We start from the raw sequence: 240,697 nt of genomic DNA, 5'->3' as shown, positions 1-240,697 counted from the left end.
CTACTCTGCTCTTAGCAGCAAGCTGTTTCTAGGCGAGCTTTTCTGAGACCAAACGTTTCCTTCAGAGAGGTTCAAAAACTGCCTTCAGTCCTAAACCAAAGTCCATCTTGTGAGCTAGTGAAAACCTTTGTATGTTGCTAGTTTCACTACAGGGAGTCTTGAAGAGTATCAGTTAATCTGGATTTCCTACTCCTTCAAACCAGAAAAGGATGATAACATTGCCTGTATTCGGCCATTGGGATTATGATCATGAGAAAGTGATGGTGGCTTTATATTACCACCTATCTGCTTACAACTCGAAAATTAAAGTCTGAACAACATTCATTTGTGTGGATGCCTACGTAATATTCCCACCTGGATATTATGACAGAAACAGTGGTGTTCATCAAACATCCCGTCTACTAGCCCACATTCCCCAGCCCCACCTATAGTCAGTTGAGGCTGTCACTCCCAGACTGAAGCATAGAAGGACAGATATGAGACCTCATCAGTTGTGTCTTTTTCTGTCACAGTTGACTTTCTAGGTGGTGGAGCCTCCATCAATACCCCCAACTCACCAACCTCTGTCAAGCCATAAAAGACATGTAACTAATGTGAGAAATAAACTTTTGTGGTGTTAAGCCACTGAAATTTTAAGGTTGTTTACCATTACAACAGCATAGTTTAACCTGATGTCTCATACACAGGTGTCTCCAATTTTATATGTTCAAAATTGAAATACTAAATTTCTCCCATAAACCTGTTCTTCCTTTGTCTTCTCCATCTCCATAAGTGACAACACTGTCTATTCACATGCTTAAGGTAGAAACCTAAATGCCATACTTGAGATCTTCCTTTTCTTCATTCTTCCTATGCAGAACAGTTAACACATCTGACCTGAGACTACTGTCCTTAAAAAGCTCTGGGGCTTCCCTGGTGGTGCAGTGGTTGAGAATCCCCCTGCCGATGCAGGGGACACGGGTTCGTGCCCCAGTCTGGGAGGATCCCGCATGCTGCAGAGCAGCTAGGCCTGTGAGCCATGGCTGCTGAGCCTGCGCGTCCAGAGCCTGTGCTCCGCAATGGGAGAGGCCACAGCAGTGAGAGGCCCACATACCGCAAAAAAAAAAAAAAAAAAAAAAAAAAGGATGTTCTTCTATAGAACCACAATACAACCCTCAAAATCAGGAAGTTAACACTGACATATTTCCACTATCTAATCCTCACACCTAGTTCAGAATCAAGTTGGCTTTAGTTGTCATATCTCTTTAGCTTCCTTGGCTGGGGCAGTTCCTCAGTCTCTCCTTAACATTCATAACACTGACATTTATTTTGTGGAATATCTCTCAATTGAGGTTTGTCTGACATTTCCTCATGATTAGATTCAGGTCATGCATTTTTGGCAGGAACATCACAGAGACGACTCTGTGCCCCTGTAGGGTTGCCACTCCCTTCTCGCTCAGCACAAGCTAGACTCACTCCACCACCGTGTTGACATCTACCCCACTCGTGCTTTCACCCCACTCTGAGCCACTGTGCGTCACCCCACTCCCCCAGCCAGCCAGCATGGGTCTCTGCTCTGTCCCACCTGCTGGCTTTAGGACTGAATTGTTCAGGAAGTAAAGAGAAGAGGGAAAAGAATAGTGGTCATATATTTCTGTAAAATGTACAGAAGTGAGATGATTTAACTTAAATGGATTAAGGCCTTTGTCTCTTTTCCTTCTGTCACTCAGGCATTTTAGGAATTTGGCCAAGAGGTAGTTGAGTTGGAAATCGCGTTTAGTGGGATCATTTATATGATTTGCATCCAATTCTGTGTACAGTTATGTTTTTGCTGGCTGTCCTAGTGTAGAAATGGCTTCCAAAAATACTCCCACTGTCCACTGTAATGACTCTTCTCATTTGCTGACATGGAGGTGAGGGCTAGGGTTCTATTAAATGTGAGTATGTGCTGTGATGTCTGGCTCAGAAAGTATGGGAGTGTTGGAGGAAAAACAGAGTTTGAAATGGTAGAGCCAGAAACTGCTCTATGGAAAATTCTGTCATCAGATTTTTTGTAAAATTGTAAGCATAAGATTCTGTTCTCATAGACATAGTACACATGGGATATGCTCAATAATACAGCATTTAAACTATAAATCCACCATACACCTTTCTTGATGGGAATCATATGAAACAATTTATCAGGTTTCCTATGAGTACACAAACCTGTACTAGGACTACAAGCTGTTTTATGCTTCTTGTAAATTAAAAATGTTTAATGCAAATCAAAACCACAATGAAATATCACCTCATTCCTGTCAGAATGGTTATCATCAAAAAGTCTACAAATAGCAGATGTTGGCGAGGATGTGGAGAAAAGGGAACCCTCTGGCACTGTTGGTGGGAATGTAAATTGGTGCAGCCACTACAGAGAATAGTATGGAGGTTCCTCAGAAAGCTAAACATAGAATCACCATATGATCTAGCAATTCTACTCCTGGGTATATGTCTGAAGGAAAGGAAAACACTAATTTGAAAAGATACATGCATCCCAATGTTCATAGCAGTGTTGTTTGCAATAGGCAAAATATGGAAGCAACCTAAGTGTCCATCGACAGATGAATGGATAAAGAAGATGTGATACATATATGCAATGGAATATTACTCAGCCATAAAAAAGAATGAAATTCTGCCATTTGCAACAACATGGATGGACCTAGAGGGTATTATGCTTAGTGAAATAAAACAGGAAGACAAATACTGTTACCACTTATATGTGGAATCTAAAAAAATAAAATGAATGAATATAACAAAACAGAAACAGACTCACAAATGTAGAGAAAAAACTAGTGGTTACTAGTGGGGAGGTGGAAGGGGAGAGAGCCAAGTTAGGGGTAGGGGATTAAAAAGCACAAACTACTATGTATAAAATAAATAAGCTACAAGAATATATTGTACAGCACAGGGAATACAGCCAATATTGTGTAATAACTTTAAATGGAATATAATCTATAAAAATTTTGAATCACTATGTTGTACACCTGAAACTTATATAATATTGTAAATCAACTATACTTCAACTAAAAAAATGTTTTTAAAGATTATGCTGTAAGAAAGATTGAGTTATCTTTTTTTTTTAATAGAAAATATTATCATGAAACATGAAGCAGGACTTCCCTGGTGACACAGTGGTTAAGAATCCGCCTGCCAATTCAGGGGACACAGGTTCAAGCCCTGGTCTGGGAAGATCCTACATGCCGCGGAACAACTAAGCCCGTGCGCCACAACTACTGAGCCCGCGCTCTAGAGCCCGTGATCCACAACTACTGAGCCCACATGCCACAACTACTGAAGCCCACGCGCCTAGAGCCTGCACTCTGCAACAAGAGAAGCCACTGCGATGAGAAGCCCATGCACCGCAACAAAGAGTAGCCTGCACTCGCTGCAACTAGAGAAAGCCTGTGCGCAGCAATGAAGCTCAACACAGCCAAAAATAAAATAAATAAAAATAAATAGGGCCTCCCTGGTGGCGCAAGTGGTTGAGAGTCTGCCTGCCGATGCAGGGGATACGGGTTCGTGCCCCGGTCTGGGAGGATCCCATATGCCGCGGAGCGGCTGGGCCCGTGAGCCATGGCCGCTGAGCCTGCGCGTCCGGAGCCTGCGCGTCCGGAGCCTGTGCTCCGCAACGGGGGAGGCCACAACAGTGAGAGGCCCGCATACAGCAAAAAAAAATAAATAAATAAATAAATAAAAAGTATATATATAGTTATAAAAAAATCTATTCAAGTATATTGAGGACAAGAGGGAATTTTTGAATCTGGACTGGATATTAGTTGATATTAGGGAATTATTGTTAATTTTTTGATAATGCTTTTGTGGTTATGCAAGAATGTCTTAGGAGATGCACGCTCAAGTATTCAGAGGTGAGGTGTAATGATATCATGATGTCTGCAACTAATTTTCAAGTTATTCAAAATCAACAACCAAAAATATGGATGAAAGCAAAGATGGCAGAATGTTAACAACTGTTGAATCTCAGTGCTGAATATGTGGGTGTTCTTTTGTATTATTCTTCAAGTTTTCTGTATATTTTATAATAAAAAGTAAAAAAAAAAAAGAAGGCAACCTATTTAACCTAGTGTTCCAAACATTTAATTATGAAACTCTTTTTTCCTTTAGAATATATTAATATGGAAGCATCTGCTGCTTCACAAAGTATACTTGGACATGCTGGCCTAGGGCAGGCTCTCAGTGGCTACATTTTAAAAATATACTGTAATGATAAATGCTCAGTGAAGAGTAAAAATCTTAAAGAAAAATTCAAAATATACTTAAAAAATTTCATCCAGCTGGCTGAGGAAATGTTCGCTATATCATTTACAATGGGACCATTCTAATGCTCTTAACAGTGGTGTGGCTTTATTGGCCAGAGGAATGAAGGTCACAGCTTGCATTGTGATTCTTGAATGTCCAGTTTGCATTACCCAAATCCTTTCTCTTAGTATAACCTCATGGATGATGGTACAGGCTGAATTTTCAATCATCTATATCCTTCTGTGCTTAAAGAATTAGATGAAGTGATAGATCATTTAGAGCACTTTAAGGAAGAGAAACAAATTTGCAAGCATAATTGACGATTCTTACTAGGGACGAAGTTATGAGACTTCATAGTCTTTTTTGTGTGTGTCTGTGGGATCTTCCCTGAACAGGGCTCGAACCCGTGTCTCCTGCACTGGCAGGCGGATTCTTAACCACTGAGCCACTAGGGAAGCCCCTATTTTTTATTTATTTATTTTTGGCTGCTTTTGGGTCTTCGTTGCTGCGTGCGGGCTTTCTCTAGTTGCGGCAAGCGGGGGCTACTCTTCGTTGTGGTGAGTGGGCTTCTCATTGCGGTGGCTTCTCTTGCAGAGCACAGGCTCTAGGCATGTGGGCTTCAGTAGTTGTGGCATGTGGGCTCAGTAGTTGTGGCTCTCAGGCTTAGTTGCTCCGTGGCATGTGGGATCTTCTTGGACCAGGGATTGAACCCATGTCCCCTGCACTGGCAGGTGGATTCTTAACCACTGTGCCATGAGGGAAGTCCCCTCATGGTTTCTTGTGATGGCTAATTTTATATCAACTTGACTGGGCCATGGGCTGCCCAGATATCTGGTTAAACATTATTCCTGCCTGTGCCTGTGTGGGTGTTTCTGGATGAGATTAGCATTTGAATTGGTAGATTGAGTAAAGCAGATTGTCTTCCCTAATGTGAGTGGGCATCATGCAATCCACTGAGGGCCTGAATAGAACAAAACAGTGGAGGAAGGGAGAATTCGGAGAATTCACTCTGTCTGCCTGAGTGCTCAGCTGGGACATCTGTCTTCTACTCTTCTTTTTTTTTTTTTTGCGTGGTACGCGGGCCTCTCACTGTTGTGGCCTCTCCCGTTGCGGAGCACAGGCTCCAGACGCGCAGGCTCAGCGGCCATGGCTCACTGGACCAGCCGCTCTGCTGCATGTGGGAACTTCCCGGACCGGGACACGACCCCGTGTCCCCTGCATCGGCAGGTGGACTCTCAACCGCTGCACTACCAGGGAAGCCCCGTCTTCTACTCTTGATCTTGAACTACACCACCAACTCTCCTGGGTCTCCAACCTGCAGACAGAAGATTGTAGGACTTCTCAGCTTCTGTAATCACTTGGGCCAGCCAGTTACTTATAATAAATCAATCTCCCTTTCTCTCTCTCTCTTTCTCTCTCTGTCTCTCTCTCTCTCTCTATATATATATATGTACTGTTTCTCTGGAGAACCCAGAAGAATGCATTCCTTATATCCATTTGGATGCCTTTAGAGAAAACAGCAATTCAAAGTGATTAAACAAAAAGGAAATTTATTATTTCACATAACAAGATCTGAGGTTGGATGGCTCAAACTTTGGTTAATTCAGGTGCTCAGCTACATAATCAAAGACTTGGGTTTTTTACCTTTCCACTGTTCTAGGATTAAGGTGTTGGCCTTCTCTTAGGGTTATCTTCCCTCTCTGGTTACAAGATGGCTGTTAGAGCTTTAGGTCAAATCCATAAACTATAATATCCAGAGAAAGGAGGAATTGCCTCTACTGGTATTTACTATTTAAGGTTACAAAACCTTTTCCAGTAGCCTCCAGAAGGTCTTACCTCTAGTTTCATTGCCCCAAACCAGTCAACTAACAGGAGGAATGGTATTACCATGGTTGTCTTGGATATATATCCCAGAGCGGGGGATAGGGTTATCTTCCTTGGTGGATGGTGTGGCAGTTTTAAAATATGACTGCAAATTCTTTGACACCTCTTCCATTAGAGGGTAGGGTTTATGTTCTCTGCCTTTGAATCTGGACAGGTTTGGAACTGCTTCCACCAGTAGAAACAGAGGATATGCTTCTGTGAGACTTTTGAGGCAAGGCCATACAGAGCCATGTGGCTTGTTCACTCGAACACTTGCTCTTGGAAACTTGAGCCGCCTTAGGAGAAGTTTGACTACTCTATGGCTGTCATGCAGTGAGAAAGCCAAAGCCACATGGAGAGCGATATGTAGGCACTTTGGTTGATGTTCCTGTTGAGTCCAGCTTTGAATATCCCAGCCAAGGCATCAGACATATGAGTAAAGAAGAAGCTCCCAGGTGATTTCTAGCCCTCTGAACACAATCAAGATTCTTCTAGCAAGGCAAGAGAATAAGAAATGTTAATGTGGACAACCAGAGGGCCTGCCGCATTTTGGATGCCTGCTTCTGTATTGATGTCCATGGACATGAGGTTTCTCTAACACACTCAACTTTTAGATTAAAATTTTTTTAAAAAAGTATTTCCTGAGGTTAAGGACTTCCTTTGGGGACAATAAAAAATGCATCTCACAGGTATGATTTGGCTCAGACATCTTGGACCTCTGAGGAGTTTCATATTCTAGACTTGGCTCCAGCTAAATTCACACCAAGCTCCCCTGGAAACACAGAGGGCCTCTGGAACTGATGAGCAAGACCATCTCCTAGTCTAATTTAGTACAACCTCAAAATATTAGTTGAGGTAAAGACTAATCTACTGTAATAAACAGACTCCCAAAGTTCATGGCTTAAAGAAGACAGAAATGTATTTCTCTCACATAATCTTCTAAACAGTTTAGGCTGTCTGTGCTCCCACAGGATCCTGAAGGAACCTCTAGGATGTTGTCCTCATCTGCATGGCTGAACCTGATCATTGTCCCATAATGTGACTGCCACATCGTGTCTTCCAGCCAATAGGAAGGGGAAAGAGAGCTCGGGGGAACCCAAGCCCTATGTCTTAAGGCCCAAGTCTGGAAGCCACACATGTCATGTTTGCTCACATTCCATCGCTGAGAACAGGTCACATAGCTGTAAACTAGCTGCAAGAGAGACTGGGAAATATAGTCTGTGGCAGGGCAGCCACATAAGAAGGGGAGAATGGATTTTGGTGAACAGTCTCCTCCATTCCTAGTAAGTGAGTTCTTTATTTGGATCGTTTGGAGGCTGAAATGATGAAACTCTCTGACATAATTAGGTACTGTTTTTCTAAAATGCATTTCACCCTTCTGGTAGCCATTTTTATCCAACATCCCCACTCTCCCATGCCTGTCCCCCACTTGTGTATGTCTAGGCTATGTCTCTAACAGACACGTAAGTCTGTAAAGCAAGACCTTTATCTGAGGCTCAGCTAAACTTCTTGGCTATTACCTGTTCAGATGATGAAAAAAACCCAAAAACAAACAAACAAAAAACCTCACAGCTCTGTCACTTACTAGCTGTTTGATCCTGGGCAAGTTATCCATAGACCCAATTTCCTTATCTATAAACTGAAGGTGATTATGATATATTCCTTTTAGTCATTATGAGGATTAAATGAATTAATGCTTGTAAAGAGCCAAACTTCATAGAAATTATTTAATAAATCTTAGCTGTTACTATTGTTATGGTTCCCATTATTTATCTTATGGGTATTTTGTAAGGCAGACAATAGTACCTTGCTTAATAAAACGATACCCAGAACTGCCAGGGTTTGGCCATAGAAGGAGATTTCACCTTGTGGAAATGGGATTAGTGTTGGGGGTCTAATTCTATCCCCTGAGCTTGGGGTTCTCTCATTTCAAGTTAGCATGAGGCCTCATCATATTACATGGTAAGCAGTTAAATCTCCCAATTTGACATGTGGTTGGAGACTAGAACCCAGGTTTCTGATATCTGTGTCTTTTGACTCCCATTTTTAATGCTTCCAACACCACTTCACTACTCCACCCATGATTTAGTTATCTGTTGCTGCAAAACAAACCACCCTAACGCTTAATGGCTATGGTTTGTTATTCCTCACAAGTCTGTGGGTTAGCATGGTAGTTCTTCCTTTGGTTTCCCCTGGGCTCACTCATGTGGGTGCATTTAGCTGGAGGGTCATCTGGGAACTGCGCCCAGATAGAATGGCTGAGTAGCTGGGCCTCTGCTTGGCTTTTTCATGGCATGGTCATCTCAGGGCAGCTTTTCTGAGAGGGCAGTCCCCATGCATAAATGCTTATCAAGACCCTGCTTGTGAGGGACTTCCCTGGTGGCACAGTGTTTAAGAATCCACCTGCCAGGGGCTTCCCTGGTGGCGCAGTGGTTGAGGGTCTGCCTGCTGATGCAGGGGATGTGGGTTCGTGCCCCGGCCCGGGAGGATCCCACATGCCGTGGAGCGGCTGGGCCCGTGAGCCATGGCTGCTGAGCCTGCGCGTCCGGAGCCTGTGCTCCTCAACGGGAGAGGCCACAACAGTGAGAGGCCCACGTACAGCAAAAAAAAAAAAAAAAAAAAGAATCCACCTGCCAATGCAGGGGAAATGGGTTTGATCCCTGGTCCAGGAAGATCCCACATGCTGTGGAGCAACTAAGCCTGGGTGCCACAACTACTGAGCCTGTGCTTGAGAGCCCATGAACCACAAACTACTGATACTGAAGTCTGAGCGCTCTAGGGCCTATGCTCCGCAACAAGAGAAGCCACTGCAGTGAGAAGCCCGCGCACCGCAACGGAGAGTAGCCCCTGCTCGCCACAACTAGAGAAAGCCTGTGTGCAGCAACGAAGACCCAATGCAGCCAAAAAAAACCCCCCAAAACCAAAAAACCCTGCTTGTGAAAGATCTGCTGATGTTCATTGCCAAAGCAAGTCACATGGCCAAACCCAGACTCTGTGGGAAAAGATTACACAAGGGATGGATATCAAGAAGAGTGATTCACTGGGGGCCATTATATAGTAGTCTATCCCAGCACATTTTAGGGTTGTTACTTCCAGATCTGGCCATAGAAAATACAGTAATGGTTAGCCTAAGTTCCCACCCCAAAACCTAAACTTTAAATGTAATATATGACTATGATAAGTGACATAGTACTTTGCACATGATAAATCTTTAATAAATAAATATTGAAGTGAATGAATTAATAAGTCAATAATATTACCAATGGTAAGAATTTGCAAATAATGTCAAATAACAGTAATAATTACAGGTTGAGATTTCTCAACAAAGTCTTTACCACAAAAATTATAGTTTTTCATAGAGTATAAATTTTTAAAAAAAGAAGAGTTACATCTTTGATTTTCTTCCATCTGCCCCACTAAGCCCAATACAGTCCCTCAATACCTACTGGCTGAATGTTCCTATTTTTTTGATAAAGAACATGCAGTAAGCTAAAATGAGACACTTTTTCTTGCCAAACTTCTTCAATTAGAGGCTGTTTGCTGCTATAAATAACAGAAAATCCAGTTTAACTGCCTTAAGCAGTAAGAAAATATATCAGCTTATTTAACAGGACATCCAGTAGGTCGGCCTCAGTGGTGTTTAACGCTACAGCCCAGTGAGGTCATTAAGGATCTTAGTCCTTTTCATCTCTCCGGTGTGCGGTATCCAGTGTTGGCTTCATCTTGTGGCTGGTGCCCCTCATGGTGAGAGGTGGGCTGCCAGCAGCCAGCAGCACTACATGCTCCCTCATTTACCTTCGGTGGGAGAGAGATGGAGAGAGCATGCTGGCTCCCATGGCTCTCTCAGAAGAGTTAAGGACTTCCTTCCTAGATGCCCCAATAACCCTACCCCCAATCTCATTGGTTTTAACTGGATCACATGACCATTTCTGAGTGGGACATGGTGGTAGGGGTGTGGAATTACTCTCATGTGCTTAGACTAATTAAGGCCCAGTCTTAGAATGGGAGAAGGATCAGCTTCCCTCTAAGCGTTTGACTGTTCATAAGAGACATAGATAAGCTAATAATGAAACCCTGTACAAGCCCCTGTCCCCTGTGTCCTTGTCTTTTGGAGTGAAATGTTGACTCAAGAGTTAATTGTTGCCTGCCCATGCAGGGGACACGGGTTCAAGCCCTGGTCCACGGAGATCCCACATGCCATGGTACAGCTAAGCCCGTGTGCCACAACTACTGAGCCTACACTCTAGAGCCCAGGAACCACAACTACTGAGCCCAAGTGCCACAACTACTGAAGCCTGTGTGCCTAGAGCCCGTGCTCTGCAACAAGAGAAGCCACTGCAATAAGAAGCCCATGCACTGCAACGAAGAGTAGCCCCCACTCGCCACAACTAGAGAAAGCCCGCACGCAGCAATGAAGGCCCAACACAACCAAAATAAATAAATAAATAAATAATCTTTTTTTAATTTAAAAAAAAGAGTTAATGACTGGGAAATGTGAAGATGTAGAAACAAAGAATAGCTGGTTGGGGAGCTAGTAACAATTGAGACGATAATTCTTTCACATTGCAGAATCACCAAACTCCCAATTCCCTGAAAGATATAGATAAAGGCCTGACACACATTCCTAAGTTGTTTTTACAGGCAAGAGATCCCCTCCAGATGAAAACCGCTGACCACAAGAATGTGGACCCTAGACTGGTTGAAACGAGAATGTTGATGATGCTTAAAATTTCACCTTTATGCCAACCAATCTGAGAATTGTCCATGAGCTGATCATGCCCTGCTCCTTGAACACTATAAAACACCTCACTACCCTCTCCGGGGTGGGCATGGTCCTTGAGCTGCTAGCCTGCTGTGTTCCCTCTTTGCCTGGCAAAGAAATAAAGCTACTCCTTCTCTTTCCTCCAAGCTCCATCTCCATATTTCTATTTGACATTGGTGCACAGAGAGCCAAGATTTTGGCAGCAATAAGAAGCTGAGAACTGCTAGAAAAGAGAAAGTGGATTCAAGGAAGGTAGTTGACAATTATTGTGAGCATTCTACCTTCTGTAAGGCCTAACTTCCTTATTACTATGTAGCACCATTGAGTGCATTAATCTTTCATAGATTCTCCAATATCCCTTCCTTCGTTTCATGTAATATTACTCAGCTGGATTTTATTCCTCATAGGCCAGTGTTAGAGAATAAAAATAGCTAACATATATTGAATACTAGGGTGAATCTGAAGAGACAAGCTGACAGGACCCGCCTCCCCAGCAATCAAGTATTTTACATACATGAATCCTATGAAGCAAGGTAGTAGAAACCTCATTTTATTGATGAGAAAACCAAGACTCAAAAAGATTCAGCAGGGCTTCCCTGGTGGCGCAGTGGTTGAGAGTCCGCCTGCCGATGCAGGGGACACGGGTTCATGCCCCGGTCCGGGAAGATCCCACATGCTGTGGAGTGGCTAGGCCCGTGAGCCATGGCCGCTGGGCCTGCGCGTCCGGAACCTGTGCCCCACAGCAGGAGAGGCCACAACAGTGAGAGGCCTGCATACCACAAAAAACAAAAAACGAAAACAAACAAACAAAAAGGTTCAGCAAACAGCTTAAAGTCACACAGCCACTAAGTTGTAGAGATGAAACAAGTCCAAGTCTTTAGGCTCCATAGACTCTGCTCTTTTCATTATATTACACTGCCTCTCAACTCAGCAAAACATGTTTAATTTAATTAGACTATTCATTTGTATTAGTATTTTATTAATGTTTTCCCTTTGATCGAGTCAGAACATTTTAGGAATGGGAGAGAAACTGCTCAAATTTTCTACTTCCTTTCGTGTTTCCTAGGAAGTGGCTTAGAAAAAAATATTTTAAATCTATCTCCTCTTCCACAAATGAGCTAGACTATTCTATTTTTAGTAAATGATTTATAGCTAGTTGTGGTTTTAGTTACACTCCTAGCTGTTTTCTACATACCTTCTCCTTCAAATTATGTAATAAGTCATGTTTACTTATTTTAGCTGTATGTTACTGTGTGGCTAGTTCTTTTTAAAAAATACAGAATTATTTGAATTTAGTCTTTTAAGTTCTGGTGGTGACATTTGCATTGTTGTCTATGTAAATAGTGCTCTCTGGAGTCCTGAAGTCCAGACCTGTTTGCAGCAGCTTAGTTAAAATCTAACTCCAAGGAGAATGTACAGTGGGTGAGGGGATGTTATTTGCTTCCTCCCAAACTCCAAATATGTGGTCTTGATGGTCCTCTAGTCATTTCCTGTTTGGGTGATACCTAGAAAAGAGATCAAGTTCAGGGTCACCCACTCATTTCCCTTTGCTGTGCAGTTTGAGTCTTATGGCCTACTCTAGGAAGAGTCTAAATTTAGAATAACCTTTGGGGGCTTCCTTGATTGGGACAGAGCTGAAATTATGAGTTGTCTATAGCAATGTAGATTCCTAGGATCAGTGGTCATGATTCTGAGGTGGTGCTTTAAGTTTCTTAACCTAGAAATGCCACCAGGGATGGGAACGAAGTCACCTAGATCTACCTTCAAGTTTCAGATATAGTTAAAATTAGAGAAAGTTTCTTAGTTATAGAAGAGAAGCATTTTAGTATGAAGTGGGCTTAACCAAATCTTCCACAAAATCTAGGGAAATGTAGTTTAATTGTATTTTAAATTAACTACTTGAATTGGAATTCTGTATTTTTGACCCAGATGGAAATTTCTCATAATTTCTAGATGGCAATCAGCTGTAAATCTTTAAGATTTAAAAAATCAATCTTTGTAACAATTTTGCAATTGTGTAAAAGTTTAGTCTGGCCTCCCAACAAGCATTTCCCCTTCTTTCTTTCCTAAAAGAAAGAATGAGAGTCTCATTTTTCACCCCTTCTCTATGCAACTCATATCTTCAGTTCCAGGTCCAAGTCAGTCATGGTGGCCCTGTTTCCCTTGCAATGCTATGTCTAGATATGGACTGGCCAATGAACCGTGTGGGAAAGTCTATCCAGGACATCCAGGAAATGTTTCTTCATTCTTATAAAGAGTGAAAAGAAGAGAGAATCTCCTTCTGCACATTGTCATGTTTGAATGTGATGCCTGGAACTGCAGCAGCCATTTTGTGACCTCAAGGGAAACTGACTTTAATGTCAAGCCCACCAGCTCAGGATGGCAGAATAGAAAGATGAGAAGGATTTAGGTCCTTGGTTATGAAGTTATGAAGCTACTCAATTAACCAATCCTGGAGAAGACCTACCACTGGACTTCTTGTTATGTGAGATAATAAATTTAAGCCAGCTGTATCTGTTTTTCTGTTAGTGTGTTCTCAACTGCAGAAAACAGAAAATCTGACTCAATTGGCTTAAATTACCTTGTTGAGAGCATTCTAAGTGATAAAACGTTATAGGTCATATTTTGAGGTCTCTGAGCTTCTTCCTTGATCCCTGCCTCTAGGTATTCCCCCCTTCCAATTAGTTGATCCTTCACACCATCATTGGAATGACTTTGCAGAATTCAAATCTGATCATATTGCAACTCTGGTTAAATCTTTCAAAGGCTATTTTTGGCTTTCTTGGTGTGGCAAACAGACTTTTCTTCACTGGGTCTGGGCTGGATCTCTGTGGCCACATATCCCATCAGATCAGACCCCACAGGCACCCTAATGCTAGATATTTCAACTATTGCCATTCCTTGACCATGCTATGTTCTCTCTCACTTATGCTTTACAAATGCTAGTCCCAACTGCATAGAATACCTTCCCCTATCTGATGGGTCACCCCCACCATCCCCCAGACTCCCAAAGTTGTTAGGTGTTCTTCTTCAGTGTCCTGACACCCAGACTGGAACCCCTATTAAAGCACATCTGACTGTTTTTGTGCTGTATTTGTCAGATTGTCTCCTACATATGATTATAAGGTCTTTGAGGGAGAATGTCTTATTCCTTTTAGCATCTCCAATGCCTAGCACATTGCTTGGCACAAAATAAGCGAGTAATAAATGTTTATTAATGAATAAAAAATAATGCTATAACCCAGATTTAGGTTCATGAAGACAATTGTGTTCTTTTCTCTTTAGGTGGCTTATTCTTGGTATATTGCATGCCATACCTTCCTCAGCAGGGTAGGGGGGATGAAAGAGAGGAAGGAAAACCTCTAACTGTATAACATTTTTGGACAAGATTTTGGAGGAAGGTAAGCCAAGTTTAATGAAGATTTCTTTTTGTAAATCTTTTTTCCATTCTATCTATGCCTGATTCATATGATGAATTAATCAACAAATGTGTGTTGTGTGCCTACTGTGTATCAAACATTGTTTAAGAGTTTGGGATTCATCAATGAACAAAACAAGAAAGTCCTCAGAGAGCATTGGCTTCACAAGTGAACTTTACCAGTCATTTCTCCTTTCTGGATCTTAGTCCTGCGTTTGTGCATGAACAGGAAACGCTGTAATGGAAAGCTTGCAGATTCTTAGATGAAACATTGGTAATGATATGGATATTTGTTCATAAGCGCTGCCACTTCTCTCTAGAAACGAGGACAGTTAGGAGGAGGAGGTCACTGACTAAATCTGCTCCTTGACCTTGTTCTCAGCAATCCACACCAATAGGCATTGCCTTTGTTTGTAAAAAAGAGAGTTTTATATATCCATGCAGCGTTGGGAGGTTGCAGCTTTCTTCCTAGCTGTGAATATCCCTAAGGCTCCTGGGACACTGAGACTCAACCCTGTGCACCACTCAGGTGCTTCCCTTCTCTAGTCTGCTGGCGATTCTGTGCTCAGAGGCTCCACCTGTGCAAAGCATCACAGCTGTAGAGGCTGCTCTGGGCACAGGAACAATTTCCTACAGAAATGGGGCATATTTGAAAGGTTGGAAGGGAAGCTTTTATGTCTCCCTCCTAAAATCCCAGCTTCTCCTGAAGTGGAAGCTAGACCAGAAATAAAGGCCACACTGATTTTCTTCTGAGAAAACACATTACCGTGTTAAAAAAAAGTCCTAACTGCTCTGTGGGAAATGTTTTTATTTTACAAATACTCTGTGGCTCTGAAGTGACAGCAAGATTACATTTCTGACGGTATCACTGGTACAATTTCCAGGCTCCTCAGGGAGGGCAATGTGAGGATATTCCTCCCAGAAAGAGAGGCACATTCTCTGGTCCCCAAGCTACAGTTAAACACGACCCCAAATAAGTAAAAACAGATGATAATACAGCAAATAATGAAAGCTTGGCAATTTAACTAAAGCAAATGGTCTTATCCAGAACACTATGGGAGTGAAAAAGAACTACAAAAATAACTCTGTAACTTTGCTTTTACAAACAAATGGCTCACTCTCTGTCTCCAGATGGGGAAATGTGAGAACTGAAAAGGAGAAAAGAACCTGGAAGAGTGTAGAAAAATGTAAACATTAGAAAGAAATGTAATAGGGGAGTGGAGGATTGGGACAGCTTCAGTGTAACGCTCTTGGAGACCGTCCTGACGGTTGTGATCTAGATAGAGCCCGGCCGGCCTCGTGTTCCGTGGAGGTGGTGCCGCAGCGACAGATGACCTGTCTCTGGCCATCGAACACCTAGAAGACGCTTTCGCAGGAGCAGGGCAGTGACCGGGGACGCGGCGGGGGTGGGCGCAAGTAACCCTCCTCCGGCTTTTCCCGCCGAGCGTGGTGATAATGTGGGTGGGGCCAGCGGTGGCGGTGGAGCGCCTGGTGGCCCCGGGCGCCCTCGTCGTCCTCCGCGACTCTTTTCCGCGGGCAGCACACTGCACCGAGGCGCCTCTGCCAGCGCCGCCGGAGCTGACAGTCCCCCGCCTGGAAGAACAGGTAGACGAAGGGATTGAGAGCGCTGTTGGCCACCCCCAGGAGGCGCAGCGCCACCGCTAGGTCCTCGGCCTCCCAGTCTCCCATCGACCCAGACGACCACGTGGCCGCCAGCCGGGCAGCGAAGTAGGGCAGCTCGCACCCCACGAACAGCACCGTCAGCACCAGGCTCATCTTCAGGCTCTGGACCTTGGCGCGGGGCAGCGCGTTGGGCGCGGGGGCTTGGCCGGGACTGGCCGACCTGGGCGCCGCGGCCGATGGGGCTTGCGGCGGGCGCTGCCGCCAGGCGCAGAGCAGGCGGCTGCCAGCGATGCCCATGACCGCGACCGGCGCCGCGAAGCCCGCGACGGCCTCATAGAGCGCGTAGACCATCAAGTGCCAGCGCGGTAGCGGCGCGAAGATGTCGCGGCAGCGACGCTCCCCGGGCCAGGCGCGGGCGGCCGGGGGCGCGGCGGGCGGCTGCGAGGGGGCGCCCCCGCGCACCACGAAGGCCGGGGGCAGCGCCAGCAGCAGCGCCAGCAGCCAGCTCAGGGCGGCGAGGGCGCGCGCGGGCAGCGGCGAGCCCTGTGGACGGCGCACGGCGCGCTGGCGTTCGAGGGCAATGAGCGCCACGAGGTGGGCCGACGCGCTGTGGCCGGATGCCCGTAGCAGATGCACGAAGCGGCACTCCAGGTCGCCCGCGGCCCGGCGCGGCTCGCCCAGCAGCTCCCAGACCAGCTGCGACAGTGCGGTGCCCCCGCACGCATACAGGTCGGCCAAGGCCAGCTGCACCAGCAGGAAGTCCATCTTGCGACGCTTGGGACCTGCCCAGGGCCCGCCGCCCCCGCACAGGCGGCACAGCACCGTAGCGTTGCCGGCCACCGTCACCACCAGGATGACCCCCAGGAAAACCAGGCGGACGCGGCGGCTGGGCGGCCCGGACGACGGCGGCGGCGGCCCCGGGACTGGGGCTCCCTGTCCGGAAGTCAGGTTGAGACCCCAGCCCAGCGAGATGGGTACGGAGAGGTTGGGCGCCGGCGCCGGAGTTGAGGGGCTGAAGGGATCCTCCATCCTTAGCCTGGAGGAAGAGGAGGTACCGAACAGGGCAGGCAGGGCGCGGGAAACCAAGGTGGAGGCGAGGCTCCGCTGGGCGCGATGCCGGGTCTTAACGAGTTCCCAAAGTTAGTTGAAAACGCACACGCACGGAGAGGGAGATGGATGCAGGTAGCTTTGCGCTTAGTTGTTTTTATAGGTTGTCCTCGTCATTTGTCACTCAGATGGGGGGTGTGTACGCTCGAGGAACACACATGATTCCTCTTCTCCACCTTCCTCTCCGCGTCTCCCCTCCCAATCCGGGTAGATCCCCTTCCAGTCTCTGCCGCAGCCCCCGTGCTGCCCTCGCGGGAGCCGCGAACCGCTGGGCTCTAGAAACCTCTCCCGTTGGGTGTTTACATATAGCACAGCCAGACAGAAGGTCGCTTTGCCTGGCCATCGTTAACCCGGGACCAGCACACTAGAGAGGAAAGTCCTGACTGAGACTATACCCCTCAAAATGGTTTCAGATTGACATTAGGGGGAAAAAAAAAAAAGAAGAAAAAAGAAAAGAAAAGGCACTAGTTTTGATTAAAATACAGAAGAGAAAGATTTGAAATGCCATGGTTCTGCACTAGCTTGAGAAAAACAGGAACCCAAGAAACCTAACAGCGTTTTGAGCAAAGAGGAGCCCAGCAGATAAATCTTTCTCTGGCCAACGAGAGTATTTTACTCGGAGAGAACTAAAGTCAAAGGTGTTGCTTGGCAATTAGGAGCAGCAGTGGTTTGCAGATTGTTTCAAATACTCCTCATTACCAGAAACAGCAGATCACAGCTACTCTCCGGGATGTAAAATTCATTTCATTAGTCTGAAGAGGGCATTAATAGGTTTTATGCAAATGGATAGTACATTTATTGCTTTTCTCCTAATATTTTCACTCAGTGACAGATGTATCATCGCGGCTCTTCATTCTCTTGATTCTGTTTTCTAGCAGATGGGAGGTTGCTAGGAGGGACTACGCCTCCAATAAGCCTGGAGAAAAGGTGACTAAGAAGATGATAAGGCGGCCAAGTTTTAAAAAAGAAATCCAACTCACAGGAAATGGTTTAGATTAAATGCTCTCTCTTTTATTTTAGCCCTACCTCCTCACAAACAACTTTTAGTTTTCCTGTTGGAAGCATCAACTTGGTTTTTTATGCACCCTCCACATTAATTATGGCGAAAGTACAGCCTATGCTTCCTGGTCTGGGCGTCTGCTGGGGTTCACATTCCCAGGCTGAGGAAATATTTGGCACTTTAGATGTGTGGGATAGAAGGGTGCATGGGTTTGGTGGGTGCAGCGGACAGTCCTGCCAGGTGGAGTGGGAATCTCATTTCCCAAGCTGTTGCCCTTTGGCCAGAGAACTTTGTCATTTTTATTATATTCCCAGTGCCTATCACTGGGCCTGACCCATGGTAGGTATCAGTAAATATGTTTTGAGTTGATGAATTAATGGGTATGTGATGCATTTCAGATAATTTTGAGCAAATGTTTCTACCTTGATTATAAATCCATCAACCTAAGAAAAAAATGCCTGTTATACCTGTGCCAGTATCATCCAGAAGAGCTCAAGGAAGCTCTGGGGAGACGTAGGAATAGCCATTCTTGGTGGAACATTTAAGAGGTAGAGTGATAGCCTTGGGAAATCAAACTCCTGGTTTAATTTTCTTTTTAATTTTTTAAAAAATTTATCTTATTATTTTTGGCTGTGTTGGGTCTTCGTTGCTGCACGCGGGCTTTTTCTAGTTGCGGCAAGCGGGGGCTACTCTTCGTCGTGGGCTTCTCGCTGCAGTGGCTTCTCTTGTTGCGGAGCACTGGCTCTAGGCACGCGGGCTTCAGTAGTTGTGGCACATGGGGCTCAGTAGTTGTGGCGCAGAGGCTTAGTTGCTCCGCAGCATGTGGGATCTTCCCAGACCAGGGCTTGAACCCGTGTCCCCTGCATTGGCAGGCGGATTCTTAACCACTGTGCCACCTGGGAAGTCCCTATGTGTGTTTTTCTTTGTATTCTGCTTGGGCTTCTCTAAACGTTTAGGTTGGTGATTTGTTGTCTTTCATTAATTTTGGAAAATTCTCAGCAATTGTCTTTTCAGATATTTCTTCTGACATTTTGCCTCTATTCTTCTGTTACTTCAATTGCACATGTATTATACCTTTTCATGTTGTCCCACAGTTCTTGGATGTTCTGCTCTTTTTTTCTCTACCTTTCAGTTTTTCCTTTTTTCCTTCTTTTTTTCCCTATCCTATCTCTCCTCAGAGGAAGTTGTTACCCTTTGAAATTCAGTATTTTATCTTGAAAAATTTTGCTTGGCCTATATTCAAGTTCACTAATTCTTTTTCTCTCGAGTTCACTAATTTTTTGTGTGTCTAGTCTGCTGATAAGCCATTTGAAGGACTTCTTCATCCACGATAGCATGTTGTTTCTAGTGAATCAGTTTTATTCCTTTTTTAAAAAATAGTTTCCATCTCTCTGCTGAAGTTCTCACTCTGTTCATGCATGTTCACCACATTTCCCCCTAGATCCTTCAATAGATTAATCACAGTATTTTCAAGTCACTTTCTCATGGTTTCAACTTCTGGGCCATCTCTCAGTCTGGTTCTGTTTACTGCCTTCTTTCTTCAAAATGGGTCTTTTCTTGCTTTCTTTGCCATGCAAGTTTGACCAAATGCCAGACATATGTAAGTGAAAAACAGTGAGTGATGTAAATAGTATTTACTCCTGAAAGTGGGCATGCTTCTTCATCTGTCAGGCTAGTAGGGTGGAGGGGTTGACTAAATGTAGGCAGTAGTTGAGCTAGGTTTGGGTTCTGATGTTGGTATAGTTATCATTATTCTACTACAGACTTCAGACTCCTGCATACTGCAGCTGTCTTGCTTTAGTGAGAGGCTTGGAACACTGGAGGGTTTTTCTCAGTGTTCCTGCTCCACCCCTACCTTCCGGCACACCTGGCCATGGGGAGTGCGGTGGGAGGTTTCTTTCTCCATGCTTCTTACCTTTCTCCCAGAAGTAGTGTGCTGTCGTTCATGGTGGGGGCAGGCTGATTTTTTTTTTTTAAAGAAACTCACTTACTCCAGCTTCAGTCTTATGTAGGCCCTGGGGGCCTGAGCCTTAAGGGTGGGACTTTATCCACACTTGTCACGTTCCCCTATGGCAGCTGAACTCAGCCTTGTAACTTGCAGAAGAGCAAGTTTCTTGTCTGTACCGCTGTTGCAAGAGATCTCTGCTTTCTCTCAGGGCAGGATTGTGAGCATGACTGGGGTTCTGCCTCTCCTCAGCAGCAGAGAGCTTTTGCTATAATCTCCCCCTTCCAGTGATAGCTGACCTTCTGCTGAGGACTGGGGGTGAGAGGGTTTTCTGCTCCTGCCCCAGTGGCAGATGAGTTTTCGCTTTGTAAGAGAGAAGGTTCTGGGTTTTATGCTTCTCCTCCAGAGGCAGCGCCTCCCCATCTGTTCGTCTGTCCCACTGTAGAGGCTCTGTCAGGTCCCCTGCCCTGCTCCCCATCTTTCTCATGAGTGCTGGTTAAGGTCCATGAGAAAAAGCTCATTACTGGAGGTGGTCTCCCTTGTGTGTGCGGCTCCTAGTTTCTGCTGCTATTTTCACACACATTTGGCTTTTATGAATTTGTCAAAATATCAGTTGTTTTCTTACCTCCTCTTTTGGCTTCTAGTCTTTCTTCCCATGTACTGCCAAAGGTGGGACAGTTTGGGTGTCTCAGCTGTCCTCAGAAGGGCTTGCCACTCTTTTCAATTCAGTTCACCTGTCCTGTGAGAGGCTCAAAACAGTTTTAATTTTGTAGATTATCTAGCTTTTTTCTTTTCCTTTTGATTTCTTTTACTGTGGGAGCAATATTCCCTATCGTATGTGGAAGCAGAGCTCTCAAGACACTGAGGATACCAAATCCTTTACCATCAATATTACAACATTTATGATTATTTTGTTTTCTAACTTCTTGAACAGTTTATTTATTTTTCATTCCCCTTAATAATAAAAAGCTTAAGGCTGAGTATTGCTTTGTTTGTGTCATATGTTCTTCTAAGTTTTCTCATTTTCATTATTTAAAAAATAGCCTATACCTTTAATTTTTTGACCCAAGAATTTAAGATTCTGCTTTGTAACTTTAAGAGAAGAAAGGGGGCTAAAAATCTTATCTGAGAGTTTAATATACATAATTGTAAACATCACACACACATACCCAGAATATCTGACCAGTATAGAAGGGATCTAGATCTTTTGTTTTCCACATTGAGCTTCTTTCACCTCATTTGTGTTGAGATCTCTCTTTTTTGCTCATGGCCCCTCATCACCAAGTTCTAGTTTGATTCAGCGATTTACAATATGCTTTAATAGCCAGTAAGAATTGTCCCACCTCAATATTCATTTTCCATAATTTTATTAGTTATTTCAGACATTCAGTTTTTTTGAAAACTTTCAGATCATTTAGTCCAATTTAAAAAAAAAACAACCCTTACTGGGACTAAGATCAGGATTGCATGAAATGTATGCATTAATTCTGGAGAAGTGGTATTTTAATATTAGAGCCTCCTATCCCAGAACATGCTGTCATTCCAGGTTTATATCTTGTTTGTAAACTTAATAGAATTTTATAATTTTTTTATCTAGATTTGTGCTTCTTGTTAAACTTTAAGCTATTTTTATAGAATGTCATACTGTGAGTGGAATATATTTCCTAATTTCTATTTTTAATTAGTGATTATTCTTACAGATAGGTATTGATTTATGTATATGCAGCCATTTAACAAATTTCATCAATTATAATAGTTTTTACTAGGATCTCCTGGGTTTTATGAAATGGAAAACCACAAACAGTAGAAAGAATACAGAATCCACTTTTTTTTTCTTTCTGCAAAGACAAATAAAAACATATAAAGCTTCCAGTTGATGTGGATGCTTCTGGTCCAAGGACCATAGTTTGAATAACAAGGTTCCAGACTCATGGTTCCCACATTTTGCTGCACATTAGAATCACCTGGGGAGTTTTAAAAAACATCTCAATGCTTGCAGGTGGGAGCTAGGCATAATAGTTTTTAAACATCCTCAGGTGATTCCAATTTGCAGCAAGTTTTGAACCATTGCTCTAGACTAGCAGTTAGCAGTCTATGGCCCCCAGGTCAAATCCTGTGTTTTTGTAAACAAAGCTTCGTTGGAAAATAGCCGCTCTCATTTGTTCACATAGTGTCTGTTGCTGCTTTCTTGCTACTACGGCAGGATTGAGCAGTTGTGAAAGAGACCATATGGCTCACAAAGCCTAAAATATTTAGTATCTGGCTTTTTCATAGAAAAAGAAACACAGAGGGATAGAGTCCCTTTATCAATTCTCCTGTGCAGGATTTTCTAGAATTCACTGTTTCTAGAAGGCTCTGTTTTATAAGAAGGCTACTCCCTTTCACCCCCTGCCCTGCCATGGACAAATGTGTTGGTTTTCCAATACAATGTGATATCTGGGAAACTCAAATTCCTCACATATTAATTCAACAAATATTTACTGAGCTTCTACTATGTGTCAGGCCCTTGGGATACTTTAGGAAACAAAAAGGACAAAAGGCCACTCCTGTATGGAGCTTCCATCCTAGTGGGTAGGAGGGGTGGGAGACAGTGTCAACAAATTAAGTGTGTAAAACATACACTCACTAAGTTGGACGGTAATGATTTATACGCAGAAAAATAAAGCAGGGAAGCCCTTGTGATTAGGTACCAGTTGAGCAATGACCGGAAGGAGATAACTAAGAGAGCCATGTGGAAATCTGAGGGAAGAACTGCTTTCCAGGCCAAGAGTTGATAAGCACAAAGGTCTTGAGGTGGTGCTTGCCTAGTGTGCCTGGAAAAGGATAGGGAGGCCAGTGTGGCTGGAGCAGAGTGAACCAAGTAGAGTGCGGGAGATGTACAATATGCCACCGGATCATTTAGAGCCCTGAAGGCCACTGTAATGATTTGGGCTTATGACCAAGAATGTCACCTGCCATATCAACAAACAAAGGATCAAGCCATCAGTCACTGCAGCCACCCCTGACTGTGCCCTCTGAAGGGATTCAGGATCTAGAAAATAGGATGCTGGCCCTAGATAGTTCAGGTGCCTATCAAAGGAATGATGTCATTGAGCCCAGACTCTTGCATCTTCCCATACATAGAAAAGCGCTAAATTCATTAACTTGAGATGTCTGGTTTTCTTTAATTAACAGTAACCTTTTGATATTCCGACTGCCTGGTTTTTGTTGCGAAAACTATATATCCTGGATCCTCCCTTACCTCTTCAGAGCTGCCTCTCCCTCAGAGTTATCTGAGAGGCTGCCTGCTGGGCTCAAGTCCTCAGCAAGTTTGTGGAATAAAACATAATTCTCAACTTTTAGGTTGTGCTTTTTTTTTTTTTCATTCAACAGGCTTCCACAGAGTAAGGTGAGAAACCAGTGGAGGGTTTGAGTATCCAGTGATGTGATCTGATCACTCTGGCTGCTGTGTTGAGAAGAGACTGAGGAAAGCCAAGGGCAGACTCGGGGAGACCTCCTAGGAAGCTATTGCAAAATTCCATACAACAGATTATGGTAGTTTGGAACAGGGTGGTAATGGTGGAGGTTGGGAAAGATGAAGCCCAAAGATTGTCCTCAATCCAGTTTATAATTAGTGTCAGTTCCTCTCAGATTCTGGCATTAGATAATTTGTCTTGTTTTCCGAGTTTTTCTTCTTTTTCTGTTTTCATGGTTGTTAGATACCATTTTGAATTAGATATTGTCCTAAAACCTCAATTTTACCTAATTATGATCCTATATTGAATATGCTTAAAACATTGCAGATGCTTGGTAAATTCTAACAATGAATGCATCTTAAAGAGTTGAATAGAATGAGGTGGATTATATTTATCTTCACATGCTTATGTTTTCAAAACCACATTTCTATTATTATTGCTTTATTTTTGCCTGTGTTTAGCATATACATCACACATTAGCTATTTTTTATTCCTTAGGTTTAATTAGGAGATGAGAGGTAGATTTGTATATTTTAATTTTAACCTCAATAGTGTAAATATTGAGATCTTTCTCTTAAGGGTTTTACCTCAATATATCTGAAGTGAAAATTATTTCTCAGAAATTCATACATAACTACGAAGATAAGCTCATAGCAATTCACTGAAGAACACTAAAGAAAGTAAAGGTGATGAGCTGTCTAATGAAGAAAACTTCCAAGACAGTTTGAAAAAGGAAGTTAGGTTAAAAGGAAATTGGGTAAAATTATTATTTGCAGATAAACTTTTTACCAGAGAAATATGATACCAACTGGAAAACTATTAGTACCAAAAAATTGCATTATTGGTACAAAGTAAATATATAGAAATAAAATTTGTATATACAAATAACCAATTAGAAGATATAATGGAAGTAACATCTACTTAAACTAGCACAACACCAACAAATGATAAAACACCTAGGAATAAACTCACCTCTGGCTGCACATTAGGATCATTTGCTGGAGGGCTTAACAAACAAAACAGCAATAAGAACAAAACTGCCCAGGTGCCATCCCTAGACTTCTAATTCCACTGGTGTGGGATGGGCCCTAGGTGGTATTTTTTTAAAGGTCCCTACTTTACAAAAATCTCTAAGAAGAAACTGATCTATATGAAGAAAACTTAGAATGCTACTGAGCAATATAAAGAAGGCTTGAAGAAAGGGAAAAGTGTACTATATTCTTTAGAATAACCGAATATCAGAAAGAATTCAATTTGCCCTAAATTAGGCTATAAATTTAATATATCATAAAAAGACTAACAAGATTTTTCATTTTTGGAACTACACAAACATTCTAAATTTGTATGGGAAAAATAAGTTAGCAAGAATAGCCAACGACAGTTCTGAAAAAGAAAACTGTTGCAAAGAAAACAGTATCACCAGATATTGCCTACCCTATTAATAAACAAAATAGAATGGTCCACTGCAAAGTAAAAAATGTTTTGAAAGGACCCAAATGTCAATGTGACTTGTATACAATAAAAACGGTGTTTCAGATCAATAGAGGAAAAGATAATTTGTTCAATAAAAGATGTTATATAATAAAGTGGCATTTTCTAACTAATGGGACAAATATTAGCTTACTCAATAAAAGGTCAGTTGGGGTGGCCATCTTAAAAAAACAAACGAAAGTTAGATCTCTAATATGTAATACATTCCCATGGGTCAAAGATCTAAGGGTAAAAAATAAAACTCTAAAAGAAGATAAGTGGGGAAGGCCATTCTAAATATGACACAAAATCCCCAAGCCACAAAAGCAAAGATTCATAAATTTGCATGAAAATACCAATTTCTACATGTCAACAAACACCAGGGCAAAGTCAAAAGACAAATTATGAAAAGGAAAAAAATATTTGTAGCTTCTCTAACAGAGAGCTAATATCTAAAGTATGCCTGTAATAAAAAAGACAAACAACCAACAGCAAAATAGGCAAAGAACAGAAATAAGAAAGGTCATGTAAAGGAAATTCCAGTGGCTATTAAATATATGAAAATATGATCTACCTTACTCATAGTAAGAAAAAGAAGAAAAACAATAATAAAGTTATTTTTTGTCTACGCAGTTGGCAGCAAATGTGAGCCATGCATTGCTGGTAAGAGTATAAATTGGTATAACTTCTTTAGGGGTAATTTGGTGGTATCTAGAGTAATTTTGCTAGATATAGTCTTGCCCCAATAATTTCACTTCTAGGTGTTTTTTTATTTTTCATTTTTAAAATTATTTATTTATTTATTTATTTATTTATTTATTTATTTGGCTGTGCCGCACGGCATGTGGGGATCTTAGTTCCTGGACCAGGGATCCATGCCCGCCACAGTGGAAGCATGGAGTCTTAACCACTGGGCCACCAGGGAAGTCCTCGGTGTCTTTGTTAAATGGAAAAAAAGAGAGCAAGCTGTAGAACATTTTTTATAGTATGCTACCATTTGTGTGTGTGTGTCAGGGGCGGGTGCTGGGGAAGAATATAAAGTTTGTAGAAGCCTATCTGTCTCTCAAAGGATACATAGGTGGTTACAGTAGTTGCCACCAGGAAGGGGTACTGGGTGGCTGAGGGACTGGGAAAGGAGAGAGACTTCATGCTCACTGTTAACCGTTTAGTACCTTTTTGAAGCTTGTACCTTGTGCATGTATTACCTATTTTAAAAAATAATAATGTCTGCCATATCCATGGTCTGTGTACCATTAAATACTCCAAATACTCCCATCAAATACATCCAAATGATCTATATCCCATCAAATAAAAATAACTCATCAGACACCATCAAATACTCAAAAATAACTGTTTTATGGGTCATAAGTAATAAAAATTGTTAAAATATTTTATATTCCATAATATTCAGAGGAACACAACTTTATATTATAGTATTTGATTCTACCCTTTTAATACTTTGGTTAAGTTGTCAGAAGTTTATAAGAATAAGGTCTTGATAGTAATGAGTTTGAAAATATGTAATTCTATAATGATTGATATTTTATTTTAGAAGAGTACATTCTTTAACTGAAAATCAATAATTATTAAAACGAATGTTTAAAATGCATAATTAATCATGATCTTTTAACATATTTCTATATAGCTCTAGAGCATTATTTTCTTATTTTTGTTCAAATATTTTCTGGATCAGAGTGGATTTTAAGCCACTGATCAATGGCATTTTCATACTTCCTTGGTTCTTTCAGCCAGTCCTGATGCCACCTAAGATTTGCTATGACATTTGAATAGTTTTGCCCTATACTTTGTTTCCACTTGATAAACTGCTCTTTATTGTATCGGTGGACAGAAGCAGAAACCTTAGGGTAGTTTATAATGGAACGAAGCTTCTGATCCAAAGAAGAAGTAACTTCTGGACATTGTGTAGCAATATTTGTTAGTTCATCTGGATCTGAGGAAAGATCTGAAAGAAAAAAAGAAAATTGAATACCTCTCAAAATAGTTATGTAACCGAGCAGGACCCTGTGGGCACCTCTGTCAAGTTTATGATTAACCTCCTTATCTGAATCTTTAGTCCTTTTCTTGTTCAAAACATTTTCTCCTCAAGATTGAGGAGTATCAAAGGAAAGGGGGGAGTTGTAACCAAGCAGGACCCTATGGGGCCTTCCTAGGACGCAAGTGCATGTGCCTGATGCACAGTGGGGCTAAACACACTGAAATGTCGCAGTTTGGAGCAGAGAAAGGTTTACTGGGTGGCTCATGCCCTAAAACCCCCTGAGCTCCCTGAAGAGTTTCGGCAAAGCATTTTTAAAAGCCAGGTTGAGGGAGGGGGCTCGCAGGGTACGTGATCGGATCATGCACAGTTCTCTGATTGGCTGATGAGGGAACAGGGTGGTATCACAGGGGTTAACTTGATCAGTCCTTAGGCTCCAGGAGGCCTGGGGCTATGTGCTCATGGCCATCAAGTAGTTATAACATCTTCCATTTGGTGGGGGGTTTTCACATCTGTAAAACAACCCAGGAAATGTGCATCAAATACTGTTATTTAAGTACTTCAGAGAGGAGCTAAAGCAGAGGTTATGGGGGAAGGCCTGTCCCAGGAAGGCCCCATAGGGTCCTGTTCTGTTACAATTATCTGCTTAAAAACCATCTTTTAGAATGTCATTACTCTGTGATGAATAACATATTAAAATTTATTTTTATTCTCAGTTCTTCTTAGTATAGTAAGCTAAAGGACGGTGTAAGGGGAAAAATAATATACCAAAAGTTAAATACCTCTCTAAATGTATGTCCAAATTATCTTCCTTCTTACCATCATCCTGCTATCCCTTTTTTTTTCTTATCTATTCTTAGATGGCTTAGCCACAATTCTTCCTATTTGTGATGCCTTCCTTACTTAGACATGCAAAAAAGATATGTATTTATATATATATATATATATATATATATATATATATATATATATATATATAGTAGTGCTTATATTGTCCCACTTCAACAGCCCCAGATGTTCCAGCTGTAAGAATTTTTTACATAGTGAAGTCAAGTTCTTGCAACTTCACTTACTCCTAGTTGTTTTTGTTTTTTTTAAATATACGTTGCATCCTATGCTTGAATTTTTGAAAATTACATTCATTGATTGTGTCTATTTGAGCAAATAGCCATGGAAATAAAAACTCTGAATCACTATCATCAAGAAAATGATAAATATTTCAGACAACATAAACACCCCTTTTATCTACAATGTAGGAAGACAGAGGATATAACTAGGATGCCAGTCTAATTGGAAAAATGGCAAATCAAAGATCTTAGGACAAGTTACTTAAGACAGTAAATGAACGATTCACAGTGAGGGAAAAACCCCTACAGGCCTATCTGAGTGCATTAGCCAGAAGATCCTGAAGACATTTATGGTTTTGCTAGGTGATTTCAGATGGCACCTCTCTGGGAAAGGGAAGTCAGTGAATAAACCCCAGAGAATACAGGAAAAGCAGGCTCCCCCACTGATTCTTTGACAGTCACACCTCCTTTTTGCAGAACGTAACCAATGAATGAACAAGAGATGCCCATTACTCAACAGAATGAAAACTTAAGGACTTGTTTTGAAGCCAAGAATCTCCTCCTTTTAGAGTTAAGGGGGGGGGTGTCAATCAGTTTGGCATCTAAAGAATTATTTTGAGTTAATAATTTTGACATTTGTAACTGGGAAAAAAACTTAGGGAGAAAGGAATATTAAAAATAGCTTTAGCACATATTTTATGTGCAAAAGGAGGGCAGAGGATAAGTAAAGCCATAAATCTAATAATACTGCTTAAAAACAAATTCAGAGTAGTGAATCTAGCAGGCTTTTGTAGGGTGGAAGGAGCATGGATTTTGGAGTCAAACATGGGTTGAAATCCCAGTTCTGCCACTTCTGAGCTGTGACCTTGCGCAGGTATCTGAACGCTAGTCTCTGAACTCTAGTCTTCTCTATAAAATAAAGATGATAGTAACATCTTGTAGGGATGGAGTGAACATTAAATAATAAATGTAGAATGTCAGGCTCCATAAGAGAGCAGTTAATTTTCCAGAACAACTGAATCCAAGGTACAATAAGAGGGTGTTGACTACTGATTGGGAAAGATAACCATGCGTATTAGAAGACACCTTGATCAGAGGAAACGATGGTGGCAAACTTGAGACCCAGATCAAAAGCCTTAGGGCACTTGCTTTGGAATTCAGATGCTGATTTGAAGAGAAGCTGCTCCTCACAAGGGCAACCTTTTGTAAACTGGCCTAGCATGAGAAACTGCAGATATTTATTTAGATGATTACTGGCTCCCTTGAGCAAATGCTGTGTAGGTCAACTCATTACACATAACCTATACTTAAAAAATATATCAACAAATTACCAAAGAGTTGAGGCAATACTGAAGCACCGTCAGAGTAGGCTATATACTTCCATTGGTTAGTTCGAAGCATGTAGGCGGAAGCATTTACATTGCATCCATGGAATTCACTCAGAATCCAGGGCGGATGTAGGTTTTTGAATTTTTGTTCATTCTTAAATATTTCTGATGATAATGGCAGCAGAGAGTATCCACTCAGGTTCTGAGGCAGAGGAATTCCAGCAATATCTAAATAACACAGTATTTTAAAATAACTCATTCTTTCATTAGTTGAACATTCATAAATGACATCATTAAAGGTCGCAGAGACTAGAGGCTGTATATGGATTTTTGTAAACAGACTTCCTAGATCCAAATGCTTATTACTCCACTAGGCTTGTGACCTTGGTCATGTTATTAACCATTCTGAACCTCAGTTTCGTCATCTGTAAAAGGGGAATAATAATAATGCCTCTATTTCATAGGTTTATTTTAGGTTTAAATATGAAAATTTATGTAAAATTCTGAGAACAGTGTCTGACACATAGGAAACCCTCAACAAGCATTAGTTAATATCATAAGTACTTTATTTCCAAATGATGGAATGATCACAGGTGTTTTTCAAATTGGTCTCACAGGATATTAACAAGACCTATACGAGAAAGGAGTCTAGTAGTTACATATGTTTGCAAACAGTGGTTAAAATTAAATAAATTTATTGCTGATGTGTATCATAAACCTTCAGGGTGGTATGTAGTATGCCATCTGTCCCAAAGTTATTTGATGACAGAACATCTTTTTACCCTGAAGTAGCATCTTGAGGAACTAGTATTTTGCAGAACATACTTTGGGAAATCCTGGATTATACTGATTTAGAGAAAAATAATCTATTTTTTCCTTATCAAATATAGACATAGAAAACAATAGCATGAGAAATGTTTAACTTCAAAAAAAGGTTGTATTTTTAAAAATTGCTTTTAAGGTATTTGTTTGGAACTCAAACTATCTTTTTCCTATAGAAAAATTATCATTGGGAATTCCCTGGTGGTCCAGTGGTTAGGACTCTGTGCTTTCACTGCCATGGGCCCGGTTCAATCCCTGGTCAGAGAACTAAGATCCCGCAAGCCGCGAAAAAAAATTACTGTTAATTAGGGTTGGGTCCTTGCAATAGTTCCAAAAGGAATCTGTAGTTGCCTCCCCTGCAGCTTTTCTGGTTTCAATGTTCCATGTTTTTAGAAACATTAATTTAGAAATAATTAAATATTTCCAATGAAAAATAGAATGTAATATATCTGCAATGCTAGAAATTAAAATTGAATAAGAAAATTAATTTAACTTGACTGTACATATTTGATAAAAAACAAGTGAATTAAAAGAGAATAAGGGGGCTTCCCTGGTGGCGCAGTGGTTGAGAGTCCTCCTGCCAATGCAGGGGACACGGGTTCGTGCCCCGGTCCGGGAAGATCCCACATGCCACGGAGCGGCTGGGCCCGTGAGCCATGGCCGCTGAGCCTGCGCGTCCGGAGCCTGTGCCCCACAGCAGGAGAGGCCACAACAGTGAGAGGCCCGCGTACCGCAAAAAAAAAAAAAAAATTGTATCTTCCATTTCCTTGGAAGGAGCATATTACAAGTACTAATCTTCTGCCAACCAATCATCATCAGGGACTTTTTTGAGAAAGAGTGAAAGAACAAGTGAAGGAAGGAAAGAAAGAAAGAAATATTTCAGAGATAACTGGTTAAAAACAAAAGAAGAAGAAGGAGCAAAGATGTTAAAGAGGATGTGCACGAGAGAAAAAGATGGCCCAAGACGAAACTAACTGAGCTACAAGACAGTAGGCTACTTACTGTAAGGAGAGAAAGTAGCCAGGGAATAGGTTGGGTCGGGCTGGTCTGTGTGTCAGCCATCAGGGGGCACCACTGCGAGGCAGAGGAAGGGAGAGGAGAGGGCTTTGAAGATGGCTGGAAAGCAGGGACCAACTGGCAGATACCCATGACTGGGAAGTTCCTGCAGTTTAATCACCTTTAATACTTAGAAATACCTTATTTCAGATCTGTTCTTAGCCTAATTTTCCTAAAGAAGCTTGTTAGACTAAGGAAATTTAAATAATTCTTCTATGTTTATATGAGAAGTCAGTATTAAACTAGGATGAGTCCATTTAAGTATTAATTTTTTTTACTCAAAAAAAAAAAAAAACCCCAGGATCTAACAAACTAGGTGCTGTTCCAGGTGTAGGGCAACAACAGTGAACGAAGCAGATAAGCTCTCTCAGACTCTTGGAGCTTACCTTCTAATGTGGGGAGACAGACAAATATGTCAGATGGTGATAAGTGCAGTGAAGAAAAATAAAGCAGGATCAGGGGAATAGAGAACTATGTGTTAATGTGCTGTTATATAGTGTGGTCAGGGAAGGCCTCTCTGATGACGTGACATAAACAGAGACCTGAGCAAGGGCTAGATGAGCTCAATAGATATCTGCACATGGGGAGGTAGGGCATTCTCCCAGGGAATAGCAACTGTAAACACCCTGAGGCAGGAAGCTGCTTCATTCCGTTCCCCAATGATTTTACCCTAAGTGATTTTGAGCAGAATCATGACATGGTTTGACAGTAACTACTGTATGGTGAATTGACCAGAAGTGAGTACGGGCAGAAGGAAAGAATTAGGAAGCTATTGCAGGAGTTCAGGCAAGTGATAATGTGACTTGTTTTCTGTCTAGGATCAGTAGAATAATATACCTTTGTAAATTGATGTTGAAGAATAAAATCCTTGCCAAATATCCACAGTATTTAATAAATATGTATTTAATATTTATTAAATTTTCTGTGCTTTGGGAAACTGTGTATTCATTTTTCGTATGTTTATCAATTATTTCCTTAAAAGCACTTCAGCTTAAACTGCTTTTCAGAAAGCTCTTTGACCTTTGTTTAAAACCATTTTTCATGTTTTTTTCTTCTGGAAAATCTATCGTTCCAATTCCATGTTAAGCAGGTTTCATCATTCTTGGCAGTAGAAGCAAATATTAGTAGTAACTGCATGATTCTTAATAAAGTGACTTAAATTTAAAACAGTAATCAAATGGGTAAAAATGCAGACGTGGATATTTGTGATGGTCTCCTGAAGAAAGATAAGCTTATATTTCTTCCTGAGTGTATGGGTAGATAAGGGATTAGCCTGGTATGGCAATGATGCAACAAGCTATGTACATTTCTTAGGGCATACCTAAGAAGAATAAAAAATATTAATGATAAAAATATCTAACATTTAATTGTTTACCATGTTCCAGTCATTGTTCTAAGCTATGGAATAGCCACTATTATTTCTATTTTATTGATAAGAAAACGGAAGACCAGAGATGTTAAGTTACTGGCCCAAGGGTATACAGTTGGTAAACACTGAAGGAGGGATTTGAATTTAGGCAGTCTTGACTCCAGGATGTCTGGACTCTTCAATACTGCTCCACAAGTCTTGCTTTACTGTAGTTATTCAACTTCCCAATATTTTGCAGCCAATAAAAAAATAGTCTATGTAGAATGACCCTCCCAACCCTCCACTAAGTTCCTGTGATAAGGGAGGTTTTGCAATTTAAATCACTAGCAATGAAGCATTCTTTTAAACACAACTGCATTTTTATACAATTGCATTTTCACAATTCAAAAAAAATTCTGGATTTATCCTTTACGTGAAAAGAAGTTAGGTGTTTTACAAAAAAGGCCAACTATTAAATGAAAAAAATTCACCTGAAAATAAGAAGTTTAAAAGAGAAAGTCCAAACAATTTTAATTTAAAAATGAGATTACCTTTATTTCTAACTGAGCTAAAGGATGTTGATACTAGATTGTTAGAGAAGAAAATATTTTTGGGAGTAATTTTTTTAAAATTTCTTTTATTGAAGTATAGTTGATTTATAGTGTTGTGCTAATTTCTGCTGTATGGCAAAGTGATTCATATATATATATATAATATATATATACACACACATTCTTTTTCATATTCTTTCCCATTATGGTTTATCACAGGTTGGGGAGCAATTTTTAAAGAATAATCTATGCAATAATGATATCAACTTTAATAGTATAAAGAATTCCTATTTATAAAATGGCACTCTTCTGCCAGTACTAGAAAATGATAATGTGATAGGACCTACAAAGATACACAGACTAAGAATACTCTTCCTACTTTATCATAAAATAGCATTTTATAGAAAATAATCACTCTTCTAAAATACCTTTAAAAACTATTTGTAAATTCAGACCTTTTAATAAATGCATTGTACCATCTTAAATTTCAACAAGCTCTTTATAGTAAGGTAGGTTTATTAAAACAGGAATCCCAGTTGGTTTTTCCTATTAAATATCTTTCTATTTAAGGTTTTTTGAATCACCATCTTTTATACATTTCTAAGGTCCATAGAATGGAAGGGAAGAGGAAGTCTGGCTTGAGGCTTTGATCTGAGAAATTTAATCCCATACTCTTGTGTATAAATTGGATTCATACAAAACAATACAGCTGTGGCTAAGGTAATAAAGAAAGGACCTTTGGAATTCTAAGAATAGATTATATTTTATATCTATTTTAAGCTCCTAGTTGGTTAGAAGAATCACAAAATAAGAAGTCCTTCATAGATACTTTATCAAAATCTATTTATTAAGCTTAGGAAAAATAGAATACACTGTCCCACAGGTCAAATTTTAGAGTTATTAATCACTACTAAAAGTATTGATAGCTTTAAACCCTTCTAGAACTAAGTAATTTCATTTTACAAGGTTGAATTAAACATCAGATTAGGGCCTCCCTGGTGGCGCAAGTGGTTGAGAGTCCGCCTGCCGATGCAGGGGATACGGGTTCGTGCCCCGGTCTGGGAGGATCCCATATGCCGCGGAGCGGCTGGGCCCGTGAGCCATGGCCGCTGAGCCTGCGCGTCCGGAGCCTGTGCTCCGCAACGGGGGAGGCCACAACAGTGAGAGGCCCGCATACCGCAAAAAGAAAAAAAAAAAAAAAAAAAAAAACACATCAGATTAAACATAGACCGTCAGAATTATCTTTGCCTTATTGATTGGTAAGGCTGTTCAACAAGGCAACAGACTCAGTTTATGCTAATCTTGGTGTAATTTTTTTTTTTAAAGAAGATGTTAGGGGTAGGAGTTTATTCATTTATTCATTTATTTTTTTGCTGTGTTGGGTCTTCGTTTCCATGCGAGGGCTTTCTCTAGTTGTGGCAAGTGGGGGCCACTCTTCATCGCCGTGCGCGGGCCTCTCACTATCGCGGCCTCTCTTGTTGCGGAGCACAGGCTCCAGATGTGCAGGCTCAGTAGTTGTGGCTCATGGGCCTAGTTGCTCTGCGGCATGTGGGATCCTCCCAGACCAGGGCTCGAACCCGTGTCCCCTGCACTAGCAGGCAGACTCTCAACCACTGCGCCACTAGGGAAGCCCCCTTTTTTTTTTGTAAGAAATATCTGGGAGTTTTTTTGTTTGTGTAAGTTTATCTATTTATTTATTTTTGGCCACGTTGGGTCTTTGTTGCTACGCGCGGGCTTTCTCTAGTTGCGGCTAGCAGGGGCTACTCTTCGTTGCAGTGCGCGTGCTTCTCATTGTGGTGGCTTCTCTTGCTGCGGAGCACGGGCTCTAGACGCACGGGCTTCAGTAGTTGTGGCTCGCGGGCTTAGTTGCTCCACGGCATGTGGGATCTTCCCGGACCAGGGCTCGAACCTGTGTCCCCTGCATTGGCAGGTGGATTCTTAACCCCTGAGCCACCAGGGAAGTCCCTGGTGTAATCGTTAATAGTATCCTTTTACTCTAAAAAATGTGCTGATCTGAACAATAAATTAGATAGATACCTTATCTCAATAAACAACAAACCAAACCAAAACAAAAAAATTTTATACGGTTTTAGAGCCTACATTTTCTTTTCAATAATACATGGGAGCTATTTCCATGTATCATTTCACTTTTTAAAAGAAAATTGACTAATTTTTACCCAGTTCATTACTACTAGATATTCATACTGTTTCTAATTCTTTAATATAACATCAAAATACAATAATATCCATGGAGATAAATCTTTTTGTATATCTATAGGTTAATTTCTAAAATTGGAATTTTCTAGGTCAAAATGTATGCATATTTCTAAGTAATTTGGAATGTAATGCCACATTTGCCTCCAGGAAATCTGTGCCAGTTTATACTCCCAGCAGCAGAATATGAGAAGGCCTATTTCCAATATAAGCTTTTCTGCTGTTTAAAAATCTTTGCAAACTCTGTGTGTGAAAGAAAAATGGTATCTTCTTATTTTAATATTTTTCTGACTACTGAGTTTGAAGCTCTGAAAATATCTTGGCCATTTGTGTGTCTTCTGTTGTGAATTGCTTATTTATATATTTTGGTCAATTTGTTAATAGGGTATGTCTCTTTCTCTTATAGATTTGTGAGAGTTCTATTAATATTAACCCTTTATCACTTGTAAAAGGTTAATTTTAGATAAATAATGTTACAATGCTGTTTCCTGGCTCCAGCATAAGGTTCTTGTTGAATCCCCCTTGCATCATTCTCTTTCTACCTTATCTCTGGTTAACATCTGGTTAATAGGATGTTTCAGTGTTTTATATAAAGATCCATGCATAGATATTCTCTTTACTCTCCTCCACCAATCATATAAATGTAACTTTTCCCTTTTCATAATAAAAATGTTCATTATGAAACACATTAAGCTTTGAAATGTTAATTTCCAGTTTAGAACTGGAGAGACACTGATTTTTGGCTTTACTTACTTTAGTTGGGCAAGTCTAATCAATACATGATCAAAATGCTGTTAATAAAACATGTTCTGCTGGGAAATGTGACTCAGAAGGACTCTATTACCAAACACAAGTCAAAGATAAAAACAAAACAAAAAAATCTATGTAGAACTATGAGTTTTTAAAAATTGTAATAAGTGACAAATTATAGGGAAAAAAAATCTACAATTTCAGAGAATCAACATAATTTCCAGAAGAGTGGGGAAGGAATGCAAAGGGGTTTCTGGGAATGCTTTGTTTGGCTAAAGAAGTGCTAATTGTCAAGTAACATAAACTAGGCAGGGACAGGCAGGTTGTCACTCTGTGTGGATAAATGAAAATTCCCTCATTCCAAACAACATTATTTAGTATTTTCTTATATAATCGGTTAAGATATATACATTGTGAAATCTTCCAGTTTGCAGATGACTTTTAACTTTTATGATGTATGAAGTGGCAAGTAATGATAATGGTGTATCAAGACTGTAGAGAAGAAAATTTGCATTATAGGCAAATATAAAACAATATTCAAAGAAAAATGATTTAAACAGTGCATATTAATCAACTAACATATAAAGTGACAGAATGACTAGGAATAGACTAGAACTCACTGCAGACAGATACTGGACTATATAGCTGCTAGAGTCAAAAAGACAAACGAAATGCCAAATATCACTATGAAATATATTGAGGGAAAACTGAGATCATCCCAACCTTTAATAATCTTTTGCAGTTCTGATCAGTGTACCTCAAGAAAGCAGAACAAGGATAAAACGTTACGCAAATTTGGAAATGGGGTAGGGGAAGTTCTATATGAGGAAAAACTAAGGGAGGAAACTGTAAAGAAATGCCAATGTAAAAGAAGCATATGCTGATAAGGCTACAAAGATGATAATAAGAGAGACACTTAAAATATACACAATTGCACATACATTCCTTATAAAAACAGAAATGAGGTGGGGGAGGGATAGTTAGGGAGTTTGGGATCAACACGTATACACTGCTATATTTAAAATGGATAACGAACAAGGACTTACTATATAGCAGAGGGAACTCTGCTCAGTATTCTATAATAACCTAAATGGGAAAAGAATTTGAAAAAGAATAGATACATGTATATGTATAACTGAATCACTTTGTTGTACACTGGAAACTAACACAACATTGTTAATCAACTATACTCCAATGTAAAATAAAAAGTTAAAAAAAAAAAAGAAAAAAAAACCCAGAAATGAGGAAAAGTAATAGGGATTGCCTGGAAATTGATAGAGCCAGAAAGTGGCAGAGACATGACTGCATGATAATTGCTTTGGGACAAAGGGGAACCAGCAAATGATGAGTAAGAAACTGAAGAGATTAAAAATATACATCAGGCAAAAGAACAACAAAGAAGTGTGCTCAAATATACAAGAGATGTGAAATAAAAGACAGAAGGAGGGCACTGATTTTTTTTTTGGCCGTGCAGCTTGTGGGATCTTGGTTCCCCAACCAGGGACTGAACCTAGGTCCTCGGCAGTGAGAGCTCGGAGTCCTAACCACTGGACCGCCAGGGAATTCCAGGCACTGATTTAAATTAACTGTAAAGAAATTTAAGACCCTGTAATAGTCTTTAGTTAAATGAAGGGAAAGACTTTGTAGCAGAAAAAAGGAGATAAAAAGAACTTTCTTATTTCTTTAATTTCCAAATACATGTTTGTTTCGCATTTTGAAATATACATATTAAACACATATGTCTTATGCTGTGTTCGCTTTTTCTTTCACCAAAATCTATTTATAAATTGATGGTACTTTTTGCAATTTATGGTGCCTTAAAACAGAGTATTTAGATGTTACTGAATTTAAATGTTACTGAATTTAAAGCACCTAAATTAGATAGAAACAGTTCTGTATAACTTCTGAATTTACGATGGCTTTATTCTTGTATCTTTAACAAAAACTGCTAACTACCCATATCCAGATGTTGCTGTTCTAGACCTATGGTTATGCTAATAGACATTAGAAGCTAGTAAAATAAATACCACAGAACAATCTAAATATTCTGGGGAGAAATATGTTCATAGCATCAACATTAAGGGACATTTGTAACATTGTAAGAAAATTAGTAGTTTCAAAGTGGATGGAATAATCCAGAAGGGAAATGCTTACATTTTAGGTAGGTGGTGGTAGAGAATCAAGTGATACACAAATCATATCTATAAAGTTATAGACCTGAATATCATATGTGGCTTACTTTATTGTCATATGCTGGTTGTGAATCTTTTGAAGGAAAAATGACTAGAGTAAGTGAAGTCCAAAGGAACCTGAGAAATATTATCCTCATTTTTCAGATATAGGTTTGACTCACAGTTAAATGAGCTGGTCAAGGTTTATGAACAAGTCAGCAGGGCCTCTGACTATTTTGCTTATTCATTTTCCAGCATTATTACAAATAAATATTTACAGAATTGCATTACTTACCAAGCATAGTAGGGTAAACATCCACAAGAGAAACCACATTTGATACTTGTAGGTTGGTCTTAATTCCCGGTCCCATGATCAAGAGTGGGACATGGGCGCTAGCTTCATACATACTCATTTTATAAAACTGACGATGTTCCATGGCCAGCTCTCCGTGGTCTGAGGTGTATATGACAATAGTTTTCTGAAGAAGATCTAACTGGTGAAGAGCCAAAATAATTTCACCTGTAATATAAATCAAGGTAAATCTTAATTAGCTTTTAGCTCATGTTTTATTCTATCACAATAAGTTCGTAACAACTCTACCCTCTTAAGAGTTTGTCAGGATGCTTCTTAACATCTGAATGTTATCTACTGTTCTTTTTTTTTAAAATAAATTTATGTATTTATTTAGGCTGCGTTGGGTCTTTGTTACTGTGCGTGGGCTTTCTCTAGTTGCGGCAAGAGGGGGCTACTCTTTGTTGCGGTGCGCGGGCTTCTTATTGTGGAGGCTTCTCTTCTTGCAGAGCACGGGCTCTAGGTACGCAGGCTCAGTAGTTGTGGCGCCCGGGCTTAGTTGCCCCACGGCATGTGGGATCTTCCTGGATCAGGGCTCGAACCGCGTCCCCTGCATTGGCAGGCGGATTCTTAACCACCGAGCCACCAGGGAAGCCCTATCTACTGTTCTTAAGTAACTTATGCCAGAGTTCATGTGCCTGCTTCTCAGTGGATGGACTAGAGAGAGGAAAGAGAAAATACAATACCCATAGGATAAGTTTCTTTATTTGGAGATCATGCTGGCTTGCTTTCTATGTTTCTATCAGACAGTGGGGGAAAACATTACCCGCAGTGACTCAACTGAGAAAGGAAAGACAAGCCTGGATGTCAGCACTGCGCATGTCTCATGAAAGGACTGCTATCACCATCGACCCACAATTCCTACCCAGCGGGAGGTGATAAAAGGGGTCAGAACCCCTCCTCCTGCTACCCTTTCTCTCAAATTCCCAGTCACCAGATCATGCCCATGAAGTTGGCTGAGTGTTATGGAAATCCTACGTTTGAGAAAGAGCTGGAAGCAGTACAGATGGTATATGAATGTGATTTGGCATATTCTTGGGCAGTAAAATTTCTCTGACCACTCACTCTCTCTAAGTGACATGAAACTTCCTCCTCATTGCAATTAAGAGAACACAGTAAGGCATAGTCCAGAGAGAAGCATCATCTCTACTTTGGCAGTTTCTGAATCTGGCCTACAGGAGTCTGTATTATTAAAAAAACAAAACAAAAACCCCACAAAACCCACAGGTGATTCTGAGGTCCAGTCAGATTTGAGACCCACAGCTCAGGAGTTATTTATGGAGTTCAGACCGTCAGGGCATCAGGGTCTTTCAGCTGGACAACTGTAATTGCTTCCTAATTAGTTTTCTTGCCTCCACTCCTCTTTCCCCTTCATAATATCCCTTGTACCACTCTGGTGCTATCTTTCTAAAATATCTGATCATGTCACACCCCAGCTTAAAACTTTCCCACAGCTTCCCTTTGTCTAATTATTGAGCAAGTTCAGCACCTTCAGCTACCCCCTAGACCTTTACCTTTCACAATCCTAACTCCTTAATTCAATATAATTCTGGATCAATGTACATGGGGAAACTGATTTCAGCTTTAGTTAAGCCTTGCTCTAAATGGCCTACGGAGAATGGATTTGTTTTACACTTATTACATGTCTGGGAGAAGTCACAAGGTTCTACGTCTCATCTGTTTCATCTCCTAGAACCCAAGATGCCTTATAATTAACTGTGTTTGGCTGAATACTGATTCCTGATTAAATCCAGCAAAACATTTTGTTTCCAACAGATAATAGTTTTCTATGACCTTTTTTTAAATATATATATATATGAACAAATCTAAGTATCTGTTAATTTATGAATAATTAAGATAGAAAAGACTTTTATTCTACTATTAATAATGCAAATTATCCAATTTTTATATGTGTCAGGAATCTTATAATTCTAAGTCTGAAGTATCTCAGCAACTGTTGCAATAAATTTTCTGAGGATGTTCATACAAGTCACCAACCAGCATAATCATAGTTTGTTGGGAAAATATTATAATTTTTCCTCATGTGATTGCTTTTTAATTATACCACTTACCAAGCATAGCATCTGTCTCAGCACACATAGCGTAATAAAATGCTCTAATATCCTTTATTTCTTTTTCTGTAAACTTCCCAGTGCAGTTTTTGGTATAAGAAGAGTAATAATCTATAGGGTGCATTTCTGACAGAGGTGACCACTTTGGGATTTTGATGGCATCATAGGACACCTAAAAAGGGGAGAAAAACAAAGTTGTAATATTCCTCCCTTCCAACAAGAATATATGGTAAACTAGACAAAGTTTAATTACTTAGGTTAGTAGAAAAGCATGGTTGTGAATTATGTAAAGAAAATAGTAAATCAAATACACAAATTAGGAACAGATTGTTAGTATTCCCAGTAACAACAAAAGGTATATATCAATATCTGCATATATAGTAAGACAGTTGTGGAATTATTTTAAAGATTATATATGTCAATGAAAAGCATGAGCTATGTTAGACAGTATTCTAATCCATAAGTGTCTAAGCACTTTAATATAGTTGTGTGATCAATTCAGAACTTCAGAATCAGTAACCTAAGAATCTAGACTCCTTTTTCCCAGTAGTTCACTAGTAAAAATGCCAGTATCTAGTGAGATAGCCAAATGTTTGTTAAGAAAAAATACAACTTTTTAATACATATAAATGCTTACAGTTTTGGTGAAAACCATTAAGACTAGACTTAAGTCATACATATCTTCTAGTCATGTAGCTTTAATAAATTCAAATATCTACTTAAATTATTTGACTCATTTCATTAGGCTAGTACTGACTCCCGACAAGTTTTTTTAAGATAGAGTCAGTTGGAACTTTTAATTTAATTTACTTATATTTTAAAATTTTTATTGGAGTATAGTTGATTTACAATGTTGTTAGTTTCTGCTGTACAGCAAAGTGAATCAGTTATACATATATACACTCTTTTTTTAGATTCTTTTTCCATATAGGCCATTACAGAGTATTGAGTAGAGTTCCCTATGCTATACAGTAGGTCCTTATTAGTTATCTATTTTATGTACAGTAGTGTGTATATGTCAATCCCCATCTCCCAATTTATCCCTCCCCCACTTACCCCCTGGTAGCCATAAGTTTGTTTTCTATATCTGCAACTCTACTTCTGTTTTGTAAATGAGGAACTTTTTAAGAAGACATGAATTATCTAAAACTTCGACATTGTTTCCTTTAAAATAGGGTGCACTACACTATCTAGTGTTTCTGGATAGAGGTTTTAAAGTAACTTAAATTTGATTTAAGGTGACACATTTCAAAACACAGGCAGTCCTCGCTTTACATGGTTCAGGTATTCACGGATATCCATTACCACAGCTTAGTTAAATAGCACCAGTTCCCCAACAACAGGGTTCAGATTTTAATTACTGTTAACCAAAATTTCAGAAATGGAGACCTGCTTGAAATAAAAATATGTTTATATGGGGTTTGTTAGGACTGAAGCCCAAGAGACATGGATTCAAGAAGCACTTTGCAATGTTCCATTGGACTATTCAGTGGGAGAGGCTTATAAAGGCAAAAAGCTGCAAGGCCACAGTTAGTTACATGAGAGTTATTTATCAAGAATTATAATTGGAGTTGATGAGAAGTAAGGGTGCTTAGGTTGTTTGGGGTCTGAAATGTTTGCATAGTTACAAGGGGAGACCTTGAGACCGTAACGCTGCAGCTGGCAGGTGTTGTTCTGAATACAGCTGGTGGTGTCCCTGGGCCTGGTACAGTTCAAAGAAAGTTCAAGTTTTCAGTGGTGCAGAGACGTGTCTGAAACCATATCCTCAATGGCTGCTTGACTCCAGTTTGTATGCCTGACTCTGACTGCTCTTTTATCATATAAATTTGTCGTCATCACCCAGGTATATTAACTGCGAGTTATTGCATAAAGTACAAACTTTCACATGCATATGCTGCTAGTTCTTTAGTCTCTACATCACTATGTAGATTACATATGTGTATCACAGTCAGTGATTGTCATTTCTTTCAAAGTCTGTCTGTGTTTGATCACTGCACATCTTTTATTTAGTACATAAACAGACTGCAAAGTGTGTCGGTGTGCCGCCTCCTTGTCTCCCAGTGATAAATCCATGTGATATAAAAATGGATACTCAAAAGAGGAAATTGATCAACAAAGATGAACATTCAGTTAAGAAATAAAAAGCTATAACACTGGAAGTAAAATTTGAATCAAAAAATTTTTAAAGGATTTTTTGATGGGGACCATTTTAAAAGTCTTTATTGAATTTGTTATTATATTGCTTCTGTTTTATGTTTTGGTTTTTTGGCATGTGGGATCTTAGCTCCCTGACCAGGGATCAAACCCGCACGCCCTGCATTGGAATGCAAAGTCTTGACCACTGGACCGCCAGGAAAGTCCCTGAATCAAATGTTAACTGGTTATAGAAGAAACAGCTGACCTGCGAATGCTGACACTGCTACCATTTGATACATTCAAGATATACAGCCAGAGGAACTTAGTGAAAACATTGATATAAGTGAGGAAGTTCGTTATGAAGAAAAGGATGAACATGTCCTAGAGGAAGTGACACTAGCAAAAATCTTCACATTATAGGAACTCTCAGAAATATATTATGACATTGAAAGTGAAAAGGGTAAAATGTTGGAAGGTGGTCCAAATTTAGAAAGGAATATGACAATTTCTTGAGACATAGAGAAGATGCTTGCTCTGTATCTCAAGTTACACAATGAGAAGGCAAGCACTGTTCAAACTATTCTTGATTCTTTTTTTTTACAAAAAAAACAAAACACTTTAATTCTTAATGTTTCTAGTGTTTTGAATTACAGTGCATTAAATAAACATTAGTTTTACTGTTTTGTCATTTCCCTATACATTTATAACCCAAAAGAAGAGTTTTTAATGTTCTGACAAATGTTTTTAGAGTTCTAGAAAAACGGTCATTTTCCCAATTGATTATTAAGATCTCTTTATACAGTTTCAGCTTGCACAGTCATTTTTACGCTCCTGAAGCATGCAAAGTGAGGACTGCCCGGACTCCTAAGAGAATATCTTTTAGTTTAGTTTTTTTTTAATAGACATATTATATGCAAATGTATTCAACTTAGAAGTAGGTTCTGAGTTTTAACACATTATATTTTTGTAAAATTGTCCCTTTAGTTTCTGTCAACCAGTTATTGGTCAAGCTTAATGTGACTATGCAATTTTCAATTTTTTCTTTAAAAATGATAATAAAAGAAACAGTGAGCAAACACCAATAATATACAGATAAAATGTTAGCTTTTACTTCTGAGCCCACACAGTATACCTACTTTTCTAAGCCAATAAAGAGATGTGTGAAATGTTGAAGATCCAAAATTTTCTCCTGAAGATGGTGAAGGATATGGGTGTGGCAAATTTAATCCCAAGTACAGAACAAATGGTTGAGTGTAATTAATTGCTTCCTTTCTTAACCAATTTACTGCTCTATCTGTATTCTTCCAGTCCCCTTCCATCACTCTTACTTTAGTCTTTTTAGGGACAAGGTTAACCATAGGCCGGCCTTCTTGTCTGAGTAAGAAAGCAACATCTCTTGTCCAGGCTTCCACACGATTGCTGAGGGAGCAAAAAGACAGGTATACTCTAAGGTATTTTAAAAGTTTTAAAAACTGACTAAGCATAAATAAAAGAGAGCAATATGGAAAACAATTTTTAGACTCAGTCATGTAAATGTTCAGACTGACTATACTAGATCTCATTAAGGTACTGAGCATTGCAAATTCAAAAACGAAGAAAAAAAATAACAAGAATCAAATATTCACCTATGTGTTCTTTAAAACTAAGACAGATTATTTACAAAGGTTACTTTTTTCTTGTAATAAAATATTTAGTAAAATAAATATTTCAAATTCCTAGTATTTCTTCTGAATTTTTTTAGCATTTTGTCTTTTTTTTCTGTCAGAATAAGAGAGATAGTATTTCTAACCAAAGCTACAATAATTTCCTCCTATCACTGTCTTTATATTTAGAAAAATCTTACCTCCCATGTGTACCTTATGTGTTTCTGAAGTCTCAGGTTTTACATTGTTTCCAGCTATATCTTTTCTCATTATAAGAACAATTTTGACTATGATTTAAGCTAAGCTAATGGTGATGCAAATTTCTAGATGTATTTTCTTTAGCTGGTAATTTAAAAGCTAAATGATTTGATCAATTAAATTTCTCTAAATATTTTATCTAACTGCTTCATAAGTATGTAGTAGTACCACTACTTTTTCCTCAATGAATGTATGTATTTTTTTAACATCTTTATTGGAGTATAATTGCTTTACAATGTTGTGTTAGTTTCTGATGTATAACAAAGTGAATCAGCTATACATATACATATATCCCCATATTGTGTAAGTATTTTTAGTTGGCATAATTGTTTAGGAAGAACTCTTGGACACTTCTAAGAAGCCTGTTTTTGTGTTTTGGTTGAGGCAAACATCTCTGAAGTGCCCTATCAATTAAGAAAAGAGCTTAAAAAATTCAGATACCCATGTGAAAATAAAGACTATTTTATATTAAAACATAATACTCCATATAAGGGAAATTTCAAACCACACAAAATGACTAATGGCTTATAGATGAACTAAGTAGAACTTTTATCTGCCTTTTGAAGACAGGTAAATAAATTTAAGCAACCATAATAAAAATATAATTTTTCATAGTAGATATTCAATATATTTTGATAAAAACAATGAAAACTAGAATCTCAGCAGAATTGCATCTAACAGATTTTAATTAATTCTATCTAGCAAATAGAAAATCCTAAAATCGTTAAGTTTTGTAAAATCTATCATACTACCAAACAATGTAAATTTTGCTTAAGTCACTGCTGAATGAGAGAACTACATGTGGCTATTATTGGAGCTACTGCAGAGGAGTGAGAGGCTAGGGGTTTATCACACCAGCAGTACTTGCGGTAGAGCTCTAGGATTTTGTGATAAGCAGAAATAGGTTACTGAGATTCACACAGGATGTTTAGGAACCAAAGTGCTTTCTTTTCAACAAAGAAGTGTTACGTGGGAAAATATGGCTGAGAAATTATTGCAGGAAGCAAGAAAATTACAAGAAAGCTTGTAATACAACCTAACTAGTTGTCCGATGTGATATTGTGATTTATAATAAAAAATATACATTTGGTCTTCTTTCCTGATTCTGGTCCAGAGTTCCTAAAATCCTCAGATTTTCTAAGTGAAAGACACAAAGGTGTCTTGTTATGTTAATGAGGTTACTTTTGGGCTGGTTGCCAGAACCAAAGGAGAGATTAGAGGGCTGAAACTTTTAGTCCCACCCTACTGATCTCCTTGGGAAGGAGGAGGCTGGAGAGGGAATGGAAATTGAGTTCAATCACCAGTGGTCAATGATTTAATCAATCATGCCTGCGTAATGAAGCCTCTATAAAACCCAGAAAAGGAGCGGACTGGGGAGGGGTGGGAGTGTGGCACCACCTTAGGTGAGGGTATGGAAGCATCATGCCCTTTCCCCATGCATCTCTTCCATTTGGCTGTTCCTGAGTTATAGCCTTTTATAATAAACTGGTAGTCTAGTAAGTGAAATGTTTCACTGAGTTCTGTGAGCCACTCTAGCAAATTAATTGAACCCAAGGAAGAGGTCATGGGACCCTCTGATTTTACAGCTGGTCAGTCAGAATCATAGGTGACAACCTGGACTTGTGATTTGCGTCTGAAGTGGGGGAGTGAGGGCAGTCTTGTAGGACTGAGCCCTTAACCTGTGGAGCTCAGTTGAATTGTAGGACATCCACTTGGTGTCCAGAGAGTTGGTAGTGTGTGGAAACCACCCCACACAATGGAATTGGGCGCAGAAACCCTAATTGGTGATCAGAGCCTTTACCAGGCTTTGGATTAACTCAGGTATAGACTATTGTTCTGACTGTGCTAACCAAACTACTCAGTTGACCTTACAATGCAGTCATGAGTGAGTCTAGAACATCTCAAGGAAAGATCTTGCCTTGAAAGATGGCTATATTGAACCCAGATTACCATCTTTTGCCACAGCAATGAGTAAGTGTGATTTCATTTAATCTTTCTGGCAAGGTTATGCCCCTTTCCTTTCTTTCTTTTTTTTTTGCGGTACGCGGGCCTCTCACTGTCGTGGCCCCTCCCATTGCGGAGCACAGGCTCCGGAGGCACGGGCTCAGCGGCCATGGCTCACGGGCCCAGCCGCTCCACGGCATGTGGGATCCTCCCGGACCGGGGCACGAACCCGCGTCCCCTGCATCGGCAGGCGGACTCTCAACCACTGCGCCACCAGGGGAGCCCTCTTTCTTTTTTTTTTAATTCTTTGTTTCTGAGATTCTTTTAGCCCAGGTTGGTTCCCTTAAGGATAAAAAGGCTCAAATCAACTTAATTTTGGCCTGGTCTTACCATTATGACTAATTTCAAACTTAGTTTCACTTTTGCCCTCTCACTAAATAACATGTGATTTACCCTTCTTTCTTAGTGGCATGTTCTTTTGTCTATTCCTGAGTGTGTGGGCTTTTGGCATGATTGCTAGAACTGCTGGTAGTAAAGTAGAGTATAACAAATGCTTTCGGCATTACTGGGGCAGCAGAGACAGGATTATGGTTGAAGGTAGAGGTGCCTCTCATAATTTTCCCTTTTAACTCTTTCTGGCTATTCCAAGAATCTTGAGTAAGCTAGCTGATCAAGAGGGTTATACTTTGGTTAGCTGACCCATGTTCAAGCATTGTGCCTAAGTGTAAAATAAAAATTTACTTCTTTATAACATAAAAACATTTAGCACTTTTTAGATATTCAATACATATTAATAGTTATAATCAATGATGATTCTCTGTTCTACTGTCACTACTCCCTGGGCCAACCCAGTCCTCCCGGGCCATTGTTAAGTGTATGCAGTATAAGCAGTAGGTGCTCCAGGAGCTGCAATTCTCAGCTCAAAGTCCCTTTTCCCAGCCCAGATTTCTCCTGGCCAGTAACACTAATGAGGAAAATAGGGAAAAAGAATGTGAATATGCAACCTCATAGTCGATGACAATTACTGTGACAGAAAGATAACTTAAAATTTTAATTCTCTCTACTAAACAACCAATGTCTCCATCCCTTTGTAACCAGGTCAAACTGTTGCACCAGGAAACATTATCTTTTGACCATGTGCTTAGACCTACTTTGTATTACTGTTCAGTGTTGTCTCCCCCTACCCCCTACCCACCATTACTTGCTATATAACCTCCTCCAAATATAACCTTTCTAATTAGTTGGTCACAGGGGTATTTTGAATAAATTTCTTTCCATTCCATTTCTATGTACTTTGTCTGAAATATTAAGAGTACAGTTTCAATCAGGACAATAAACAAGGGCTTGTATTAATGGGGAGGAACCAAAACTACCTGTGGTTTAGATACTTTGATTCATTGGCTCCTCTCATTATAAATTTACCCTGTTACTTGCAAATAGACAAAAACATACACTGAATAGTTTCCTATATGCCAGCATTTCTCAAAGTGTGGCTCAGGGATCTCTGGGAGGTACCCGAGAGGCTTTCAGGAGGTCCACAAGGTCAAAACTATTGTCATAAGGATAGTAAGACATCATTTTTTGCCTTTTTCACTCTCATGCTCTCATGAGTGTACAGTGGTGGAGACCACTGTAACGAAGCCTCAGGTGGGAGCTTGGATACTGTAACGAAGCCTCAGGTGGGAGTTTGGATGTGGAGTACACCTATCTCAAAGGAAATTGTTCTCTATAAACTTAGGCTTCAATGTGTCATATTGTGCATATATACTAAGTGCCCCTCCTAAGTGGTCCAAGGTTTACTTTACCTCTTTGTAGAAATGTAAGAGAGGCTTCTCAAAGGGGCACAAAAGTAACCACATGTTTCTGATAAAGGCATTTGCAATTGGCTATACCTTGTCTTACCTCTCTCTGAGGTCCAGTTCCTTATACCTTTGCTATTTCAAGCAGCATCAGCAGCATCTGCGAGCTTGTTAATTATGCAGAATCTAGAGCCCCATCCCAGACCCACTGAATTGGAAAGGGCATTTAATAAGATGCCCAGGTGATCTGCATGCATATTACATTTTGAGATGCACTGCTCCACATAACAGTGTAAGAATTTTTATGCAAAAAAGCCTCAGTTTTGAGAGAAGATCATTAAAGTAGCTTCCACAGTAGCCCATGAATAGGAGAATTATTCTACCTTGGATCGATTCCAGAAAACAAGGTGATGGCTAAATGCACTATCCAGCAATCAGCAATTTTATTCTTTTTTAAAAGCGAAATCTCCTCCTAATACAAATGGCATATAAAACTAAGATATTAGCAACTAATTATTGCATAAATTTGTATCTGTGCCATTGCTTTTTGGGTTTTCTGTGCCAATGTGCCAAACTCCACTGCTGCAGTATTGGAGACAATCAGCTCACAGGTAGCACCAGGTGAACTTACATAGGGACAATAACATTTGAAAAAGTATCATACATTAAAATTGATGAGAACATAACAGTTTTCTTTCAGAATGAATTAGGAGCCTCGACTTAAACCTTCAGCTTCCTAAGATTACTAAATAATTCAACTATCTCAGACTTTAAGAGTTATGTGCAGATGGATCCCTTTCACACAAAGAATCATTGTTCTCGATGGGACTTTAACAGCTAATGTGTCTCAAATAAGTCTCTTGCATGGAAAAATTGCAGTTCTGAATCATGTCCTTGCAAGTTTCACTATCGGCCTGATAAGTTCGGTAAGAGAAAATGGAATCCATATTCATTCCCATTAAATGTTCTTCTCTCAAAGCTGAGAAACACACTGTTTTTTAAGGGACTCACAAGGCTGTCATCTATCTTTACATATATGATCACTCACAAAAAGTCTGTTTTAATTGAATGAATAACAATAGTTATTCATTCTGTGTCTTATATTTTATTATATATTTATTGTAAATATATTTATGCAATTACATATTATAAAGTTATATAATAGTAAATAAATTTCAAACAAAAGGTTTGTTTTGCATGAGTGTGTGTGGGGGTACTCAGGGGTTTCATGGACTTCAGGTTATGAACTCCCATTTAGCCATTTCCTAGCCTGCTAGTGAATTCATCACTGTTGGAACATCAATATTTAAAACTTTGAGTTCTAGGTGACAGTAACTGTAGCCCTTAACAGAGTATTTGCTGCAGTTTGGTTTTAAGTAAAGGCAGGCTTTTTGATTTAATTCAAGAAAGAGTTATTGAATGTCTACCATGTATAAGGCATTGTGCTAGGCTGAACTTGAGGTGACTCCCTTAGCTACCAAAATGATACTACCTCCTCATATGCACTCAGGCATAAACTCCTTCTACTACTATACTTTTAAAAATAAAGGCCCATTTGCTACCTTGCGGAAAAAGCAATTGTGATGAAATAGTTTGGTTATGATTATAACTTTAATGGTTTAGATCACATTGACTTCTTTTATATCACATAAGGGGAAGATTCTTCTTACACTTTTTTTTTTTTGCAGTACGCGGGCCTCTCACTGCTGTGGCCTCTCCCGTTGCGGAGCACAGGCTCCGGACACGCAGGCTCAGCGGCCATGGCTCACGGGCCCAACCGCTCCGCGGCATGTGGGATCTTCCCGGACCGGGGCACGAACCCACGTCCCCTGCATCGGCAGGCGGACTCTCAACCACTGCGCCACCAGGGAAGCCCTTCTGTGTGGGTTTTAATGAGAGGGGAAATGCCATCGCCCACTACAGAAGCTGAAGCATGAGTGTTAAGCCCTCTCCCTATGACCTCAGACAGCTGGGGAGTAGGCTAGTGACCTAGGCTTGCCCCTTTGATACTTAGGTCCTGGGATTCTGAATCTTGAGGGAGCGACAAAGACGTAGGATCATGTGGAGATGAATGAGGCGGCAGTGCCACCAGCAGCAGTGTCCTGGCCAGCCTGTTTCTATAGCATAACTTTGGTGTGCTCTCAGACCTGGAGCCTTAGTCCACTCCTGTTTTCTGAATCTAGGTCTCCAGCCTTGTTGACTCTCTGAGTTATTGAAGGTGTTTTTGTTTTTCATTTCTTGCTCAGGACTCAGTAGAGTGTAACCCGCTAACCCATGATCTTAGTGGGTAGTTTCTAACAGTAATACTACCTTAGAAATCTTGTCATTTTGGTTAAAGGTATGGTACAGTGTCGGCACAAAACTATCTCTCATTCAAAAAAGGCGAAAAAGTTCATAGTTTTATGCTTTTATGTGGATCAGCATCTTTATCTTTGCATCTACCAAAAAAATATATCCAAAACTGCTAAAGAAAACCCCCAATTCATAGAAACAACAGTCAAGCTAAAAATAGAAACAGGTGCTAAACTTTGGGGGATCCAGCAACTTTGTGTAGATCTTCTGAGACAGTTTTGCTGTCATAATCCTCCACTTCTTCCGATGCTTGATACCTACAAATAACTTTACAATACTATCACAAAATAGGATTGACATTTTCTCTAGTGCAAAAGGTTATTTTTAAGAGTCTGTAAGAGGTGTCAGGGGAAGGATTTGGACTTACAAAGGCATACTTTCAGAGCTTGAAAAGACTGGACTCTAATAGGAGCTTTCGTATACAAAAAAGAAAGTACTGGGTATAACAATGAGAATTCTGAGGAAAAAACATTTTAGTCAAATGAGGCTATAAATGATCTCAGACTAAAACATACATTACAGGAATTTCAGTTTGAAGATTTTTTTTGCAAGTAAAGAGTTTATCAAATCTAAAATACTATTAATGTAAAATGTACTTTTTAAAAAAATATACACTATTAAGAAAAAACACTGCCAAGAAGACTATAACAGAATTTTGTGATCGTCAATTTTAAGAGGCATTACAATTTCAGAGATGTTAAATTGTGAAAAAAAATGTGCACCTTAGAATAGATAAAATATAGTACTTTACAGCCTTTTCTCCCACCCCTTGAAAAAAAAATCTGGATGTGTTTGCTTCCTCCTTTAAACAGAACTCACTATATTTTTCCCTATACTGTAATTTTTCTAGACTTTTTTTTAAACCTCCTCTTTTAAACCATAAGTCACTTTAGCTAGGTCACATCTGGCTAATGTTAATGTTAAATTAAAAAGTGAAATCTCCACATTATTAGATATCTTTAGGCTCTTCTCAAAGTAGATTTGAATAAACTTCCACGAATGGCTAGCACTGGCAAGAGGAGGAGATACACTTCATTATGGGCAGCTAAACATAGTACCTTAAACTTTAGTAATTGAATGGAAAAAAAATCCAAGAATTGTAATGAGATTGTAGACGCAGAGCTGTCACTGGTGTTTCAAGAAATTGATGTAAGAGTTATGGTAGACAGCATTCTGAAGATAGCCCCAGCGGCTGCTTCAGCCAAGAATTTGGTAATCATCAAAAACAAGGGTTCTGGAATAATAAAATAAAACAAAAACAACAGCAGGCTTTTTCACTGTCAGAAGTCATTCTGAGAATGTACTCAGAATAATGCAAGCTGTTTTAGATACTGAATTTCATTAAAAATAATAAGGTATGTATGTGTGGGGTTCTAAAAAAGCTTCTAAAATGACCAGTGGAATGGATGTCTTTCTCCATTATAAGGAAAAGAATAAAATAAACTCCTCCTTAGTATGGAGAAAACTGATCCAAAGGCACGCATGGTCTTAGATTATAAAATAATAGTAGATATGGATGAGATAAACACAGACTTATTCATTAGGCTGAAGAATTGAAAGGGACTCCACGGTTGCTGTTCTAGTTCTGTTGCTCCCTCTTGGTCACTTTGGTTCTAGGTAGGAAGCCCGCGCTTCTGGTCTGGAGGCCAAGGGGACAAGAAGAGTGGTAAGAGCAGCCCATGGGGGCTTCCCTGGTGGCGCAGTGGTTGAGAGTCCGCCTGCTGATGCAGGGGACACGGGTTCGTGCCCTGGTCCGGGAAGATCCCACATGCCGTGGAGCGGCTAGGCCAGTGAGCCATGGCCGCTGAGCCTGCGCGTCCGGAGCCTGTGCTCTGCAACGGGAGAGGCCACAACAGTGAGAGGCCCGAAAAGAGCAGCCCATGATTTGCTGCCCTTTGCTGCTTGCCAAGAAGCTCAAGCCTGTTTGCCACAGCAATTCTCTAATTTTGGAAGTAGGCTTTTATTTTTCATTTCTTTCAGAGGATTAAATATTGCCTGTTGTGATGGGGCTCCAGAAAAACATTAAGCTACATGAATTGAGAACATTTATGACTATAATAGTAGTAAGATGAAATAACAGGGGATTTGATTTTAGGTTTTAAACTTTTAGCTAGGAAAGATAAGATGGCAGCTTGCTTAAATTTGCTCCTGATGTCATTAGAATATAAGTTCCATGAGGCTAGAGACTTTTGTGTTTTGATCACTACTGTATTCCCATCATCTAAAAATAGTCTGGTACACTGTATGTGGCTCAATAAGTATTTTCTGAATGGGTGTTCCATACATATGATTTACCTTTGTAACTTTAGTAAGGATCATCTTAATATTTTAAGGAATGTTACTTAATGTTTATCTTCTTTAATGTCCTGACCTTAGAAATCTAGTTTTTAAAATGTCTATAAAAAATCAATTACCTCCTAATTCTACACACTTCCAAATTAACATTTTCTTTGATTTTGTTGATTCTAAAAAAATTGACATACTAGTGTTAAGTGGATCTGATCCCTTAGAATATGGGAGAATAAACTTAAGATTCAAAATGTCAGCAATGACTTTCAGTGTGACAGTCCTAAGGCCATGCTGATGAGTATAAAGTTTTTAGCTTGAGATCATGGTGTCTCAGCCTCTGCATTATTGACATTTTCAGCTTGATATTTCTTTGTTTGGGGAAGGGGGTGCTATCCTGTGCATTGTGGATTGTTTAGCAGCAACCCTGGCCTCTACCGTCTAGATGGCAGCAGTATTCCCCCTGTGGTGTCAACCAAAAATGTCTCCAGACACTGTCAAAAGTCTTGTGGGGGTCAAAGTTGCCCTTGATAGAGAACCACTGTTTGAGATATTGGAGATATGATGACAAAAGTTTTACCCCATAGGGAAAATGATCAAAACACCATATGGATTAAGTACACGTTTCCTTTCAATTGCTAAGAAGATACAGCAAATTTGAACCTAATCAGACCTATTAGGAGCACAATACCTATAATGTGAGGGGGTAGATGAATATCAGGACTTTATAAACCACATAACTGTACTCCACGGAAGTCACGGAACTTCAGAAAGGAAGAACCTTTAGAGTCATCTAGAGTAAGCTCATTTGATGAAACTGGGATCCTGAGTAGATAAATAACTTGCCCTGGTCTTATAGTTGTTAGTAAGTGGCATTTGCTTTTAAAATAAATTTATTTTTATTTATTTATTATTTTTGGCAGTGTTGGGTCTTCGTTGCTGTGTGCGGGCTTTCTCTAGTTGCAGCGAGTGGGGGCTACTCTTCCTTGTGGTGCGCAGGCTTATTAAGGTGGCTTCTTTTGTTGTGGAGCACAGGCTCTAGAGCGCCCGGGCTTCAGTAGATGTGGCACGTGGGCTCAGTAGTTGTGGCTCGTGGGCTCTAGAGCGCAGGCTCAGTAGTTGTGGCTCACGGGCTTAGTTGCTCTGCAGCATGTGGGATCTTCCCGGATCAGGGCTTGAACCCATGTCCCCTGCACTGGCAGGCAGATTCTTAACCACTGTGCCACCAGGGAGGCCAGTAAGTGGCATCTTAATGAGTAGTACCACCAGCACTTGTTTAACAGTTGTCAGGAAGAAACAAGTGTGTAGCCCTTACAGTTCCCAGTCTGGTGTAGTACAGTATATATGGGAAGGGACACACAGCTGGACTAGTGTCCTTAAACTGGTAAAAGAAGAAAGCATCACTTGATGTTGAAAAAAATACAGATGGAGAATTGTAGTAGTAAACTAAAGGGACTTGTAATTCTGGCTGAAAATATAAACAGGTTCAAAAATGGCTAATTTCAGTGGTAAAGGTAGCTCAAAGTTATAAAAACGTGCTTTGAGAGTCAGTCTATCAAAAACATTGAATGCATCTATTTGATATTGAGAGACCTTTTTTTTTTCTGAGACCCATCTTTAAACTTGCACAGAAAAATCTGAAAGATAACTTGCTGTAATTCATATAACCTTTGCAGACATGCTATTAACAGCAGCCTTGACCTATCTGTCAGTCAGATGACTATGTGGGTACATATAGCACTAATACAAATAGTCTTGATAGCTTATTTAAGCTTCCTAAGCTCAGGTGAGACAGTAAGTAAAGTGAAAATATGATACAGCAATTATTATACTGAAAACCATCTTTGATTTCCCAAATATCAACGTTTAAGTGGCTCTTTTCCTTTTAACCCAGGTGAGATAGAATATCAATGTTTATCAAATAATAAGTTATAACTTTTTATTCCATTCATTCATTCATTAAACAAATATTTAATTGTGTACCTACAATGTACAGGCACTACGTTGGAAGTGGGAATAAAGTAGTGACAAAGAGAAACAGGGTCTGTGCCCTCCAAGAATTATTATCCCACTGAGGAATAAAACTCAGATCATATTTTAACCATCTCACACAGAGAGTGATAGTGATATGGAATATAAGGCATTCAACCTTAGATTCTTTTAATTATTGGACTGACTGAGAAAACAAAGAAAGAAAACAATTTCAAATAGGATAATATGAATAGTTGTATCTTACTTTGGATTAACCTTACTTTCCAAAAAAGTAGAAGGATTTTAAAGAGAAACTGGTGAAACTTTGTGAAATTAGCACATATTATTTCATTTAATGCTCACAACAAAGAAATTAAACTTCAGTTAGCTTAGATAATATTCCCAAGATTATACTACAAGTTAGTAGTAAACAGAGAAACTAGGATTCAAAAGTAGGCAATCTGATTCTAGATCTCTACTCTTATCCCCTATGCTTAGTTGCCTAATTTTTGAGGACTGAGTAAAATGAAAGAAAAAAAAGTTACAATAGAATAAAGTTTGGGAGAACTGAAAAAAGCAAGTAGCAAGAAGATTATGGTCTTTAGAACAAATTGTAAAGTGAATAATAAAGTAGCCATTGTATAACTAAATCAAAATAAATCATGGACTAAACAATTTTATAGACCTTTAATGTTTAAGAAAAACAAAATTACTAGCATATAATTTCAGTATTTTAAGCAGATTAAAGAAAGCTAAAGATTTAGCCAAATTAATACAATCTAGGGATTAAGAGATTTACATTCACCTTTGTGGAGAAATAAAAGAAGTCAAAAAGGATACATGTGTGTATTATAGCAGTGGGCTGCCTGTTAGAATCATTTTTATTTTATTTTTTACCTGATGGAGTGATGTCCTGAAGTATAGTCCAGTTTTCCAAATTTTTGTGTTCGGTAGCCATGCTTCTCCATGACATCCATCCATGTTGTATAATTTGGATCTAAGCCCTTAAAGTTATTCCAAGATTCTGTTAAGTGAGTGAAGAGGCCACTCCACATTGCTGGGGGGAAAAAATGGGATCAGTGTAAATAAAGCTTAACAATTCGTTTTAATGATTAAGACAATGATACAGAGAGAAAAGAGACTGACTACTAGTTTAGAGCTTGTACTCTGCAACAAGATATATCTGCATTAAGTGTTTTACCTAACATTTTTGAGTGTTACCTCGTTTTATCAAGGGGAAAACTGAAATGAATTACTATTTCCATTTTACAGGTGAGTCTCTAAGGCTTGCAGCAGCGGTCCCCAACCTTTTTGGCACCAGGGACCAGTTTCGTGGAAGACAATTTTTCCGCAGACTGGGGAGGGGGGATGGTTTCGGGATGATTCAAGTGCATTACATTTTTGTGCACTTTATTTCTATTATTATTACATTGGAATATATAATGAAATAATTATACAACTCACCATAATGCAGAATCAGTGGGAACCCTGAGCTTGTTTTCACTTGCCATTCACTGATAGGGTTTTGATATGTCTTCAAGCAATTGATTTATTATGGTCTCTGTTTAGTCAAACCTCTCTGCTAATGATAATCTGCATTTGCAGCCACTCCCCAGCACTAGCATCACCGCCTGAGCTCCACCTCAGATCATCAGGCATTAGATTCTCATAAGGATTGCACAACCTAGACCCCTCACATGCGCAGTTCACAGTAGAGTTCACACTCCTATGAGAATCTAATGCCGCCGCTGATCTGACAGGAGGCGCAGCTCAGGTGGTAATGCGAGCAATGGGGAGTGGCTGTAAATACAGATGAAGCTTCGCTTGCTCATCCGCCACTCACCTGCTGTGCAGCCCAATTCCTAGTAGACCAGAGACCGGTACCGGTCTGTGGCCCGGGGGTTGGGGACCCCTGGCTTCCAGGTTAAGTTGTTTAAGGTAAATAAATGGAATTAAATATAAAGCTTGTCTGACTTGAGTCATAAAAATAATCACTAAGTATTTGTTGGTTAATTTTCCAAGTTGGTCAAATGAAGTACAGATCTCATTTCCTAAAAATCCTCAAGGGTTTTCCATATTTCTTATCTATATACTGGCTTGCCACAAAACCTTATGTGTACTATGTCTTCTCTCTCATTTTCTACAGCTATCATTGTTTAGTCAATAAATCTTTTTCTTTCAAATATTAACAGACCTAAAGGGAGCAATAGATAGCAATACAATAATACTAGGGGACTTCAACAGCAGATAGATCTTCCAGACAGAAAACCAATAAGGAAACACTGGACTTAACCTACATGTTAGAACAGATGGAATTAAGATTTTCAGTACATTCCATCCAAAAGCAAAAGAAAGTATATTCTTCTCAAGTGCACACGGAACATTCTCCAGGAAGATCATATGTTAGGACACAAAACAAGTCTTCATAAATTTAAAAAGACTGAAATCATATCAAGCATCTTTTCTGACCACAATGATATGAAACTAGAATCAGTTATAAGAAGAAAACTGGAAAATTGACAAATATATGGAGTTTAAACAACATGCTCCTGAACAACCAATGGGCCAAAGAAGAAATCAAAAGAGAAGTCAAAAAATATCTTGAGACAAATGAAAATAGAAATACAACATAGCAAAACAAATGGCATGCAGAAAAAGCAGTTCTAAGAGGGAAGTTCACAACTTTTAAGTGCCTACATTATAAAAAAGAAATAGCTCAAATAAACAACCTAACTTTATATCTCAAGGATCTAGGAAAAGAAGAACAAACTAAGCCCAAAGTTAGTAGAAGAAAGGAAATAACAAAGATTAGAGTGGAAATAAATAGAGACTGGGCTTGCCTGGTGGCGCAGTGGTTGAGAGTCCGCCGGCCGATGCAGGGGATGCGGGTTCATGCCCCGGTCTGGGGGATCCCACATGCCACGGAGCGGCTGGGCCCGCAAGCTACGGCTGCTGAGCCTGCGCGTCCGGAGCCTGTGCTCCACAACGGGAGAGGCCACAGCAGCGAGAGGCCCGCGTACCGCAAAAAAAAAAAAAAAAAAAAATAGAGACTAAAAAGACAATAGAAAAGATCAATAAAACTAAGAGTTGTTGGCGCTTCCCTTGTGGTAAAGAATCTGCCTTACAATGCAGGGGATGCGGTTTTGATCCCTGGTCAGGGGACTAAGATCCCACATGCTGCAGGGCAACTAAGCCTGTGTGTGCCACAACTACTGAGCTCGTGCACCTCAATGAGAGAGCCTGCATGCCACAAACTATAGAGCCCATGCACCCTGGACCCTGCACACCACAACCAGAGACAGAAAATCCTGCACACCACAACTAGAGAGAAGCCCGCGTGCCATGACAAAGAGCTCGTGCCACAACGAAAGATCCCACACGCCTCCAATGAAGACACCACGTGCCACAACTAAGACGCAGCCAAACAAACAAACAAAAAAACTAAGATTTGTTTTTTCTTAAATAAAATGGACAAATCCTTAGCTAGACTTTCCAAGAAAGAAGAGGACTCAAATAAAATTAGGAATTAAGGAGGAGACATTACAACTGATACCACAGAAAGATGAAGGATCATAAGAGACTAACTACCATGAACAATTATACTAACAAATTGGAAGAATTGGATATGGTCCTAGAAATGTAAAACCTAACAAGATTGAATCATGAAGAAATAGAAAAGTTGAACAGACCAATTATAAGTAAGGAGATTGAATCGGTAATCAAAAACCTCCCAATGAAGAAATGTCCAGGACCAGATGGCTTCACTGGTGCATTCTATCAAACATTTGAATCAGAATTAAAACTAATCCTTCTGGGGCTTCCCTGGTGGCGCAGTGGTTAAGAATCTGCCTGCCAATGCAGGCAACGCGGATTCGATCCCTGGTCCAGGAAGATCCCACGTGCCATGGAGCAACTAAGCCTGTGTGCCACAACTACTGAGCCTGCGCTCTAGAGCCCACAAGCCACAACTACTGAAGCCTGCGTGCCTAGGGCCCATGTTCCTCAACAAGAGAAGCCACCACAATGAGAAGCCTGCGCACCTCAACGAAGAGTAGCCCCCGCTGGACGCAACTAGAGAAAGCCCACGTGAAGCAACGAAGACCCAACACAGCCAAAAATAAATAAATTAAATAAATAAATTAAAAAAAGAATAAGCCAATGAGGTACATTTAAAAAACAAAAACAAAAAAAAAAACAATCCATCTCAAACTCTTCCAGAAAAGAGAAGATGAGGAAACATTTCCAAACTCATGAGGCCAGCAATACCATGATAGCAAAACAAGACAAGGACACTACAAGAAAAGGAAATTATAGGCCAAGATCTCTGATGAACATAGATGCAAAAATTCTCAACAAAATATTAGCAAACCTAATTTAACAATACTTTGAAAGAATCGTACATCATGATCAATTGGGATTTACTCCAGGAAGGCAAAGATGGTTCAACATCTGCAAATCAATCAATGTGATATACCACATTAGCAAAATGAGGGATAAAAAAATATGATCATCTCATTAGATGCAGAAAAAGCCTTTGACAAATTTCAGCATTCATTCATGTGGGATGAATTGAGAGATTAGGATTGACATATATACACTACCATGTGTAAAATAGATAGCTAGTGGGAACCTGCTGTATAGCACAGGGAGCTCAGCTCAGTGCTCTGTGATGAGGTAGATGGGTGGGATGGGGGAGGAGTGGGAGGGAGGTCCAAGAGGGAGGGGATATATATATACATATAGCTGATTCACTTCCTTGTACAGCAGAAACTAACACAACATTGTAAAGCAACTATACTCCAATTAAAAAAAACCTCTTGACAAACTGGGTATAGAAGGAATATATAGAAGCCCACAGCTAACATCATATTCAATGGTAAAAAGCTAAAAGTATTTCCTCTAAGATCAGGAATGAGACAAGTGTGCCCACTCTCAACACTCTTATTCAATACAGTTCTAGAAATCCTAGCCTGAGCAGTTAAGCAAGAAAAAGAAATTAAAAGCATCCAAATCAGAAAAGAATAAGTAAAATTGTCCCTATTTGCAGAAACATGATATTATATATAGAAAACCATAAAGACTTTACCAAAAAACTGTTAGAACTAATCAATACATTCAGTAAAGTTGCAGGATATAAAATCAATATGCAAAAATCAGTTGCATTTTATATACTAATGATGAACTATCAGGAAAAAATTACCCAAAAAATCCATTTACAATTGTATAAAAAAGAATAAAATACTAATGAATAAATTTAACCAAGGAGATGAAAGATCTGTACACTAAAAACTTTAAGACACTGATGACAGAAACTGAAGAAGATACAAGTAAATGAAAAAATAGAAAGCAAAGATGAGGAACTAGTCAGTAGCAAATGTGTGATTACTTATGTGTAATAACCTAGATCGCTGATTGAGACTAAATGAAATTTTTAGTGAAGAGATGTTGCATCTTAGTGTATTTGCTGTGTCTTGTCTGATTCATCACCTTGTCTACCTGTGTGCCTTTATAATGCAGTGTAAGCACCCCTTCAGTACTTTAGCCTCCTCTGCTTTGTGCAGATAGAGTGCGGAGTCTTTCTTTATGTTATCTCATCCCACTTGCTCAATAAAGAATACAAAATTAACAGAATTTCATACCTGCTTTAATTAATTGTTATAATTATTTCCTAAAATGTCTGTTTCAGATTCTGAAAACCTGGTGATCAGGCAGATAGCAGGTCCTTACTGATTGCGGGTTGACTATGGCATTTATCACGTGTTCAGCAGTTATGTTGCTGTTGGGGACACAAGTGTTAATAAGGCCCCAGTGTTGGAGCTTAGCTTTGGTAGTTACCTCATTGTTGTTTTTTTGGGAGGTAGCATTATGGCTGTCTATTGGGGACAGATTGCCAGAAGTGTTATGTGGATGCACATAAGCCTAATCTGACTGGTTCAACTCATGGAAATGTTCTTATTTTCTCTAGAATATGGTGTATACCTTAAACTAATACAGTGTTATATGTCAATTACATCTCAGTAAAACTGGAAAGAAATCCCTTTCCTTTTCCCTTTTCTGTGTACACACATGGCAGGGTTGAATCCTTTTCTCATCTAACAAAATGCTTTCTTTTTGAGGAGTGGAATGGGGCATTACCCGGCTTTGAATTCCAATGATGCTAGTTACTGAGTGACCTTTGATAAGTTATTTAACCTTTCAGTGCTTTAGTTTTCATCTGCAAAATGGGGATAATAACAATATCTACTTTGTGAAAATGTGGGGAATTATATAAATTAAGACATGTAAGGCAGTTATGTTGCCAGGCACATAGTAAGAATGCAATAAATGTTAGTTTTTATTACCATTATTCCTTCTCTTTGTTCAAACTCTCCAAAATATACTTCTTCCAGGAAAAGCATCACCTAACATTTTTGAAACCTTTAGAGTTCATTGAGCACTTTTTAAAATCCATTATCTCATTTGATGCTGGGAACAACACTGTGAGGGACACAGCACATACAGCGTTCTGTAGATAAAGAAACTGAGGGACTTGCTTGACGTGGTCCATTGAGGATTGGAATCTAGACATCACCTCACCCTGGTCCATTGCTCATTCCACTTGCTCAATAAAGAATTAAAAAATTAAGAAATGTGTTTTTAATATACCTGGTCCTTCATCATTGAAATATTTATAATAGAGTTTAGGTTTCCTTTAATCATTGGTGATTATATCGTTGATGGTGCTGAAAATGTAGGTGAAAGAACTTGTGACTCAAATCACAGAGAATATGATGTCAGGAGCTTATGGACAAAAGAAAATTGTTGGGTGCTACTTATGAGTTCCAAAGCAAACAATCATAAATTAGAGGAGAAAGAAAACAACTCTAGGGCTTCCCTGGTGGCGCAGTGGTTGGGAGTCCGCCTGCCGATGCAGGGGACGCGGGTTCGTGCCCCGGTGCGGGAGGATCCCACATGCCGTGGAGCGACTGGGCCCGTGAGCCATGGCTGCTGAGCCTGCGCATCCGGAGCCTGTGCTCCGCAATGGGAGAGGCCACAACAGTGAGAGGCCCAATTAGCTAAAAAAAAAAAAAAAAAAAAAAAAAGAAAACAACTCTATCAGACAATAGAATTTATAAAAATGTCAATTTTCCCCGATTTTTCAGTTAGTCATGGCTTAATATCACTGTTATTTTGCCATTAAAACTATGCCTATTTGTTAAGTTACTATAATAAAAGTGAACAATTAGATTTGGGATAGAAGTGAATTGAAACTGAAGAGAAAAAAATATGTAATCTGAAATAATACAGAAAAATCCAGATATATCTGAAAAGTTCTAACTACTTTGTGGTATACTTTGAAGTCTCCTCCCAGCTCCCTATCTCTTACTAAAAAATTTCCTTGGAAATAGAACTCTTCAAGGAAATACGAGCATTTCCTAATTTGCCTGGATAGTCAAAAGATTTTTTGTCACCAATCCTAAGGGAAATGAAACAATAATACTTGAGCTAAATACCAATTTAGGTGATAAAATTCCTATTCTAAAAAAACCCTAATACCCAATACATACCTTATAACACATCACATATATTATAATTTTTTTATTAGATGCCAAATATGACTTACTATCCTATTTTGGGGTATAATTTTTTTTTTTTTTTTTGCGGTACGCGGGCCTCTCACTGCCGTGGCCTCTCCCGTTGCGGAGCACAGGCTCCGGACGCGCAGGCTCAGTGGCCACGGCTCACGGGCCCAGCTGCTCCGCGGCACGTTGGGATCCTCCCGGACCGGGGCACGAACCCATGTCCCCTGCATCGGCAGGCGGACTCCCAACCACTGCACCACCAGGGAAGCCCTGGGGTATAATTTTTTAAATTGTGAAAACATTTTCAGTATGGGACCACTTCCAGTAATATTAAAGCATGCGCATACCTGCGCGCGACGGGCAGCAGATCGGAGAGTTTGTGTAGGCATTCAGAAAGGAAGTGCCGTGTGCTTTCATGAAGTTGATAAAAGGAAGTTTCACTACCTGACTTCCTGGATAAAATGTTAGCCTTCCATCCTGGAATAAAGAAATTTAATTACCATTGATTACATCACAAAAGAAAATAATTTCCTTTAATTTTAACCATAAAATTCACAAGGAGCAAAATACTTCAATATGTTCCTAAGAATCCTCAAAAGATAAAAACAGGTAGAGAAACAGTTATCATTCTCTGGTTCATAATATTGAGAATTCAATGTAGTGTGACATTTGGATCCATCTGAATATAGTAAATAAATTAAAGGAACTTCCTGGAAAGTTTCTTTTTGGGGGATGATGGACTGAGTGAACCAATGTTTATTGAGTATTTAGTATGTGCCAGGCACTGTGAAAGATCTGGAGATACAATGGTGAATAAAAACAGAGTCCCTGGCCTCATGAAGCTTACAGTCTAGTAGGGGAGGCAAAAAATATACTCGTAAATAAACTAAGAATAATTACAACTTACTGTGATATGTGCTTTGAGAAAAACCTAAGATACAGAATAACAAGGGAGACCTACTTTGATACAGGGAAGGCTTCTCTGGGAAGTGAGACCTAAAGAATGAGAAGGATCAGCCATTCAAATAACTTAAGGGACATGTAAAGTTAGCGATATCTGCAGGACTTAAGTGGAGATAACAACTAAGCAGCTAGAGAAATGAGCCTGAAGATTGGAAGAGATGTTTGGGTTGGAGATACGCATTTTGGAATCTAATTGGGAATTGAAGAACTCTTCTTGGTAAAGAGCAAAAAGAGAAAAAAGGATGTAACTCCAGTCCTGAAGTTATATCTGTTGTATGTTTTCAATGTAATTGTAAATAAACAGTTTAAAAGTGAACCAATCCAAAATACAGGATATACATAAATCTTTGAGATGTCTGAGATTTCCAAATGGATATATAAATTAGGCTGTAAGGTACAGACAGGAATCTGGAGCTCAGAGAATTCTATCCTGGTGAAATAAGTCTTTAACATATTCATGGTATTGAAAACTGTGAGACTGAATGAAACCTTTAAGGGAGAGAGTGAAAGAGAGGAAAGAAAGGAACCCTGAGGAGTCCCGAATAAGAGATGAAGACAGCATGGGAAACCGAGAAAGAATGGCCAGTGAGGGAGGAAGATATCAGTAGACTGAGTCTCATGAAAGCTGAGAGAAGACAGTGTGTCAAGAAAGGGTAATAGCTGTGTTGAGAGGGTGTGTAAAAGAAGGCCAGAGGGGCTTCCCTGGTGGCGCAGTGGTTGAGAGTCCGCCTGCCGATGCAGGGGACGCGGGTTTGTGCCCCGGTCTGGGAGGATCCACGTGCCGCAGAGCGGCTGGGCCCTTGAGCCATGGTCCGTGGGCCTGCACGTCCAGAGCCTGTGCTCCGCAACGGGAGAGGCCGCGGCGGTGAGAGCCCCGCATACCGCAAAAAAAAAAAAAAAAAAAAAGAAGGCCAGAAAATGTACACTGGAATTAGTAGGATGGAGTCTGTTGGTGATGCTGACAAGAGCACTTCCAATGGAGTTGTAGGGGTGGACATCTAAAGCAGACAGAGAAAAGAGAATGGGAGGTGACATGGTGAAAAGACCTCTTCTGAGTAGTTGTTTTGCAAAGCGAAACAGAAAAATGGGATCGATGTTAGAGTTAACTGGAGGATAAATGTGGGATTAAGGTCAGGTGTTTTTAAAGATGGGGAATATTAGAGCATGCTTGTATGTTGAAATAAATACCACTTCTAGCAGGCGTAATCACTGAATGCTAAGCAAACAACTCCTGACTTCCTGAATGATGAGCTAGGGAGCCCAAGACAAAAGTGCATAAGAATTTTGTTAAATTCAAACTCTCAGAAACTTATCCTCGTAAATTCCAAATGCCTAGATGTATTATTCCTACAATCTTTTGGATATGGGGGATAATAACCATTTGTGGCCACTGGTTGTAATCTAGACAACCCAGCCACCCAGGTTCATCTAGCTGGAGGATGCAGCACGTAGTCATGTGGCAGGAGCACTGCAATGATTCAAATAGTGAGGCTTGGACTCCAAGTCCTGCAGGCTAGGTTCAAATGGGTATAACGACCACTGCAAACAGCTACAGCAGCGTATCTATAACTCATGTTAGCAATTTCTTGACTCATTTCTATGACTGGTACAAGGACTTCATCTGCATTGAAAGCAGGCTAGAAAGCAGGGATCTTTAAAGTGCAGAGCAGCAGGGATAGCAAATGGCAGAGGGGATAACTGCCTCACTTGGGGAAGTTTCTAATGTGGAATGTGTGAAAGGTGGTCCACGTAAAGATTACTGCCTAAGATATATAAGGCACTCCACAAATATTTAGTGAATTAAATGAAACGAGTCTTTAATTCAGAGCTGTTCAATTTACAAAAGGGAAATTTAATATGTTCAAAATTCAACAGTGTATTTTTGCAAAGCTTAATAAACCTGGATTAAGTACATCAGTGGAAAGATTTGTATTTCATTAGGTTCTTAGAAAATATTTAAATTATGCTACACATATTCTCAACGTCAAAAGCATACCAATACTCTAAACAAAGATCAAAATTACTATATTATTAGAGAAAATATTAAACATTTCTAGAAGCTTTGGTTTTTTAACTTCATGTAGTTTTTACACACTAGCAAATACTTTAAAAAATAGAATAAGGGCTTCCCTGGTGGCGCAGTGGTTGGGAGTCCGCCTGCCGATGCAGGGGACACGGGTTCGTGCCCTGGCCCAGGAGGATCCCACATGCCGCAGAGCGGCTGGGCCTGTGGGCCATGGCCGCTGAGCCTGCGCGTCCGGAGCCTGTGCTCCACAACAGGAGAGGCCGCAGCAGTGAGAGGCCCACATACCGCAAAAAAAAAAAAAAAAAAAAAAAAAAAAAAGAATAAAACTGGTACCAACTGCTCATGGTATCAATGGGAGGTGGTCCACATAATAATTAATTCTGAACTGAAATGGATCTTAACATGGTTAGCTGATAAAAACACAAAGAAAGTTAAGTTTTCCATAGTGTGGTACTGTGGTTCACAATGGATAGTCAGTCATAGGTCAGACTATAGTTCTGTCACATTTAGTTGGGAGAGAAAATCTTACAGAATGGCTTTCAGAATAACTTCCATAATTTAATAATGACCCATTTCAATTTTCTCAAGGTCATTCCTACAGTTCAAACAAATACAGTACTCTAACAGTGGGCATTTAAAAAAGAAAAAGAGGCCCACTAATTGGCTTTCTGCATAAAAGTGACAAAAATGATACCAATTGCCTTAATTTCTGAATTTTGCTATTATTCTGGACTCTCACGGGTCCAGGCATTTTCCCCCTTGGGATGGATGAGCTTTTTGTGTAGATATGATTTTGTGATCTGGATTGCTCCTTCTAGAACCATGACTTGGTTCTCAGTTCCTCATCATTCTGGGCCAGGGAAAACCAGTGAAGTTTAGATTTCAAGACATCATTCTAATGAAAGAATATAACAGTAACTTTAACTGTCTAGATGTATTATCAAGCAAGACTGTTAGGAGCATTCTTTTCAGATCTGTTCACCAGACTGAATGAGATCCTCACTAGACTCTGGTATACAGTCCTGTGCCCACCTCCCACTCCTGAAACCTCACCCAAACTAAAAACAATGCAGGTGCAGGGGTGGAAGGAGGGAGGCAGAGAGGATGCTTGTGCCCTTTAAGACCCAGGCAGAGGTGCTTATTTTCTCTTTTTAAAAAAAGGGTTTAAGATGTAATTCACACATCATAAACCCCATTTAATTTGTACAATTCAATGGTTTTTAGTATATTCAGAGAGTTGTGCAACCATCACCACAATCGGTTTTAGAACACTTCCATCATGTATTCCTTGTATCCCTTAGCCATCACCCGCTAATCCTCCCATTTTTCCAAACCCTAGGTAATTCCTGACCTGTCTCTATTTTCTGTCTCTGTAGATTTGCTTTCTCTGGACAAACAGAATCATACAATATGTGGTCCTTTGTGAGTAGCTTCTTTCTCTTAGCGTAACAATTTCTAGGTTCATCCACACTGCAGCATGTTATCAGTACTGCATTTATTTTTTTATTGTTGAATAATATTACTAAATTTTATTTATCCATTTACCAGCTGATGTATATTTGGGTTGTTTTCAATTTTTGGCAGTATTAACATTCATGTACAAGTTTTTGTGTGGACATATGTTTTTATTTCTCTTGGATATATACCTAGAAGTGGATTGCTGGATCATATGGTAACTCATGTTTAGCATTTTAGGAATTGCTAAACTGTTTTCCAAAGTGGCTGCACCATTTACATTCCCACCAGTAGCGTATGAGGGTTGCAATTCTCCCATATTCTCGTGACTCTAGTTATTGTCTCCTTTTATTTTTCTTAATAAATTTATTTATTCATTTTTGGCTGCATTGGGTTTTCATTGCTGTGCGCGGGCTTTCTTTAGTTGCAGCGAGGGGGGGCTACTCTTCGTTGTGGTGCGCAGGTGCAGTGGCTTCTCTCGTTGCGAAGCATGGGCTCTAGGCGCGCAGGCTTCAGTAGTTGTGGCACATGGGCTCAGTAGTTATGGCTCGTGGGCTCTAGAGCGCAGGCTCAGTAGTTGTAGTGCAAAGGCTTAGTTGCTCCGCGGCATGTGGGATCTTCCCAGACCAGGGCTCTAACCCGTGTCCCCTGCATCGGCAGGCAGACTCTTAACCACTGCACCACCAGGGAAGCCCTGTAGATGTTCTTAATCAGAATGAAAAAATTCTCTTCTATTTCTACTTGGTTGAGTGCTTTTATCATGAAGCGTTATTGAATTTTGTCAAATGCTGTTTCTGCATCTATTGATGTGATCACGTTTTTTGCCCTTCATTCAATTAACGTGTTCTACTACACTGACTGATTTTCAGATATTAAACCCACCTTACATTTCAGGGATAAATCACACTTAGTCATGGTGTATAACCCTTTCTATATATTGCTGACTTTGATTTGCTTGTATTTTTTCAGGATCCTTTCTTTTATATTCATAAGGTATTAGTCTGCATACAATATTTATATACAAAAATATATAAAAATCTATGTGCTTATACTATACTAAAAAATAAGCCAAATATTTCAGTCATCTTCAGAAGTTTCTAGGATGTTTTGATGCACCACCCAGGTTCCCTTTTAGAGTGAAAGATTGCCTCTGCTGAAGAGAGTTGTCTTGCCCAAAATGGTGCCTCATTCTGGGAGCATTCCACAAGTAATGACCATCCAACATGAGGGTACAAAGGCCTGGTCTCCTCACCACAAATGGAAACAGTTCTGAAGCATCATACTAGCTTGAGAACTACCCATAAGATCAGCTGAGGCCTCCAGTGAGACAGTGACAAAACTCAGCTTCTTTCTGCACAATCTTGCTTTCTTCCTTTACCTTTGATCTCATGAGTACTCCCTAATAAACCTCTTTCATGTTCCTCTCCAATATTGCCTGTTTCCTAAGTTTAGATAATCATAAAGATTACTTTAATATTCTCAGCAAACCCTATGGGTATATCCAGATTATGTAACTTTAATCATCACGGGTTAATCTATGAGGAAAGGCAATGCAACATAATGATTAAAAGCACTCTTTGGTGCCAGACATGCTTAACACCAATAATCTATGTGACCACAGTAACACCCAGTCATAAAAAACTAATATTATAATTAGTAACCAAACATTTGTCCAAGCATTAGGTTTAATATCATGGATAATACTAAAAGTATCAGGTAATGTTGACAGTAGTATTCTTTTTAGTTGATGGCCTGGGAGAGTTACAAAAACTTTAAGTTTGGGATTAAACAGCAACAACAACAACACACATACACACACATACACAATTAATCTGGAATATGGGTGAGTGTCAAATTATATCAACTAATGAATATAAATCAGTACTAACAGGATTATCAGACACCTGAGTAATAAAAATAACGTTGACCGCTGGAAAGCTAACAGGCTTTTATGTTGAGATAGAATGGTATTTTTCCCCACAATTGAATCACGTGGGGGTATGGATTGAAAGTTTATTAGTAGTGGTAAGATAATTTAGTGGGTCGAGGTCAGCAATTAAAAAAAAATTGCAAAGATGCTAATTGGAGTGCATCTTACTAAAGTATGTTTTATTTGTTTTACATGCATATCTATGTGGTGCACGTATGTGTGTACGGGGCCTCAAGGTAAAATGCATTTCTTACTTTGCATCAGGGTAAAACACGTTTCAAAGTCTCAGGTTCTGCTCCCCAAAGCCAGCAGCACAGGAAGGGCTGTGGGCCGGTCGCGGGTGTGTAGCGGGGCGCCCCCTCCCCTGCCTTTCCATACTTACAAAGGAGTCGCTCACGACTAGCACCACGTTAGGCGCATCTGGCCAAGCCTGAACTGCTCCCCGCCTCTGCCCACCTGCCCCAGGAGCTGTTGTTGCCAGCGCCGAGACTGCGACCACCGCCACCCACAGCAGCAGCATCACGGGGAGCTGTTCTGGGAGCCCGGCCTCTGGGCGCTGGACCCTGCCCCTCCCCCTAGGAAGTTCCACCCGAGAAGAGGAAGGCGGGGATCGCAGAGATCGCAGTTCGGTTTCCTTCACCCGTGGAACTACAACTCCCATCAGGCTCGGGCTGGGCACATGCGCGAAGGAGGAATTCCCCTTTCTCCACTCACGTTAAGGCTTTTTAATCAAATACCGAGCGAACTAAAACCCGGTCACGTGAGCGATGCTTGGGAAGTGCGCATGCGCTCTGACTTCAGATTGGGCGTCTGTAGGAGAAGCATCTGTCCCAGGTTGGTTTTGGTCGCTGTCGCTTTTGCAGAAGTTGGAGCCGGTAGGCAGTTGAAATGTTCCCTAGAGAGAGAAAGGATCAGGGGCCGAGGCTGCTTGTTTTGCGCCGAGCAAGCGTGGCTGAGTGTTAGGTGAGACCGTGAACTGGGAGATGATGAGGTGGCAGCGCGTCTGTCACTTAAGTTGGATTGGGCGGTTCGTTGTGGGGCCTCTGGACCGCCTAAGGTGCCATATGGATACCGGGTGGCCCCTCGAATACCTTCCTCCCAAGGATATTTCTAGCCTGCCTCATCCTATTCGCCGCTTTGCCTGTGCAGTAAGGATTTATTGTGCTCTGGTGGGGTGAGGAGCCGGGCCTGGTAAGAAAAGTTTCATCTAGGTGAGGATAAGCTTAGGTGGACTTTACCTTCAGAGTGCAAGGGAGAGAAGCTGGACGGGTTCTCAGAGGGAGAAATGTTGGGCTGTGTGACGTGTTCGACGTAGATACAGACTACCATTGTTTTGTTGCAGTGGTTTTGAAAAATCACTGGTCCTCTTGACTGTTGAACTCCTTTGGAGAAATCTGGAAGAAGCAGGTTTCTGTCCCAGAGCCAGATTCCTGATTTCATTATTATAGTTTCAGGTATATAATTTGTGCCTCACATTAGTCGTTTTAGTATTTTGACAGGAAAAGGAGTTGTATTTATTTACATAAAATCAACCTTTAATACTAATATTTGACAGTATTTTTTGCATACAGTAATTGTAAAAAGGACAGTCCTTATTTATTTAACACTCATATGGTGCTTATTATGTGCTGGGTATTATACTACGCATTTATTGAGCACCTGTTTTGTGCCAGGTACTTTTACATGTAGTATTTTCTGTAATCCTCACTTTCATCATTTTTCAGATAGGAAAGCTGAGACTTGGACAGGTTAAATGACCTGCCTAAGGTTACACAGGGAGCCAGTCTGAGTAGGACTTGAATTTGAGTAGTCTCTTCCCTAACTCATTGCCATGCTGACTCTAATTAACTGCAAAATGTTATGCCATTCTAGTGAACTTAATCTCTGTTAGTGAAGCAGCATTGTTAATCAAGCAGCATGCTAAAAATCTATGGGAGCAGACAAATATATAAACAATAGTACCTGACCATAAGGACCTTACACTCTAGGGAAAAAAATAAAATAATAATACAGTATGAAAGGTAATACACATAGGCTCCCTCATGAACAGGCTATGTTTCAAATACTTGTTTTGAGTTAATTTGGAATGTAGAACACATTTTACCATAGAAACAATGTTGACTGACATTTAGGTTCATAAAAAATATATTTAACTTTATCTGTGGCATATTATTGATTTTTGTAAACTATTTACTCTCTCTGGCCTTGTTTTCACAGGACGTGTATTCTGAGTTCCCGGTCAGGATGACAGGAACACATCTTTTTCTTTCTCTCTCTCCCCTTGGCAGTGTCAGTGGGAGCAGGTGCTGTACTGGGTTGGAGTGAGATAGATATTTTAGGGTCCCAGACATATAGCGCTGGAAAAATCTAAGAGACTTCTAGTCTTATTCTCATCTACATTCAAGTTGTTGTACAATATTCCTCCCAGGTGGATTGTGCAGTCTGTGCCTTTTCATCTCCAGTGATGGGAAACACACTTCCTTCGAGGGGCCTGTGCCATATTTGTACAGGTTTAATTATTAAAAGTCCGTATTTTGAGCTGCAGTCAGTCTCCCTCTACTTTTGACTGTTCATTAGTCCATTTACCTTCACTTTTACATGAATAATCTCTCCCTTTCAACAGCCCTTTTCACCTTCCCCACCAATTTTTTCCCCCCAGGTCTCCCCCAGTTCCTTTGGGTAATTATCACATAATTTCAGGTTTGTTTGTTATTTGATCACTCTTTTCTGGACATAAAGCATGTTTGCTAATCAGTCACTTACCCTGTCGGAAAAGGTACTTCTGAGTTGTTTGTGCACATCTTTATGTGTGTACATGTGTGTATGTAGTGTATTGTAGTGAAGGAGGGCTCCATTATGTGTATGTTTAGGTCATCAGTTAAAGATATCTACGTTACGGGTTACCTGCTTTAGTGAAATACTTTGTGGTTCAGAAAAGTCTTCAGTTGAAAGTCTTGGTCTAGGTTTTGGCTCTTCATAGTTTTTTAATGTCCAAAATACCAGCAGCACTATATTCTGCCCTAAGAAAAGGAGACTAAGTTTGCAGTTAGTGACCATCTGGAACAAATTCGGTATTTTCACCTGCTGTGATTCTATGACTATTTGTTGAATATCCACAATGTACCACACACTAGGAAATAAAAGAGAGTAATAGGAATAGTTTTTTTTCCTAACGAACCTCCAGTCTAGTTGTGGGAAACAAACACTCACAGACCTGTAAATTTAATAACAGTATAGAAGGTAACAAAAAGTACAGTTAACTGCCAAACAAAAAACCCCAAACCAGAATATCCCAAATGGTACTTTGAAGAATGTTAGTGTGCTTCACAATGTTAATTGCTGTTCATTGAAATAAATGTTCCATAGTGGGGATTCCCTGGTGGTCCAGTGATTGGGACTCCACGCTTTCACTGCCAAGGTCGTGGGTTCAATCTCTGGTTGTAGAACTAAGATCTTGCAAGCCGTGCCACGTGGCCAAAAACAAAGAAAGTTCCATAGTAATATAAGTTTCAGAGTTGCTGGATTAAACTAAATTTGGGTCTCTACTATAGGGTTTCTCAGAGCCTTTAAAATGCTAACATGCACTGTGACTTTAAAAGAGTGATACATATAGTGTGTAGTATTCACAAAATTATGAGGTCATATTGTTAACAACTTTAAGCACGTTAATATTCCTTTGAATACATTTTTGGAAATGTTAGTAGAGACAGTAAGTGTTGTAAGTTCAGACTCTAGTGTAAGATTTATCTGAGATGGCTTTATGCTTGACACTTGAATTTGGCTGTGAATTACATGTAGCATTTGAGTAGGCAGAAGCAAGTGTGGACAGGCTGAATGGGAGAAGTAAAGACGGAGATGCGGAAAGCATTGGGGAGTGGTGAAAAAAGTAATATGAGCTAATATTGAAAAGGGGATTCTTCCTTTCTCACTTTAGCAAATTGAGAATTACTGCTTTTTGACAGTGGGGAAACTAAATGTTTTTGAGTAGGCTTTGGAAGCTGGAAGGTCATAGTATTTGGTAGGTGTTGGGTACGTAAGGAACTCCAAAAATATATCACCTTTATTTAGGGATTTTTTTGACCTGAGAGACAGAATACATCTGTATAGAACATAAAGCATCTGTTAAGTTGCAGGCTTTAGTCTAGTATTTGCGTAATGACTAATTTGAAGGAGATACTTGTGTTTGATGATAGCTGTCTTTTGAAGAACATAGGCAAGAAGGTTGCTTCTTGAGAGATCAAGGAAGGAAGGATTGGGGATTTTAAATGTGTAGAGAAAGTATATAATAACCACTTGGTTAGGAATGGGAAAAAAGTAGTGAAGTTGATTGAGAGGGTGGTAGGAGATACGGACAACAGAGCTAATAGCTATTGTGTTCAGGTACTCCGTCTATGTACATATCAGGTAAGTGATCTCGTTCTCACTTTACCAATGAGGAAATAGGCTTGGAGGTGAAGTAAGGTGCCCAAGATCTGTGGAGACTTGAATCCAGATCCATCTTTCTTGACTTGGTGGGTGGATATGGCAGAATGAAGGGGCTGACAAAATCTGGGGCATTTTGTAAGAACAGAGTTGAAACAACTGAGTAAATCAGTAAAATTAGGTTGAGTGAGGAGGGTAATCATTTGTAGCTGGCTGGCGGCTTAAAGAAGTTAGTGAAATGGGGAGTCAGGCTTTAACTTTTATTTTACCTCCTCACCCCGTGTTTAACTTTTATTTTACTTTCCTAAACATTATTAGGATCACAGTACTTTCTCTTCTTACCAGTAAGACCCTTTTCTGTGGAACTAACCCTTCTATTTAAGTACGTATATCACTAGTACATGTCTTCATCCCTACCAGGTTCACCTAAATTTTGTTCATTTCCTAGTTCTAAAGTAGCATTGTTTCCATTTTTACTTTATTCAGTTTTTCAAAACTACCTCCATTCTCTCCAGGAAGCATTCTAGATTAATTTTGTTTGACAGAATCCATTCCAGAGATACCATCAAAAGATACTTAGAATTTGTAGTCGTGTAAAGTTTGTGTTAGTATTTCAGATGGCTATTTAGATGGATTTTTAATATTTAAAAAAAGTCTGCTCTATTTTATTAAATTACAAACTAGTTGCATCATATGGGCAACTTTTTTCATGTTTATAATTCCTTATGTGGCTTAGAACAAGATTCACTTTAGTGTAGTCAGCTTGCAGATTGTGAGTAAACAGTGCCCTTAATTGTCCTAGATTCAAAACAAAGTAGCATAGAAATAGGTGATATTCTCTTCTGGCTCAGTTTTTTATGTTGAAGTCGGTGTATTTTGAGTTTCTGTAATTTTTTTCTGAGTCTTTCTGATTTTTTATGATGTTCCTTTTACACCTTGTGGCTATGGCAACACAGTTTAGACTGATTCAGAAATTTGGAGATTACGATTAGTGTCTCTTTGGGAAAGAAAAAAGATGGAAAATTGTACATAATTATTTCTCATGTTTTAAATTATGAATTATGAAAATTGAACCCGAATCCGATGTTTTCAAAAATTCAATATGTTTTGGGTTGTGTATGTCATCTTTTTTATGTGCCTGTCTTATATTTTACTTAATTTAGATGGATAAACATTTAAGGAACAATCTGAAATTCAATTTAAAGAGAAGATAAAGTGATAATAGGTAAAAGGTAAGTGTCTAGAATGCTAAATAATAGGTAATTGGAGTCTACTTTTACTTAATGATTGTTTTTACTGATTCTTTTCAGAAGGAAGGTTTAATAGTGTAGGTTATGGTCATCACAAAGTACCTTTAGACTTTTGTAATTAGATTTAAAGGTATCATTTTTTACTTTTCTGTAATTAACTTCCAGTGTCATTATTGTTACTATTTTTTAAATTCTTCTTCTTATTTTTGCTTTGTGGAATCTTGGTATCTCCACAACTGAATGTAGCTTAAGTTTCCATAGCTTTAGCTGGAGTGTGTAGGACATATCAGTTCATCTACCTATGTTAGTTTTGAGGTATATCATTGTCTTTTGGTATGGTTGTCACTTTCTTTTTTTTCGATATAGTTATTGCTCTTTATGCTTGATTTGTTGAATAAAAACCCTTTTAGGTTGGTAGTAAAAAAAAAAAAAACCTTCGTTGGGTGAAAATGTGCTACATGAACACTCTTATTTAAAAAAGTCGTTGAGACTGAGGAGAAAAAATGGGAGGAGAGGTATAAGGGGAAAATGTGTGGGGCTGTGGAAGAATATTAAAGACACTTGTAAGAGAGCCAGAGTTCTGAAGTGTTGGAAATGCTTGGAATAGAAGGAAGTATCCCAAAGAGAGGAATATGAGGTTACATAGACTCATTTTGGGTATTAGCTTTCCACTTTGTGAAAGGAAATGGGTTTGATGGTACCTAGTAGATGGTTAGTGTTCCGTAAAGCTTTGTCTAGAACATGAGTGGATGAGCCTCTTCCTCCTCCACACCACTTCCCAAAAAAGGGGAAGAAATTTTCAGGGCTAGAAAGCAGCAGATTATTTTGTCTTTAAAAAAAATAATCTCCTGAAACTAGTATTTATGTATATATATGTATTTTAGGTGCAGAGAGAGGGCCTCAGTGCTAGCTTATTATGCTAAATGCCAAATCAGCTGAATAAGGAACAGTAGGAGAAGAATAGAGGCTTCCACTGCAGCAAGTGTAGGTGTAATTATATGTGGAGACATATAGGGATGTAGAAGGGTATTGAACATGAGAACTGGTTACCAAGAGAAGAATGGAGTTTGTCTCATATGGTCTTTAAAAGTAACCTACTTATGGGCTTCCCTGGTGGCGCAGTGGTTGAGAGTCCGCCTGCCGATGCAGGGGTCATGGGTTCGTGCCCCGGTCCGGGAAGATCCCATATGCCGCAGAGCGGCTGGGCCCGTGAGCCATGGCCGCTGAGCCTGCGCATCTGGAGCCTGTGCTCTGCAACGGGAGAGGCCACAACAGTGAGAGGCTCGCGTACGGCAAAAAAAAAAAAAAAAAAAAGTAACCTACTTAGAAGCATTTGACAGCTCCATGTTTGCTGCTCCATTTAAATCCAAATTTGTCTGTCTCGTTTTCAAGGTCTTCTGTAATCTGGTGCTCTACTTTACCTGCCCAGCCTAATTTTCCTGTTCTTCAGCAAGTCCCTTCTGTTCAATTCAGCCTGGTTTCCTTATTGTTTCCTCCACGTGCCATGCTCATTCCTGTCTCTCCAACTTTGCTCGTGCAATCAATGTCTCCGGCTGGAGTAATTTTCCTTCTTCCCTCCATTCTCAAATCCTTTCTCCATCTAGTAGCTGTTAATTACTTCACCCCATACTTCTCTTCTCTGAACTCCTATTGCACTTGCACTCGTTATCCTTAATTTAGCATTTGATTCTTTAATGACTCATATGTCTTAGGTCTTTCTATTGATTGAGATTGTATTCTTTAGAGCAGAGGCCTTCCTTTCTGTTTCTTTTGTGTCATATACGGCATATAGCTTGAGAGCTGCATAGCTGCATGTTGTTTTAGTGCTAGTTGGTTCTACTTTGTCCAGATATGCTTTTACTCGTATGTTGGGTGATAGAAAAGATGGTGATCTTTCTCCTGGAAAAGTTGCATTCTTCTGTTTGTTTTTACTTGGTCTTGTCTTAAAACTGCCTTTGTTCTTTTTTTTATTTATAGCTTAAAAATTTATTTATTTATTTATTTTTGGCTGCATCGGGTCTTTGTTGCTGTGTGCGGGCTTTCTCTGGTTGCGGTGAGCGGGGGCTACTCTTCCTTGTGGTGCGCGGGCTTCTCATTGCCGTGGCTTCTGTTGTTGTGGAGCACCAGCTCTAGGCGCACGGGCTTCAGTAGTTGTGGCTCATGGGCTCTAGAGCGCAGGCTCAGTAGTTGTGGTGCGCGGGCTTAGTTGCTCTGCGACATGTGGGATCTTCCTGGACCAGGGCTTGAACCCGTGTCCCCTGCATTGGCAGGTGGATTCTTACACTGTGCCACCAGGGAAGTCCCTGTTTTTGTTCTTTTTTAACTTAGATATCTCTTGATTTTTTTTTCCCTTGGATGCTTCTTTTTATCCCTTTCAGTTGGTCCAGATTAGTTGTCATCATCACTGATGTTCTCTTCTTTTTAGTCTGCAGGTTTATCTACCAAAGATAACTTTGGTGTGAGAAATTTAAAGTGAAATTAGTGTAGAAATTTGTTGCCTGCTCCAAACAAGATTTGTAGACTATAAAAAAAATCCTTCTGAAGTTTGCCTCTATAAATTTATGCCAATATAATTTCAGGTAACAGAGCAATTTCTAAAATAAGAGCATATGAAATATGTTGCTTTAATTATCTAATTATTGTAACTATGGAAAAAGTCACTTTTCTGCCTATTTAGGGAATCTCGTTTTGGCCGTAGATAAATTGATATTATGATATCTTAATTTTTATATTATTTGAATCTAAGATTCCTTAAGTCAAAAGGATTGTTTTTTAAAAAATTCCCTAGCTTCTTAAATTTCTTTGATCTTGTACTTCTGCCTCAGCCTCTTTGGGAACAAAGGACAGTCTGTGTACCATGTCAGCAAGCCATCTTCTTGGTTCATTTTGCTGCCTTGAACATCAGTGGTCTATAATGACCTAGTGTTTACCTAGCTTTGTTTTGCCTTCTTGAGATTAGAGTTCAGTGGAGTGGGCAAAAAATGTTTCTTTTTTCAACATCAAGTTGTAGTTGAATTTGACTGGTTTATTGGTAAACCAGAATAAGCTGTGAAATCTTAAGATATGTTAGTTTATTTAAAATTGCATTAGTGTATCTTATGTTTTAAGATTAAGTGAAGAAATACTTTGTCTAGGGAGACGCAAGAGGGAAGGGATGTGGGAACAGATGTATATGTATGACCGATTCACTTTGTTATAAAGCAGAAACTAATAAAAAAAGAAGTACTTTGTCTACCAATTAAAATATCTATCTATTTATTTATGTTGGAGTTGAAATATCTTTTTATGGCTGAAGTTAGTATATAGTCCTCTTGCATATTAATTGCCTTCATTTAAGTGTGACCATTACATTTATTTCTCTTCAAAGAATACCATATTACAAAGAATACTATATTACTCTAATCGATTCTAAAGTAGTTCTTACTGTGAAGAAAGTTAATATCCTGATTTATATTTTATAGAAACTAACATTAAAACAGAATGCTTTCTTAAACTCTTACATCAGAGTTACTGAAATTTATTTGTGTTTGTGTTTTCACTCTGTGACTTAGACTGATTCTTCTTGCCTCGTGTAGAATTGGACTGAACTTGGCATGTGTTTTCCATCCTGGCCCATAAGATCATCTGTGTTTTAACCTACTATATGGGGAGTGGTTATAATTCAAATAACAATTCAATTCAACAAATGTTTATTAATATATACAGTTTGTCAGATACTGGGTACTGAGGATGCAGCAGTTAAACAGCAACAACCCAACAACAGATAAAAATCCCTGCCTGCGTGGAACTTAACGTTCTGGGGGGGTTGGGGAACAGATAATAAATAAGATAAAGAAGTAAAATATATAGTGATGTATTAGATGGTGACAGGTGCTTTGAAGAAAAATAAAGGCAGTGTTAAGGAGGAGATTAGGGACTATTGAGTGGTTGGGAGTTGGGGGGAGGAAGTGTTGGCATTTTAAATAGTGTGGCAAGGGAAGGTTTCATTGAGGAAGTGACATTTGAGTAAAAATCTGAAGAGATGATCTGGTTTTATGTTTTTTAAACATAAGATATATTTATTTTAGGGGAAAGAATGTTCCACGTAGAAGGAATTACATTTGGCTTTTTATTTTGACAGCATGTCCAGCAAGGAAGTAAAGGCTGCTCTAAAAAGTGCTAGAGATGCAATCAGAAACAAAGAATACAAAGAAGCTTTGAAACATTGTAAGGTAACCAGTATTTTTTTCTTCCACAATAAAAATGTCACCTGTTTATGAGCATCACTGATTTGTAATATGGGAATCCCTTACTGTCTAAATACAACAAAAGTACTAAGGCTTTTTGAGTAGGACCGTCCCAGTGGCTGTGCCAGGACAAGCCGCTTCTGCCACTTAATTTCGTCTCCCTCTGTGTTGGTAACTTACCAAAGCCAAGTTCTCAAAACCTGAATGTCTCTTAGGGGTCTTTTGATGGGTTGTACTGCGGAACACTATTGTATCTTAAAGTTTTTGTTCTTTAATGGTATGTGGACATTTCAATTCTATTTGGTTTGTGGATGGGAGAATCAAGATTCCAAAGTTCCTTTCTATGCTGATGGGGATGTTCCAGTCCAGAACGAGAACTTGAAGGTGCAGGAGAGATGCAGTGTAGTGCTAGGAGTGAAGTCCGTGGGAAGGTGGGTGAAGATGGGATCCAGGGCATGAGAGGAAGGCCTTTGATACTTCTTCCATCTTAACAGAAGGGAAGATAGATGTAGATCCATAGCTGTCGGGTTTGCAGATTTGTGGGTGGGAAGATAATTGTTCCCCTCTGATGGCTTCCATTTTCTTAGTGAAGTGTAACCTGAGGATGGAGGAGGAGTTGTATAGGAGGTTTGAGACAAAAGAAGGTATGAAATAGTTGTCATTTATGGTGAGAAAAGAAACTTACTAGTAAGGATTAGAAAGCTTACCAGGCCCTAATGAATGTCCATTTGAGATTTCATGTTACTCAAGTGAAATCGGTAAACTCAACTGTGTAGTTTCTTCCTTCGTGTTAAACTTCTCAGGCTTGGAGATGGGCACGATGGAATTCAACTGTGGGTAGTAAGAAAGTTGAGGGGAAAGATAGGCCAAGGAGGTGAGGATGTTTGCAAGGGAGTGATAGGTCATGGAGTCAAAGATGGGAAAGGAGAGGTAAGAATTGAGCAGTGGGGTGACAATGCAAAGGGGGTGAGGTAAAAAAAAATTGGACATAACAGAGGTTAAAGAATTGTTACCATTACAGTAATTGAACTGGGAGGATAGGAGAGGTGCATACTGGAAACCCAGGTTTTGGATGGCTGAGTAATGCTGAGGATAAGTAACTGGGAGGCCATGGCATTCATTGGGTCATCTGCATGAATGTTAGAATGATTAAAGGAATTGAAGTGGAGAGGAAGAATACAGTATTTTCACTGAAGGAAAGGGGAGTTCCTAGGAGGCTGGTAGATGGTAGCAACAAGAAGGATATTTTTTGTAGTATAGCCAGATGGCTTGAGCTTCAAAAGTACTGGGGTTTTTTTGGGCTTCCCTGGTGGCGCAGTGGTTGAGAGTCCGCCTGCCGATGCAGGGGACACGGGTTCGTGCCCCGGTCCGGGAAGATCCCACATGCCGTGGAGCAGCTGGGCCCGTGAGCCATGGCCACTGAGCCTGCGCATCCAGAGCCTGTGCTCCGCAACGGGAGAGGCCACAACAGTGAGAGGCCCACGTACCGCAAAAAAAAAAAAAAAAAAAAAAAAAAAAGTACTGGGGTTTTTGAAGGAGGGAGGAGTAGAGGAACAATGTAGGTATCAGTGTGAGCAAGGAGAACCCTTTCCTCACCTGCTGGTTGGTGGTATGTGGGATATTCGAGAAAAGAAATCAGCTGCAGCATGTAAGATCTGTAGGGGAACAGCCGAGCCTCATTGAGGCAGAACTTGGTACAGTTAAAAGAAAGGTTGAAAATAGAGAGGGCCCTTGGCTGTCCAGATTGGGAGTTCCAGAGGTTACAATGAAGAGTTTAGACAGTGGGAGGGATAGAATTGGGTAAGATTGGGGGAAATAAATACATAACAGTATAGGATGAGAGCCTTAAGGGGTGAAGGATGCCCTTATGAGGTTAGGTTTCTAGTGGTGACTGAGCCCAGCAGAGATGGAGACCACGACAGGACTAATCCTGATATAGAAGAAGGTGGGCAATCTGTTTAAACTGGGGGAGAGAAGAAGGAGGTGTGGGAGGGGAGGGACTGTTTCCTTCAGCACTAGGCTGATCTAACTAATGCACATATGAATTTGCTGCTTTTATTATATACAGCAATGCCATAGCACTCTTCTTTCTGATTCAGATATGAATTTCTGTAATTTATGCCAGAGAAGCTCAAATGGAAAGCAAAGATGGGGAACTAGTCAGTGGCAAATGTATGATTACTTATGTGTAGTAACCAGAATGTTGATTGAGACTAAAGGAAATTTTTAGTGAAGAGATGTTGCACCTTAGTGTATTTGCTGTGTCTTGTCTGATTTATCACCTTGTCTGCCTGTGTGCCTCTATAACCCAGTATAAGCATCCCTTCAGGGAGCCTCCTCTGACTTGTGTGGATGGAGTTTGGAGTCAGATACTTTTTTCTTCACATTATTTCAGAACTCCATACTTGCTTTCACTACATTGTTATAATTATTTCCTTAAAAGCCTGTTTCAGATTCTGAAAACCTGGTCATCAGGCAGATAGCCGGTCCTTACTGATTGTGGGTTGACTATGGAATTTATCATTTGCTCAGCAGTTATGTGCCAGTCATTGCTCTTGGTGTTGGGGACACAAATGTTAATAAGGCCCAGTATTTGGAGCTTAGCTTTGGTGGTTACCTCATTGTTGCTGGTTTTTTGGGAGGTAGTGTTACAGGATAGAATGGAGCTTGTGCTGCATATTGGTGACAGATTGTTAGAAGTGTTATGTGGATGCACAAAAGCCTAATAATCTGACTGTTTCAACTCCTGGAAATGTTCTTATTTTCTCTAGAATATGTAAAACCTTAAGAGCTAATTTCATTTTAGCTACTAGTTTTATTTTTCTTTCACTAGAACATCTTTGCTTTCTGTTTCAAACTATTTTACCTTAGCAAGTAGTTGTTACTTCTGAAAGTAGTAGCTTTGCATATAATTTTTATTCTAGGTAGTAGGTGTTGTTTAAACATTCATTACCACTATTTATTTATTTACTTACTTATTTATTTTTGGCTGCTTTGGGTCTTTGTTGCTGCGCGCGGGCTTTCTCTAGTTGCGGCGAGTGGGGGCTGCTCTTCGTTGCGGTGCGCGGGCTTCTCATTGCGGTGGCTTCTCTTGTTGCAGAGCACAGGCTCCAGGCGCACAAGCTTCAGTAGTTGTGGCACGCGGGCTCAGTAGTTGTGGCTCACGGGCTTAGCTGCTCCGCGGCATGTGGGATCTTCCTGGACCAGGGCTCAAAACCGTGTCCTTTGCATTGGCAGGCAGATTCTTAACCACTGTGCCGCCAGGGCAGTCCCGCCACTGTTTATTTTGAACGTATTTGGTACAGTCACACTGGGGTCAACCTACTTTCCTAGTGTATAATTTCAATGAAAAAGATCTGTTAAATATGGGGAGATGTTATCATAGTGAAGGAAAATATGGGAATTGGATAAGGTGAAATGATATGGAGAATAGTTTTGTGAGGGACTAACAGCAGTGTGGCATGGAGGCAGGCAGGATGGTTGGGTGGTAAGAATGGTCTTATTGTTCTTTTTATACTCAGTATTCTCAAGGGACAGAGGGAGGCATTTGGTAGAGGCATCACGAGTACTTGGGCAGCTTTTAAAAAATATACCTCATATTTCATACCCCTTACAGTCACCGATCCAGTCCTACTCCCTCTCCCTGAGGAAACTGAAGACCACAGGGGTTAAGTGATATTCTTGAGATCGTCCATTTAGTGGTAGATCCAGATTTCCTGACTCCTAGGTAGACTGTCTTTTGATTATTGTTTGTCCATGAGCTTCCAAAATTTAATTACCTTCTCTTTTAATTTTTTAATCAGACAGTGTTAAAACAAGAGAAAAATAACTATAATGCCTGGGTTTTTATTGGTGTTGCTGCAGCCGAGCTAGAACAACCTGATCAGGCCCAGGGTGCCTATAAGAAAGCTGCTGAGTTAGAGCCAGACCAATTACTAGCTTGGCAGGTACGTAGACATTTTTATTTACTATGTTATAGGAAAGAACTTTTTCCCATTTTTCAAAATACAGCTAACAGTTTTACAATTTAGCATTTAAACCTCCATTTACTCAGTATAAGAAAAAAATTAAATTTATTGATCTTCTAAACCTGAAAATTAGTTGAAAAAAAAATGGTGCCAAAGAATGCTGTTTACCACTATTTAATCTCCAATCCAATGGATTATTTCCAAATGTTAGGACAGAAATTGAAACATGATTATATAAATCTCCAACTTAATTATATGTGCATATTAGAGACTTATGAAGAATATTCTTTATGCTTACCTGAGGGAAAAGAAATGTATATTATGTTTTTAAAATATGTTTTTAAAAATGAAATAATATAAAAAATTTGAAATTCTATATATCTGAGTACTAGTTAAATTCCTTCTCATTTAATGGTCTTCGTGTTTTTTTACTTGGCTTCTCCAGCTTTTTCATATTTAATAACTTTCATATCTCAGTCACATCTTGGAAACTATGATTAATAGGGGTAGTAGGCTCTGGAGAACATGAACCTGTTTGTCTCAGGTTCACGTGAACGGCAACATGAGTAGGGTTATCTAGTAACATCTCCCTGATGCCAGCTTTTATTATGTACTGATTGGTTTAGGATATCTGATCTTTATTTGAAGCAAAAATGACAATTTCCAAAGACTACTTGGATTTTTCTTGTTTGACCATGTGAAAGTAGTGTCACATGGTAACGTCTTAGGTGTTAAGATTGCATAATAATTATTAAAAGGTATTTTTTTTATTGTGAAATACTTCAAGTATATTTTCAAAAGTGAAGAGAATGGTAAAATGAACCCCTCTATGCCCACCATCCAGCTTCAGTAAAAACTCACTCATGGCCAGTAGTTTTTCACCTACTCCCTCCTACCCCCAATTATTTGGAGGCACATCCCAGACATTTTATTTCATCTGTAAATTATAATAATCTCTATCATAAATAATCTTCATAGATTGTCAGTTTATTTAGCAAAATAAACATGAGCACACTAGATATGTTTGGAAGAATAATCTCTATTGTTTTCTCTTTTAGGGATTAGCAAGCTTGTATGAGAAATGTAATCACATAAATGCTAAGGATGACTTACCTGGTGTTTACCAAAAGCTCCTGGATCTTTATGAAAGGTAATCAATATGTGAGGAAAGGCTAGTTTCTTTAATGGCTTGAATTAGAATAAACTGATTCAAAATTATATAGAAGTACTCCAGACATTTACTGGGAATTGTGAAACATTTTTCTTTCAAACTGTTGCTACAGAATCTCTTGATTGTGATTGAAACACTAATCGTAAGGGGATTGACTCATTTGAGAACTTTGATGTTATTTTTAGTCAATATAATAGAAGATAATATTTCTTAAACCTTTTCTTTTTTATGAGATGTTCATTTTATAAAATTTTACTGTAGTGTGATAGAGGATATGTTCTAATTTTAAATAGTGCCTAACATTATTTTGGGGATATTTTAATTTTTGTGTCTTAAGTCCTCAGTTGTTTTCATTAATCAGATTCAAAATCCTTTTCTTCTATTCTAAGTGTTGACAAACAGAAGTGGTGTGATGTCTGTAAGAAACTTGTGGATCTGTATTACCAAGAAAAGAAACACGTAGAGGTTGGTTAATGATTTGCTGGGGTAGTAGATTTCTTTTAATAAAACCATTATTAAAAGAAAGCTTTCCTGTAGCTTAAGGAAAAATTTAGAAAATTAATTGTAGTGTGGTATCAAAACAAATCACAGTGCTTTGAAAACTGTAACTTGGAATTCAAATTTCAGGTGTCATTATTTCCAAACTTTTTTGAAACTGGGCAGGGATAAATAAAATAAGTAAAAATATCATCTGTAGAATTTATTGTCCTGTTTGTGGTGTCCGACTGCTGATGCTGTAGGTTATGAAGATTGGGGCATGTAGTCATTATCCCTGTATGTACTCTGGTATCTCAGTCATACTTCTAATATAAGCACAATGTGGATTTGCCCAATCATCTTATTTTTATGGAATTCATAATAGATGGAGTTCTGTGCTTTTGCTATTTTTGTGTATTAGCAGATAAAAATATTTTCACTTATAGATTTAAAATTTTTTAGTAGCATTTTAGTATTTTAGATAAAGTAACCATTTTAAATCTCCCTGATAGGTGGCCCGAACATGGCACAAATTGATAAAGACACGGCAGGAAGGAGGTGCAGACAACCAAGAACTTCATCAGCTATGGAAGAAATTGACTCAGTTGCTGGCTGAGAGTACTGAGGATCAGAATAATGAGACCCAACAATTGGTACTACCCATTTATTCCCCACAGTTTGTGTCATGAAAGTTGATCATTTAGTTGAATTTAGAAAATGGAAACATAACAGTATGATATAGAAAAATACTGTATGTCAGACTAGATATTTTATAAATGTTCAATTTTAAATTCCTAGAAGCTCTTCCTGATAAAGTCAGAATTACAGGCCTACAGTTTCACACTAAGTCTGGACAGAGTGGAAATAATATTCAGGGTATCAGAATTTTACTTCCTTGTATTCATAAGAATTCACAATAAATCAGTTACTTAATCACTGTAAAAAAAGATACTTTTGCAAAACTGCTATAATTTCTAAAAAGTTGTACCTTAAAGGTGTGTTTCTTTATATTTATGAACTAAGAGTACTAAATTACTTTCAGGTTTAACAGTTCAACTAGACTATTTTTTTAATTTATTTAACTTTTTATTGGAGCATAGTTGATTTACAATGTTGTGTTAATTTCAGGTGTACAGCAAAGTGAGTCAGTTATACATATACATATAGCCACTCTTTTTTAGATTCTTTTCCCGTATAGTTCATTACAGAGTATTGATTAGAGTTCCCTGTGCTATACAGTAGGTCCTTATTAGTTATCTATTTTATATATAGTAGTGTGTATATGTCAATCCCAATCTCCCAATGTATCTCTCCCCTGCCCTTTCCCCACTGGTAACCATAAATTTGTGACATACATCTGTGACTCTATTTCTGTTTTGTAAACAAGTTCATTTGTACCATTTTTTTAAATTCCACATGTAAATGATATCATATGATATTTGTCTTTCTCTGTCTGACTTACTTCACTCAGTTTGACAGTCTCCGGGTCCATCCATGTTGCTGCAAATGGCATTGTTTCATTCTTTTTTATGGCTGAGTAATGTTCCATTGTATATATATACCACATCTTCTTTATCCATTCCTCTGTTGATGGACATTTAGGTCGCTTCCATGTCTTGGCTATTGTAAATAGTGCTGCAGTGAACGTTGGGGTACACGTATCTTTTCGAGTTGTGGTTTTCTCTGAGTATATGCCCAGGAGTGGGATTGTTGGGTGATATGGTAGTTTTATTTTTAGTTTTTAAGGAACCTCCATACTGTTCTCCATAGTGGCTGCACCAATTTACATTCCCACCAACAGTGCAAGAGGGTTCCCTTTTCTCCACACCCTCTCCAGCATTTATTGTTTGTAGATTTTTTGATGATGGCCATTCTGATCCATGTGAGATGATACCTCATTCTAGTTTTGATTTGCATTTCTCTAATAATTAGTGGTGTTTAGCATCTTTTCATGTGTTTTTTGGCCATCTGTATGTCTTCTTTGGAGAAATGTCTATTTAGGGCTTCTGCCCAGTTTTGGATTGGGTTGTTTGTTTTTTTGATATCGAGCTGTATGAGCTGTTTGTATATTTTGGAGCTTAATCCCTTGTTGGTTGTAGAGTATTTTATTTAGAGTATTTATATTTAGTATTTAGAGTACTTATACCTAGAAATATTCCTTTTTAATGTACACATTTTCAAGTAATTGAAAAGAATTTTTAAAAAACTTAAAAAAACCTATTGGTTTTGAACCATAATTGGAAAATATTTTCATCATTCTATTTTTTATATTTGTAAGTTTAAAAGTAAACTTAATTTCATATTATAGTAAATAAACACTCACTGTACACTTGCTAAATTTAATAGAATTTTAAAATGTGAACAATTATAGACTCCATATAGGATTTGAAGCTCATTTCTTTATATGTTCGTTCATTTGTTCACTCATTAATTTGTTCCTTTAATTAGAAAATATATATGGAGAACCTATTACTATATGTCAGGCAATGTCCTAAGTGGTAGGAATAAAAACGTGAGAATAAGATTTGCATTTGTTTGTGTATTGGTTTATCTGTGTATAGATTCAGTTGTGGAAAAAATTGAATGTTGACAAAATTAGGTGATTTATTAACTTCTTTTAAACCATGTCTTCATATTATGACTTATTTCCTTAAAATAGTATCGGTTACCAGGATATCAAACACATGTCAAAATAAGTAAAAATATTTTGAATTATCTATACTATACTCTTCCATGAAAGAGAACTAATTATACTTATCATTTTAAGAATTGATTTCTAATTGTTAAATAGGATAAAAGGATTTTTTTTGGGGGGAGGGTTATTTTCACCTTGAGTGCTAGTGATACTCTGCCTTATTTAAGTCTGTTCAGAAAAAAAGTATCACATATTTACCACGTAGATTAATTTCATTACTATTTTTTTTAAACCTGTTGTGCTAGACTGTTTGTTAGGCTTTTTTTTTTTTTCTTTTTTTGCAAGATCATTAAACTTTATCAGCACAGTAAAATTTTACTTATGTATACAGACTTTATACCATACCTTAAAATGAAAATTTGAGGTGGTGAACTGTATTATGAATTTTTATTATAAAGTCATGGAAATTCATTTTGAAAAACGTAGAACTTATGTAATCAAATGAATGGTATTCTTTATTTTTACTATTTTTTAAAAAAATATTTATTTTTGGCTTCATTGGGTCTTCGTTGCTGTGTGCGTGCTTTCTCTAGTTGCGGTGAGCGGGGGCTACTCTTCGTTGCGGTGTGCAGGCTTCTCATTGCGGCTCTTGTTACAGAGCATGGCCTCTAGGCATGTGGGCTTCAGTAGTTGTGGCTTGCGGGCTCTAGAGCGCAGGCTCAGTAGTTGTGGCTCACGGGCTCTAGAGCGCAGGCTCAGTAGTTGTGGCGCACGGGCTTAGTTGCTCTGCGGCATGTGGGATCTTCCTGGACCAGGGCTCGAACCCCCCGTGTCCTCTGCATTGGGAGGCGGATTCTTAACCTCTGCGCCACCAGGGAAGTCCCATGAATGGTATTCTTTAAAGTGCTTGCCTTGGATTCTGGTATTGCTGTCCTTGCTGAGGAAATATTTAGGAGGCTTCTTTTGGAATTTTCTTCAAAGTCAGTTAATAATACCATGTAAGAAGAATGATTTCATGATAGTTCAGTCATATCTCTGGTTTTTTAGCAAAAGTATAACTTAATAAAAATTTTTTTTTGAGATTGAAGATTTGCTATCCTGAAGATGTTCCAAAGACTGTGCTGGTGATTTCAGAAGAGATGTTTTAAAAGTGATCTGAGCAGTAACAGCTACACTGACATATGAGACTGTACCTCTCAACTACTTAGTAGGGAGCAGCAAGCACTTACAAGAATATTTTGTTAAATTAATGTCGCTAATTTATAGTTATCCCTTATTAGTTCAGTGCAGCCTGCTGGCCAGTTGGAGTTAGATGTATTCCAAACTTAATTATACATTTTTTTTCCTCATTGAAATTGTAGGGCCAGACAATAAAACACATTTGCAGTTACTAGTTAAGTGTATGGTTTGTATAAGTAAGTCTTTTGTGTTCAACTATTTATTGTATTTGTCATTTAAGTATGCTACAGATAATAGCTTTTTGTCTCTTTGTTTCAGCTCTTAACTGCTTTTGAGAATGCACTGGACTTATCAGATAAGATTCCTAGTGAAGATCACCAGGTGCTTTATAGACATTTCATTCAATGTTTATCCAAAGTAAGTTGATTTTTAAAATCTCTAATGTGACTTTCTATTCTAATTAGGAAAGTGCTCACAAGTATATTTTTCTGCTACTCACTTTATTTTACTTTTATATTTTCAAGTGTCCTCATGAGACTGCCAGGTTGAAGAAGGCTTGTGAAGGAATGATAAACATCTATCCTACTGTACAATATCCATTAGAAGTGCTTTGTTTGCATTTAATTGAAACAGGTAATTTATTGTTTGTTATATTGTGTGTCCTAGAGGTGTGAGAGTGATGTTGCTATGAATCAAAAATTGTTTTAGTGCCTGTTGTGTGTAAGGCATTGTTTCAGTATTTCTGGACATGAGAGGAAGTACAATATGTATTCTTTGTGCACATGAAAAGGCTAAGAAATACAGGAAGGTATAGTGACACAGAGGAATTATGAGCTACTGAGTTTATTGTTGATCAGTGAAGTATTTTTGTAGGTAGGAGTTGAAGAAGGTCTTGAATTTTCCACAGAAATTAGATGAACAGAAGAAGGTGAAAGATACGCCACATGGCATGAGCAGAGGAATGGGACTAGGTGTGGTTTTGGGGAATAGTAAAATAGTTTTATTTGCTGTAGTAGAAAGAATAACTAAGATATATTTTGATTAAGTAAGTTAGACTGTATTACACAAGGATATGAATGTCATGCAAAAGATTTTGTGAAAGATTAACATTCTCAGTGTTGATGTTATGTGGTATGTCAATGTCACAATGACATTGTTACAAATACTATAGTATGATAAAGTAATGAAGTTTGTGAATGATCTACTTTTTTAATTAAACAGCAGATTCAAGTCAGGGAGTATGTCTTAGTGTATGCTTCATGCTGTTGCTTCTTTGTGTACTTTTGTTGGGGGAAGAGAGAGAAGTGATGGCAGCTAGCCTTCTGGGAGTTGCCAAAACTTGTAGCTGTGGATATCTTGTGCTTGTCAGTTTACAGGATGTTGACCATATTGGTTTTCACAACAGCTGCTGTCCATTTTGCCAGTGTCTGTGCTGAATATGTGTTTTAAAAAGAATTTGCATATCATTCCTGTCCATTCCTGTATTCACCTGTTAGGAGTATAGTTCATAGAAGTCAGTCATTGGAATGGAAATAACAGTACTAGCACCAGTGTGGTAGTGATTGTAAATTATTGCAGAGCTTTCCTAATCCATTTAAGTTTTTTCACTTGTTGCTAAATGAGTATGGACGTGGGAATGCTTTGTATGTTAATGACCATCACATGCTTCATAATTGAAAAATGGTTGAAAACTACTGCTTGAGATAAATGAGGGAAAATTCCTGTTACGAAAGTCTCATTGCACTTATCTTGGCTCTCCCCACTCTAACTTTCCCTTGTAAATCCAACTTGTACTTTTTCCCCCCCTGGTGTCTGAATTAAAGTCCAGAACTCTTCAGTCTTGGATTTTTTTATGGTGAGAAGCAGACCTCCTTTTCCTTACTTTAACTGAGTCAAAGATACACGTGCAAGAGCAGTTTTCACTAACATGAGAAAAGAAAACATTAAAAGTGTTGTAGTGAGTAGATTTATGAAGTATAAAATCTTAAACTAATATGGGGTGCAGGATAGATTGTACAGAAGATAGACTAGATTGGGTAGAATAAGTGATGCTAGGAATGAATGAACTATAGGAATGAATGAACTATAGGAATGGATGAACTGGGAATATGATAGCAGCAATTGAAAGTAACAGGTGAATGCAAAAATGGAAGAGATTTCTTAGAGGGGAAGGGAGGGAGAAATCAATTTTAACTTTCAACTCTCCTGAGAAGTTGCACTAATATGGGATGATGGTTTGTACGAAAGGTAAGTTGTTGAGAGAAGCTGTTAATGGACGTTCAGAGGGAAATGCTCATCAGGGTTTGCCCATGAGAGATCAACAAGGTTTAGAAGCCGTTTGTTGTGTACATGAAAGGGAACGGAGTGGATGACTTCAGAGGATGCCTGAAGGGCGGAAAGGTGAAAACTGTACCTTGGGTAGTGTTGACTGCCTTGAAGGGAAAGGGAGGAAGAGGGGGAAGAGGGGATGGAGGACAGAGAAGCGAAGAGGGTCAGAGAGGAAGGTGGGGGACCTGATGCAAAGCAACACAGAAGGCAAGGAAAGAGCATTTCAGAAAGGAGGTCTGTCTTGAGAGATTGAGCAACTAATTTTATGAGTAGGAGGCCTTTAGTAGAGCTGTCTTTTTTTTCTTTTTTTTTTTTGCAGTACGCGGGCCTCTCAGTGTTGTGGCCTCTCCCGTTGTGGAGCACAGGCTCCGGACGCGCAGGCTCAGCGGCCATAGCTCACGGGCCCAGCCGCTCCGCGGCATGTGGGATCTTCCCAGACCGGGGCGCGAACCCGTGTCCCCTGCATCGGCAGGCGGACTCTCAACCACTGCGCCACCAGGGAGGCCCAGGGCTGTCTTTTTTAATCAGAGTGATTGAATTGGAACTTAGAATACAACAGTGGGAAAAGAGTAGGAAGAAATGGTTAGCAGGTATAAAAAGAAGCAATCCAGGGACGGACTGACTTCATTTAAGGGAGAAGAGGAGGAAGTGTGAGAGGGGGATAGTAGGCTTTTAGAGGAGAAAGAGAATTGCAGTAACTCTCCTGGCAGGAGAGTTTCAAGAAGAAAGGGCTAGTTAATGTTATGGATGTTGCCTTGAGGTCAAGGAGGAAGAGGCATGCTAAGAGACTTTCAGTACAGGAAGCATGCTTATGATTTTTTTTAATTAATTAATTTATTTTTGGCTGTGTTGGGTCTTCGTTGCTGCACGCCGGCTTTCTCTAGCTGCAGCGAGCAAGGGCTCCTCTTTGTCGTGGTGCGCGGGCTTCTCACTGCGGTGGTTTCTCTTGTTGCAGAGCACAGGCTCTAGGTGCATGGGCTTCAGTAGTTGTGGCACGTGGGCTCAGTAGTTGTGGCTCGCAGGCTCTAGAGCACAGTCTCAGTAGTTGTGGTGCACTGGCTTAGTTGCTCCGCGGCATGTGGGATCTTCCCAGACCAGGGCTCGAACCCGTGTCCCCTGCATTGGCAGGCGGATTCTTAACCACTGCATCACCAGGGAAGTCCCTATGATTTTTTGTGTGTGTGGATTTTTTGTTTGTTTGTTTTCCTCTAAAAGGAAGCATAGTTCTAAGTCACCCAGTTTCTTCAACCTTTAGCATGAGACCCAGTGTGTTCCCAAGATAAGTGGACTGATTTTCTTAATTGTGTGGCCTCTGGTACCCATCCCTCCACCCATTTTTCTGCTATTGTGAAACTCATGGCTGTTCACCCTTTTCTCTCTGTTACTGTTCAGCTATTGATGGTTTGTGCCATTCCCTCATTCTTGAGGTGCTTACGTGCTAATTGGCACAAGAAGATACACTGATGTGTTTTTTTGAGGACTGATCAAATGCTTTCTTAATAGGCACATATAAGCCTATAATATAGATTTGTTGAGTAAATATGCCCTAGTATATCAAAAAGCCTACAAAATTATAGAAGAATAGGATCAACAAATAGTCTGCAGAGTTTTGCCCATAAATTCAATACTTGACAAAATGGTTTAGTAAAGAGATAGCAAAGGGATTATCTGATTGATTAGAGAGAGTGTTGACTTTTGTGAAAAAAAAATACCATTCTCAAAGAGGGTTTGGGGATGGGTATTTTGCAGAATTTAAAGAGATCTATGTCCTGGCAAAGGGGAGTGGGTAGGTGGATATTTACATGTATGGTACACCAAGGAAGACTTCTTTCCCTGCTGAAATGTTGGTTGTAAGGATTTGTGGAATGGGGAGTTCAGGCTTAGGTACGTTCTGAGGTGAAGCATTATTTGGGGGTGGAAGTTTAATAGTTAATGTAGGAGAGTAGGAAGCTGTGCTTCATGATTTCTTTTTTTCCTTCTTTTCATTGCTCCTTTAAGCCAAACTTTCTGTGTATTAAGAACTTCTGAAAATCTGTGAGGTCTCTTAAAGGCTGATCTATCCTCCCCCAGAGTACTTCAGTGCCTGCAGAATTTGCTGCCTCACAGCAGTTAATCACTGGGTTCTTTTCCGCTGGGGACAAATATATTTCATTCTCTTTTGTCCTCCTTTGCATGTTGAGGCTTGAAGACTCATTTGCAAAATGACTCAGTTTATAAAGCTTCACATAACAAGTAGTGAATAGCTTTCACAGTTGTCATCTGATGAAATGTTATTTCATGCTGTGACCTTTTTGATTTATTTTGTTTTGCTTTATTGCTGAAATGCGGGAGGATAAGAAAGCTTGTTTCTTCAAATCCAAACAGAAAAGAGTTTAAGATTTTCTGTTCCAGAAATATTAGAAAATCCAGGTGGAAATAAAAAAATGAGTACATGTTGTTTTTCTCCTGCCAAGCTAGGTTAATTTAAAAGAAAAATTCTACAGCACTGATGAATTTCTTTGGGATGTCAGAAATAAATTAGTTATTAAAAAAACCTCTTGCCTTTTTTTGTGATAAACTTTAGGAAACAGAATTCTTATAGGTATTACTGAGCATCTACTCTGAACCTTTTCAGAATATCTTTTATCAGCTCCAAGTCTACCTTGCCTTATTGACAAATAAAAATAATATTGCCAAACTGTTTTAAAGTCACTAAATCTGGAATCTTAGAATCTCTTAAATGTTAAAAAGAGCAGATAAGTTAAATAAACAATTTTCTCTTCAAAAACAATGAAGTCTATTTCCTTTCTGGTTTTATCCTCCACATTTATTTAGGTAGTATTTTCAACAAGAATAAGTATGGAGAAGAAGTGGATTGAGAGTTGAAGCTGGAATATTCCTGTCTCTTTACACAGGATCACTAGTGTTGTTATTACTGTTGATGGTTTTTGTGAACACTGTAGAGAAATCCTCTAAGTGCCACTTGGTCCTATGTAGAGAGTATGTTATCCAGGGCTAGACGTGAATATAGTCTCCCCGAATCTCTTTTTGCTTTTATAATTGTGCTCCCAGATGTTAGCAAAGGGGAATATGTTAGGAAAATTCCCCTTGTTTAAAAGATTTTTGTGTTAATCCTAGACCTTTTGGAAACTATTTTCATCTGCCTATTCACACTTTGCTCACCTGTGTGCAGTTTTTAGTTACCCTAAATATGGATGATTTTTTAGGAAAGATGCATGATTGGCTTTTCTTCTTTTCATCCCAGGTGTGTTTTCTGTAATAAGGGCAGTTTTTATAGCCAAGATAGACTATCATGAATTGTGTTTCTGTGGAGTAAGAGAGAGTTTTGACTCAGTTGGATAGAAATCGAAGGTAAAATTTTAGTAGCCATTTTATTTTCTTTTTTAGAATGGTGAATGTTTTTAATTTTCCGTAGTAATTCTCAGCCTTTACCTATTAATAGACTAAGCCTTTTGGGACATCAATTCATAGCGGTATTTTTAAAGGATCATTACAATATTTAATGAATGGCTACATGTACAAGATACTATACTAGTCCCTAGCCTACCCTTCAGAAATTACTGTTTAGCTACAGAGGCAACAAAGGCAGGATATATATGTTATAAAGCTAGTAATACAGTTGGTATATGGTATTGGTAAATACTGTAGATTGGTGATTCTTAAAGTATGATCTCTGGACCAGTAGCATCAGTATCACCTGACAACTTGTTAGAAATGCAAATTCTCAGGTCTAATATCAGACCTACTGAATCAGAAACTTTGAGAGTAGGGTTCAGCATTTTTTGTTTTAACAAGTCCTCGAGGTTATTTTGATATCTAGTTTAGACAATACCACTGGATATAAAAGGGGTGGGGAAGCCCCAGTGGTTTGCTTTTGGAGGATATAGGGTGTATGGAACTAGGCATGTCTATTCTTGGAATTCATATTTATGGAAGCGATAGTGAGAACATATTGATGGAAGGGAAATTCTTGTCTAGAAGCAGGCTTGTGTCTTTTTTACTGGCTTATTAACCAAGATAGTATTTCTTCCAGTTTATTCTCATATTTCACCAAACAGTATTGAAGTTTTAACTCTTTAGCCATTATGAAGTCTTTGAACTTTTGGTGCTAACTTGGACTTCTAAATTAATATATAAAATGTTACTTAGGGATTATATACATTGTTGTATATCTGTGTTTTTTTGGGGTTTTTTTTGCTATACGCGGGCCTCTCACTGCTGTGGCCTCTCCCGTTGCGGAGCCCAGGCTCCGGACGCGCAGGCTCAGCGGCCATGGCTCACGGGCCTAGCCGCTCCGCGGCATGTGGGATCTTCCCGGACCGGGGCACGAACCCGTGTCCCCTGCATCGGCAGGCGGACTCTCAACCACTGCGCCACCAGGGGAGCCCGATATATCTGGTTTTGAAAAATTTGAAATATATAAGCTAAATGGTATCATGCAAAGAATTCACCTTTGACATCTGTTACTGAAACAGTGCTTCCATATGTGGTTTGGGGCTGTTTTATAGAGATATTAAAGCATCAGGTCTCTTTTTAAGATAAATTTTTTTTTTTTTTTTTTTTTTTTTTTTTTTTGCGGTATGCGGGCCTCCCACTGCTGTGGCCTCTCCCGCTGTGGAGCACAGGCTCCGGACGCGCAGGCTCAGCGGCCATGGCTCACGGGCCCAGCCGCTCCGCGGCATGTGGGATCTTCCCGGACCGGGGCACGAACCCGTGTCCCCTGCAGGCGGACTCTCAACCACTGCGCCACCAGGGAAGCCCCAGATAAATTATTTTTATTTGTTCCCCTTGTTTATTGCTTCAAGTTGTAAATTACTGTCTCAGTTACTTTTTAAGAATTTCCGTATGTGATTAAACAACTTATTAAAGTGGTGAGTGGTAGTCCCAGTTTATTCTCAAAACAGAAATCATATTTTCCACCTGTTTTTGTGCTTTTCTGGGAACAGGAATTCTGAGAATGATTGAGGTTGGAGAAAATGGAAATACAATATAACAGAACCTACAATGTTTTCTAAACTAATTTTTTTTACCAAAATAAATTCAAAATGTAGGCATTGGATGATTACTACATAAGCCTAACTGTTAACTTATATAGGAAAAGAAAGTTTTGAATGTAAACTTAAGAAGAATGTGACTAAGTCTTTGTTCAGTATCCTGCTGAGTAGCCTGTCTTTTGATCCTGGGCTCCTGGAAGAGTCCACTACATCTGGCATCTTGGCTGCTGCATCTCTAGCAGCACGTTGTTGTCCAGGGAGAGAGATTGGCAGAGATACTGTCCTTTGACAGGGATTCCTTCATCTAACAACCAAAGTTCTTATTGCTGATAGCAAAGGGAGACCCGGTGGCACACAGCGGGCTGAGTCTTAGCCTCGTGGCAAGTAGCCATAGGTTTCTTGATTGAAACCCTTGAGTACGACAGCAAGTTCGGTTTACCCGTACTGCTGTGTGTAAAGTGGTTTCTACTTCTGGTATTTAAGAAGAAGAAGGAACATCATTTTCTTTATGAGATGTTAATATTTTCTACATTTGTTGGTCTATTTAAGTTTCGAATTCCTGGAATCAAGATATGGAAGTGTATGCGTAAGACAGCTCTTGGGATTTAAGTGTACAGGTTTTGGCACATATTGGTATGTGTATGCTAATAACTTTTTCTTTTAATTCCAGGAAGCCTTACTGATGAGGGAGAACAGTATTGTTGTAGATTAGTGGAAATGGATTCAAAAAGTGGTCCAGGTCTCATTGGTTTAGGCATTAAAGCATTACAAGACAAAAAGTACGAAGATGCTGTTAGGAACTTAACAGAAGGTGAGTGTTCAGTGTGCAACGTATAACATGAGGTATAGTTGTTAGCAGGCATTTATCTTTGGGCCTTTCTTTAAGGAATATATATATTTAGGATAGAAGCAAAAAAATGTACTTACATACTCTGGAGTCTGCTTAAGTTTGAATTCCAACTCTGCCACTCACTAATTTCAAGACCTTACGAAAGTTAATTAAACTCTTTGTGTCTCAGTGTTTTCATTTGTAAAATAAGGATACTATCTCCATGTAAAATAAGGATACTATCTCCATGCTTAGGAGGCTTTAATTTAGTCTTATCAGGTATGACAATTCTGGATGAACTGTCTTTCATACTGAGGTCTGAATGACAAATACAAGCCTGGCAGCGGGAGGAGCATTTTAGGCCAAGAGTTGAAATAGCCTGAGGTGAGAGAAAAGCTAGTGTTCAGGGAACTCCTGATCGTTCAGCAAGATTTGAAAATAAAGTATGGGAGCAGGAGGGGACAAGAATTGAGGCTGGAAAAGGGGCTCGCAAACCTTGTTAAGAGGTTTCCATGTTATCCAAGGGCAACTGGGAACCAGCAGAAAGTCTTAAGTAGGGGAATTTCATAATCCCATTTGTATTTTTAGAAATATTCTGGCTACAGTATAGAGAATGAATTGGAGTAGATGGCAAGCACTTGCATTGATCTGGGTTAGATGATGGAGGTCTAAACTGAAGTGGTAGGCCATGGAATCAATGTGACTTTGTGACTGATTAGATATGGACTACAAGGGAGAGGGGAGGAGTCTGATTTGGGGAGTGGATTGTGGTGCCATTCATCTCAGTCGTAATGGAAACCTTGGATTTTGTGATTACTGTTATCCTTTTAGGGTTAAAGGAAAGCCCTCTCTGCACAGCTGGATGGTATCGTCTGGCAGAAGCCCAAGTCAGAATGCATAAGCCTAAGGAAGCTATTCTTTCATGCAATCAAGGTATTCTTGACATCTTCCAGGGTGGCCAACCCTGTTTCTTTTCATCTTAAAGGAGAATGATAATGGTGCTTTATTTTGTATTTTAAGTTACCAACTAATTTAAATTTCATTGAGGAGGTTAAAAAAAAAACACACCAAGTCTGTGTGCATGTCTACTACTATATTTTTAAACCAACAGTGGGTATTTATCAAAGGTTTCCTACACTTGGAATTTTGACAAAGTCAGTTTAAGCTTGTGTGGTGATGCTCTGTCTTTGTAACAGGGAAGCTTCTTGTGTGACCTGCGACCTTCACTCTAACGTAGATTCTTGATTCCTTTAATGTAGGTAATAGACAAGGAGAGGTATCTTAGAGCCTATCTGCATGTGCTCACGTAGGTCAGGTGTGGGGTAAGAAATCAGAGAAACGATGCACTGCTCTTGGCCTGGCTGGTGACCTTGCCTCTGCAGTTGGGAAGCAGCTTACCTTGGTTCATCCTAATTCAGCGACTTTTCCCTTCCATTATCCTTAATGTGCTATTTTTGTGACAGATGCTTTGGCTAAGGGTTAACCTCTGTTATGTAGCAGATATAGACAGCCATTGTTGTGTTTCAGGATGTTCAGTTTTATTATATGTTACGTGAAGATGGAGGTTTTAAATTTAGATCTGTTTCAAATTCAGATATTTTCACAAAGAGTTCAGGGAAGAATTTATATTTAGCTGTGAATTATTATTCATGTATATTGTTTTGACAGTTTATTCTTATTATATCTACAATTTGTTATATGTTACCCTTAAAAAGAAAAAAAAATGTGAAGTGATATGATTGTCTTCATTCAGATATCCTTAATTTTGTCAGCTCTGAAGAACATAGATAATCTTGGTGTCTCTGGTGGCAATCTTCATCAGAAGAATCTTTGTCTTCATTTGAAAGCAGAGGCTTTGATTAAACTCTCAGATTATGAATCTTCAGAGGAAGCAATTCGTACTCTTGATCAGGTAGTCTTATCATTGCATTTTTCCCTTCGCCTTATTTAGTTTTCGGTCAACCAGGCATCAACCACTCTCTGCTTACCACAAATATTTACTTACAAAAATTTTGTGTTAGAGGTATGAATTCACCACCTCTGCACTTTTTGGAAACTCCTAAAGTTATTTGTTTGCCTCTTGGTTAAGTACTTACAGTGTTCTTCGTATGATGCAATTTCTTTCTTTAGTTCTTGCTCTTATTCTCCTTTTCTCTTTTTGCCCTCTTGGGTTATCGATACTTGATTATTATTAATTTGGTATTCTAAATTTTTCTCTCCAGAAAATATTTCATAGATTATTGACAAGAATTATTAAGGACACTTGTAGCTTCATGGTAGAGAATGTTACTTGTTTTATTCAACTTAAAAAACACTCTGAGAAAGATTGATATTTAAGAAGGAAGCTGATTTCTTACTGTTTCTGATTCAAGCAGTTTGAAATTCCCTAGCAAAAACTAGGAAATTATGAATTATAACAACATGGTGCCTTTAACAATATAAAGATATTTTTCAGATAAAGGCTATTTTTGGTATAAAATTAAAATTATATCACTCAGTATATTGCAGAGTTCTGAATTTTTATAAAACTCATTATTTTTTATATTTCAAAAGGCTTTGCATTTCATAGTTTTTCTTTAAAATTAGAACAGTTGTCAGGATCCTTCAAGAACAGATATCTTATTTTCTTGTTTTCTCTCAATACTTGCCTTCCACCAATAGTGTGTTTTGGGTGAATGCTTTGGAGAGGCCTTTCCATACTCTTTTTTTTTTTTTTTTTTTTACAAAAAACAAAAACCAAATGAAAGGTTCCTTGAAGAACTAGTAGAATCCAAGTCTGAGACAGAAAATGTACAAGATGAGCCCAGGACACCTTATAATGCTAGAAACCAAAGAAACCATAAAAGGCTATTAGAATTATGTCAGAAGCTTCGCTCAGGAACTAGCATGAACTGATTTTTACTGGCTAAAGGGGATGGTTTGAGCAGTAGTAACTGCAGTAGATTAAAACACATCATTTAAGTTTAAATCCATGTGTTAATGATGATACCAAAAAAAATCAACAAATCATCCTCAGTAAAGTGAATCTTTGAAGGATGCTAAGGAACCAATTGGAAAAAATCGAAGTATTTATCCTATGTTTCCTTTATGAACTGTTCCTCAGAATGATCAAATAGATAATGAGAGGAGGGGAAATTTCTGTTTGTTGAAGTGTGCCATCGAATAAGGAAAGAAGGAATGATAGAATTAGAAAATCACCATTTTGCAGTCCATAATGAATTAATAGATCTAGGCATTGAGGATCAATGGCTGCTTAACATCATAAGAAAAAAAGACAGCTAGACGTAACCAGGTGCAAGTACACATGAGGTATTCTTGCCAGAATATCAAACCTGAATCATACCAAAGTTCTAGACCTATTAATTTATAGAAGATACAGGGGACCAGGGAACATGTCAATACCATGACAATACAATCATCAAGAGCCAGACTCTGAGAAACTGTGAAAGTGGCCCATATTTTTCAACAGTTAAATTTTAAGGGAGAAAAAAAGAGATGGAAGGGAACCCTATAGATTAAAAGAGACTTAAGAGACATATCAGCCAGTTGAAATGTATGTACCTTATTTGGATTTTGATTAAAACAAATTCTTTAAATATTTTATGAGACAACTGATAAATTTGAACACTGGTTAATTATTTGATGATGTTAAGGATGTATTGTTGATTTTGTTTATGTGTTTATAATGGTAGTATGATTATGTTATTAAAAATAAACGTATTTTTTAGATACAGATACTAAACTATCAGATGAAGAGCTATAATTTCTGGGGTAATCTAAGCAGGAGTGTGGTGAAATGGGTGGAGGTATAGATGAGAAAAGATTGGCTTTGAGCTAATAATTTTGAAACTAGATGATAAGTACATGTGGGTTCATTATGCTATTCTCTAATTTTTTAATGTATTTGAAATTTTCTTTAATAAAAAGATTGCAAAGAATGAAAGTGTTAATAGTGATAGAAATCAGGACCTCTAAGTCTTTATACCATGGTCATTCTTTAGTTAAAGCAAAACATTGCTGCATTGTGTTGTAGATTTATAGCAATTCTTTACAATTATTTTCTAGGTTTCTGATGCAAATAATATCCCAGGACTTTTGGTTCTCAAAGGCTTGGCCTATCTGAACAAAGGCTCATTAGATGAAGCTTCAAAGGTTGGTGTTTTCATTTAAACTGTTTTTTTTTTTTTAAGTTAAAAGTTATTTTTATCTGGATATGGAATTGATAGATATATACTTTATAGATTATGGAAGACCTTCTCTCTTCTTACCCTGACCTAGCTGAAGCTCATGCCCTGGAGGCTTTGATTCATTTTACCAAAAAGGACTATCTACAAGCAGAAAAATGGTAAGGATGTATTTAGATTGCTCATAAACCTAGTCCTATCTTAATTTAATATTTCTTGAAAAATTCAAAATGAATGGGTTTGATAAAGATCTAGTTTTACATAAATTTGATCTTTGTAAGCCTTAGTTTTTTTGGGGGTCTTTTTGGGTTTTTTTTTTTTTTTTTTTTTTTTTTTTTGCGGTACGCGGGCCTCTCACTATTGTGGCCTCTCCCGTTGCGGAGCACAGGCTCCGGATGCGCAGGCTCAGTGGCCATAGCCCACAGGCCCAGCCGCTCCGCGGCATGTGGGATCCTCCCGGACCTGGGTACGAACCCGTGTCCCCTGCATCGGCAGGCGGACTCTCAACCACTCTACCACCAGGGAAGCCCCAAGCCTTAGTATTTTTTTTTTTTTTTTTTTTGCAGTATGTGGGCCTCTCACTGTTGTGGCCTCTCCCATTGCGGAGCACAGGCTCCGGTACTCGCAGGCTCAGTGGCCATGGCTCACGGGCCTAGCCGCTCCGCGGCATGTGGGATCTTCCCAGACCAGGGCAAGAACCCATGTCCCCTGCATCAGCAGGCGGACTCTCAACCACTGCGCCACCAGGGAAGCCCAAGCCTTAGTATTTTTAAGAAATGTATTTAGCATGTAGCACAGTAACTATAGAAAATTTCATGATGGGTTTGAAATCTCATTAGCTGATCATAATGTTCAGTAAGCACATATAATGTTTGGTTTTAAATTTGGTTTCCTCTTCTAATCATTTTTTTTTCTCATGATCTATATCCTAAAGTAATGACTTGCTTCTAATTTACCATCCTTGAATAAGTCAAACTTTCATTGTTCCAACTAGGTGTCTCCTATTTTTTTTTTAAATCTATCTATCTGTCTATCTGTCTATCTATCTGAATATTCCTTTCTTCCCTTTTGTGACTTAGTTTTCAGCTAGCTCTTGAGAAAGATGCTGAAGTTGCTGAATATCATTACCAACTTGGGTTAACGTATTGGTCTATGGGCGAAGAAACAAGAAAAGATAAAACAAAGGCTCTTACCCATTTTCTAAAGGTAAGATATGCTATTATTTAGTTCTTAGTTGAAATGGATTCATTATGAAATCAAATATAATAATCACATAAGTTAGGTACTTAAAATTACTCTTTACTGAATTTTTTTGTGTGTTTCATCTCTCACACATAAGGTTTTGTGAGAATGTTGTATGGATTTTCAAGGAGAAAATTAAATCATAAAAATGTAAAAGTTACTAATTTAAGAAACACGTGTTATAGAAAATGAGACATAAGTACCTTTGGAAAACAATACTGTTTTTAGGTAATTTCCACTGTACTTTTATTGGCATGTGAGTCTTATATACTTCTACATGTTTAACTTCTTATATTTTAGATGTGTAACACCTAGAAGTTGTACATTCCTATCTTGACTCATAGAAACAGATTGATGAAATAATAACTCTAATTTCGCATTTCTTTTAGCAGAGAAATAGTATTTTTATTCTTGTTTGTTTTTTGTAACCGGTGATGGCCAGTTTTCATGTCTGCTTTAAATCTTACGTTAAAGGATGTTTTGGCTATTTTTGTATATTTAATTTTTTTCTTTAATCTGTGTATTTATCTTTTGTGTTTTTAAAGGGACCCATCCAAACAAACTTCACTATTCTGTTATTATCAATTTTTATTTCACAGGCTGCCAAACTGGATACATACATGGGCAAAGTTTTCTGCTATTTAGGTCATTATTACAGGGATGTAGTAGGAGATAGAAACAGAGCCCGTGGATGTTACAGGAAAGCTTTTGAATTAGATGACACTGATGCTGAATCTGGAGCTGCAGCAGTTGACTTAAGTGTAGAGCTTGAAGAGATGGTATGTCTAATAATTTAAACACTTTTGTCCTTTTTTTTAATCCTGAGTATAGAAATAGAAATATTTTTATATGTGTACGTGAAAGTTATTATTTTTTAATTTTTATTTGTAGATGCTATAGAAATATTTCTGCCACTCCTTATAAATAGTAAATTTTCTTTTTATTGGCAGATATTAAATTACCTAATGTTGAAAGTGTGGTTCAGTATATACCAGTGTAAGTTTAAAAAATCAAAAGTGGTAAATGAAAATATATCTGTTTACATAAGTGTTCAGTATTTTTATAATATTTACTATCTCTAATACTAGTCTTTTCTTTTTATTAGGAAACTGCCTTAGCTATCCTAACAACAGTCACTCAAAAGGCAAGTGCTGGAGCGGCAAAATGGGCCTGGCTTAGGCGAGGACTATACTATTTAAAAGCTGGTCAACATTCTCAAGCAGTGGCTGAGTAAGGCACCTTTCTATATTTAACCTCTGATAGACAGCCTAATGGTTCCTTAAATTAAACTCCATTTATATCCAAAATGAACTTATAAGTTGCCTCATACCAGGTTGTATTTCGAGGGAAGAAATAGCAAAATTTATTTATGGTTCATTGGTTCTTATTGTCTGCACCGGCACTGGAATTACAAAATTGGATTAACTGATGTCCTTGTGTTAAGGAGAGAGCCATCCAGGGAAGTGAAGTCTTAATAGTATAATGTATATAGCAGGTTCTCAGTAGACATGTAAGGAATGATAAAAAGCCAAGGTTAATATCTTTGTTGTTCTCCCACTGACAAGCATTGTTTTGGGGAAGGGGAGACCCTGGCAGCTTGAAGGGCATTTGGAGCAGCTCATTTTTAGTAATTTGATTTGAACCATGTAAAGAAAATATGTTTGAGTCTAAGTTGTTCTGATTTATGTTAATACCTAGAATACAGGCATTTAAAATTTTTTCATGGCTATGGAATCTGATCAGAAATTTAAAGCATGCCTGTTGTTCCTGTTTTTCAACTCTCATATTTTTGTTTTGGTAGGAGGCTTGGTGGGGGCTTATAGACTGATGAGGCATATTGAGATATATACCTATTCTGGTAGGATAGGAAACTGCAGTTCTCCTACATAGTCCAGGGAAAGAAATTTTGGTGAGCATTTCTTCAAAAATTTATTTTGTTTTGATTCATTCTAAAATTACAATAAAATTTCTTAGTATTAAAAAACCCATGTCATAAAAGGAACAGGTATACTTGCTTTAAATAAATATGGTTTTCCACTTTTATCTATAGGAGGAACCATGGATATGTGCGATTCAGTTAAATTACTTTGTATTTTTCTTTCAGATATGGAAGTAGTTCTATTACTTTTAGTTCTCTTACTCTTTCTTGAAATTTTAGTTTACAGGCAGCATTGAGGGCAGACCCAAAGGACTTCAATTGTTGGGAGTCATTAGGAGAGGCATATTTAAGCAGAGGTGGCTATACAACAGCCTTGAAATCCTTCACAAAAGCCAGTGAGCTGAACCCCGAATCCACATACAGTGTGTTTAAGGTTGCAGCAATACAGCAAATCCTAGGCAAATATAAAGAGGCGGTAGCTCAATACCAGCTGATCATTAAAAAGAAAGAAGATTATGTGCCTGCTTTGAAAGGTAATTTCTCTTTAATAGCTCCTTTGTCTTTTGTGATACTGAAGTATAAAATCCTTGAATAAATTTCTAAATGTATCGAGTAACTTGAAAAGAACTTCTTTAGTCAACAGCAAGTGTCCGGTATGAACCGTTTATAGTATAGCTTGTTATATAGATTTGAATATAGAAAGATGAAATTTTGTTTCATAACAGTTAGTAAATAGTAATATGATAGAGTTTTAGCTTTTAGATAAAAAGTATGATAGCTGTGGCATCTAAAAACAGATCTCTAAAACAAGAATTTCCCTGCTCTTATATTTTGATAATTAATTCACTATATTCTCAGAATATCTTAATACCTTTTAGTTACTTTGTAAATTATAGAATCTCATTTTTTTTTTTTTTTTTTTTTTTTTTTTTTTTCGGTATGCGGGCCTCTCACTGCTGTGGCCTCTCCCGTTGCGGAGCACAGGCTCCGGACGCACAGGCTCAGTGGCCATGGCTCACGGGCCCAGCTACTCCGCGGCATGTGGGATCTTCCCAGACTGGGGCACGAACCCATGTCCCCTGCATCGGCAGGCGGACTCTCAACCACTGCGCCACCAGGGAAGCCCTCATTTTTAAACTTTTTGAACTTTAGAGGCAACTTACATTGTTTTGTAATTATCTAAATTAATTTTAGTTCCTTTATAGATACCTGTTCCTTCTTAACAAATTATTTTTGGTAATTTAAAGTAAAACACCACCATACATATTTAATTAATTTTTTAAGGATTACTTCTAACCATTAAAAAAAACCTGGAGCTCATTATATTTGCTTCCCTCCTTTTCCTTTTTAAAGAAACAGTGGGGGGTTTAATTTAGAAATAGTGTATGTTTTAAGTGACATGTAACTTAGGCCTTGAAATCCTTTTTAAAAAATTTTTTTATAAAACTCCTTAACAGAAGGAGAACTCACATTTATTACATGTTTACTGGCCACTTTAGGAAATTGCTGTTACATTATTTTTTATAGTGTAGTTTGCTACATAGTTTTGAATATAAAGAGGTCAAATCTTGTTTCACAACATCTAATAAGTGGTAATATGATAGCAAGTAGCATCATATTAGATATTATTAGGTAATATCCCCATTTTCAAAGCTAAGATTTTAAGAGGTAAGTAATTTGCCCAAAATCAAGGAAATTCTTAGGTTGCATAGATAGTTTTTATCGTTTAGTACATGTTTACTCCAGGAGAACCCTGCAATTTGAATTCTTTAATAAATGCATCAAGACCATGCTTAAAGATAACTTTTATAAAATACCATTAAGTTTTGTTTTCTGGAAAGTGGCCGTAATATAACACCAATGAATTTATTTGATGTTCATTCTCAGTGTTTCTTTTACATATTTTAACAACTACAAACTTCCCTGATTTTAGGTTTGGGTGAATGCCATCTCATGATGGCAAAAGCAGCTCTAGTCGATTATCTTGATGGGAAAGCTGTAGACTACATAGAGAAAGCACTGGAATATTTTACTCGGTTAGTATCATTATTTATGAGTTCATTTTCTTAGTATTATATAATAAAGCCAATTTTAGGAAATCATGCTTTGTTTATCCTGTTAGCTATGGCAATCATTATTCAGAATCTCAAACATAAAAGAGTAACAGACTAGTCAGTTAATTCTGTAACATACATATTGTATTAATTTTGCACTGGGGAACAGATACAGTTTCTTGCTTTTAGCAGCTGACATGCTGGAAGCATAGCGAAGGATGGGAAGGAAGAAGCAGTCAGCTAGTGGAGCAGCAGCTTGGGTACCACGTGTTATTGTTCTCTTTCAGGAGACCTAGAGATGCAAGTATCTCTAATTGGAACTGATTGGAAAATGGGGCTTCAGGTGCACAATAGGCTTTACATTCAGTGATCAGGGCCCATTTCAGACTAATTGGTAGAGCTGAAGGTGAAGGGAGATGAGCAGTCTGATTACTCCTGGAGAGAATCTGTGTAGAAAAAGAAATGATATCAAATAACAAGAAATAAATCAGAAAAATTTCAGTAAATCTGGTTATTTTGTAGAACTAAATTCATTAGTTAGTTAGAAGTGTTATTTGTGATAGATGACTAAAAAGTACTCAAGTTAGACATAGAATTAAATTTTTTTGCTCTTAAACATCTTTCTTGTGCTTCACTTCCTTTCTTTCCCTACTTGCTCTCTCCTGTGTGTCGTGTTGATTTGCTTGCTCTAGAATTGCTTTGCTTTGAACATGAACCAAATCTGAAATGAAAACTTCATTCTTTTCTCCCACTGATTTTTATTGCTACTTTTCAAGTCTTATGTAATACATATAGCTCTTTCCAAAGAGGAAGGTATTGTGAAGAGGGGTGTAATTTGTTTGAACTAGTATTTAAGGGTAAATGTGAACCTTTGAGTGATGATACTTCAGCTACAAATACTGCCTTTCCGAGTCTGGGGAATTTTGTTCTGGATAACACTCACAACTAATTATGAGGAGGTAATCAAAACTTTTAAAGTGATATCCCCACATTTCTATTTACTTCTAGACTTAAAATTCACACTACCACAGTTCTAGTGTAAGGATGATAGAAGTTATTTCACTTTACAGATATTTTATTTTTTATTGAACTTAAAAGGAGATAAGAGTTTAGGTTGCTAAAATTGCCAGTGTTTTCTTTTCTGTTTTCCTCTCTGTTTTCTTCTTTCATGCTGTCAAGTGTAGAAATTACACTAAGATATTTAGGCAGAAGAGCTACAAATAGTGTTGTCCTTCCTCCTGATCTCACAGTGGGCTTTCAGTGATGACTGAAGTAATTAATCTTGTTTCTCAGGAAGACATTGAAAAATGATTTTTGGCTGGACTCCATGAGTAGAAAAGGCTATGAAAAATGTTCCATCTGCTTGCCCATCTGCCAGTAATATAGCTGTTTGTGATAGCTGATTATCAAGACTTGGCTTAATTGAGAAATTGCTGTGTTTTATTTGTAAGATTTTGAGAAGAGAAAAGTGAAGAGAAATGAATAACTGAGATTTTCTCATTCTAAAAAGAAGTGCCCTTTATCACCATAATTAATATTTTTATTTACTTTTTGAGCTTGTCCACTGAGTCTTTCTTGCTTCAATAAATACGGTTTTTCACATTCTCGTGTTTAGATTTTTGGTATTCTGATCTCAGAGAGTAAAAATCCTTTGGACTACCAAATATATTTTATATTTACTAGCCCTTTTTTTTTTCTTAATATGTGAGGGAAGGTCTGCAAGCAAAACCTAAGTTTATAATAATCAACTATGAGACAGTTACCAACTTGACTGCTTTGGTTTTTGTTTAAATAGACAAACACAAAAAGCATAGTTTAAAAAATTCAGTATTAAGGTAAATTGGTCCTGGAAAATTTATTGATTTATTTATGTGATTTCTGCTGCTTCTAAGAAAAATGATAAAGAGCACCAAAGAAATGTTTGCAAAGTTTCTGTCACTTAAAACAGTCAATTCCTTCTCCTTCCCCTCTTCCTTTCTTCATAATAAGGAGGTGATAAGATATAAGATGGCTGGAAGGAACTCAGTAAAGCATTTACTGCATTTAGCTAAGGAACTAAATCAAAATTGTATGTATACTTTTTCTGTTTTAATTGTATGTAGCAGTGAGGGAGATGAACGCCATACTTTTTGGAAATAATTTGTAAGGATCACACTGTTTCTTTTTTTTAGGGCTCTGCAGCATCGAGCTGATGTGTCTTGCCTTTGGAAGCTAGTTGGGGATGCTTGTACCAGTCTGTATGCTGTCTCACCATCTACAGTGAATGTTAGTGTCTTAGGAGTCCTCCTAGGTCAGAAAGAAGGAAAACAAGTATTAAAGAAAAAGGAGCTCCTCCATCTTGGAGGAAGGTAATTTACAAAGATTGCCAGTGGATGACCTTCAAATCAAATTAGAACATCATAACACAGTATAACATTCACTTTTATATTTCCATAGGTGTTATGGTCGTGCATTAAAACTGATGTCTACATCTAACACGTGGTGTGATCTTGGAATTAATTATTATCGCCAAGCACAACATCTAGCAGAAACAGGCAGCAACTCAAATGATCTTCAGGAGCTGTTGGAGAAATCTTTGCATGTATGGTTTTGAGAAATTTTTCATAAACTTTTAAAAAAACTAAGGGCTTTTCTGAAAGATGCTTTTGATAAAGTAAATTCTGTAGTGTTTTCACATAAAACCACATTTATCTTGATATAAATGCTAATATTCTGAGAAATAAATATTTATCTACTTTTACTTTTCAGTGTCTGAAAAAGGCTGTGAGACTTGACAGTAATAATCACTTATACTGGAATGCTCTTGGTGTAGTTTCATGTTACACTGGTAAGAATTGAGTAGCAGTTCAATATTTTTAGAAGATTGCCTGTTTTCAGGCAGTAAAGTTCAGTTTTATCGAAGTCTGTATTTTTCAGGTATTAGAAATTATGCCCTTGCTCAGCACTGTTTCATCAAATCAATCCAGTCAGAACAAATTGTGAGTGTTACGTGTCTCTGTCTATGCAAAATAACTTCAAAATTTAGTGTTAATGATTTTCTGAGACTGCTGTGTAGACAAGGGACCTAATTTTGTATACGTGTGTTTTTTAGAATGCTGTTGCATGGACCAACTTGGGAGTGTTATACCTTGCAAATGAAAAGATCGAGGTACATATATTATCTGTTTTGTCCTATTAAAAGTGAAGAACATTTTCTATATATGTTCTCTTCATAATAGCTTAACTTGTTGTGGAGAAATACTTTGCACATGGTTATCTATCCAGCATGCTCTCTAAGATGCTAGATCATTGATAGCGTTCACTTTATTATATTGAATAATGAATGTGTAAGATTTATTTCCCTTTCCATGTCACAAGAAATTTCTGGTTTTATAATTATGTTGTTTTTTTCATTTGGAGATTAAAATAATTGTTATGAATTATTTGGGTGTTTTTCTTTTTATCTTTTACACATTAAGAGGAGACCCATGTAGGCTGTGTTGGGGACGGAGTGATGAAGTAAGGGCATTTATTAGTACTCTCTAGAAACTTAAATTTAACCTTTGCTTGGTAATTTAGATTTGCCTTTAGCAGATATTAATCCCTTTACATGCCACAGTGTAAACTGTCATCCTTGAAGAGTTGTATATAGAGAATTGGAACTACAGTAATGGGGAGCATGTTTATAGGTCATGTTTAGAAGTTTCCACAAATCTATATATAATAGCACATCTGTACTGTTTTGTGTTTCAGGCAGTATATTGAATATCATCCCTTTAAAATCACTTCAGTGGTATTCTCAGGGATACATGAAGTCACTGCAGAGATTGCTTTAGAAGATTGTAAATAGAATGAAGAAAAATATTAATTTGGATCTTAAAATATGTGAAAATATTTTTTAAAAATTTAAATAAAGCCAAGTCTTAGTTAATAAGCTACGAATGTGGTTTTATGGTAGTGTGGTGCAGTTGTTGCCCATGAGCTTACTTTCTTATGAGAAAAAAAGACTGTTTCCTGCCACACATAGATAGATTATTGGGAAAACAATATAAAGCAGCATATAATAAGTTATTCTCTGTAGCAGAAAAAAAAAGCATACGATTTAAAGTGTCCCAAGTGGGGTAACTTGAAAGTTTCCTAACTGTTTAGCTCAGATTTAAGTTGACCACTCCTTTCGCCCAGTAGCAGGTCTCAGACCTCACTGGTTGTTAGTTTTTATCTTCCCAGTTGAGCTCCAAGAGAGGGGAATAGATTTAGCCTTCTCTAGTTATTTCCATCAGACCTGTGGCTTAGCAAATAGGTGGGTGATTGGTTCAAAGTTCTGTAGACTATGAGGTAGACACCTACAGTGCCCTTTCATTGAGGACCAGAATCCCTAAGCCTGTAGAGAAATCTGTTGAATCTGGGACTCTTTCAGGACTATATTTAAGACATAGTTTTAAGCATTGCCAATTGTGCTTAAACAGTGAAGTTTTAGGTTCATTTGTATTTATGTTTACAAGTCTGACTTTTCTTATTCTCTTATGCTTTTTAAATATAAGTGCTTTAATACAAAGTTTATAAAATGGCTTGTTATTTTTTGCCTTTTTTTTCCTAGCAAGCTCATGAAGCTTTCAAAATGGCTCAATCCCTTGATCCATCTTATTTAATCTGCTGGATTGGACAAGTAAGATATATAACGTATAGTTATTAAAAATCTGTTTTATTACATGTTAATAGAAAGTGGTATAAATAACGTATTAATATAAACAACACTGATAATAATGATAGCATTTGAGGGCTTACTTTGTGCCAGTTGCTGTGCTAGGCTCTTTGTGTGTGGAAATTGAAGCTAAAAGATCCTAAGTATCATGCCTAAGGTCATACAGCGTGTAATGATTAAGCTTTGATTTGAGGGACTTTGAACACCATCATTCTGCCATTATTATTCTTAAAAAATAAACCTAGGGGCTTCCCTGGTGGCGCAGTGGTTGAGAGTCCGCCTGCCGATGCAGGGGATACGGGTTCGTGCCCCGGTCTGGGAAGATCCCACATGCCTCGGAGAGGCTGGGCCCGTGAGCCATGGCCGCTGGGCCTGTGCTTCCGGAGCCTGTGCTCCACAATGGGGGAGGCCACAACAGTGAGAGGCCCGCGTACAGCAAAAAAATAAAAAATAAACCTAGAACTCTGTTAACATACATTTATCAAAAAAATGAATATTTACAAAGATCATTTTGATTATGTTCTCTCATTTTCTGTAAAATCTTCATATTTGATTTGGTACTTGTTTATGAGTACCCACCCGCCCCCACCCGGCAAAGTTTAGATTTTTGTACTGTCAAATAGAAATCAGGTTACTAGTCTGAGTCTGTCACTTACTAATTGTTTTACCTTAACATATCACTTCTGGATTTCATTTTTCTGACCTGAAAGAGAAGGGGGGCTTCCCTGGTGGTGCAGTGGTTGAGAGTCCACCTGCCGATGCAGGGGACACGGGTTCGTGCCCCGGTCTGGGAGGATCCCACATGCCGCGGAGCAGCTGGGCCCGTGAGCCATGGCCGCTGGGCCTGCGCGTCCAGAGCCTGTGCTCCACAACGGGAGAGGCCACAACAGTGAGAGGCCCGCATACGGCAAAAAAAAAAAAAAAAGAAGAAGGGGATTGGCCTGAGTGGCCTCCAAGATCTTGTCTAGTTGAGAAGTTGTAATAAATTAGTAAGTGGTTGATTGTTTCAGTTCAGAGACTAGTGGGAGCATCACCCCTATTAGAAAATCATTCATCAGGGATTAGATATCTTCTATTGTACTTTGACTCTTGGGTCTGATTCTAGTTAATCGGTGAAACGCAGAGTTAGGAAAGGCAAACTCCTGTTGCCATTAGCTGTGGTAGCATCTGGGAGCAGTGGCATTACTACACTAATCTCTATGTAAGGTTTTGGACCCAGAGGGCCTGAGAATTTGCATTTCTGACTGCTCCCAACTGACGACGATGCTGGTGGTCCAGGGCCTTCACTTTGAGTAACACTGCTGTAGGTCAGTAGGTCTGAGATGCTCATCAGAGTCACTTAAGTATTTTTTTTCTTATTTTTATTTATTTATTTTTAAAATTTTATTTATGTTTGCCTGCATTGGGTCTTCATTGCCACACGTGGGCTTTCTCTAGTTGCGGCGAGCCGGGGCTACTCTTCGTTGCAGTGCGTGGGCTTCTTACTGTGGTGGCTTCTCTTGTTGCAGAGCGTGGGCTTCAGTAGTTGTGGCATGCGGACTCAGTAGTTGCAGCTCGTGGGCTCTGGAGCGCAGGCTCAGTATTTGTGGCGCACGGGCTTAGTTGCTCCGTGGCTTGTGGGACCTTCCCGGACCAGGGCTCGAACCCGTGTCCCCTACATTGGAAGGCAGATTCTTAACCACTGTGCCACCAGGGAAGTCCCTTTTCTTATTTTTAAATTATTTCTGTTCTTAAAAAAAATTTATTTCAGGAGGTAATTAGTAGATTTAATTAAAATGGTAACAATAGAGTGCGGCTTAATATTAATTTCTTAATTAGTAATGTATGATAACTAAAAAAAAACCCCTGCTTTCTTATAAAGGATAGGTGAGCTTGAAAGTAATTTTAACTATCACATAATCTATGAAGTCAGTGGCATAGATATAATATTTAAAATCCTGAGGCAGTTTTAAAAAATAAACATGTTGAGACTCTACCCAGATCTATGGAAGCTAGATTTCTGGGGGAGAGGATCTCCTTTTTAAAAGCTTTCCAGTTGAATCTGAGGTGACCCTGTGATTAACAACTCTAATCCAGACAAATACCAGTATGAATAGATTGGGGGGAGGGAAGGGAGAAGGTAGCATAGCTTTATCAGTGTTCTGAGGAGTTTTATGTGGATTATTTCACTAACTCCGTGGTTGCAAATGGAGTTCTGCAAGCATCTTTCAGCTTAAGGGCTAATTTAACAAGTCATTCTGGTCCTCTGAACCATGGGAATACGGTAGCCAAGATTGAAAAAGAAGTTAACTTTTCTTTTAAGCACAGCTAGTAAACCTTTGGTTCCGCCAAAGAGTTTCATTTATTATTATTATTGTTGTTGTTAGTAGGAGTTGTAGTAGTAGTAATAGTAGTAGTAGTAGTCCTTTTAAACACATTAAGAGCCTCCTTTTTCCTTTTATAGGCTCTAATTGCAGAGACAGTTGCAAGTTATGACACCATGGATCTCTTCAGGCACACTACAGAACTCAGTATGCACGTAAGAATTTGAGCATTCTTCAGGATTCATTAATGAATAAAGTACTGTCCTTCTTGAGAAAATGAATACATAGTGGTATCAGATGTTAATGATAGCAGTTGTCTCTACTCTTCATTCTTTCTTAAAAAACAGATTAAACTGTCATTAAAGAGCTGATGAAGAAATGACATTGGGATTCAATAGATGAAGTAGTCATGTACAATAGAAACTGAGACTAAAAAATAAACCACCATCGACAGATGAATGGATAAAGAAGATGTGGCACATATATACAATGGAATATTACTCAGCTATAAAAAGAGATAAAATTGAGTTATTTGTAGTGAGGTGGATGGACCTAGAGTCTGTCATACAGAGTGAAGTAAGTCAGAAAGAGAAAAACAAATACCATATGCCAATACATACATATGGAATCTAAAAAAAAAAACAAAAGGTTCTGAAGAACCTAGGGGCAGGACAGGAATAAAGACACAGATGTAGAGAATGGACTTGAGGACATGGGGAGGGAGAATGGTAAGCTGAGACGAAGTGAGAAAGTGGCATTGACATATATACACTACCAAATGTAAAATAGATAGCTAGTGGGAAGCAGCCACATAACACAGGGAGATCAGCTCGTGCTTTGTGACCACCTAAAGGGGTGGGATAGGGAGGGTGGGAGGGAGGGGATATGGGGGTATATGTGTACTTATAGCTGATTCACTTTGTTATACAGCAGCAACTAACACAACAGTGTAAAACAATTATACTCCAATAAAGATGTTAAAAAAAAACCAAACTGGTACGTCCATACCTACAGAATGCTAAGCAATAAAAAGGAGTTAACCATTAATACAAAAAACAAATGAGATAAATACTAGAGTTGGTTGACATTTCTCGATTATTTATGAAAGTGTTTTAGAATTCTTTTGATTGGTAATTATTTGTTGACCTATGGAAATGATGCTGAGAAGAAGTAAACCAACCCATCAGGAGGGGCTCTGTTTTTTCCCCTTTATTTATCCTGCTTGATTCTTCTACTTAGGTTTGAAGCAAGTGATTTAAATATGTTCTTAGCTGTGTTGTATCATAGTGACCATTTATTTAAAGGCACTTACCAGTTGACTTAGAAGACTAAGATGTGATATTTACTGTATTGAAGTACATTGTTTCATTTCTTAATTTTTCTTGACAGATTTATTACCCTGTGTCTACTTGTTAACTTTGGCTTTTTTACAGACGGAGGGAGCAATAGGTTACGCGTATTGGGTCTGTACAACATTGCAAGATAAAAGCAACAGAGACACGGAGCTGTACCAGTACAACATCCTCCAGATGAATGCAATTCCAGCAGCACAAGTGGTTTTGAGTAAATACACAGGTAAGGCACCTGTTATACAAAGGCAAGATATATGAATAATTGTTGAGATAATTTAAAGAATTTAAATTAATTAAATTTAAAATTAATTCCAAATTAAATATTAGCTCCTTAAGACATGAATTTGCCCTTTCCCCCCCACGGCCAAGTATTCTGCTTTTTAAACTTTACTAAAGATTTTTGAAGAGTGCTGAAAATTGTTATTACCTAATGATTGAAGGTAGAAGTGATTTCCATGTTGTAGTAGGAAGCATTTTGGAGCCTAATGGTCCTGAGTTGCTGCTGTTCTAGCTCTGCTGTTTACTTTCTCTGCAATCTTAGGCCAAGCATTTTACTTCCCTTAACTTCTGTTAATCTTGGGAAGTAGAGATAATAATACTGAGGTTGCAAAGACCTGAGAATTCAATGAGGTAATATGCTTTAAGTTCCAAACCCAGTGCCTTTAACGTCCCACTTTAACACCTGATCTTTCTTCAACATACTGGAAAAATATGTTTAGCCTTAGGAAAAGGACAGAATGGTGAAATTTAATTAACCATCTATTGTAATAACTTTCTTCCTTAATAAAACTAATAGTGGGTTTAGTCTCAGCTCCACCACTTAGTAGCCATGATGAAACCTTGGGCTTATTAACCAAATTGAATTTTAGTTTTCCTACCTATATAATACAAGAGTGAAAGTATCTGTTGCTTAGGGTTTAATGAGATGATATATATAAAATGTTATGCAGAGTACCTGGCATATCCTAGATGCTCAAGAAATGTTAGTTTCACTAGCATCTTATTTATCACTCAGCAAAATTCTAATAAAGAAGCAAGGCATTTAAGCAGTAATATTGACAGTTGAATAATATGAAGAATCAGATAAACTGAAAAGCAGAAGAGAAAATACCTCATCATTGTAATATGCAGGATGGTAATACTCTTCCTGCATTGAGCCTGGGGCACTTGATTAGAAGGCAGTTCATTTATAAACATCAGCACTTTGGGACATTAAAATGTTATGCAGTGTGCCCAAATGAATGACTCTAATGAATACCTAGAGCCTCTGAGAAAGTGTATGATCACTGATAGGTTTCCTTACAGAATGGGAAACGTTTGTGAAGGGTTTACATAAAGAGGTAAATTTTTAGCTTTCTGCAAAATTCAGATACCTAGAACAACAAACAGTCTCTGACAGGTATAAATAGCTAGGTTTTTGAGTCTGTAGTGGAGCCGTATCATATATTCATTTAACAAATTCAATTATATGTGCTTGGCCAAAAAAATATTAATTTAGAAGCAGAAAAGAGAGGGGGGGACAAGAGAAAATGCAGATAAATCATTTGTCCTGCTGACCGTTGGCCTCAGGGTGAGAGTGGATGAAGGTTATGGGTCTCCTCTTAATTTGACTCAGTTTGGTGACCTTCTTGTGTGATGACCTAAGAATTTTGCAAGAATCACTTTACCCATGTGATTTTTACCTTATGCTTTGACAGTTAGAACCTAACCATCACATAAGATGTGATTATACTCTACTGTTAAACAGTTGAAGAGATTTGAAGGCTTGCTTCCCAACACAACTTAAGTTGATCAGATGTGTTTCTTTCTCCCTGCACATTAGTAGATATATGATGTTTTTTGACATTAGAATTCAAAATACTACACTGAAAGTGCCCAAATCATCTTCTGTTTCTAGAGTACAGTACTGAATTTTTTTAAAAAATACATAGAAATTGGAACAGAACCACCAAGAGAAATTGTTGCTAAACTCAATCACAGGAAGGTTTAAGTGACTAGCCAAAGAACTGGATTTCCTTACAATTCAAATGACCAGTTTTAACATGAGCTATGATTTCAAATTGTTATACCTTTGGGAATAAAAAAGTGTTTAAACTTTAAAACATAAGTAGAAGCCATATGTAACTATAGATGTTACTCAATAATTTAAAAGAGTACTGATACTTTATAGTCAGGATAAAATCAGACTACTATTCTTAGCAATGCCCCTGACCTCAGGAAATAATCTAGTGTTTAAAATATTGAAAAAAGTTGAAAATAAAACTCATATTTTACAAACACAACCATTATGCACATGCAAAGAAAAGATATTTTTGGATTTCCAGAAAGAATTCAGAATTATGCTCCAGCTTTCACAATGTTGGGTTACTTAAATGAACATCTACAACTGAAGAAGGAAGCAGCAGATGCATACCAAAGGTAAAGGCTCCCTTTAATTGAAATGTGGTCCTTATTTGTCAGTTGGCCTTTTTAAGGTATAGTCTCATTTTCATGAGGAAGGTACTAATAAAATGTTCTGATTCTTTTCCTGATCTTTCATTGTTTATTATTATTACATTTTGTATATGAAAATATACAGTTCTAAATTTTCAGCTATATTTTCATTTCTATTGCTCAACCTGAGAGAAAGAGAGAGACAGAGAGAGAAGAAAAAATAAAAACCAAACCAAAAATCCCCTCAGGTTTTAGAAAAATCTGTCCCTTTACAGTTTGTCTTGCTTTATTATTAAAGATGTGTTTATTCAGAGAAGAAATGAGATTTAAAGCATGAGAAAAAATTACATGTTATTTTGAATCACTTTAATGTCTACTATATCGTATTTATTCATTCAGTAAATATTTGTTAAACTGCTATGTGTCAAGTAGTGTCCTTTGGCAGTGGCAATTTAGCAGTGAATTAAAACAAACACAGGCTCAGTTCTCATGGAGCTCATATTCTGGTGGAGGGGAGGTGCATTGTAAGCTAATAAACATCTGTGATGGTAACAATTGCTAGGAAAGAAAATCAAAGTAAAGGACCAGACACTAGAGAGGCAAGCAGCAAATTTGAGATAGGTTTAAGAGGTAGGTTTCCTAAGGAGGCAATTAAGGCCTGACCTGAATGAAGTGGGGCCATAAGCCATTTGGTTATCAGGGAAGGAGCATTCCAGGCAGAAGGAGCAGCAAGAACAAGTGCTCTGAAGCAGGAGTGGACTTGGTATGTTGAAGAAACAAGGACAGCATGCTTGAGTGAGATGACCAGCTGGGAGAGTGAGAGGAAATGAAATCAACTTGAAGTTTTATTCTCTACAAATTAATTGATCTGTGGGGCTTCCCTGCTGATGCAGTGGTTAAGAATCTGCCTGCCAATGCAGGGGACACGGGTTCGAGCCCTGGTCTGGGAAGATCCCACATGCCGTAGAGCAGCTAAGCCCGTCTGCCACAACTACTGAGCCTGTGCTCTAGAGCCTGCGAGCCACAACTTCTGAGCCCACGTGCCACAACTACAGAAGCCCATGCACCTAGAGTCTGTGCTCTGCAACAAGAGAAGCCACTGCAGTGAGAAGCCCGTGCAACACAACGAAGAGTAGCCCCCACTTGCTACAACTAGAGAAAGCCCGTGCACCAACAAAGTCCCAACGCTGCCAAAAATAAATAAAAAATTAAAAAAAAATTTATCGATCTGTGAATAAGAAAATCACTGTTGATCTCATGAGTACTAGACGAAAAGTTAAAAGGCCTGATTGCCTAACCTCTGAGGCACATCACTGCCCTAAATCTAAATAAACAGATATTTAGAAGAAGCCTTGTCAGATAATAAATAATCGAGTTGTCCCAAATGCTTTGCCATCCTTGTATGGATCTCTCTGTAGTTAAAGAAGTAATCACTAGATGGTACTGGAGGCTGTATAATCAAGAAGTTATTTTGCCAGGTGTATGTGGAGAGAGGTTTATGAAAACCCACAATTCTATTTCTTTCAACATTACAATAAAGTTACTAATAAAGAAACTGTAGAAATTTGATAGGATACAACAGTGAGCAGGATTTTTAAACAGAGAAAACTAGGCAGCTTTAGAATGCTTGCTACTTTTTTTGGTATACATTATAATCACAAATATTGTGAGTCTAACACTGGTTATGCCTTTGCTTAAAATGGCAACTCCATGGTCACTTGGATATACACCACTCTTTCTTGACTGATCACCACTGTTGTTTTCTCCTTAAACAAGTATTTGAGACTTGAAATTACAAATTAGGTATAAATCTAACCACAGGTACAGTCTTTAATATGATACTGTTTCTGTAATACTGTCTTTTAGACTTCTCTGGCAAATTTTTGTTTTTCATGTAACATCAGGGGCATTAAAAGCTTTTCTTGGCTATTTCTCCCTGGCTAATCTTTAACAGAAAAAAAAAAGTCATTAAATATCCAACTCCTTTAGTTGTTGAGACATTTCCCTCCTTGCCCAAAGGGGACTGAGCATGAGAAGGTAAAAATATGGGCTGTCAGCATGTTGTATTTATTCTAAGCCTCTTGAGACTCCTGATGACTCATTCCTGTCTCTGAATTCATTATTGCTTAAATATCTTTCTGTATGTAGCAGGTAAAGGCACATGAAAGCACTTGATTTCCTGGCTTCCTACCTCAAACTTCTAGTATATAAATAATTTTAAGAGTGTACTATGTACTTCAAATTCTATATACTTCAAATATGTCAAAACTTTAAAACATCAACCCAGTTGTTCCCCATGTTTAGATTAAAATCTTTGGAATATTTAAAGCTCAAGTATGGTAAGTGATTTCTCTTATTAAGAGGTCACTTTTTATTATTTTCCTGACAATCTAAAATCTATTAAGTGCTTTTGTGGTACCAGTTTAATAAAATATAAATAAGCTGTTACGGAACTAGTTAAATAATTAGTAGAATTAAATGAAGAAAACAAAAATCTGTAGATTCAGTTAAGGAGGATGAGTAAAAGAATGCTATTGCACGTAGATAATTTAAAATACCTTGTCCTTTTTTTAAAGGGCAATTTTGTTGTTACAGACTGCAGAAGACAGAGATGCTTATAATGTTACAATAAGAAATTATGGCAGATTGTTATGGTAAGCATATTTTTCCCATTAATTCCATGAATCTAACAGGTTTTTCTGGTGAAAGCTATGGGGCTAGTGAGGTGATGACCAGTTTCCAGAGTAGCAGGTTGTGTATGAATGAGTACGATGATGACATTCCCCCAGGATACATCATTCCCACTGTAACAAGCTGTGTTAACAGTGTCCTGTCCCTGTAATGACCCCGAGCCCCAGTGTCCTTTGTGAGGACCGGGTTTAGCACTGATGTTTGTGAACTAGACAGGAGAGGTAGTTACTGTTTCTAATAGTAGAAGCCTAGTTAATTGGAAGAGGATTAGATTTATTCTGATTTGATGTATATTCTTAAACTGGGGGTGGGATTAAGGGTCCAGAAACCCTTTTGAGATAGTACACAAAAATTTTTGTATGTGTGCATTTTGGGGGTGGGGAGGGAGCAATATCACGTTCTTCAGAGTCTCAAAGACTTCCGACTTCAAAAAAAAGACTGAAAAAAAAAAAGGTTGGAAATCAATTGTTTCAGAGGATAGAACTTGGTTGGGACAGGAGGAGTGTTAATGGGAGGAAGACTTTTGGCTCAAGGAGGCATTCCTCAAATTGAGAGCTGCCCCAGAATTGAATGTTCCAGTTTGAAACACATTATTAGAACTATAGTTTGATATTTTGGGATTAGTACCTACATCTTTTAAGGAGCTACATAGTAGAAATCGGAGGTAGCCAGTTCGTTTCTTTTATAACCATATAACTGAATCATATCTATAGACAGAAAATTTTCCCTGTTTTGATTGCTTCTCCTTTAAATTCTTTTATTTATTTATTTATTTTTTTTGGCGGTATGCGGGCCTCTCACTGTTGTGGCCTCTCCCGTTGCGGAGCACAGGCTCCGGATGCGCAGGCCCAGCGGCCATGGCTCACGGGCCCAGCCGCTCCGCGGCATATGGGATCCTCCCAGACCGGGGCACGAACCCATATCCCCTGCATCGGCAGGCGGACTCTTAACCACTGCGCCACCAGGGAGGCCCCTTTTAATTCTTTTAAATCGTTGTGTTTAGGAGTTGATAGAGCTCTGTCAGTTCCAAAATTTTGTTGTAAGAAACTGTATAGAGCAAAGTATCTGTTCTCTGTAGTTAGATGTTTCATATAATGTAACTGTTTTAGAAGAAAATTTATACCTCCCATTGAAAATAGGTCATCTGATTTCTTTTTGATTTGTTTTTATTATGAAATATATTAAACATGCAAAACACAGCAATAGAGTATGGAGCATAATTTAATGAATAGTCACCATTCAGATATAACAGATCTTAAAATTCTGTTAATAGGTTTCAGGTTTCTTTTTCAAAAAAAAAAAAAGTTACAAATAAAGTTGAAGCCCCTTGTGCCCTTCTCTAGTTCCATTCTTTTCTCTACAAAAGTTATCAGATGTTTGAAAATAGTGTTCATTAAAAAAATACTTTAAAAATACATGTATGGGGGGCTTCCCTGGTGGCACAGTCATTAAGAATCTGCCTGCCAATGCAGGGGACACGGGTTCGAGCCCTGGTCTGGGAAGATCCCACATGCCGCAGAGCAGCTAAGCCCATGCGCCACAACTACTGAGCCTGCGGTCTAGAGCCCGCATGCCACAACTACTGAAGCCTGTGCTCCTAGAGCTGGTGCTCCGCAACAAGAGAAGCCACTGCAGTGAGAGGCATGTGCACCGCAACGGAGAGTAACCCCCTCTCACCACAACTAGAGAAAGCCCACGTGCAGCAACTAAGACCCAGTGCAGCCAAAAATAAACAAATTAGATTAATTAATTAAAAAAATACATGTATGTATCTATAAACAATCTAAGGTAGTCCTCTTCCCTTCATTAAATATTTATCAAAATTTGAGTTAATGGATTTTTAAATTCTTTCACCTTCATAAAATTAATTTTAGAAGCAAATATTGCCTATATTTTTAGCTCCCACCCACACCTCCAAGATTAAAAAGATATTATGAAAAGCTTTCTAATAACACATTAAAAATAGAAGCAGTGGGCCTCCCTGGTGGCGCAGTGGTTAAGAGTCCGCCTGCCGATGCAGGGGATACGGGTTCGTGCCCCGGTCTGGGAGGATCCCATGTGCCGCGGAGCGGCTGGGCCCGTGAGCCATGGCCGCTGGGCCTGCGCATCCGGAGCCTGTGCTCCGCAACGGGAGAGGCCACAACAGTGAGAGGCCCACATACCGCAAAAAGAAAAAAAAAAAAAAAAATAGAAGCAGTTTCTGATTATAGTGATAGATACCAGAAATCAGAGTCTCAAAGGTACAGTGAGTCTGTTCCAGGTGGTGGCAGCTTCTCTTCATTTTTAAGTAAACAAAATACATTTTTTTATTTTGCTGTTATTAAAAAGCATTCTACTTTAGTATCATGTATAACAATTTTTACTTTTATTCCTATTAAATACAGAAAAGATAATGTATAGTTTTGTCTGTGGGATTTTAGTGTATCTATATGCCCTCCAAAAAAATGGATGTGCAGATAAACAGTTTACACGGAGGCTGGGTTTGGTTATGACTTGCTAAGCTTGTCAAAGATGCTCATAGGGTAATATTTAACTAATATATTAAACTTAAAAAATTAGAGTTCTATATCAAAGTCAACTTGAAATTATTTTTATAACAGTTTAATTCAAGTTTGTTAAAAAAAAAGTTTGTAATTCAGCAGAACTGTTCATTTTCACCCATAATTTAAAAGGAAAGTGTGAAGTTAAATCCCCCTAGTGCATCCTGTTTGAAATAAGTGATATGCCTTCTATTTTAATATAAGGCTTTTCTACAGCTTTAACACTGATAGATGAAGTAGGTAAAGTTGTTAAAAGAGCTTTAGTATAATAATATTTCTGAATTTTGATGATATAAGCCAAAATGTTTTTTGATATTAAAAGTAAGTTATGTTTTGCTTCTTAGTTCTATTGGTGAATATGATAAAGCTATCCAGGCTTTTAAGTCAACACCCCTTGAGGAGTTAGAAGACATCATAGGTTTTGGATTGGCTTTATTTATGAAGGGTCTGTATAAAGAGAGCAGCAAAGGTAAGTGCGTTGCTTAAAGCTAAAGGATACTTTCTACTTTTCCAGAGCTGAGAAGAATTTAATCATGATGAGCTTACATACAGAAAGATGTAATATTAAGATGGGGGTAGGGGTTGCAATGTTTATTAAAAATCTGACTAAAAGTCAGGAACGTTAAGAGGTACTTTTTATCTGTTCCTTCCTTTAGTACATTATTATGATGAATAGTCCTTTTAGCAGTGTTACGAACTGAATGTTATCTTTATTATTTAGATGAGGAAACAGACCCAAGATCAGTTAGGGTACATGTATAAGGTAGCATTTGAAATCAAGTATTTACTACTCTACAGTGTTTCAATGTACATTTCTGATAAATGAAGGCCTCAACCATTGTTAATAATAATACATTTTGGTTTCTCCAAAAATGCTTGTTGAGTGCATTTTCACATATATGGCCCAGCCTATGTGTGTGCAGCTCATTTTAAGTACTGCTTAATGGAGTTGCTGTTCTGTACATGGGAATGTGGGTGATACCTCAATGGCTGTAGACCTCCACTTCTTTTGAAGATAGTGATTCAAACCTACCTGTAGATTCTAAAGAAGGAAATTGAGAAATATCACATAATAACCCAAATGATATTCCCAGAATCACCTTGGAACAGCTAAACCAAGTTAGATATTCTAAATTTTTATTCCATTCACTTGAGAGCAAGGGAACAATAAGATGTAATTTTAGTTAGACCCTTTTAAAAAATAGGCTTCCCTGGTGGCACAGTGGTTGAGAGTCCGCCTGCCGATGCAGGGGACACGGGTTCATGCCCCAGTCCGGGAAGATCCCACATGCTGCCAAGCGGCTGGGCCCGTGAGCCATGGCCACTGAGCCTGCGCGTCCGGAGCCTGTGCTCCGCAACGGGAGACGCCATAACAGTGAGAGGCCCACGTACGACAAAAAAAAAAAAATAGTATTAGGAAAGGAAAAATCCCACCATTTGTCAGTCGGGATTGCTTTTATATTGTTTTGTTTTTGTTTCCAACTCTATGTAACAGCCTATGAGAGAGCCTTGTCTACTGTTGAATCAGAGCAAGACAAAGCTCATATCTTGACAGCTCTGGCAATAGCGGAGTATAAACAAGGAAAAATGGACGTAGCCAAGACATTGTTATTTAAATGGTATGTATAGTTGACATCAACACTCGGCATGACCAGATACTTAAATATTGGGTTAAAATTTGGAGGAACGTAAAATGAAGTTCTTAATGTTTCAGGAATATTTTTGTGAACAAAAGGGATTGGACCCACCTGGTTCTGAACTGACAGTCACAGGTGGAGCTAGAGATCATGGCTTAATTCTTAATTCTGGATTCATCCAATCCTTCAAAACCATCCTGTACTCTGTGTGTATTATATATTTTTTTAAACTAGTAATTGATCAGCTGATCTTTTAGGATCATAAAATTTTAATGAAGGCAGTCATTAACTGGCTTGTTTTTGGCCCCATAAGTTCCCAAAGAGACTTTTTCTCCTCTTTCCTATTCAGGTTAACCTGATAAAGTTCATTTAAAGTTGAGTCTTTAAAAATGTGTATATACACCAATATAAATTGTAACTGTTTCTTTATTTTTGGAATAATTTAATAAAATAACAGTCTCTGATATCTGTGATTACTTATATGGTATATTTTTTAAAATAATTTATTTTATTTTAATTTTGGCTGCGTTGGGTCTTGGTTGTTGCGTATGGGCTTTTCTCTGGTTGCAGTGAGCAGGGGCTACTCTTCATTGTGGTGTGCAGGCTTCTTTTTCTTTTTTTTAATTTTTAAATTTTATGGTATTTATTTTTTTATACAGCAGGTTCTTATTAGTCATCAATTTTATACACATCAGTGTATACATGTCAATCCCAATCGCCCAGTTCATCACACCACTATCCCCACACCCCTGCCGCTTTCCCCGCTTGCTGTCCATATGTTTGTTCTCTACATCTGTATCTCAGTTTCTGCCCTGCAAACTGGTTCATCTGTACCATTTTTCTACGTTCCACATATATGCGTTAATATATGATATTTGTTTTTCTCTTTCTGACTTAATTCACTCTGTATGACAGGCTCTAGATCCATCCACGTCTCAACAAATGACCCAATGTTGTTCCTTTTTATGGCTGAGTAGTATTCCATTGTATTTATGTACCACATCTTCTTTATCCATTCGTCTGTTGCTGGACATTTAGGTTGCTTCCATGACCTGACTATAAATAGTAAATAGTAAATACTGCTGCAGTAAATAGTTCTGCAATGAACATTGGGGTGCATGTGTCTTTTTGAATTATGGTTTTCTCTGGGTATGTGCCCAGTAGTGGGATTGCTGGATCATGTGGTAATTCTATTTTTAGTATTTTAAGGAACCTCTATACTGTTCTCCATAGTGGCTGTATCAATTTATATTCCCACCAACAGTGCAAGAGGGTTCCCTTTTCTCTGCACCCTCTCCAGCATTTGCTGTTTCTAGATTTTCTGATGATGCCCATTCTAACTGGTGTGAGGTGATACCTCATTGTAGTTTTGATTTGCATTTCTCTAATAATTAGTGATGTTGAGTAGCTTTTCATGTGCTTCTTCGCCATCTATATGTCTCCTTTGGAGAAATGTCTATTTAGGTCTTCTGCCCATTTTTGGATTGGGTTGTTTTTTGTTTAATATTGAGCTGCATGAGCTATTTATATATTTTGGGGATTAATCCTTTGTCCATTGATTTGTTTGCAAATATTTTGTCCCATTCTGAGGGTTGTCTTTTGGTCTTGTTTATGGTTTCCTTTGCTGCGCAAAAGCTTTGAAGTTTCATTAGGTTCCATTTGTTTATTTTTGTTTTTATTTCCATTACTCTAGGAGGTGGATCAAAAAAGATCTTGCTGTGATTTATGTCAAAGAGTGTTCTTCCTATGTTTTCCTCTAAGAGTTTTAGAGTGTCCAGTCTTAAATTTAGGTCTCGAATCCATTTTGAGTTTATTTTTGTGTATGGTGTTAGGGAGTGTACTAATTTCATTCTTTTACATGTAGCTGTCCAGTTTTCCCAGCACCACTTATTGAAGAGACTGTCTTTTCTACATTGTACAGCCTTGGCTCCTTTGTCATAGATTAGTTGACAATAGGTGCATGGGTTTATCTCTGGGCTTTCCATATTGTCTTGATTACTGTAGCTTTATAGTAAAGTCTGAAGTCATGGAGTCTGATTGCTCCAGCTCCGTTTTTTTCCCTCAAGACTGGCTATTCGGGGTCTTTTGTGTCTCCATACAAATTTAAAGATTTTTTGTTCTAGTTCCATAACAAATGCCATTAGTAATTTCATATGGATAGTATTGAATCTGTATATTGCTTTGGGTAGTATAGTCATTTTCACAATATTGATTCTTCTAATCCAAGAACATGGTATATCTCTCCATCTGTTGGTATCATCTTTAATTTCTTTCATAAGTGTCTTATAGTTTTCTGCATACAGGTCTTTTGTCTCCCTAGGTAGGTTTATTCCTAGGTATTTTATTCTTTTTGTTGCAATGGTAAATGGGAGTTTTTCCTTAATTTCTCTTTCAGCTTTTTCATCATTAGTGTATAGGAATGCAAGGGATTTCTGTGCATTAATTTTGTATCCTGCAATTTTACCAGATTCACTGATTAGCTCTAGTAGTTTTCTGGTGGCATCTTTAGGATTCTCTATGTATAGTATCATGTCATCTGCAAACAGTGACAGTTTTACTTCTTGTTTTCCAATTTGTATTCCTTTATCTCTTTTTCTTATCTGATTTCCGTGGCTAGGACTTCCACAACTATGTTGAATAATAGTGATGAGAGTGGACATCCTTGTCTTGATCTTAGAGGAAATGCTTTCAGTTTTTCACCATTGAGAATGATGTTTGCTGTGGGTTTGTTGTATATGGCCTTTATTATGTTGAGGTAGGTTCCCCCTATGCCCACTTTCTGGAGAGTTTTTATCATAAATGGGTGTTGATTTTTGTCAAAAGCTTTTTCTGCATCTATTGAGATGATCATATCATTTTTATTCAATTTGTTAATATGGTGTATCACATTGATTGATTTGAGTATATTGAACAATCCTTGCATCCCTGGAATAAATCCCACTTGACCATGGTGTATGATCCTTTTAATGTGTTGCTGGATTCTGTTTGCTAGTAGTTTGTTGAGGATTTTTGCATCTACATTCATCAGTGATATTGGTCTGTAATTTTCTTTTCTTGTAGCATCTTTGTCTGGTTTTGATACCAGGATGATGGTGGCCTCATAGAATGAGTTTCAGAGTATTCTTTCCTTTGCAATATTTTGGAAGAGTTTGAGAAGGGTGGGTGTTAGCTGTTCTCTAAATGTTTGATAGAATTCACCTGTGAAGCCATCTGGTCCTGGACTTTTGTTTGTTGGAAGATTTTTAATCACAGTTTCAATTTCAGTGCTTGTGATTGGTCTGTTCATATTTTCTGTTTCTCCCTGGTTCAGTCTTGGAAGGTTATACCTTTCTAAGAATTTGTCCATTTCTTCCAGGTTGTCCATTTTATTGGCATAGAGTTGCTTGTCGTAGTCTTCTAGGATGCTTTGTATTTCTGTGGTGTCTGTTGTAACTTCTCCTTTGTCATTTCTAATTTTATTGATTTGAATCCTCTCCCTCTTTTTCTTGATGAGTCTGGCTAATGGTTTATCAATTTTGTTTATCTTCTCAAAGAACCAGCTTTTAGTTTTATTGATCTTTGCTATTGTTTTCTTTGTTTCTATTTCATTTACTTCTGCTCTGATCTTTATGATTTCTTTCCTTCTGCTAACTTTGGGTTTTGTTTGTTCTTCTTTCTCTAGTTCCTATAGGTGTAAGGTTAGATTGTTTACTTGAGATGTTTCTTGTTTCTTGAGGTAGGCTTGTATAGCTATAAACGTCCCTCTTAGAACTGCTTTTGCTGCATCCTATAGGTTTTGGATCGTCGTGTTTTCATTGTCATTTGTCTCTAGGTATTTTTTTATTTCCTCTTCACTTTCTTCAGTGATCTCTTGGTTATTGAGTAACATATTGTTCAGCCTCCATGTGTTTGTGTTTTTTATGTTTTTTTCCCTGTAATTGATTTCTAATCTCATAGCATTGTGGTCAGAAAAGATGCTTGATATGATTTCAGTTTTCTTAAATTTACTGAGGCTTGATTTGTGACCCAAGATGTGATCTATCCTGGAGAATGTTCCGTGTGCACTTGAGAAGAAAGTGTAATCTGCTGTTTTTGGATGGAATGTCCCATAAATATCAATTAAATCTATCTGGTGTATTGTGTCATTTAAAGCTTTTGTTTCCTTATTTATTTTCATTTTGGATGATGTGTCCATTGGTGTAAGTGAGGTGTTAAAGTCCCCCACTATGATTGTGTTGCTGTCAGTTTCCCTTTTTATGGCTGTTAACATTTGTCTTATGTATTGAGGTGCTTCTATGTTGGGTGCATGAATATTTACAATTGTTATATCTTCTTCTTGGATTGATCCCTTGGTCATTATATAGTGTCCTTCCTTGTCTCTTGTAACATTCTTTATTTTAACGTCTATTTTATCTGATATGAGTATTGCTACTCCGGCTTTCTTTTGACTTCCATTTGCATGGAATATCTTTTTGCATCCCCTCACTTTCAGTCTGAATGTGTCCCTGGGTCTGAAGTGGTTCTCATGTAGACAGCATATATATGGGTCTTGTTTTTGTATCCATTCAGCAAGCCTGTGTCTTTTGGTTGCAGCATTTAATCCATTACTTTTAATTTAATTATCGATATGTATGTTCCTATGACCATTTTCTTAATGGTTTTGTGTTTGTTTTTGTAGGTCCTTTTCTTCTCTTTTGTTTCCCACTTAGAGAAGTTCCTTTAGCATCTGTTGTAGAGCTGGTTTGGTGGTGCTGAATTCTCTTAGCTTTTGCTTGTCTGTAAAGCTTTTGATTTATCCATCGAATCTGAATGAGATCCTTGCCGGATAGAGTAATCTTGGTTGTGGGGTCTTACCTTTCATCACTTTAAGTATATCATGCCACTCCCTTCTGGCTTGTAGAGATTCTGCTGAGAAATCAGCTGTTAACCTTATGGGAGTTCCCTTGTATGTTATTTGTTGTTTTTCCCTTGCTGCTTTTAATAATTTTTCTTTGTCTTTAATTTTTGCCAATTTGATTACTATGTGTCTTGGCATGTTTCTCCTTGGGTTTATCCTGTATGGGACTCTCTGCACTTCTTGGACTTGGGTGGCTATTTCCTTTCCCATGTTAGGGAAGTTTTCAACTATAATCTCTTCAAATATTTTCTCGGGTCCTTTCTCTCTCTCTTCTCCTTTTGGGACCCCTATAATGCGAATGTTGTTGCATTTAATGTTGTCCCAGAGGTCTCTTAGGCTGTCTTCATTTCTTTGCATTCTTGTTTCTTTAGTCTGTTCCGCAGCAGGGAATTCCACCATTCTGTCTTCCAGGTCACTTATCCGTTCTTCTGCCTCAGTTATTCTGCTACTGATTCCTTCTAGTGTATTTTTCATTTCAGTTATTATATTGTTCATCTCTGTTTGTTTGTTTTTTAAATCTTCTAGGTCTTTGTTAAACATTTCTTGCATCTTCTCGATCTTTGCCTCCATTCATTTTCCGAGGTCCTGGATCATCTTCACTATCATTATTCTGAATTCTTTTTCTAGAAGGTTGCCTATCTCCACTTCATTTAGTTGTTTTTCTGGGGTTTTATCTTATTTCTTCATCTGGTACATAGCCCTGTGCCTTTTCATCTTGTGTATCTTTCTGTGAATGTGGTTTTTGTTCCACAGGCTGCAGGATTGTAGTTCTTGCTTCTGCTGTCTGCCCTCTGATGGATGAGGCTATCTAAGAGGCTTGTGCAAGTTTCCTGATGGGAGGGACTGGTGGTGGGTAGAGCTGGCTGTTGCTCTGGTGGGCAGGGCTCAGTAAAACTAACTTGACTGCTGGTGGGTGTGGCGGGGTTCCCTCCCTGTTGGTTGTTTGGCCTGAGGCAACCCAACACTGGAGCCTATGCGGGCTCTTTGATGGGGCTAATGGTAGACTCTGGGATGGCTCACACCAAGGAGCACTTCCCAGAACTTCTTCTTCCAGTGTCCTTGTCCTCATGGTGAGACAGAGCCATCCCCCACCTCTGCAGTAGACCCTCCTACACTAGCAGGTAGTTCTGGTTCAGTCTCCCCTGTGGTCACTGCTCCTTCCCCTGGGTCCCGATGCTCACACTACTTTGTGTGTGTCCCCCAAGAGTGGAGTCTCTGTTTCCCCCAGTTCTGTTGAAGTCCTGTAATTAAATCCCAGTAGCCTTCAAAGTCTGATTTTCTAGAAATTCCTCCTCCTGTTGCTGGACCCCCAGGTTGGGAAGCCTGACATGGGGCTCAGAACCTTCACTCCAGTGGGTGGACTTCTGTGGTATTATGTTTTCCAGTTTGTGAGTCACCCACCCAGCAGTTATGGGATTTGATTTTACTGTGGTTGTGCCCCTCCTACCGTCTCATTGTGGCTTCTCCTTTGTCTTTGGATGTGGGGTATCTTTTTTGGTGAGTTCCAGTGTCTTCCTGTCAATGATTGTCCAGCAGCTAGTTGTGATTCTGGTGTTCTTGCAAGAGGGAGTGAGAGCATGTCCTTCTACTCTGCCATCTTTGTTCCAATCTCTGCTGGCTTCTTATCGCAGTGGCTTCTCTAGTTGTGCAGCATGGGCTCTAAGCACATGGGCTTCATAGTTGTGGCACACAGGCTCAGTAGTTGTGGCTCACGGGCTCTAGGGCACAGGCTCAGTTGTTGTGGCACACGGCCTTAGTTGCTCTACAGCATGTGGGATCTTCCCAGATCAGGGCTCAAACCCATGACCCCTGCATTGGCAGGTGGATTCCTAACCACTGCGCCACCAGGGAGGCCATATATGGTGTTTTTTGACTTTTCGAAATTTTTTGTCGGGGGGAAAGTTGACCTTAATTCCTTAAAAAGCAGGAGATGATTAATGGATGCTATTGGACAGTGGTTATCAATGAGTGCTCTGTTGGCATTTTCAGTGGTACAGATCTTCATAGTACAGAATTGTTTCCCCCTTTGAAGGAAGATCTTATCCTTGTCCCCCGTCTGTTAGATGCTAACAGCACTCCTCAATCATTGTGGAAACAAAAGAAGTGCCTCCACATCTCCAAATTATGCTCCCGTGCCAAAGGTTAGTGGGATGGAGATGACTAGATGGTACTAGTTGAGAATGACTTCTATACGATAAGCTTTGGTTTTGTTTATTCGTGGTGATACTTTTGTTCCATCCCAATTAAAGTAATTTTCTTGTATAATAAATAAGCAGTTCTTTCTCCTCCTCCTAGCTATTTTGAGAAAACCAATCAGAATTTAAAAAATCTTGTCACTTTACATGGATATACTCATGTAATGTGAATATATGTTCAGAATATCCAAATTTGCAAATAGCTTGAGAAAAAGAATCGTAGATGCTAATATGTTGCTGCAGTAATCAAGAGCAAAAGTAACACCAAATTAGTTATGATTAGATTAGTCTTGGGTTACTGTTTAAAACAGTAAATGAAACTGTTTTGATCATTAGCAGAAGTGGGGAAAATCGTAGAATATTTTCTTATTCTTTCCTCCTCTTATGAGGGAAGACCTTTACCTCCTTTTTTTGCATTGTTGGATCCAGGGCTAGGTGTATTTTCTGATCTATGTTTTTTTCTTTGTTTTTGGTTCTCTGCATGTCATCTTTCAAACTTAACACTGCAAACTGCTCCCTTTCCTGCCCCTTGGCATTCTTTTCTTTGACTTCCTTTCTATGAATAATTCAGTTACCCGTTCTTTATTGATCTTGTTTGGCATTCTTATGTTGGGAACAAAGCAGTGTCCTTGGTGCTTAGGCAGAGTGTGAATAAGTTCAATACATAAGGGGAAAAAATCTGGTTACCAGCATCATAGAATTTTTGATATAAATAACTACATGTAAAATTCTAGCACGTGGTACAGGACAACATGCAGGTACCGTGCATTCAGCATGTGTTAGCTTAATGGGATGTAGTCATTTCAGTAATAATTTAGATTTTGTATATATATATATATATATATATATATTTTGGCTGCATTGGGTCTTCGTTGCTGTACGCGGGCTTTCTCTACTTGCGGTGAGCAGGGGCTACTCTTTGTTGCGGTGCGCGGGCTTCTCATTTGTGGTGACTTCTCTTATTGCAGAGCACAGGCTGTAGGTGTGTGGGCTTCAGTAGTTGTGGTGTGCTGGCTCAGTAGTTGTGGCTCATGGGCTCTAGAGCGCAGGCTCAGTAGTTGTGGTGCACGGGCTTAGTTGCTCTGCAGCATGTGGGATCTTCCTGGACCAGGGCTCGAACCCGTGTCCTCTGCATTGGCAGGTGGATTCTTAACCACCGTTCCACCAGGAAAGTCCCTAGATTTTGTATATTAATACATACTAGAGTATATAGGTTTGTTCTCTTCTGAACCAAGGCACAAATTAGAATTTCTTCTTTTGTTGTTAGTAATGGAATTTATATTTTACTATTTGCTTTTTTTTTTCAGTTACAACTTATGGTGTGGTTTATTTTTTATATTGGTGGAAATGACTATAACTAATTGATATTCTTCCATATTTGGATGCCTCCATCTATTAACCCTTATTGTAAAAAGAGTTACTATGGATGCTTTAAGTTTACTCCAGAAGTGCCCATGAAAATTCATGACTTTGTAGCTGTTTGTCAAAATCAAATTCTAAACAGCTTGTTGTCCCTTCCCCCAAAATAATAGAAAGACATAGTGGTAGGTATGTGATATTTTATAATGTTACAGCTATTTATATTATATTATATTTTAATGAACTTTGTTTAACAAAATTTTCAAAGTTCCTATGTTTTATTACAGTACAACATTCATAATTATTATTAGAAGTACTGTTAAGTTTATAAAGAGCTAAGGTTTTCTTCATTTTAATTAATAAGTATTCCTAAACATTATTAACTTTTACCTCCATAAGGCTAAATCAGATTTCATGGCTGAAGAAAGAAAAGAAAAAAGCTGGATGTTTACATACAAAATTTAAATTCTCCTTCAATTATAAATGTGCTTACTTGGAATATGGTGGATATAGATAGTTTTTGTAATTATTATATATTGCTTTTGTTTCAAATACCACAGAACAATAAGACAAGAGCTTTTTGCGAATGATAAAAATCAGATCTTAGGTTAAGGATTTTTCTTTATTATTCATACCTTTTAGGATTTTATTGGAACTAAAGATTTTAGCGAAATTTTCTAATTATTTACCTAGAACTGTGACCCAAAGAGACTGTGCTGTATATTTGTTTCTAAACGTAGATAAAATGACCAGAAAGGAAATTTGGCTATTGATGCTCTGCGAAGGCCATTGGTACTTTTAACTGCTTCAGAAATTCAGGGAAACGGGACTTCCCTGGTGGTCCAGTGGTAAAGAATCCGTCCTGCAATGCAGGTGACATGGGTTTGATCCCTGGTTGGGGAACTAAGATCCCACATGCCATGGGGCAACTAAGCCACGCGCCACAGCTACTGAGCCTGCGTGCCGCAAACTGCAGAGCCCGCGCGCCACAACTAAAGACCTGACACAGCCAAAAAAAAAAAGAAATCCAGGGAAATTACTGTTCCTAGAAACCATGGAACTTAGTTTTATAGTTAACTTAAAGCTGGACTGTAGTTTGGTGAATCTATAAGTAAATTGTTTTTTCTACCAACTGTTAAGTGTGTTTTAATAGTTACAGACTATTGTACTCATGGCTAATAGGCAATTAAAAATATATTTACAGCTCTATCTTAAAAGAACCAACCACGGAAAGCCTTCAAGCCCTTTGTGCTCTAGGATTGGCAATGCAGGATGCAACACTGTCAAAAGCTGCACTTAATGAGTTACTGAAGCACTGCAAACAGAAAGACAATGATTATAAGAGATGGCTTCTTACTTCAGCGATCTATGCACTGCAAGGTCGCACTGTGGCAGTGCAGAGACAAGCATCTAAAGCTGTTCACAGGTAAATTCTGTACTTGTGAACTTGGGGTCTAGTTATACTTGACGAAGTTGTCTTTGATGTTTGGACCTTATTAAGACTATACAATGAGGTAAGCATATATATTTGGAAACCAAGTTGTGGTTTTATGAAACTGTACATAGGATCAGGTAACTGACTACATGTTATTTCACCTCTAACAATTTAAATAAAAAATTCAGTTGGTAAAGAGAGAACAGAAAATCTTTCAGATTAAGGCACAAATCTTGTTGTTTTTTTCAAGAACATGAAAAGTTTATTCACAAATGAAGGAATAAAAAATGGTTAATATACAAGAAAATACCTGAAACTTCATTAATAATACAATAAATGCAAATTTTAAGAATAAAGATAGAATTTTTGACAAATTGACAAAGATTTTTAAGCTTTTTAAAAAAATTAGAAATACTGAGTAAAGGCAGTTTATACATGGAGGACTCATACAGGACCTGTAACTGGCCACAAAACATTTTCCCCAAATTCTCCTGTACCACATCTTGTTTTAATATGAAAGCCCTTACAAATTCTCAAGTTTGTGATATTGTCAGTTTGTTATCTGATACCGTCCAGTTTGATGGTTTTAGGAATTTTTTGGCCACTCAAACATTCATTAATATTCAAAATTTGGAAAATAGAAAGCTGCTATCACTAGCAACAGTGGTTATTTATTAGGTTTATTTTTAGCAGTAAAGTGCTACATCTGTAGTTTATTTTCCTTCCACAGTTCTCATCTCTGTGTTTTCTTTGAACACAACATTAAAATTTCCTTAACCTTTCTTTTTTTTTTTTTTTTTTTTTTTTTTTTTGCGGTATGCGGGCCTCTCACTGCCGTGGCCTCCCCCGCTGCGGAGCACAGGCTCCGGACGCGCAGGCTCCGGACGCGCAGGCTCAGCGGCCATGGCCCACGGGCCCAGCCGCCCCGCGGCACATGGGATCCTCCCAGACCGGGGCACGAACCCGCATCCCCTGCATCGGCAGGCGGACTCTCAACCACTTGCGCCACCAGGGAGGCCCTCCTTAACCTTTCTTAATTGGATCTCATGGCTCTGTAATCATCACATTGCTGACTTTTCTTTCTTATTTTAATAAAAGCTGTAGGTGTATATAGGAGATATAAAGTATGTTTCTAAAAATTCAGTCATTTTTAACCACACGTAGAGAATTAATTTGAACTTGCTTTAGATGTCTAAAAGATTTTTAACTTAGATACTAAATAAAATGTTGATTTTGGGGGGTACTTTTTGTGATTAAAGTAACTACCATCTCTAAGCCCTCTGCTTTTGATGATCATTATAGTAACCCAGCTGATGCTGCTCTTTGGTCTTTGTTGTCCCGAGTAGTTGCTCAGTATACTCAACGAAATGCAAAGGTGAGTAATGTTCTAAATTCTGGCAAAAGATAATATAACTTATGATGTGGTATATAATATAATTTTAAAGTATCAATATTAACATTATCATTCTGGAAAATAATTAACTAATAGAGCAAGGGAGTTCTGTTATTTAGTGAAGTTTTTCATTAGTCATTCAACAAGTAGTACACAGATTTTCTTCCATGTACTGTTGTACTGCTCTGGGTGTTATGGAAGATACAAAGAAGGAGGTGGACTTTTTTGAACATGTATAGGTTGTTATGTTATTCCTATAATTCACTTTCTTTTCCAGGTAAAATGTCTAATTGAATTTTTAAAAATTAAGGATTTCAGATCGACTTTATGAAAACTATCGTGCTGCATATATTTTCCTTACTTTTAGTACTGAGTTGAATATTGAGGTGGTGGTGATGAGGTTCATGATGCTCTGAACTCTAGTTACTTATTTTACTGGGAACTGTGGACATTTTAAAAATACTAAATTTTCATGGAGTAAAACTATGTTAGTTTATCTTAAAATAAGTATTGTGGTCTTTTTTTTTCTTTCAGTCTTTGTTTCACAATCTTGTATACTGTTAGAAAATTGTATATTTGTTTGTTACTATTGTAAAGTCATGTAACTTTTGGACCTTTAATGAATATTTTAAAAGAGCAGAGTTGAACTGATCATAGTAGAAAAGATTTTCTTTTATAAAAATATTAAACTGCTTTTTTAAAGTTGGTACTTAAGGAGTTTAAAAGTTACAAATGTGATAAAGCTGAACCTTTCAAATGACTTAATAAAATGACTGATTTTATCAGTCTTAATTTTTACTTTTTTTGTGAAAGTTTATGCATTTATATAAGTAATAATTTGTTTACTATTATAGGGAGGTGCGGTAGCAGGAAATGTGGCTCATATTCTGGACTCAAATCATGGAAAGGTTAGTTTGCCCCAATTCAAAGGAAATGTTAAATAATATTATTATTATTTAACATTGGAAATGTTAAATAATATTATTTACTGTTAAATAATATTGTTAACTAATATTATTGATGAATAATTTTTCTTCTTAGGCTTAGGGGTCACATCATATCCAATATAGTACTACTTTTAGTCACTTTGAAAGTCAGGGAGCTATAAAGAGAATTGGTTAACACCCTTCCTTGCTCTTTGTAGAAGGCATTACTATACACTGCAGTAAATCAGTTGGCTGTGGGAAGCAGTTCAGCAGATGGTGAGAAAAATACTGCACTAAAGGCCATTCAGAAGGCAGCTCTCCTTTCTCCAGGTGAATATAATGTGATCCATTTCATTATTTAGGATTCCGTCCATCTTGCATTTGTGTTAAAGAAGCAAAGTTTGTGCTTTTATGAAATAAGAAGGGAATTTTAAAATATTTTAAGGTCTTGCATATTATTTGATTACTACGTTCAGCTACTGATATTTAAGAGATAATCAGTTATTGAAGCAGGCTCAAAGGAATATCTGTTTAAAGATACTTCATTAACCATTATTGAAACTCTGAATTATATATTTTCAAAAAGTGGTTTTATTTCTGTTTTCCATCAGTCTGGTTTAATGAGGTTTATTTATAGCTACTAAATTATTTAATAAACATGTTTAGTTATTTTTATGTGTAGTTAACTTCTTGAAGAGTGGAGATATGTCTTCTATGGTAACTGTTAGAACTGCCAAGGTGCTGGCCTCACCTGAACTAATTTCTTAGTTCTAACCAGAGTCGTATGTATGCCATTGGTCACAAAAGGCACTGAGGAACTGCATATAACCTGCATCAGCATGCTTCCGTTACCACTGCTGGAGAAATGCTATAGAGGATTGGAATGTCTAACAAAGTAGGGTTATGGGATATATTTTTACATAATGTTATTTTTAACATGAAATATAGTTTTAAACAGTATATTCCCCCAGAGCACTTCAGACATTTGCTGGATCAGAATGCTATTGCTTTTGGCCAGGGACTGTGGGGAAACATACAAAGAACAGGTTCAGTACTATCTTCACAATAAATGATAAGGATCCTAACTAAACTTCAGAGATTATTTTATAAAACGAGTAAACAGACCAATGTCCTGTTGTTTATTCTTTCTTTCATTTTTGAAATAGAACAAAAAGAAATCCTAAACATTTGGTTTTATCTATGTCCTATGTTAGGTAAGTTTCTGATTTTTAAAGGTGTTCCCAAACAAGTATTAGATATAGAATTACTCTCAAGAATTCTTACCGTGGATCTAGAATGATAGATGTTAGCCTCTGATTGTGTACGTGGCATACACTTAAGAAAGGTGAGATTGCCCAGCTAAGATCTTCTCTAATTATTTTCTCTGATTTTCCCATATTATCCGGGGAATTCATAAACAAGGAAGCAGAGTCACATAGGAAGCTTAAAACAGGGACTGACTGATGAAGCTGAGTGCTTATTTGAGACTTGTTTGGAGTCCAGTGAAAGTGAATGTAATTGTAGTTATGTGTAGTACCTGTACATCTAAGCTTTGTAGATCTTTAGTTAGACAAAGTACAATTTTGATAGATGGTACTCCAAGGAATCTTTTCAGAAATTTAAATATAATCCCAGGAATTTAGAATTGAATGGAAAGAAATCCAATGTCTGTTAGATTAGTGCTTCTGTGATATTAAAAGGTATTTTTAGCAAACCATATTAAAAATTTTTTTAGGTTTCTAGTATATATATATATATATAGTATAAATTATATATATATATGTGTATATACATATATATGTATAAATTATATATATATGTGTATACACATATATATGTATAATATTTATATTATCACTTTGTTTCATAGGGAATTTGAGTTGCTCGTTATCTGTAGAAGAGTTCATGAAGACAGCAATTCTTTTGAATTGCGACAGAAGAAATTGCTGCCAGCTAATGTCCATCCCCCTCCCAAAATCTAAACTATAGAATACTCTAAGATCCTTAAATGAGTTGTTCACTTAATCTTACAAACACAAAAATTGATTCCACTTCAACTGGAATTATAGGATTTTAGACCTGAGGGCACCTGAGCCATCATCTAATTTAGATGCCTTATTTTGTAGAAGTATGTGTTCCAAAGGAAGAGCGGCTGCACAGTTAATTAGTGGCATTGTTAGGCCTAAAATCCAGATCTAAGATTCAGTCATCTGCTTTTCATTATATAGTATTCAGATCTCACCATAAATTCTAGGAAATGGTCCCTATTTTCTTATTCTGGATTTGATTATGTCTTATGATATTTAAAATAAGGTAGGCATTATCTGGGCAGAAATTATTTTATAATATCAAGGTATGTATTTAATTTTTTATAAACATTTTTGGTCTACATAAGATTTCTAATGATTCTTGTACAATTAGCAGTAATACTGACTGTCTATAAATGAAATACATGTATTTCACCCATTTGATAGGAGATATATATTGGATGGGGCAGTTAGGTAAGAAAAAAATTAAAAACTAGAGCTAAGAAATATGTTTAAATGACTGTATTGTTAACTTGAACCCCTTGTAGGATTTAAAAATTATCCATTTGTTTTTTTAAGGGTAATAGGACTGAAAATATTAACCATGTAAATATTAACCTGCAAAATATGATTTGAGAAACAAAAGACCGAACAAATTAAAAAGCCTAAGTTCCAAATCCCAATCCAGCTTTCTCTTTTCACAATTAACTTTCTTGAAAAGAGGAGTCTATACTCATAATCTCTTTTATTACCTTCTCAACCCACTGCTATTGGGCTTTCCCTCTTCCCCTGAAGCTATATCAAGGTGTGAAGGAAGGAAGGAAAGATCAAATGGATGGAGGGATACATCAGTGTAATCATAATTGCTTCCTTGGAATGATAAAGTGACTTTTATGCTTGGCTGTTAGAACATAGGTAAAATGGAGTTGTCTTGAGCTTTTCCTTTGTCTCAGACTTTTCTTAAGAGCTGAGAATTTGTGTTATCTTGCTTTTCCTATGACTGAGCCTTTAATATAGAGACAGTGATGAACACAAGTGTCTCTGTGAGACTTGCCCTTGGTATTCAGTGAAAGTGAATATAATTGACCTTTCCACAACAGCGTATAGTACTCTAGGCAACTCACGTAACCAGCCATGGAAGAAGAGTTAAATAAGATATTTCTTATCCTCTGATGTGTTTGGAAAAAATGGCAAATCTTTTTTTTTTTTTTTGCGGTACGCGGGCCTCTCACTGTTGTGGCCTCTCCCGATGCGGAGCACAGTCTCCGGACGCGCAGGCTCAGCGGCCATGGCTCACGGGCCCAGCCGCCCCGTGGCACGTGGGATCTTCCCGGACCGGGGCACGAACCCGTGTCCCCTGCATTGGCAGGCAGACTCTCAACCACTGCGCCACCAGGGAAGCCCAAAAATGGCAAATCTTAAAGGATGAATATAGTAATGTGCCTTATGAACTAGTTTTTCTTTAAGAAAATGGAATTTTTCTGGAGATAACATTTTATTTCATTTGTTGGCATTTGTAAACTCCTACTTTCATTTTTGGTAGTTTTTCAGCAACATGTTGATATTGACAGCCTCCTAACTGTATTTCCTGTGTTTAGGTGATCCTGCTGTCTGGGCTGGGCTAATGGCAGCTTGTCATGCTGATGATAAACTGGCCCTAGTGAAGAACACTCAGCCAAAGAGGATGGATTTACACTTGGCACTGTTATCTGCTGTTTCTGCTTCAAGTAAGTTTAAAAAAGCATTTCATACATGATATATTCAAGATAAAGTATTCAGAAGGATATTGCCAAAAGGTAGTAGGCAGAATTAGCCCTACATGAAAGGCTATTATATTCTCATCTAACAAAGCTTAAAAACAAGCCTTAAGGAGTTTACCTGCATACAGAACAAAGCTCAAGAACATTACAGGAATACAGAAATATCCAGCATTCAGCAAGGTAAAATTCACAATGTCTGGTATCCAGTTAAAACTTAATAGGCATGCAAATAATCAGGAAAATACCACCCATAATGAGGAGAAAAATCAATCAATAGAAACAGATCCACAAATGACATGATAGAAATCTCTTTAACATGTAATTTACTGTTTAATGCACATATGACAATAGCACAGAGGCCAGGAGGGGAAAATGGAAGTATTTTGTTGTAAAGTTTTTATACTGTAAGTGAAGTGGTATAGTATTACAGTCATCCATAAGGATTTGTGAGGGATTTGTTTCATGTCCCTCCTCAGATACCAAAATCTACCGATGCACAACTCCCTTACATAAAGTGATGTAGTAGTAGTTGAGTCTGCATATCCATGGGTTCCACATCCATAGATAGAGAGGATCAACTGTACTTAAAGGTAGACTGTGACAGGTTAAAGATGAATACTCTAATGGAATTATATAATACAAAAAGGAGGAAAAGGGAACATAGAATAAAGAGAAAACAACACAATAGAGTTAAACCCAACCATATCAATAATCAAGTTAAGTATAATGGTCTAAATACCCCAGTTAAAAGGCACAGATTGACAGATTGGATAAAAAAGCAAGAGCTAACTATATACTGCTAAAAGAAACATAAACAAAATATAAATCTATATTTAAAGACCAGAATAACCTCACAGTACTATATATAAAATAGAAGAACAGCAAGGACCTACTTTATAGCACAGGGAACAATATTCAATATCTTGTAATAACTTATAATGGAAAAGAATCTGAAAAAGAATATATATGTATATATTTATATATATGTATAACTGAATCACTTTGCTGTACACCTGAAATATTGTAAATCAGCTATACATCAATTTTAAAAAGATGCAAATAAAAAGACAAAAATGGCCTAAAAAGTAAAAGAATGGAAAAAGATATACCATGCCAACACTAATCAAAAGAAAGCTGGAGTGGCCACGTTAATTTCCTACAAGTTAAGATTTCAGAGCAAAGAATGTTTCCAGTGATAAGGAGGGTCATTTCACATTGGAATCAATTCATCAAGAGGACAATTTAGGCACCCAGTAGCAAAGCTTCAAAACACATAAAATCTTTGTTGTATTTCCCAATAAAATAGGTAGAAAAAATGAAAATTTATGGAAAAATACATGAAACAAACTTATAGAACTGAAAGGATAGATAAATTCATAATTATAGAGATTCAACACACTTCTTTTGATAATTGATAGAACAATTGGACAGAAAATTAGTAAAGTTCTAATTAAAAACTTGAAAAACACTATCAACTAACTTGACCTAGTTAGAACTTATAGAACAGTTCTCCTAACAACAACAGAATGCATATTTTTGTCAAGTGTACACAGACTATTTACCCATATATATCATATTATGAGCCATAAAACAGGTCTAAGTAAATTTAAAAGGATTCAAATCATACAAAGTATGTTACCTTAATACAATGGAATTAATTTAAAAATCAATAACCAAAAAATCTGGAAAATTCTCAAATATTTGAAAACTTAATAACATACTTGTAAATAATCCAGTTCAAAGAATAAGGCAGAAGGGAAATTAGAAAATATTTTGAACTGCATGAAAATGAAAAAACAGCATATAAAATTCTATAATACTCCTAAAACACTGCTTATATGAAAATATTAGCATTACATGTCCACATTAGAAAATAAGAAGGGCCTCAAATCGATGGTCTCAGCTTCTGCCTTGAGAAATTAGAAAAAAGGAAGGGGAAATTAAATCCAAAGTAAGCAGAAGAAAAGAAAATAGAGTAGAGATCAATGAATAGAAAACAGAAAATCAACAAAAGCAAAATCTAGTTCTTTGAGAAGATCAGTGAAATTGATAAACCTAGCCAGGCATCAGGAAAATAACAGAGAGTACCATTGTCAGGATTGAAAGAGGGTACAACACTATAGCTATTAAAAGTCTCATAAGAGAATCTTAAGAACAACTTTATGCCGTTAAATTTGGCGATGTAGATAAAATGGATAAATTCCTTAAAAGATACAGAGCTCACTTAAGAAGAAATAAACTGAATAGCTTTATATCTATTAAAGACAATGGAATTTATAGTTAAAAATCTTCTTATAAAGAAAACTCCAGGACCAGATGGAGTCTACCAAACATTTAAGTAAGAAATAATACCAGTTCTATGCAAACTCTTCCAGAAAATTGAAAAGGTGGTAACACTTCCTGACTTCTTCTATGAGATCAGCATTATGCAGATACCAAAACCAGACAAAGACATTACAAGAAAACTACAGAACTACAGATGTAGAAATTTATAACAAAACTTTAGCAATTCAAATCCAGTAACACATAAAAAAGATAGTAATACTTAATGATCAAGTGAGGTTTATTCTAGGAATGCAAGGTTGCTTTAATATTTGAAAATGAGTGTAATTTACCATGTTAACTGCTATGAAAGATGCCAAAGAGTTTATATTTTATGATTCCATTTATATGAAATTTTTGGTAATGCAAACTGATCTATTGTGAGTGAAAATGATTAGTGACTGGGGACAGAGGAAAGGAGGAGAGATGGGTTGGAGACAGAAGTGATTACAAAGTAGTAGGAGGAAACTTTTCATGATGATGGATATGTTTATTATCTTGATAGTGGTGATGGTTCACAGATGTATTCTTATGTCAAAAGTCATCAGATTTACAGCTTGAATATGTGGATATGTGCAGTTTATCATATGTCAGTTATATTGCAATAAATCTTTACTTTTTTTCAATGAAGTATTTTCAGTTTTACTGAAGATAGTGATATTTTTTAATGCAAGTCACAAGTATATAAAGTCCTAAGTTATTCAGCTGTAAATATTCCTGCTATGAAACTTTGCAGAAACCTACCTCATGTTGAGATAGTCTGTGGTATTCCAGTGGTATGTGTAAAAGTTGTATATGCATGGTAATTTAATTTTAATACTTCTTAACTGATTACTTCTCTGAGAACACATTATAAATTGCAGAAAAAAGTAACGTTGACTTTTTTTTTTAATAAAGACAAAGAATTCTTTGAAAATTACAACCAATCTCTTGAAAAGTGGTCTCTCTCCCAAGCTGTCACTGGTCTAATAGATACAAGAAGAATAGCTGAAGCTGAAGCCCTCTGCACAAAGGTATTGTTATGGAATTGAGATTCATGGATTCTTATCCTACTTGGAAAATAGCTTCAAAAATAGAATGCACGTTATTTAAAGAGCATTTGGTGGTGGTGGTGGTGGTGATCGTCGTGGTGGTGATGATGATGATAATAATACCCAGTATTAACTGAGTACTTACTGTAAGCTAGTTAATACATTTAGTACTTTGTATTTGACCTTCACAACAATCTTATGACATAGGTATTTATTATTATCCCCATTTTTACAAGTGAGAAAACTAAGGCTTAAAGAGGGTAAGTAATTTGCACAGGAGTTCACAGGTAGAAATTGATGGAGTTGCTGTTTGAGCTCACATTTGTCTGACTCTTAAGACTCAAGGTTTTAATCTTTTTTTTTTTTTTGGTACCATTATGGAAGCAGTATTTTCCTTTGATTTCTAGTTACTCTCTTCAGAATGCTATGTTTTCCAGTATCCCTACATTTTTCCAAAGTTCTGAACGATGTAGAATGACTGTGGGGATTGTTAAGTGGGTGACGGGAATTACTGAGTAGTCAGTTTTTACCTACCTGGATTGTAGGCTGTGTGAGTAAATTCTTACACCTTGCCTAACCCATAGTAGGGTCTCAGTAAATATTTATTGAATGAACAAATCCGTTTCATAAACCAACTCAAAAATAATTTAATGAATAAGGGAAGTTTTAAACATCATTTTTCCTGAAAACATCTGTTTTCATAAATGCTTACCAGAGAGAAGGTGTTGTCTTTCTAGAAATGTTTTTTGAAAGATCAATATAAATTTTACAGAGAGAGAAGAATGGATCTTTGAAGATCCCTTTGGTCCTTGAATTCTCTGAAAATCAGAATAATACATTTTCTCTTCTATTTAAGTAATTCCATCTAGGTTCAGGACAGTTTAGTATAATACAGTGAATGTTTAGTAAGCATAAATTGACAGTTGCTTTGTGCTCCCTCTGACAGAATAAGGGATACTTTTATGAACCTTTCCTTGTCATTTTAACGTCCCAGTCTCTTACTTAGAAGAAAGCAAATCACATTTCAGAAATAAGGACATTTAGGACTATGACCTAATAATAGAAAATAAAGAATTATGTCATTGAGATACAAGCAATAAAGAAAGAAAGGTTTAAAACAATAGTGGAAGGACTTGTTTAGAGAATCTCCTTAACTTCTTCTTATATGTGTATATTGTATGTATGTATGTATATACATATATAATACATACACACACATATACACATATACAACATACACATATTTTATATATATATACACACACATATAATACATTTATATGTGTGTGTATGTGTTTTAAGGTATAAATAAATGGCCTGGGTAAATGGGTCATTTCTCTTACTCCCAGTGTGTAAGAAGTCTGTGCCTGGAGGAGGGACAATGAGTATTTGTTAAGAGGTTGAGAAAGGAAAAAATTTATAACTCTTTCACTCTTAAAAAAAGTTAAGTTTGGACTTCCCTGGTGTCACAGTGGTTGAGAGTCTGCCTGCCAACGCAGGGGACACGGGTTCGAGCCCTGATCTGGGAAGATCCCACATGCCGCAGAGCAACTAGGCCCGTGAGCCACAACTACTGAGCCTGCGTGTCTGGAGCTTGTACTCCACAACAAGAGAGGCCACAACAGTGAGAGGCCCGTGCACCCCGATGAAGAGTGGCCCCCACTTGCCGCAACTAGAGAAAGCCCTCGCACAGAAACGAAGACCCAACACAGCCAAAAATAAATAAATAAAATAATTTTTAAAAAATTAAGTTTCTTCCAATAAGGATTAGTTTTAGCTTTCACTGTTAATTTTATATTTTCTTAGTTCAGCTGTTTATATGTAGTACCTAAATTTTTCAAGATATCACCTAAGAATAAACCAAGTCAAAGGGACATACTAAATCTAAAATTAACAACTTATAAACTACAGTAATAGCATTACTGATTTTAGAGCTTATTTAAGTGTAGAGTTTGGTATTCCCAAGATGTTCAGTGTTCTGTTGACTTTTGCTGTTTATTTTTTAATAAGAAAAGGTTAAAGTCAGGGTTTTTTTTCCAATATGGAGAATAGCTTATTTGCCTTTTACATTTAACATTTAAGAACTTGTTTGATGTATTTCTGTTTGGGGTTTGATTTTTAGAATTTAAAAAGTAACCCTGATCAGCCAGCTGTTATCTTACTTTTGAGACAAGTTCAATGTAAACCACTCCTAGAGTCACAAAAACCTCTCCCAGATGCTGTACTTGAAGAGCTGCAAAAAACAGTCATGTCCAACTCAACCTCTGTTCCAGCTTGGCAGGTAAATAAATTCTCTCTTTTCGTATATGAGTCCTGAATTAAAATGCTTTGTGTTATTAAATGAGGTCAGGGGTATGCTCTATTTTTGTCTTGCCTTTAGATTCACTGTATATCTCTCATTTTCAGGATTTAAAGGGTATTGTGGTTAGAGAAACTAAAGAAGTTGAATATTCATTTAGGATCTGCTGCTGCACGGCTTCGAAGCTTTTAACATTGTTGATTGTAAATTTTCTCCATTTAAAATAGTGTTGAAAATACTGTCTTTTACATGGGATTGGTGTAAGAGAGCTAAGTGTTACAAACATCTTATAATAAAGTTACCATAATGGTGTTTAACTCTGTCTTTAGAGGGGATGTGTGTAGTTTTTCCTTAGCTACTTTACAGGTAACCTATATCCAAGATTTTAATGGATTTTTAGTGCCTTTAGAAGTAGTTCTTTTCAGGACTGATGCCTGAATCAATAGACTGTCTGCCCTTTTAGCTGGCTCTGCTTACCACAAGGACAAATACATAATGATCACTGTGTACTTTATTCTAATTGATAGTAAAATACAAAAAGCATATAATTACTTTACTCAATTTGTTATAGTTCTTTCTGTACCACAAGATAGTATCAAGGGACTTTTTGATATAGGTTTTACAGAAGCTTATTTTACTACAGTTTGTTCTTCATTTGATCTTTTGTTATGTCAACAGTTTTGATGTCCTGCTTAAAAAGATTATCTAATGGTGTAAAATAGTTGGATTATTCAAGTTAAGCCACTTTGTTTACTCTAATCCTTGAAGAAATATGGTGCTTTTTTCCCTCTCAGAGTAAATTTGTCATATGAGAGTTAAGATACTTTAATTCTCAAGTCAACTGGATATTGATGATCTCATGTTCTTTATCAAGGGGAAAAACACCTTGTCAAACTAAAAGGGAAAAATTAAAGGATAAATTATACAGTAAGTGAAGTCTGAGAGATAGTATATGTGTTTTCTTTTATACTGTGATATAATTCACAAAGAATAGAGTGTAAAAATCTTATTACATATGTATATACCTTTTTAACCACGACCTATATCAAGATATAGAACATTTTCTGCAGCCTAGCTGCCTTCCCCATGCTGTCCCTTTGTGATCGCCCCCTACGTCCAAAAGAAAAAGGGAAACACTATTCTGTCTTCTATCACTTCTATCTAATTTTGCCTGTTTTTGAACTTGATATAAATGGAGTATCACTTTGTATCTGGTTTCACTCAACATCATGTCAGTGAAATTCATTTAGTTGTTTCATTTAGTTAAAATTAATGTAGCCATAGTTTTTTTTCATTTATTTGTATGAATATACTGTAAAATATCCCTTTTACTGTTTGGATTACAGTTGACCCTTGAACATAATGGGTTTGAACTGCACGACGGCACGGGTCAACTTATAAATGGATATTTTTCAATAGTCCATGGTTGGTTCAATCCTCAGAACCATGGATACGGAGGTTGACTATAAGTTACATCTGTGTTGTTCAAGGGTCAACTGTGTTTCCCGGTTTTGGCTATTATGATTAATGGTGCTGTGTCCATTCTGGGATATGCCTTTTGTTGGGTGATAGATTATGTGTATATTGACTTTAGTAGATCCTGTCAAATGTTTTTTTTAAATGGTTGTCCAGTTTATGTTCCCACCAGCAAATTATGAACATTCCAATTGCTGATATTGCTAGATGGTGGTTATTGTTTTCCCTTTCCAAAGGATATGTAGGTAATAGTATCTTGTGGTGGTTTTAACTTGAATTTACCTGATGACAAATGCTGTTGAGCCACTTTTCATATGCTTATTGGATCTTTGGATTTCCTCTTTTTTTTTTTTGCAATACGTGGGCCTCTCACTGTTGTGGCCTCTCCCATTGCGGAGCACAGGCTCCAGACGCGCAGGCTCAGCGGCCATGGCTCACAGGCCCAGCCGCTCCACGGTATGTGGGATCTTCCCTGACCGGGGCACGAACCCGTGTCCCCTGCATTGGCAGGCGGACTCTCAACCACTGCGCCACCAGGGAAGCCCGGGATTTCCTCTTTTTAAAGTACCTTTTCTTTACTGTAGTTTTTCATATGCTGTTTTCTTACTGAATTGTTGGAATCATATTTTCTGGATACAGGCACATTTTTGGATATCTGTATTGCAAATATATTCTCACATCTGCACCTTGGCTAACATTTTCTTAATATTATTTTTTGATGAGTAGTTCTTAATCTTAATGAAGTCTAATTTATCATTTTTTTAATGACTAATGCGTTATCGAGGTGTTCTACTCAAGAACTCTTACTCCAAGTTCATGAAGATATTTTTCTGTTTTTCTTTAGAAACTGTTGTTTTACCTTTCACATGTAGGTCTATGATCCATACTGGATTAATTTTTATGAGTGTTGCAGGGTCAAGGTTAATTTTTTTCCATATGGATGTGTAATTGTCCCAGTACCATCCTTTGAAAAGACCATTATGTCCCCACTAAATTGTAGTGATGCTTTTGTCATAAATCAGGTGACTGGGTCTTTTAAGGCTCCCTGTTCTTTTCCTTCTTTTTCATTGATCTATTTGTTTATTCTTGCTTATAGCTTTATAATTAGTTTTGATATGTGGAGGTAATATTAAGACCTCCAACTTTCTTGTTTTCCTTCAGGTGTGTCTCAATCACTTTAGGTGTTTTGCATTTACATGTAAATTGTCAGTTACCCTTACTCTCCCCACCAAACAAAAGTCCTACAGAGATCTTGATTGGAATTACATGAATCTATAGTTTAATTTGGGGAGAATTGACAAAGTATTACTATTGAGTTTCTCTATCCATAAATGTGTTATATTCCTCCTTGTTTTAGCTCTGAATTTCTCTCAGCAGTGTTTTAAAATTTTTGCAATAGAGGTCTTTTACATTTTTGTGTTAAATTTATTTCCGGGTAGTTGATTTTTTGTTTTGTTCCATTGCAAGTGGTATTTTTTTCTGTACGTTGGTGTCAAACATTTAGAAATACCGTTGATTTTTATATACTGACCTTCCAGAAACCTTGCTAAATTCACTTATTCTTTTGAAATGGTTTTGGGTTTTCTGTATACACAATTACGTCCTTTGCAAATGATGAAGTTTTACTTTTTCTTTTTAATATTTTTATGTTAAATTTTTTCTTGCCTTATTGAACTATATATAGAGCCTCAATTACAGTGTTAAGCAGAGTGGTGATAAGGGAACATTCTCTACCTCAGATAGAAAACATTTGTAATTTCATAATTATAATTTTTGCTTTAGGTTTTTGTAGGTATTTATCAGATTCTAAAATGGCTGTCCAATTTATGTTTCAGATTAAGGAAATCCTTTTCTGAGTTTGTCAAGAGAGATTTGTTTTTTATCATGAATGAGTGGATTTGGGGTGGGGGCCATCTATGAGAATGCTTCTTTGTCTTTATTCTGTTAATGTGGTAGATTGCATTGATTTTCAAATGTTAAATGTTACATCTGTAATGTATAAAAAATCATATTGCATTTTGATTTTGTTCCTGACTTGCTATCTTGGGAGACTTTTTAAGGCTTCAGACTGGACATGGCTGTTGCTAATAGAATGGACAAGATGGCTACCCCTTTTTTGCCCTGTGATTTTTGTTTTGGAGGCACAAAATTTATCAATAATTAAATTAAAATTTTAGTTTCATCAAAGTTTTATTGAATTTGTTGGAAGTAGACTGTGTATGAAACTAAAATCTTTTGGGTTCTTTTCTCTTACTGTTTCTCAGTGGCTGGCACACATATATCAGTCCCAAGGAATGATGGGTGCTGCAGAGATGTGTTATAGGAAGAGTCTACAAGTAGCATCCCAACAGGGCAGCTGGAGTGGGAAACTCTCAAGCCTGTTGAGACTAGCACTGCTTGCATTAGAAGTCTGCATGGTAAGATCATGTTATAATTATGATGTGAAAAATTCTTTTATTTTTCTTTAAGGTAAAAGCTTTTTACATAGTGATATTCCATTGAGTTCCTATAGTTTCATCACCTTCTAGTGTGGTCTCCTCATAGACTTTGTATTTGGGCTTTTTGATGGACATAAGAGTAACATAACATAAACCTATAGACTCTAGCAGGACACTGTCAGTGTTTAGGGGGGAAAAACAAAGATTGCAATTTTAAAAGTTGAATTACGGCAGAATATACATTTTTGTTTCTTGGTGATTTAAGTTAGAATTAACCCAGCTACTCATCAGTGACAAAGATACCAATAATTAACATTTTAGTCATTTCTTAGTTCAATTTGACATTCTGTAAGAGGGATTTCTAGTAATTTTTGACTTGATATGTTTTCTGATACCAAGGTAGGTATATTAATCTAGAAGTCTTATATACTAGTGTGGAAAACTTTTCAAGATAAATATTTAAGTGGATGCATGGAGGAGCAAACTCCAGAACAGTGTGTATGATATGCTATTCGAGTGTATATATGTATGGTATGTATTTTTAAGAATATATATCTCTACATCGTGTGTGTGTGTGTGTGTGTGTGTGTGTGTGTACGTACATGTGTGCACGCTAATAGGCACATGGAAAGATACAAAAAGATACAAAGGAGATTTAATGGCAGTTATTTTGGAGGATAGTACTAGGGGTCTTTAAGGGATAGTGGAGGAGAATTTTTCATTTTATATCCTTTGATAGTGTTTGAATTTTTTATCATATGCATGTTATTTCTGTAATTAAAAGATAAAATGTCATTTTTTGTTTTGGAAGAAATTTCCTAGACAGGCCTGAATTAACTCATGCTTTTGCCATAGTAGTCCATTGCCAACGTTATTTACTTGCTTTAACTAGACTTTTTGCCAAAGAAACATAAGAATTAGGAAATTTATTCAGCTTTGGTGCTATTACTGTGGAGCACGTTTCAGAGCTCCTTAGGTTGGGGCCATGTTTTGTTCATCTTTGCATCTTTGCTTTACCACTCTGCCTTACATATAGGAGCTCCTCCAACAATGGTTTTTGAATGACTGGACTAATAGTAATGGTAGTCAAATCTGAGGTGATTTGGCTGGAAAGAAATGGTGGTTAATGGTAATTCTAGATCACCAAACATTTTGTTTTGTTTGTCCCATATTTATATTTAACAAAAGTCTTTGTGACATTGGCAGTCGGTGGGCTATGGAAGCCACATGTAGCACCTATAAATGCTCTTGAATATGTGAACTGGAGAAGTCGATACCCTTTTAGTCTAACTTATTATTTGTTAGTTAATAAATATTATTAGTGATGTGGTTTTTTGTTTGTTTGTTCTTCATGCTGGGAAATTAAATCTGCCCTGAAATAAAATAAAAATAGCAATAATAATAGCAAACATACAGAACACTTAGCCTGTGCTAGGTTTACAGTGCTTTATACATATTAACTTCATTAATATTCATAAGAACCCTATTTTACAGATGGGAAAATTAGTTTACAATTTAGTAATACCCAGGTATACCTGCCCCCATTGCCCCACCACTACTACCACCACAAAAGTGTTTTCTATAAGAGCCTTGGTTCTGGTTCTACCAGTTAGAACCTGTGAAAACTTCAGCCAATTAAGCTGTCTAGAGCTCCCCCAACCTTTTTTGGTAATAGTGGAGGTAGTAATACCTACTTTGCCTAAGTATTAGGAATATCAAATGAAGTTAACATTACAAATGCCTTTGTAAACTTTAAAGCACCATCCACATCTAATTTGCTTGTTATAAGATTTGATACCCAGCAATTATTATAAGGAGATGTCATATTTCTCTGGTAAAGAGCTGGCAGTGTGCAGAGGATGGGTATATTAAAATTAGACTGTTTTAAGCGAAGCTATTGTATGTGTAATAATATATGAAAAGGCTATTAAACTGAAAGTTTCCCCTGAGATATTAAATATCAGATTCCAAACAGAAATATCAGACCAAGATACAGATTTCTGAAGTATGTAGAAGAGTAACCTATAAGGAAGCTATAAAAGAATTAGAAGAGCAGTGTTGGAGGATTGTGAAGAAATCTCTCTGGAGAAAGCTGTTGCCTCCCCCATCGTCCCCCTGGCAAGTTTCCACACACAGGTGCCCACCAGACGAGGAAGGGAGTCTCGCTGCCAGAGAGAACGAGGCTTTGATGTGTGACCTCTGAGGTCCTGGAGGCACACGTCTAGAAGCACATGGACAGGTATCTGACACATGCATCAGAAGCTTTGGCTCTCCACCTGCTGGGAAGAGAGTTGCTCATGTTTTGGAAAGTGACTGCATGCTTCTGGGACAGAGTGGTCAGCAGTGGGTGAATCCCAAAAGTGGGTAGGAGTATATGTTTGGGTACAAGATGCCCTCCATCTTGTGAAGGAGAGTTGCTGCAGCGTGGGGTCAGCAGTGCTCCTAGAGCTTGTTAGGGCCAGGAATGAGTGATGCCAGCTGAGATAGTGGACTGCCATGAGAATTATCTTAGATCCTGACATGTAGAGCCACCTAGAGGAATGATGGGATCTAGCAGAAAGGAAGCTAAAGGTTTCCAGGTTGCCATAGCATGTGAGGAGAGTAAGTGGAATAGTTCATTCACCCAGGTTAGTGGAACTGCAGCTGAGCAGGGCTGCTTCGTGGGTGTGCATCCTAACCTGTGCACCTGCATAGGCCTCCACACTGGGTTTAACGCTCTGCAACCGCCATCTTGAAATTCTTAATCATTTTGTAACAAAGGGCCCTGCATGTTTTTGTTTTTTGGCATTGAGCCCCACAGATTTCATAGCTGGTCCTGCAATAAGAGACTATGCATAAAGTTGAGAGTCTCTGATAAAGCTGGGAAAGTCTGGATGAGAAAAAGATCTTTAAATATCTGTCAGGCCTAAAGAGCATCATCTTATGATGGCATCAGTCAAACTTCTGATATTTCAGTTAGTTCCTGAAACTACAGTTAGTAAGAAAAGGTGGGAGTGTTGGGCGGAGGAACAAGCCATGTGCTGCTCCCTGTAAGCATACCCTAGCTGGGAGCTGAGGAGATGGGAGTGGGGTGTAAATATTACCTTTGAATGAAGATTGAAGTATTGAAAAGAGAACATTCTAATTAAGACCGTTCTAATTAAAAACATTCTAATTAACAGACTAATTAAGTTTGTGAATGGATGTCAGAGTCATGGGACCTTCTGTAATTTACATCCTTATTATATGAGGAAAAGTCTCCCTCATATAATAAGTTTTAAAAACATAATGGGAGACAAAAATAAGTATATTCTAATCACATTGTTTAGTATACCAGTTACATATAGAAACTATTATATCATAATATATGGGCTAACTTTACGGAATACTTTATATGAATTCTTGGAAATTAAAAGAGTGCATTATAAAAGCAACCAGTGAGAGTGTTGTGTTACTGGTTTTTAAAAATATATTAGGAGTAATTTTATTAGTATGGGCTTTGCCTTACATTCTTTTCCAGATGTACCCAAGGTGCCATTGCTCCCGTCTTTATGGAGGATGCCTCATAATCTCTGATCTCTGTTTTCATATTATTGAATTGAAACATAATTATGTTTCAATTATTTCATATTATTTCATTTCATATTATCCCTATGGCTTCCTCTTCCTTGATTACACAAATTACTCTTGCCTGTGCTGAACTCAGAGTTTATTGCTCTAACATTTAAAAAAATAATTTAGTGTTTGAAAGGGACTGTGTATTCACTCATTATATTGACTTTATTAAAACGTGTATTCTAGAAACCTGTAATTATGAATTCTTGGTTACAATTTGAGGTTTTCAATGAAAGATTTTAAATACATTTTTTTCCTTCTTATGTAATTCAGTAGAGTGTTCACCATTTTATTTGCAGTTACTATTTCTTTGGAACTACTTATCTATGTTATTTCTGAGTCAGTACATACTATAACAAACTAAAGTTTGCAACCTAAGTAATGTATAGATATCTTACCATTTTCCCCATAAAGTGAAATTCTTAAAATGTTTTTCAGAATTGATGACTTTGATTTATCTCTGATCTGCTTTGCACCTTTTTTCCTATATTGGGATTTTATTAACATATTTCATTTCAGTCTTTCTTCTCTCCTTAGATAATTTTTGAAATGTGGAACTTATACACTACCAGTTAAAGAATCATGTTAAATTGAGTTTTGTATATTTGGTAGACCGGAGGCTTAGTAATTGATAGATTTCATTCACCCATGTAATAGAATAGTGCATTTTCTTTTAGCAAATATTTTAGTGTTTTTAAAGTGCTATCTCCTTTTTGAAACCTTCCGTAATCCCTGTCAGCCTTGTTTTGTAGTTCCATAAGGGCAGGAATCAGATTTTAATCATTTTGTAGAATTTTGCTCCCTGTAGCATTTACATGGCAACTTAGACAAGTAGGCAGTCAACAAATAAGAACTGATAACATTTTTTAAAGTAAACATATCAGAACTTCCCTGGTGGCGCAGTGGTTAAGAATCCACCTGCCAATGCAGGGGACATGGGTTCGATCCCTCATCCGGAAAGATCCCACATGCTGCGGAGCAACTGAGCCTGTGAGCCACAACTACTGAGTCTGTGTGCCACAACTACTGAAGCCCGTGCGCCTAGAGCCTGTGCCCCGCAACAAGAGAAGCCACCGCAGTGAGAAGCCCACGCACCGCAACAGAGTAGCCCCCGCTCACTGCAATTAGAGAAAACCCGCATGCAGCAACGAAGACCCAATGCGGCCAAAAATAAATAAATAAATTTATTTAAAAAATAAACGTGTCAAATGTTTAATGTTTGTCTTTTATTTTTATAGGCTAATATTTCCAGTGATCACTGGCCATCCTTGGTTCAAGAAGCTACAACTGAGGCTTTGAAACTTTGCTTTTGTCCGCTGGCTGTCCTTTTACAAGCTTTGTTACAATTCAAACGCAAAATGGGAGCAAGGTATGAAGAATCTTTGTTCATTTTTTTTCTTCAAAGTGTTTCTTCACTTTTAATCCTTCTACAAAACAAAAGTTTAGAATTAGTTTAACAAACTTTGATGTTATTCATATATATGTTTCTACTTTGGAAAGGCTGGTTCTAGTAACCCAGTAAGGAAGAAAATAAAGTCTTATTTAAAAAAAGTGATTTGGTACCCAGATATAGAATATGAGAGATTTGCATAACAGTATTTTGAGTGAAGAAGCCCTTGGAATTTTTGCTCTTCACTGTTTTAGGATGAGCCAACAATGTAAATGTGGATTCTAGAAACAAACAAAACCCAAAAGGCTCAAGTTGAAGGCTAGATTGACATAAATTCCTGCAAGGCAATAAGCTATGAAAAAAAGTAATAAATATTAAAAAGGCACAGATATTATAAATAATGTGGTTTTTATATCTAGAAAATATAGAAGCTTCACAGATTTAAATATAAAAATTTAAAGTTATAAAAGTTAAATTTAAATTTTAGGAGTCTTTTTATTGGAAGCAGAGATAAGGTCAGACATAAATTTGAAGAAAATTACTTAAAAGTCATATGGATGAAAAAACGGGCAAGAATATTTTTAACTTCTGAGAATATTTAGCTCTAATGGATATCACACATAATACAAAGCATAAGTGAAACAATGGTTTAGGAGCATATATTACTGGAACAGAATAAGAATTGTAGACATAGAGCTTAACACATATAAATGTGTGGCAAAGGTCACATCAATACCACAAAATAGGAGTGAAGGAAGAGATAAGACCTATGACTAATTAGCAATTCCAGCATCATTTACTGATATTTATTTATTTTTGCCACTTCTTATATGACTAATTTCACCAAGAAATGTTTTAGGCTATAATGTGAACTTCCTAATGAATTCTTTCTGCCAAAGCTCAGTATACATGACTTAGAGAGCCTTAACCCCCAATTGCCTGTAATCTCTGTTAGCACCTCCCATAATTTTTATCACCACCCAAAATCAGCTCAAATAAACATACTGCCTAAGAAAAAGCAGTGTGCTGTACTATGTGATTCCTATGTAAAAGCATCTTCAGGGCGTGTTCTTCTTTAGCTCCTACTTCAAACCAGTTGCTAGCTACAAAATCTTCCTATTCAGCAGTTCTGAAGTTACCACAATTTGTGTTGTTTCTACCCATACAGAAGTCTTTGGAGCCATAGATGTTAGTAAATTTGGAAAGAAAAAATTAGAACACAACTGTAAATCAGACTGTTATTACATAGGTTCATATATTGTACACGTTCTTAAAACTATATACTAAAAGCCTGATATTATACACTTAGCCTCTAGTGTAGATGTTAAATATTTCTTCTTGTTCCACTCTATATTATCTTTGCATTATTTATTTTCTGTCTACCTTCAAGAGGGATTAGAAGTAGAGTAGTCAGAAGTGCTCATGAAATAGCGGTCATTTTCCCATTCTATATGGAAAGAGCCTTAATTTACTTATCTGCGAAATGAGAATAATAGCAGCAACTTAACTTATAAGGTTGTGAATGTTAAATGTGACCCTATGAGTAAAACACTTGGCATACTACGTAGCACATAATAAATACTTAGTAAATGTTAACCATTATTACTACCTGTTTCGTTACATGGATGAAAAAATTCATGAAGTAATCAGCACGTTGTCTGCAAGAGAATGAGAAAGATAATGTGTGTTTGAGACTAGTATATGAAATATCTTATATTAATTTATATGCTTTGGACTGAAAGAAAATATCTTTTTCCCAGAGAGACACGGCGACTTTTAGAGAGAGTGGTGTATCAGCCTGGGTATCCCAAATCTATTGTTTCAACAGCACGTTGGTACCTTCTGAGACACTTACATGCCAAAAATGACTACGAGCTCATTAATGTAAGGCATTGATTTTATTAAAGATATTCATCTTGGACCTTTGTTGGATGAGGGCTAAGGGTTGCTATCCTGTGCATTGTAGGGTGTCTAATAGCATCCCTAACCACTCTAACCACTAGATGCCAGTAGCATTGTTCTCCCTCCACCCCGCTATAACAACTGAAAATGTCTTCTAGACATTGCCAAATAATATCTGAGGTGTAGTCACCCCTGGTTGAGAACAACTGATTTAACCTGTAGGAAATATATTCTCCTGATGTGCTATGTAGCATAAGAAAAGATAGATGAAGGCTCTGGGTTCTGGTTGTTGTATTTCTTATGACCATTGCAGTGGAGGCAAATAGGTAGATAGAATAGGTTTAGAAGTAGCAGAAATTAATGGAATGTTCATATTATCTTTGGAAAGATTATTTTACTTCTTATTGTCTTTTCTGTAAAATTCATATGACAATTTCTACTCCACTTCTCATGGGATGGGTCTGGTTTCTAAATACATAAACATGTACAGTTGACTCTTGAAGAATGCAGGTTTAAATAAATGGTGTGGGTCCCCTTACACTTGGATTTTTTTCGATAGTAAATACTACAGTACTACACGCTCCTTGATTAGTTGAATCCATGGATACCAAGGAACTGCCTATTTAGGTGGCTGACTATAAGTTATATGTGGATTTTTGAGCATATAGAGGGTCTTCATCCCTAATCCGCATGTTGTTCAGGAGTCAAATGTATGTGTGTGTGTGTATTCTTTTTAAAAAGGTAGAGTCTGTATGACATGTACTGGGTTAAAATTCTTAAAACTTCAGCCAAGAGTTTTAAAAACACAATGAAAATTAATGAGAAAACCTTTTTTAAGGCTCCCCAGCCTTGGGAGATGGAGATAAGTGTCTCCCTCCAGAGCAAGGAATAGGCATGTTTACTGCCAGTTATAAAAGATTCAAGTCTCCTAGGCGCCTAGGCTTAAATCTAAGGTTCCCCTCTTGTCAACCCACTGTGTATGTGGGAAACTATATGCATCCATCCATGTTACCCCTTTGAGACTTAGATAGGAGGGGAACAGATGCAAATATGTTGATACTCATGTCGTTTGCTACACCATGAATGGTAAAGACATTTGTCTCTGACCCAGGTGTCCCATCATGAAACTGTGACAGGCTAACTTGTTAGCTTGCAGATAGAGCAACATCTCAGACTCTTCACAGTGTTTGAAAATGAACAACCAAAAAATGTTTTAGTAATCAAATGATAAACTAAAATTAAAGCTTCTAGTTTGTGGAATTGATGAAAATTATGGAAAGGTTCTTAATAGAGCTTAGAACCCAAGCCTTGATCCTAAGCTGTGGTTTTAAAGGAGAGCAATGTCATTTGAACAATTCTATGCATAAAATGGTCTTTTGGGGTAAGGGTTTAGAGGTGACAGTATTGTAAACAAAGCCTCTAAACAAAACCTTTAACTTTATGCAGTGCTGGCAGTGGTAACAATCAAAATGTTGACATCTGTACTGTTGAGCATTTGAGTAAATTGTGCTTATATCTCTGATGTTAGCTTTGTTTGAACAGTTTATTTCAGCAAAAATGACAGAAAGTTTGCACATAGTCACTTTTTCTTGTGTAGTTTGATATTGCCTGCTGCCCTTTGGCTTACTCGGCTTCTATGACTCTAAATATAGGTATTGTTAATAAAGAAAGTACTAACATTCCTGTATGTAATTTCCCACAGGTGCTGGTAAACAATGCCAAAACTCATGGAGATACAAGAGCACTGGAACTGAATGAGAAATTGTCCTCACAATAACAATGCTTTATTTTATAGTAAGCAAGCAAAGAAAAAGCTATTAGGGAGAATGAAACAAAGAATCAAGACTTTTCCCCAAAGCAACATTTAAAAAAACTATAGTTATAATCATCCATTCCTTTTTTAAATCTAAAGACGTTTAAGTTCTTAAGCTAGGGGTATAATTTTCCATAAACTCTTAATATAAATTTAATTTGAAAAATATCTTTGATTTTGAGAAGTCTATAATGAAAGGAAAAAACCATGGTTCCCTTCGTTGTTCATTAGTTATTAGTAAATCATTATTTTCTCTATCTTGCATGGTTCATCATTGGACTGTTTTTTGGTAATCCCTTACAATAAAGCCTTAATAGCCATTTGCTAAATAATATGCAAAAGGAGATTAGCACAATGCAGAATTTTATTTGTTAAACAACAAATTCAAAGATTTAATTCCTTCTGTGAATTCTAGAGTTCAGCAGACCAACTCATCTAAAATCCAGATAATCTTATAACCTGTTTTACTAGTGGTTCATCTTGGATTCTGTTGAAGAAGCGTAATATAAATGTTAGGTGAATCTTAGACTGCTAATGGATATGTTTATACAATAAACAGATTTTTTCCTGTAATTGATATCTAGTCTCATAGCATTGTGGTCAGAAAAGATACTGGATATGATTTCAATTTTCTTAAATTTACCAAGGCTTTGTTTGTGACCCAAGATATGATCTATCCTGGAGAATGTTCCATGAGCACTTGAGAAGAAAGTGTGTTCTGTTGTTTTTGGATGTAATGTCCTATAAATATCAGTTAAGTCCATCTTGTTTAATGTGTCATTTAAAGCTTGTGTTTCCTTATTTATTTTCATTTTGGATGATCTGTCCACTCCCTAACACCATACACAAAAATAAACTCAAAATGGATTAAAGACCTAAATGTAAGGCCTGACACTATAAAACTCTTAGAGGAAAACATAGGCAGAACACTCTATGACATAAATCACAGCAAGATCCTTTTTGACCCTCCTCCTAGAATAATGGAAATAAAAATAAATGGGACCTAATGAAATGTAAAAGCTTTTGCACAGCAAAGGAGACCATAAACAAGACGAAAAGACAACCCTCAGAATGGGAGAAAATATTTGCAAATGAAGCAATGGACAAAGGATTAATCTCCAAAATATACAAGCAGCTCATGCAGCTCAATATCAAAAAAACAAACAACCCAATCCAAAAATGGGCAGAAGACCTAAATAGACATTTCTCCAAAGAAGATATACAGATTGCCAACAAACACATGAAAGAATACTCAACATCGTTAACCATTAGAGAAATGCAATTCAAAACCGCAATGAGGTATCATCTCACACCGGTCAGAATGGCCATCATCAAAAAATCTACAAACAATAAATGCTGGAGAGGGTGTGGAGAAGAGGGAACCCTCTTGCACTGTTGGTGGGAATGTAAATTCATACAGCCACTATGGAGAACAGTATGGAGGTTCCTTAAAAAACTAAAAATAGAACTACCATACGACCCAGGAATCCCATTATTGGGCATATACCCTGAGAAGACCATAATTCAAAAAGAGTCATGTACCACAGTGTTCATTGCAGCTCTATTTACAATAGCCAGGACGTGGAAGCAACATAAATGTCCATCGACAGATGAATGGATAAAGAAGATGTGGCACATATATACAATGGAATATTACTCAGCCATAAAAAGAAACGAAATTGAGTTATTTGCAGTGAGGTGGATGGACCTAGAGTCTGTCATACAGAGTGAAGTAAGTCAGAAAGAGAAAAACAAATCCCGTATGCTAACACATATATATGGAATTAAAAAAAAAAGAAAATAATAGGTCATGAAGAACCTAGGGGCAAGACAGGAATAAAGACACAGACCTACTAGGGAAGGGGAAGGGTAAGCTGGGACGAAGTGAGAGAGTGGCATGGACTTATATATAGTATCAAATGTAAAATAGATAGCTAGTGGGAAGCAACCACATAGCACAGGGAGATCAGCTCGGTGCTCTGTGACCACCTAGAGGGGTGGGATAGGGAGGGTGGGAGGGAGACGCAAGAGGAGGAGATATGGGGATATATGTATATGTATAACTGATTCACTTTGTTATAAAGTGGAAACTAACCATTGTAAAGCAATTATACTCCAATAAAGATTTTTTTAAAACCCTTTATGTTAATTTGAGGAAAGTATATGTCACTTAGTTTTTTTTGTTTTGTTTTTTGCGGTATGCGGGCCTCTCACTGTTGTGGCCTCTCCCGTTGCGGAGCACAGGCTCCGGACGTGCAGGCCCAGTGGCCATGGCTCACGGGCCCAGCCGCTCCGCGGCATGTGGGATTTTCCCGGACCAGGGCACAAACCTGTGTCCCCTGCATCGGCAGGCAGACCCTCAACCACTGTGCCACCAGGGAAGCCCTGTCACTTACTTTGGATTTGTGTTTTTAAAATGTTTCAGACATTTGCATATTTATTGTATGAAAATGGGTGGTATAATTTATGGATGTAGTTTTTCTAAACCAGCAGCTTCACAGTGTTACTTTGTGAGATGATACAAATTGTTAATCTGTAATTAAATTTTACTCCACAGGTTAATCTATTGAACTGTTATTGAACTAAATATGGTGAATTGAATCCCACTTCACCACATTTGGCTGAATATTATCATCATTGAGACCTATTCAATCTGAATCTTTGGGGCTAGGACTCTGCATTTTAAAGGCATGCCTGAGAAATTCTAATATTGGGCCATTCACGTTTGTGAACCACTAGATTAATTCAATGATGATTCTGCCCTTCTTTCTTTAATAAGATCAAGCACTTGCCATTCTCTGCCCATTTCTTGCTGTCCTCACAACCTTCAAACCGACTCAGTGCTTTTAACAGCCTAGTCCACAACTTAGCAGAGCTGCCATAAAAAGGCTGCCTGTGCAGTCCTGGGGCCCATGCCCTCCTGCTTCCTCAAGAGGGCACATCAGCCTTTACCTCCAGAATGGGCTGCATCCATCTGCTTACATGTTTAGGAGTCAGTTCTTGTTTCCCATTTGCTTTCTGGGCTGTCACCTTGCTTCACAAGGTCGCTTTCACCTACAGTGTGGACTTGGCTAGCCTTTGCTCCAAGCCTATAATCAAGGAGTAACTTTTTGACTCCATTGCCTAGTTCTGGCCTCCAGGAACCTCAGATCCAGGTTTTCTATAAAGGAAGATTGGAAAATACCTTAGTTAATACTCTCTCAGGAACTTCTTTTTTGTATAGATGTACATACATCCTCTCTTTTTTTGCCTTCTCTTCAAATTGCTCCCTAATTACTGTGTTCCTCAAATCATTCCTAACCATATAATTTATATAGAGCTGACTTTGTGCCAGACCTGTGCTAAGTGTTTTAAACATTGTCATTTAATTGCAGTTAGTAAAGGAGAGTGGTGCTAAACAGCATGCTTAAAGCAGAGAAAATTTGAGGTGAATCAGTGTTACCAGATTCTAAGAACTTTAAAAGAGGCTGTAATTTCTTTTCAGAGTTTATACATAAGTTTAATTAGAGAGATTACATTAAAAATTATTTCCTGACATACCAATATTTAGCATTCATATTAATATTTCATTATTTTCATTTCTGAGAATAGTGCATTTCTGCCAATTTTTATTTACCTTTGCTGTTATTATTAATTGATTATTTATTATTGATTAGATGTTTATAGGCTAGCTTGGCATCTGATGGTCATTTCCTATGGGAGAAATACATTTTAGCTTATGAGTAAACATTTGGAGCGCAGTCTGTTTGGGATCACTTGTCATATTTCTTGAAGTGTCCCTTGCATTAATTTCTGGTCAGGATTAAAAAAATAACCTTAGTTTAAAGGCTATGCTCTTTTTTCACTTTACAAAATGAGTTGACAAACTTAATTTGGGACTCTACACAAAACAGGATTGGACAGAAATACTCAGCTTGTACATTAAGTGAATTAAAAGATGTGGTTATTTAAACCAGTATGAAACATTAGGTAAATGTTGAATGTTAAGTAATATATGAATATGAAAAGGTACGTATTTGGTTGCTCCACAGAAAATTTGATATCTGCTTTGGGGAAATTTTATAGGAACACAAAAATGAAACATATTTTTTGTACGAGTCCGTGTGTCTTGCAGATTCATTTCAATTTTTTGCATTAAAAAATGTGGAAACTTTGTTTTGGCCAAGTTGACCCTTGTCTCTGGACAGGTCTTCCTTTTTCCCACTTTAGTCTTAATGCATAGAAAACTTCTCAGGCTCCCATACTGCTTGTTATAAGGCATAGCACTCATCTGCTGGTTATAAACTGACCTTCAATTTGCCGGAGAGGTTTTTTGTTTTGCCTTTGTTTTTTTTTTGTTTTTTTTTTACTTCAGAAAGAGACATTTATGTATCAGATACAAGTATAGTGATCTTTCCATGTATATGTATATATATATTTTAAGACTTTTATACAGATAATGTGAAAAGTCAGAAATTTTACCTTGTTTAGAGTATATACATCATTTTTGGTTTAGAAAATATAGTCACTTAAGATCTATTGCACCTAAAGACAACTCACAGTGTCTAGCTGTCCCCGTACTATCTAATAAAGGGTTTTTCCTTTCTTAGGCTGATTCGGAACTTTTTGAATAGCAGTATGTATTTTAAATTCTGACTTACCTAAACAAATACCTTACACAACTATAATTTTTTTTATAAATGCTAAATTATCTTTAGATCTCACAATGTTTTTTTGTTTGTTTGTTTGTTTGCGGTACGCGGGCCTCTCACTGCTGTGGCCTTTCCCGTTGTGGAGCACAGGCTCCGGACCTGCAGGCTCAGCGGCCATGGCTCACGGGCCCAGCCACTCCGCGGCATGTGGGGTCCTCCCCGACCGGGCCACAAACCCGTGTCCCCTGCATCGGCAGGCAGACTCTCAACCACTGCACCACCAGGGAAACCCTCTCACAATGTTTTGAAGTAAGAAATTTAAGAATAGTATCTCTTTAACAAATAATGTTATGAAATATTTGAAATATTTTTTTCTTGTATTTTGAACTTAGAATTAATTCAAATACCTATTTGTTTTAGTGAAGGGAAATGATGCCAGGAGAAGGATAATTAAAATTGGAGTATCCATTGAAAAAAGCGTTGGGTTACATATAACATCACTGGACTGTTGAAATAATTTGTATGTTGTGATTTTGCATGAGTTTGAATCAGTAAAAAAGTTCATTTGGGCTTCATGCTTTACCCACATGCTTTCCCTGTATATAATACCTACGATAAAAACATATTTAAGTTATATTTATTCTGGAGAGAAGATGGGTATTGAAAAAATGCTTATCTTGTTATTTCTGCTTGTGGTAGGCAGAATAATTGTCCCCTAAGGTGTCCATGTCCCAACCCCTGGAATATGTGGATATGTGGCAAAAGGGACTATGCAGATGTGATTTAGGGTTTGGACCTTGAGATGGGGAGATTATCCTGGATTATCTGGGTGAACCCAGTTTAATCACAAGAGTTCTTAAAAGTGGAGAGCCTGTCAGAGAGAGAGACATGACAGCGGGAGGTCAGAGAGATTCTACATTGCTGGCTATGAAGATGGAGGAAGGGGGCCACCAACCATGTTAATAAGAGCAGCCTCTAGAAATTGGAAAAAGCAAGCGACTTTCTCCTTTGGAGTTCCCAGAAAGGAATGCAGCTGGGCTGATGCTGTGATTGTAGCCTGGTGAGACTCATATTGGTCCTCTGACTTACAGAACTGTGAGATAATAAATTTATGTTGTTTTTAAGCCACTAGGTTTGTGGTAATTAGGGCAGCAGTAGAAAATTAGTACATTGCTCATTGTGTAAACTGTTAAAATGAATACACATACTTTGAGTTTGAATTTCACCAGATAACTCGAATTGAGGATCATCATATAAATTGTTGCCTAAAAAGGGTCATCAGATAAAGATAATGAGTTATTAAAAATGGTTACTGTGACAATGTAAGTGTCAAAAGTACTTGACTGTTAGGAATATGTGGCTGTTCATTTCTGTAACAGTATCTGAACTATTCTCACTCGACATTCTACTTAACAGCACAGCATCACCAAATTAGCTGATTAAGTATTATAACTTCTAATTCTCTTTAAAAGAAAATGCACTGGATTATACTCACAAAACCTAAGTGATGTATTTCAAACTGAGTTTCAATATTGAATGGGGATGTGACTGGGTAAGTCTTATCTCTTGGCCTTTAGTTTTTACTGTGAATGTGTAAAATCAGGGCCTTGAGCTAGATTTCTAATGGATTTCTGTTCTAAGGACACCAAAGTTTTCCAAGTCCAAAGTGAGCTAAAGCAAAACACAAATAAGCTTGGTGCAGCACCCACAAAGCATCAACTCTGATTTTCAGTGAACAGCCGTGCACACCCCCTCCCCTCACCGGTGCTTATAAACCTGCTTAGGGTAGAAACCCTTTTCAAAGAGACCTCACTGTAGAAAGGTGGGTAATCAGTTCTAGGTACTAAGACCTTGAGAAGGAAAATAGGCCTACGCTTTGTCAATAATTTAATGGAATTAAATTCTGAATCATCCTATGAATGATTGAATGGAATTACGTGTGCCTGCTACATGCGCGATAGGTTATACTTCATTCAGAAGGCCCACCCATGAAGTAGAATATGCATGTTGTTGGATTATCTGACTCCTAGATGGCTTAAATCACTTGAGTTTCTAAGACTCTGCCTTTTTAATGCCATTTCCTTCCCTTTGATCGTATAAAATATGGTCATTGCTTAATCTCTATGGAGAAAAAATGCTGTATAGTTTAGTATTAGGTGATCAGGAGTTATTTTGGAAAACTACCATATTCTGGTTTAAAAGTTCTAATCTTAATTGTTCTGTCCAATTTAATAGCTAAAGAAAGGGAAAATAGTGTACAAATAGTTTTTATGTAAAGAATATTTGCTGGCTTCAGAAGTTTGGAAATTAGCCTAGAAAGAAATCAGGTGGTGTGGAAAAAAGACAACTGCAGGTTCTATCTTGGCTGACTGAGTTATATGGGGGTCTTTTTGCCTATGTGCATTCCTGGCAGTGTTAATTTCTCTTATGTTTGAGACAAGTGTCTTTGGGCATAAGAGAAAAGCCAAATGGAACAGAAGTTTGTGTGGAAAGAAGGAGATTAGAGAGAAAAACCACTGCTGAGAAGGCAAGTTTATATTGTCATAAGCAGCTTCAGTAAGGTAGAAATAAACATATTTTGAAATTGCCTGAGGTCAGCCCTATAGTGCCTCAGAACAAGTGCTCTGTATATTGTTGGATGGCTTTTCTGTCAAAGAACTAGGTTCAGAATAAATTATTAACTCACTAGACCCAAATTTAGTCAGTGGTGAATACCTATGAACACTGGGAAATATGTAGGCAGCAATAAGCTTTTGTGCACATCAAGTAACATCTAAGAAAGCCCAAGGAAGATCTAGCATTGCAGAAGATCTGGCACTGTACCAACTGCTTCAGCAGAGGAGCTTCTTATGCTTATGAGGTAGTAGTCTCTACCGCCCAGGGCCTCAGCAGTCAGGGACTTGCAGGCAGGAGTAGAGTGAATGCCTACTGTGTGCCAAGCTCTTTACACTGTCACCTCATTTTATTCTCACATAATTTTTTACAGTAGATATTATCCTCGTTTTACAGAGAGAGAGAGCACAGGTGAACTCAGATTCACTCTTCTAAACTTGTCTATTTTCTTAGGCAAACAGTTTGGCCCCTAAGATCATTTTCAATATTATTGTCAAATTTTGTGAATTGCTGTCACCTCAAAGAAATGTAAATGAGTCAAGTTATGTGTCTTTGTGACTGACTCAGCTATCCTTCCAAGGTGTATTCTGATGCTACCATTTACCTGGTACCACTATCTTCCACAATTCTAGGAAGAACCTTAGGAGGAAAGGAACCTCTTCCAAAGGACTAACTGCAAATTCATTTTTTCTCCAGTTTTACATGCAAATTTAAACCTATCCAGTCATAAGGAATACTCCACTCTTGTTAGATTTTGAACTTCATGGAAATTGAGGCCCACAGTGAACTAATTGTCTCAATTAGTCTTTGATAACATCACGAGTGCCAGCTCTTGGAATTCTTTGACTTTTCTAACCTCTCTTCCATCAACTCTCTTTTGGCCCTCCTATGTCTTAGGTACCTAGCACTTTCTTGGCTTTGAAAAACCTTGCTCTCCTTAGTTATCAACCAATCTTTGCCGAAGAGATATCCATAAAATCTCATGGGTGTGTGTTTGTTCTTTTTAGGGTTTTTTGTTGCTGTTGTGAATATGTAAAAGCCTTTAAGTGCTAAGCAATGGAATTTGAGCATAAAGACTACATAGGTTCCTTGGTTTGGGAGTGGTTTGGGGTTGCAGGAGTAGGTTTATCCAGCATCATTCCCGTGCTTCTATGTAGGCCCTGTGCACTTGAAGTCCATCCCTGGATGTTTCCCTTGTGAAGGTAATACATAACTTTTTTTGGAGAAGCATCTGGGAGTTGGATACTAATGACTTTGACCTGACAGTTATAGCTCTTGGGTTTGCTTTTGATGGCCAGAACTTATGGAGGAATTATGCTTCACTGCACATTGGCACCAGCACCTTGCCCACCTCCAGTCATTGTCCATAATGTTTATGTAGCTGTTAGCCTCCCTCCCCAGAGACAATGAGAAGTGCTTTTAAAGTAGAAGAACTGGCTTTTTTCTGGGTCAACCTTCAAGATGGCGGAGGACTAAGACGTGGAGGTCACTTCCTCCCCACAAATACATCAGAAATACATCTACACGTGGAACAACTCCTACAGGACACCTACTGAATGCTGGCAGAAGACCTCAGACCTCCCAAAAGGCAAGAAACTCCCCACGTACCTGGGTAGGGCAAAAGAAAAAACAGAGACAAAAGAATAGGGACGGGACCTGCACCAGTGGGAGGGAGCCGTGAAGGAGGAAAGGTTTCCACACACTAGAAGCCCCTTCGCGGGCGGAGACTGCGGGTGGCGGAGGGGGGAAGCTTCGGAGCCACAGAGGAGAGCACAGCAACAGGGGTGCGGAGGGCAAAGCAGAGAGATTCTCGCACAGAGGATCGGTGCCGACCAGCACTCACCAGCCCAAGAGGCTTGTCTGCTCGCCCGCCAGGGCGGGCGGGGCTGGGAGCTGAGGCTCGGGCTTCGGTCGGAGCGCAGGGAGAGGACTGGGGTTGGCGGCGTGAACACAGCCTGAAGGGGGCTAGTGCACCACAGCTAGCCGGGATGGAGTCCGGGAAAAGGTCTGGAACTGCCGAAGAGGCAAGAGACTTTTTCTTCCCTCTTTGTTTCCTGGTGCGCGAGGAGAGGGGATTAAGAGCGCGGCTTAAAGGAGCTCCAGAGATGGGAGCGAGCCGCGGCTAAAAGCGCGGACCCCAGAGACGGGCATGAAATGCTAAGGCTGCTGCTGCCGCCACCAAGAAGCCTGTGTTCAAGCACAGGTCACTCACTATCCACACCCCTCCGGGAGCCTGTGCAGCCCGCCACTGCCAGGGTCCCATGACCCAGGGACAGCTTCCCCAGGAGAACACACGGTGCTCCTCAGGCTGTTGCAACGTCACGTTGACCTCTGCCACTGCCCAGGACCCAATGGCTTCACAGCCGAATTCTATCAAACACTTACAGAAGAGCTAACACCCATCCTCCTCAAACTCTTCCAAAATATAGCAGAGGGAGGAACACTCCCAAACTCATTCTATGAGGCCACCATCACCCTGATACCAAAACCAGACAAAGATGTCACAAAGAAAGAAAACTACAGGCCAACATCACTGATGAAAATAGATACAAAAATTCTCAGCAAAATACTAGCAAACAGAATCCAATAGCACGTTAAAAGGATCATACACAATGATCAAGTGGGGTTTATCCCAGGAATACAAGGATTCTTCCATATACACAAATCAATCAATGTGAAACACCATATTAACAAACTGAAGGCTAAAAACCATATGATAATCTCAATAGATGCAGAAAAAGCTTTCGACAAAATTCAACACCCATCTATGATAAAAAAAACTCTCCAGAAAGTAGGCATAGAGGGAACCTACCTCAACATAATAAAGGCATAATAAGTTCCCTAAGGGCAGGGTCCATGATTATTTTGTTCTGTATTGTATCCCCAGTGCCTAGCACGTGAATGAAAGAAAATATAGAAAGTAATATCTCACAAAAGTTCAGAAACCCCATTTATAAGGTAAAAACGTGTATATTATAGATCAAGTTTTTCCTTCTTGGTGTTTTTAGATGCTACTTGCTGGTATTATTGGTGACACCATAGAAGTGAGATGATGTTTGGTGAGTTTCTGCAGAAAAGGGGAGAGCTGATCGTGTCCAGAACACTCTGGGAATGCTATTTCTTTGACCTTGAGCCTTATTGCTGTCCTGGCTCTCAGGTGGTGAGCACATCCACCTCACAATGGGGCTGAGAAGGAAGTTACCTGGGTAACATAAGGTGAGGGACTTGTCCTTCATCTTCAATAGGGAAGCAAAATACTTTGAACATGCTCAGACATTCTCCTGTATTCATGGGGAGAGAAGTCTCACATTTCCCAGAGGATTAAGTATGGGTGTTTGATAAAGAATAAAACGCAACGTATATTGAGCTTCTCAAGGGGAATTGTTCATTTTTATCATCTTTTTGGATCTGTGGCAAAATAAATGCAAAAAGAGGGAAACCCAGTACTCAGCTGGTCCTCCAAGCAGAGGTGAATTTACTGTGAAATGATGGCTCTTGAGTTCCAGGGTCCCTCACTTACATGAGCTTTACCAACGTGTTGTAAACTTTGTATTTTAACTTCAGTAAGTCCACTGATTAAGACCACCCTTTCCACTCCCACTTCTGCTGATGTCAGTTGACCCTGGAGTGGCGGTGGACATCTTTGGATCCAACTAAAGGGAAGTTCAGCTGGGGATACATTTGGGTTAGAGGGTTGTATAGATTAATATGTTGTTCACAGTCACTTCTGTTTGGAGTTAAGTTGCTGCTGTCCTGAGGTAGCAATGGCTTCCAGGAATATTCCTACATACTACTGTGTCCACTCATCAGGACAGGATATCAGCAACAAATTAAAACTGTATAGGCTTTAGGCACTACAAAATGTGTCTCCACCTTCTCAGTAGGCATACTTCTCAGGCCATCTAGAGTCTGCAAACCTCTGAACAGCCCAACTTGGGATCCCAACCAAGAGACTTCTAGCAGAGGATCCTTTGAGCCCCTACTCGCTTGCATTACATTCAGTTCTACATGGTTCTACCCTGTCAACAGCAATACAAAATAACCATTCTAGGAAAGCTTTTGCCTTGATCTTGCGCTATTATTTGAATTACGAGTTAGAGCATTTTTGCTTACAAGGGAAAAAAATGCATCAACATCTTTTTTTTTTTCCTATCAATGGTATATCGTCACAGCTTTTGTTGCTAAATGGGTAGAATAAAATGTGGGTCTGAGTGAGGTGACTTGGCTCTTGATTTGTGTGAATTTCTAATTTAACCCTTCCTACAACCACTTATTTGGTTTATTATAAAGATTTACTCTTTGAGCCCCGTAGTATATTTGTTGTGGTGGTTGTTCTTTAAAACATATTTTTACTGGAAACATATTATATTGTAATAATATAAAAGCATTAATAATTACTTAATGTAGAAAACAAAATTCTTCATAATTCAGTCACTGCTAGTCTGTTGTAAACTCTTTTTTTTGCATACTGTAGTATGTGTATTTTAACTTATTTTAAAATATTTTTGACACAGGTGGGATCACAACCATTTAGCTTTTCAACTTGCTTTATTCACTTAACAGCGTATCTTGGATATCTTTCTGTGTTCTTTTTAAGTGCTGGATAGCATTTTTTGTTGGTGATCTCATTAATTTAATCAATCAGTTCCTTTTAATTCAGTAGTTTTCAGTTTTTTTACTATAAGAAATGGTGTTATAATGAGCATCCTTGTTCATATATCTTTCCACATTTTGGAATTTTTTCCCCCCTGCAATATATATTTCTAGCAGTAGAATTCCAGCGTCAAAGGTTATATACATTTTAAAATGTTAATAGATGTTTCCAAATTGCCCTTTAAATTATTGTACCAATTTGTAGACTCCTGAATAATGTAAGAGAGTACACATTTCTCTACAAAGTGCAAGACATGAATAGTTTGTTTTTATTTTTCATGATTTTACCACCCAATACTAGGCTCTCAATTTAACATTTATATCTACAAAAGTTAGAAATATTTTAATTTTATGGGAAACTAATTAGTGTTTTTGAAGTGCTTCTGAATTTAGCACCAAGATAAAATTATATTGGATGTTTTTCATGGAAATTGTTGTATTCTTTTATTTTACGTCGTTAACTTACTTGCTCATAATTCTGATACATATTGAGTACAATGAATCAATAGTTTAAGTGTGCATAACTTAGACTTGCTATAAATATTGGGATTGTTAGAAAACTAAAACCTCTGGATCAGAAGTTGCAGTCTGACAGTTCATTTGACTGTATCTGCCCTACAGACATTTCCTCACAGTTTAAGAACTATTTTACACTAGTGGTTAATGCTTATAAATGGTTTCATATAAAATCAGATTTCTGGTTTCTTTTGAAAAATAAAATTTTTGGCAATAATGGATTTTATGCATGTAAATAAAGGACTGGAACTGCATAGTTGCTATTATTTTTAGACAGGTAAGTGGTCTCCAGTTTTCCACAGTTTCCACCATTCTTTAATATATTACACCACTTCACTTCACATATTATGCCTACTTCACTCATTTATGTACAACATTCAGATTTGTGGGCAAATAAAAGTATAAAACGCATGTATGGAAAGAAATTCCTTAATTTTTCACTAATAAATTAACGAAGACATAATAAAGCTTCTTTGCTTTATTGGGATTCCTGGTACATTCATCTCCTTAAAAAGGTGGTAAGAAATAGAAGCAGTAAACATCCCAGAGATACTAGCTTTCTTCTTCCCAACTTTTGCCAACAAACCACTCCACTGGCCGGTGAAAAGGAAGATGACTGGAAAGTTTATACTTCCTGGAGTTCTACTATCTTATGCTGCAATTTCTTTAGGTTTTTCTGTACTTTATATTTCTCTAAATCCATCTTTGTTTCCTGTATTCGTTGGAGGGAGTTGAGAGAGTCATGAATCGATTTAAATCCTAGAAGAAGATATGAAAATAAGTATACTGAAACTAAACAATGCATTGGAACTATTTTTTAAATTTTTTTAAATTTTTATTTTTTTTACTTGGCCGAGCCACGCAGCACGTGGGATCTTAGCTCCCCGACCAGGGATCAAACCCGTGCCCCCTGCATTGGAAGCACAGAGTCTTAACCACTGGACCACCAGGGAAGTCCCGCATTGGAACTTTTAAACGTTTTAACAAAAGTTGCTAATAAGCAGTCCTGCCATAATTGATCATTGTTTAATTCAAAGCATATTAAATTCCATTAAGACCAGTCTAAAATGTACAATAATTTATTTCTTGTATGTCATGAAGATGCATTCGCAACAGTGTTTCAACTTATATCTGATTTCATTGTGAAAAGTCAATTCCTGTCCTTCCCCTCCATCCCAATATAGTGCATAATGAAATAATTCTATATTTCAAGAGAGCAATTTAAAATATCTTCTTTCTATACACTTTGACAAGAAATTTGGATGATCTCTTTTTTTATTCTTGTTACCAAATTGTAACCAAATTGTTACCAAATTGTGGTCACCTAGGGCTGCCTAGATGAGATTTTAAACCTTCTCTGAAAGCAACCTGTTTGAAGGACCTAAGGAATGGTCCCTCGCTGGCTGCTCCCCTGGCCCTGGCCCCAGCACTTTGTATCTCTCTTATGCAAGTCTAGCCATTCATGACCACAGCCTACCAGATCTCAAGCTTCGTAGGGTACAGCCCATATCTTATTCACTGGAGGCTTTCACAGAGTCATTTCTCAACACATTTTTATTAAAGGCATAAAAGAGCAAAGCATTAGTTGGGAATCCTCATTTGCTAAACTCACACTTAGTAAAACGCAGAAACATGTAGATTGCAAATTGATCTTCAGTTCATCCTGGGGTTGTACTGGAATGAGTAAATTCAACTTCTGATAGCTAAGTAGCAAGCAGGGCCCTGAAAGAATGGTCAGTTAAGTTTGGGGCAGGATTCCTGGCCAGATAATTCATTCTTTTGATTTGGTGGTGGAAGTTGGTGGGGAAGGGTGGTGAGGGTCTGATTTCTAGGCAGGAAATGTTCCTTATATGCTTGGAACATCTGGCTGATTGAGACCATATCTTTCTAAGACACCTCCAAGTCATCTCCATACAGGACCATTTCCATGAATTTTTCTGAGATCTAGAGGACAGAGAATGAGTTGGGGCTGTCTCCCATAAAGGAACCTTCTGATTCCTGGTAATTCTCTCAGAATTGTGGCTCAGGACAGATGGTTGCTCCACAGCACCTGTCCCCCCACCCTCTCCAACCCCGTCCTTCCCTTTGACAAATTAGATGAGCCTTTCAAATTAATCCTCTTTGATGTTAGCTCAGCTTGACACTGCTGCCATTAGCCTCTTTAAGAAGAAAAGCAGTCATTATACTGGGCTTTGTTCATTCATCTCTCTTTCTTACTTCTAAAGGTCAGGTCTCCAGTTTGACAACTATCCAGGCTCATTACCTGCAGTTCAATGAGGGACATTTGATTTAGGCTCCTAATTCATGATATACCCACAAATCAGGTCTTGATGATCTCCAAAGACTTTCCAAGTCTAACAGTTTTATGATTCTATGATCTTGGTTAAAAAAAAAAGAAATCTCACAGTAATGGCAAGCCTGTGACACTGCCAAGTGTGAATGAGAAAGGGAATCTACATATTTACCCACCTTCTGGTGGTATGCTGACATTCTATGGGATATTTAGGAAAGATGGATTAAATACAAAGGATGTCACTTTGCTAATGACAAGATTGCTCCCTGGCCATTAGCTCAAAGTAGAAAACCCTGAGGGACTGGATAAGAAAGGACTGATGTTCTTTACTTAATCAAAGGTATCTGCTCACCTGATTGATATTCAGTCTGCATTTTCTCTAATTCAGCCCAGATGTGCTTTTCCAGTTGGTTCATCTTTTTGGACAGTTTATTTTCTATATGCTTTACTTTGTTTAGATCTGCTTCCTGTTTCTGCCTGTTAATGAAATTCTCTAATTTGCTTGAAAGCTTCAGTAATTTTTCTTCCATTTTTTTTTCAGACATATCCTACAAAAGATATCATGTGATAAAGCTTGAGAACACCTTTGTGGATTTGACTTTCAGCTTAGAGAATGCTTTTTAACAAGTTTGGATTTCTGTGCTAAACATGAGAATTCAAACCAAGTTCCCTTGTATCTAAAGCTATTCACAAGCGGAAGTTTGGCCTTTGTTTGGCCTTGTTCATTTGTAGTTTCTGGAATTCTACATGCTATGGGAGAAAAGAAAGGGCTGTGGTCTTTATGAAATGCCTGAGGATTTGGAATTTTAGCGTTTAAAGAAGTGTAGCCAAGGAAGGCGTTTTAGATACGGCTTGACCAGAGCCCCTTGGACATGCTTGTGTGTTAGACGTCCTTATTCCCTCAAGCTGCCTGTCTCTTCGTGGACAGGCTTCAGGTAGAAGTGCTTCTCTTAACCCTGCTGTCTATTAGAATCACCTGGCCCATAACTCCCCTACCAGCACCCCCCCACCTCCACAATTTTGATTTAATTGGCCTGTGATGGAGCCGGGGAATTGATGGCATTTAAAAGCTCCCCAGGTGATTCTAATGGGCAGCAGGTTGGGGGCTGTAGAGGCAGCCTGAAGCTAATTAGCTTCTTTGCTCCTCCTGGCCCCTGTGCAGGCAATTTACCAGCAGGGCCTGAGGCTGACTTGGCCCCTTTGATCCTCCTTGGTCCCACCTGCCTGAAGAACGGTGGATTCCAGTCTCTCTCTTCCTTGTGATGGGCGGCTTCTTCCTGCAGATGACCCTGTGGTCACCTAGGGCTGCCTAGAACTGGTGGAAGAGTCTGCCCAAATCCGGAGCAGGACCAGCAGGCCCACTTGGCTGCAGATCTGACCACACATACTTCAACAGCCTGTCAGTGAGAAAGCTGTAACGTTTACCTCCCTCTCTTGGACTCCTGCTTCTATCAGTTTTAACAAACTCAGGTGGGGTAACTGGAGCGTCGTTTACTGGCTGCGTAAAGCCCCTCTACTGAAGTTCCAGAAACATCTTATCTGAATCATCTGCAAGACTGGCAGCCACTGGTGACACTCATGGCCCTGTGCTGCCCTGCCATCAGGGCTCAGCAGCGTGCTGGCTGGCGTGGGAGAAGGGAGCCTGCGATAGGTCTCCTGTATGTCCCGGTCACCTCACCCCAAAGCTTGGGGGTGTCTCTACAAAGTCGGACCTGGAAAAGGAGTTTTGATAAACCTTTGATCTACCAAAGGATCTCCGGAGAGGTAAAACGACTTGTTTAAGGCTGTTTTCAGGCTTTATTGTATCTAAGCGTCACCCAGGGAGCTTGTCTGGGAGCACAGATTCCCAGGGAAGGCCCTGGAGGGTCTGATGCTTCAGCTCTGGGTTGGGACCAGGAATCTGTACTTTTAAAAACTCTCTTTGGGTTATTCTGGTACAGGTAGAGCCCGTTCTGAGAAGTGTGGGTTCACAGAGCTGGAGAGTAGCAAACAGGACCAGAAGGCAGGCCTCTGGATTCCTATTCCAGTGCTAAGAAATCAGTGACTGGCGCAGGGAGGGTCACTATGAATTTTTTTTTTTTTTTTTTTTTTTTTTTTTTTGCGGTATGCGGGCCTCTCACTGTTGTGGCCTCCCCCGTTGCGGAGCACAGGCTCCGGACGCGCAGGCCCAGCGGCCATGGCTCACGGGCCCAGCCGCTCCGCGGCATATGGGATTCTCCCAGACCGGGGCACGAACCCGTATCCCCTGCATCGGCAGGCGGACTCTCAACCACTGCGCCACCAGGGAGGCCCCACTATGAATTTTTAAGTGTGGCTTTCAAGACTGACTCGTGGCTCACATCTAGACAGTGGCCGTGCGGCTGTTAACTTCATGAGCAACACAACCCCTTACCAGTTTCTCCTGCAGGAGCTTCAGACACTGATTTACATGGCCAAGGTGGTCTTGTTCACATCTGATGGACTCATTTTCTGTCCATTTTTGATGCTTCTCCATTTCCTCATATAGGCTCGTTGAAAGGGCATTAAATCTAGGGGGAAAAGTGGTTTGTTCTATTTTAATAAGTAAATTTAAACCTAAAACCAAAATTTATTGAAAAGTCTGCAGTTTTTTCAGATGATGAGGGTCTATGTGCCCAGCAAGCACTTATGGGGTGATGGGGGGGTGAGGGAGCGCATGCTGGGTCCCTGCCCCAAGCTGGCGTTCAGCCCACCTGCTGACGACACCCATCTGCACAGCCCGAAATGCAAGTCCACACAGTGGCAGGAGCACGCGCAGGCAGAAAGGCCTGTGTCATCCACGCAGGCTTCCTCTCGGGGCCCAGGGCACAGTGAGTGTGTGCGGAAAAATTACTTTGACAAGTCACTTGGCACGGTGTTACTCTATGGTAGAGGTTAGCACGCTTTTTCTGTAAGGGTTAGATAGTAAATAGTTCAGGCTTTTCAGGCCATGTAGTCTCTTTTGAAACCCCTCCACTGCCAGTGCAGCAGGAAAGCAGCCACAGATGACACAAATTAGCCTGGCTTGTTTATAAAGAAACAATGAGCATGGCTGTGGTCTAATCAAACTTTATGTACACTGAAATTTAAATTTCATATAATATTCACATGTCATGAAGTATAATTTTCTTTTCTTTAAAAAAATGATTAGAGGGCCTCCCTGGTGGCGCAAGTGGTTGAGAGTCCGCCTGCCTATGCAGGGGATACGGGTTCGTGCCCCGGTCTGGGAGGATCCCATATGCCGCGGAGCGGCTGGGCCCGTGAGCCATGGCCGCTGAGCCTGCGCGTCCGGAGCCTGTGCGTCCGGAGCCTGTGCTCCGCAACGGGGGAGACCACAACAGTGAGAGGCCCGCATACCGCAAAAAAAAAAAAAAAAAAAAAAAAAAAAAATTATTAGAAAGTGTAAAATCCATTCTTAGCTATGGGAAGACTGGCTAAGGGCGGTAGTTTGCCGAATCTTTGCTCTGCAAGGGCCATTATGAGGCTAAGGAGGAGCTGGGCCAGGGAGGACTTGCATTGTCTAGTAAAGGAGAGAACAGTCAGAGGGAGAAGCGGGGAGGGGAGAAAGAAGAGAGCCCCAAAAGGAATCTGGGGAAGCAGAGTGTCCAAGGGAGACACTTCTTGTGTGTCATCTCTGCTTTAGGCAAAATCTTCAGTAAAGTCCCCATGGTCACCAATGGATCTCTGTGAGTGGATTCTTCTGGGGGTGTTGGGGGGACTTAAAGAGATGCTGAGTTACTCGTGTGAGGCAAAATCAGAACTAACGAGGTGTGCAGGAAGGAATCGCTGGCATCAAGTTGATGCACCCTAGGAGTGTTAAATAACAGAGAACGAAGGATTTTCAACAGAGGTAGATGGTATTACAGAGATTAAAATGATTGGAATCATGTATCGGCAATTTGAAAATTCACTGTGGAGTGGTTGAGAGTTTGAGAGGAGAATCCTCATCTGAAATGACTGAGAAATATGGGATTGAGAAGAGGTGGGAGGGGGACTGGCAATTTGTTTCTGTATATGTTTTCTGCTTGTGACTTGCTCTTGGTAAGAGGTTAATTTCAGACTCCCTTTTAGACTAGGCTAAATATTAGATTGGCAGGAACAATGCATGTTGTTTGTTGTTGAAAATATTCAGGACTCCCTTACAATGTGGGGTGACTTGAAATAATTTACTCTAATGATCAGGAAAAGTTACATGCGGCTAATTTAGCTTGTGATATTTATCACTGGAAATTGCCTAAGGCGTGCTGGACATATACCGCATGTATACGCTTCTTTAGCTCTCCTGAAAAAGTGTTTGGTCTAATAGTTGGAAAAGACAAGTTATGTGAGGCCACTTCCATTTTTATTTAGACTCTGGGTCACTCTGCAATGTCTGCAGACATTTTTGGTTGTCACAAATAGGAGGTGCCACTGACCTGTGGTGGGTAGAGGCCAGGATGCTGCTAAACATCCTACAGTGCACAGGGCAGCTCCACAACTAAGAATTATCCAGCCCAAATGCTAATAGTGCCAAGGTTGAGAAACTCGGATTTGGATGATGAAATCAAGGAATGGAAAGGTAGTTACTTTTCCAATACTTACATTTGTTGTAGTATGATAGTTAAATTCCCATCTTCATTTTTCACCTAGAAAGCATACCTGATGCAGATGAGTATCTCAACATTGAAGAAGATGTAGTTGGTTACTCTTCCTGTTCTTAGTCTAATCATGATTTTTAAACACTTGTGCTACTGGCTAACAACAGGTGTTGGATCTCAGACAAATAAGCCCCCAGCTGATAGGTGGACAACTTCTTTTTAGCCAACTGTTACCTCTATCTGGAACATTCTTCTTTAGAATATACAATGGCTCCTGCCCTAATTTCATTCAGATTTATATTCAAGCACCACCTTATCACAGAAGCTTTTCTTGTTTTTGACAACATTAAAAAAACTTTGTCCAACCTGACACTCCCTCTTCCTTTACCCTTCTTTATTTTTCTCCAAAATGCTCATCATCATGCGATATATATATTATATATATATATATATATATATCTTCTCCACTAGCACATGAAAGCAAGGATTTTGCTTTGTTCATGGCTGTGACTAATGCCTGGAATATAGAAAGTGCTCAGTTAAGTAGAGGTTGAATAAATGATTTATTATTTTTCATTGAATACCTTTTATTAGGGCCGTTCACAAATAACAAATCATAGACTTGTCAAGCTATTTAGAGACCTAATCTTTGATTTTCATCTTCCCTGGTCTCTGGTGGAAGAATTAATTAATAGTGATGGTTAAGGGGGACAGTAAATCTCCAGATAACTAAGAGGTGGCTTTACAATCAAGAATCCGTCCTTCAGTGCTCACCTTCACTGTGTAAATAAATGAGAGCATTTACTCTCATCACTGATAAAATATTAAAATCCCTCTGAAAATCAAGGAACCATTAAATGTACCCAGGTAATGTCTCTAGAAGGACATGGCAGTAATTGAAACTCTGAAATTAAACCATAAAGACTGAATTACTTCTTATGACCCTCTTATTACAAGGTTTTGCCTGCAATTGGAGTCTCACTTTCCTGATAACAATCAGAAGTCAGATTCTTCTGCTGGTAGTTTATTAAAATATGAAAGCATTATTTATTTTTTTTATTAGTTTCTGCTTTATAACAAAGTGAATCAGTCATACATATACATCTGGAAAGCATTATTTAAAAAGCATTCTCCTTGAAAGATATAAAGGATAAAAATAGAGGTTTATGTAAATCTTTGTCTCTCTTTAGACTTTTTCCTAACATAGTGGACATGATTTACCATGTAAGAATTATTTTTCTGTTAATTATAACATACAGTTACTGTGTTAACTGTATGTTAATTTTAACATACAGGTAAAATCTCAATAGGATGAATTTATCTAGTATGACACTCACATTTTAGTTCCCAAATCTCCTATACAAGTGGTTATGGGAGCACTTCAGTCAGATATAGTTAGATACAGATAGGTAGCTAGGTAGATAGATGGATAGGTAGATAGATTGATAGATAGCTTTTTCTTTCCTTTTTCCTCAAAACACAAGTCAGACTTTTAAATTATAACCAGAGACCTCACTAGGATAAATGTGAGATAAAGGCTGGTTTTTAAAAAATTTTTCATACTAATGGAATCAGGTTAAAATGTACACCAAGTTCAATTATAAGGGAGAAAGTTACAGAAAACTAAAAGAAAATTTAACGGGGCTCTATAGATATAACCAGAGCCCAGGGTAGAGAGCTGTGGCGAGAGTGAATGGTGAGGGCAGAGTATGGGGCTTGGAACAAATATTCCAGTGACCTCCCTGGTTCTGGATGACATACATAAATGATGACATAGCTCCATCCTGGGCTAGTTTTACCAGTTCACTTATGTCTCAAACCCAGTTGTCTTGCATTCAACAATCTGTTGCATGAACTTTTTTAGAAGACGTGAACATTTTGAATTCTTGGAAACTGTTACTATTACCAGGCTCTCAAGAATTCAGATGGTGGCTCTAACCAAATGGGAATATAAAAAGATTTAGTGCTCTTTGATGGGCTGTAAACACAGAAGATGTTTTCATTTTTTGTAATCATATAGGGCTTTAGACTTGGTACTATTGCTTCTTTAGAGATTGAGTCTAAGAGTCTTAGTTTCATGTCAGAAGCAAGAAATAAATTTCAAGAAACTTTTTTTTCTACTAAGTTTATACCAATATATCTTAAATTAATTTCTTCTCAATGTTCTGTGATTTCTAATTAGTGAGACTAATTAAAAAGCAATTCCGACTCCACTCTGATACGAAGACTTTTGTTAATTGTTCATTCTGAATTGTACTTGAGTTTAAATATCAGTACCTTTATAACCTCATACCATCATAGTTTTGAGCACATGTGATTTTTCCCTTCCCTAAATTTCTGTAGCACGGTTAGTTTACTACAGTAGGTGGAATTATGAGATGGGGACATCACAAACTGACAAAAATAACCTGAGATTTGGAGTCAGACACTTTCTAGCTGTGTGACTTTGGGTAAATTGTTAAATTTCTATAAGTTTCCTTGTTTTTAAAGATAAGACCCAGACTGCAGAGCTGGGTGTACCTGCACATCTTGAGCACTTAGGGATTGGCAGGAATTTTAAAATGGCAATGAATATTTATTATTTCTGCCTACTCATATATCTCATTTAACACCATCTCAACTTTTACTTTACCTGTTATGAGCTTGTCACTTATTTATGTGTTTTCTCCCCCCACTGTATATGGCCATGATTATGTCTTTGGATATTCCAAAACACAACTTACATATTATAGGTGCTCTAAACATACATTCATTCACTGGCTTCTATTTGTGTCTGAATGTGCTGGGTGTGGAGGATACAAAGATAAATGAGACAGGTCCTTGCTCTGGTCCACTTTCTACTGTGGTAGCATTTTCAAAGCTGTGTGGTAAGGTTTGACTCTATGCATTTGCTTCATTGACCAAATGCTTTTTCTTATAAATCACTATCAACTGAACGGCGTCAGCAACAAGAGCTATTCAGGGAGTGACTGGTCGGTGCTGCCCTGCCCACCCCTTGCTGAAAGACAGTCATAGTTCATTATGGCTGAGACTCTTGCTCTATAAGCACTCAGTTGTCAGCTTAGGACATTACTTAGCTGAACATCTGACTAAGGCCCTTCTGGAAAGAGAAGGCTCAGTGCAGGGGTCCAGATGCACAGCCTGTGCATTTCCTTTGTCAAGTCTAGTGATCAGTGCCAAAGTCCCAAAGATTCACTAGAAAACCCCAAGACAGTATTGTGGCTTTTAAGTTCAATATAAAATATGTTCAGTTGACCATTAAACTTGAATTTGTTAAAGTTTCTAAATGGGAAAATTGCTCAGTTAAACTTACACTTTAATTTTATCAAAAGCGTTTAATCCCTTTGTTCAGAAAGAGTTGTTTCTGAAAAGTAAAGCAAATTCTATACCCCATCCACTTTGCTTTGAGAAGTGCTCTGATTGAAAAGAAGAAGAAGAAAAAAAAAAAAGAGCCCTACCTGCCTTACTTTCTCTTTGAGCAAAATACTTTGCAATACCTAGCTCAGTCAAAGGGTTAATATCCCTAATGTGAAGGAATCCTACCAATTGATAAGAAAGTGATGAAGATAAATGGTAAGAATGGGCAATTCACAGAAAAGGAAATTCAAAGGGTGAAGGGAATGCAAATGAAAACAAGAGATGCTATTTTTTATCCTTTAATTGGCAAATATTAAGAAGAATATCCATTGTGGATGAGAATTACAGAAAGGTCTTCTCATGCATTGCTGGTGTGAGTAAGTTGCTACAATATTTTTAGAAAGAAATTTATAAAAATTAATAAAAACATAAACTCTGACCTAAGAATCATGCCTGTAGAAATAAAAGCACCTATATCTAAGGAAATTTAAGGATATGCACACAATAATTTTTGTTTGTGGTAGCTATAAACTAGAAAGAATCTATTCATCAATAAGATAAATAAGTGAATTAATGATGACAGATCTGTAAGTTAAAATATTATGCAGCTGTGAAAAATAATGCTAGAAAAATATTCACTGATCTAGAGAGAGATATCCAAGATGTCCTGGAAAAAAACAAATTATTGAGTAATGTGTATAGGATTTATTTTAAAGACCCATGTTCTGTCTTTGTATATAATGTATGTTATATATATTATATATGTATATACATAAAATCTCCCTTTTCTGTTACATATTTATATTAACGAGGGGGAAAGTGAGGAAGGATACACCTCTGGTGTTAGCATTGGTTACATTATGAAGCTTGAATGGTGACCTCTATTTTCATCTTTGCCTTATTTTATTTGTTACGATGAATGCATATTACTTTTTTTTATTTTTTTATTTTTTTATTTTTTGCTTTATAACAAATTAAATCAGTTATACATATACATATGTTCCCATATCCCCTCCCTTTTGCGTCTCCATCCCACCCCTCCAGGCGGTCACAAACCACCGAGCTGATCTCCCTGTGCTATGCGGCTGCTTCCCACTAGCTATGCATATTACTTTTTAATTTAAAAAATCGGTGGAGAAATTTTAAATAAAAAAAGAGTCAATTGTGTAATTGAATTACTAGAGCTTATAAGTGTTTGCCTGGGGGAAAAAAAATCTTGTTTATAAATTCACTACTACCTACTGTAATACTAATGACATTTTAAGACTTCATTATTTCAAGTGAGAGAAAGATTCCAGTTTATACTGTTACAAAAGTGTCCAGATTCAGATTTAACTATTTAGATGATTCATCTGTAAGCCGATTTCCCACAGGACTGCAGGTGGAAAAAGTATGCAGCACCTGCCGTGAAGCAGTCAGCCCTAGATCCCAAACATTTCCTTTTCCCCTCTTTTCTATTTAATATTTTTGATCCCTTTAAGCCAGTCTTCCACTCCAGATTATAAGTCCCTTTCCTCCCCCAATAAAATCCCTTCTTAAATTGTACTTCTAGAAACAGTTTACTTTTCTATTTCTCCTTTGGACACTTTTCTCTATCTTAATTCTAAGTTAAGGGATTAGATCAATCATGACACAGATATTTACTGAGCACCCTCATTGTGCTAGAATTTAAGTTCTCTTTTTTTTTTTTTTTTTTTTTTTCTGTACGCGGGCCTCTCACTGCTGTGGCCTCTCCCGTTGCGGAGCACAGGCTCCAGACGCACAGGCTCCGCGGCCATGGCTCGCGGGCCCAGCCGCTCCGCGGCATGTAGGATCTTCCGGGATTGGGGCACGAACCTGTGTCCCCGGCATCGGCAGGCAGACTCTCAACCACTGCGCCACCAGGGAAGCCCAGGCCTGCTTTTTTAGAGTATGAAGAAAGTAGGTATTTTCTGTTTACCCAAGACACCTACTTCTCTGAGTTTTAGTGATGACTACTGTTGTTCATCAATTTCTAAGACACACGTTTTTCCTAACTTAACATCTCTGAAATTGGGAGGTGTCATAAAATGATAGCATGCTACGGTTTAATTGTTAGCTTCATGTCTTAGAGGTACAAGAATGTAATGGTGTATCTTATAGTCAATGGCACTTAGATTTAATGAAATATGGTAGAGATGGGGGAAAACGGAGAAAGAGTTTACTCAGAATACGATTTGACCAAGGCATTAAACTCAAGCGATGTGGGACAGAGAGGAGAAAGAACAAGAATGGAAAGGGCAGTAAGGTGGTATCAGCTAAGTGCCTAGAATTTCCCTTTGCCTGAACCATGGTGTCAGGAAATGGTGGTCATTTAAATAAGAAAGGAGGATTTGAGGATAAGGAGGCCAGTAATCTGAATGTTTGTGGCATCTTGTCTCCTTAGTTGCTCTCTCCATTGTACAGGGGAAAACTCAGTGTAATGTAGGATAGAGACCAGTATTAAAAAATAGGGATACTGTAAAGAACTAAGGAGAGGGTCTTAGAAGAAATTTTTAAAAAGCTTGTGAATCAAAGTTTTTAAAACATTATTTGATAATCTTGTGGAATCAGTGTATGTTCAATAGTGCTTTACATTGAGGCATTTTAATGTACAATTGATAAGTTAAAATTATACTCTATCAGAAAGTATCATTTTAGTTGAGATATTATACAAGAAAAGAGAATGACAAATTAATATATATATTTAAAAATTAAGAATATTGTATAAATTACTTTAGTGTAAAATATTCTCTGTATCAGTTTGTTGCTTTAATCCTTGGACAGGTTCAAATTCCTGGGATAGAATTTTATTTAATGCCAATGCTTTCATTAAGCAAAACCCTTTGGAATGCATTAAACAATTAAAAATCTTCCATTCACTTACTTGAACTCCAAAATGTTCATTTCTTGGTGATAATCCCCTTGGACCATCTTTAAATTTGAGATTTGCTCAGAACTGGAAGCCTCTATCTTTCCTAAGAGCTGCATTACCTAATGAAAGTACAAAAGGGAGTTTTTTTGTGTGTGAACAAAACCACTAGCACTTACGTTAATTATACTTTATTCCTAAAGGAACCCAGAAGAAAAGCCCAGCTTTGAGCCTAAAGCATGTCTGCATTTGAAAATTATTTTTTTCAAAGGTACGATTCAACAGTTATAGCACTATCTTCAGGGAAAAAACAATAGGGGAGTGTTCCATTCTGCTGTCTATAATATTCTTTCTGATAATAGATTACCTGATGATGTGACAAAAACCTGCTATTGACATTAGCTTATCAATTTGTTTATTTGATTATTTCTTTACCTTCTGTCTCCCCAGTTACAATGTAAGCCACTCTATCCTGTATCACCACTGTATCCTCAGTGTGCATTAGATGACCAATGGTAGATGCTCACCAAACGCTATTGAATAAATGCTTAAATGCACAATTGGGCTCTGCAAAGAAAACACCTGAGTGGCCTAAGGTCAGGCCTCAGGAATTTCCAGGTAGGATTCTGACATGAGCACAAGTAAATCCCAAGTGAAATGACTTATGGCATTTTAAACATAGGAAAAAACAAGCTCATGTTTGGAAGTTAGGGTAAAAGCGCCTTCCACATTGCTGGAAGCATTGAAGAAGTTCTTTAGGTAAAAGGACTGGATGGGGAAATAGATGCATGATTATGCAGCCCATAATCATGTCAAAAGTAATTGCTGTCAAGGGGAATGAAACGACATGATTGCTTTTGGCCAAACTCAACTGCTGAAAGAGATGGTCATGTGGGGGTGAGTGGGTACTTAAAATCCAAGTTCTCTTAGGAAAGAAAGAGGTGAATAATGGAAGGATTTGAATAGGTAAATGTTGGGTGGGCAACCAACAGCACACGATTGGTTATTTATACGAGATACACGTAAAACAGGCTACTTATAGAAAGTACACTCAAAAGCAGAATTGTTAACAATGAAGCATGGGCAAATTAAGCATGGCCAAAGCAAAGGAAAAGAAAGCAGGCAGAGCAACATCATTACATAAAATGTTATTCAAGACAAAATACATAAAAGGGAACAAAGATGATCATTTTATCGGTAAAAATCATTCTTTTTAAAATACACAGTGAAAAATAGTTTTGAAACTTTACCTTATATATTGAGCAGTTGTAGAATTACAAGGATAAACTAACAGAGACAATATATTACAGATTTTAAATGACTTCTCTTGACTTACTGGTCAAATAAGTAAAATATAAATAAGTATATAAAAAGATAGGACAAATATAGTTTATTTATACATTTACATGCCAAACAATCAAACTTGCAAACAGAAAACACTCATTCTTTCCCAGTGCCCACTGAGCATTTACAACTAAGTACACATGTGACTACAAAGAAACTCTCAAATTATTCCAAAAAGCAGGAAAAGCAACTAACTACACTGCATTTAAACTAGAAATTAATAAGAAAAGTATAAAGAAAGAAGAATCTAACCATTTGAGTAAAAAAATCTTTTAAAATTCTATTGTTTAATTCCCCAGTGTTTCATATGAAAATGTGCCTCTCAAGTCACCTACAATAAAGAGCATATTATGGCCAAGGGCCTTGACTGCTGTGCTCAAAACCCATCACCATCCCTTTCCCACCAAATCATCAGGCCCTGACACTTTCAGAAGTAAAGCTACCAAATCCTTAATGAATAGATAATTATAATGCTCTTTAAACTGTTACAGAGCATAGAAAAAGAAGAGAAATTTCCAAATTATCTTAAATCAGTGCAACATTGATTCCAAAATCTGAAAAAGAGTGCACAAAAAAATGCCCCTAGAGACTAATCTCATTTGTAAACATTGATGCAAAATTCTTAAATAAAATATCAGCAAATACTGTTCAGCAGCCCAATAGAAAAACACATCATAATCAAGTGCAACTGATTCTATTTTTAAAGTAAGGATGGTTTAATAATAGGAAATTTATTAATACAAATAATTATGCTAGTATAGGAGAAAACTGACATTATTTGCACAAATGCTAAAAAGTTATTTAACATAATTCATAATTACTTTTTAAAACTGAGATATGATTGACATTTAACTTTGTGTTAGATTTAGTTGTAGAGCATGATTTGATATATGTATATACTATAAAATGAGCACCACAATAACTTAACATCCATCACCTTACAATTTTTTTTCTTGTGATGAGAACTTTGAAGATCCACTCTCTTAGCAACTCTCAAATACACAATACAGTATTGTTAACTATAGTCATTATGCTGTACATTATATCTACAAGACTAATTTATTTTCATAATCTTTCTTGATTTTCAAAACCTTAGTAAAATAGGAACAATTGCATATTAAACAGACTTATTGAGAAAACTTACTTCTTCCATCACAGGAGAGACACTGGGAACATTTCTGTTAAAGTCAGGAACAAGACCAAGATGCCCACTATTGCTGCATTACTATTTAATCTTGCACCAGAATTATTATTCAAAACAATTAGAAAAAAGAGAAATTATGTGTATAAAATGGAAAAAGATGAGGTCAAATTATTATTGTTAAAAAATCATATGATTATGTGCCTGGAAAAACCAAAACCAACTGAAAATTATTATAATCAAGAGAATTCACTGAAGTATAAAATTAATACAGCCTTTATAACACACAACTAACAACTAGTTAGAAGATATAATGAAACCCCCATTACAGTAAACTAAAAAATAAGATGACAAAATCTCAAAATACATTTAAGGTGTCGCCTAACCTACATGAGGAAAATTTGAAACCACTCCTGAAGGATATAAAAGTGAACCTCAACAAACAGGAAGTATGCTGTGTTCTTGGATAAAACACTCAGCATTATGACTATATCAGTTCTAAAACTAATTTATAAATTTAACATGATTTCAATAAAACTTAAGGCAGAGTTACTTGTTGATTTGTTTGCTGGAACTAGACAGGCTGATTTTAAAATCATATGCAAAAACAAATAAACAATTATCACCAGGAAAAGGAAAAAAGGAAAGCAGTGGAAGGGACTAGCCCTACCGGATAGTAAAAATACTACAAGGTCTCAATAATTAAAATAATAATTAAGACACATCCTATTCTAGGGAAAACTCCAAGTGGATCAAGAATTTAAATATAAATAATAAAGCCATGAAAGTGCTTGAAGAAAATATGAGCAATTCTTTCAAGCCTTTGTGTGGGGAAGCTCCATCTAAATGTGACTTAAAATTCCAGAAGCTACATACACAAAAAAAGACTGATAAATTTGGCTACAAATAGAGAACATATGCATATCAAAAGTCAAAAGACAACACACTGGAAAAATGTATTTGCAGCTCATATCATCTCCCTAACATATAAAGAGCTCCTAGAAATTGAAAAGAAAAATAACCCAATAGAGAAATGGGTAAAAGATATGAACAGACAGCTCACTAGAAAAGAAATACAAATAATTCTTGAATATATGAAAAGATGTAATAAGAAAGGCTAATTAAATACAGAGATGCTATCTTTTTCCTTTAGAAAAGGGCAAAATTCAAAAGTCAAACACTCATTGATGAGACAATGGGGATATAGGACATTTTATATATTGTCGGTGGATATGCAATGTGGTAAAAGCCCTGCAAAGAGCAAGATCTCTCAAAATAACAAACACAGGTACCTTTGGCCCAGCAATCCCACTTCTGGGTATTTATTCTACAGACATACCTACAGACACACTAAATAACATAAGTGCAAGATTATACATTGCAGCAATGTTTGAAAGGGCAAATTAGTGAAAAGAATCCAAATGTTCATCTATGAGAGACTGGTTAAATGAGCCATTATACACAGAGGAAGAGTACACAGTTGTGAAAAAGAATGAGGAAACTATGTATTGATAGGGTGGATCTCTAGGATATGTTTGTTTAGTTATAAAAACAAACAGGTGCATAGTAATACATATATGTTTTGTGTAAAAAGGAAAAAAGAATATATATTTGTATTTGCTTCTATCTTTTTAAAGGCATACTGAAAGGATTCACAACAGACTAATAAAAATTTTTACCTGTGAGGGGCATGAATGGTTGTGATAACTGGTGACAGAAGTGGGAGTGAAAATTCTTGGGGTGTACTTTCTCATATAGTTTTGATTTTGAATCATATGTATGTATTATCTTAGAAAAACTAAGGAGAGGGAAACTAGAGTCTAATATCACCTTTGAAGTTAGATGCAAAATTAAATACCGAATTATTACAAAGACTGTATAGCTTTCGTTATAGAAATTACAGAATGTTTCAGCATTGAGAAATGCTTTGACATAGCACATTAGAAGGCCGAAGAAATAAATAAGCTAACAAACAGAAACCCAAACCAAAACATAACCATGCTGAGTTAGGCATTTGTTAATGTCCAAAAAGTGTTTTATAAAATTAAATGTTCAGTTCTAATAAAAACTAAGTAAAGTAGGATTGATGGATACTTCCTTAATTGATGGATACTTACTTAATACTTCCTTAATAAATCTGATAAAAATATATCAGACCAGTAGCCAGCAACAAACAACAAAGACATTTCCAGTGTAATCAGGAACAAGATAAGCTGCCTTCTTTGACCTCTTTTATGTAACACTGTTCCGGAAGTTCTGGTCAAGGCCTTAAGAAAAAAGTCATGAAGTTTTACCAGAAAACTAGAGATAAAACTGTTATGATTTGTTGTTGATAAGATTATCTTGAAAAACTGAGGGAATCAACCCAAAAACTATTAGGACTAATGAGATGGGTTTGTAAGAAGATGGACAAGCCTGGTGGGACTGGAGTAAACTGTGTGCCCCTGTGCACCTTCCACTCTTGATAAGCTGGCTCCATGAACAAATAAACAGCAAGATTTCATCTCCCGCAATTCCCAAAGGATTTCCACTTTGTTCTGCCCAAATGACTTCAGAGATGTGTTTGTCTCACATAAAGTACGTGACAAAGTGGGGCATGGAAGAGTTTGCATTGGCTCCTTTCAATAAACCATTGCCTGGGAAGGTGAAAAGGGGGAGATATTTCAGGCAAAAAGAGCACAGAGAACATGGATGCAGTGCAGTATCTTGGAGTGAGTGGGACCTACCTACAGGTAGCTCAGTGTCGCTGGGTCTAAAGGGTGAGCCAGGAAGCATGAGGGTGAGCTGTAGAGAAAAGCAGGGGCCAGTGTAGAGATGGCCTTTAAAATCCAGGCCAAAGGACTTGTGTATTATTTTGTAAGAGACATAACCCATTGCAGCGATGTAACGTGATTAACTAACATTAATGCTGAACCTTTAATAGCTTCCATGGGAAATTCCTTTGCTTATTCTCTCTAGTTACACAGCCTTTGAGAAGAACCCAGCGAGTAAGGAAATAATGGCAACAGTAGAATCAAGTAGCATATGCTTACAAGGGGCGGCTGTTTGGGAACATCGGAGGCACTCATTCAATATTTGTTGATTACCCTGGCAGTGCTCATGGTGTATATACATGAGCTGTCGTATTTAAACCTTCTGGAGGAAAAGAGTTCTTTTGAGCAATTACCTCTTGACTGAACTTTTTGATAAGCTATAATGATCTTGCTTCCTGCAGTAACACGTAAGAGTTCCAAATATTTTCAGTTACCTTCATATCCAAGTTTTTAGAAACAGTTTCTAGGGCGGACGTGAGCTCTTGAATTGTTTTTTCGAGTTGCCGGTGCTTGTGCCTGATGAAGTGAATGTCTCCAGAAAGCTTCATGATGCTGGAATCACATCTAGTGGCAAGATGAAAATTGGTTGTGAGATTGATAGGCTTATACCATTTTTAATACTATAGTAGGATCCGTGCATTCATTTGATGGCAAAAGTTCTAAAGTTCTTTGAATAGTGAGTTGGCAGGTGTAGGAGCATATACAGAAATCTGCCTCATCTTCCTCTTTTTTTCCAGAGGGAGAGAAACCAGGTTGGATCATGATACATTGGCCCAAATCAAAGCACTGAGTTGGAATAGATGAAGACTTTGGGGGAAATTGGGTAAAAGTTTAGATTTTTGGCCTGATATGTTAATTCAGTAATAGGAATTTTAGGTATACTCCCTGCTGCCTATGGTTAGGCAAAATTGAAACTTTTCCTCTTCTACACTGTTTTCTGAATCCTCTTTCCTCCCTTTAGCCTCTTTCCTTGGCTCCCAGACTGTCAGTTCTCCTTTGGCTAAAAGAAGTGTCCCAAGACACCAAAGTCTTCCATCTCATCTTCAAAGGACAACGTCCTTTCTCTTAGCCCCAGTGAAAACTCCCGCTCCTTGAGTGGTGTCAATCGAGTGTTATCTTAGGTTAGGACAAAAATAATCCACACTAATGTGTGGATTGAGCTTTGGCCCATTAAGTGGCATTTGGTATTTCCAGGAAGGAACCCTGGTGAAATGGGGTTGGAGTTCAGATTAACAATCTTCCCAGCATGTCAGGGAACCCCACCCATTATCCCAACTCACGGCCTCCCTTGGGAGAGAACAGGTTACATACTGTATTACCAGTTTCAATACACTCATATTTGCATGAAGGATAGGATGGAGAGCACTGTAGTGTTGTGTCTTTTGTATATGAGTCACCAGAGATCACTTTGAAGTTTGTCATTCTATAAGATAACTGTTTTGACAATATCATCGAGTAATATTTATTAGGAACCATATTTTCATATTGTCATGCTAAGTGCTATAAATATTGTTCTATGACTGTCAACATTTTTTAGGCTCTAGAAGTGAATTTCTTTTTCTTAAGATTTTTGGTGCCAAAGGTGAGCTAAGGATGGTAATTTTCCTGAGCAACCTCTTGAAAGGGACACCAGATAAATGGTGAGGGGTGGGGAGACTGCTGGGAGGAAAAATTAGGAAGTATTCTGATAAAAAAATGGGAGCACCAAAGTCATGGGCGAAAGCCAGTTCACACGTTTGTATATATAACCTGTTGTCAGAACAACCTCTACTGTTGGTTAGAATATTCTTACGTGAGTTCACATTAAGACACCCACAGGCTACACGGGAGTAGTTGCTGCTGCCCCCTCTCCCTGCCGCCTCTCACCCAGCGCCACCTGCTCCCATGCTCAGGGACTGCTGGTCTGTGCGTTGTAGGCTAGTGGTTGAGGATTTAGTCAGATAGACGCGTCTTTGAGTCTGGCTTCTACTACTTCCTAGGTTTGTGATCTGGGACAATTTTTCTTAACGTCTGTAAGTTTCAGTTTCCCTTATCTGAGAAAAGGGGGTAACGATGCTGAGGTCACTGCATGTAGCTGCACAATTTGTCCCCTGCACAACTCCAGGGCGTGCCAGTCATATGGTGAGGGGGACAATGTGAACAGTGTCTCCTGGAGTGCTGTGTACTCAGCCTTCCAAACCATAAGTGGCTGTCTTGAAGAGTGGACCTGCCTAGGGTTATTGAAGGATGAAGGAGGTAATGAATGCAAAATGTTTAGCCAGTGGCTGGCACAGAGGGAGCACCCACACGGGATCAGCAGCTACTGTTTATTTCCTCAAATAAATAAACAGTTGAGAGTTGCCACCTTTTCATTTTCACCCCACCTCACCAGCTTAACCCCACACGTTGAAGTCAAGGATTAGTGGTTTTTCAAAGCTGCACTCCATATTTCAAAAGGAAGTTTCTCTTTCTCTCCTTTGAAGTGATTTTATTGTTTCTTTTAAAATAACACATGCTTGTTATAAAAAAATTACGCATAATACAAAAAAAAAGAACAAAGAAGATAGTTAACATCATCCCAAATTCCACTTTTCAGAAATAGTCATTGCTAATATTTGGTTATTATTTCATTCACCATTATACTAAATACACATATTATATAGATATGGTGTGTGGTTATATGTATATATATGTATATATATTACACATGGAGAGGAAAGAAAGATAGAAATATAATAAATTAATTTTAGAATATTAGGATTATAGGTACCAGTTTTAGTTAAAAACGTTACATTGAATTTTAATTTAACCTAAGGAAAGGAAACTATAGTGAAAAATGAAGAAATTGCTGAACTTCAAATATATATATATATATATATCTCCTCACTACAAGAGATATTTCTAAAAAATGAAGTTATAAAAAGCTAACATAGATTGGAATCATTATACTTTTTACAACTGCCATTTCAACTTTAGACATTATCTATTGGCCATATGCCAAAAAGTGAGCAACTAAATGTTTATATCCTTGCTCTTTCAACAGTTTTTGTTAATATTTTTCATTTTAAAAATAAGTTTTTATGACATTTACAGTGCGTTCTGCAACAAAATTTCCCACTCTTATTGAATCTTCATTCTATATTTAGATTCTATGTTCAATGACAGTCCTTTAAAACTATGATTTCTTATCTGAAATCCTTATTTTGATTTTTTTTTTTTTTTTGGCTGTGTTCGTTCTTTGTTGCTGCCCGCGGGCTTTCTCAGGTTGCAGTGAGCGGGGGCTACTCTTTGTTGAGGTGCTCAGGCTTCTCATTGCAGTGGCTTCTCTTGTTGAGAAGCATGAGCTGTAGGCACATGGACTTCAGTAGTTGTGGCATGCGAGCTCAGTAGTTGTGGCATGCAGGCTCAGTAGTTGTAGCGCATGGGCTTAGTTGCTCCACAGCATGTGGGATCTTCCCAGACTAGGGCTCGAACCTGTGTTCCGTGCATTGGCAGGCGGATTCTTAACCACTGCCCCACTAGGGAAGTCCCCCCTTATTTTGATTTATTCCTTGGTTGGCCAGATTTTGTCATCCAAATTTCAAAAGAAGGATCCAGGAAGCACTGGAATCTTTACATTCTTGAATACTTGAGAATGTCTGTCTGTTCTCTTATACTTGAAAGGTAATTTGGTTAAGAAGACATTATTGGGTCACTTTTTCTTTTGTTCAGAACATGATAGACATTGCTCCATTCTTATCTGGCACAGTTTGAGGTGGAGAAGTCTGAGATGCCTATGTTTTTTCATTCTTTTATGTAATCTGTTTTGTCTACCTAGATGTCTAATGATTCTTTTTTGTTTTTCTTTTTTCTTCTATTGATTCGTTATCCTTGATATTCAATAACTTCAACCAGGTGTCTTGGTTTAACTGTTCTTATGTAAATTTTTCTGGGGTTGCAGTTTTCCTTTTGATCTACAGATTCAAATCTCTTGTTTCAAGAAAGCTTTCTCTCTTATATCCATAAATATTTTTTTCTTCTGAAGAATTTGTTCTTTTTCTTCTTTAGGAGCTCCTCTTATTTCTCTGTTGAATGAGGTCTATGTTGTGTTCCCTATACATCATTTCTCTAACCATTTTTATATGGAAAAGCATTTTTGCTTTGTACAGTTTGCTCATGCCTTTTTAAAAAAATAACATTTTCAGTTTGTATCCTCTTTCGGGGACTTCTAAAGTAGATTGAATCCCTGTAATATTTTAATGTTTTCTTTCACCTATCCCTGAGCAATTCCAGTTTATCTATCTCCTTTTGTTATTTGATAATCTCTTTTGTGGGGGGAACCCTTTTATCTCTTATTTTTATAAAAGTAAAACATGTTTATAGTTTAAAAGTCAATAATAACAAGAAGGCTAATAACACACTGCAGTGGTTCTTGGCTCTGCCTCTCCCTACTTCTCTCAGTTCCTGTCCCAGGAGGCAAGAGCCCACCTTCACCCACACTGTCAGAGGTGCCTGGCCCTGCCCTCCTAAGCCTGTGAGAGTTCTGTGGTGTAAAACCAGGTCACTCTCAGCTTATCCCACAGCTTTAAAACTGGTCTCATTACATCTGCTCAGTCAGTTTCCCCAAGTCTATCTGTCTTCTAGGTTCCAGTGTTTCTAGGCTGATATCCCGTCTTTGTGGGTTTATGTTTTAAAGGGAAAACTCTTTTTTACTGTAGACTTAGTGGGGCTTTTGGAAGGAGCAAAATGACATGCAACAGTTCAATCAGCAATCTTCTCTTATCTCTTTCGTTTGCTCTTAATTTCTTTGAAACCAGGAGAACTTTGATTTGAACTCTTCCTCTGTTTTTCTGGGTAATTCCTGTCATGAGATATATTCATCAGTCTTACACTTTTATCTACCTACCTACCTATCGATCAATCAATCAATCGATCAATCGACGGTGGTGGTAGTTTTCACACACAGGCCAGATTCTTCCTAAGTCCCACTTTCACATCTTCCTGAGATTCTGGCCACCGGCCTATGAGTGAGAGTATATATATATATATATATATTTTTAAATAATTTTTATTGGAGTAGAGTTGATTTACACTGTTGTGTTAGTTTCAGGTGTACAGCAAATTGAGTCAGTTATACATATACATATCTTCACTCTTTTTTAGATTCTTTTTCCATATAGGTCACTACAGAGTATTGATTAGAGTTCCTTGTGCTCTACCGTAGGTCCTTATTATCTATTTTATATACAGTAGTGTGTATATGTCAGTCCCAATCTCCCAGTTTATCCCTCCCTGCCCCCTTACCGCCAGGTAGCCATGAGTTTGTTTTCTACATCTGTAACTCTATTTCTGTTTTGTAGATAAATTCATTTGTAACCTTTTTCTAGATTCCACATATAAGCAATATCATATGATATTTTTCTCTGTCTGACTTACTTCACTCAGCATGACAATCTCTAGGTCCATCCATGTTGCTGCAAATGGCCTTGTTTCATTCCTTTTTAATGGCCGAATAATATTCCATTGTATATATGTGAGTTAGTGTGTGTTTGGTGGAGAGTAGATCACTTCCTCTACTCAGCCTTATTGTTATCAAATCTGTTGTTTCTTTAGGCCCAGGGAAGAGGGCACATCTCCCCATTTTCTCCTCAAAAACCAGATTGGTATATCTCACAACAAATCATCCTGATAGATTCTTTCATGTGATGTTATCGCCTCCTCTCCTTCCTCAGCCTGTTGCACCCCAGCTGGTTTCTCTCAGGCATGAAGTGGCAAGAAGGGAGGCCCCAGATGATAAATAACATGATTGCATCTTCAGCTCTTCCCCCTCTGCTCTTCTGTGTTGCCGACCTGAATCTCTCAAGGGACGTTTCCTACCTCTCCTGTGACTCACCCCATCCCCTAGGTAACATTGTTATATTCAAAATATTTGGTCTATGCCTTTCTGAATTACGCCTCTTGATTTGGAGGAAATCACATCTCAGTATTTGCTAAGTGTGCTCTGTTTGTGGTTCGTGGTTATGGCAACTCCCATGTTCCAGTAAAGATAAAGTTTTTTGTTTTCTTCCCTTTATTTTTACTGGCATTGAGATGTCTCAAGTGAGAGGAGTTGAGTAAAAATATCTTTAACAAGAAGTCCCCACCCTTTTCAAAAGTTGACAGTATCCAAATAATATTGTTATTCTTTCTCCAAAGGACATGACTTATGCTTTTAATCCCACATCAACACAACTTTTATTTTTCATCTTCAGATCTGCCTTGAGGTCCCAAATAATCAAGTGTGGATAGAGGGTTGGCCTCCTCTGGCTGCTTCTACAGATTGTAAGCCGTCTGTATGGCTGCCTTTTACATACCTGCCTTTTTCTTTTTTGCACATGAGACTAATCTATCAAATACAGTACAGAGTGTCAAAAGCAGGCCAGACAACTTCAAGAACCTCATCTCATTGGAAGTATTTGCTTTTAAACTGCCACTATATTGGAGTGGAAAATAAGATATAAAAGTCAAAGCACATTGTTGTTATCAAATATTGAGTTTGATTTATGAAGCAGTAAAAGGTTTGCTAGGAATTATATTAAAATAATCACCTTAGTTTCACTTATGCCAGAACACTAACTGGAATTAAGGTCAATATATGTGGGAGAAAAGTAATTAATCTGCCTCAGCTTGTCCATGGGTCGCTTGCCTGCAAAAATACGGAAAAGAAAAAATGGAAGTGTGAATTTAAATCTCATGGCTTTTAGCCAGAATCTGCCTCAAATCACTAGATTTAAGAAAGTTTCATAAAAGGGAGACATTTCAAGGAAAAATAAGACCTTGTCCTAAAATCACTGCTTCATATTAAAGGGGAAGGTACGTAAGCAATCAGAGAGCAAGTTGGAGGAATAGGGGGCTCTTGATTTTTCCCTCCTCCTTCAGTTGCACCAAATAAGCAGCAAAATGTGGATCAAGTCCCTCTGAGTAAAATTCAGAAACTGATTTAGAGACTTCTACACATCAGGTAACTAATACCCACATCAAACTGGGTGGAAAAAGTTGAGACACACACATGCCATAAGCCCCATCCCTGGTGCAACACCTTACTGCTGGGAGGGAACCCCCAAATCCGATTCTCCATGGGGAGCAAAGGGTGTGGACCATACATCTAGCTGCCACCCAAGAGACTGGCTCCCAAATCACCTAGCCCTGAGACCCAATGGGGCTCATCTGTGAGTCCCTCGGGACCACAGAAAACGAAGAGGGGGTTTTAAATGGTCACATGATTTTAAAAAATGGGCAAAAACCTGAACAGATATTTGTCCAAAGATGGCGTACAAATGGCCAACAGGTACATGAAAAAGAGCTCTATATTACTAATCATCAGGGAAATGCAAATCAAAACCATATCACCTCATACCTGTTAAGATGAGAATTATCAAAAAAATAAAAGGTAACAAGTATTGGTGCAGATGTGGAGAAAAGGGAATCCTTCTACACTGTTAACAGGAATGTAACTTGGTATATAGCCATTATACAAAAGAGTATGGAGGTTCTTTTAAAAATGAAAAGCAGAACTGTCATATCATCCAGAAATCCCCCCTCTGGATACATATCCAAAGGAAATGAAATGAATACCGGGAAGAAATATGTACTTTCATGTTCATTGCAGCAATATCCATAATAACCAGGATATGGAAACAACCTAAGTGTCTTTGGATGAATAGATAAGGAAATTGTGATACACACACACACACACACACACACACTCTGAAATTTTCAGCCTCAGAAAAGGAGACATTGCCGTTTGCAACAACATGGATGAACCTGGAGGATATTATGCTCAGTGAAAAAAGCCAGACACAGGAGGAAAAAAACTGCATCATCTCATTTATATGTGGAATCTAAAAAAGTCAAATACATAGAAGCAGAGAGGAGAACAGTGGTTATTAGGGGTGAGGAGGTGGGGGAAACGGGGAGACGTCGGTCAAGGGCACAAAGTGGCCGTTCTGTAGGCTGTATAAATCTAGAGACCTAATGCACTGTGTGATGACTACAGTGAATAATGCTGTATTGAAGAATGGAAATATGCTAAGAGAGTAGATTTCAGGTGCTCTCATCACACACACAAAAAGGTAACTCTGTGAGGAGAAGATATGCTAATTAACTTGACTATAGTAATCATTTTAGCATGTATATGTATATCAAATCATCGTGTACACCTTAAATATATACAACATTTTTTTAAAAAGGAAACAAAAAAAAAGAAAGTGGAGCAGAACAAAAATCGTTGCACATCTTTTCCTTGATATTATTCCATTCATCTCTTGGTTTTGTTTAAATCTGTTTGTGACTTTGTCTTGTACGTAAGAGAGGATTTACAAGAATGAAATAGTAGGGTCTTAAGTGGTTTGCAGAAAAAAAAATAGTTGAAGTGTCATCAGCACCAAATTGAACCAAATTCCAAATTTCATTCAAGAGATTTTTGGTGTTTATCTTCTTTGTAAAATCATGGCACATCGAAGTAGGGTGATGGGTTTGCTGGGGTTTGTTTTATTATCTTGCTTCATAACTTACCCAAATATTATAAAAATTCTTTTCCATGTATCAAATATTATAGAATAAAATATACAATTTTATATATTTTAAAATATGTATACATATAATATATAATTATATATGTATATATATATGTATGTATGTTTATGTTTGTGTATACACACAGACATATGTACTAATCCTGTAGATTCTGTTTTCTGAATGTCTGTTACCTGCTCTGGACTTGCATGGCCAGTGCTTTAGTTTAGGCCCCTGACATTTCTCACCTTGATTGCTGCAATAGTTTCCTTTCATCTTCATCCCTTCTTTCTGTACCCCACCAATTTGGCTACTACTAGAAGTTCACTAAATGTCATTCCCTTACTTAACAGCTTCCCATGGCTATTTATAACTTTCTATATAAAGTTTAAACTTTTTACCTTGGCCAAAGATCCTCATCACCCAACTCTGGACCATTTCTCTAGCTTCATCTCCCAATCTCCCATCTCTCCCTAAGTGCAAATCCAAAATAACATAACTAAAATACTCTTCTCACAGGTAGCCCCTGAACATGTCACAGTAATTTACCCCTCAGTTCTTTTGCACATATCTTGCCTCCTATGTGAAGTGCCTTTCCTTTCCTTCCCTGTTTAGTTAACTGCTACAAACCTTTCAAAATTCATGTCAAGTGTCACCTCCTCCAGGAAGCCATCTTTATGCCTCCACCTGATTTGGATAATCCTATAGCACCCCAGGCTTTCATTGTAGTGCTCACCTCATTGCATTATGTTTTCCCAGGTAGACTGTGAATTTACAGAAAAGGGACCATATTGCTGAACCCCTGAATACTAGCACACTGCCTGGCATATAGATGTATTTAATACATTTTTTTTGTCATTGTTGTTGAATTGAATGGACAGATACCCTAGAAGAGGTTTGTCTTAGGTGTTAATCACCTAATTATTATTGGTCATTAATAATAATTATTGGTCATTAACACTTGAGAGCAGATTAATGAAATGAAGGTGGGGGTATTTCAGGAGAGAGGAGAGAGGTGCTGGCAGAAGATGGAAAGTTGTCCATGCTCAGCCACTCACAAGTCATCTTTCATGTGTCAGCCAGAGCGGTCCTGCCGTTGTCAATGCCTACAAATTTTTGCTGAACTGTACACCATGAATTCTTCCAACTTAGAAGTCTCATACAAAAGATATTCAAAATTTTATTCACTTGACCATTAAATCTCTTTTGCTAGGCTTCTATATGTAATTATTGTATATTTTAAATATTTTAATCATTAGATTTGATACATCTGGGGATTTTGTGTGTGGTTTCAAGGGTATGTCTTTGTATAGATGTTGGCATTTGGACAGCTGAGGGCTGGAAAGACAAGACTTGTCATTTGCAGATGAAACCAAACTGGGCATTCTGTATCAGAGGTCGTTTATAGAACCCTTGGATCTCACAGGGAGCATGAGGCTTTCAAATTTCATGATACACTTTCTCAGTTACTATCTCATCATTTAGCTTAAAGGCAGTATCTTGTTTTCTACAATATGGAACTTGTTTAGGGATGAGAACTCAGTGGCCAGCAACTGACCACTAAGCATTAGTTAACACGCTTCTTCTCACCTGGCTACTCTTCCTCGAAGATCTCCAACTCCTTGAAGGTGTTTGGTGTTTAGGTCCTGTACTGCAAAATTAGTTCCTGTGGCTGCCATGTCTCGAGCTTTAATTTGTTCCTCCAACATCTGCAAGATTTGAGTTAAAATTCCCATTAGTTTCCCATCAGACATGATAAGAAAATATCATTTAAAGTAGAGGTTACAAAATCAGGTGCATTTCCTAGTTAGGCTGATAGTGTAAGTGAGTGAGAGGGTCCTGTATCAGAGAGAAGCCATCTTTGCTTTATTTGAGGGAGACAGTGATGGCGTGAGTTCTGCCGATTGTTGCCAGGTGGGCATGATGGTTCAACGATGTTTCAACAGAAGCCAGAAATCCAGATTTTATGTTAAATTTCTCAATTTTAAAATATTGACATCGTATTCAAATTCTTTTATGAACACAATGTGGGCCAAACAAAACATATTTACTGTGCTATTATGGCCATGACCATCACTGACATAAAAGCTTTTCACAAAAAGCTCTTTCAGAATTGGTGGTAAAGTTTAGAAAAAGGAACCTTTCATATGGCATCAAGCAAGCCCCTTTACAGATTGAATTAGAACCACAATGAAGCTAATACAATTAACACAAGCAAATCTGAATCAAACTGTTTCACATACATGGAGTGAAAACCGTTTATTGTTTTAGATTTTTTTAGAGAGCATGAGAAATTTATGGCTTGAGTGTGTTCAGATTTTGCCAAGTATCCTTTGTCATGCCTTCATTATGTCTTGGTGTTCTGAAATGAAGCTGACTGTCCTATACCACCAGGTCGGTGGTCCCCCAAACAGTGGGTTTTAATTTTGGGCACTCATACATAAAAATTAAAAAATTTTGCTTGTCCATAGAAAAAATTTATATCTTGCCTGACATTCAAACAAATTCCAAAGTAAAGACATAAAAAATAATTTATGTTTACTCAGAAAAGCGTTTAGAGGATAGGAAAACACAAACAACTTTGTGATTTGTGGAAACATTAAAGGTTAATTGCTATATTTTACCAAGGCCTGAAACGTGTTAAATTTGTGGTTATGAATTTTTGGAGGAAAATAAGGAATTTATAGGAAATGAATTATAGAAATTTCAAAGACTATATACAGAATCTTGCCCATTTGTAAACTAGCAGATTGAGACAATCCAAGAACAAATATAGCTTTAACTGGAGACATAAAAGTGTCAAGAACACTAGCTAGAGGTGTTTTTGTTTTTTGTTTTGGCTTGTTTGTTTGCTTTTGCATGCCTATAGGTGTTTTAGTTCATTCGGGCCACTATGACAAAATACCACAGACTGAGCAGCTTATAAACAACAGAGATTTATTTCTCACTATTCTGGAGGCTAGAAGTGCAAGATCGGGGTGGCCCCGTGGTTGGGTTCCGGAGAGAGCCCTCTTCTGGGCTGCAGACTGCTCACTTCTTGCTGCATTTTCACATAGTGGAAGCAGCCAGGGAGCTCTGTGAGATCTCTTTTATGAAGGCACTAATCCCATTCACGAGGACTCCACTCTCATGACCCAAGTACCTCCCAAAGCCCTCCTGATACCATCACAATGGGCAGTAGGATTTCACATATGAATTTTGATGGGGACACAAACGTTCAGACCATAACAGTAGGTGTTGTCTTGCTTTGTTTTGTAAGGAATAGTGATAAAAAGGAACTTGCCCTATTAAATAGTAAAGCATTTTGTAAAAACAAGGATAAGTAATTGAGTGTAGCTAAATAGCTGTGTGTAGCTAAATAGCTGTGTATAGCTAAATCGATCATTGTAATTTAATGAAGATCTTGGTAAATGTAAGAAAGAAATATGCTATATATGAGACTCAAAATCCCTGGGGAAGTAATTTCACAAATGCTGTTGAGATTTTTGGTTACTTATTCAGAAAACAGTCAATTTAGATTCTTACCTTATACCATACATGAATATAGATTTTAGAAAAAAATAGATTTAGACTATTAAAAAAGTTAAGCCATAAAACTAACAGATAATAGAGGAGATTATTTCATCTTTGAAATTTCTAAAGGAAATTTCTATCCTTGAAAGTAATGAGGGAAGTCACAAACCAAAATATTGGAACATTTAACTTTATCTAAAGCTTGTAAAAAACAATATAAATATAATTAAGATATAAACAACCAACTGGAAAAACATTTATAACAAATGTTACTGCCAAGGGTCTCAATGGTGTGTTGCAATCATTATACACCTGTTCTTAAGAGCCGATTGTGCATGTATATCTCTTCCCATCTTTGTGTTTAGTAACGTCAGTTGGTTTTCTAAATCAATCATAGTGAGAGTATTTACACCATGGAAATAGGCAAACACTATAAACCAGGTATTTTATCCCTCAGAAAAAAAATTGATTGCTGATTGTTAAACATTTACCAAAGCGTCACAGCTTATTATTCTTTTTTTACAATAAATTTATTTATTTATTTTTGGCTGCATTGGGTCTTTGTTGCTGCACACGGGCTTTCTCTAGTTGTGGTGAGCAGGAGCTACTTTTGTTGAGGTGTGCGGGCTTCTCGTTGCGGTGGCTTCTCTTGTTGCAGAGCACAGGCTCTAGACCGCAGGCTCAGTAGTTGTGGCACATGGGCTTAGTTGCTCTGCGGCATGTGGGATCTTCCTGGACCAGGGCTTGATCCCATGTCCCCTGTATTGGCAGGCGGATTCTTAACAACTGTGCCACAAGAGAAGTCCCCCTGCTTATTTTTCTTAATAAAAAAACTCATAAATAAAATCTAAAAAGCACTAAAATCCAAAAACACAAATTGGCAAAAGGCATTAACAGATTATTGACAGAGAAAATGTAAATTGTTATAGTCACTTTTAAAACGTGAAAAAAAGGGAAAGATCTCATTTCTGTCCCATCAAATTAGCAATAATTAAAACAATAAATCTCAATGCTGGGATGGGGCAGTGAAAAAAGCACTCTCATATAAGGCTAATGGAAATGTAAATAGACCAATTTGGCAATATGTGTAAAGAGCTTTTATAGTGTTCTTACCCTGGTAATTCCATTTCCAAGAACATATACAATAGGAATAATCCAAATGTGGACACATTTATGCACAGAGATATTTCAGTATTAGGAGAATAATTAAGCAAACCATGATGTACACACCATGCAAAGAGCTTTTAATGACATATGAAAGGGTTTATGATATAATTTTATATTAAAAATTGTGCTTACAAATGTAGTCTCAGCTTCCTAAAGGGAATGCCTGGAAAGACCAGAGGGAGATGCATCTAGGTATTTGTAGAGATTGCCGTTTGGTGGTGAAATTGTGAGAAATTTTTCTTAGGTTTTTAAATTGTTTCCCAAACTTCCAAGTAATTACAGTGAACAAGTATTGCTTTTATAAATTGGAGGGAAAAAATGCAATAAAGCAATGTTGTACATGAAATGCTCTTTTCCTGAATTAAAAATAAATTAATTTTCAAACTTTAATTAGCTGCCAGCTTAAAAAATAAATATTTTGATTTAAAAAGGAACAAGCAACTTAACATTGTAAAGCAACTATACTCCAATAAAAATTAATTTAAAAAATTAAAAAATAAAAAATAAAAAGGAACAAGAAACAACTGCTACAATTATTGTTGATTAAACAAAAAAATCTTTTTTTCATTTCTTTTAAAAACCCAAGTCAAGCTTCTGCTCACACTTGGATCTAACTTGCTGGCCAATTTACAAATGGGCTGATCTGATTAAAGAGTTTAGGTTTTTAAAAAATACTTGGATAGCATCCATTTCTCTATAAATGCTTATTACTTTATAGTCTTAGTTATTTACTAATGGTAGTTTAATACTTTCTTCTTCATAATGTTTTAACTTCATATCTAGTCTTTAAATACTTCCTAATTCAGTTTTCTGTGCAATCAGACCAGTCCTTGACATTTTCCCTATATATGCCAAACCCTTAACAGGATTGCAAATATTTTGAGATTTTTATGGTATTTGGAAAATGTTTTGGCTTTGTCTTTTTTCACAGCTAATCTAAGGTAATTATTATAGGAAAAGAAGCTCTTAGCAAGATTTTGGATATCTGGAACCTTTTTTCCCCTTAAAGCTAATAGTATTTTATTGGGGTATAATTAATATGTATTAAAATATATAAATCAAAATATATCTCTGGATGGATTTTGACCAATATAATCAACTATGTAACAAACACTGAAATCAAAATATAAAACATTCTAGAAGCATTTTGATATTTCTGAGAATGCTGTTCTCTTTTCAATTAACAAGAAGTTGTTTTTTTTTTTGTTTTTTTTTTTTTTTTGCGGTAGGCGGGCCTCTCACTGTTGTGGCCTCTCCCGTTGCGGAGCACAGGCTCCGGACGCGCAGGCTCAGCGGCCATGGCTCACGGGCCCAGCCGCTCCGCGGCATGCGGGATCCTCCCAGACCGGGGCACGAACCCGTGTCCCCTGCATCGGCAGGCGGACTCTCAACCACTGCGCCACCAGGGAAGCCCAACAAGAAGTTTTGACTCCTAAATTAGGATCTTATCTTAGTCCTGGTGTTGTACTTGATTTTCTCATCAATCTCAGAGGCACTGAACCATGTGTCTCTTGTCACTTTCATGACAGTTCATTATGCCTGGAAACACCTTTGACCACTTTGAGAAGTAACATTGACTCTTTAGGTCCTGCTGTCAATTCAATATGTGCTAAATACCAAAAAAGTGTCTTTTAAAAGCTCACCAAGATTTTTTAACTTTCCACAGTCCCTCAAATGCAGTATGGCATTATGGGGTTTACAGATAGAAAATAAATTAACAAATATCCTTAGCCTTAAATGTATAGTCATGAGTAAGTCATTGCTGGGTCAATCTCATGGTTTTTGTTTGTTTTTTGTCTAGTCCACTATTCTATCTGATAGGAGAAAAGGACATTATTGTGTGAGGGCACTGTTGTCAATTCTCACAACTCCACACGTTTGGGGCCAGATTTTTAAACTGTATTCTCTGGAACTTTTGCCTGAAAGTTGCTACTCCAGATTCATAATGCTCATTAGTACTTTAAAAACTCTGAAAGACCTGTGATAAGAATCTACTTGTCTTGGTTTAACCCAAGCATTTCATTTTTGGATCAGAAGCTCTATTTTTCCTTTAGCACCTTAAACATCATCCATTCATTCATTCATTTATCTGTTCAAGAAATATTTACAGACTGCTGGCTGCCTCTCATACACTGTCATCAGTTTGATGTGATTTAGCAGTGAACAAAATGAAGTCCCTGTCCTCACAGAGATTATATTTTAGAAGAGAAACACAATAAACAAATAAAGACCATGGTCGTTTGCGATAAGTGCTATAGATAAAAATAATGTAGGGTTTAAGGGAGGTTGTGACCGTTGGGGTGAGGGGGTATTTTATGGCATGTCAAGGAACTGCCCTCTGATATGAGGATTTTTGAGCAGGGACCTGAAGGAAATGAAGAATACTTTATAGAAGTATCTAGGGGAAGATGATCCATCCAGAATACACAGCAAGTGCAAAGGCCCTGAAGCCTGAGCATGTTTGGGGTGTTCTAAGAAGAGCTGGGAGCCCAGTGTGGCCAGAGTGAAGGAGAAACGGGTAGGAGATGGGGTCAGAGTGTGATGGGCCTATGAACTAGCACTCCCACTGCCTAATGAAGACCTCTGTTTGAAATGATTATATGAATAGAATCTTGGAGGTTAAGATGAAAATAAGCACCTTAGCACAATGTCTGACATTTAATGTTAGACAGTTGTCTTTTCTGTCACAGAGACATTCAACAAACATTTTCTGAACGTAGAATTTCCTTCTACTTTTTGACATAAATGAGAAGTTGAAATATTGACTATTTCCCTCTGAGGCAACTAAACTAAAATCATTTAAACTTAAGTAATAGTGACTCATTTCTCTAGCTGAAAAATGACACTGGTGCTTGATAATCTTTGTCAAGCAGTGATGCCAACATATGGGAAATAAAGAACTACCTCAATGTTCTGGCTGAGTTTTTTGACGATGCTGGTGATGGTCTGGATGTGGTTTTCCAGAAGCTTCCTGGCGAGTGACTCCTCCTTTTGAAAGCCATGCGTCCCCTGAAGACAGGCAGAGATATCCTCCTTGATGCGGAAAGCTTGTTCAAGGAGGAAAGCTATTGTGCGTCCCTGGTTGTTCAGTCTGTCTTCTAGCTGACTTCTCTGGGTGTTTGCAATGGCAGGAAGAAAAGAATGACCCCTGGTCCGGAAAGGGAAACAACACCACGGGTGTTACAAAGATGAGCTGGACGAGCCAGAACCAGAACTTGCATCTGCACTCCTACTCCTGTATTTTCTCCCCTGTGAGAAGTCTGTTAGGACTTTAAACCTTTTGTAGTTAGAATCTCAGTTTATATCTCATCTGAGAACTGGATCTGACTTATGCCCTGATCTTGTATCATGTATTTTTCCTGTTTCCCAAGCAGGAATTGTTCTACATTTTACCCGCTATTCTAACAAGCCAAGTTGGAGCCACCTAAATTTCATGCCTGATGATTCTATACTGAGGAGTGAGCTGCTTTCTAATTGCTAGAAGAAATAATAGCTCAAAGGCAAAGATTAACAAAAGAGTCAGAAGGTCAACAAAAAGTAAAAAAAATAAATTAGAAAAGGGAAATACAAAGACTAGGGCTATTTAGTATTAGGGCAAAGAAACATGTAAAATCCCAATAGCTCCTATTGGCATTAGCAAATTACTCCTTCCCTTCACAGATGAACTTCTTGGAGAACAAGTTACTTTTGTTGTGTCTTTTTCTTTATTTAATTTACTTTGCTTATTTTTGTGACCTAATCTCGTGGTCATACCCCATAACTTTTGCTTTAGTCCATTCCCTAGAAGCAAGTCACTAAGTTGTGCCTATATTCAAAGCGAGGGGAGTTAGGCTCCACTTCTTGAAAAATGGAGTGTCAGAGAATTTGTGGTCATTTAAAAACCACCACACTGTCCCAGTCATCTGACTGGCTTCTCAGGAATATCAAAATGCTCCTAGAATGTTTTATATTTTGATTTGGGTGGTTGTTAATAATTGATTATATTTGTCAAAATCCATCCAGATACATACTTTGTATATTTTAGGACATATTAATTATACCCCAATAAAATTCTCTTAGTATTAAGAGGAAAAAAGTTTCTGGATCTCTAGAAATCTTGCTAAGAGCTTCTTTTCCTACAATAATTGATTATCCTAGATTGGCTCTGAAAAAAGACAAAGCCAAAACATGTTCCAAATACTATAAAACCTCACTACATCCACATGTCCCAGGAGTGGGAAAGCAACTGCTCTTCTAGTGTTGCTTCTTCCCGAGGAGCAAAAGGTGAAGACCTGACAGGAGAAGTTATTCTGTAGGATGGGGAGTGGCTGACTACGGTTTTACTGTGTCTGGGGCTTATCCACACCCCAGCTCCCGAGCTCATCAGAGCTGACAACGCTTCATTGGCGACCAGGCTCTGACTGAAATCTTCAGGGAGAGATGAACTCACAGGCCAAAATATCAGGACATTTGAGGAGCACAGTCTTTTTAAAAACCAGTTAGCCAGCAAATAAACAATCTGTTGGATTATCGATTCCTACAAAAGAGAATTACTGAAATATATGCAATGAGAAATTTTTTAAAAAGCTAATAAAGGTATTAAAAGGGAAGATATGGGACGATATTAGCAAAATGAAAACAACTAGAAAACATAAACAAGTAGAAATATTAGGCATGAAAAATATAATAGTTGAAATAAAGAAACGTAAAAGATGGGCTAGCTATGACACAAGAAATAGCTGAAGAATGAATTAGTGATTTAGGAGAGAAGACTGAGAACATTTACCGGACAGAAGAAGGAGCAGTCACACAACTTGGGGATGCCAAGAGTCAGAATTCAAAACTCACGTCTGTCTGACTCCAAAATCAAATGTTAACCTTTACTCCCATATATTCCTGTCATTCTACGAGATAATAAGCAGAAGCAGAAGACACACTGTGATTAATGCTACTGATGTGGCCTAATAGAGTGACAGCAGAAATGACAAACAGAAGTGTCCTCAGGCTTCAAAGCTTCTCTTTCCATAGTTCTTTCTTCTCTTCTCCGTCCTGGCCACCATTATCCCCTCCACTTTTGCCTCCTAACAGAGAGTGCATCTTCCACACAACAGCTAGAGTGATCTTTCTAAAAGTGTGAAGATAGAACTTGCCTACTGAAAACCCTCTGATGGCTCTTCCATTCTCTGGAAATAAAATCCTGGCTCTCCTTTCCAGCCTCATCTCCTCCCACTCTTCCCTCCATTCACTCTCATTCAACTACACAGACCATCTTTCTGCTCCTCAAACATGCCAAGCAGTTCCTAGCTCAGAGCCTTGGTATCTGCTGTTCCTTCTGCTTAGAATGCTCTTCCCTGCAGTCTCTTCATGGCTGCCTGCTTCCCATTCTTTAAGTATCAACTTCAATAACCCCTCCTCAGGCAAACCTTCCACTCAGTCACTTTCTATCATAATACCCCATTTCATCTTCTCCATAACATTTGTCATTACCTAAAATCATCATATTTACTTGTTTGTGTTTATTTTCTACCGTTCATCACTAGAATGAAAGTTCCCTGCAGGCAGGCACTTTATCTAACTTGTTCTCCATGGTTTCCCCAACACTGAGGAGAGTGCCTGACACATAGCAGGTGGTCAATAAATATTTGTTGACTGACTGATTGCTGTAGCTGGACTGTTTCCTTAAGGCTCAGTTGTTAGAAAATTGGAGGAAAAAATGGTTCCACAAAGCTCCAAGTTGTTAGAGCCTGAAAGTTTTCAGTTTCCTTTCTCGAGCAGTATAAAATAGCTTCAGCCTGGGTGAGATTCATCTTTCTTATCACCTGCACATCTGAGGAACAGAGATGGCTTAGCTAAGTGTTTCAGTAGTAAGATTCCATCCACCACTCATTTGGCTCAAAAATGTTCTTCTGGAAAACTACCAAATGGAGCCTCATATATATAAAATCCATTCTTCTAAAACCCCAGCATGCTGACAATGCTACCCTGGATGGGATGTATGAGTCACAGGCAGAAGGGAAGAGGGTGTCAGGCCCTGCTGATGGTGACACATAGCCTAGCAGTGGATTGCAGATTTACTCATTGTTTTCCTTGAGCGGGTGCTTCTTTCTGGTCTCCAGACAATCTACAGCCTGGATTTGCCAGTGAAAGAGTATTTGATCTTCATTCGTTCTGTACAGACCCTTGTAAATCATGCTGCATTCCTCTCAAAGTTTAGAATTTGTTCTCTCTTAGGTGTTCTCATTGTGGCAGACACGGTTGGTTAACTTCTTAATAGCCATCCCTGCTTCTGCCTGACTTGGTACGTCCTCCTGTCCCCCATGTCCTTCAGGGTGGGGTGGGGCGCAAGCTAACCGTGGTGGTCCCATTCTTCTGGGCTGAGATGCAGTTGGTTTAGGTAGGAGCACGTGAAGCAATTCTGGCCAATGAGATGCAAAGGGAAACCTACTGTGGGGCTTCTGGGTAAGGTTGCTTTGCCTTTAAGAAGACATGCTCAAGAAGAACCTTCTCTCTTTTTTGCTGGATGTAGGCATGTCTGTGTGTGATGCCTGGAACTGCTGAAGCTACCTGTGATCATGAGGGGAAAGAGGATGGCTGGGAAGAAGGATAGAAAACACCTGGGTGCTTGATGATGTTGTTAAGCCTCCAAATTAACCAAATTCTAGATTTTTAATGTGAACTAATGAACGTCCTTACATTTAAACCATTTTGGTTGGAGTTTTTATGGGTAGCTGAAAGCACTGTATCTGTATCTAGTAACTTACCAATAAAAATGTCAGTTGAAATAGAAATGTATCAGTAAGTATTTACTAAATGTCTACTCTAGTCCATGTACAATATATAAAGGTCCTGTCCCTCCAGGAACTTAGTCTGATTCAGTGTTTCTTGTGAAGAAGCTTGCATTAGTATCATGGGGGTGGAGAAGGGAGGGAAGTCGCTAAAATGCAGATTCCGTGGCACCACTATAGACTTACTAAATCGTTATTTTGGGGGTGAGGGGAAGAACAAGAATATGTATTTTAAATAAGCACTTAGATGAATCTAATATATTCTTAGGACCGAACATCACTGATTTATTTAAGACTGGTCATATGAGTCTTGACCAGTCTTGAAGGCATAAAGGTAAAGAACATATAATGAAGTGCTGAAGTGTGAAATGTGGACTATGAGATTTCAAATCATGCAGATATTCAGAGGCAGCTTGGCAAGTTGGAAGGCAAGGTAGACCAAGGGTAGAATACAGGTTTCACCACTTACCGACCAAATATTTCTGTTCATTCATTTTAGACAGAGGTAATGGGGCCACTTTGCCATATGGCTGTTAAGTTCTGAGGTCACATGTAGAAGCAGGTGGTAGGGAGCAGTGAGACCAGTGAGACCTGCTCTGCCGTCCAGGCTCACAGGGGGCCTATGTGCACTCAGTCTTTGGGTGTGTTGTTGGCTGGTATCAGGATTGTATCCAGAAAGAGCACTATATCCAGAAAGGTCTGAGGAAACAGACCTAAGCCAGTAGAGGGGCCAGTGGAACAGGGCTGCCACCTCTGCTCAGATGCCAGCCTGTGGTCCTGCCTTCAGAGTTGGCCTCAATGTTGTTGCTCTTTGGCACATGGAAGGAAGCCTTGCAGGGCAACACCTAGTGCTATGTGAATGTATTTGCCTGCAACCGTGGGACATTAAGTGGCACATAAATGATGGACTGTAGTCACTTATTTTCTTTTAGTTCTTAACATTAATTTTTAAAAGTTATTTTATATTTAAGTGGAGAATGTTCCTTTTTTATTTTTTATTTATTTATTTTTTTTGCGGTACGTGGTCCTCTCACTGCTGTGGCCTCTCCCGTTGCGGAGCACAGGCTCCGGACGCGCAGGCCCAGCGGCCATGGCTCACGGGCCCAGCTGCTCTGTGGCATGTGGGATCCTCCCAGACCGGGGCACAAATCCGTGCCCCCCGCACCGGCAGGTGGACTCTCAACCACTGTGCCACCAGGGAAGCTCGAGAATATTCCTTTTTGAAATGTCTTTTCATGTCTGAGATTTACTATTGGAGTATTATTATTGTTGTATATTAATGATGCTTAATGAAGCACCAAATCATGCTCTGTTTAGTTCTATTTGCATGATTCCTACAGGATGAAGATAGAACTTATATATATGTTTCCTATTTTTTGCTGTAAGGAAAGGGAATATTATTTTCCAATTGACTTTTCTAAATCAATGACTGGAATAACATTCAACATACGAACATTCTCAGTCTTCTAAGAGAGAGTCCTAGTAATACTGTTGTTCAAAACATCAGATCATCCACAAGTTTAAAAACTGAGGCTTTTCATTAGTAGCGAGATGTGGCTACCCTGAACTTAAAAAATTCACTGCTTTATTAGTATATCATAGCAGTGGGACTTACATATCTAAACTTAACTGTGAAAGAAAGATATAACGAATATTCCAGACTTGTGCAGATGGAGTTACTAACCACAGGAGGAAGTATTCCTAAGGGGCCTTTTCAGAGGGATATTTGGACTTTATATAAATCATTGATTAGGTAGCTGACAACTGAATCTGAACAGATTTTCCACAGACTCTGAGTTCTATTTCTCTGCAACTCAATGTGACTTACACCAGCTGTGCTGTTGCTGGCAGATGCATTGGTACATAGTAACTCTCACTTCTCTGCCCGTTCTGTTCTTGCGACTAGAGCACTAAATTTACTTAGGAGATTTTAATAACCATTTCGGCAACCTGTAATATTCAAGAGACAAAAATTTGAAAATTGAACCCCCTTTCTAGAACACAAAAGGGCATAACTGAAGAGAATTTTCATTTCCATGAGATTTATTCTATGACTAGTTACATTCTCAGTGCATAGAGTCCTGCCAAAAAAAAAAAAGTGAAAAAAGTGGCATTTCAGAGAATATTTTGCTGCCTCACAAAAATAATCTGTGAGTGTGTGCGTAGAGTGACTGATAAGATGTCTTTTCTATGGTTTCTCCATTGCTTGTTCCTAAGCATTACCCTGGGAGATGGTTTTGGTGGCTCTAGAAGCCTCCATTGCTGAGTTTTACACAGGGCTGAATGCTGTAGGTGGGTGAGGGAGGCATCTCCTGTTTTAAATAACACATAACAGGAAGAAGCAGCCCAGTAGGGCTGGGTCAGCATGGGCTCTGCGTGGAGGAGCTAGGAAAGGGAAGGACTCCAAATAATGACCTGGCCGAGAAGAGACTGGCTGTGGATCTTTTCCAGAGGCAAGTTATGTAATATCGGAGGCAAACTCCCCGTGTTCAGTAACATTTTCAATAAAATTACAGAATTAGTAATGTACCTGTTGTGATTGGCTTTCTGGTAGAGGCATTCAGGTTGGCAGGTGTTCCTGAGTCCCTGTGTGAATGGGTGGGGGGGCTCAGTGGACATCCGGGTGACACAGGGGCAACATGTCAATGGCAGCAGCAAGTTGTTTTGAGGGTCTTTGGAGTTCTTACAGCGTTTTCTAGGGCTCTTGAGATGCTTACCCATATTACCTTGCTAATGTTGGGCTCTGAGAGTTATTTATGTGAGTCTCCAGGGGAAAAAACACTCTACTTGGAGTTGGAAGACTGGGGGCTCGAGCTCTGCCTCTGCCACTTAGTACTCTTAACCTCTACTAAGCTGTCCAGAAGAGAGCTCCTTATTTGTCCTGTGGAGATGACTCCTGCCTACTTATTTGGCTGAAGTTTTCAATTTACGTAATGTATCTGAAGTGCTTTGTAATGTCTACAAGGGTCATAGACGTGTGTTCTTGTTATAATTATTAGTAATGATTAGATGGTGCCATGGGCTGAATTGTGTCCCCACAAAAAGATATGTTGAAGTCCTAACCACCCCCCGCCCCAGTACCACAGAATGTGACCTTAGAGGTCGTTGCGGATGTGATTATTCATACCTACTGAGGTCTTACGGGGTTGGTGGGCCCCTAATCCAGTATGACTGATATCCTTGTAAGAAGATGGCTGTGTGATGGCAGAGACACAAGGAGACCACGTGAAGGTGGAGGCAGGGACTGGAGCGAGGCAGTTACACATCAAGGAACACCAGGACTGCTGGCTGTCACCAGAAGCTAAGAGAGGCCAGTGGGACATGTTCTCCCCAGAGCCCTCAGAAGGAATCAACCTGCAGACACTTTGATTTCAGACTTCTAACCTCCAGGATTTTGAGATAATAAACGTCTACTGTTTGAAGCCACCCAGTTTGAGGTACTGTATTGTGGCAGTCCTAGGAAACTAATACAAATGGTAAATTATTTGAGGGGAGCTTCTAGCCCAAGAGGAATGTAAGGAATCTATTATTATTGCTGTTTTATCTCTCCATAATGCTTATAGTCAACATAGCACTTTCATAAACATGATTTCATTTCAACCCCACAACTTGTCCTTGGCATAAGTAAAATTTTTCTCAATTTAGGTGGAAACTAAAGCTTAAAGATGATCAGTAATCCAGCTGAGAAACATTTCAACCTGCCCCCTTGACTCTTTTTCCCTACACCACAGCACATTTGTTTAGACCAGTTAGTAGTTCTGCCTGTTATATTTGAATTTTTCTCAGAGAGATAAGATATATTGATTCCTCTGCATCTATATAAAAATATAAATATAAATATATATTCAAGGTATATATATTTATAGGTATAAAGTTATATACATATAACTGGCATATATATCTACACATGTATATTCCTCTGCATATATAAATATGTATTCAAGATGCATATGTTTATATATAATATTATATATAACTTGTATATATAAATATATTCCTCTGCATTTATATATATATATATTTATATATATATATACAAAACTTTCTTCCAACATCATGTAATTTTTCACCCCAGTTACCTTTGCTTGGCTCACATCTCTCCGTGGAGCCCTAAGGGTCCTCTTTGTGGCCCAGAGGTTGGAGGGGCTCCCTCTCTGCTCTAGTGAACTGAGACTAGCCTCGGCCTGACCTCAGCACAGTTCTCACACTTGAGCAGAAACTCTCAGGTGTGGCAAGAATTCAGTCCCTCCTGGGATGGGAGGAACTGAGCTTCATGTGGGCAGCTCCTGCCTGGACTGATATATGGAAGTGCTGTGGGTAATGCCCAGTTCCTGTAACTGTGTCCACCCCCAGCACAGTGAGATGATGCCAGAGAGAGAGTAAAAGACTGCACTGTGGCTGATGGTAGTGCCTCCCAGGCTGCCTACATCCCACAGAGGGATGCACTTGGAGGCAGATCAGATATGGCTGCCTTCACATCTTCCATGCTGCGAGGGATGGGCTGGAGGTGACGATGTCCCAGGCTCTATGTGTGTGTGTGTTGAGAAGATAGCTGGCAGGGGGTGTGGATAGTGAGTGGTTAAGAAAATAGGCTTTGGAATAACGTAGACACAGATTTCTGTGTTAGAATCTTGGTCTGTCATCTCACTGTGTGACCTTGGGCAAGTATTTGACTTCTCTGTGAACCCCAGTGACTTCATCTTTAAAATAGTGACACTCTCCACCTCTTAGGGTTATTGGGAGGATTAAATGAGATGATTAACACGGAGTAAGAGCTGGAAACGTTAATGCTGAATGCGGTCAGTGGGGCTAGAGAACTGTGCAGGGTGGGAGGGGCTCTGCCAGGTAATAAGCAACTTGCTAACAACCCAGAGTGCCCCATGTATCATTTTTATAAGCTATGCCGACTATTTTGAGCTTTCTCACCTGGAAGCTAGTTGCCCTTGAAGGTGGATATGATACTGCAAAATAAAACCCAAGAGATCTCCAACCTAACATGACCTATCCCATAAAAAGCTCAACCAACAGTGTTTTGTCTTCCTTTCCTTGTACTGTAATGTGAAATATCTGTCTTCATGTAGCAACAAAAGCAATGCATCACAGTATAATAAAATGGCTGCCCTGGTACTAAGAAAAAAACCTTGAAAATGAATACTTCCCAGACCCTGAATGCCCTATTCTACTTACAAGTAGAGATCATTAATAATTTATTATTTTGCCCATTTGACTCACTGATAGTTTTATGTATCCAAATTTTGCATACTATTCTTTGGGTGTCAGCCAGACCCCCATCTTCCCAAAATGTACTCCTGAGAGAATTCCTGAGATGTGTATTGGCTATAGCCCAGCCTGGACAACTCTTCAGTACAAAACAATTTCATTTTCTTGGCCCAGATAGCATTACAGTTCGGGTTTATACTTCCCTCCTTTTTATTCCAGCCCTCTTTGCCCCTGTGTTGTTTCTGCCTCACCACAGGAGTGTTCCTGCCTTAGAAACTTAGCTTTCCCCTGGATGTCCCCATGGCCCACTTTCTCATCTCCTGGTTTTTGTTCAAATCTAACTTCTCAATGAACTTTACCCTGGCCAGACCACCTAACAATGTGTATCTCTTCCTCTTACTAGAACAAAAGCTCCATGAGGACAGGGTCTTTGTTTTGTTCACTGAAAACCCTCCAAGTGCCTAGCATAGTGCCTGGCATGTAGTAGATTGTCAATAAATATTTGTTAAGTGAATAAAGGGTTATAACCAGTTTTTGAAGACCAAAGAATCTAAGGGAGGGAAGAGACCTTAGAAATTATTTGATTCGGTGGTGAGAAACTTTGTTTTTTCAGGAGAGTCAACTGAAGGAAAATAAAAAGTAATTTATGGGCAGTATTTGTTTTCTACACCATATGAAATCCTGTGGGGGAATAACATATGTTCTTAAATCTTAATCACTTACTTTATTACATAAAAGAGTGTTTATGAGTTTAAACTGTGGGCAGAGTTGAGAAATAGAAAGTAGTGGTGCCTCTGATCTGCATTCTGGAAATGAATTCTGGATCTTACCTTGAACAGAGACAGCCCTTGTGACTCAGGCACCTAAAACGCCCCCCCCATTTTATGGAGGAGGCAGAGATTGCCTGGAGAAGCAAAGACATTTTAGTTTTCTCAAGGTCACATAGCTGATTACAGGCAGATTCAAGAGTGGACCTAGGTGCCTAGCCTCCATGCCATGCTCCTTCTCCCAGCAGAAGAAAAAGAAGAAAAAGAAAAAAGCCTCTGGTGCTTTTCTGCTTAATTAAGATTAAGTGAGCATTGACGACACTGTCATGAACTCAGTGGATATCTGTTCATTGTGAATCTATAAACACATGTGGAAATCAGAATTATTTACTGCCTTTAATATAATGTCACCATAATTGTCCTAGAAATGATTGCAAGCATTCCGCCTGCCCCTGCTGCATGGATTATTAATATGACCTAACATTTAGCAAGTGTGGGTGTTGCTCCAGCTGCCTGAGGCTGAGAAGGGCCCTGTACATGCTCAGTCTGCCTTTCTTTTTAATGTGCTCACCTCTAGCCAAACCTTGTTCATAGACTAGGCATCATCTCTTTTGTTGCTGAATTTTTACTCTTTTCAGTTGTTTTTATTATTTGTTTTTAGTATTGCCTATAAATATGCCCATATAGATTGATAAGGCAGAACCCCTGAGAGTATGTAACATATATTCAGGCTGTTTAATGAATCGATAATGACTTTTACTTGTGTGAGTACTCTGCTTGTATATCAATACTTTTGTTGCCATTCAATGCATACTATGACTGTGAGGAAGAAGTTATTTTTAAAATTATTGTTTTTTATGTTTATTTTGTTGGATTCGATATGTCAATTCAAAATATCTGCACTGATGATTGAAATGCCCAAATGCCATTTTGCTTTTCCAGTTAATCAGCTACCCAGGAGTCTGCTGCTCTAAGCAGAGCCCTAAAGATTCAATTGCTCCACCATTATTCTCCATTAAATCTGTCAACTACAGTTCCTTAGGAATTGATATTCAATGCATCATGATAGGCTACTGTAGGGGTATCAAAAAGCATTAAGGGGCTTCCCTGGTGGCGCAGTGGTTGAGAGTCCGCCTGCCGATGCAGGGGACACGGGTTCGTGCCCCGATCCCGGAAGATCCCACATGCCGCGGAGCGGCTGGGCCCGCGAGCCATGGCCGCGGAGCCTGTGTGTCCGGAGCCTGTGCTCCGCAATGGGAGAGGCCACAGCAGTGAGAGGCCCGCGTACAGCAAAAAAAAAAAAAAAAAAAAAGCATTAAGGCCAGAGAGTCCCTGCCTTTAGGGAGTTTGCAGCCTGCTCTGGGAGATTAGAGGAATGAGACCAAAAGAAAACCAGCCATCTTAGGCAGTACATAGAAAGTTCTTAGATATATGACTTGGACAAAAAGAGAAGGGATGTGGGAGGGATCATGGCGGAAATGAATGTTGGGGTCATCATGCTTTTGCTCTGAGTTATAGAATACTTCTTTCCCTTTGTCTTAATTTTAGTTTCTCTGGAATCCAAGAAATGGCAAAAATTTCCTTGGATTTCGTTTTAAGTTTGTTGCCATCTTCCAGGAATTTTCTCTCATTTCCTATGATGTAAGTCACCATCCTGAGCTAAAGAAATCCACTTGGGTTCATACTGGAATTTGACAGATCAGAAGAACCATTTCTATTTTGTTTGTCATGTGGAGAGTCAGGTGGGAATAGGTCTTTGTGTTCTCCTTGGGTGGCAAGGTTAGCCAATACATCTTTACAATAATTATTTTTGTGCATACCACATTCATTGTCCTTAACTAAGAAAAAATGCCATCGATCCAAATGTCTCATTTCTAAACATTAAAAAAACCTTTCCCCTTGTTTGGTTCCGTTCTCTAAATTACAGCCTCATTGTCGCATACGCAAATACAAATCATGGGTAGCATGAAAAGAGGGGATGAAATACTGTGGTTGAACTTTTTGGAATGCCTTAAATTCAGCTGGCTAAGGAACAGGGAAATTCTTAATTGTGAACATACTGTAATATTAGTGATTCTTAAAATTTTATCATCTTCATTGTTAAAAGTAATTTAAAAAATGAAAATCCAGTATTTAGATTTTTCTTTTCATGTTGAATCATTTTCTTTGTTTGGTCATTTTTTTCCCCTGTGGTCATGATGTATATTTTAGAATCAGAATTATTTTAAAGATACAGTGAGTGGGTCTTAGAGAGTTTCTAGTTCAGCCTCTTCATCTGGCAAATGAGAGAACAAACCCAGAGACATATGGGACTGTGTGAAGTCATGCAGAAAATTACTGGAAAGCCTGAGACTAAATCCCAAGTGCCCTGAGAACATTAATGCGCACATCAGACCAAATCCCCCTCTGACATACTCAAATAGAAACTCAAACTAATATGCCTTGCCCTGTATCCTTCCTTTACAAATTGGAATTCTAGGATCTTTTGGACAATGTGCGTGTTATCAATTGTATGCTATATTTCCAAGCCCCCGGAGTTCTCCCCCTTTTGTAGACCTTCCCTGGATGAGCTCCAGGTGTGACACTGTAAATAGCAGAAACAAAAACATCCTGATGATTAGTTTAATATATTTCAAAATTTCCTGTTTTTATCATGAAATGTTAACATATTTATTTGGTTTATTTTGAAAGTCACAGTTAACTATATCTGATCTTGTCGTATGTCATTCATTGCCTATGTTGTGCTTTTCATAAATCTATAGGAACCTATGGAGGTTACTTAGAGAGGAAACAGTAAAATTGGCTTGTTTTGTTAATCAGAGAGGAATAAGAGAGAGAGGTTCATCTTCTTGAGATGTTTTAATGCAGTCCTTCTGAAAGCAGAGAACTAGTTTAGATGAACTCAAAGATCTCATTCAGGCACTTTAATTTCTAATGTAATCATCAAGTATAGTAAATAGTTAAAACTGTTGTAATTCACAGACTTACTTGTCAACATACTCAACTAGATCTGTAGAATTCTTGGTTGACATTTTGGCTGGAGATAATCTCACCTAAAACAAAGGTCACGAGTTTAAAATGTATCATTAGCAACTTTACAGGGAAATCTTATCCATCTTATAATGTTTTAACTGAAAACAAAATATGTGCTATAGATCATAGATCACCAGCCCAGTTAATCTTGCACATGCCCCCATTTGTACTGCTCAAGACTAAAATCAAAATCAAGTTCTGGGAAGATTCTAGAGGGTTGCATTTCATAGATTTGGTATCATAGTTAAGAAGAAATTTCAGGAAAAGTCAAAGCCATAGATTATTCTTGGATAATTTTTTTTTTTTTTTTTCTTTTTGCGGTATGCGGGCCTCTCACTGTTGTGGCCTCTCCCGTTGCGGAGCACAGGCTCCGGATGCGCAGGCCCAGCGGCCATGGCTCAAGGGCCCAGCCGCTCCGCGGCATATGGGATCCTCCCAGACCGGGGCACGAACCCGTATCCCCTGCATCGGCAGGCGGACTCTTAACCACTGCGCCACCAGGGAGGCCCTCTTGGATAATTTTTTAATGAAATAGCAAATGATTATTGGCTGAGTTACTAAAGATGTCCTCATAGAGTGAATTATTCCTGACATGGTGAATCTGAGGGGAATCAGCTAATTTTTGAAAACAAAGCCAAAACCTAGAAAACTAGTCTATTCAAATAATTTTGTTTTCTAAGAAATCTGGATGTCAGATTCTTATAGTCAATGAGAAATAAAAGTACAGAGCACAGTTACATACATAGCTTCTAGTGTTAAACATAGTTGGCCGTATGAACACAACTAATTCAATAAAATGGTACTAGAAAGTTCTACTTGCATGAAAATTCATAATTTTGTAGCATTTCTAGGAGGAAAGAGGTTACCAAATGTACTCACTATTTTGCTTATGCTGAAAATGTTTTAAACTCTAATGTTCTCTTATTTAAGTTTAAAAAACAAGACAGATTTACCTTCATTTTAATAGCCTCTCACTGAATTGGATTCAATAGGGGGAGTATGAGTTGTATTTCACCTCAGTTAAAAACTTAAGCAAAATATGTTTCTAGGATACTTTTTCTTGGTTTACGTTATTATATACTAGAATGATGAGCAGGATATGTTAAGACCCACTACAGAAATCACTCCTTTTGCAAATGCCTTAGGAACGACCACATTTTGCTTCTTAATTTAGGGCCAAAGAAACTTAATTGGAACCCCTCTCCTCCAATAAAATTTAAAGAAAAAAAGTAAGGTAAGTTTCTTATCAAAGAAGCTAATATAGGACGCCTGACAATAATCAGGCTCTCCTGACCAGCCCACTCCGTGGTGAGAATCAGAAAAAGCTTGACGGGCTTCCCTGGTGGCGCAGTGGTTGAGAATCCGCCTGCCAATGCAGGGGACATGGGTTCATGCCCTGGTCCGGGAAGATCCCACATGCCGCGGAGCGGCTGGGCCCATGAGCCATGGCCACTGAGCCTGTGCATCCAGAGTCTGTGCTCCGCAATGGAGAGGCCACAACAGTGTGAGGCCCGTGTAAAGCAAAAAAAAAAAAAAAAAAAAAAAAAAAAGAAAAGAAAAAGCTTGAGGTTGCTCAGGTGAAGCCAGTGAGCCGCTGTGACTGTGCTTTAGATCCTCTCTCCCCAGTGCTGAGTGGGGTTTGCAATGGGTCTGATGCTCCGAATCCAGGTCTTCCCTCAGAGAGTGGATTTACTAATACACTGGGCACCCAGGTGTCCACGTTATGGAAACCATCCTAACTCCCTAGAGAATGGGATTGGTCCTCTGCCCTGGTTCCTGTTTTCACTCTGGATTCCAGCTGGAACAGTACTGTGCCCTGGGCTCCTCACCTACTTAATGGCAGCTCTTTCCTTCTCATCTCTCCGCTGCTACAGCCTGGCCTGTGGGAGATTGTGGGCTGGTCCCTGGCCTTGTATGTTTGGCACCTAGTAGTCCTTTGTGAGTACTTGTGGAATGAAAGGGTGTGATGAATACTGTGTCCAAGGGCAGTACGTTACTGGCTTATTGTCTTCCTTTCTCCTTCTGAGGTGAAGCAATTGGATATATCTGTTTTATTTATTTATTTGTTTTATTTTTATTTTGTTCATTTTTAAGTCTTATTTGGAGGACTATAAATAGCATCCTCTTAAAAGCACACCTACAACTCACATACTTGTAAAGTAACAAATGTGAAACCTGACAATGCAGGGAAATTTGGGAAAATATAGGAAAAGTAAAAGGTACAGAAAAAAATTCTCTTTTAATTCTAAAGCAAAAGCTGTTAACATTGTGGCATATTTATTTACTCTTCGTGCAATTTTTTGATGTATCTAAGACTAAATTTTTATATTTTTGCTGACTGAATATGTCAGCTCTTCCATCCCTATTCCTACAGACTAAGCATAATTATATCAAATTTGTTTCACAAACAACTTTATGATTATTATGGAACATTTTACATGTATTAGTTTTCATCTGTTTCATAATAATGCTTTATGGCTTAACGGACTATAAAATACTTTCAATATATGATGTGATTTCATTCTTGAAACAGCCCTTTAAGGTGGGGATCATTACCTTTAACTTATGGATAACAATAGTTACCTTAAGTAACTGAAATCTTTATTACAGAAAGAACTTAAGATAATTATTATTATTATTATTTTTTGTGGTACGCGGGCCTCTCACTGTTGTGGCCTCTCCCGTTGCGGAGCACAGGCTCCGGACGCGCAGGCTCAGCGGCCATGGCTCACGGGCCCAGCCGCTCCGTGGCATTCGGGATCCTCCCGGATCGGGGAACGAACTCGCGTCCCCTGCATCGGCAGGCGGACCCCCAACCACTGAGCCACCAGGGAAGCCCGATAATTATTTTTATAGGTGAGGAATCTGAGGATCAGAGAAGGAACTTGCTCAAGATCATATAGATTATGATAATAATCAGACTATGTCCTTCCTACCTGCTAAGTTCTTTATCTTAGTGGCTCATTCAAACTCCACACTTTTTTTTTTTTTTTTTTTTTTTTTGCGGTACGTGGGCCTCTCACTGCTGTGGCCTCTCCCGTTGTGGAGCACAGGCTCCGGACACGCAGGCTCAGTGGCCATGGCTCATGGGCCTAGCCGCTCCGTGACATGTGGGATCTTCCCGGACCGGGGCACGAACCCGTGTCGCCTGCATCGGCAGGCAGACTCTCAACCACTGCGCCATCAGGGAAGCCCCAAACTCCACATCTTTATCTGATAGGCCTAATTAGCCCATTTCACCGCAGAGGAGACAAGAGAGTTTAAGTAATTGTCCAAGTCACACAGCCAATATGTAGTACAGCCAATAGATACCCAAAAATCAGTCCTTGACATTGTGCTAGCTTTCCAGTCCTCTTCCCATCACAAGAGGCTGCATCTGCTGGTCAGGTGTTTGAGAATTACAGTGCAAAGTCTAAAAACCCTGCTTATTTGAATGTTCTTTTTCATTAATAGGCAAGATATGACAAGTCCATACCAATAAAAATTCTATTTAGCTATTCTCTGTTTTATGTTAGAGATGATGTCTCCACGTTGAGTTTATCATCTTTCCTTTTAAATCTTCACAAAAATAATTGTCAAATTTTTGTTAATTTTTATCTCCACATATTAAAAGTCAGTGCAATGAATGTATCGACAAATTTTTCTTTGCAGCTTGTGCTGGCAACAGTCACTTTTGCAAAGCAGGACAAACAGGAGATGTGGGAGAGTGAAAAGAAAAGCAACTCTTCCAGGACTCCTTAGATCTCTCTAAGCAACATTAAGCTTTAAAGAAGCTGAGCAAAATATTCTATTTTGAATATGAATATCTTAAAGTACTTGCTTTCTTTTCTTGGTCACTGGCTGAGCCAAGAAGGGGGCCATCAGGTTCATCTGGCTCTTCCGCAGCAGTGGCAGTCGGGGAGGAACTTTTGTGTACATCCGTATCTAGGCAACCAGAATGCTGAGTCAGATTAGGAACTATGGCAAGTGAATTTTTGCAGTGGTGGAAATTTTCTACTTTTTTTAATTGAGGGCAGTTTCTATACATACAGTGAAATTTAAAGGGAGGCTTCCAATCTCTTTTACACTTCTTCCCTTCCCTTCTCCCCACCCCAGTTCTCTCCCAGGTCCCCATCACACCTACAGAAAGAGCTTATCACCTCAGGTACTGCCATGATACAGTCAGGAAACTGTTAAGATACACTCATTTAGATCAAGCTGTTCTAAAATAATAAGAAATGATTCCTCACCCTATTGTGCCGAAGCCATCTGAGGATCTTCTTTGGGATTTGCTACGTTGTTTGTATGTAAGAAGAAATTCAAGTAAGATAGCAAAGTATGAGAAATTTAGAGTCCTTGAGTAATCGATGAGATAAATACCTGAACTCATGATACCTGATTTCCTGAGTTTATTTTTTTGTTGATTGGATTTTTTTTGAAAGGGCACAGATATTTTTAATTTTCTCTCTTAGAAAGCCAAAATACTAAGGAATCTTAATCGCATCCAGACTAAAGTCTTCATGTTTCTGGGACATCTTCCTGGGGTGGCCCAGCAACATTGTGACTGCAGGAAGGATCTGTGATGTCAGCGGGATGGTTCTCACTCTTTAAGTCGTTGAGTCCCTGGATTTAGGAGCTTCAAGTGTTTTCCTTAATGCTCAGTGCTGTAAAAATCACTGGGTCCTTCAACACCTCTTTGTCTCAATGGATGGGAAGTGGTTATTTTTAAACTGATATTTCACACCCTTCCCCTGATCTCACCTTCACAGTTTGGTAAGAGACCAGTTTCCATCAAATTAAACTAAGAAAATGAGATGCTGCCATACTCTGGAATCTTCCTCCAAGTATACTAGTTAAGGCAGCTAACTTTTCTAGGCCACTAGGGAGAGCATCACAAAGAATGCAGCAATGACAGGTGGGTGGGTGAACCTGGGCTTTGTAGACAAAATTTTGTTCAGTTATTTGGCTTGTTTAAAAAAGATGTGGATTGTTTTAGCTCTGGAATATTTTCGTGAGTTTTAAAATTAGAATTTGCGTACTTTGCTAATACCACTTGACCCTCACATACAGAAATGATGTTATTGGCTGAGTTACTTTCAAATGATGGTGCTGAGTTTGCCTTGCTCCGAGGACATGCAGGAGATTCAGGATGCTGCATGACTAATTTTGATCCCACAGATAAAAGAATGCATGATTTTTGGCTTCTATGGTGTGTCTTCAAGTGTTAAGCTAAATTCTTAAAACTTTAGAGATATAATATTTCATGGTCTGCAAGCAGTCTAAAACGCTCATGACACCACTCTAATTGTCATTTTATAGAGTGCCAAGTGAGACGGACACACCAGTGACTGAGCGCAGGTGGATGTGGGTGCTAAGGGAGTTGGTTAGAACCCTGACTTCTCAGCCTACTGGCTATTTACTTTGAGCAAAATTACCTCCCTTCTTCAAGCCTCAGTTTTCTCATCTGTTAGGGGGAGCTAATAATATTGATCTCATAACGTGGTTGAGAGGATTCAATGCAATGATACACTTAACATACTCAGCTGAGTGCCAGGCTAGGTATCCACTAAAAGGTAGATATTATCAGTGATTATATCACAAGGTGGCAATTATCCAAGAAATGGATAGAGTCTGTGAGAAAGGAAAACTGGATTTGACCTTGCTAAACAACTTCTTATGATTCTTTGTTTCCTTAACTTGAGCTTCTAATCCATAGGATTTGGCTAGAAAAATGGGCCCCAGTGAAATGAGAGTCTAACTTGTTTGTTCTCTAAATGGCTGCTTGGCTTTTAAAAAATTTTTTTTAATGTATTTATTTTTATTTATTTTATCTTTGGCTGCATTGGGTCCTCGTTGCTGCGCGCGGGCTTTCTCTAGTTGCGGCGAGCGGGGGCTACTCTTCGTTGCAGTGCACGGGCTTCTCATTGCAGTGGCTTCTCTTGTCACAGAGCATGGGCTCTAGGCACACGGGCTTCAGTAGTTGCAGCACATGGGCTCAGTAGTTGTGGCGCATGGACTTAGTTGCTTCGCAGCATGTGGGATCTTCCTGGGCCAGGGCTCAAACCCATGTCCCCTGCATTGGCAGGCAGATCCTTAACCACTGCGTCACCAGGGAAGACCCAGCTGCTTGGCTTTTAATAGGACAGTGCACGTAAAATATATGTACCATTGAATTCCCACCTGCCGAATGTGTATGAAAATCCTTCCTGGAAGTCAATGGTCTTCAAAGAGCCCTCCTAATCCAGGGCTACCAAGAGTATATCCTAAAGCAAAGAAGCCAATAATGTTCAATTTCCACCTTAAAAACTTAAAATGACATTATATTCTGATATTACTTTAAATATAGGCATAAAGGAATAATCTTGAGATGGTGGTCATTGAAGGGGGTTTGTTAGTGCTGAGGTCAGCAGAGACAGAATTGCTGTGTGCTCTTGGGCACTACACAACCCTAGGGGGCACCATGCACACAACAACAGTGCAGATTTCCATGTTTGTTAGGCCTAACAAAATTTTCAATTCGTTGCCTGAAAATTTTTCAAGTGTAGGTCAAGAAAATATTCTAATAAGGTAAATATACTCGGCCAGTTTTCTCACAAGTGGAAGTAAAGGAAGGGTCTTGAGAAAGGGGTGCCTATTTCTAACTCACACAAGAGTGTCAATGGGATGGTAGCAGCCCTGACTCTGGGTGTCTGTTGAATGCTGTGTCCTCAGCTAAACTAGCCTCACCAGCGCTGGGTCACAGTAGCCAGTACTCATTGGTAATGTCCTCCTCGACTTCCTTTTCTTTTTATGTCACCTCTCACCTGTTGTCCTAAGGGCCCTCAGGCCATCCTTCCTGGAAAGACCTCATTTGGACCTGAGGACCCCTTAGGGACCTTCACCTTTCCTTGGGCTATTCTAATTTTACCCAGTCTAGTCTTCTAGTAATCTCTGAAGTGTTTAGCACTTGAACATTTTAGAAGATATTCTTCATGTTCCATCTCATGGTTCTTATGAGGAAGCCAGTGCAGGTGTGAATATCCTGATTTCACAGGCAAAAATACAAGGAGGTTCAGATAGGTTAAGTGACTTACATTAAGTGAACGATGAAACTGACTGACCTGACCCCAAGTCTTCTGATCATTCCTTGGGCACCATCCATCCTGGGATGCATTACACTAAATTATGCTAAGGTGTGAGTGTTTACTTCTAGTCTAAAGGGGAGCTCAATGCTAAGTGGATCCTTAATGCTCCCTGACAATTATATTTCATTTCCTTAGTCCATCACTCTCCCATTCTCCTAGATTACTCTCATACTTTGTCCTCTGAACTCAAACTGCCATAAGCTCCTGTCTCATCCTCACTCTCAGCTGATGACCTTTTTTTTTCTATTTCACCATGAATATAGAAGTAAATAGGAGGGAATTTTGGTAAGCCCACCCAATGCGTTTATAGACCTGTGTGCATTTAGGTCCCTAAATTCTGACTCCACTCCTCGTTCAATGGATGAACAATCTGTGCCCTCATTCAGGTCCATCCCCCAATTGTCCTGAGTCCCACTTTCTCTCACCTATTCAAGGACCCTTCTTCCCTCTACTAGATCACTCCCATTGGCATTAAACATATTTTTTTTTGGTCTTCCACCCACCTAAAAACACATAACTTTCATTTGATTCTATATACTCTTCTAGCTACCATAGACTTTTTCTCTTTTCTGCACAAGAAATGATCCTGAAACGTTGTTTTGCTCTTTCCAATTTCTTTTTTTGCTGTGGTCTGAATTGTGTCCTCCGCCTCTCCCCTGCCAATTTCATATGTTGAAGCCCTAACCCCCAAATGTGACTGTATTTGGAGATAGTGTCTTTAGGATGTAACTAAGGTTAAATGAAGTCATGGGTTGGGGTCCTAATCTGATAGGATTGATGGCCTTATAAGAAGAGAAAGTGATCTCAATCTTTTTCTTTCCCTTTCTCTCTCTCTCTCTCTGCACACACACACACAATGATGAAAGTGTGAGGACACAGTGAGAATGCAGCTTTCTGCAAGCCAGCAAGAGGGTTCTCACCAGGAACCAAATCTCTTGGTGCCTTGATCTTGGACTTCCCAGCCTCCAGAACTGTGAGAAAGAAACTTCTGCTATTTAAGCCACACAGCCTATGGTATTCTGTTACAGCAGCGTGAACAGACAAAGACACTCTTGAATCACTAAAATCAGGCTTTCTGTCCCTTGCAACTTCCATTAAAATTGCTCTTGTCAAGGTCCCTGGTGAATCCTCTGTGGCTAAATACAGGGGTCAATTCTCAGTCCTCATCTGGCCCCATCAGCAGCATTTGACAGAGTTGAGAGCTATCTTCTACTTGAAGCTCATTCTTTACTTGGCTCTCAGGGCTATGAGTCTCCCATGGCTCTGCTATTCCTTTTCAGGGGTTTCTCATTCATCTCTCTGACTCTGAGCCAGGTGATCAACCATCTCAGTTTGCTTAGAGCTTTCCTGAAAGTCCCGTGTCCTGGGAACCCTCAGCCCTGGGCAAAGCAGAGCAGTCGGTCACCCTACCCCTGAGGGATGAAGTGTCCCAGAGCTCAGTCCTTGTACCTCTAGACTCACTACCTTCATGATCTCACCCAATCTCATGGCTATAAGCTGATGATTCCCCCAAATCCCTGTTTCCCCAAACGTGCCCCCTCCGCATCCAGGCTTCCCCATTGCAATAAATGGCAGTAGGCTTTTTCCAGTTGCTCAGGCCCCCAAACTTGGAATTCTTCTTCACTCCTCTCTTTCTCTCTTACCCTACCTGTTCATCCCACCTTCAAAATATATCTAGAATGGGTCACTTCTCCCCACCTCCTCTGCTGCCACATTGGTCTAAACTTCTTGTATTATTGCAGTGGCTTCCTAAAACCAATATCCTTTCTACCAAACTTCCCTCACCTCCCCAACCAATTATTCTCAACAAAATAGCCGGTGACGATGTCAAATTTAAGACTTACTATGGAACTTATCTGCTCAAAATCCTTCAATAGTTTTCCATCTTATAAAGGACAAAACCTTTCTAATAGCTACAAAAGCTTTCTGAGGTCTTTGTGATGGGGTCCTTCCCTAGCCATCGGACCTCATCTCCTATATCTCTTTCCCTTGTTTACTCTCCTCCAGCCACAAAGGCCACCTTGGTACCCCTTGAACAAGCTCTTGCCTCAGGGCCTTTGATCTTGCTGTTGCTTCTGCTTAAATGCACTTTCCCTGGAGAGACCCTCCGCTCACTCCCTTGCTTTTTTCTGGTCTTAATTCAAATATCACTTTCTCGAAGAGGCCTTCCCTATCTAAAACTTATAATTTCCTCTTATGTACACACACTTCCTGTTACTCTTTCCTGCTGTACTCCCCCCTTAGCATTTATCTATCTAATATGCATTTACTTTTCTTACTAATTGTTTCCCCTGCTAGAATTTAAGTTCCATGGGGCAGAAATTTTTATCTCCTTTGTTCATTGCTCTGCCCCGGTGTCTAGAAGAGTGTCTGGCACATGGTAAGTGCACAATAAGTATATGTTAAATAAATGAATAAATGAACTCCGTAAAGATGTGTAGACAAAATTCTACAGGGGAGCTCAGAAATACGGGTGACAGGGCTTCCCTGGTGGCGCAGTGGTTGAGAGTCCGCCTGCCGATGCAGGGGACACGGGTTCATGCCCCAGTCCGGGAAGATCCCACATGCCACGGAGTGGCTGGGCCCATGAGCCATGGCCGCTGAGCCTGCACATCCGGAGCCTGTGCTCCGCAACGGGAGAGGCCACAACAGTGAGAGGCCTGCATACCGCAAAAAAAAAAAAAAAAAAAAAAAAAAAATATGGGTGACAGTGGATGAATGTGATGTGAGTTGTGGAGGCGCTGGCATTTTACCTGAGCTTTGCAAAATGCACAGACTGGCGGTCCCTAACGTCTGAGTGGCAACCGCAGGAGTTTGACTCTTCTCTTGCCCCCCTAACAGGCCTAGAGACACTTCCAGGAGCTCTTACTGCCTAGGACTCTCCTGACACTTGGAGAGAGGAAAGACCTCTCTCTCTATCACCGAACGTTCCTTGTCCTATTCTCTACCTGTGTTTCAGCCAGTTATCTATCAGAAAGGATCTAATAAATTCAGCATGGCCTTCACACCCAACAAGGGACAATACCTTAGTCCAGGCATTTTAAACATTAGTGTGTATAAAACTTGCCTGGAGAGCCTCTTAAACTGTAGACTCCTGGGACCCACCTGCACAAGTTTCAAACAGCTTGTTTTGATCCAGAGATCCAAGAACCACACGCTGAACAACTCAAAGAACGGAATTTCTAAAGGTGACACCCCTGCAAACCTACAGGGAGCATACTTTTCACTGGGGGGGGGCCTCCTTTGTGTTCGTAAAATTGCTACTATATTCCTGTAAGCAATCAGCTGTCTGTCTACCCTCCTGTCAGTCTGCCTATGCATCCATCAGCATCTTAGATTCTGTGTCTATGTGGATTTTCCTACACTGTAGTGGTACTGGAGGAGTTTTCCCTTTCAAAACAACTTCCTCGGGTCGTAATTACCATCTGCACCTCCCCCCAAGGCTGAACCACATCCTACCTGGAAGTCTGCCCTCAGGTGCCAATGGGCAACTTGCTGTCATCCCTACCTTGTGTTTATATCTTGCTACTCCTCCCATCTGTCAGCGAGGCTCTCTTTTTCCATTCCTGGTTCCCTGTTACCACTTCTGTCTCCCCCACCTCGGAACAAACAGCTTCTCCCCAGATACCTAATCATAGCCAAGCTGCTATAGTGAATTCCCACCTCCCTCTGCTATGTTTCCTGCCTCCGGACTCCTACCGCCCTTTACCGGGCTTCGGCTAATATCAGCCAAATTAATTGACTCACCACATTATGAAGTGCAACACATTAAAATATAGTAACTTTGGACTTCCCTGGTGGCGTAGTGGTTAAGAATCCACCTGCCAATGCAGGGGACACGGGTTCGAGCCTTGGTCCGGGAAGATCCCACATGCAGAAGGCAACAAAGCCGGGCGCTGCAACTACTGAGCCTGCGGTCTAGAGCCACAACTACTGAAGCCCGCGTGCCTAGAGCCCGTGCTCCGCAACAAGAGAAGCCACAGCAATGAAAAGCCGGTGCACTGCAACTAAGAGTAGCCCCTGCTCTCTGCAGTTAGAGAAAGCCCGCACCCAGCAATGAAGACCCAATGCAGCCAAAAATAAAATTAGTTAAAAAAAAATAGTTAAAATATAGTAACTTTGATCATTTACAATGAAATAAAATGCCAAGGGAAAAAATACGCCCTGGGGACATGAATTCATCTTTGTATACAGTCTGCCACATGTACTCACATATGCAGAGTCCAGGACAAACAAAACACAGCAACTAAAAAAAAAACTGCCGTGGCTGATAATGACAAAGGTAGGTAAACTAATAATTCAAAGACAATAACAATTCGAGTGGCTAGTTATTATGTTGCCATCCAATACAGAAACCATGAGTTTTTGTGGAGGCAATAAAAGCTTGTGCTCATTGTTAAATTAGTTTACAGAATCTCTATGAGACTGGGAACGGGAATATTTATTCTAGCTGCTCTAGTCCCATGGCTTATTTCCCTCATTTCTCTGCAAAAATCTCTTCTGCTGCAAGGAAGTTTCTTGCTCTGCAAGGTGAGTGAGCCTTGTGCCTTCAGCAGCCTTCTCGAAAAGGCCTCAGTTCCACATCCCTGAGGGTGTCAGCTCGCCAGGCACAGGTGCTGGTGGGCCGCCATCCCACTTGCTGATCTGATGATCTCCAAGAGCCTGTTTCTGCTGTGTAATAAGACCAGTGTCCCCAGCCATCCAGCCTCACACAAGCACCAGCACTTCAAGGTGAACGGAGATATCTCTTTGAAAAGCATGTAAATAGATTCTAATCCCCAAATCAATTAATGTATTTTTGGCCCTGGACATCCACATGTTTAGCCAAATGGCTCTAGGACAGAATTTAATATTGTATCTGTTTGTCTCATCAGTAGAAAGGGTAATGAAATCCGTAAGAGGGAAGTTTTTCCTTGCTCTGGGAATACCTTTATGTCCCACCATTAAAATATATGAGATTCTGTTCTGTACAAAACTTACCTCTGGGGCTCATTCCTTCAGTATGTACTACAGACCCACATCCTCTTATGGCCAGGATGCCTAACCTTGCAAGAGTTTGGGCATCTTCCCTTTGTCCTTCTTCTAGCTTGGCTAGCTTTTAAAATGAAAGTGAAAATAATTTTGTCCAGCACATTCTTTTCCCTAGAAATTTGTAATCGGCTTTTCATAGTTATAGAAATAACTAGACCAAACTGTAACCTAAGAGGATAGGAAAACATTTACTGAGTGCCTACTATGTGCAGGGCACAGTGTAGGTGTATTTATATATTTATAGTTCAGTTAATTCTCACAACAACTAAATGAGTATAGTATCCCATTTTACAGGTACAAGTTGAGGAACTTTCTCAAAGTCATATAGCAGTGTGGCTGACTAAAGTCTATGCTCTCTCCACATTGCCAAGCTGCTTATCTTTGACGTCTCTATATATCTTCATCCGTTTCTGCCCCCTTCTTCTTTATGGCATCTCTTCTGCCTCTTTCTGTTGAATTCATTCAATCATCAATCACTCATTTATTCTCTCAGTCAGTCACATAAGCGTTCAAACGTTTATTGGTTAATTTCTAAGTTCTTTCCTAGACATACAGCAGTGAGTGAAACAGAAAAAAGTTTTCCCTGATGTTATTCTAAAAGACAATGTACAATAAGTACACAGGCATTTAAGATGAAGTATGGTGAGTGTAATTATAGAGGACAGCAGAGGTGCTGGGCAGCCCAGCAGAATTCTTGTATAGTCATCCCCTCTGAAATTATTATTATTGAACTAATCATTACACACTTTGATGTGTCTTTAGCCTTTCTTCTATGAACATATGCATATATATGTATGTGTTATATATATACATGTGTGTGTGCGTATGTGTACTAAACATCATGTTATACATATAATTTTATATCGTGACTTTATAGTATGCTATAGTATATCACTATAGCATATCGTGATATGCTATATTTTGACATTTTACCTGTTTTGTTTGAAAATAGGATTTAACTAATTGGCTAATCATAATTCTATTTAACTGCTTTTTTATTTTTGGATCTTTAGATTGTGGCCAACTTTTTTTGGTAACAGTAATAATACTGTGATAATATTTTACACAAAATCATTTCATATACCTCTGATTGTTCTCTAAGGAAATGATGGATCAAAGGATAGGAATATTTGTGAGAATCTTGATACACATTGCCAAACTGCCCCGAAACAAATTATATTTTTGCAAGGCAAATTGAGAATATGTAACAAGAGACATAAAATTTCTATACCCAAATATAGAATTTGTACATCTTAAAATATATTCCAGGGAACTATCCCAAAATACAGAAAAAGACATACAAACACATTCACCATAGTGTAAAAATAACTAAAAATTGGTGTTTGTCTTAATTGTCCAAGACTAAGGAAATACTAAGAGTAATATTCTGTAGGACTTAATTATGACAACCATTAAAAATAGTGTTTATTAATGATTACTTATAATATGTTAAATGTATATATTACAGTGTTAAGTGGAAAGCTGAGATACAAAATGTTATATACAGTTTGATTTCAACTACGTTAAGAAAAATTCCAGAAGGAATTTTATCAAAGCTTTAATGGGTTTGGGGAGGTAAGATTATGGATAATTTGTTTTCCTTCTTTCTAGTTTACTGTATTTTTATTAATATGAATTGCTTCTATATTTTAAAAACGACTAAGACAACTCTTCCTTTGTTGTGCAGTTATGTTTCTTTCCCCAGATTTCCTTACCAATGTCAGTATGGGGACAAAATTTCAGCCATATTTTCATTTTCTAATGGTGTGCACCAGTTTTTACATTTTGTTAAGAAGTCATACTAGAAATCACAAGTTTCCTGGCTGGAGGCTGCTTTGAAGTGAGCAGGCTGAAAATGCCTGCTAATTCCAGATGCTTTCACAGATTCCACCCGACAGAGATGGGGATGGGGTGTAAGATGAGGAATTCTGGTTGCGTTCCTGACTTGCTCAATTCCCGCATCTCTTAGAAAGCAGCAGCAGCAGGGAAGGTTCCTGTCTGATCTGCTATTGATCCCTACAGAAGCAGGCAGGGAAGCACTTTCAGAGCAGAATATTCAGCTTCAGGCTGAGAAGGCACTTTTCACTCCAGATCTCAGACTCGATTTCCATTAGTCAATAACTGTTTTAGACTTTAGTTTGTGTTTATTTTTTAAGATGGAAGAGAACATTATTTGATCTGACATAAAATAAGAAATGTCTTGAAGAGGATTCACTAGGAGACATTTAACATTTTTCTAAGAATTGAGGTGTCTCTGTGGTTATTTCTTCTATTTTAAATTCAATATCCATATATATCCATATACACTTTTATAACATAAATGCATAAACCTGACATATTTTTCAAGCGAAGTCTTTTTTTCTTTCTATTTTTACTTCCTCGTTCCCTCAACCCTCTCACCTATGTTAACTACCTACCATGTAGCCTTTCTTTGTATCTTCAGAATATGTCAGGTAGATTAAAACATCTCTTTCCTACTCAGATTTTTGGGGGAATGTTAAACTTCAAACGTTAGCCAGGTTTGAGAGCTCTGTGGCTCTCATTAGTAGCTAGTCTGTGCTAAAACTATACTTAGAGAAGTGTTATCTGATTTTATGTTAAGAATCGAAGATTTGAATGTTGTTTTTGGCAAGTGAACAGATTCTTTTTTATGCTACCTCAACTTTAAAATGTTCAAATAAATGTTCTATGACTTAAGAAATAAAAAAATACTTCCAGTGGGCATTTACAGGGAAGGGCACCAGGGAAATTTCTGGAATAGTAGAAATCTTCTATGTCTTTTTTTTTTTTTTTTTTTTTTTGCTGTACGCGGGCCTCTCACTGCTGTGGTCTCTCCCGTTGCGGAGCACAGGCTCCGGACACACAGGCTCCGCGGCCATGGCTCGCGGGCCCAGCCGCTCCGCGGCATGTGGGATCTTCCGGGATCGGGGCACGAACCCGTGTCCCCTGCATCGGCAGGCGGACCCTCAACCACTGCGCCACCAGGGAAGCCCGAGAAATCTTCTATGTCTTGACTGTGTTGATTACCTAGGTGTATAGCATCCATCCAACTGCACTGAATTATATGCTTAAAATGGGTGCATTTTTAAAGTTATACTTGACATACATTATTATATTAGTTTCAAGTATGCAATATAGTGATTCAATATTTTTATACATTATGAAATAGTCACCAGAGTAAATCCAGTTACCATCTGTCACCATACAAAGTTGTCACAATATTATTGACTATATTCTAAAATGGATGCACTTTATAGTAGGTAAACTATACACAAATAATGTTTATAAGACAAAAGCACTTCTGTTTATCTAAACTCTGAGTTTTTAGAATTTGCCACGAAGACATTGTTGCTTACCACTACAGTCCTTACCCCTCTTCCACCTGTGATGATATGTGGAGTTCAGATGATTCATTCTATGGGGCCATTTATGGACTGGGAAGTGATGGAGAGGCAAAAGTGGCTCTGCAGGTGACAGGTGTCACTCAAGGAAATGTCACCAGAGCTGTTTGCAGAAGCTGAGATAGGCTTAGTTCTTTCATGAGCATCTCCCAGGTGGCGGTGAAAGATGTAGAAGGAGGCATCTTGACTTGATGTCATGGAGACAGAGTCCAATTCTCTGTCCATATTTATCTCTCTCTGCTCCCTTTCTCATTACTGTATCAAACAGAGGTCAGGCAGAACGATAGGTACCAGTTAATAAAACAAACATCATTATTTCTGAACCAGGCAACTCTCCAACTGCTTGTTATAGTCTCTCTAAAGGCAATTTTGGGCTAAACTTTATTGTGGCTTTATTCTATTGTTTAATTATGGTGGTGACTAAGTTATTTTTTAAAGAAACGGCTTCATAATGCATCTAACTCTAAATTGCTCTTGGTTAGAAACAGTGAAATTTAGACTATGAAATGGCCAACGTAGATAATTTCCTTTCCTTATTCCCCAACATTTGGCCTTTTTTTGTAAACGCTTTTTAAAAAGCTCAAGTCTCAATAATAATGTTAATGGTATAAATAAAATTGAAGAAGGATATTGAAGATACTTATGAGTAAAGACTTCAACTACTTTGAAGAAAGTCAGAGGAATGGATTTATCTGTGCATGTCTAGTATGCACTTACTTATTTATTTTAAATTTTCTTCAACAAAATCTTTGGGAATTTCACTGGATAATTCTTTGTTTGCCTAGTATGTTTTAGTAATAAATAAACTGTATGTTTAAGTAATAAAACTATCCAATAATGCAATTTTTCAACTTATCCAAATTGAGAGAGAACAAGCTATTTACCCGATAACACTGAAAATGTATGATCAGGTCACTGACCAAGTGGTGACGACTGTAGAAAGTCATCCAAACATCCAATTGGAGTTTACTTTTTACCATCTCCCCAGGCAGTATGGTGCAGTGGACGGGCCGGGCATGCTGCCACACCTGGTGGAAGGGGTGGGGATGGTGTTGCCTCTCTCTAGGCCTCAGTTCCTGCAGGGGTCCTTCCCCTGCCAGACTGGGTGTGGTGAGTATATCTCAAGATGGAGCCAACCACTTATTAAAGGAAAATGCCTCCATTATCCACTGGGGAGCGTGTCCACTAGGGCCCTGGCTTCAGGGAGGAGGGGAAGAGCTGCTCTGCAGGAAGCCAGTGAGGACATTTGCTCCTGGAGGGAAGAGAATTGCTGGGATGTGTGTGGGAGAGCGAGGAGACAGCATCTCTTAGAGTGTGGACCATTTAGGGCTCGAGGAGACCCCTCCTTGGACTGCAAATCTTCAGCCGTTTCTAGATGCATTAAATGCTTAGGAAGAATAGTATATATATTTTTTCTTTTTATTATTATTTTTTAACATCTTTATTGGAGTAAGAATAGTATTTTTGTTTGTCTGTTTTTAGAAACCAGTGAACAGGCAGAGTTTTGTGACTGGTTTACACTTGTGGAACAGAGATCTGAGCACAGATGTAGGAGCTGGACACAAGGGAGTATCAGGAAGTAAGCCCTGAGGATTTCACACAACCCAGTTTGAGACAAAAACCAAACCCCTGTCGGGGGTAATGGTTCCAGTCTTAGGATGAAGCAAAACCATGAAAGGCAGAGCAGACGATGAAAACAATATGAGATCCTGGGTGACTTCCTTGAACACTAAGTCAAACATCTTTTGCAAATGTCCCTATTAGACTTTTAAGTTTTGTGATATAATACAATTCCTTTTTGAATAAAATCAGTTGGAAGAGGATTGTATATTACTTGCAATAGAAACAACCTAATTGATATAAGTAATATAAAAGAGTAGTATTACCATATATGTAAATCATACTCTTTAGAGTTTAGATGTACAAATAAGTAAATGATATTTTAATTTTAAAAAGCTTTGAACAAGCAAATCAGAGATGTAAAACAGCCCGCTGACTTAGCAGTATGTGAAATGGATATGAAATCACTTGATGTGGAATCATTTTTAATGTTTTAAATATCTTTTATGGAAGGTTAGTTGAACACTAAAAAGCATAAAAAATTTACAACATCTTGGCAACATGTTTAGGTCTCAACTCCAAGTTTATGTTTATATTTTCATAGTTTTTTAATATACAGATAAAGGATGATAAATCTAGTCTGGGATAAACTTAAATTAACTCTCTCTCTCTACAAAAGCAAATTTATTTCATATTATTCATAGTTGCTCACGGACCTGTGGTGTTTAAGAGATGTGGAACAATTTCCCCAAAGTGTGAACTTAATCATTTTTTTCCTGTACCTTTTGTAATAATTCAGGTTTTTAAAGCTTCAGGAATGAAAATGTTCCAAGTAACAAAAGAGTTCTTAAGGTGAGAACATAGATCAAATCTTATCATGTCAAGTAGAACAATTTAATTATAGACCATTTGAACAAAGCTTGAAATATTAATATAGATGGCTGAAGGTACAGGTTCCAGTCCTCATGAAAAAGTTTCAGAATATCACTTCTTTTCATGTAAACCCATCTTTCTTGTCCCTTCGATATTTTCACCTCCAAACAGGAGGAGCAGTCCTGGGAACATGAACCCAGATCCATTTTCCCTGCAGCAACTTTCTTTAACCTTTAAGACTCTTTTTCTTCATTGACTGAAGAACCGTGACTTGTCCTATTGGAATCGTGCCCTTGCAGCGCGTCTCTGTTACTGTTCCTAGTCTGGGAGCTTGCTGTAAGGGACAAAGAAATGGAGAGGGAGAAGTTGACATACATGCGCATTCAGTTTTCTCTATTCTGTATGCACCCTTTGAAAAAACATGGATATGTATTTCTCTGTGTAAATGGGGAAGGGTGGATTCAGCAAACTGTGAGTCAGCCAGACAATTCTGGAAGGACTGTACCAGACCAGGAAGGTTTATTAACCCAACTGGTCACAACTAACAACCAGGTAGAAAAAGCACTGGCGTTCCTGCCAGGAGATGGATGTGCCAGCCGTCCTCAGGGGGCATCTGACTCTGCAGGTTCTGTTCAGACTCAAGGGAGATAAAGTATCTAGGTGACTCTCCTAATTAGAATGAGCTGCCAATAAGGCATGATAAAGGAAATAATAAACTAAAGTGGGGCATTCGGTGACCAAGACTTGAAGGACATAGGGATAGAAAGAGGAGGCTTCAGGGGGGAGTTGGAGGTGTTGAAGGGGAGGAGAGAGGGAGACAGGAGCGAGACTCTGCACTGGGTCATTATCTTGGCCTGGCTGCAGCTGGTTGCTAGCTCCCCAAAGGCGAGAGCATTCAAGTGAGAATCTCATGAAAGGCAGTTCTGCAACCCTGACCCTGTGCTCCTACTAGGAAAGACTGCTGTCCAGGTGGTTTCTTTGAGAACGGAGTGACCAATGTCAGTCTGCCCAGAACTTTCCTGCCTTTTGCACTGAAAGTCCCGCACTGGTTGGTCACCCTGGGGTCCTGGGAAATTCGATGCAGGCTGGTGGGTAGGACCTTGCAGGAAGTGGTGCTCTCTTGGACACAGTATTACTATCCAGGGCAGGTCAAAGGAGGAGCAATGGAAGCAAATCTGAAAAGCAGGGTTCATATAGGAAATTTACTTTTCTCTCATTTTAATCTGGATTCCAGGATCCCTTGATTCAGAGAAAGAAACACAAAGCTGTTACTACTGAGGTTCTAGATAACGCTCAGGTATCAGGAGGCCAACAAACTTGGTTCAGGGGACAGAAATAAAGAGATTAGAAATATGAGGTACAGGGACTTGTAGTAGGGGCCTGGCTACAGAGTACGTTTCTTTTACCCTCCACCTCTACCATGGCAAGAAGCTGGCTGTTCATTTAACTTTACCATAGTTCCTATTGGAAGAAGCCCTCACTATATGAAAATAACCAAGGGAGAGGCAATTAAATTATGTAGAAAAAAATTCCACCGATTTCAATTCAAAATATGTGTACACATAGCAAAAACCCCTGGAGGAAATGTATAAGGAGGTTAAAATAGTGCCATGGAACGTGTGCAGGAATTAGAAAATAAAACAATTATATTATGTTCTATTGAAAAGGCTTTCCAACACGTGGGCTGAGTACCTGTTGATGTTAATCCATGAAGGACACAGAGCTGAAGAGGTAAAAGAATCTGGAGAATTGTCAGTAAGAAGCTGTGCAGGTCTGTGGTGACCTAAATGGGAAGGAAATCCAAAAGAGAGGGGATATATGTATACGTATAGCTGATTCACTTTGCTGTACAGCAGAAACTAACACAACATTGTAAAGCAACTATACTCTAATAAAAATTAATAATAATTTTAAAAAGTAGCTGTGCAGGTAACAGTGGGGCAGGACATAGAGAAAGAGATGATTTACCTTTGAAGCTACCTCAGTGGCTTCAAATTCTTCACTGAGACATTTCACCATTTTTCCTTGTAAGGAGAGTTCATGGTCAAGTAAGTTTGGGAAACTGTTTCCCTTTGCTCTCTCTTCAGCATGTACTTCAGCAGGTCGAACTGCTTGACTTTGTTTAGGTATAGTATTTCCCACAGTTATAGAACCAGGTAATCTTATTTTATTTTCAATTGAGAAACAATTATTATCATCTTAGGGAAATAGTGAACCACAGAACATACTTCAGAAAAACTGCTTCAGAAATTTTGTTCCTGAGAATAATCCCAGTGACATTCTTTTCAAGGTCAATGGCATCTTCAGTTGGAATATGTGGCCTTTCCGAAAAGAAGCATTGTCTTATTTAACTGGAGCTCTGCATGATTGTATCTTTGAGAATCTTCTCTTTGAAACGACATCTAAGATCCAAAATGTCAAACGAGACCAGTCTTTTAGAAATGCTGGAAACAAGAAAAGAGTTAAAAAGGCAAATATGGGGCCTCCCTGGTGGCGCAGTGGTTGAGAGTCCGCCTGCCGATGCAGGGGATACGGGTTCGTGCCCCGGTCTGGGAGGATCCCATATGCCGCGGAGCGGCTGGGCCCGTGAGCCATGGCCGCTGGGCCTGCGCGTCCGGAGCCTGTGCTCCGCAACGGGAGAGGCCACAACAGTGAGAGGCCCGCATACCGCAAAAAGAAAAAAAAAAAAAAAAAAAAAAGGCAAATATGAAAATTAAAGTGGCCATTTGAAGATCAGAATGATATTTCAATTAAAATCATTCAAAACAGGTGTTGAAATTCTTGCTAAAATTTGGATGGAATTAAACATAAAAATTATTGAGTAGGGCCCATTGGGAAAAGATTGCTGTTTACTTGAGAAAATGGCTGAACTAGAAAAATACAAACGTACTGCAAACCTGTTGAAAGTGCAAAACTTAGGAAAATTACTTTATAAATATTTTATAACTAGAGGACATTTTGGCTGAGCAGCCTAAACATAGGCTTTGAGGTTAGAAGCAATATACTCTCGTTTTAATATGATATAAATAGGTCATCCATCTTTATCGGAGAACACTGTTTTGCACTGAGTCAAAAAAAAGGGAGGCTTTATTCAGATGCAAGGAAACAACAGGCATTCATTAAGAATATTTAGAAAAAGGGTGTGGGGGGAGGGATAAATTAGGAGTATGGAATTAACAGATACACACTATTATATATAAAATAGATAAGCAACAAGGATTTACTGTAGAGCACAGGGAACTATATTCAGTATCTTGTAATAACCTATAATGGAAAATAATCTGAAAAAAATATAACAATCATTTTGCTGTATACCTGAAACTAAAACAATATTGTAAATCAACTATACTTCAATTAAAAAAACGAAAAAGGGTGTATTATCTTTCAAGAAGTCTCTGAAGATTTGTCTTGATTGAATTGTCCTGTCCAAAATAAATGAAGCACTAAAGAGCTTTGTTATCACTTGACTGAAGTCTTCCAGAAAAGTAGTTTCTCTCTATGAGTTATGTGACACAGGGAGGTGAGTAGATGTCTTGGCCTTGGATGAAGCTATGTACTCTTTCTGGAGTTGCCACATCCATACACAGGACCATGCCCAGGAAGATTTGTGAGCAGTCAGTTTTCCTTGGGGATTTCCACATGCCCAAGAATATTCCTCCTCCCCATCTCAGTATCTCCATAAGCATCCAGTGTTTCAGGTCTCCAGCTGCCAAGAGTCCCTTCTTTGGTACTCCACATTGGCCTGCTTATGCAATGCATCTTTCCTGTATCTTTTTTTTTTTTTTTTTTTTTTTTGCGGTATGCGGGCCTCTCACCTCTGTGGCCTCTCCCATTGTGGAGCACAGGCTCCGGACACGCAGGCTCAGCGGCCATGGCTCACGGGCCCAGCCGCTCCACGGCATGTGGGATCTTCCCGGACTGGGGCACGAACCCGTGTCCCCTGCATCGGCAGGCGGACTCTCAACCACTGCGCCACCAGGGAAGCCCCTCCTGTATTTTATTGAAACTTCAAATCTTTTCCACCTTCCTATTTACAAGAGCAAAACACTGGAAACAACTTATATGTGAAACAGTAAAAAAATTTAAGAAATGGATTCTGATGAAATACAAATCAATCACTAAAATGATGATTTTGTTCACCAGAGAAATGTTAAGTGAAAAAAACCAAGATATAACTTCTATGTATTATATAATCCATATATATAAATTCTATATATGCATTCTTTCTCTATACATGCATGTATACATATTCTATGTAAGTACTCTCTATACACACATATTTACACATACATGCAGCACTAAAATGTTAATAGCACTTATGGTATAATTACAGTTGATTTTTGTCTTCTTTACCCATTTTATTCATTCCAAATTCCTCACAATAGTTGTGTATTACTTTTCCATTAAGAAAAAAAATTGTTTAGAGATAATAGAACTATTTTCACCATGATCCATTCCAGTCTTTGAATCCCTGGTTTTTGCTACAGGAACTGGACTTATTCGTGCAATTATGTTAATATATGTGGCACAGACCTTGAATTTTGTGTCAAGAGGTCTGGAGACTAGACTTGTCCTCTGCTGATCGGCTCTGTGACCATCCTTGGACAAGTGCCCTAGCCTCTCTGGGCCTGTCTTCTCATCAATAAAGAAGAGGCTCCGGCTTTCTTGGTGGCGCAGTGGTTGAGAGTCCGCCTGCCGATGCAGGGGACACAGGTTTGTGCCCCGGTCCGGGAGGATCCCACATGCCGCGGAGCGGCTGGGCCGGTGAGCCATGGCCGCTGAGCCTGCGCGTCCGGAGCCTAAAAAGAGGCTCGGTCCGGGCATCGCTGCGCGTTGGAGTCAAGAGGGAGGAGTAGGCATGCGATCCCCGCCCCTGGCGCCTCGTAGCTGACTGTGGTGGCGCCTTTACCATGCGCACTGGAGGTGGTGCTATCTTTCAAGCCCTCAGAGGTTTTCGCAGTTCTCGAGTGGGAGGAAACCACAAACTAGGAGGGAGTTTGACAGATCTTAAAACTAGGGTTCTGCAGTTGGGAGGTAGCTTTGCAGTCTGGGGAGGTCTGTTTTCCATGACTGACTGCAGTGTGGTTCAAGTCAGAGGGAAAGAAGATCCCTGGAATTCCATCACAAATGGTGCCTGAAAAGGAGCCATTCTGGCAGCAAGAAACGGACCAGTGGTTATGGTTGGGTCAGCCGTGATGGCTGGCGTTTTCCGAGCTCTAATTGAAGGAGCTGGTATCTTGTTGGCAAGGTTTGCCTTCGCACAATTCCCCAACAG

The 240,697-nt window shown here is 38.5% G+C and overlaps 4 protein-coding genes across 8 annotated transcripts; 1 reads left to right on the top strand and 3 right to left on the bottom strand.

Annotated features, from left to right (window-relative positions):
• The first annotated feature begins 14,276 nt into the window (after positions 1-14,276).
• On the top strand, positions 14,277-159,668 carry SKIC3 (SKI3 subunit of superkiller complex). Of its 3 annotated transcripts, none has more exons than XM_060093167.1 (42): positions 14,277-14,298; positions 74,550-74,618; positions 78,757-78,847; positions 82,666-82,809; positions 83,889-83,980; positions 84,391-84,466; positions 84,991-85,131; positions 88,611-88,709; positions 88,817-88,925; positions 96,285-96,425; positions 97,275-97,376; positions 98,216-98,355; positions 100,509-100,595; positions 100,685-100,788; positions 101,707-101,833; positions 102,469-102,648; positions 102,975-103,099; positions 104,028-104,281; positions 105,682-105,784; positions 107,974-108,150; positions 108,239-108,383; positions 108,551-108,629; positions 108,719-108,780; positions 108,894-108,950; positions 110,379-110,447; positions 112,927-113,001; positions 114,220-114,361; positions 116,463-116,556; positions 119,148-119,225; positions 122,147-122,271; positions 123,298-123,421; positions 133,074-133,295; positions 134,607-134,679; positions 135,552-135,605; positions 135,842-135,953; positions 139,249-139,377; positions 142,630-142,745; positions 144,886-145,044; positions 148,803-148,955; positions 153,809-153,939; positions 155,721-155,844; positions 157,565-159,668. In XM_060093167.1, the coding sequence occupies exons 3-42, from the start codon at positions 78,758-78,760 to the stop codon at positions 157,637-157,639; spliced, it is 4,689 nt and encodes a 1,562-aa protein (XP_059949150.1). In that variant the 5' UTR covers positions 14,277-14,298; positions 74,550-74,618; position 78,757; the 3' UTR covers positions 157,640-159,668. The 3 variants fall into 3 exon arrangements, with proteins under 3 accessions (XP_059949150.1, XP_059949148.1, XP_059949149.1); XM_060093165.1 differs by lacking the exon at positions 14,277-14,298 and adding an exon at positions 69,724-69,798; XM_060093166.1 differs by lacking the exon at positions 14,277-14,298 and adding an exon at positions 69,823-69,927.
• GPR150 (G protein-coupled receptor 150) lies at positions 15,672-16,967 on the bottom strand. The gene has a single exon (XM_060091818.1). The coding sequence runs from the start codon at positions 16,965-16,967 to the stop codon at positions 15,672-15,674; it is 1,296 nt and encodes a 431-aa protein (XP_059947801.1).
• Positions 26,452-69,560, bottom strand: ARSK (arylsulfatase family member K). 3 transcript variants are annotated; one of them, XM_060091816.1, is made up of 8 exons: positions 69,347-69,560; positions 62,938-63,067; positions 55,926-56,085; positions 44,104-44,194; positions 40,640-40,811; positions 38,511-38,735; positions 29,307-29,531; positions 26,452-26,878 (listed from the first exon to the last, which is right to left on the bottom strand). In XM_060091816.1, exons 1-8 carry the CDS (start codon positions 69,482-69,484, stop codon positions 26,589-26,591), a joined length of 1,431 nt encoding a protein of 476 aa, XP_059947799.1. In that variant the 5' UTR covers positions 69,485-69,560; the 3' UTR covers positions 26,452-26,588. The 3 variants fall into 3 exon arrangements, with proteins under 3 accessions (XP_059947799.1, XP_059947798.1, XP_059947800.1); XM_060091815.1 differs by having other exon boundaries at positions 26,454-26,878; positions 43,912-44,194; XM_060091817.1 differs by lacking the exon at positions 26,452-26,878 and adding an exon at positions 26,895-27,420 and having other exon boundaries at positions 43,912-44,194.
• Positions 159,669-170,713: 11,045 nt separating the features above from the next.
• Positions 170,714-221,844, bottom strand: FAM81B (family with sequence similarity 81 member B). Its single transcript, XM_060091814.1, has 10 exons — positions 221,814-221,844; positions 221,275-221,378; positions 217,410-217,474; positions 204,575-204,818; positions 198,581-198,699; positions 188,914-189,043; positions 183,197-183,303; positions 174,774-174,909; positions 172,734-172,929; positions 170,714-170,847 (listed from the first exon to the last, which is right to left on the bottom strand). The coding sequence occupies exons 1-10, from the start codon at positions 221,821-221,823 to the stop codon at positions 170,714-170,716; spliced, it is 1,245 nt and encodes a 414-aa protein (XP_059947797.1). The 5' UTR covers positions 221,824-221,844.
• Between the last annotated feature and the right edge of the window lie 18,853 nt (positions 221,845-240,697).

The sequence above is a fragment of the Mesoplodon densirostris genome, chromosome 3, assembly GCF_025265405.1.
Source record: "Mesoplodon densirostris isolate mMesDen1 chromosome 3, mMesDen1 primary haplotype, whole genome shotgun sequence".
Lineage (NCBI taxonomy): Eukaryota > Metazoa > Chordata > Mammalia > Artiodactyla > Ziphiidae > Mesoplodon > Mesoplodon densirostris.
This window is presented reverse-complemented; position numbering and strand designations above follow the sequence as displayed.

Excerpts from the sequence above, each read along its gene's own strand:
- GPR150 (XM_060091818.1), bottom strand. The coding sequence starts at position 16,967 with ATGGAGGATCCCTTCAGCCCCTCAACTCCGGCGCCGGCGCCCAACCTC.
- ARSK (XM_060091815.1), bottom strand. The coding sequence starts at position 69,484 with ATGCTGCTGCTGTGGGTGGCGGTGGTCGCAGTCTCGGCGCTGGCAACA. Across the intron at positions 40,812-43,911 it reads CTCTTTATTGGCTTAGAAAA|GTGTCCTATGATGCCATCAA; the intron begins GTAGGTATACTG and ends TCCCCTTTTTAG. Across the intron at positions 26,879-29,306 it reads AGTATTGCCTCAACTCTTTG|ATCTTTCCTCAGATCCAGAT; the intron begins GTAATTTGTTGA and ends TTTTTCTTTCAG.
- SKIC3 (XM_060093167.1), top strand. The coding sequence starts at position 78,758 with ATGTCCAGCAAGGAAGTAAAGGCTGCTCTAAAAAGTGCTAGAGATGCA. Across the intron at positions 122,272-123,297 it reads GTATAAAGAGAGCAGCAAAG|CCTATGAGAGAGCCTTGTCT; the intron begins GTAAGTGCGTTG and ends TCTATGTAACAG. Across the intron at positions 145,045-148,802 it reads CCTCTGTTCCAGCTTGGCAG|TGGCTGGCACACATATATCA; the intron begins GTAAATAAATTC and ends ACTGTTTCTCAG.
- FAM81B (XM_060091814.1), bottom strand. Across the intron at positions 204,819-217,409 it reads CTAGTTGAGTATGTTGACAA|GGGTCATTCTTTTCTTCCTG; the intron begins GTAAGTCTGTGA and ends TTTCCGGACCAG. Across the intron at positions 172,930-174,773 it reads AGCTCCTGCAGGAGAAACTG|GATATGTCTGAAAAAAAAAT; the intron begins GTAAGGGGTTGT and ends TATCTTTTGTAG.